Here is a 288358-nt window from a genome sequence, read left to right on the forward strand (position 1 = left end):
TAAGCATTTTGGCCACAGCCTACCTAGGGCATCCCAACATTTATTCTCACTTAATGGGAAGTGTTAGGTATGCACAGTTTCAGAATTTTACCATCGACCGGATTAGCGGCAAGAGATCTTCAGTTCATCGCTGGTATATGCGCAAATTCGTGCGTACTGTATTCAAGTTTATTATAAATAATTAGAAGTCCCCTTAAAAAGTAAAGTGCGTCTTATCACAAACTTAAAATGTTTAGACTATTGAAGAGAGCAAAATTTTGCGGTGCTCTCCACATAGTACAATCCCATGACACACAGACTGGGAAAGCCTACGATAATCTTACAGTGGTGGAAGCCAGAAATCAGACACTGCGACATATATCAGTAAGGAACAAGAGTACCGGTGCACCGTTATTGGTTAAACATTAAAAGTCCGGAAAAACTTAACAGATGTATTAAAACATCAGAGACACCCATGCTGTTTGTACGTACTTCAAATGGTTCAAATGGCTCTGAGCACTACGGGACTTAACATCTGAGGTCATCAGTCTCCTAGAACTTAGAACTACTTAAACCTAACTAACCAAAGGACATCACACACATCCAAGCCGGAGGCAGGATTCGAACCTGCGACCGTAGCGGTCACGCGGTTCCAGACTGAAGAGCCTAGAACCGCTCGGCCACATCGGCCGGCTGTACGTACTTCACTTAAAATTAATCAAAGGAATGTGAAACTGGATCACGAAACACAATTAACAAGTAAGTGAGCTAGATTATCATTAAACATAATTGCAGCGAATTGCGGTCAGGCTTTGGGGTATTTGTGGATGTCAAACTGTTTTGCCTAGGGGCCTACGTCATTTGCTGCGGGCGCACATCAACAAACGACATTTAGCGAGTTGTTGTAACAGTGTAAAATAAACAATCTCTGTTGACAATATTATAGGGAAAGGTTATGACAGTACTCAGTAATCCGGAGTAGAACAGAATATGAAAATGAAACTCTTACACCGATTTGTGTTGGCACGTATTCGTTTAAGTAAAATAGAATTATTTCGAACATTTTCTTCAAACGTTCGAAAAAACGTACAATTTTGTCAGTGATCTGTTGTTGCTAGTACTATAACCATAAAGTTGTATTATTTTCAATTCGTAACTACCAAAGGTTAATGTTTCCTCTTAAAATAGGAAACGTGGTGTCGGGCATCTGAATGTGGGTGCTCGTAGCATGTGAAACATGAGCTATGTTGGAAAATGCTTCTACTAGGAGAAAGAAGACGGATGGGAAAGGAAGACCCGCGACCAATCGTATCTTAAGTGAATGCCAACATCGGAACCGTCGGCCACTGCGCCCCCAGCAAGGCCAACTCGAAATACGTCAGCAGGTGAGCTGCCTCGCGCCTTTTGATCTCGGCGCCGCGGTCAAACTTTGATTACCAGGCAGCTGTCTGGCCCTAATCAAAGGATCCGCCGGCACTTCTTAATTCACTTGAGCGGTGGCGGCCCGAGAGAGCTGCCGCGGCAGATTTCGCCCACTCTTCCACCTTCCCTTGGAGGGACACCTACTGCATCACAATTAGCGGCCGCCTTATAGGTCGTTACGAAGAGCGTGACCCACATGCCGATACTGTATAAACTTGCAGCACCGGTGTAGTGTCAAACCCGAGTTATGACGACGGAAAATTGTCGTCGATAAGATGACCCGCCCGGATAGCGGCACGCATTAGCACGCCGCTCCCGGGATCGGGGTCCCGGATTGAATCCGCCCGGTGGATTAACCCACGCAATACCAATGGGAAGGGGTTTACCTCATGTTCACATTTCGAAACATACTGCGATTTAGCCAGTTGCTTTATACCTCAAAATTCTGAAAAAAATATTTAGTTTTTAATGAATTCCGCTACCAGGTTCCGTAAACGTTTTAAATTTAAGTCTAAGTAGTAGATGTCACTTTCCACAGTGAATGTAGTATTCAATATTTTTAGGTTTACAACCTTACTTACACATCAGTATCTCTTTAAAAAGGGTGTTGCGAGTAAAAGTCAACAACAAATAACGAAATTTTTATTAAATTTTTTTTTGTGGTGATCATAATGTACCTCCAGGTTGGTAGTACACGTTATTGAAAATGCATGGACATTGCTAAGAGTGTCCTAGAAGATATTTTCAGGTTCTGGGCCCTAGTTACACATCATTACTGCTTTAAAAAGTGTGTTATTAATATAAGTCAACAAAAGTTAACAAATTTTGTATTTTTAACCCTTTTTAGTGTTGGCATAAAGTACTCCTCTCCATCTCCTTAATAATGCACGTTATGGAAAATGCGTTGGTATTGCTAGGGTTAACGACGAGGCCCGGCGTGCCGCCCAGCCTGTCTGTGGCTTTTATGCGGTTTTCCACATATGGATAGGTGAATACTGAGCTCGTACCCACAACTCGCTTCAGTTACTCGATTCGCAAACGTTCTCACACTTTCATATGGATAACAGTGTACTAAAACATGTGGGATACACAAATTCCATCCTGGCGAGAACGGAATCTGCTTACTGTATTCATTCCTTGGTCTCCATGTACAATTTTTATCCTCCACACTTCCTTCCATTACCAAACTGACGATTACTTGATGACTTCGGGTACGTACTGTCAACCGGTCCCTTCCTTTTTTCCATAATTTAAGTCAGTACCTCTTCATTTGTCATCAGATCTATCTCATAATTTTCAACATTACTCTGTTGCACCACATTTCAAAAGCTTCTGTTCTCTTCTTGCCTGAATTTATCGTCCAAGTTTCATTTCAGTACAAGACTACACTCCAGACTAATACCTCCAGAAAAGACTTCCTCAAACTTAAATTAAATTTTACATTCCGTGTTAAGAATTTTTTCTCTTTCAAAAACGCTTTTCTTGCTGTCACCAGTCTGCAGTTCATATCCTCTCTACTTCGGCCATCGTCAATTATTTTGCTGCTCAAATTGCAAAAGTCATCTACTACTTTTAGTATCCCACTTCATAATCTAATCCCCTCAGCATCGCCTGATGTCAGTCGACCATTTTCCATTACCCTTTTTTCACTTTTGTTGATATTCACCTTATAGCTTCTTTTCCGTTCAACTGCTCTTGCAAGTACATTTTCGTCTGAGACAGATTTACAACGCAATCGACAAACTGCCAAGTTTTTATTTTTTCCCGTGAACTTTTCAACCTCCTTTACAAATTTCTTGCTCGATGTAGAGACTGAATAACACAGGGGATAAGCTACAATCCTGTTTCACTCCCTTCTCATATGAATCCTTTCCTTGCCCATCGAATATTAAAATCGCAGTCTGATTTCTGTAAAAATTGTGGATGCGTTTTCGCTCCCTGTATTTTTAATGAGTTACAAAACTATTCCACCTCGTACCCAAGATATATGAGACAGGTGAATTACCCTCAGACTTCAAGAAGAAAGCAATAATTCCTATACCAAAGACTGCAGACGCTGACTGGTGTGAAATTTAGTGATCCATCAGTTTGTAAGCCATGATTGCAAAACATTGACGCGAGTTATTTACAGAAGAATGAAAAAAGTTGACAGACGCCGACCTCGGGGAAGATCAGTTTGAGGTCCGGAGAAATGCAGGAAAACGCAAGGGAATATTGACCGTACAGTATATCTTAGTAGACAGACTGAAGAAAGACCAATCTATGTTTATAACAATTATATATTTAGATCCGATGTTATTCAATCTGTTTATTGAGCAAGCAGTAAAGGAAACAAAAAAAAAAAAAAAATTGGGGTAGGAATTAAAAGTTCATGGAGAAGAAAGAGAAACTTTGAGGTTTGGCGATGACATCGTAATTCTGTCATTCTGTCATAGACAACAAAGGACTCTGAAGAGCAGTTGAACGGAATGGACAGTGTCTTGAAAGGAAGATATAAGATTAACATCAACGAAAGCAAAACAAGGATAATGGAACGTAGTCGAATTAAATCAGGTGATGCTGAGGGAATTAGATTAGGAAATGAGACACTTAAATTAGTAGACGAATATTGCTATTTGTGCAGCAAAATAACTGATGATGGCCGAAGTAGGGAGGACATAAAATGTAGACCGATAATTACAAGAAACGCGTTTCTGAAGAAATTTGTTAACATCGAGTATAGATTTAACTGTCAGAAGCCCTTTCTGAAAGTATTTGTATGGAGTGTACTGAAGCGAAACATGGACGATAAACAGTTTAGACAAGAACAGAATAGAGGCTTTTGAAATGTGGTGCTACAGAAGAATGCTGAAGATTAAATGGGTAGATAACGTAACAAATGAGGCGGTGCTGATTAGAATTAGGGAGAAGAGGAATTTGCGCCTCAACTTGACTAGAAGAAGGGATCGGTTGTTAGCAAACGTTCTGAGACATCAAGGGATCACCATTGTAGTACTGGGGGGGGGGGGGGGGGGAAGCGGGAAGCGTGGAGTTAAAAATTGTAGAGGGAGACATAGAGATGAATACACTAAGCAGATTCAGAAGGATGTTGGTTGCAGTCTTTACTCGGAGATGAAGAGGCTTGCACAGGATAGAGTAGGGTGGAGAGCTTCATCAAACCAGTCTTTGAGCTGAAGACCACAGCTATAACGTATTTAGATTATGCTGCTGGCAGTGTTGACTGGAAGCGTTGCTTATACTGATGCAATTGTATTTATTTCACCTATTACGCTTGTTCAGACTCTACGAAATTTCACCAGAACTCAAACGAACAGGAGAGTATCTAATATAACTTAATGTTTGGACCCAAAGCAATAATGCTGCCCACGATAAGGAATCTGAATTCAAAATATTAACTTAGATTATCAAATTCCGTTATTTACGATGAATCCCTTGAAATCAAGGATAAACACGATCGTACAACAATTCATAACGTTGTATGTGGCATGTAAATAGATTTAGTCAAAAGCTAGAACACATGACATGGCAAAAAGAAAACACGAAACCCCGAAATCATACAAATAACTACACTCGAACCCAATAAACATTTCAAATGTCAAAAAATGGATGTGTCGTTTTTCTAAGCCACAAGTAAAGTCGATACAGAGAATTACTACCTTGAACAGCGAGATTGCCCATACAGTTATGTATGATGCTGTTAATGATGGTGCTACATTGTGTTAGCCAATCTTACTTTAGAGAGGTCGTGAGTACTGAAATGGTCTGTGGAAGAGAACTGTGTATAACAACAAACTTCAGACAGCATCATGAATTTACACCTCACATTACGAATCGTTTGTTGTTGACGGTAATCGTCCACAAGAAGGCTCCTATGAATTCGAGTGTTATCGTTTTTTCATACACAGACATGCCACTACATCTGAGAATAAGGGTGGTAAAAGGCTATGTTATACCATTCCTACTCTATGGAGCGGAAACTTGGTCAATTAAAGCAGCTTCTGTAAAGAGATTAGAAGCAACAGGAATATGGTTCTTGTGCCGATTATTAAAAATATCATGGATTGAGAAAGTGAGCAATGCTGAAATGCTGCGTAGAGCCGCGGGGTGGATAGAGAACTAAAGCGGACAATTAGAAGAAGAAAATCATCGTACCTGGGGCACATCATCAGAGGAAAGAAATATGAACTTCTGCAATTAATTCTAGAAAGCAGAATAGAAAAAAAAGCGTCCACCAGGTAGAAGGAAGCAATCATGGTCGCAGAATATCAAGACATGGACTGCCATCAAAAACTTTGAAGAGCTGGTTCAATAAGCAAGGGGACGCCACCTGTGAGCAGATGATGCACTACAAGTGTATGGCACCAAGAAGAAGAAGAAGAAGAATAAGATCGTCTTGTAGCGTGAAACCATTAAAGACTGCTCTGAAAGACAATAGTGCGTACTTAAGCATTATGTAATATGTACAGACCCGAGTAATCACAGTTCCCCGTGAAAATACATGCATGCCTGCACGTCCATCTAGTGCCACATCATCTTCCACTCGAACACTGTTTAGCCCAAAGGCATTGCTTTCATGAGTTCTGGCTTCCCGCTATTTCCCCTTAAGTACCTTGGCGTCACCCTCGACCGTCGCCTCTCCTGGACTCCCCGTCTCTGGACAATCCAAGCCAAGGCACGCTCCCGACTCCGTCTCTTCAAGCTCCTTTCCGGCCGTACGTGGGGTCTGGACCCCTCCACCATCCTCCACACCTATAAATCCCTCATCCGCCCTATCCTTTGTTACGCCCATCCGGCATGGATCTCCACCCCCCCCCTACCGCCTCACCTATCGCATCCGTCTCTCCTCCCCCACGCGGATCCTGTATGATCTCATCCCCTTCCCCCACCTCCTCCTTTTCCTTGAAAGGATACAGATCCTGTACACCTCCCGCAAACTCGATCCTCCTCACCCGCTTGTCTCACCCATCTTCTCCCACCCCCGCCCGCTGCCACGCCTGTATTCCCACGTCCCACCCGGTCTCCATCTCTCCACCCTCCTTACCCTCTCCCAAGGTGGCTTCCGCTAGCTCCCCCTCCCTGATGATGTCCTCCTCCCCTCCATCTACCCCTCCTATCAACTTTGATCCTCCCCCCCACTTCCTGTGTCCTTTCCTTTAGGTACCCTCCCTCCCTTCTCTTTCCTTTTCCCCCATCCCCCTTCCTCCGCCGCTCTTCCCCCTGGGCTTCCCCTCCCCCTTCCTCCCTCCCCCTCTCTCCACTGTCCATGGCATCTCTGCTCTCCCCTCTCCCACTCCCCTTCCTCCTCCTCCTCTCTTGGCAGGTTCCCGGACTCGCACATGCGCAGTGAACATTCGCGCGCCGGAGATCATTGCCATCAGTGTCTCGTGTGTGTGCCTTCGTTTGTATTTAGCGTTCTTTCGCCGTCGCGCCACCACTGTTCACGTGTGCCGTCGCCGTCATCCATGTTATGTGCGCCGTGTCAACTAGTGTTAGTGATATTTCTCGTCCAGCGTGAACGGCTCCATGTTTTTTGTTTTTTAGTGTCTACATTTTTTGCCCGCCGTTTTGATTGCGTTCTCTGTGCCACCTATATGTAATACTAATTGTAAAACTCAAGGCTGAAGAGCGGCGTACTCTGCTGCTGACAGCCCGCCTTTGTGTAAGGTGATCAAAATTACAATAAAGAAAAAAAAACCGCTATTTCATATGGTATATTATGTTACTCCTTAACTTAAGGAAGACAGTTATCCTGGAGAGAAGATTTTGCTTACTCCACAGTCCAGTCTACATTACAGTCTGTCGCTTCTGTGAGTCTGTCGCGTATGTGAGCTGTTGGAGAAAGTCTCTCACAATGGGGCAACGCTTATTCATCACCGATTTCGTCCACGTTTATGGTATATGCTGGGGTTAGCCAGAAGTGAAAGTGACAGAAACGGGAGCTCCAGACGACCAAGCGTTTAGAAAGAATAGTACTTCTGGCGTGGATCGGAAGAGGTACGAGCTAGTTACGTTACCGTAGTACCCACACAGCAGTTGGCGCAGCGGAGAGGGTACAGGATGGTAATGCGAGAGCCCTGGATCGAGTCCCTATGCAGAAACATATTTTGTTAGTTACAGTTTTTTCACTTGAACTACATTTAAACCGAAATTATGTTCTGTTTTGTATTTATTAATATTTTAATAAATTAGATGAAAAGGGAAGGTAACGGAAAATTTGGGATTGCAAATAGAATTCCACGAAGGGATTGTAAGGCGAAGACGAGAACTTCGTCTATAAAATTAGATGATTTTATTAATTTGCCACTGACGATTTACACGTGGTGAGATGATATTGATCGTAAAAAAAGAGAAATCAGTAGCTTTCTGGCAACACATTATAAACGCCACATTTTTACAGTTACATGATTGTTTGAAGCTTGTATAGAAACATAAATTAGTTTTACATTCATAAAAGGTTCTCTCTCGTAGCACAGTTTGGCAGCGTAAGGCATAATTTCGCCAAATACCGAAGAGGATTGCTGATGGCGTGCAATGGAATGTATTTTGATAGAATCTCCTCTGGATGCTATTTAATTTTCTCTCTCGATGTGAGAAGAACAGCTTTGAGGGGTTTTGATCAAGTTCTTTACATGATGATCAAAGTTCGTTTTGATCAAGTTCTTTACATGATGATCAAAGTTCTTGTAAATTTACTTGTAATCCCAAATTGTCCTTTGTCTTTCCTTTTCACATCTCTTATGAAAATGTTAATAAATACAACATATAGAGCGTTATTTCGAATTATTTGCAATGCATGTAAGTTACAAATGTAAAAAAACTAAAAAATTTTTCTACATAGAGACTATACGTCACGACTCTTTAGTTAGCTTTGTGTACTCTGCAGTCCGCTCCAATTGTTGCTTTAAAACTAGACTCACATAAGTGGCTCATGCACCAACCCACCCGCGCCAAAAATGTTATTCTTTCTAAACATTCAGCCACCTGGAGCTCACACTCCGTCACTTTTACTTCTGGTTAACCCTGTATATACCATAAATTTGGACGAAATCGGTGATGACGATTAGGCGCAGTCTACTTGTCACTGTGCCTTCCCTCTTAACATCGAGGCAGAGAGCTAAGACTAGATGAGGAAGAAGAAAAGCTATGAGAGGATCGTCAAGTCAGTTAGTCGACCTTGTTTAGTATACGTCGACTCCGGGCAGCCCGGCAAAATGAAGTCTTACTGACTGCTCTACAAATGACGTACGGTACGATGACGTATGACTTTCCATCTCCAGAAAGAGACTCTTTACCGTGCAGTGACATTTGAGGGCAGGTTTTGGTACGTCGCATTTTAACTGACTTAAGGTAGAGGTTGGTATCTGCAAATCAGCCCCCTGTTTTAGCAGAAGAGGAAAATAAGGTGATGTAAGGTTTGTTTTGGGAATTGTGTAACGTAATTACAAAATTTTTAGGGGCGTGATTTTAATGTGCTGTCTGGGGGGCTCGCTGTTCCAAGAAGGAAGATTAGGGTCTAACGCGCCGTTGATGGCGGTGTATTTAGAGATGGAGCACAATCTAAGATTATTTAAGAATGTTGATAGTAATTGCTCGTTTTCCTTTCTAGGGACCCATCACCATGATAGATTTAGGCGAAACACAGAGAACTATATTGAATCATGTTATTTTTTCGTTTTTTTCTTGTATATAAGCTATATGTAAACTGAATGAGCTATAAACCAAAGACAAAATGGTTCAAATGGCTCTGAGCACTATGGGACTTAACATCTGAGGTCATCAGTCCCCTAGAACTTAGAACTACTTAAACCTAACTAACCTAAGGACATCACAAACATCCATGCCCAAGGCACGATTCGAATCTGCGACCGTAGCGGTCGCGCGGTTCCAGACTGACGCGCCTAGAACCGCTCGGCCACACCGGCCGGCAAACCAAAACAACGCCAAAGGTAAATTAACGCGTTGTTTTGTGGCAAGGATAATGTTTTGATACATCGTTAATTATCTCTATCAAACAAAGTAAGAAATACGCTCTTAAGTTTATTAATTCTTGTATCTTCACAGTTTTGTTTAGAGAAGTGGTAGCGTGCGCACCTATGCTTGGATCCGTCGTACCAGCATTGTTAAAAAGTGTATTTCAACTGTTCGTTAAAAGTGTTATAAAAAGTTATTAGAAAAGCAAACGCCTATCTGTTCATCATTTCACTCGCCACCGAGATCCTGCATCAAGAGGCTCGGTGAAGACAAGAAGAATTAAGCGGTATCCAGAGGAGCGTACCTGCATCGAGATTGTCACAATCAAGACTAAACACAATGGAATTAATGTGAAACAGTAGGTAACGTAAATTATGTTTAGTGACCTTGAATGTATTGATAGTAAAGGTCTGTTGATATTGGTACCAGTTACAGTTCACTCAGGATTGTGCACATATTCATATATTTCCTTCAAATTTCTTTAAACTACTCTTTCCAATCAATTTTTCCAATTATTCAAACAGTTATTAACCAATTTCCATTCCCATATACCTATTCAGAACCTACATCTCGATAACAGGAAGGAGATTTCAACCCAATTCCTCCTCGATACGATTCGAGTGTCTTAATCACTGCACTACTTCGTTATGCGAGCCAGCCATATTCTTTTGTAAATTCTTATTCAGACACAGTTTAATGAATCGTTATTTTAGCCTTTATTCTGTTAAGATGTCTAGGTTTTCACCTGACTTTAGGACAGAGACACTGTTAGCTTTTCGCATTACGAAAGAGAGTAATTTTAAGAAGAATGAGACAGAAAATGAGACTGAGAAAGGGTTATTTTGACTGAGGTTGTATTTTATGATTTTCAAGGTTTACGTATCTTTGAATGTTTTGGCACTGACACTAACAAGGTCACTTTTGAGCCCCCAAAATTCAGGAACACATACGTATGACGGGTGCTTTCACATATATCTATTAGCCTCGACAACACACATCTTTCATGCGGACTTCTGCGCTCTGTGCTGTTTTTTATTAGACCCACAGTGGCTGCAGCAAAAGCAGGTCGTAATTATAATCGATCACTCTTTCACAGATCCGGATGCATGGCAGCAGATTTCGGTCATTTGGGTGCGTTGTAGCCTTTTCCTGTCCTTAGGTGAACCTTTTGGACCCTGTCAGTCTGGCATTAAGAGAGAATGAACATTTAATTAGCTCGTCGCCTAGGTTTGACTTTCATCTTCTTAAAATTTTCTAATGATTTTCCATCACATTTCGTCCATTGAGTAACAACTCAACATTAATAGTCAACAAACCACTGTGAAGTGCACGAGATGAGTTATTCCCATTGTCTCGCGAATTAGGATTTCTGCCTGTTCAATTCGTGCAAAGAGGGGGTGAAAATTGACCTTTAAACTCCTCTGCACTCAGTATAATTAGAATGTCAATAAGCCAAGCTGGCTGTCACAAACGTCTTTATTTCACAACTCGAACTATCGTGCTGCCATCAAACAAGCTACTGACAGCTGTTGACTAGTTGTCTACAGAACATCCTACCGCACTGTGATCCTACTGTTCGGATTTAGTATTCTTGGGTACCACGGTGTAACGGTGTACAACAAATTTGAATCAATGGCTTTACGTTTATTATTTATGTTTTTTGGTAATATTTCCAAATTATTGGAAACTGACGTAAATGCTTTCGAGCTTAAAGTGCTGACATGTGCAGCAGTCATCGTAATGGAAACAGAACATTGTGCCACAGTGGCAGTCATAGTGGAGGACATACGTACCAATAATTCTCTTTATTTGTTCTTAATATGCTGTTATCGTATTTATTTGTAAAATATTGAAAGCTACAGGGAGGAGGGAAATATCTAAAGTGTTCCTGAGTTAATGGAACAGTGGACTCTCATGCGCCGATCATGATCGTTTGGTTGTTGTGACTCCAGCTTTGTATTTCAGACGAACCGGATTGAGTTCCATTCCCTGCCATCTCTATTTAGAATTTACGTCGATTCATTAAGTCACCTCATATAAATGTCAGAGGCGTCCTTTCAGAAGAATCACGGAAGATTCATACTTTTACAGTTAAAAACTGAAGCGCCAAAGGAACTGGCATGCGTATTCAAGTACATAGATATGTAAACAGGCAGAATACGGCGCTGCAGTCGGCAACGCCTAAATCTACATCTACATCTATTTCTACATCTACGTAATTACTCTGCTATTCGCAATAAAGTGCCTGGCAGAGGGTTCAGTGAAACACCTTCAAGCTGTCTCTCTACCGTTCCACTCTCGAACGGCGCGCGGGAAAAACGAGCCCTGGTTTCTCTTATTTTATCGCGATGATCATTTCTCCTATGTACGTGGGTGCCAATAGAATGTTTTCGGAAGAGAAAAATGGTGGTTGAAATTTCATGAGATCACATCTTTGTTTTAATAATTGCCACTCCAGTTAACGTACTATGTCTGTGGCACTATCTCCCCTACTTCGCAATAATAGAAAACGAGCTGCCCGTCTTTGTCCTTTTTCGACTTCATATGTCAGTCCCATCTGATGCGGATCCCACACTGCACAACAATACTCCAGAATAGGGCGGACAAGCGTGGTATAAAGCAGTCTCTTTAGTAGACCTGTTGCATCTTCTATGTGTTCTGCCAAAGAATCGCGGTCTTTGGTTGGCTCTACCCACAACATTATCTATGTGATCGTTCCAATTTAGGGTATTTGTAATTGTAATCCCTAAGTATTTAGTTGAATTTACAGTCTTCAGATTTGTGTGACTTATGGTGTAATCGAAATTTAGCGGATTTCTTTTAGTACACAGGTGAATAACTTCACACTTTTCTTTATTTAGGATCAATTGCCACTTTTCGCACCATACAGATATCTTATCTAAATCAGTTTGCAGTTCGTTTTGGTCATCTGATGACTTTACAAGACGGTAAATGACAGCATCATAAGCAAACAATCTAAGACGGCTACTGAGATTGTCTCCTATGTCGTTAATATGGATTAGGAACAATAGAGGAGCTGTAACACTTCCTTGAGGAACGCCGGTTATTATTTCCGTTTTAGTCGATGACTTTCCGTCTATTACTACGAAGTGTGACCTGTCTGACAGGAAATCACGAATCCAGTCGCACAACGGAGGCGATATTCCGTAGGCACGCAGTTTGGTTAGAAGACGCTTGTGAGGATCGGTGTCGAAAGTCTTCTGGAAATCTAAAAATATGGAATCAATTTGACATCCCCTGTCGATAGCACTCATTACATCATGCTTATAAAAAGCTAGTTGTGTTTCGCAAGAACGATATTTTCTGAATCAGTGCTGACTACGTGTCAATAATTCGTTTACTTCGAGGTACTTCAAAATGTTCGAATACAGTATATGTTCCAAAACCCTACTGCAAATCGACGTAGTGATATGGGCCTGTAATTCAACGGGTTACTCTACTTCCCTTCTTGGGTATTGGTATGACTTGAGCAATTTTCCAGTCTTTAGGTACGGACCTTTCTGTGGGCGGGTGGTTGTATTTAATTGCTAAATATGAAGCTATTGTATCAGCATACTCTAAGAGGAACCTGATTGGTATACAGTCTAGACCGGAGGCCTTGCTTTTATTAAGTGATTTAAGCTGCTTTGCGACACCGAGGATATCTGTTTCTATGTTTCTCATCTTGGATGTTGTTCTTGATGGAATTCAGGAATATTTACTCCGTCTTCTTTGCTGAAGAAGTTTCGGAAAATCGTGTTTAATAACTCTGCTTCAGTAGCACTGTCATCAGTGACTTCAGCGTTGTTATCGCGCAGTGAAGGTATTCATTGCGTCTTGGCAGTGGTGTGCTTTATGTATGACCAGAATCTCTTTGGGTATTCTGCCAGATTTCGAGACAGAGTTTTGTTGTGGAAATTATTGAAAGCATCTCGCATTGAAATAAGCGCTATATTTGCCAGTCTTTGGGATTTTGCGTTCTTTTAAATTTGGCACGATTCTTTCGTTGCTTCTGCAACAGCGAACTGACCCGTTTTGTGTACCATGGGAGATCAGTACCATCACTTATTAATTTATGTGGTATATATCTCTCAACTGTTGTCGATACTATCTCTTTGAAATAACTGCACAACTTTTCTACGCTTACATGATCAAATCGGAAAGAGTGCAGACTGTCTCTTAACAAGGTGTTAAGAGAATTTTTATCAGTTTTTTTTTTAATAGCTTCCAAAGTGACAGCCTATATAAGGAAACAAGTTTCTGGCGCCGTTATTAGATCGGTTACTGCTACTAAAATGGCAGGTTCAAAAATGGCTCTGAGCACTATGGGACTTAACTTCTGAGGTCATCAGTCCCCTAGAACTTAGAACTACACATCCATGCTCGAGACAGGATTCGAACCTGCGACCGTAGCGGTCGCGTGGTTCCAGACTGTAGCCCCTAGAACCGCTCGGCCACTCCGGCCGGCTAAAATGGCAGGTTATCAGCATTTGAGTGAATCTGAACCTGACGTTATAGTCGGCGCGCGAGTGATGGGGCACAGCATCTACGAGGTAGCAATGAAGTGGGGATTTTCCCGTACGACCATTTCACGAATGTACCGTGAATATCAGGAATCCGGTAAAACATCGAATTTTCGACATCGCTGCGGCCGGAAAGAGATCCTGCAAGAACGCGACCAATGACGACTGAAGAGAATCGTTCAAAGTAACAGAAGTGCAGCCCTTCCGCATTTGCTGCAAATTTCAGTGCTGGGCCATCTACAAGTGTCAGCGTGCGAACCATTCAACGAAACATCTTTGATACGGGCTTTCGGAGCCGAAGGCTCACTCTTGTACCCTTGATGACTGCACGACACAAAGCTCCACACCTCGCCCCGACCAGTCAACACCGTCAATGGACTGTTGATGACTGGAAACATGTTGCCTGGTCGGACGAGTGTCGTTTTAAATTACATCGGGCGGATGGGCGTGTACGAGTATGGAGACAACCTCATGAATCCATGGACCCTGTATGTCAGGAGGGGACAGTTCAAGCTAGTGGAGGCTCTGTGATGGTATGGGGCGTGTGCAGTTGGAGCGATATGGGACCCCTGATACGTCTAGATGCGGCTCTGACGGGTAACACGTACGTAAGCCTCCTGTTGATCACTTGCATCCATTCATGTCCATTGTGCATTCCGACGGACTTGGGAAATTCCAGCAGTGTAGTGTGACACCCCACATGTCCAGAATTTCTACAGAGTGGCTCCAGGAACATTCTTCTGTGTTTAAACAGTTCCGCTGGCCACCAAGTTCCCTAGACATGAACTCTATTGAGCATAACTTGGATGCCTGTGGCGTGCTGCTCAAAAGAGATTTCCACCCCTTGGTACTCTTACGGAATTCATAGAGAGCCCTGCAGGATTAATGGTGGCAGTTCCCTCCAGCACTACTTCAGACATTAGTCGAGTCCATGCCACATGGACTTAGAACGTGGTCAGGTGATTGGGTGTCAGTTGTATCATACGCCTGCACGCGAGATTTCCACGCTCGTAAACATCCCTAGGTCGACTGTTTCCGATGTGATAGTGAAGTGGAAACGTGAAGGGACACGTACAGCACAAAAGCGTACAGACCGATCTCGTCTGTTCACTGACAGAGACCGCCGACAGTTGAAGAGGGTCGTAATGTGTAGTAGGCAGACATCTATCCAGAACATCACACAGGAATTCAAAACTGAATCAGGATCCACTGCAAGTACTATGAGAGTTAGGCGGGAGGTGAGAAAACGTGGATTTCATGGTCGAGCGGCCGCTCGTAACCCACACATCACGCCGGTAAGCCTCGCTTGATGTAAAGAGCGTAAACATTGGATGATTGAACAGTGGAAAAAAGTTGTGTGGAGTGACGAATCACGGTACACAATGAGGCGATCCGATGGCAGGGTGTGGGTATGGCGAATGTCTGGTGAACGTCATCCACCAGCGTGTGTAGTGGCAACAGTAAATTTCAGAGGCGGTGGTCTTACGTTGTGGTCGTGTTTTTCATGGACGGGGCTTGCACTCCTTGTTGTTTGGCGTGGCACTATCACAGCACACGCCTACAATGATGTTTTAAGCACCTTCTTCGCACTATTGAAGAGTAATGCGGGGATGGCAACTGCATCTTTCAACACAATCGAACACCTGTTCATAATGCACGCCCTTGGCGGAGTGGTTACACAACAATAACATCCCTGTAATGGACTGGCCTGCATAAAGTCCTGACCTGAATCCAAAGAACACCTTTGGGATTTTTTGGAACGCCGACTTCGTGCCAGGCCTCACTGACCGACATCGATACCTCTCCTCAGTGCAGTACTCCATGAATAACTGGCGCCCATTCCCCAAGTAACGTTCCAGCACCTGATTGAACGTGTGCCTGAGGGATTGGAAGTTGTCATCAAGGTTAAGCGTGGACCAACACCATACTGAATTCCAGCATTACCGATGGAGGGCGCCACGAACTTGTAAGTCATTTTCAGTCAGATGTCCGGACACTTTTGATCACATAGTGTACAACTGGTTGCCTTTGTAAAACAGTTCAGATTAAACGGAAGAAAATAAGCTGTTACAACAGCTGTGAGCAATGGGAAAACGTGTTTCTCAAGAAGATAAGTAAATAGTGATCAGTGAAATTGTCACTCTGGACATTCACCAGTTACTCATGTCAAGGTGCTACGATGAAAGAATTCATTTAAGAAAAGAGGTCAAGAATATACACTTAATGACTCAATTAATAAAAAAAATGGTTCAAGTGGCTCTGAGCACTATGGGACTTGACATCTCAGGTCATCAGTCCCCTAGAACTTAGAACTACTTAAACGAAACTAACCTAAGGACATCACACACATCCATGCCCGAGGCAGGATTCGAACTGCGACCGTAGAGGTCGCGCGGTTCCAGACTGAAGCGCCTAGAACAGCTCGGTCCACACCGGCCGGCACTCATTTAATAAAGAAAATTTGATAAACATTTTGATTCAAAGGTTTCCACTGGCTGTATGTGGAAATGTTTCACTGTTGCCGCACCATTATGAGGAGGAACTATAATTAATACCGGATAAGAAAGAAGTGATGGCAGAAAAGGAAATCCAAAGGAACGTTGGAGGCAGGTGAGAGAATGGGGCGTCGAACCTTCAACAGAGGTGCAGCCGCCTTGGTGATTTCTGTAATCGTGAGGACACAAGAACAGCAATTGACGGGGAGAGTTTGCAGTCTTGCAGTTTTGATGACCACCAGACGCTCATTGTATACAATAATCACAAGAACGACGAAGGAACAAGATATAGGAATAATAGTGGAGAATGCACACGTCAAGAATCGTAAAACTGGAAGAATGTTCCAATGGAGTCCTGCTGGGAATCAACATTGGTCATTACTGATCGTGCCAATAAATTTGAAGACCAGAGGAATATCAAGTACAACCTATTGCACGAAAACAGTATAAATAATTAATGCTTATTTTAAAGACTGAGATATAAAGAATAAAAGTAGATACTTAAGCAGACACAGGCATTGTCGTCGGAGCTGTCTCAACCATATTATGTGATAAGTTAAAAAATACTGCAAACATTTGAACCTTAGCAGTTAGTACACTCATCATCGTTAGTGCCCTAGGAAACTAGAGTAAACCGATAAAGGGGCAGGATTTAATAAGATTTGAGATTGGAGAAACGGAATCTGAGAAGAAAGTATTAGTTTTCCCAGGGGTTGGGCATCATTTTTGTGCTTGGAGTGTACTTTCTCACGGAGAAATGTGCCACTGTGAAGTTTAGTAAAGCAAGCCTATTCGTCAAGGACAATGAAGTAGAATGGAATTGTAGTTAAAAGAGTTTTGTAGAGGAAGATGAAGAAATTACTGCATGTTCGGAGTTGAAATCAATTTACGTGGGTAATCCTAAAAGTAAGGTCTCCTATTTTTTATAAGTACATAGCCCTGTTTATTTCTACAATGGTTCAAATGGCTCTGAGCAATATGGGACTTAACTTCTGTGGTCATCAGTCCCCTAGAACTTAGAACTACTTAAACCTAACTAACCTAAGGACATCACACACATCCATGCCCGAGGCAGGATTCGAACCTGCGACCGTAACGGTCGCGCGGTTCCTGACTGAAGCGCCTAGAACCGCTCGGCCACCAGCGGCCGGCTTTCTACAATGGTTTACATCAGTTTACAGATTAAACATTTAGCTATTTTTCGACATACTCACCATTTCTGTCGATGTATTTTTGTAGACGCTGTGGCAGTTTTTTTATGCCCATGTCATACCAGCTCGCCGTCATGCTATTCAGAAAGTTATGAACCTTTTCTTTCACCTCGTCGTCGAAGCTGAATCGCTGGGACCACAATTAACGCTGACAGGTACTGTGAGACTCTGAAAAAACTTAAACGGGCAATTCAGCACCGGAGAAGAGGAATGTTGAGCAAGGGCGTACACATTCTCCATGACAACGCTCGCCCACACATCGCTCGGCAAACCGTTGCTCTCCTGCAACAGTTTCAGTGGAACATAATCACCCACCCACCCTATAATGCTGATGTGGCGCCCAGTTCCCTAGGTTAAAAGAACATTTGGCCGAAAAGCGATTCAGCTCCGACGACAAGGTGAAAGAAGAGGTTCATAACTTTCTGAACAGCATGACGGTGAGCTGGTATGACATGGGAATACAAAAACTGCCACAGCGTCTACAAAAATGCATCGACAGAAATGGTGATTATGTCGAAAAATAGCTAAATGTTCTAGTTGTAAACTGATGTAAACCATTGTAGAATTAACCTCCTCAGATCCCGCGTGTCGTATACGACACACCAAATTGGTGAACTTTGTTTAGCCACAGCTCCAATGTAACGCCAGAGACACATGTCTAAGTAGTTTCCCAGACGTCCGCGAGATGTCAGCATGGATTCTCGCGAGTTTCAGCGGTCTGGCGCGTAAAGTGACGAGTGTAAGCTTTGTTTTCTGAGTGCATGCGTGAAAAGGCGGACAAAATGATGTCGAGATATTGTAAGTACCCATTTATGTAAAGTTATTTACATTTTGTATTACTTTAACGTGCATAGTGTTTGAGGCAAACACTACTGCTCGGTATGTGAGCATTTTAAAACAACGAAATAATATTTTTCACTGTACTACAAAAGGCTTTGTACACGTGTGTCAGATAGGACACATTGGAACTGAATGTGTATTTCTGTGTACACTAGAAAACATGTCCTAAAAATTATTGAGCAACAGTCAATCGTTATCCTTAGACTTATTTTACAAACGTTGCATTAATTGTTTGATGCTGTAATTATAATTACTGTTTTTTTTTCATTTAAAGTAATTAAACCTTTCTTGACTTCTTCAGTGTCAGATGCACAGATCCTTGAAGAGTTGGACAGACCTCTGGAGTTTGATGGAGACATCTCAGAACTTGAATGTTTATCCAGTGATGAAGAATGCAATGAAGATACTGTTTTAGCACCAGAAGTGGAAAGTGATAACGATTCGTGTGAAGTTGTCTCAGATACTGTGACTGATCAGTTTGGCAGACAGAAATCCAGAAATGTTCCCCCTTGGCGCCATACAGACGTCTTTGAGCCGTTACCACCTGCACCAGCATTTGAAGAAACTGTTTGGCAAGGGAAACATTGTGAGACAAGAGAATATTTTCTTAAATATATTCCTTACAGTGTTTTTGAGCTGTTGTCATCCTGTAGCAATCAGTCATCTTTTTCACGCACAGGGAAATCACTAAATACAACTCCTGAAGAGATTATGACATTTTTTGGCATCTCAATCAAGATGTCATGCCTTGGCTACCCCAGATTAAATATGTATTGGGCTTTCGGGACGAGAGTGACTGATGTAGCAGGGAAAATGTCAAGGAAGCGGTTTTTTGCAATCAGAAGTGCACTGAAACTAGTTACAGACAATGATGTGTCTAGTGATGTGAGAGCAAAAGATAAATATTGGAAAATTCGTCCTTTGCTAAACACCGTCAGAGCAGGCTGTTTACAAAATCCTAGGACACAGAAGGTGTCCATTGATGAACAGATGATTCCTTTCTGGGGCAAGACAACGATGCGGCAATACATTCGTGGAAAGCCTAATCCGTGTGGCCTCAAGAATTTCGTTTCCACATCTCCAGATGGATTACCACTTGACTTTTTCATGTATGAAGGGAAAGGTGACAGTATACTGGAAGGCTATGATTACTTGAACATTGGCGGAAAGGTAGTAATGAGACTGGCAACTACGCTACCTGAAGGGTCTATAATTTATATGGACCGATACTTTACGTCGGTTGAGCTCCTAGACTGTCTACACTCAGACAGAGGCTGTCAGGCTACAGGGACAATACAGTCTTGTAAAGTTCCAAGAGCGAGCGATCTTCAGTCGGATACAGAAATGAAAAAGGCAGGTCGGGGTGCAGCTGATCAGTCTGTTCGTGGTGATGGACAAATTGCCATTATTAAATGGTATGACAACAAATCTGTAATTGTTGCCTCATCCGCAGAAGGAAAATTGCCTCTGGGACGGTGCAGGCGTTGGTCAAAGCAAGACAAACAATACGTAAATATCAGCAGGCCTCTTGCTATCGAAAAATAAAATGAAAATATGGGTGGGGTCGACATGCTGGATCGTATCATTGCTGTTTACAGACAAAGTGCAAGATCAAGAAAGTGGACAGTGCGAATGATCCTGCATCTCTTTGATTTTGCTTGTGCTGCAGCTTGGATAGAGTACAGGACAGACTGTAATGCACTGAAGAAAAGAAGGAAGAATACGATGGACTACCTACAATTTAAAATTGACGTATCAGAGTGGCTTATCCATTCAGGAAATGATAAATCTGATATTAATGACGAATCTACAGATGGAGATAAAGAAGTAGATATCGCCTCCAGCTCCTTGAAAAGAAAAAGTATTCTAGCACCAATTCCGAGTGATGCTAAACGAAAGACCAGTGCTATTCACATGCCAGAGGTCACCAACGATGAAAAGACTCATCGTTGTAGGCGACCAGGATGTAAAAGTGTAAGAGCACGAGTTTTCTGCACAGAGTGCAAGATTCATTTGTGCCTCGTGAAGGGCAGAAATTGTTTTCGAGATTTTCACATGAACTGAACTCACCAAGAAAAATCAGTGGATGTTAAAATAATGTAATTTACAAATATTAACACATTGATATTGTACAATGAAATTTGTTTCTTCATTTAACTTGCCCAATAAATTTATATTATAACATATGGAGTCATATACATTCATTCCATAATTGTCTGCCTTCAGTACCAGTGTGTCGTATATGACACATCAGATTCTCAAAAAACCAATCAAAAAAATTTTTAAAGAACAATGTTTCCTTACTAATGTTGACCATAACATCAAATAAAACTCAATTTTTTTTAGTAAAATTAAGTTTAGAAGGTAGAGGATCTGAAGAGGATAAACAGGTCTATGTACTTGTAAAAAATAGGAGACCTTTCTTTTGGGATTACCCTCGTACGTGAGAGGAGAGATAAATGCCTTAGGTAATACGGGAAGAAAAGAACATGATTATGTTGAGCATTATGCTACTAGGAAATTAATGCACTCCATCTAATTGAGCAGAAGATGGAAAAATTTGCTGAATTTTGTGAGGTGCAACAATCTGTATATTCTTCAAATAAATCTGCAAAAGCGTGGAGATGTCTTCAAATTCCCAATGTGTTATTTCATACAAAACCATACTCAATGCTATCAGTGAACAGAGAAGCAGCAGAAGCCGAAATTTAAAGAATACCGAGAGAAGACACAATTCAGAGATCAGATAGTGGATACTGGAGTACACTACATGTAATGTCGAATAAAGATGGCAGCATATGGCTTGTCATAAATACATCAACAATATGATATTATGCCAAAATGGGATGAGCCTAAGGGTAGGGAGGAACTACTGCAAAGTTGCAAAGGAGTACACTGCGTAACTAGTCTGGATTTAACGAGCAGAAGGAAGGACATGACATCCTTATGTCAGCAGTGACTTGGAAAGAGCATTTGCCCATCATAGAAGTATTAAAAATATCTGGAAATGAGGGAGTGACACTTAACTTAGATAAATCGTAGTTCGCATATCAACATGCACGTAGTGTTTTAGGATATATAATTTTACAAACAAGAATAAAACTAAATATGCAGAACTTGACCACTGTAAAAAAATTCTATCACCACAATGCTAGATAGAACTACTTTTCTTGGTGTCTGTGTTACAATACTATTTGAGGTCTAGTAGCTAACACCAAATGTCAGGTTATGATACATGCACCATCACCATGCATTTGGGGTGATGGCAGTCACCATAAAAACTGACCGTCTCCAAAGAATAGTATCTGAGGATAATGTCAATCATCTTGTCAACTGACAATAATTGACTAAGTTGCTTTTGGGGTAATAGTAGTTGTCACATGTCATCAGACCATCATTACCCTGCCAAACAGTGCCTGTGGTAATGGCGCTCACCATATCAACTGACCGTTATTGTACCAATAGAGTTCACCATGTGTTTGTGATTTATGACAAAATTTGTTAAACTTTTCAGTAACATTGGTGATGTAAGGGGCAATTTTCTACAGTTTTTCTGTAACAGGTGTTGCACGGGGCAATATATTAGAATTTTGTTTTGACGTAGCATTGTATAGGGAAATTTGTTGCTAACTGAAGCTATAAGGGATAAAGGGTCCTATTGTCTTCACTATGAGATAGCGTAAGTTAGCCTTACCGGCAGAAGATGAACATTTTGAACTGCAAGATGAAGTAAACACCTTGGCAAAGACGTCACTATAGTGTTTTACAGAGTTTGGCATCGGCTTTTTTTATTTATTGCTTATTTAGCCTGACCAAAGTAGGGCTTTAAAACACTGTCTTATGTCTGACCAGGAACAACACATACCAAATATTTCACAAAACCGTTAATAATAATAATAATAGTAACATTGGTAATGATAACAATAATGACATCAATAATAATTGTACACAATTCTTTACAGAAAAGTAGCACCATAGTCGTATATGGGAAGTTTAGTGACCCTAAAAGTATCTCCTTAAGCTCAAAAGGAAATATATTATTATATTTCTACACCGAACGAAGTGGCCCTGACACGTCACAGAGAGGAGTTGTATGTACAGTCGAGTCTAAGTGATGGTCCAGAAACATCCTCAAAATCTTTTCAGAATAAGAAAGTATTGTTTCTGCATTGTTTAGAACTGAGGGGGGAAGAGATTGTCTGAACTGAATGGTAATCAGTCTTTAACTAGCAACTAAGACTGCATTTGTGAGTATCTGCTTCCATGCTGTTGAGAGGATGCTGGAGGTCAGAGAATGGTAAAAAGAATACGTTATTTTGGGCAGTAAGGGATCGACAAGAAAACTGACAATTTGCTGTGAAATATTATTGTATCCTGTAGCTGCCGAACAAATTCGCAAAAGCACTTCCTGACCATGTTAGGGCTTACTGGCAGCCAGAAAAAATTTTCGTTTATACCAACTACTGATGCTTTAAGGGAATCGATGGTTTGCACATTTCGCGTTGGTCAGGTAAAGATGTCAGGCCGGCGAAGTACTCATTTAGATCCTCAATAGAAACTAGAGGTTGAGTTGCAGATTTGGTTTTGCCTAGTCCCAGTCCTCGTAGATTTTTCCACGCGATGGCGGATCTGTGAAAGTCCTCACTTACCGAGTGGGCATACATAAGTTTTGCATTTTTCACAGATTGGCTAACTTAATTGCATGGTTGCAATGGTGAAGCAATTTGTGATCACACTAAGCACGATATCTTGTCAGTTTATTTTTATGGAAGTGAATCGGATCTTCATTTGTGTCTTGTTGTTACTGTGGCCTTCAGTCCAAAGACTGGTTTGATGCATCTCTCCATGCTATTCTATCCTGTGCAAGCCTCTTCGTTTCCGAGTGACTACTGTAACCTACATCCTTCTGAATCTACTTACTGTATTCATCTCTTCGTCTCCGCCGGCCGGAGTGGCCGAGCGGTTCTAGGCGCTACAGTCTGGAACCGCGCGACCGCTACGGTCGCAGGTTCGAATCCTGCCTCTGACATGGATGTGTGTGATGTCCTTAGGTTAGTTAGGTTTAGGTAGTTCTAAGTTCTAGGGGACTGATGACCTCAGCAGTTAAGTCCCATAGTACTCACAGCCATTTGAACCATTTTCAATCCTCGTGTCCCTCTACGATATTTACCTTCGACGCTTCCCTCCAGTACTACATCCCTTGATGCCTCAGAACGTGTCCTACTAACTAATCCCTTCTTCTAGTCAAGTTGTGCCACAAATTAGATTTCTCCCCAATTCTGTTCAGTTCATCCTCATTAGTTATGTGATCTACCCATCTAATCTTCAGCATTCTTCTGTATCATGACGTTTTGAAAGCTTCTATTCTCTTCTTGCCTAGACTCTTGATCGTCCATGTTTCACTCCATATGTGGCTGCACTCCATACAAATACTTTCAAAAAAGGCTTTCTGACACTTAAATCTATACTCGATGTTAACAAATTTCTCTTCTTCAGAAATGCTTTACTTTTCATCGCCAGTCTACATTTTATATCCCCTCTACTTCGACCATCCTCAGTTATTTTGCTGCCCAAATAGCAAAACTCGTCTACTGCTTTAAGTGTCTCATTTCCTAATCTAATTCCCTCAGCATCACCTGATTTAATTCAACTACATTATCCTCGTTTTGCTTTTGTTGATGTTCATCTTATATTCTCCTTTCAAGACACTATCCATTCTGTTCAACTGTTCTTCCAAGTCCTTTTGCTGTCACTGACAGAATTACAATGTCATCGGCAAACTTCAAGGTTTTTATTTATTCTCCCTGGATTTTAATTCGTTCTCCAAACTTTTCTTTTGTTTCCTCTACAGCTTGTTCAATATACAGACTGAATAACATGGGGGATAGGCTAAAACCCCATCTCACTCCCTTCTCACCAATGCTTCCCTTTCGTGTCCCTCAACTCTTATAACTGCCTCCTGGTTTCTGTACAATTGTAAATATCCTTTCGCTCGCTGTATTTAACCTTGCCACCTTCATAATTTGACGGGAGTATCCCGGTCATCATTGTCAAAAGCTTTTTCTAAGTCTACAAATGCTGTATACTTAGGTTTGCCTTTCCTTATCCTACCTTCTAAGAAAAGTCATAGGGTCAGTATTACTTCGCGTATTCCCACATTTCTACGGAATCCAAACTGATCTTTCCCGATGTCGGATTCTACCCGTTTTTCCATTCGTCTGTAAGGAATTCTTGTTAGTATTTTGCAACTGTAACTTATTAAACGGATAGTTCGGTAATTCTCACACCTGTGAACACCTGCTTGTTTTAGGATTGGAATTATTATATTCTTCTTGAAGTCTAAGGGTATTTCACTTGTCTCATACATCTTGCCCACCAGATGGAAGAGTTTATTTAGTCAGGGCTGGCTCTCCCAAGGCTGTCAGTAGTTCTAACGGAATGTTGTCTACTCCCGGGGCCTTGTTTCGACTTAGGTCTATCAGGGCTCTGTCAAATTCTTCATGCAGTATCATATCTCCCATCTCATCTTCATCTACGTTCTCTTCCATTTCCATACTACTGCCCTCAAGTACATCTCCCTTGTATAGACCCTTTATATACTCCTTCCACCTTTCGGCTTCCCTTCTTTCTTAGGACTGGTTTTCCACCTGAGCTCTTGATATTCATACAGGTGGTCCACTTTTCTGCAAAGGTCTGTTTAATTTTCCTGTAGGCAGTATCTATCTTAACCCTAGTGAGATATGCCTCTACATTATATTTGTTCTCTAGCCATTCCCTCTTAGCCGTTATGCACTTTCTGTCGATCTCATTTTTGAGACCTTTCCATTTCTTTTAGCGTGCTTCATTAACTGCCTTTTTATATTTCCTCCCTTCATCAGTTAAATTTAGTATATCTTGTGTTGTCCAAGGATTTCTACTAGCCCTCGTCGTTTTACTACTTGATCCTATGCTGCCTTCAGTATTTCATCTCTCAAAGCTATCCATTCTTCTTCTAATGTATGCCTTGCCCCTTATCTTGTCACTCGTTCCCTAATGCTTCCTCTGAAACTCTCTGCAACCTCTAGTTCTTTCAGTTTATCCAGGTCCCATCTCCTTAAATTCCCACCTTTCCGCAGTTTCTTCAGTTTTAACCTACAGTTCGTAACCAATAATTTGTGGTCATAGTCCACATCGGCCCCTGGAAATGTCTTACAATTTAAAAAACTGGTTCCTAAATCTCTGTCTTACCGCTATATAATCAATCTGAAACCTTTTGGTGTCTCCAGGTCTCTTCCACGTATACAACGTTTCTGCATTATAGCTACATATTTAACGTACCTCCAGAATATCATGCAGGCGGTGTTAATGATTGATCCTTCTGAAGAAGACATTGTTAAAGGCGTTGAAACTTGGGTCAAGGGATTTTCAATAAACCTTTTACTACTGCAACTGATTTGGCTGTTTTTCACATTTTCCTACACGAATTTGTACTTTTGTGCCTTGACGCCAATTTCTACATCTACATCTACGTGATTGCTCTGCTATTCACAATAAAGTGCCTGGTAGAGGTTCAATGAACACTTTAAAGCTGTCTCTCTACCGTTCCACTCTCGTACGGCGCGCGGGAAAAACGAGCACTTACATTTTCCTGTGCGAGCCCTGATTTCTCTTATGTTATCGTGTTGATCATTTCTCCCTATGAAGGTGGGTGCCAACAAAATGTTTTCGCAATCGGAGGAGAAAACTGGTGATTGAAATTTTCATGAGAAGATCCCTTCGCAACGAAAAACTCCTGTGTTTTAATGATTGCCACTCCAATTCACATATCGTGTCTGTCCACTATCTCCCCTATTTTGATGTCATACGTAATATTCGTGTCGTTCAGATTCTTTAGAACATGGTGCAAAATTCAGAATGTTTAGATGCTTTTGAGCATTATGCAAAAAATTCAGATTCTTAGGATATTTTAGATCATGATGCAAAATTCGGGATACTTTTGAACATGGCGCAAAATTCAAATTATTAAAATATTTTGAAAATAGCGCAAAATTAAGATCATTAGGACATTTTCCAGCATGCCACCAGTTTACGCAATTGAGTTGAAGGTTACCTATTTTCATAAATAATCCTTGTTTTTTAATTTTTGGTCAGTGCCATCTTGCATTTTTAAATGTTCCCCCAACGTCATTTTGGAGTTTTGACTGCAGCATTGACTAGCAGTGGACTCTTGAACTGTGTACCAAAGCCACTACAGCCCTACTACTATTGCACATGAAACTAAATTTCTTTGGATATATTGTGACGACTGGAGATACCCCGGACAAAACCATCACTCTCTGAAGAATAGAAGGTCAAAAATGAGAACCACAATACTGGGGACAGATGACATCAGAATGAGAACTATAGTTGCGTAGGATGAACAGAAGGGCACTTCAGTGCTCAGAGGCATGTACTAGAGCATGGCTAATAAGTCTAAAAGTGTTGGTAACGACTTGATGGATCGTAAAAGTAACATCAACAATTTTAATTGGAAATGTAGATATCCAACAGCTACATACTGACTGCTCTTGTCAAAGTTTGGAAAGTATCGTGCTTCTAAAGTACGAAACATGCAACAAAAAGGATAAATTACTAAAATTATTACGTCTGATTTTTCTCTTTGCATATAACTGATGACTCACATATAACTTATTTTTCAACTTTCACTGCTGTAACCAAATTCTGAAGACAATAACGGATAATTATGGTGATTATGATCCTTTGAACTGTTAAAAATGATCCAAATAAATGTAAATGTACGGTTTCAAATTTTTCCGCTCAATGATGCATTTTAACTGACGAATCCATTGCTGCTACCAGTACTGCAGAATTTGATACCATACCCATGGGCTCTTTATATTGGTTTGACGACTGGGAGTCAGTAAAGACAGAATCCTGTGTACAGTCACATCAGAAACTGAATTTCACCAGTTCTCTTCGTTATTGAAGAAACTTTCCAAGTTATAACTTCAGCTAATTAATTTTGTGCTTGAATGTATACTACATACTCTTCATACTAATAGTTATGCAGCTAGATGAAGCATGAGAGTGTTCGTAGAGGGAGATGCGTTCAGACGAGATAATGTTTTCTTTTGTTTTTTAATTTGACCTCTAGACATATTTCAGTTAATCTCGGCCAACCTTAACCAACTAGAGTTCGAATCGACTATAATATGTGGATTACAATACAATGTATTTAGATACATACGTTATAGATACACTAAAAGCTCACACCACTGATCGAGGCCAACTCGATCACACGACGTCCGCTTCCCGAGTAGCTGTTGGTACCTCGAGTGCACTGATCTCAGCTGCTTGCGTCTTATGAATGGTAGTAGCCTGCATGAGGAACATGAAAAAGGTCAAAAGTATTTTGTATTAACGCAATGTGCTTCATGTGCAGAGGACGAAGTGTATAAGGTTACTGATGATCTGGAATGTTCTTGGCCCACCATACATGCGGCTGACAATTGTGGAGGCCACTATTAGAAGTACTGCTGACCTTAAAAATATACACTCCTGGCCATGAAAATAGCAACACTAGAAAGAATTGCAAATAATGAATTTTCACTCATCATGCTATGCACGTTTAGATGCACAGTTGATTTGAGGGTGTGCATGCTGCTGAGCTGTCACCTTTTGGCAACAACAATGAATCTAATCCTCCTGAGCATCGGTTTAGCTGAGCTTGGATGACAGCTATGAGTGCACCTTCCCGTGCTGCTTCAACTCATACAGTTACAGTGGCAGGTGGGTAGTGGCGTGCCAGTCTCTCGGCAACCTCCTATACTAGATGCTTTCAGTGGGCGAGAGGACTGGAGAAAATGTTGGCCTGGGCAACAGGTTAACACCATCTGTATCAAGGTAGGTCAGGATAGCAGGGGCGCTATGTAGTCTTCAGTTATTCTGTCAGCCACTGGCCTTAGCAAGACGGGAATGTAACGCTTGCTCTCCAAATTAGTAGCAATTGGAACCAGACGTGATAATATTGTGTATTCAATGGCACCCCATACCGTGCCAGATGCTTGGCCCTTGCGATGATGACAAATGCAATTTGGGTGCTGCGTATGCGGTTACACGCCTGCAAGACAGCAGCCAGTCGCATACCTGCGTCCCACGGGTGGCCAAGCATCAGGCTTCATTTTCTCCAGCCAGCTTACCCTGGCAAGCCCATTACCGACCAGCGCTTGTCCCTCGAGTTAGTAAATATCTCAGACAGTCACCAAACACGCTGTTTTGTTTACCGTAGAATCTTCGACAGCCCGCCACGAGAGGCGCCACGCTCGTCGTAGCAGCACATGCGTTCATGACTGCTCCACTGCTATTGCGGGCACTATTGCACCTCAGCGTGTCACATGCCCGCAAGTAGATCGCACCGTAGTCGTGCGCCGTATTCATGTTTATGTCGGCATACAGGCTCGAAGTGGCAGTTCACATCCAGCTCTCCACGGACGAGCGCTCTGTGCTTTACGCCGACCGCTACTGCGCTCCATTTATCGGAGTTTCTTCTGGAATCCCCAGAGGTCTGCTCTCCAACGCCAGCTAGTCTGCTGAGGGTGAGTCTTACTGCCCTCTGTACGACGCGTACACGCTTTATCGAAGACGGCAGAGGTTGCGTATCGACTTTTGTGACTGTTAGTGCGCTGATCTGCGGTAGATATTTTTGCAAACGAATTAAAGGAGCAGTTCATTATATCTGTATCTGGTATATTCTATACAATTTAGGAAGCATTGACGCCTTTCTTTGGAAATGTGAATCTATTTTCTTTTGGAAAAAATTGAGCTCACAGTTCTCTTTGTATACGGTGAATTTGGGAGTCAAAGCATCAACAGCACACTGACTCAGTCACATACGTGACGTTATATGGTGACAGAGGTCCCGTCTTCGAAGCTAATGCTGGTCTAATTTTTCTTTAAATGAGCAAATTGCCGCCAAGTAGCAGCTAGTAGCTTGGTATGGAGTCCACGTTAAACTCGACTCAAGTAAGAAATGACCTTCAGAAATGATTCAGTTATTGAATTTAAAAACTGACAAGTCTAACGCCAAACGTATCCTCCATGTTGTCAACCAATTACGAATATCATTGAAGATCTGCATCAGTGTGTCTGAAGTTACCCAGTACCGTTGCTTTATTAGTAAGGGTTATTGAATGAGAGTTCCAAACAAACTTTCGAAATTTTCAATCTCCCTGGGAGAGGGACTGGTGCCAGTCTGATTTATCTGCCGTGAGACATCATGGAAGTCATTTGTCGCATCTAACGCTCAATTTAATTTCTCATTTCGTTTCTGTGTACCTGACAAGTGCAGTATTTTCGATGAATGTAGGTGACGAAAGAGCTTTTTGTCTCAGACACTAGTTTCAAGTGACTGTATTGCGCTGACAATATTTGTAAATGGTTCTTTACATTAGTAAACTGCAAAGTTTTGTTAGCGTTACTCATTTGACACTTACTTTCAACACATTTTAAAATTTTCCGGAGTACTCTCATCGCAGTTTCCAAATGATGATGAATACTGGACTGAACAATTCTACTTTCGAGTAAAATGGGATGAAGATATTAAACACCTGGAAAAATGATGTATGGCATGCTACACCTATGATTCGTGGGTCTTGGCAGACTTCTTTTTTTACACGCGTTGTCGTTAGTCATCCACTAAGCTTTTAGGATTTTGATAAGTAATGTTAACAATGCTTTGCGCTTTACCGACATGATATGTATAACTGGTCGACAATATGGAGTCGATGCTTTGGCGTTAGAGGTTTCAGCCTTTAATTTTAGCAACTGAATTATTTCTTAAGATAATTCCCTATTTGTGTCGAGTTTAACGTGGATTCCGTACCAAGATACACGCTGTTACTTGGTGCCAATTTTCGCGTCAGAAAAAGAAAAAAAAATGGACCCTCAGTAGTTTCGAACACAGCTCTTAAGTCACCGTCTAACTTCAATTAAGTGACTGATCCATAATGACAATGATTCATTCACTTCCAAATTTACCATTTACATTGAATATTATGAGCTCTTTCTTCCAAATTTGGCAGATTCACATTTTCAAAGAAAGACATCAATAGCTTCCAAAATGGCAGTAAATTTACCAGTTGAGGATATGATAAGCTGCTCCTTTAATTCGTCTGGAAAAATATCTAGCGTAGTTTAGCGTCTCGAACGACCACAAAAGTCGATACGCGGCTTCGATACAGCGGGTACATGTCGCAATGACGTAAAGCATGACTTTACCAGCGTGCAGTAAGACTCACCCGTCTGCCGACCTCGGATCTTCTCCTCCAACGCTACTTGTAGCTACAAGCATTCGCCGCCATGCTACATCCAGACGTGGCGTCTGCCGCAGCAGACCTCACGGACTTTGATGTTATGGAACTTTGTAGTGCAGAGAGACAATTAGTGCGCTGTGTGAGACTTTAACTATTGCTATAGTAATGGCGAATCAGTTTTTAAGTGGATGAAGTTCAAGGGGAGGTACTGTCTCTCATCCACTTCAAGACAGGGACGCATCCGAATTTCTGGTCAATATTTAGCATTATTTTGATGGTTGTCTTGTTCGCTGGGAAGAATTTGAAGGAATTATGACTCAGCTAAACTTTTTACAACACAAGTTTTTGAGTCATACAACCACATGCTGGCTTACTTGAGAACCTTCAGCCAATTGGATTTTGGATTTGGATGTTACTGGGTATTACTTTCTTAATAATATACGTATAAAAAAAAAAGAATTCTGCTACTGATCAGTCCAGATCCTACAATGCCGTTGTGAATGCTTTAAAAAACCTTCAATGAAATCAGAACTTCATTTCATAATTTCATCTGTAGAACTATTCAGCAAGTTCACACAATCTTTCCGAAGCCGAACACATTTGATTCACAAGTTGATTGTAGAAGTAGGAAACGTACTTCAAACCTATTTTACTCGTGTTTTGAAGCTTTCTGCTTCGAGAAAAATTGAGTGTATTTCTGAAGTTCTTCATGACGAACTCTTTACATCGGATAATATGCTTACTCTAGAATAAGTATGTGTTAACAGGATAGTAACCGAACTGCTTAGCAAACTGGAAGAATGTGATAAGTTATTCTGAAGAATGCCCAAAAACAATACACCATAGCTTACAAACATGTGATGGAAAAGACGTGCTTATCAAGTGCACCACTGAAAAGTTTTAAGTTTTTACACCCCAAAGTAAGAATAAAGAGCAGAAGCTGCAATGTGATGTTAAAGGTTGCAAAAACGATGCCATTCGGTAAGATTACTTATTAGGTGAATGAAAGGTTCTAGAGTTTAAAAAAGACGACCCAGCTTTCAATAACAAAGGTACTGACAATTACTGGCAGCAGCACATTTCAAAAAGAGACATCATCAATAGAGTTAAAGTATCCAGAAGTTTCAAAGCTTGTTAAAGCTTCTATTACATTGTCCCACGCAGATATGGACATAGGGGGGATATATTCCATTTCGAAGTGCACAGTAGGAGAAGATAAGACAGCGATGATCGAAAGATTTTTGGACAGTGTTTTGACTGTGAGGGATGCTTTGGGTTAATACTGCCATATCCTTTCTGTGAGCACTAACTCACAACTCATTAGGTATCGATAGCAAGCACATGCAAATTATACCTATTTATAAGGAAGAAAGTGAAGCAAAAAGAGGGGGAAATCCAAAGAAATCCTGAGGAGACGATTAAAAAGATGAATAACGTGAAAAAGTTGATTGACAGTGATACAAAGACTGGAGAGAGGCCCTCACACTCTGAGGAGGACAAATGAGAAATTGCTTTTGGTAGTGACAGTTAGCAGTCGGTCGATCAGCGAGCTTAACCCTTGTGTACCGTCTAAAGATGGCTTTGTAAGAAGATGCAGCAACTTTCGGTAGAAAGCATCGAGTGTTGCCCCAGGTTGCATCGTGAAGAGTTAAGTAGCATTACAGCCCTCCAGCTGCCATTCCTAAACGACGGTGGCGTGTAACAGAGGCGTTCCTGGCTGCCAAGGCAGATACTGAGAACAGCATTGCCCCTCTAACGCCTCGTTGACAGACGCAGCAGTGTTTTTCTAAGAAATTGGGAAAACAAAGGAAGAACATTTAGACGCTACAAATACGCTAAAAGGATAACCGTGCCGACCTCCTTCCAACAGTAATGGGTGTTTTACAATGCTAAAGCCACTGTGCGTTGGCAGGCGAATTCACGAAAAGCGGGTGGAATGAGGGAAAACTTTTCTATCCCACGGTCATGAAAGATATTATTTACGTGTTCTGAAAAAGACATCTAAGAATAGACGTCTACAATTTTTTTGAGTGGAGACCACGGACTAATAGTTACAGACACAAGGTTCTGACATAGGCCAGCTTTCCTGTGATTCTCGGAACGGTGTGAGTGAGCGAGTGAACGGTTGGAGGACGATTTTTGCGCAGTCTGTAATGACAGACAATATACAAAATTACAGTATTGACTAGCGCCAAGCGAACTTTCTGCTCGTTGGAGGCGATGTTTTTTCGTAGGAGAAGCTGAACAAAGCAAGCGCAGGAGACGTATGCTATTCTCATTCTCGGGGAGAACTCGGTTTAACGGGAGGCAATCATTCTCGTATCGGCCTTTTTGGTAGTACATTTTGGTGATAGACCTCCATCTGTAACACTCATTCTATTTGCCCACATGCACGTAGAGGTGGGAATACGTAGCGGCGTCGGCTGGAACAGAGAGGAACGGAGTTAGTGTTGGCTACCGTTTTAGTAAAACTCACGCTGGCCCTTCATGACAAGTCGGACAGACACTGTTGCATTTAATTTTCTCTTTCCGGGACACCCACACAATCACTGATTTTATTTCGTGACTACGTCGTGCGGTATTAGTACGTGTGGAACTAGATTTGCATCAGACCCGTTTCGTTGTTAAATTATCTTTGGCGGCAGCACCATTACCTATTATAACTTAGTTTCACTTTGATGTCTTGTTGTGTGCTTCCTTAGAAATGTTGTATTGTCCCTTATTAATTCGTGCGCACTAACGTAAGAATTTGTAATACTTATAGGGATTTATCAGGTTCAAGTGTTTTATTTGTAATTAATAAATCTCTTTCACGAAGTCAGTTAACTATAAATTATGTCAGGTTACCTTCCATTAGGAACGTGGCTGCACTCAGGGACTGTGATCTGATTTATAAATGAAAGAGCACAGCAATCAGTCATCCTTTTCTGCAGATTTGGCAAATCCAGATTTCGGCTAGTGCCGAGCCATTATCAATGCACTATTTTTTGGTCTTAGTGTATGTCAGTTCCCTGTTGTTCGGGCGTCAGTCATATTTCTTTGAATACTAGTAGTAGTAGTATTCAAAGAACTGTGACTGAGACCCGAACAACTAGTAGTAGTATTCAAAGAACTGTGGCTGACGCCCGAACAACAGGGAACAGACATGCATTGAGACTAAAAAATAGTGCATTGATAATGGCTTAGCACTAACCGGCATATAGATTTGCCAAATAAAATCTGCAAAAAACGACGACTGATTGCTGTGCTCTAGCATTTATAAAGACAAATTATGTGAATACCAGTACCTGGAATACAGTGGTTTGAGCCAACCATTTTCATTAATTGCACTAATTTAGCTGGTTGCGTAACTTTTATTAAGCATTTGCGTCCGAGGGAGCGATCTACTGCTCATCAGGGTCTCTGACACAGATCAAGTAGAGATAGAGAGTCCACACCGGAATTTCGCAGCGCTGAAATTTTTTTTCTTACACTGCAGAACAGAAGCTGTTCGCACAGTAATCACGGTTGCAAATAAAATCTCGCCGGACAGATATTAATCATTCTCTTAAAAGAATACACTGGTCGCTTTGTAGTACTTTGGTCGGTGTAGAACTGGTACCAAGTAGTCATCTGCTGCTCCAGCACTGACGTTAAGTTACTGCCGTCAAGAAGTGTGTGTGTGTGTGTGTGTGTGTGTGTGTGTGTGTGTGTGTGTGTGTGCACGAGACACTTGTGTGGAATCAGCATAATAAGATGGTTTGACATGGAGGCAGGACAGAAAGTAAGTGAAACACTCATGTCTTTTGATGTGTGCAGTACCCAATCGTGAATGAAGTTGCCCAATTTGTTGGTGTACGAATGCGGACTGATCAACGTGTCGACAAGGAATATTGTACCACACGCAGCCATGTAACACGGCAGATCAGTGGTCATAAAAAGATACCACCCAATGAGGACAAGAGACAAGTGTCAACACCCTTTGAATAACAAACAATTTGAAACTTGTCAGGAGTTGCTGGTGTCAATGATACCAATTCACCCCCAGCAGTTTCCGAGCAAACACTGCGAAGGGAACTGCATACAACGCATATTTGGAGTCGGGAACCTCATAATAGGCAGTTGCTCCGAGCAGTACGTAAAACTGTTCGTCTTCAGTGGGGCAAACAACACGGAGATAGGGCAGTAGGTGAATGGAGTCGTGTGTGTGATCCGACCAGACGCGATTTTGCCTGGTGTGTTTTTTTGTTTTTTTTTTCAAAGGTAAAAGACTTCTATTTCACCGTCGCTATGGCCTGATGAGTCATTTAAGTCACAGTGTGTGGAGTTTGTTGTTCACGCCAGAATTGGTTGTGTTGTGATGGTGTGAGGGTATTCGTTGTACTAGACTTGAACCCACTGATTCAGGTTATCCTGAACGTGAATCACGATGTTTATTTTAGTATTCTCGGTGATCAAGTGCTGCCTGTTCTACTATATTTTCATGATGAGTATGCTAAGATGACAAAAGCTGTATTCACAAGGGTGCACGCATACGTGCCTGCTTTAATGAAAATTCGGGAACCTTGTCGCTTTTTGACTGCCCGCTAAATGGTTCAAATGGCTCTGAGCACTATGGGACTCAACATCTGTGGTCATCAGTCCCCTAGAACTTAGAACTACTTAAACCTAACTAACCTAAGGACATCACACACATCCATGCCCGAGGCAAGATTCGAACCTGCGACCGTAGCCGTCGCGCGGTTCCGGACTGAGCGCCTAGAACCGCTATACCACCGCGGCCGGCTGCCCGCTAAATCACCCCATCTTAAGCCCATGTAAAATGTCGGACTATGTGTGAGGGGTAATGCGTAACAACCAAGATCCCTACACCTTGGTAACCCTATTGGATATAATCACCAACGAGTGGCTTCGGCTGGATATGGCATACCTCAAGAAACTTGTGGACTTTCCTTTTAGCCAGTTTGAGGTCGTTATGAAGGCTGGAGACCTTGTTATAGGGTATTAGCGTGATGTCTCATGGGAGTGACCTTCTTTTCGTCTGGATAAGCAATCAGAAATGTAACCATGTAACTGCATTACAGGTCTCAGGCCTCATTTACTAGTATTCCACTCTAGATGATGATACAAGGTTTCTGAAATACACTAGGGCACTTGTATAAAAAGGACAGTAATTTGGAGAAACGCATGGGCATATTCTATTGAACTACGAGTATTTTCATCAGATGCAGGACACTCTAAGGTTACTGAACTTTCAGCTTCTGCAGCTGTCTCTGCTTCGATTACTCGCCGCTTCTTCAATAGCAGTTACAGCTGAAGCCATATTCCTTCCCGTCTGGATGTTCAATTCCTTCATAGCATTGATGCTTGAAATTGCACCATCATTGAATGTTATTATTGCATCCATTACATTAATCTTCAGCACTGTCAGCCCAACAAATGCAGTTTTGGTTATTCTTTGCCATGTACAGCTGTTGGAGCTTTCATTTGGATTCTGAGAGAGACCATGCATACATTCCCTAAGTACACTCATGGAAATGGAAAAAAGAACACATTGACACCGGTGTGTCAGACCCACCATACTTGCTCCGGACACTGCGAGAGGGCTGTACAAGCAATGATCACACGCACGGCACAGCGGACACACTAGGAACCGCGGTGTTGGCCGTCGAATGGCGCTAGCTGCGCAGCATTTGTGCACAGCCGCCGTCAGTGTCAGCCAGTTTGCCGTGGCATACGGAGCTCCATCGCAGTCTTTAACACTGGTAGCATGCTGCGACAGCGTGGACGTGAACCGTATGTGCAGTTGACGGACTTTGAGCGAGGGCGTATAGTGGGCATGCGGGAGGCCGGGTGGACGTACCGCCGAATTGCTCAACACGTGGGGCGTGAGGTCTCCACAGTACATCGATGTTGTCGCCAGTGGTCGGCGGAAGGTGCACGTGCCCGTCGACCTGGGACCGGACCGCAGCGACGCACGGATGCACGCCAAGACCGTAGGATCCTACGCAGTGCCGTAGGGGACCGCACCGCCACTTCCCAGCAAATTAGGGACACTGTTGCTCCTGGGGTATCGGCGAGGACCATTCGCAACCGTCTCCATGAAGCTGGGCTACGGTCCCGCACACCGTTAGGCCGTCTTCCGCTCACGCCTCAACATCGTGCAGCCCGTCTCCAGTGGTGTCGCGACAGGCGTGAATGGAGGGACGAATGGAGACGTGTCGTCTTCAGCGATGAGAGTCGCTTCTGCCTTGGTGCCAATGATGGTCGTATGCGTGTTTGGCGCCGCAGGTGAGCGCCACAATCAGGACTGCATACGACCGAGGCACACAGGGCCAACACCCGGCATCATGGTGTGGGGAGCGATCTCCTACACTGGCTGTACACCACTGGTGATCGTCGAGGGGACACTGAATATTGCACGGTACATCCAAACCGTCATCGAACCCATCGTTCTACCATTCCTAGACGGGCAAGGGAACTTGCTGTTCCAACAGGACAATGCACGTCCGCATGTATCCCGTGCCACCAAACATGCTCTAGAAGGTGTAAGTCAACTACCCTGGCCAGCAAGATCTCCGGATCTGTCCCCCATTGAGCATGTTTGGGACTGGATGAAGCGTCGTCTCACGCGGTCTGCACGTCCAGCACGAACGCTGGTCCAACTGAGGCGCCAGGTGGAAATGGCATGGCAAGCCGTTCCACAGGACTACATCCAGCATCTCTACGATCGTCTCCATGGGAAAATAGCAGCCTGCATTGCTGCGAAAGGTGGATATACACTGTACTAGTGCCGACATTGTGCATGCTCTGTTGCTTGTGTCTATGTGCCTGTGGTTCTGTCAGTGTGATCATGTGATGTATCTGACCCCAGGAATGTGTCAATAAAGTTTCCCCTTCCTGGGACAATGAATTCACGGTGTTCTTATTTCAATTTCCAGGAGTGTAGATTTTTATTTGCCAGATCCCTGTATATAGGCCTAATTGCCTCCTTTACAGCAAGGCGTAAGGAATGCTTGTGGGTATATTGTATGCCTGTAGCATTGCACAACCAGTACTTGCACCACGAATCTTCCCCTTTTGGACACAAACCATGCTGTGGGGTTTCATCTGTTGACACTCTGTGAAACCATGTTACCCAAACAGCTCGTCTCATGTTCTACAAATCTCCTACATTTCTCCTCATTGATAGTCCATAACATTGGGTCAAAAATCAGTTTTACTTTTTGTAAGACGACCTGGACCACCTATGTGTTTTCCATCTGACAGATTTTTTTCAATGAAGTCTTTACATAATTTTCTCAGCCGAGCTCCCATTGTTTTTTGTACATGACCAACACATTGAAGCTTTTCTATCAGAGTGTCCCCATATGGTCTGTCATTAACAACAGCAGTGTGTCCTTGAAAGTCTCGATCCCCAAGGCAGCCTACATACCTCACACCACGACTGACCTCTGATCTTCTAAAAATGTTCAGAACTCCTTTCGTTTCCATGTTTCCACTTGGGTCATCAAAGTTCTTTACACAAACGTGGGTGCTAATAAATTTACTTGAACAACCCTGGCAGTGCTTTGTTGGACACTCATAACCTAGTATCTTACCAGTTTCAATAAATGTGGCAGTTACAACCCCATTCAGAGAAGTATGACCTCTCTTCTGCCAAGATCCATCAAATGCTGCTACAATGTCTGTATTCTCACACAAGGCTACTGCTTCTTCTGCTGCTCTTTTTATTGAATGTTACACCACATAAAGCATTATGTATTAATTTATTGTATCTGTCAAACCACAGTGTAGGTGGAGACAAATACATCACTACACAAAAAGTCTGGGCATCTCTCCTTCCCCTTCCAGTACATCGCATTGCATAAGCAAACTGAATATTTACACTGTAATGTCGACTATCAGTTACTGGTGATGTCATAGTATGACTGTGCATCTTACACGAGTTACAGGCAATCACTAACCGACTTGAAAGACCCCTCCTTACTGAAATGTCCGCAGAAACGTTAATACTATCTTCACAATTGCAGTACTTACATTTCACAGCACTCTTCAAAAGTCTTGACATCATATTTCTGTCGTTATTGCTGCTAACAATACTGCTAGGCGTGTTCTTATTACATTCAGAAAGCGAAAATTTACGTCTGGAAGCACTGTCTGTAGATACAGTTTCTGCGGGCGACTTTTGAAGCAACTGATGTGTATTATTCGGTTGTGTTTGGAACTGGTTGCCGCGAAACTTTCGTTTGGGGCTAAATTTCTCTACTCTCGGCATTTGTAGCACAGGAAACACACACACAGAAAAAAAAAACTTACAATAACTGCAAAACCACACGTGTATGAAATTCCGAAATCATGTAGTCTCACATCTTTGTTTACATTCGAACCATAGCCTTCTAGACATCCTGCACTTTTGTTCAAGGGATCAGTGCCTTCTATAATACACCTGTGCTAACGATCCGTAACTAATGACAGAAAAAACGGAAGAATAAAATAATGCATCATGTATTCTGATGCACTTCAAACTGACAGATGGACGTGGCCCTTGTGCAATTTTTGAACGAATGGAAAGTGATAATGCCCATAAACTACACATTTTAGAAATCAGCATGAAATGCTCTTTTCTATACACCAAGAAAAATCTTTCAAATTTTTTGTCATTTTCGCGAACATGTCCCCTTAAGCATTACGACAAAATGATGGTGTACACCGTCGACTCATAAACCGTCCAACAACAACAGCGACGACAGTAATATTTTCCCTGACGATGATGTTGGAGGATTTCGTACAAAGCTGTAATTTTTACCCTATTTGACGCAGAGAGTAAACCGAGAATGTCTTAAATAGTTTCTTTCTTCTAGTACAGTCATCAAACACGTCTGAAAGAGCCTTGAGAGGCAGACAGACGAAGTTCACCAATCAGCGACCCTCCAGGCCGGCCGTTGTATGTCGCATTGAGACGCCAGTGTAAGGACGTTACCGGACTTATGACTCAACGGGACTCGAAGTTTGCATTTGTGAACGAAATAAACACTACTCAAGAATGAAAGGATTTTAGAACGGAACACTTTTGGCAAACGTAGGAGTAAAGGCTGCAGCCACTACTGGAGAACTGCTTCCTGGCGGGCACCGTCTGTCGTCGTCAGCACTCCGCCTGCGCATCATCTGATAATGAAGTGCAGTGCTTCCCAGTAAAAGTTCACCTGCCAATGTTACGTCTGTCTTCAGCAGTGATTAAATTTTGACACACTGTATGTATCCTAATTCTGCTTCTCTCTTAAACTGTCACATTTAAAAACTTTAAATTATTCATGATAAAACCAAAAAGCAGAACTTTTGTAACTGGCGCCTAGACTAGCATCGCGCGCGGTTGTATGTGCGATTCTTTTTCGCAGCTAATGGACAGCGAGAAGGAAGTGTTTATTTTTATTTTTTTCTCATTTTGTATTAGAAAATATCCAAAACAAGGTCAAACATTGCAGGTTCACTCTCGCTTGACCGTGAGCCAGCATACCAATCAGAACCACGCAAGTTATATAAAATGTCATAAATGTTTGGTTCGTATTAAATGTTAGGAAAGTTATAGTATAAAAAGGAAAAAATCTCACCCATCTTTACTAAAACCGATTCCTAATGATATACAGTAGACAGCACGACACATTTAGCAGGCAAATTACAATAGAATAACATGAAACAACGTATTTTCTTTTGCTTTTAGACATGCTGAACCAACGAACAGTAGCACAAACCAGAGATATTAATGCATGCTATGAACTTTTACTATATCCATACCACAATATATATATATATATATATATATATATATATATATATATATATATATATATATATACACACATTCTGAGTCACAAAACGTGAGATGTAACGAGACATAGTTTCAAAGTTATAGCTCTTAACTAAGAAAGCGACCTCAGGTAATTATTAATGCAATGGACATACTATTTTCTTTTAATCTTGGGACGTGATGGAAAGAAGTTAATGGTTTCAAAGTAAGATGTGCTAAAGGAAACTTCAATCAATAAAGCCGTGATCCAAACCAGATTTATGTTGAAAAACTTACAGAACTCAAAATGTACTTTAATTACTTTCCTATTATTTGTAATAGATTGCATATTCCGCACACAAGTGCAAGAGTTTCCAAGTGTTAAATGTAATTTATATAAATTACCACGTAAGTCATCTACTGAAATAGTTTGGGTGTAGATCACTACGTAAATAACCTTCGAGCATAGCATTACAACAAAATTTTATGTACGTGTTGAAGCATTTGCGTAGTATAAATTCATGATGTGTTTCTATTCTTTTTTTGTATCTTCGCAATCTAGTACTTACACAAATCAAATAAAAGAACATGTAGAAATGTAAGGTGTTATACTTTCCAACGACTCGATTTTTAATTAAAACATTAACTTATTCATATCTAAGACTTCTAAATGTCTTATTGATGTCATCAAATGTCCACAAACATGCTGCTCTCTGACAATTATTATTTTCTCTTATTCAAAAAACTAGGTAAGAATATACATTTTTGAAAGTTAAGTGTCAAGGTTATCAGGAAATGACACTATTACCCGTGTGAAAATATGGTCGTAGCGCCACTGACAATAGAGCATCTACCAGGAAGTTTTGTATACATTCATGTGGGTGAGGTCTCATCACGCAGGCAGCAGTAGTTAACTAGACGCATTGTGCAGTGTATAATTCTGTCCCTGGAAGGAAGTGAACATGTGACCTCGCTAATACCACTCCGAGGCCTGTCAGAAGGAGACCATGTTTTCTCCTCCACGACATGCTCTTGTTTTTAACCTGACACGTGAGTAGCGGCCGCTGCCGTCTGCGCCACTGTTCTCGGAAGGAAGGAACTTCTCCCGATATGTCACTTTTCCTGTGAATGAAAAATGTATCCCGAAACTCAGTCCCTTCATTGTCTGCGAGAAGGATATTTTTGAATTACAGAACGAAAAAATAATGCAGGTAATGAAGGAAACATGAGCGGTCAAACCTATTACGAGATTTATAAAAAAACAATCCATACTGGTGCCTTGTCAGTGGTTTTATTGAGAGAAGGGAGTGGAGGGGAGAGAGGAAGATATTATTCATATTCTGGGAAATATATCGACAAATTGGAAGCATGCTAAAGGTATTTCAGAGAATTACTCAGCGGACAATTCAATTTTTGAAGGTTTTTCATTCTGTACGTAGAGCGGACTGTTCGAATGACGACTCATGTGAATTCAGTCAGTTTTCAACAAAATACCAGGAGAACTGAAAGTGGGGCGGAGGGAGCCCTAGTACATAAAGGACGATCAAAAAGTTTCGGTATGAGGGCGTTGCTGCAGCGTACGTGCAACGTAGCACGACTCTGATGCCCTTTTATTATAAGTACCAACATGTGGGCAATGGGTGGTGACGCTATTACCAAACGGGCCCAAACACGACTAACGTGCTGTTATTGTTTTCTTAGCCGCAGAAGGACGGACAAACACCGGTATGCGTTAATCGGACATTGAAGAATGTGTAAGGGTCAGCATGTCTGTCGGAAACCAGCATTGTGAAATGGTGCGCGTGATTCGACACAAGATGCCCCTACATCGCAAATGTCGTAACGCTGAAGTTACGCCAACTCAAATGAGAAATACTCAAGCACCCTCCCTATAGTCCTAATCTCTCCTCTGTGATTATCACATCTTTGGTCACTTAGAAAAGGCGTTGAAGGGTCGACGCTTCCTGTCGGACGAGGATGTGCAGCAGGCAGTTACGGACTCTTCACGGAGCAAGACCCGGTCTTTTACCAAACGGCTTTCTTTAACTTGGTGCATCGATGGGGTGATTGTCTCAATGCTCACGGTATTTTGCCTCTTTGGCTTGCTGATTCTGGACTGCACTGCCTTTGGCAACATTTTGAGAGTCCTTCACATACCGGGAATATTAGGGAAGGATTTTCGGTTCAGATGTTTGCCTTACAATTAAGAGAAAACTTCAGGGAACTTTGATGAATCGGAGGATGGGAACTACTTTTAATTTAATTCTGGGACGTTGTGTTCCAGAGAAAAAATAGTGAAGACCTAGTGTATGTGGCTGTTTATGATTGTACAGAGTAAAATGCCTGATTTGCTCGATACAGGCTGAGTACGTGTGTCACTATCGGTCGCTGATGACGCGAGTGACGGCGCGGACAATTCATTTGAAATTTAGGATAGTTTCAAGACAAATTGGTTCCATCCTAGTCCGTAATATGAAACTGTTACTAGAGTTAATAAGGACGCTGTTATGTGTTAACAATAAATCCAGTGATATTTATAGAAAAGGACTCGAGAACATTCTGCCCAGTTGCGACAGAATACTAGGCGGTCATTAACATTCAATTAAGCTAGGAATTTGACCTGCGCTACTTGCTCATACATGATGGGTATGCAGACATGTAAGATATAAGAGAGGAAGAATTAAATGCTATTAAAAGACGACGTGATGAGCGAACAAAATTAGTTCAACATCTAAGATGTACGACGTTACCAAAATTTGCTCATTTTTTAATGGTGTTAAATGGGAAAAGTTTCGTAATGTTCTGCAAAATTATGTTTGTTTGCTCATGATGCGTCTTTCATCTTTTTAAGCCATCGTCTGACAACAAGAGAATGTCGCAAACACCGATAAGATGATGTGCGACATACAGAGGTATCATTTATACAGATGATACAAAAATGATAACGTGTAGAGAATTTACATGGGAAAGTGTTACATCTTTTCATGTCACGCAGAAACATTAACTGAAAAAGGAGATAATTTTTTTTATTTTCATGATAGAAATTGTAAATTTACAATTCTTAATTTACAATTCGCTCTTCTGTAGAAAAAATATCTTTGTAACACGCACGTCATTTTATTTGTATTTGCGACATTCAATTGTCATCTGACGAACGTCTAAGAAGCCGAATGCCAGTTCGTGACTAAATAAATATAATTTTGCAGAACATTAGTAAATGCTTCTTATTTAATACTATTATCATGTACTATTATCATATTCATAATACTATTATCATGTTATCATGTATCAACGATGGAAAATTCAGTCAATATTCTAATGATTTTTCTTTAAGCAGTGTCCTTACCCAGCTGCGCTTCTCGAAAACCAGAGGACGATATTGAGCTAGGCCTATTATGTATCTCATTACTACCATTATCTAAGTTAGCAACAAGTTTAAACAAAATTGCTTATATGCGTTTGTATAAAATTTTCAACAAAAAAAGAAATGTACTAGTAATAAAACTGAATTTGTATAACGGAACATGTAAAATCACAAAATGTACGATCTGCTATATAATAACAGGCAACAGGTCTTTACTTAAGAAATAAATAAATAAATAAATAAATTTTATAAGGCGGGGGTTTACACATATCAGATTTTTGTGGAAAGAGGTCACAGTTTAAGAACCACTGTTCTTTGGTATGTGCAGAAATATCTACATGATACCACACTCGAACAATACAACAGCTTAATTATCTGTTCGATGTAAATATATATTTTAAAATGAAGAGTAAAATAACAATGGAACAGAAACTGCAGACACGAAAGACATACGAAGTTTATTGGAAACTTTCTTGCTTCAAGTACTAAAGAAATATTTTTCACGTCATACTGCTGTTACGACCTTCTGGATGAATTTATTCCTGAAACAGGAAATTTAGTCGTTAGAGATTTAGGATAACGAAGATAGTATGTTCTGTAAATATACCTGAAACTTACAATGGCATTGGAGTGCACCATAAGCAGGTCATTCACATTTGCCTCAGATATTCCATTACGTTTATCCGTAATGACAAGCCTAGCCCCACTACATATCTTCTCAGCGGATGCACTAGCGGCATAAAAGTTCTGCCATTTGCGACAGTCTGGGATAAAGTCGTTGTTCTCGACTTCCACCACCACAGAGATGACTGTTCGTCAAATGGTTTTCCCATCAACAGATACATCGAAACTTCATCCACAGTTTACTCCTCCTCTGGCCATAATGCAAACACCCTCTTTTGCACGTTTTGATGACGTCGCTACTGAGACGTCGTTCTCTGTATGGTATTCTGCAAATAATTAAACAAGCCTGCACGGAGGAGAAATACGCTACATCACGTAACTACTAATAAATTTTGTGCATTGATCACATTAATTTACGTTTTTTCATTACTATCGATCGAACACTGAAGACGTCACTACTGACAAAATATTTACTTAGTATATCTAATTAACATCGCATTCACCTTGAAGTGCAGCACATCTGGAACGTGCCTGGCATCATCTGGCACGACGTCTGCTCTACAGTTGTTGCTTGGCTTCCTTATACCATTTTTGTACAGACGTTATAAACCACATGACGACAGCAATATGGGGCTTGCATCTTATTTTTGACACACACAGATAATGCGATAGTTACAACCTTCTGAAGAAGGGCAGTACCTGACTGAAACCAGTAAAGGAAATAAAATTTCCTTTGGGCAACTCGTTGCTGATTATTTCAATAAACCTTTTTTCCGTATCAGCTGGGAACTCTGCAACAAATGGCGGTCGATATTCGCACTGCAACTCTCGCGTGACTGAATTCGTAGTAATAGAGAAATAATGCCTTTTAGTGCGCGCGTCTGTCCACGCATCTGTCATACACGCGCACGCACCATCCTCCGTATCCTGCAACACTTGGTGGATCGTAGCCACACGGTATTCGCTGCTATTTCTTTTTCACGACGAGAAATTGTTGTTGCTGCTTGAGGAAGTACGTCCCCTGCACTTGCAGTGGGATAAGGTACTCCTACTTCTGGCAGCGTCAGTGCAAGATCTAGAAAGCCTTCTGCTACTTTGCTGAGCGGCTGCAGATCTCTTGTGGACGTTGTTACACACTTCTCCAGGACAATAGATCTGCTGACGTCGGAAGATTGTCACTAGCATTGATCTGACTATAACGAGAAGCTACGCAGGTATTAAAGTGTCGCCGGCCGCGGTGGTCTCGCGGTTCTAGGCGCGCAGTCCGGAACCGCGCGACCGCTGCGGTCGCAGGTTCGCATCCTGCCTCGGGCATGGATATGTGTGATGTCCTTAGGTTAGTTAGGTTTAAGTAGTTCTAACTTCTAGGGGACTGATGACCTCAGAAGTTAAGTCCCATAGTGCTCAGAGCCATTTGAACCATATTAAAGTGTCACAACAGGATACTGATACTGATACTGCAGTCACGGAAATGCGATAACTTACGAAAGTCACTTCACTCTGCAAAACCTAAAGACTTATTTTGAATATCTACAACCTGCGTAAAATATTGCCACACCATGCTATCTCCAGATTTCTTCAGTCGATTGTCGGTTTCCTCCTCCAGCTTCAGAAACTTTTTTCTTCTCCTCTACACATTTTCTAATCCTTGGACGCTGGAAGGACATTCGCTGTTCGGTACGTATTTTTAACATAATAATAATGACAATAGACAACAACCCATAGGGGCTGGTCACAGTGTCTTGCACTGAACTGACTAATTAGAGCTTCATTAGCTGCCTCCACCCCCCCCCCCCTCCAAACACACAGACGGGCAGATGTTAGGGATGGGGCCACGGATATTCACGACGGATTCCGAGAACTCGAACGAGGTGCGGGCCTCAACGGTTCATTAGTGGAGACTTAACTATGAGGCCGTCACTTGTAATTCTCGAACAGCCTATCCGGCCTCATTAGCTGGGAGCACACGTGCGTATTTCTGCACCTATGGATCAGGTCACGTTCAGAAAGCCCATGAGTTTTCCTACGGTTTCCACGTGACAGCAAGCTCTAATTACTTCCAGTATGGCGGAGGAGTGGACCACTGACCACACAGAAAAGCTTATGAAATTGTGCCGCAAACGCTCTTGTTCGTGCAAAATGATCCAGGACATCACACGAAGAAGAGTATAGAAAGTAGGATGTACGTAGAGATTGTTGAAACACTTGAAGACGATATTATAACACTGAATCAAAATTTAATACAAACTTAGCGGCAAAATTTGAGATCAAGTTTCATAAAATAGGACAGAAAGATGGATTATAGAAATCAATAAAATGTTGCTTGTACTATGTTCATTATTGCTTACACGTTACTGTGTTATACCTATTATTTTACATTACGGGTTATTTTTCATTACAAAGGATCAAGAACGCCCTGTTAGTAGCGTATCAAACCTTCACGATTTTCAGAGGAGAGCAGACGATTCAGAAAGCAGATCCGCTCCTCCCGCCATCCCCGCGCTTCGCGGCCCGCGCACTCTGCTCCCGGTACAGCTGGGCTCGGCTACCCGCGCGGTGCGGGCAGCGGAACGGGCCGGTCGGTTGCAGGCGGGCTCGGGCGGATATATGTAACGCGATGCACGGCTCTGTACCAAATGTCCGCCATTTCAAAACATTTTCAGTATCTTCTTCTTTCTTTTCCCTGGCCTTTGTCACATCATGGGGTCGGTATGTTAATTTTTGAATTTGGAAATGTTACTGTTCAAAAAATGTTCAAATGTGTGTGAAACCTTATGGGACTTAACTGCTAAGGTCATCACTCCCTAAGCTTACACACTACTTAACCTAAATTATCCTAAGGACAAACACACACACCCATGCCCGAGGGAGGACTCGAACCTCCGCCGGGACCAGCCGCACAGTCCATGACTGCAACGGCTAAGACCGCTCGGCTAATCCCACGCGACTAAATGTTAGTGGTAGAGGGTGTCTGTGTCTAGTGTTATCCCATGTGAAAGTGTGCGAACGTTTAGGAAATGTTTAAGAATCGTGTATCTAAGGCGAAACATGGCTACCATCCTCTTATTCTTCTAGTTGCATGTGGGTAACCGCTTAAAACCCACATACAAGCTTGGTGGCACCTGAGTCCTCGTCGTTGATCCGCTGGGCGGATTCGATTCGGGGTCGACGCGTCTTCCCGGGTCCCAGAAACGGCGTGATAACGCGAGAGGCTATCCGGGCGGGTAAAATACTTTCTGTCTCTAATGGTGTGTAAGTAATTTCTCCTGGAGTATACAACAGTTGTGTTCTGTTGTGGATGATTTCGAAACAGAACTCACTACTTGCCCAACAAGTAGCTCTTCTGTACAAAACCTTCATGCTATGGGGAACTCCTTAGCTTTAGCATGAAATTAATTCTAGTATTCTATGTGACAGGTATTCTGAGTACTCATCATCTCTAGAGGCGGATAAGTATTGAAATGATAAAATTGGAGCAAGTGTAGCACGAACTGAGAGCAGGGAGCAAAGGTAACATTTATATGGAATAGATGTGATGAGGAAGGGAAGGCGATGAGGGCAGGGTTGGAGTCAGGAGGGGGGGAGCGAATATTTCCGATAGCACTAGCATCTGACACCACTGGTGTGTAGCCGTATAACTGAATACTGGATAGGTAAAGGCGATGCTAAATGTACTGCCGTTCACATCGGCATTCGAAAAGACAAATGTTTCCTGCCTTCTAGTTAATGGCGAGAACTATGATTCACCAGGACTGTAAGAGTTCATCAAATATTAAAGAATTATTGGTACATCACGATTGCATTTTCGAATGTGACGACGGAGTTGTGAACTACGTCTGTATCACCTGACATTCCTAGTACGAATTTGAGACATGTGTTGCCCTGTTTCCCAAGATTACGACAACTAGTATTCTTGGCACATTGTTGGTGTAATTTGCAGGTGGCCTCTCATAAGGAAACTGGACAATACTGATGCACCAGTAATGCTCCAATTTTCAACAGATGCTTACAGTTATGGTGGACCCATGGTTTACTCCTAAAACCCTTAAAAATTCAGCGGCTGTGGAATATAATATAAAGTAGCTAATTCTTCAAAATTTCATCTCGCTGTGATTCGAGACATTAAGTTCTGATTTTCCCATCAAGAACCCGGCTGTGGTCAACGTTCCACTCAAAAATACACAGCAATCATCTCTCACACACCTAAGCTTGCCCGTTCGACGCAGTCCGCAACGTTAACCTGTCTCGTGCCCCTAAAAATGATAAGCTGTTGCGGTCTAACTGTGATAAACTACTACAAATAGTGCTTCAAGAAAATACAATAAAATCCTGATAGTCTGTGAAATGCTTAGAAGACAAATGTATCAAATGGTGAAAGAGTAGTTAGCGTGTTACTCGATTAGACATATATAGGATGGTCAGAAACAGTGAGAAAAGTTTGCAAGAGTGTTGCAAGGGAGGCTATGCTGAGAAATATTTGTTAAAAAAAATCGATACGTTGCTCTGTTTCTGACTTATTTACCGTTGAAGTTAGCCAATCAGGTCGTTGCCCGTGCAAATTCTAGCATTTGCAGCCTATAAAATGCGGTACTGCACAGACATCTGTAAGTCTGTAAGTTACTACTTGTTCAGATGCTCATTACCAGTTAAAATTTGCTTTTTCGGAAGAGTTAATTTAAGTCAGGTGAAAAAAAGCTATGTTTGTTAGATCTGAGGAATCCAAACGAAGAACACGTTTGACGACACTGTCTCTAACAGGCTGCCTGAATTTGCGCTCACGACGACCCGACTGGCTGACTTCAATGCTAAATAACTCCATGCAACGTATCGAACTTTTCTCTTAACGGCTATTTCTCAGCACAACTTCCCCTGCAACACCCTTACAAGCTTTTCAGTTTGTTACTGACCACCATGTATGTATGACAATATACATAAATTACCTAGTGGATAAAGTTGGAAGTCTGTAGTGTAGTGTGCAGTATTTTTGAACTTTCAAGAAAACTGAGACTGTGTGCTGGACGAAGATTCGAACCTGGAACCTAGCTGGGCTGTTGTTTATAGGAACGTTTGCAATGCCAGAAGAATGTATCGAAATGCAGGAAACCCTGTAGAGGGTCGACAGCTGATGCAAGAACTGGCAGTTGATCCCGAACGTAAACAACTGTACGTACTGCGCGCTAACAGGCGAGGTGTTCACGACTTCTCATGTGCACTATTGGCAAAAAAAAGTCACTGGAAAGAGCAACTAGCGTAAAATGTCTAGGATTAACCGACGGGATGACTTAATGTGCAACGACTTCGTAAAAAAAAAAAAAAAAAAAAACTGCAAGAAAAACCGATGCCAGGCTGAGATTCGTTGCTAGGACGTTAAGGAAATGTACTTCATCGACGAATGAAGAGGCTTGCAAAACACTTGTATACCGATTCTTTGGCGTTGTTCATAGGTCTGGGACATTTACCAAGTGGGATTAATAAAAGAGATCTAGAAGATCTAACAAAGAGATGTGGGTTTCGTCAAGGGATCGTTCAATAGGTGTGGAGAGTTACGGAGATGCTCAACAAACTCCAGTGGTTGACGCTATCTGCACCTGCATCTACATCCATACTTCGCAAACCACCTGACGTTGTGTGGTGGAGGGTTGTGCAGCATGGAGACATTTACTGTTGAAATTACGGGAGTGTACACTCCAAGAAGAATCTTCCTCTCTGCCCAACATATTACTTTCTCGAATATACGTCGAGAGATGGCCTTGACGAAAAACTGAGAATAATTAGAGCTCGTACGGAGGTTTACCGACAAACGCCATTCATTAATGGGACAGTGAAGCTGGGAAAAGATAGAGGTTCCACAAGTACTCTCCGCCTTACGCCGTAATGTCTGGGTCTGGACGTAGACAAACGAATTCCGTATAGAGAGAATCAGAGTTGTCGGTAGTTAGGATGACAGGTGGGAGGAGAGCAACAGGTGCGCGCGTACTGACCTGACGTGTGCCGGAGGCTGTGTGCGGCGACTGGGTGGAGTCCGCGTGGCGTCTGAGCGCCGGCCGTCGCCGTCCGCGCTTATATACCTGCCGCTGCCTCCGCCGCCCCCGCAGCCTCGACGCAGCCGTCCGGGAAGAGGCGGCGTGCCAGAAGAACATCTAGCACCCATCAAGCAAAAATAAAGCACCGCTTATGGATGTGTCGCACTATATAGGCAATCCCAGGACGTATGGCCAATATTACACTGATTTAAAAAAAAAAAAAATAATCGCAGCACCTAGAAGTAATTGTGCTACATAAACGAAAGTTGGTAGGCCTGCTTCTGCATCTGAAAGATAATGTCTATTCAGTTTTCGCGCCAGCCGCCTAAGGGTGGAGCCGACATCAAGATGAAAATCAGGTTTTCTTTAAATACACGCTGTAGCGATCGTGAGCTATAGTAACCTTTGAGATTGGACATGGTGAGTTGATGTGAGTCAAGAATGCCTTTAAGGCGACAAAGACTCCACTGTCAACAACTCACTAAGTTTGAACGAGGTCGTGTAATAGGGCTTCGAGAAGCTGGATGTTCCTTCCGCAGTATTGCAGAAGTTCAATACCAATACGAATGACTATATACGAGTTAGAACTCTTTAGTTTTTGGATAACTGTGATTCATACAGAAGTGTCATTTACCTATCTGAAGTGCAATTCCCATCAAAATGCCTCTCACTACAAGGCGTTTGCGACGCTTTTGTGGAAATCTACTGTTTACGATAATATGTAGAAGCCAGTACGTTGTCCTCGATGGTGAGTATTCATCGGAGGTGAGGGTATCATCTGGAGTGTTCCAGGGAAGTGTGGTAGGTCCGCTGTTGTTTTCTGTCTACATAAATGATCTTTTGGATAGGGTGGATAGCAATGTGCGGCAGTTTGCTGATGATGCTGTGGGGTACGGGAAGGTGTCGTCGTTGAGTGACTGTAGGAGGATACAAGATGACTTGGACAGGATTTGTGATTGGTGTAAAGAATGGCAGCTAACTATAAATATAGATAAATGTAAATTAATGCAGATGAATAGGAAAAAGAATCCCGTAATGTTTGAATACTTCATTAGTAGTGTAGCACTTGACACAGTCACGTCTATTAAATATTTGGGCGTAACATTGCAGAGCGATATGAAGTGGGACAAGCATGTAATGGCAGTTGTGGGGAAGGTGGATAGTCGTCTTCGGTTCATTGGTAGAATTTTGGGAAGATGTGGTTAATCTGTAAAGGAGACCGCTTATAAAACACTAATACGACCTACTCTTGAGTACTGCTCGAGCGTTTGGGATCCCTATCAGGCCGGATTGAGGGAGGACATAGAAGCAATTCAGAGGCGGGCTGCTAGATTTGTTACTGGTAGGTTTGATCATCACGCGAGTGTTACGGAAATGCTTCAGGAACTCGGGTGGGAGTCTCTAGAGGAAAGGAGGCGTTCTTTTCGTGAATCGCTACTGAGGAAATATAGAGAACCAGCATTTGAGGCTGACTGCAGTACAATTTTACTGCCGCCAACTTACATTTCGTGGAAAGACCACAAAGATAAGATAAGAGAGATTAGGGCTCGTACAGAGGTATATAGGCAGTCATTTTTCCCTCGTTCTGTTTGGGAGTGGAACAGGGAGAGAAGATGCTAGTTGTGGTAGGAGGTACCCTCCGCCACGCACCGTATGGTGGATTGCAGAGTATGTATGTAGGTTTAGATGTAGATGTGGATATATCTATGGGTTCACCACTGCAGTGGGAGAACTATTAATTTCATAAATGCAAAATATCTACGTCCTAATTCATGGGTCTTGAAAAGTTATCTACACAAGCATCGCAATACAATAAAGTTGGCAAATTTGCTGCCCATGATCACAGGCGATGAAGCAGCTAGTATTGGATTATTTCGTCTTAAGCTTACTGCATTTAAAGGGTACTTTACAACAGACGCATTTCGCTTTTATTTACAAAGCATCTTCTGTGCACATTCGTGTTTTACCCTCTTTTTTACACATTCTGTCAACCATTGCATTTTCCTTTTTCCAGAATATGTGAACAAAAGGCAAAACTACGAATGTTCGCAGGAGATGCTTTGTAAATAAAAGCGAAGCGCGTCTGGTCTGAAACACTGTTCAATTCCAGTAAGCTTAAGGCGCTAAAACTAATAATAATTGATTATAATAGCGATTTTGAAAGATGTGTAGGCAAGCAAACATAACACTTGATGAAGTTTCAAAAAACTTTAGATGTCTTAAGAACTTATGTAGAATGAAATTATGGTTCACTACTACAGAGCTACTGAAACGGTAGAACGAGAATATCCTATCTCAGAGTTCGATCTTTGTATATTTATTTTATTATTTATATTATGTATGGCCCGAGTATAAGAAACATTTTCCACCCTTCGTGGACAACACGGGCAACTACCTGCAACAGCCTTGTCCATCAACAGTATTACCCAGTCTTACAGCAATACTGCCGTCTACTGCACTCGCGTTCTGGTCACACGTTGTCTCAACGCGCTGTAACGGCCCTCGGCTATTCTGTCTGTCGGAAAAGTTGCGGAGATCGGAGGAGGTTAGTGGACGCTTCCTCGAAATTTGCTGGGCGCAAATTTCACTGAGTGGAAATTTCGCTAGGCGAAGTTTACAGGACGCAGTTCCTGAGTACTGCTCGAGTGTTCGGGATCCGCGCCAGGTAAGATTAAGGGAAGATATCGAAGCAGTTCAGAAGCGGCATGCTAGACTACGTTCCGGCAGGTTCGAACAACGCGAAAGTGTTACGGAGATGCTTCGGGAACTCAAATGAGAATCTCTGGAGGGAAGGCGACGTTCTTTTCGAGGAACAATTTTGGACTAATTTAGACAAACGCCACTTGAAGCTGACTGCAGAACGATCCTACTGCCGCCAACATACATTTCGCGTAAGGATCACCAAGATAAGATACGAGAAATTAGGGCTCATAAAGAGGCACATGGACAATCGTTTTTCCCTCGCTCTATCTGCGAGTGAAACAGGAAAGAAAACGACAATTAACGGTGCAGGGCTATGAGCACTTCTACATTTTAGGTACAGTAATACAAATCTGTGCTGCTCCAAGGTCATAGGTGTCCATCTTTTGAGAGATGGTAGTATGGTACGAAACAAGAAAAAAAAATGTCCAGTAAACATGGGCTGTAAAGTGCATACCTTAAGAGGTGTGAGCAACTGTTCATCTTTGTTACAGTGAAGCACATCTCTTCTACTAAACAAATACTCATAGCTCTTAAAGTACGCATTTTAGAGACCATGTTTACAACACATTTTGTGCTTCGAATGATCGTTCGTGTCATATTCCTGAATGCTGAGCATTCCTCCTGCAACACCATGTATTGTGTTGTATTGAATTGGGGACCTAGAAACGACGGAGAGGCTTCGTCTCCGCCGTAGCCGTCAGTGGTTCACAACTCCACAACAGTTTACAGCAGTCCACTCACCCCACCGCCGCCCACACCGAACCCAGGGTTATTGTGCAGTTCGGCCTCCAGTGGACCTCCCCCGGGAACGAAAGACACCAGACAAGGGTAACCCCAATGTTTGCGTGGTAGAGTAATTAAGGTGTATCCGTACGTGGAAAAAGTGTTTGCGCAGCAATCGCCGACATAGTGTAACTGAGGCGCAATAAGAGGAACCAGCCCGCATGCGCTGAGGCAAAAGGAAAAACGCCTTAAAAACCATCCACAGACTGGCCAGCACACCGGACCTCGGCACTAATCCGCCGGGCGGATTCGTGCCGGGGACCAGCACGCCTTCCCGCCCGGAAAGCAGAGCGTTAGACCGAACGGCTAACCGGGCGGGCAACACCATGTATACTTACCGCTAATTTACCGTGAAAACGGCGAACAGAAAACTGCTGGTCAATGTGATGTAATTCTATTGAATTCACCGCTCTTCTCTTAAATCAAAGATCGATTGCAAGCAACTGAACTGTACCTTATCGACAGTTTAATGAGGTAACTCGATACAGCTGTCAGCAGTTTGAAGAAATGCATGCTTGTCACCAGTTGCACAAAAGTTATTCTTATTTTTTTACCTGTTTTGGGTCTTACTGACCACCTTCATAGGAAGAAAGAAAAGTTGTTATTTAGAGAGATATGCAGCTCATCTTTCAACTGGCTAAACTGAAAATCAACAAAGTCATAAAACGTTTACAGGGCAACATGTAACAGCACAACATTGACTTCACTATGGTTAAACAGAATGATCGTTAGTGCTGTTATCTAAATAAGAAATTTTGTGCAGCCGATGGCAAACATAGAATTTTTCATAAACCTTATCTGTTGTTTAAGGAGGAAGAACACTCTTTTGGGTGTAACATAAATTCTGGATAAATGATGGTGGTTTTGTTGTAACATAACACAGATTTTTGCTACAAAATAAATTTGCCAGTTTCTTTTCATATCAGTCTTTTTACTTTTATATTCTTTAGCAGATTTATTCGTGGAAGTGAAGTTTGGTTTCCCTTTTAGAAATTATCTCCAGCGTTACTAAAACCTATTGAAAGTCACAACCACATCTTATTGCTAGCGACGCAGCTTCCATTAACTAATCCCACAAAACCTAATTTGGGAGCACTGCTGAACTTAATATTAGACGATTTCTTTGATTAGAGTTCTGACGTGTCTCATTCATTGTACTAGGTCAAAGTAACTCGGTGCAGGTAATTTGTTTCACCTAAAAACGATGGTTAAATTAATATTAATTAGTTAAAACATCGATACAAATGCATCTATAACTTGCTAAATATTTTGCTTACAGATGTGTAATCTATGACTCAAATACAGTCTTTTGGTATATATATGTGTCGAAGTTTTAACTAACTAATATTAATTTAACCATCGTTTTTAGGTGAAACACATTACCCGCACCGAGTATATATATATATATATATATATATATATATATATATATATATATATAAGGGTCAAAATAAAAACCAAGGAGAGCTATATATATTGCAGTCATTTCTGTTTTGATATATTTTTAGCATTTCCATATCCATATCGACCCAGTTGAGCCAGTACTTTATAAACATGATTTGCATGAAAACAGAACAATCTATGAGGGTCCTGGAATTCTGTCTTGCTCCACTGAACCCTAAATAAAATGGGTTTCAATGTCGTTCGAAATTTCAGATAATAATTTGATTTTTTTTCTGAGTCGTCAGTCTTCTGACTGGTTTGATGGGGACCTCGACATATTCAAATTCTTCTCCTCTGCCAACACCTTCATCTCTAAGTAGCACTTGCCTTCTATGTTCTCAATTATTTCTAGGATATATTTCAACCTCTAGCTTTCCCCACAATCTTTACCCTCTACAGCTCTCTCTAGTACCATGAGAGTTATTTCCTGATGTCTTAACACACGTCCTATCACATGTCCCATCATCTTGTCGGTGGTTACAGTATCTTCCTTTCTTCGCCGACTCTGCACAGAGATCCTCCTCACGCCTTATCATGACGTCATAGGTGGCGATTTTGACGAATCTGGACTTTTCAGTGCGTTAACTCTGTTATTAGCAGAGTGAGGGAAGCAGCAGTTTCAGCTGGTTCAGTTCTAATAAGTAGTGTGGTGGGAACACAGACTACACCACAATGAAGTGGAGAAATATGTTTTTATTTTGTGACACTTTCTTTTCGTATCAGTCGTTTTACTTTTACTTTTCTACTTTAATAATAATTTACAAATGTCACGTAAAGTTTTGTTTGTTACGTATCATGTTAAAATCACCTCAAGAACTGTATGAAGCCGTGGCCCTGCAGTCTCGGATAAAAGTACGATCATAATGAATATGCTCCATCATTTTCAGTTTCGTCTAATGACTAGTGGAATTCAAACTTGAAGATGACCCATGTAAATAACATCCTGAGATAGCAACATCGAGAAAATACGCAATATGTTAGCTGAACATTTGCAATTAGACATGTATGAAGTAATCGACGTACTAACGGCAATGCACTTAACAAAGGAAAGACATTCGGAATTAGCTGTGAGGTCCGTTGTGCGAATTGCGTTGTGCTTTTGTTGAATGCTAACCGGCACGAAATGAGAAAACGAATACCTTCTATCTTCATGTAGCAGGATGACACTTTCAGCTGTATTTATACGTCTTTTTTATTTTCAACCAATTTTAACATTACACTGCAAAATCGCCAGGCCCTGAATACAAATATATCATAATTATCTAAAATTCAGTTTCAAACAATTTATAGTTACTTTTAAAATTCATTATTTGTTATTTAAAACAAAACAATTCTGGTTTTCATGTGTACATGTGCCCAGACAAGTGCTAAAATCTTAACAAAATGCAAGAGCTAAAGATAATATATGTACCACATCTTATTTACAATTATTGCTCTAAAATCAGACACCCTGCGGCAGGGAAGAGTTAACAGGTAGGAGCAGTGAAGACACACAAAGTGACCCGTAGTACAAGGGGTTATTCAGTAGCGCGTAGAACGACGTCGGGCTACATCAACGTGAGGCGGGGTGGTATAGTCAGTGACGTTAAAAGAGCTCTGATGGTCTAGCGCATAACGCATGACTTGCATGAGGTCGTACGGTGAATGGATCATAAAAGTGAACTGTAACATACAGCCAATGTAATTAAATCGTTTAACAGCACGGCAGATCCAGCCAGTGCTTAGACTACACTTCGCCATTTATGGTACTCCAACCACTTCGCCTACGTAAGCCAATATGCGATCAGGTAGCTGGTACCGGTAACCCAATATACTTGGCACTCCATGAATGAAGTGCGACCAACTGAGCGTATAGCGTACGTACAACACCTGCTATAGACGACACGCTACAGTTGAGTGCTTCCACTTACGCGTAATGTGTCCTTAAATGATGTGATGTCTAAATGTAACATCAGAACAGATAATACAACAGACTGTTAGGATAGTTAAGTTTGGGCAGAAAGACTTACCAAGCATAGGGCAGAATAACCGCCTAAAATGTAATGGCTTTCGAAGGACTGTTTATAGTGTCTACTCCTCTTCACCTAAATAACTATGTATATGACCGAGTAAAGGACAATTCTATGTGCGTGTCAATCCATGGCCAATGAACGACTTTCTACTATGAACACATCGAGCATGTTATACAAACGCCAAGTGGCAAACCAAAAACTGCAGTCTCACTTGAGAGACAGCGCAGGCAGTCTATTACGGACGTGAAACATATCAATTGGTCACGAAGTTTAAGCTTATTGGAACGAATTAGAGTCTACAAACCTTTATGATACTAGGTGATCAAGTGGATATCGGGCAATCATCATTGTACATCTCATAGAGGTACAAATAATCGATGTTATCTATGCCTAACGTAAATGGAATATAGCAGGTTATATCAAATCTGTCTAACAAAAGTAATCATGAAGTTAGCCGTACCACTTCCCATATACTTACTTTTCTGCTTATAATGTGAACAGAGGTTGCACATCAACATGTCTGCTGACAGGAAGCAGGATTCTAAGTTGGCAGAATGAGAGATTCGTATCATAACTCTATCCATAGTTTACCATGTGATTAAAATATTAACTGCATTGCGTATACGCCATACATCTGTTTTATGATTCATTCGGGTACCACCTAATATAAGTGACGTGGTATGTACCACACCATCTGAACTGCTTCGTGTCAGTGATGTAAGAGGACTAGGTCCTCCCACCTGCGACTGATGTAGCCCCATATGGTTCTGCACCGTACTGAATAATCCCACGTACACCGGATAATTTTGTTTGCCTTCACTGCTCCTACCTATTAATAAACCTATTTCTATGACGGTTTAATTTTAACGGAATAATTACAAATGTGACTTGCTAAAGGCTCTATCTACGGCTCTTGCGTTTTGTGATGATTTTAATACTTTGTTGGTCATATTTACGCATGAAAACTGGAAATATCTTTACTTTAAATTAAGAAGTGATCAATTTTAATGGTAACTATAGATAATCTGATACTTCTTTTCGTACAGTCAAGTTTACTGCATTCAGTGACATGAAGAAGATGTAATGTAACGCCGAAATAAATTGCAAATAAGACCTATAAATACTGCTGAAGGTGTAATTCCTACTACATACAGATATAGTAACAGATGTCGCCTCACGATCTATTGTGAGACGGTTGTAAAGAGAATATCTTCGAATCCAAATGATTAAGACTTTTTAAAACTTCATCGTTTTTTGGTTGCGGGTTAGAAGTATGTTCACCATTTCACGCCAAAGTGAAACAGCTGTCGAAGCAACGGAAGACGTTAAGCAAATTTAAACTTTAGAGACTACTGTGGTTAGTGTTTTCAAGAGATGGAAAGGGATTCTCCCTGTTGGTTGTATTAGAAAGTGTAAAACGATAGCTGACGAATACTATACAAGTCTTTTGGACCACTCGGACGAAAATATACTCGAGAAGAGGCCCGGAATCCAAAATTAAATGTAATCTTTTACCGGTAAAATGCAGCTGACCAGACGTGCTCTGGCAATGGGGGCACTGTCAGACTGAAATACGAAGCTCTAGAACATCCACCCTCTTAACCAGATTTGCCACTCTCTGACTTTCCAATACTCTCACGTACTGTATGAAGAAAATATGTGATTAGAAGTCGCTTTGGGTACAGTGAAGAGGCTGTAGAGGCCAAGGTAGGTACTTAGCAGACCAAGTAGGGGAATATGTGAAATATCAAGTAATAGTTTTTTGTTAAAGGTACAGACTTTCTCTGCCAGCTAGAGAAATTTTCTGCTTGACTACGTACCACGTCTCAAATTGTCTTTCCTTAATTAGTTTAACACCAATAAAAATGAAACCATTGAAGATACTACAACGAGAATAGAAAACAACTTTCATCGATCTACAGAAACGCGATTAAATCATTAAATTGGTTGGAAGTGCCCGCCATATTCTGGAATATCTTTATCAAGTAATAGTTGCACACTCTCACTAACTTAGCGACGTCAGAAAAGTTTTGCTTAAAAATAGCCTTATTCAATAGAAGTTTTTCTTCTAAGCAACCATGCACTCATCAGGCATTGGATTACCACTAGCCAAAATATGTGAGTTTTGACAACTTACGACTTTGGGTCAAACTACGTATCGTCCAAGAACGAGATTGATTAATAAAAGTCGCTTTTTGCAGTAGCTGTACCTGAAGCGATGACTATGTGCCCTACTTCCCGCTTTCACGGTTTTATGTCTAATTCCTGGAGTGCAGATGTAATTGTGTATGGAAGTTCTCGCCTTCAGTACATGATGAGGTGTACTGGTCATAGGTGATACTTATGGAAGATGGCGTAGCCCAGACCTTCGTCGCTTCACATTACCTCTTCTTTTCTTTGTCGTCTGGGAACTACTACACGGACGCTCTCTTGATGCGATTAGCTCCGTTTCGAGTCTCATCCATGAAGTCCAAATACGGACTTAACTTTACGGAATATTTGTGTACAATAAGCGCCTCCTGTTTCAGAGTTACATGGTATAAATTCAGTTTAATTTATGTGGATGCCACGTAAGGTCTCGCGGCAGTGGTGATCGGGAGGGTAGGGCGCTAGACTACCGCCCTGGACGTACCGGACGGGGCGGGGATCTTTCCTCGTTCCAGTCGCCTGGGAGAGCTTCAGGTCCACTCAAGCCGGTATCATGTGAGTACCTTGGATCTTTCCCGGGGGTAAACGGCGGCTCGGGTGATGGGCCCGCCACCCTCCCCCTCCTGATGTCGCGGCGAAGAAAGGCTGTACTCTGACTACAGTCAGGCCAAGGGCCCCTCACGGGCTTGAGTCACATAGCTTTACTACATGGTACCTATATTGAAAGTCTACAGAAACAACCATATTGTGCAGACGCCAACAGACAAGCTGGGTGGAACAGAAGTAGTCGAGGAGAAGCATTTGACATTCGCTTTTAAAGTACCTTCACCTATAGGACGCATTTTGACACAATTAGGCAACTGATGTAATATATTTATCATAGCATAAATCACACATTTTGAGTCAAATGTAAAAAAAAAAATATGGAACTTGTTCTTCTAGAACTGCAAAGGATTTTTCGTTATAAACTTTATTATTACCCCGCGTAATTACAAAAAATTCTGAGTGAAGTATTGTCCCAAATATTATCCGTTTAAGACACTGAATTCAAATAGGTAAAAGACGTGATACTGTAAGTTCGATTCTTTCCAAGGCTCGCAGTCTCACGAAGAATAAATTGCTGGTGTGTTTCTATCTTTCAATAACTCCGTTGATATTCAATTTGCCTCTTCGAATTCCTTCTTCCTTCAAGGCCGTTTCCACCATTTCCGCAGTGGTATTAGTTTTCGATCTGTTTCAGTGAATGTTTTTTAAATTTTTTCTATGTTCGATCTTCTTCCTGTCTCATTCTTCTGTGAATGATGGCTAGATTTTACTACATTCAAATCTGAATGCTTGTGGTTTCTTTGTAGTTAACCTCTGAGGATTTAAAACTTCATTTGTGTTACAACTACAGGAAAATGCGTTTTTTTTCCCACGACATGTGTTTCGCTCTATTGAAGTAAAGCGTCATCAGTGGTGTCTAATTAAAGATTTTTTCAATTCGATCTGTTTTTTAAACCGAAAAATAGTTCGTTAACAATATTTTGGTTTTTACTTACGGGAATTTCTGCCAGCTTTTTCGCTTACATCAGGTAAAGCCGTCTGCTAACACGTCTTTGGTTTCTTTCTTCATTAGAACTGATACTTGCAGTCTGATTTTGCGCTGCTTTGCAGAACTATACATTTTTTCCGTTTTAAACAGCAAAATTCTTGATGCAGTACTGTTTATTGTTTATTTGTATATTTATAAATGTATATTGTGTTTTGCACTGTTACCATCATTGTCATTACTTTGTCTTTGCCTTATACTTTTTTCCTTCCTTTTTTCTCTGTAGCTAGTTATGTGTGTATTATTCTTTTTAATTATGTTGCTGTGTATTTATATACATTGTGTAAGAGTAATGGTAGTTTTTTTTGTTTTTGTGGTGATTGGATGGGGGAGGGAGAAGGAAGAATGAATGAACATAAGCGCATAGTAGTGTGATGGGAAGTAAGTCGGAAGAAAAGGTGACGAGCAAGAAGTGCAATGAAATTTACGGGGAGGGTGGGGGGGGGGTGGTCGGAGGGGGACCTCTTGAGTGGGAGTGGGTGAAGCATGGAAAAGACCCGTTTCTTTTTCGCGTGATTCTTCAATTATTTTATTTAGTGACTAGTTGCCAATATTTATTTGGTCACTGAGCAACTGTTTGTTTTGTGTTAACGCTTTGTGTATGTGGGAATTTTTTTGGAAAGGGAGGAGGTTTCCCTCTTCATTGGCTCTTATGATGTTCACATCTTTCTCGATAGTGCCTGATCTTTCGTATTCTCATTTTAGACGATCTGCAAATGGTGAATGGTTCGTACCGTATTTCAGTACTCTGCTGTGTTCTTTATATCTTATTCTGCCAGTCATCCCAATGTATATTTTTCACAATCTCTGCAACTGAGTTGATGGATACCTGATTGTTGGTATCTGTCTGGTTCTGATTTCAGTTTTGGGATATGCTTTTGTATTGGGATGCTTTTTTTGTAAGCAACGTTTATGCCTTCTTTTTTTTGGTATGTTACCTATTTTATGTGTGATTTTGTTGTGAAGTTCATTGTAAGCTGTTTTTTGTGCTACTGGAGCTTGTATATGTTGGTGCGGTTTGGTTAGTTTTTTCATTATTTGAGTCTTTATTTTTCTGTTTAGTTTGTCTACCAGTGTTCCTTTGTGTCCATATTTAATGCTATTTGTTTTATAATGGCCAGCCTTTTTTGATATTCAGATATGTTTAGGGAGATCCTGTTCAGTCTGTTTAGCATGTAATTGATTGTGGTGTCTCTGATTCTGCAGCAGGATTGAGGTTGCATTTAAGACAGTGTCACATGTGAGTTTTCTGTATAAGTCAAACATGTGTTTGTGATTTTATTTTCTTATGGTTACATCTAGAAAATTGAGTGTGTTTTCTTGTTCTTCTTCTATTGTGAACTTTATGTTTTTGTGTAGAGTATATTTGTGTTTTTGTGTAATTGTTGTTTTCTTTTTAGGTTCATCTATCTGGCATGTTATATCATCCATGTACGTGTACCAGTAGATGATGAAGCTTTTCTTTGTTATTATGTCTTCAAATATTAATTTTTATACGATTCATGAAAATGTTGGCTGTTTTCGTGGTTTACGTGATTCTATGGTTAAACATTCTTACTGTGTGTAGTATTCTTGATTAAATTCAAAATGATTTTGTTGTGTTATTAACTTACCAATTTTATTGTATCGTGTGTGTGTTTTGTGTTTTCAGGTTTTCTTTAATCAATTTCATTGTTTCATTAATAGGGATGCAACTGTAAACACTTTCTACATCAAGGGATAGCAGTGTTGCTGTGCAAAGGATTTTAATGTCTATTATGGGTTCTACTAGCTGAGAGGCATTCCTCATTGTTCTATTATTTGCATGTTTACTACACTGGGTGAGCTGTGACTACATTTGTTTTGGTATTATGTATGTAGCAGCTGTTCTGGAGTTAACCAACAGTCATATTTTTCTTATTGACATTTGGTTGGCATCTCACGCTAGGGCTCAAGGTTTTCCTTTATTTCTTTTCTTTAGCAAACTTGACTTTAAGCTTATCCAGTAGTATCTTGACGTGCTTTTGTGTAATCGTGAATAGCGTTGTGCTAGTGTCAGCCAGGTTCCATCAGTTTTCTTCAAGAGCCTTCTGTTGTCTTCGTTGACATGCAGTGTGTGAGATTTATTAGTGTACACATTATATCTGCACATTGTATTGTGACTGTCATAAATTTTTTATGGGTTTCACATTTATTGCCAAATTCATTATGTTTTTGTTAATGGTAAAGGCGTTTTTGTAAGGGTTCGTCCATATTATCAACTTTTGAAGAGTCTTTATTGGTCAACAACATTACATTCCCTGTTTGTAAAGAAAAGGTAACGTTGAAAAAATATTGCAGAGTTTAGAACAGTATTGCAGCGAGCTTGAACTGTGTTATTGCTTCTCCTAAACGCAAGTTCACCCTTAGTGTGACACATAAAATAAAATTTGTGCTAATTGTGTTTCAGGAAATAAGATTGACGTAAAGTACATTATTTGTTAGCTAGTGTCATTAAGGGGGCAGTCCAAATCAAAATATAATTTAAACCTGCATGGCGTGACCAACACACGATGTTGCGTAATTGAGATATCAGGCGAGACGCTGGGATCTGTGTTAGGACGTAGGATGACTTCCACTATACGAGTATGTGGTTTAATCAGCTGAAAATGGCAGCAGTGCCGACCGCGTTCTAGGCGCAGCTTGAAACTCGAGAAAATTTCACAAAATTGTTGTTATTCGTATCGTCTTTTCTCACTTTCGTAGCAATCTGTGAACAAAATTTGTATGAACCCAGCCGTCAATAACCGTCGTTTGTCCCCTCCTGTGTACTAACATCCTACTATGGTACAGTGATTTCATCTCTTTTCACACGGATCGTCAGCAGTTTCGGAACACGGTCGATGAGACCGAATTAGCAAAAGAGACATCGTAGTGGAGGTGAGTGCATTTGCAGATAATTTCTTATTAATAATGGACTGCACCATCCTGTAAGTATATTTCAGCATTTGGATGAATTTCAACACGATATGACTCTCTTGTATACTAACAACGTTGATATAAGAAGTTAGTGTACTATGCTACACAACCTTCCATTTCAGTAACTGATACACTTATACACAATATTCAAGGCTGTGTCACACTGTTCATAGAGGCACACTTACACTGGAATCAGAGGACGCTACGGATGATCTCGTCCTATAGCAAAACAAAGTTTCGTCTGAATCGAAGTTGAATATTGTCAATTTCAACGGAGAAAGTGATCCAACAACGCAGCTGTGTACTTACGAAAAGTTCCAAATAGGCATCAGTCAGATTTCTTGGAAATAGCTTGGCAATACTACAACACACTTTTAAGTATGAGAGGTAAATACAATTTCAACTTAGTGATATAAAAGACTAGTCTATACCGAATGATCAGCATCTGCATCTACTCGATTACCCTTCGTCAATCCTATATCGCACAATAATACTCCAGAAGAGAACAGACAAGTGTAGTGTACGCAGTCTGTTCAGTGGATTTGCTCCATATTCTAAGTGTTCTGCCAATAAAACGCAATGTTTCGTTCACCTATATAATGGTTCCAATCTAAGTTGCTTATAATTGCAATCCCTAGATATTTAGTTGAATCCGTAACTTTTAAATTTGTATGATTAATTGTGTAACTGAAATTTAACGGAAATTTTAAGTAATCATGTACACTTCTTGTTGTTTAGGGTCAATAGCCGCTTTTCGCATCTCGTCTAAATCATTTTGCACCTTCTGATGACTTTACCAGACGGTTACCGTTAGTATTGTCTGCAAACAATCTAAGAGGGCTGTTCAGATCGTGTCCTGGACTGTGTATATAGATTACGAAAAGCGGAGGACCTGTAACACTTCACTGGGGAATCCAAAAGATCATTGGGGTTTCACTAGATGACCTCCCGTCATTTCCCATCCTCAGATAAACTGCAATATTATCTGGAGGAATTTACCTGTACACAGAAACGTTCTACCATCCGATGTTAAAGCCATGTGGTACGTGTTCCCCAATGAAAAAATAGCAACATTCACCGAAGCACAACTTTCAGTTCTGAAATATATGGTCTCGCTGATACGTTAAATCACAGGTTCACCTGCAGAATCGCATCTGATATCTGTTGATACATCCGAAGGGTACTCGCTATTATAAATCCCACAGCCCCAAATTGTATTGACATAGAGGAAATGCTAAAAGCCGAAAAGATACAATAGCCACGATGAAGAGGCTAGGCAGCAATTTGGTTGATTGGATAGACGGCTACATACTTTCAGAGTTCCTCTTCAAAATGCAATATATATGACATCTGTACAATGTTTAGTTCTTGTGCAATAAATAATTTAAAGTATTCCCGAACTTTTTGTACACCTTGTATATAATTCACAATCGGTCATTTTAACGATTAATGCTCATACATACAATTAGAACAATAAACAATAAGATTCCATAAGAATTATGCAGAATTATTGGCAATTGGCTCTATACAATGGTCACACCACCATAACTAAGAAGAAGAAGAAAGAAAAAAAAGAGGCTGCAAAAATGGTCGGTTAAGACTGAAATATTCCAAAGTGCCGAGCTTTCTTTCGCATGACGAAAAACCCCAGATACGTCACGAGGTAGAATTTGTATCATAATTCTAAATGTTATTTTTTATTATAATATCACTATGCACAATAATTTGTAAAGTTATTAACAAATTTTGTAAAAAAGTGAAGCTGTTGTTGCAAAGCTAGAAGCAGCTGACGTTTTGCTGCAATGCAGGAGTGTTCGTGTCTACAGTGAATATAAACTCCGCGATCTCACGCTAAATCTACGTCATGAGCATCTCAATATGGGATATACACAAAGTAGCCAAAAAGATTTCATGTGACTTCTGAAATTTTCCAGGCGTATTTCTTCTTCTAATAATTTCCGGGTATGCAGCCGGATCCCGTCGACATTCTGCCACGATATTTCGGCCCAGAGACGTCCGGCCATCATCAGGTGAGTACACAACTACTGAAGAGCCCAGGTGCAGTCGCGGTATTTATGCCGAATCTCGCGCATGTGAAATGTACTGGCATCCTACAGCGCATGCGTCAGGTGTTGACATGCGCAGCATAGCCAAGTTGTACGTGCTGCCCTCGATACCCAATGACTAGATGAACCTTTATTTCCACCACCGAGGGCAGCACGTACAACTCGGCTATGCTGCGCATGTCAACACCTGACGCATGCGCTGTAGGATGCCAGTACATTTCACATGCGCGAGATTCGGCATAAATACCGCGACTGCACCTGGGCTCTTCAGTAGTTGTGTACTCACCTGATGATGGCCGGACGTCTCTGGGCCGAAATATCGTGGCAGAATGTCGACGGGATCCGGCTGCATACCCGGAAATTATTAGAAGAAGAAATACGCCGGGAAAATTTCAGAAGTCACATCAAATACCTTTACGGGGAGGAGATGGTTCAGGATATCCACGTATTGGATAAATTACGTGAGAAAAGAGCCAGGTTGCTGTGTTCACTAAATTTTTTACTGAAATGTAGAGACAATAATTTGATTCCAACTTTCGCCAGAGTTGTTCATTTTATTAATAGTGTGGCCGCCAACAATATAAAACGCAAGGCGAGTCTGGCTTTAGTAAGAGAACGAATCCGTTTTACGCGTCGTGAGTTAGACGCTGTCGCCAGGAATTTATATTATTTACATCTGAAGATTTCAGCAAGATGTTCTTCCCTTAGTTGGGACTGGATTGACGGCGTATCCTGGGCCAAGGCAGACTGGGCTCACAGGGACAGTACGAACAGACAAAGTGCGAAGTTTAGCCAACTCGCAACACGAAAACCGCAAGAAGCTATCTCTGGACGATCCGTGGTGAACCTCACGGAGAAATCTTTTGACGATGCGACGATGTCAGTACTTGCGAAAGGTTTGAACTTCGCTCCTACACCTGCCTCACTGCCTTTAACGGATTTCATCAGTTCCATTGAGGAAGCCATTAGACGTCTCCCTGTGGATTCTGCAGACGAAATTCGACGTGAATCTTGCCGAACGTTGTTGAAATGTGCGCCACAACGGAGTAACATCTCGCCAGCTGAAAGAGCTGCTCTCGGCAGCCTGAGAGAAGATACTAGCACAGTCGTACTGCCTGCGGATAAGGGTAACGCCACAGTTCTTCTGACAAGAGAAACCTACAACGAGAAGATATATTGTCAGCTAAATGATTCTACGTACCGTAGAATTGAAAAGGACCCAACAAGCCGAATATCAAGGAAAACTACTACCCTTTTGAACGACTGTTCTCTACCTGAAGAAGTTATCAAGAGATTGAGACCACACAATGCAGTACCACCAAGACTCTACGGTCTTCCGAAGATACACAAGGATGGTGCCCCACTACGATTAATAGTGAGTAATATTGGTGCTGCGACCTATTCTACAGCAAAATATCTGGCCTCATTACTAAAGCCGTATGTGGGTAAGTGTTGCCACCATATACGTAATTCCGAGGATTTTGTCAGTCGCTTGAAGGAAGTTAAGCTTAGCAGCTCGGATTTATTAGTCAGCTTTGATGTGGTCTCACTTTTTACCAAAGTGCCTTTAATGGAATCTTTACATCTTATTGGTAACTTATTCAGTGCAGAAATGACGGCCTTGTTTGAACATATACTCTCCTCAACGTACTTTTTATTCAATGACGAATTCTTTGAACAAACAGACGGCGTCGCCATGGGGAGCCCTTTGTCGCCTGTGGTAGCTAATCTCTTTATGGAGGACTTTGAGGAGAAAGCACTTGAGTCTGCTGTTTTAAAGCCTACGGTCTTCTGGCGGTACGTAGATGATACTTTTGCTGTATGGCCTCATGGCAGACAGGAACTGGAGAAATTCCTTCATCACTTAAACTCATTACATGAGAACATCAAATTTACGATGGAGATTGAAAAAGAGGGCACTTTACCATTTCTAGACGTGCTAGTACGCCGTAAAAATGATGGGTCATTAGGACATTCTGTGTACAGGAAAGCGTCTCGCACAGATCTGTATCTCCAGGCGTCAAGCTGCCATCACCCAGCACAAACAGCCGGTGTTCTCAGTACCTTAATACATCGAGCGCATATAATATCGGATGATGAAAACCTCCACGCAGAATTAGAACACTTGGAGAAGGTTTTCAAAGAGAATGGCTACACTTCTCGCCAAATAAGGAAGGCCATGCGCAACTATCATAACAAGAAGCAACGCACTGAGGACGCAGATGATGACTTTAAATCAACTGCGTTCCTTCCATACGCCGGGAATGTGTCGTCGAAAATAGGCCGATTACTGAAGAAAAATAAAATCAAGGTTATCTTCCGTCCACCAGCAAAGAACCGGGCCCTGGTTGGATCCGTTAAAGACGATTTACAACTGAAGAAGGCAGGCGTCTACAAAATTCCCTGTGAATGTGGCGCTGCATATATTGGCCAGACGACAAGAACTGTCCATGAACGATGTATAGAACATGAAAGATACACCCGTCTGCGGCAACCGTCAAAATCGGCAGTAGCAGAGCACTGTATTTCTTTGGGACATTCAATGGAATACAATGTAACAAAAATTTTATCCCCGGTTTCCGGTTTTTGGGATTCCGTAATCAAGGAATCAGTGGAAATACGTCTTGCCAATAATCTTATAAATCGAGACAACGGCTTTCAGCTGGATAAAAATTGGAATCCTGTTATTAAAATTATACAATCACAGCGGAATCGACAGTGTCATTCGATACCCAATGACTAGATGAACCTTTATTTCCACCACCGAGGGCAGCACGTACAACTCGGCTATGCTGCGCATGTCAACACCTGACGCATGCGCTGTAGGATGCCAGTACATTTCACATGCGCGAGATTCGGCATAAATACCGCGACTCCACCTGGGCTCTTCAGTAGTTGTGTACTCACCTGATGATGGCCGGACGTCTCTGGGCCGAAATATCGTGGCAGAATGTCGACGGGATCCGGCTGCATACCCGGAAATTATTAGAAAAAGATTTCAGATTAAAATGTATTATATGAAGTATATTTGCTGGGTATATGTAAAGTATGTCCTCTAGTAACGTTACAAGCTGACTATTAATATCATTTTTACTATTTACGATGTAACTTATGTCACTGTTTGACAACAGTGACAATCATGGTGTTTGTATTATTTGACACTATTGATTTTGTATCACTTGATAAGCTGTTGTAAATAATTTATGATGCCTAGTGATGGTCTGTAGGCTGAAACGGATTGTATAAAAAATTACCAGGAAAAAATTGATATGAACTACGACCTTTCTGACAGAAAATCACGAATCCTACCGCACAAATGATACAAGAGATCAGTTTCATTGGAAGCCTCTTTTGAGGAACTAAGCCAAAAGTGTTCTGGAATCTACAAATATGGAATATATTTGAGATCCCCTGTCGATAGATCTATGTACTCCGTGTGAAAATAGGCCATTTATGTTTCACAAGGATGATGTGTTCTTAATCCGTAATGGTTAAGTGTCTATAGATAGTTTTCTTCGAGATATTTCATAATATTGGAACACAGTGTCTGTTCCAAATTCCCACTACAAATCGATGTCAGCATTATGGGTCCATAATCCGGCGGATTACTTTATTTCCTTTCTTGTGTGTTGGTGTCAGATGCGTGACTTTCCAATCTTTACATAAGGTACATGATTCATAAAAAAAAATGAAGCTAATCTTATAATATGCAGTGCAATGCCTCTTTGATATTTTTTAGTTCTCCATTACACTGTCATTACCATAAATCATAAGGCCTTAGGTCCTTACTGTGGTTCTTATTTACAGTGGACGTTACAAGCAACGGATTGTCGTAATAATTTCCAAAACTTTCACCGTATTCTTTTGAAAGTAGATGATGTCGAAATAACTTCATTAAGCCTTTACAAAGCCTGGTGCTAACTCAAGTGATTTGTTGTCATTGGTGATGGAAATGGTTTTGTAAAGCCAGGAACGAGTGTGAAAACTCCTCGTTTTGTTCTTCGAAGATCGCATTAAACTACGACAAATATCTACAGGTATTGCCTACGACTGCAGTTTGTCTTCAGACTTGTCTCAGTTGCTATCATTATACCAAAAAATCGGCTTGGGTATATTTCTGTACAGAATCCACTACTAGAGCTATTTTAGTTTATAAGAAATGTTTCATGTGTTTTTAGATTGATTCATGTCAAAGATTGACACTGAAACTTCGCCGATGTTGGGGCAAGTTTCCCCTGTTCTCAGAAGAACTTAAAACTATCAACAGTAATGACCACATACTGATGTTTCCGTTCTCAGACTATTATCTTCTATCTACAAGTACATGAAAAGAACAAAAACACTACAGATCTTTTTAGGAGGATTAATAATAGTTTGCATAAAGCTAACACTCAGTCGCAAAGCAAATAAACGAAAGTAAGTGCTGGGAAGGATGGGAGATTACGAACAGGAAATCGGTTCTAACATTTTCAAGGAAACCATCCTGGTGTAGCTATTCGGAAACTTATCCCGTTACAGCATTGTGACGGGAGTTGTTTCTACTAATGAAGAAAAGAATTTCTCTATTGCTTTCAGCCTCTGAATATTTTAATTAGGTCGATATTAAATAGCAGTGTCTAATATTCCCCATTGTTTATTGTTCCTTGCTAATATTTCCATCTACGTGTATTTGCACGTACGGGTATAACTGATACAGTGAACGTTCTTATTTCTGTCCGGAGGCCTATCAACATTGTGGGTGAATATTTACTTCTTGGGTCGTATGACGAGTTACATTACAATCACTTGAAAATGTATGGTGAACATGTCCACATACGTTCAAGAAATATCTGCTCACAACACCTTTAGGACGATTGCCGAAAGAGAGTACATCTTCTTTAGAGCTATACTTTTTCTCCAAAGCAGATTACGTTAAAAGAATGAATAATTTTATTTTTACTTTTATTCTTGTCCTATCATGCAGTAGGACAAAGTGCATTAGGGCATCATTTTTACGCTCGTTGCATAAAGTATGTCGTTAGCGTATGAATATTTCTTTTTAATGTTACGTAGTAAATTTTTTTTATAGAATTTTTTCATTCAGTTTCTACTGCGTAAAACTTCATAACATGTTTCTATAGAGGGTTATAATTAAAAAATTGTTGTAATATTCAGGGTTTCTCGCTATCTCCGCTTCTGTGACAGTAAAACAGATCTGAATTTTTTTAACGGGGTCCTGTAACGGTTCTGACGATATCCAACACGTTCTAGGTATATTTTCAGAACAATTGAAAACGCTTATCTTCATGCTTGAGAGAGTCGTTCAAGTTAGAAAATCCACAGGTTCACAGCTTGAAAATTATCTGTTCGTTTGATGCCAGCTCGCTAAATTAAATAACACAACAATTTTATTATACTGACCTCGTATTGCCCGGCGTAGTTGCACGCACTCAAAAAGTCGTTGGAAATGTCACGCAGAAATATTGAGCCATGGTGCCTCTATATCCGTCCATAATTGCAAAGGCGTTGTCGCTGCAGAATTTTGTACACGAACTGATCTCTCGATTACGTCCCATAAATGTTCGATGGGATTCATGCTGGACGATCTGGGCGGCCAAATCATTCTCTCGAACTGCCCTTCAAATCAATCGCGAGCAACTGTGGCCCAGTGACATGGCACATTGTTATCCACAAAAATCCCACCGTAGTTTTGGAACAAGAAATCCACGAATTGATGCAAATGGGCTCCAAGCAGCTGAACATAACCATTTCAAGTCAATGATCGGTTCAATTTGACCAGAGGCCCGAGTCCATTCTAAGCAGACACAGACTTCGTCATTATGGAGCCACCATTAGCTTTCACAGTGCCTTGTTGACAACCTGGGACCACGGCATCGCAGGACGTGCGCCACTCTCGAACCGTACCATCGGTTCGAATTAACTGAAATCGGGGCTCATCCGATCATTCCACGGTTTTTCAGTCGTTTTGGGTCCATCCGATATGGTCTCGAACCCAGGAGAGGCGCTACAGGCGAAGTCGTGCTGTTAGCAAAATCACTCGCGTCGGTCGTCTGCTGCCATAGCCCATTAACGCCAAAATTCACCACACTGTCCTAACGGATACATTCGTCGTACGTCCCACTCTGATTTCAAGGGTTATTTCACGGAGTGTTGCTTGTCTGGTAGCAATGACAACTTTACGCAAACGTCGCTTCCCATCTTGCAGCCACAATGACGTCGGAAGCATTTCCACACAAATTACCTGAGTAGAAATGGCAGTTCAGCTAGCGCACTGCCCTTTTATACCTTGTTTTCGAAATACCACCGCCATCTGTATATGTGCATATCGCTATCCGATGACTTTGGTGACCTCAGTGTATATTTTTATTATGTGTAGGAAACAAACACCAATCTGGTAAGTGTACTCTTCCGCGGCAGTTGTCACGGTAATAAAATTTTTCAGGGTATGACTGCATTGTCGATGTGTAAAATTCTCCGACGTTTCGGCCACTGTTGCAAATTGATTTCCTCATAACGCTTACGCTATCTGTCTGGTGTTGGCGAAAACACCCTGAGGAAGACTACTTGCAACAGTGGCCGAAACGTCGGAGAATTTTACACATTGACAGTGCGGTCGCATACACTTAAGAATTTTATTAAACATCATATTTACCTGTAAGCCAACATGGTTGATATGTTGCAACCAACAGTTCCTAAAGACAATGTATTTATTGGACGTTTGCTACACGAGAGCTTCGCACAACTGCTCTTCCCGGCTGAAGCGGTTTTATTTAAAAACTACGCTATTATTTGTGGATCAAAAGGCTCTTTAAATAATGTAATTGGATGAAAACTAGATACAAATAGGGTAATGGTAATTAATTCGGCATTCAATAAAATGAAGTCTATTACAGCACTTGTATCCTACTGGCTGTACCGCTTTAGTTTGATGCTTAGCAACCGTCTGAAACAGCACAACCACTTCTTTATATAACCCGAACGCGGATGGTTCGCTGGTGGCTGATTACATATGACTGTTGACTCTCCAGATACTGAATGTAAACCTTTGTATCCAGACACGGTGAGTTGACGTTTAACGAAACTGCCTTAGCCGACTCGTTGCAACGTCTACTGATTTGAATCATATTATTTCTCTTTCATTTCTTATTCTTAAGCTACATGTAAATTGAATGAGTTATAAACCAAAGACAACGTCAAAATTAAATTAACGAGTTGTTTTGTGCCAAGGTAATATTTGGATACATCTTCAAACATCTGTATGAAACAAAGTAAGAAATACGTTCTTCATTTATTAATTCATGTATATTCACCCTCTTGTTTCGGAAGTGGTAACGTACGGACGTATGCTTGGATCTGTCGTACCACATTGTTAAAAATGTGCATTTTAGCCGTTCATTAAAAATATTATAAAAAGTTATTATAGAAGGAATATTTACTCGCACAGTTAAAAGTTCAGTTAGTATTTGTTCATCATTTCGCTCGCTGCCGAGATCCTGCATCAAGAGGTTCATGACTAAACACAATGGAATTAATGTGAAGGTAATGATTCAGACTTGATAGGCACCTATTGAACTTGGTTTACTTATACCAAAAATATTGTGCTTCGTGTCACAGATCGACAGTTGCAATGGTTGCGGTGATTATTTGGTACTGCACACTACTGGAAGCAGCAGTACGTAAGGCAAATTATGTTTATTGGCCTTAAAAGTAATGATGTTAAAGGTCTGTTGATACTGGTATCAATTAAAGTTCACCCAAGATTGTGCACAGAGTCATAAATTACCTTCAAATTTTTTCAACTATTCTTTCCAATCATTAATCATGCAATTATTAATCCATTTCCATAAACTAATTCAATGGTGACCGTTTAAAGGACGACGCCGGGCGAAATATGAACAGACCTTTCAATTGTTGGGATAAAGAGTTTTGAGATAAATGATTCGTATTATTGTTAGAAGGAGCTAAGGAAACTTTAATTGTACTTGTTACATGTCCACGAGATTGGAAATGATAAAACCAGTGAAGCAAAAAATTAAAATTAAATTCTGCCTACATACGAGCCGAGCCGGGAATGCTCATTTCAGCGGAAAAGGTAGGACGCTGATAAGCTGTATGCTTATACGGGCGCGTTTGGCGCCGTCTCTCTGGCAGTAGATAGTCTCTTTTCCTTCCAGTTAACATCCTTGACGGAAAGTGCATTTCAACAGAAAAGACGAAAATTTGTACAAAGTCATCATTAAAGAGCAAGATAAATCATTTAAATTCTATAAGACTATGGCAGATAATAATCAGGTTCATTAGTGAATACACATTTAAGGGGCTCCGGAAAGGCTCAAAATCATGAAAACCTTTTAATAGATATATAATTTATTCAATTCCGAAGACTACAACTATTTTTAAATTTTTTTTGAAATGCGTTCTACATGGGCGTGACCCACTGTGGCGCTGTTAAACTGCTGTCAAATGGTGTTATTATTAACGTCCGTGTTCATCAGGTACATTTTAGTGATGTGAGATAAAGTATGTGTTGTGGCTAACCTGTGATGGTTCAATATATATCGCTGGTGTGATTGTCGATTGTTTCATGTTTATTTACTCTGTCGTTATCTCGAAAATATTCGTAATTAATTCTGTTTCTTGAGTCTCTGTTTTGTTGAAGTATAGTAATGAGTAAAAGTAAAGTTATTAGAAATCCTCTGAAGGCTTTTAAGAAAAGGAGAAATGTTGGAAAGTCAAAGGTATGTGTTATTACTGTAAACAATAAAGACGATAACCAAGTGAGTGAACCTAACCTCTCAAGTACACCTGCCCATAGCAGTCAAAGTGGGAAAGAAAATACTTCACAGAAGAAGCTTGGTTCAATGAGTGAAAACTATGAATATTTTATGGGCGAATCGGATGTGAATGAAATATTTGATATGTCGGTTCTCAAAGGAATTTTTTCAAACTGTGTAAGATGTATTCATTGTAGTGAAGTTGGTCTGGAACTCTCCATAATAAAGCACGTAGGACTTGCTAGTGAAATACAACTGAAATGTGATAAGTGTTCATACATGACCACCTTTTGGAACAGTGTTGCAGTAACTGCAACTGAAGAAAATGGTAGCAAAATCTACGAACACAACAACGAGCGATGCTTGCTTTAGACAAGGAACGCCTTCGGGGTGCAGACAGGGCTGTAAAGAGTCTAGAAATACAAGCAAGAGTAAACAGGAGGAGGAACAAGAGGAAGCTGGAGGAGGAGTTTGCAGAGGATGAAGATAATCCATCCTATGGACCTGGAATGCACTAAAAAGTTAATCCAATCTTTGTCACTCGATTCCCAAAACTTTTATTTTCTCATACTAATTACATGTTTTCTAAGGATCTTCCAAACATATTTGTTTCAAACTTTCAGTAAATGTTACACAGTACCTTCTGCATAATTTAACACATCCTTTTTCCAAAAAACTGTATATTTTTGAATATATAAATAAAAAATTGCAAAAAAATGTTGCGAATTTTCATTACAATTGAAAAAAAATCATCTTTAATAACTGAACTAAAATTTTGTAAAATCCCTGTATTAAGTTGTAGCCCATATTCCAATAAATAATCTGTAAAAAGTTCAACTTCCTACCTCAAATACTTTGTGAGGAAAGATGTAATTTATAAGCGTTATTTTAACATTGCAAGTATAGGGCGTTCCGGAGCCCCTTAAACTTACTTTAATCTAAAAGTATCGATAGAGACAAAATTTAATTTTTGAAAAGTTTTATTCATTAATTTGTTAAAAACTATTCACAATGGAGTCAAAGGAAATGATCATTGTTGAAAATTCATTACAAAACGTCTTATGCTAAGTAATCGGAAATCCGAGCTTGGCAACAGTTGAAGGTAACGTGCTACTCGTGAACTGGCCGATGGCAATCTAACCAACTAGGTTGGCGTCCCACCATTAATAAATGATGACACCGGTAATATAATTAATTATGTCACTTTTATGAGATACTTTCTCAGTTCTCACCGGGAAGCATTTTTTGAAACAGTGAAACTGAAGGGCGTGACAGTGAGACTTCCTTTGATAACTTGCTCACGACGTCGCAACGCAAGAACAGGAAACAGTTCCTAAAAACAATGTAAATACTGGTGAGACATACAATTTGTCACTAATCATGCAACAATAACACAACAGGAATTTCAGGATATGACACAGCAGTTCACAAAACATCAGGAAAATATAGGACAACAGTTTACACAGCAAAATCAAGTATTTAACTATTTCAAGAATAGTGTAAGCCAACAGTTCGGTGAGGTGAGAAAAACTACAAGCACTGAATTATCTGACGAACTATGTGGGAAGTTGTCAGAGCTATGTATACAACTGTAAGAAAGAAATAATTACCGGCATATCCCGCAGTATATAATAAAGAGATCGTTCTTAGACTATAAACAGGAACAACTTGCAGATGAGTTACAAACCCTTAGTGAATCATATTTCCAAATTCAAGAGACGCAATCCCAAGAGGATGTGTCGTTAAAATATATGACGGACGCAGTCAGCGAGCTCCAAGACGCGTGCAAAAACTTACCTACAGAAGTAAAAAAGTTAAGTCTAAGAGTGGACCAGTTAAGTTTAGTGTCAAAATTTGCCAAAAAACAGAGAGATAAGATATGTGCAGATGTAAAGGAAATAACTGAAAAATCTGAGGCCGGGAAGGGCAGCACCCATGCTGAAAAGATAGTGTCAGAATGCAAGATTTTTGTAGAACCAGTAGAAGAATCTCTAAAAAAGAAGGAAAGTCAGTTTCTAGCTAAAATAGATTCAGATTTAAAGGAAGCAGAGGAAAAAGTTCAAAACCAACGTACAATATGCGTTAGATGAGTATGTGCCAAGCAAGATCGTAATAGATGGAAAAGAGCCACCGTGGTACAAAAACCGAGATAGAAAACTGCTGCGGAAGCAAAGGGAACTTCACAGCAAACATAAACATAACCAAAGCCTTGCAGACAAACAAAAATTACGCGAAGCCAAATGTAGTGTGAGGAGGGCTATGCGAGAGGCGTTCAATGAATTCGAAAGTAAAACTCTAAGTACTGACTTGGCAGAAAATCCTAAGAAATTTTGGTCTTATGTCAAAGCGGTAGGTGGATGAAAAGAAAATGTCGAGACACTCTGTGATCAAACTGGTGCTGAAACGGGGGATGACAGACTAAAGGCCAAAATGCTAAATGTCTTTTTCCAAAGCTGTTTCACAGAGGAAGACTGCACTGTAGTTCCTTCTCTAGATTGTCGCACAGATGACAAAATGGTAGATGTCGAAATAGATGACAGACGGATAGAGAAACAATTAAAATCGCTCAAAAGAGGAAAGGCCGCTGGACCTGATGGGATACCAATTCGATTTTACACAGAGTACGCGAAGGAACTTGCCCCCCTTCTTGCAGCGGTGTACCGTAGGTCTCTAGAAGAGCGTAGCGTTCCAAAGGATTGGAAAAGGGCACAGGTCATCCCCGTTTTCAAGAAGGGACGTCGAACAGATGTGCAGAACTATAGACCTATATCTCTAACGTCGATCAGTTGTAGAATTTTGGAACACGTATTGTGTTCGAGTATAATGACGGAGACTAGAAATATACTCTGTAGGAATCAGCATGAGTTTCGAAAAAGACGGTCGTGTGAAACCCAGCTCGTGCTATTCGTCCACGAGACTCAGAGGGCCATAGACACGGGTTCACAGGTAGATGCCGTGTTTCTTGACTTCCGCAAGGCGTTCGATACAGTTCCCCACAGTCGTTTAATGAACAAAGTAAGAGCATGTGGACTACCAGACCAATTGTGTGATTGGATTGAAGAGTTCCTAGATGACAGAACGCAGCATGTCATTCTCAATGGAGAGAAGTCTTCCGAAGTAAGAGTGATTTCAGGTGTGCTACAGGGGAGTGTGGTAGGACCGTTGCTATTCACAATATACATAAATAACCTTGTGGATGACATCGGAAGTTCACTGAGGCTTTTTGCAGATGATGCTGTGGTGTATCGAGAGGTTGTAACAATGGAAAATTGTACTGAAATGCAGGAAGTTCTGCAGCGAATTGACGCATGGTGCAGGGATTGGCAATTCATTCTCAATGTAGACAAGTGTAATGTGCTGCGAATACATAGAAAGAAAGATCCCTTATCATTTAGCTACAAAATAGCAGGTCAGAAACTGGAAGCGGTTAATTCCATAAATTATCTGGGAGTACGCATTAGGTGTGATTTAAAATGGAATGATCATATAAAGTTGATCGTCGGTAAAGCAGATGCCAGACTGAGATTCAATGGAAGAATCCTATGGAAATGCAATCCGAAAACAAAGGAAGTAGGTTACAGTACTCTTGTTCACCCACTGCTTGAATACTGCTAAGCAGTGTGGGATCCGTACCAGATAGGGTTGATAGAAGAGATAGAGAAGATCCAACGGAGAGCAGCGCGCTTCGTTACAGGATCAGTTAGTAATCGCGAAAGCGTTATGGAGATGATAGATAAACTCCAGTGGAAGACTCTGCAGGAGAGACGCTCAGTATCTCGGTACGGGCTTTTGTTAAAGTTTCGAGAACATACCTTCACCGAAGAGTCAAGCAGTATATTGCTCCCTTCTACGTATATCTCGCGAAGAGACCATGAGGATAAAATCAGAGAGATTAGAGCCCACACAGAGGCATACCGACAATTCTTTCCACGAACAATACGAGACTGGAATAGAAGGGAGAACCGATAGAGGTACTCAAGGTACCCTCCGCCACACACGGTCAGGTGGCTTGCGGAGGATGGAAGTAGATGTAGGTGTAGAAAGGTTACTAGGCAGTATTCCTAAAACTACTGACATTCCAAAACAACATTTGACAGAAAACAAAATACATACTTTTGGAGAAATTAGATACTGGTTACCCACAGTACGTAGAAAGTAACGAAGCTTGCAGAATGCAACAACACTTGCCAGCATCTGTACCTGTCGAACAAGCGCAGTTGTCATGTGCTACGCCGCAAGCGAACAGCCACACGCCTGTCACTGACAGCGTGGCGTGTTTGTCAACATTACTTGCAGATGAAGGATCTCTTAGGCATCGACAATTTCCGGTACTTACCTCTGAGGAGAAAAGAACAAACCTCGTGGTCTTTATCAGAGTTCTTCGAAATGTTTTACCTCGTACCTGGACCGAAGCCCAGAACATTAGATTTGTTGTTGGATACACGCAGGGTGACGTTCTGCAATGGGCTACGGACATGGTGGAACGTTAGCACTACTATGAACAGTTTGAGAGAGCCTTTGTGGATAAATATTGCTAGGAAGCCGTACAAGAGAGGCTCAGACGTGAGTATTCAACTCAGCTCCATTCGATAGCAAACACGGAAGCTTAAGGGACTATTTTGAAAATTTTTAAAATAAAACCAGATACTGGACAAACCCGGTATCTCAAGCAGACGTGCTGAAAATTTTAAAGAGCCGCCTACCTGCACACATTAGGAAAAAAACTCATTACCACTCCGGAACACGACACCAAATACTTTCTATCTGTACTCGACTCAATAGATTTGATACACGAAGAGAGACCAGCACAACCCGAGCCTGTTAATACGCAAATAGTGCCACAGTGCTTTACGGATCAACAAGTGAACAACGGGTTGGTAGTACAACACGGATGGCAGCCTTACCCCACACAGACCTATGGTAACGGTAACATTAATCACAACAGCAATGACAAAAGCCATAAATTAAAGGGCAGATATAAAAGAAATAGGCAAAAATTTAACAAAAACAACTACAATGGGCATTTAGCGTAAGGACAGTCTATACAATATGTACAGAAACAAGCTAGAGGCAATAATCAGCCGATCGCTTGGCAAACACAAAATAATGCCAGGCAGTTGAATAATCCACAGACAGCGGAAATCCACCTGCAAAGCAGCGCAGACATGCCGAATAACACGCAAAGGTAAAGAGAATGTCAGTCAAGAGCCTCACAGAATACTAACTGGCGTAATCGAACACCGACAGTCCACATATTAGGAGTTACACCTAACCCAGAGGCAGATGCCACTGCAATGCCAGGAAACTTGAACCGGTCACCGTAGACCCTAGACCCTCCTTCTGTGACCTGGGAGGAGAGTGGGGACACTAGCTTGGTCGACACTTGCTTCATCAGATACAGTCAAAGTAGTTATGTGAAAGATAATCTGTAGCAAAGTAATGAGGATTAACAGGAAAAGTTGACAGAGGGCAAGGTACAAGCTACTATTAAAGCCAAAGTATTTGACCTTGATTTACCCAATGTCTTTGACACAAGTGCTATAACTAATTTGATTTCACAGGAATTCTTTCAAGAACTGAAGAAGCGTGGGCATATACCCACAGTGCCAATGCAGAATTGCAAGGTACAAACTGCGACTAGTCAGGAGTCGAAGGGAGTCAAAATACAAGCTTTAATTCTCGTCAAATTAGAACAATTTTCTGTACAATGCAATTTTTTCATAGAAGAGAAATTAGTAGTTGACTGTTTAATCGGTATGGATACATTTAGGACATACTGAGTACAAATTGATATAGGAGAGGGCCAATGAAATTTCACAGTAAATAACCGATTATTTGCAAGAGACCTAATCCGGGGAAGTACTGATAGAGGTAAAACTGAAGTTACTCTCAACTTTCAGGTTTAGTTGGTATATCACATAGTCATGTTTGCCAACACATACAACAACAAACAGTCAGCAGTAAGACAGGTAAACGTCGACACAATAAATACGATGGTAAGTAAATAAAAGTGCTGGTCTCAAGAACAGCAAGTGGAGCTTAGGGAACTGATACTTGCTTACATACATGTATTTGAAAAAGAAAAAGACCAGGTATCATTAAGGGTGTTGTGTACAGAATGGAGGTATATCCTCATGAAACTTAATACCCCGTCTCATAGACAAAGAGGGAAGCAGTAAGAAAAGAGATTAACAGGATGCTTGAATGGGGCTTAATACAACCTTCATTTTCCCCTTATTGTAGTCCTATTTAGGCCATTAGTAAGCCAGATGACAAGGTGCACTTGGTCCTCGATGCACATAACATTAATAAGATGGTTGTACCAGTACAAACACATCCTGACTACTTAGAGGAACAGCTTATGAAATTCCATGACTAAATTTATCAATATAATCGATCTCTGCTCCTCTTATTGGCAGATAAAACTACATGAAGAATGTCAGAAGTATATCGCCTTTATATGTGGGGGCAGGAACTTCGAATTTCAAGCATTATTGTTTGAACTGAATCTAAATGCAGGTGTCTTTATCTCTGCTCTGGACTAAGTGTTAGCACCGAAACTTCTGAGTAAAGTAACAGTGTACGTGGATGGCCTTTCAGTCACCACACCCACTTGGGTAGAACAGCTAAGATTAATTGAACAAGTATTGAACCACTTTTCTGAATATGGAGTAACAGCAGATCTCAAGAAATTTAATTTTGGAAAAGAAAAGGTAAAATTTTTAGGACAAATTGTGTTACTTAGAACACATCTCAAATCCACAAAAATTGGAAAACTGAACTATACACTATACACTGGACCATACATAATTACTAATACGGATTGGAACACATGAACACAGGTAAAGACAAGTGTATTTAACCACAGAAAGACTTGAAAACGTTTATATATTGAGGAAGAGCTGTATACCCTCTAAATTGTATATATGTATAATAATATTAGATTTAGTCTGCTGGAGAGTCACAGTCCAGAATTTATGTTGTTAGTTGATAAGGAACATTTTTGTTTGTATTTTTTCTTATATGTCGAATGTGTAAACGATTAGATGAGTGGCTGTAACAAGGAAGAATTTTACTTTTATGTGTCTAGAGACGATGATACTCTAAATACAATGCTTCACCTTGCACGTAGCCCAGCTGTAAACAAATAAATGAACTTGTGAAATGCATGGTAGCGTGCAATGCAATACACAACTCATTGCGTCACAAATGGTATCAGAGTGATGCAGCGCATGCACATTAGGAAGCAAGCCAGTAACAAACCACAAGTGCGTGCGCGCCAGACAGGCACAGCTGGAAGTGTTGGAGCTCCCAAAACCAATAAACCTAACTATCTACAGCCCCCACTAGCATTTCTAAAGCTTATTGAATAAACAGACGTAGAAAATTAAGGGAGAGTCTATACTACAAGTACAAGGCCTAGACAATACACACATACAAAGATAAGCTAAACTACGAGATATTTACTTAAGTTACGCTACTATATACATTATATCTATGCATGTACAGTATTTAAAAATTTAAGCATTGGAAGTGCACGCACTAATCATACTTGATAGACGAGAAGAGTCTTGCTGAAGGCAATTAAGCGAGTACAGTATAAGTGGCAAACTGAATAAGAAGTCGCACCACGCCTCTGATACACTTTATTATTCAGATTTATAAGGTAAGTAGAGACGCACACATGACGTGAAATAATCCTTGTAATAACACGACTGCACACTGAAGTGAATGAATACATGGTTTAATATATGAAGAAAGTATTGGTAGCCATCGAGCCACTATACACTTATCCATGACTATTTAGTTTTAAGTTAGTATTAAGTTTTTTTCTTCCAGGGAACGACGCATCGATAAGTCCTAAAGTGAAGAAAGGTAAATGCTTGTAGCTTGTTACGTACCATGTAAACATAAGAAAGAACCGCACTGCAAGTAAATATAATTGTGTTTATGATATGTATGAATTTAATAGTGTGAAAGTACGTGATGGAGAAAACAGTAGCAGTATGTTACATACCACGATGCTAAACTAAGGTTTAGGACTACCAAGTAATCAACGGGTTGAAACCTAACTACTGTGAGCGTCGACTATCCGTGAAAGCGTCGAACACCTGAATTACTTTGAAATGTTTATACGCGTTTGTTACTTATGTAAACTTTGTTTTACGCTCATTATACGTAACATATCATATTGATGATACAACTCTGTAAACCTCAGCACATGAAATGGATATCCTTTATACAATGAACAAAACAAATAAATACTGAGTCGCACTTTAAAAACTGAATAAGTATTTGATACGATTGGTATCACCAGATTTGAGTTGTGCTTAGAAATAACAAACTGTTTTGTTCTTGCGATCACACTTAAGTCTATCAATGAGACGTAACTGGGCACATAAATGTCTTTCCGTAGAATTTCCACAACCCTGTAGTGTGTCGATCCTTCCTGGAGAATGCTAGAGAGGCGAGGCCATGCGTAGTTATCTGAGCAGTGCGTAGTATCTATTGTAGCGACAATTGTTCACTTCTTTGATTCTTTTTGAACTGATAAATATGCTCCGACAAGAAGTCACTGTAAACTGAAATGAAATGTATGTCATTTTATGCTATAACTGAAAAGAGTATCTATTATTGTATGAATGTTATATGAAGCATGTATAGCCAAACGAGAGTAAAATGTGTACGCTTAGAATTGGAATCGAATAATGTAACGAAAATGGAACCTGACAAAATGCACTATATGAGCGACAATAATGGCCTGTCAGCAAATTAATAGGATAAGTGTATTTTGTAATTGTATTTGTATTTTATTACGTTATGTGAACAGTATGCGAAAAGGACACTACAGAAACTTTATGTAATGTAACTGTATGAAAGACGCTCCAAACCAAAGCGCAAAAACATACGAAACATGGTTGCAAAGTGTTGAGTGTACGTGTGTTAAAACAGTACATGGGTGTGTGCATGGTGAACTAAAAATGGCAATAATTCGTGTAACATGAATTTTGAGTGCTCGACAACGTATAAAAGCAGCAAGGAACTTACCTTGTCGACAGATGTCAGATCTACAGTTGGTCTCCCATTAAATAGTGGGAGATACAAGGTGAAATAAATTCATCGGGGCGCTGATATGGAAACCAGTTGTCACCGCTTCGAATATTTCACAAAGGATCACGCCACTGAACACGAGCTTCACGAAAATGTGCAGTGAAAACTACTGTAAACGAACGACATGGACACACTGGCCTCGTACTGAACATGTGAATGTGGACTGTGACGATAACGGACGTTGGGATGCACGCGCATACTTCGCAAGCTAAACACTGAGCAGATGCTGACTGACAATAATGGGACTATATGGTTACAGCAAGCACTTTGTTAGGAGAGAAAACTTATATATGCATGGGTTAAAAGAAGCTGACATGCCTATATAAATTGATAACCGTTCAGGATAACTTCAATGGCCGAAAATAAACGCTATCCCCATACTGGCCAGGATTATCAAACCTCGAAAAGGAAAATAAGCTCAGCCACTGTGCACCTCCGTATGATGTCAGTGCACCTCCGTATGATGTCAGTGCACAGTGGGGGGCAATTGTATTGAATCATATTATTTTCCTTTCTTTTCTTTTCTTATATGTAAGTCATATGTAAACTGAATGAGATATAAGCCACAGGCAACGCCAAAGGTAAATCAAAGAGTTGTTTTGTGGCAGCGTAGTGTTTTGATACATCGTCAAATATCTGTACGAAACAAAGTAAGAAATACGTTATTCAATTTATTAATCCATGCATCTTCACCATTTTGTTTCAGGAAGTGGTACTGGACCGACATATGCTTGGATTCGTAGTACCAGCATTGTTAAAAATGTGTATTTTATCCGTTCATTAAAAGTGTTATGAAAAGTTATTAGAAAAGGAAATTTTATTCACATGGCTATAAGTTCAGTTCCTATCTGTTCATCGTTTCACTAGCTCCGAGATCCTGCATCAAGAGGTTCGATGCAGACAAGAATAATTCACACGGTATCTGGAGGAGCATTCCTGCATCACCATTGTCACACTCATGACTAAACACAATGGAATTAATGTGAAGGTAATGACTCAGACTTGACAGGCACATATTGAACTTGATTTACTTATACTAAAAATATTGTGCTTCGTGTCACAGATAGACAGTTTCAATGGTTGCGGTGATTATTTGGTACTGCACACTACTGGAAGAAGCAGTACATAATGAAAATTATATTTATTGACCTTGGATGAAATGATGTTAACGGTCTGTTGATATTGGTATCAATTAAAGTTCACCCAATATGGTGCACAGATTCATAAATTACCTTCAAATTTTTCTCAATTATGCACACTACTGGAAGCAGCAGTACATAATGCAAATTACATTTATTGACCTTGGATGTAATGATGTTAAAAGTCTGTTGATATTGGTATCAGTTAAAGTTCACCCAAGATTGCGCACAAATTCGTAAATTACCTTCAAATTATTCTCAACTATGCTTTCCAACCAATTTTCCCAATTATTCAAGCAATTATTAATCCATTTCCACATTCCACTACAAACCGTCTTGAGTAGTTTTAAACGTTTTTGTATATTCCAGAAGTGGGAACATTGTATCAATTCACTTAGTTTTTCAGTGCTTTGCAACAGGACCCATGTCATAGACATTGACCCACAGATGACGCTGAAAGAACAACTCTCATTCCCATTATTTCATAAATTGTGGCTAATAGAATTTTAATGTTACGTAACTTACCACATACAATTTTCCATCGTTCATTTACACTTCATTTAGCAGTAACTGATTTGGCCCAAAATTGAAATAGCAAAGATACACCTTAGTTCTACCACCCAGCTGTGTAATGAGCTCATTTAAAATCGACATCGATTGGTCATGAATCAAAAGGAAGTCGACAATGCAGCATAACACCTGCAAAAGTGTCACGATGGTAATACTGTTTATAAAGGGTCTGGCTTACACTTCTTTAAATATTAAATTTTTATGAGTTCGTATAGGTTTACTCATGCACAAGAACAAAATTTTTGTTGCTTCACGATTTACGTTAATTAATATTCTAAACGCTTAATTTCCCTTATGACGCTAATGCGAACTGCAATGTTTAAATATCTCAAGCCGAGAAAGAAATTATTATTACTCCTGTTTTACAATGTATTAACATTTTCTGGTAACCAAAGATTAAATGCAAAACTCAATTTTCATTCTCTGTTTGTCCTCCATACCCATAAATTTTCGCCAGTATCTCTTCTTTTAATCAGTGCCTAAATTACTTGTATTCTTGTGGCCAGGCCGGCCTCTCTCTCTTTTCTTCCTCCCTGGTGGTCCTCGTTTCATAATTCGTAGTGGCAGTTCCTCCTCAGATAACATTTCCATAAGTCCATACAATATGAGTAGTTTCTCTTACATAAAATCATCTCCAAAATTCCATAGCACATACCATTAATCTTTTAATTAATTGGAATTTAATTGTCCGTATTTCTCATCCAAATGTCATAATGTGTCTAATAATAGTTTTGTAGATTTTTTCTTTTGTTTATTTTTTAATATGTTGATCTTGTAAAATTATGTTTTAGTGATTATTCTTGAATGAATTTTCTTATCTTGTTCATCATCTTGTGTGATTTTTACTCACAGATATCTGTACTCTTTATTATAGGTGTGTCAATAACGATACAGAAAAAGATATAGAAGTATTGACACTGCCTAGGAAATAAGAATTCTATTAGCAAGATATAACGAAGTAGCGTATGTTTTCAGAGGAGTAACACCTTGTTGTCGATTTGCGACAAAATACAGCATATCCCGTTGATACGTTTGCACGGAGTAACAGGTAACAGGCTTGACCAAACAATAACAGGAGGCGATAAAAAATTTGTGGTGCGACCATGTAGCGGAGCATATGGCGAACCGTAAATCTACGGCCGTGATCCTCTGCTGCTGCTGCTGCTGCCTTCCAGAAGCCTCGCGGAGCGCCGCCATCAGGCGCATGGGAGATAAGGGACGCCGTGGTGGGGCATTGCCCTTGTCTGGACACAGGGCGTGGGCCATAAATATTATAAAGCCTGCAGACTTATATATTATACGAGTCAGTCGGCAGTTCTAGTCACGCACAATTAAGTCAGGAATTTCGAACCGTGTGGGTGTGCGAGGAATAGTCATAAACTTCTAAAAACACCTCGAGAAACTAGTTATTTAATTAGTTCTTTGATTGCTGATTCGAAGGATCCTGTTTCAGAATGTTAGGTCCACAGCTGTATAATACTGAGGAAAATTTTATAAATTTTATTTTATCCGTCTCAGTTGCATGAATATACAATTTATTGCTGCAGGGGCGTTATCGGTTTCGGGTTGACTTGCCTGTTATCAAATCACAAATTTAAAAATTACAAAGCATACATTCTACAGAGAATATTTACATACAGTATGCATGACCGTATTACAAGTGCTTGTATGATTATAGACATATCCTGTTATTATCCGTAACTAATTACACAGCATGGCGCAAAAAGGCACGAACTGCTTCGTACAGGAAAGTCAAACTGTGAGCAACAAATACACTCATTGACATGACAGCCTATGTGTTTACTGTTTCACATGTCAAATGTAATACGGGGGTAAGTCAATTATTATCCGCAATTTCGTTATATTTTTGTTTATTTTGGTAGTACTGTCGTTTTACGTTGATGACACATGCTTTGTTTATTTGTTGTTATATCTTTGCAATTTTCAAGCTGTTAGGTTAGTTTCGTTATCGCAGCCGTGCTGTTAATCATGGCTGCTCCGCTGTCTATTTGCACCAAAGAAGAGAAACGTTCAGTGATCCGTTTTTTGTGGTCGGAAGGCGTATCAGGGGCCGAAATTCATCGAAGACATTCGGTACAGTACGGGAACAGTGTTTTGCCACAACGGGGTGTCTACGAATGAATTGAAAAATTCCGAAATCGTCGCACAAGTGTTACGCACGATGAAGGAGCCTGACGACGTTTACCGCCACAAATAAAGAATCCATTGAGCGTTCACGTGAAATGATTCTCTTAGACAGACGATTAACTATAGACGAAGTGGCACATCGTCTGCAAATTAGTCACGGTTCTGCCTACGAAATCATCCACAACCGACTTGGATTTCATAAAGTTTGTGCAAGATGGGTCCCAAAACAACTCGCACAGTTGCATAAACAAACGCGCTTGGACATCTGCATAATAAAACATTTGGATCGCTATGGTAATGAAGGGGACAACTTCTTAGACAGGATCATTACTGGTGATGAAACATGGATCCATCATTACGAGCCGGAGAGTAGACGGCAGAGCATGGAATAGAAACATCCAAATTCGCCGTGCAAGAAGAACATCAAGACCAAATCGTCCTCAGGAAAACTGATGCTCACGGTTTTTTGGGACGCACAAGTTCCAGTACTGAAACATTATGGGGAAAGGGGCTCAACAATAAACAGTGTACGTAACAGTGAGATGCTTTCTGCCAGGCTAAAGCCTGCAATTCTAAGCAAACGCCGAGGATTGCCGTCAAAAGGTGTTGTGTTGTTGCGCGTCACTGACCGTCCGCATACTGCCGCCCACACTGCTGAAACGCTCCAGAAACTCAAATTTTAACTAATTGATCATTCTCCATATAGTCCCGATCTTGCCTCTTCTGACTGTACTTGTTTGGTTCACTCAAACAGGATTTAAGGGTCCATCGATTTGCCTCTGACGAAGCAGTGAAGGAAGCGGTGCGTTCCTGGCTCTCAGCTCAACGGAGAACCTCCTTTTATGAGGGCATCGAAAGCTTGTACAGTGATGGACCAAGTGCGTTGAAACGCAAGGAGACTATGTCGAAAACTGATGTTCTTGTAAGTTTCCTACTTGATTACAGTACAATTTTATAGCTACTTTGCGGATAATAATTGACTTACCCTCGTATTCAGTGGTCAATAAGACAGATTGGTAGGTGTCGTCCTCGTACATACGCGCATGCACATACAGGTGCGTGGTAGTGCGCAATGGTGCTGCAGCACCCACTGTCATTTATTGATAACATTTTTATAATATAGGAAGTACGAGTTTTACATTAGAAGAAATGTTAACAATTAAAAAGAGTAGAATCTACATTAAACATACAAAGCCAGGAAGTGGCCACTAGGGCGCTTTCCCCTATACGACTCTGTACTGTCATTACAACGTAACATATTGTCGGCCTATCTCTTAAAATAATAAAATAATACCAAAATTGTAACGTTCTATACAGAAATTCAATGCTGAAATTCGAAATTTCCTTTTTTTTTAATTTTCTACGAGGTGATGTATTAATGTTAGTTTTATCAATTGCTTTTACCTACGATTTCTCGACTGCAAGATCGATGTGCAGATAAAGCTCTGGCTTTCACTGCGGCCTTCGCACAGTGTCGGAAGATGCTCAGTTTAGTGCTGCGTATTGTTTGTTCCTTCCGCAACTGAAGGTTTGTTACTAAAGGTTACGTATTTTGTAAATAACAGACGTAATTTTTTATGTTTTTCACCTTATTTTATATCTTTAGAAAATATCTGAATAACATAAAAAAGGAAATTTTAGATTCTAGCACTAACTTCCTGTATGTGTAATTTCATGTTGTATTATTGGTTCAAATGACTCTAAGCACTATGGGACTTAACATCTGAGGTCAACAGTCCCCTAGACTTAGAACTACTTAAACCTAACTAACCTAAGGGCATCACACACATCCATGCCCGAGGCAGGATTCGAACCTGCGACCGTAGCAGCCGCGTGGTTCCGGACTGAAGCGCCTAGAACCGCTCGGTCACATCGGCGGCCTCGTGTTATATTATTATTTCAAGACATAGGCTGATAATATTTCCCTCAGTTTTTCGATTGATTGTAGGTAGATGTTGGCAGTCCCGAAACACAGTACCGTAGAGCACCACTGGAGAAGCCATAGCAAAATAGCACAGAATATTCGTAAGGTCATCCACATGAATGCTAGAAGGAACTCGTTAAACTTCGGTTACACGAAAAATCAGCCTACTCTAAAACCCGTAAATATATCTACACTCCTGGAAATTGAAATAAGAACACCGTGAATTCATTGTCCCAGGAAGGGGAAACTTTATTGACACATTCCTGGGGTCAGATACATCACATGATCACACTGACAGAACCACAGGCACATAGACACAGGCAACAGAGCATGCACAATGTCGGCACTAGTACAGTGTATATCCACCTTTCGCAGCAATGCAGGCTGCTATTCTCCCATGGAGACGATCGTAGAGATGCTGGATGTAGTCCTGTGGAACGGCTTGCCATGCCATTTCCACCTGGCGCCTCAGTTCGACCAGCGTTCGTGCTGGACGTGCAGACCGCGTGAGACGACGCTTCATCCAGTCCCAAACATGCTCAATGGGGGACAGATCCGGAGATCTTGCTGGCCGGGGTAGTTGACTTACACCTTCTAGAGCACGTTGGGTGGCACGGGATACATGCGGACGTGCATTGTCCTGTTGCAACAGCAAGTTCCCTTGCCGGTCTAGGAATGGTAGAACGATGGGTTCGATGACGGTTTGGATGTACCGTGCACTATTCAGTGTCCCCTCGACGATCACCAGTGGTGTACGGGCAGTGTAGGAGATCGCTCCCCACACCATGATGCCCGGTGTTGGCCCTGTGTGCCTCGGTCGTATGCAGTCCTGATTGTGGCGCTCACCTGCACGGCGCCAAACACGCATACGACCATCATTGGCACCAAGGCAGAAGCGACTCTCATCGCTGAAGACGACACGTCTCCATTCGTCCCTCCATTCACGCCTGTCGCGACACCACTGGAGGCGGGCTGCACGATGTTGGGGCGTGAGCGGAAGACGGCCTAACGGTGTGCGGGACCGTAGCCCAGCTTCATGGAGACGGTTGCGAATGGTCCTCGCCGATACCCCAGGAGCAACAGTGTCCCTAATTTGCTGGGAAGTGGCGGTGCGGTCCCCTACGGCACTGCGTAGGATCCTACGGTCTTGGCGTGCATCCGTGCGTCGCTGCGGTCCGGTCCCAGGTCGACGGGCACGTGCACCTTCCGCCGACCACTGGCGACAACATCGATGTACTGTGGAGACCTCACGCCCCACGTGTTGAGTAATTCGGCGGTACGTCCACTCGGCCTCCCGCATGCCCACTATACGCCCTCGCTCAAAGTCCGTCAACTGCACATACGGTTCACGTCCACGCTGTCGCGGCATGCTACCAGTGTTAAAGACTGCGATGGAGCTCCGTATGCCACGGCAAACTGGCTGACACTGACGGCGGCGGTGCACAAATACTGCGCAGCTAGCGCCATTCGACGGCCAACGCCGCGGTTCCTGGTGTGTCCGCTGTGCCGTGCGTGTGATCATTGCTTGTACAGCCCTCTCGCAGTGTCCGGAGCAAGTATGGTGGATCTGACACACCGGTGTCAATGTGTTCTTTTTTCCATTTCCAGGAGTGTATGAGTCTCACTCGGCAAAGGAACGTCGTTAACACTGCTGAATGTTTCACTCATTCGCAATACTTTCAAGGCAAACCGCACATAACTGACCACTTTTCTGGAAACTGGCGCTCACTACAAGAGTTTCATCAAAAACAATTTTCAATCATTTTTCCATTCATTTGTTGTCTTTTTTCTTTTGAATTCGTTCACCATACAATCAGCAGACAATAAGGACAATGTTATTTCAATATACATTGGAAAAAATACGTGTAGTAACCTTCTGTGGTCATGGGTGAATGAAGAAAAGCGAAAATTGGGTTTCGAACACGCAACGGAAAAGTGTGAACTTGCGACGCTAGCCACTGTGCTACCGCTTCTGCTGAACTACTTACTACCCAAACGGCACATATACTACCTTCTAAAGTTGACCCTAGTTTTCTCAGAAATGGTGGTGCATCTATGAACAGGCCGAGATACGTGTCCGCTTAATTTGACCCCTCTTTCACTGAGCAACGTTTCTGGGAAATCGGGTTACGGTGCTTGCGGTGTTCTCCTCGTGAACATGGCCGTGTGCCTGCGCTGATAGAAGTTTGCCTCTGGTGTGTGCCCCAGAAAAGCCTCTGATGTGTGCCCCAGAAAGACAAGTTTCTCCCTGGCTCGGCGCGACTGTGCGTGGATCTCAGATGTTCATTTAGGAACACGATGGTTCGATGGACACAACGTGACGGCGACAGCCTATTGTGACGTTGCAGTCACATATCGCTAGGCGATGTTTAATCATTTTATTTGCTCGTTTTTGACTATGTTCGAGGATAGCACAAGGATGGCTTGCTCTAGAGAAGGATTTCAACTTGTCCCTTGGTGGGAAGCGAGCGGGTGAAGTGTCCGTCTAGCGACTGCGGCTTGACCGCAGGAGGTCCGTCGCAAAGTCTCTGGTGAATGGAAGTAGGCCTCGTGTGCACTGCTTGTCACAGAAGAGTTTGCAGTAAGCCTCTGGCTGACCATTTCAGCTGCGAGGGTGGTCTTCTCCTTTGAAATAAGCTACTGATCAGCCGCCAGAGAACGGCTTTGCTCTGGGGGCTGATGATATCACCTGCCTGTACACAGATCGCAGAAGTGGGCGACAAGACGCTGTTAGCCCTACCGTGGGAAAATTCGTTGCCTTCGCTCCAAAATCTTGTTTTCCAGTCATATGAATTACGTCCGACATCGTGCTTTGGTGCGAAGGTTTCTACCAACGAGTGCAACAAGGCTAGGTACCAATATCAACCTTCTGCATGTTGAAATGCGTTTATTGAACCAAAAATGGGAAATTTGTGCAGGGTTTCCCTGCATTCTGGAAAAGAAAGCTAAATTTTCACTAGTCACAGTGGTAACGGCTGGGGATCCTCCCTGGGATGCTGAATTTTTCAAAAAGTAGAGAGCTAGATTCAGGGATCTCTTCTAATGCAGAAGACAATGGTTTCAGTCTCTTTCTTTGCCACATCTCGGCCCTTTTCATTCGTTGCTGAACTGTGCATTGTGGTGCGCGTTCTCTAAGTAAGTTTCGCATTTTGCAGTTAGCACTGTCCTTTATCTGAGCAGCTCACTATTTGCAGGATTTGCTGTGCGACTTACATTCGTGGCATAATTGTGTTTTTCCGTGACTATTGTACTCATTTTACTTTGCATTTACGAGCTGCGTAGATCACGAAACCTTGTAACACTTACCAAGCAGTCGTCCATTTGGATTCGAGGTGTTCTCCAATGTTCAAGCGGTACATTCAGATGCAGTTAAGTGTATAGTGAGCCACTGTTCGTTAATATTCAGAAAATTAATGTTTGTACGACAGTAACTGCTTAGCAGTCATTTACATTGATTCATGTAGAATGTTGACGAAAATAAATCGGTATTGTCTGGTGCACACTTGTTTTGCCATTACAGCTTGATTGTCTTACAAACAATCTTGACAAGTCAGTCCTCAAATAAGAAATATAGTCAGTTATTTACATATCTAATTTTTTGTCTTACTGTGACGGTGTCTCCGTTGTAAAACAGGTGCCCACCGTTCACGGATTATTCACACAACAGTACTCAGACTTCACGTTTCACTGAGCGACTGATCACAAGCGTGAGAAATTTCATTGTAGGAGGCTGACCTCTTATGCCTTCGATTACTGGGTATTCTGTGTGGCAGGTGTAATTCCAAAATGACCAAGCAATTGTGCAGATGTGATGTTTATGTCCAGTATTGTGACTTTTGGCAATACTCAATCGATCTGAGTATCATTTTAATTTTTTTGATTTATAACTCTGGCTAGTGGTTCGGTTGTGTATCCGGTGAGATTTCAACTGACGTGTTGAAGTTGTGATTAAAGGAGTCTTGTTTAAGGGACTGAGTAGTAATTATATTGATTGTACTGGTGTTACAATTTTCATTAATCCTAATCGTTAAGTCCAGGCTCTGTTTTCTGACGTTATTCTCTTTTATTTACTATTGGTGAGCTGATCACTATTAATGTTAAATGCGTTTTACTTAATTTGTAAGGACAGGTATACGAGGTGCACATTAATTCAATTAATGTTGAGTGATAGATGCTGAAAAATGAATTAAAGTTTGTGCCACAGCTGGGACTTGAGCCCAGGTACCCTGCTTACTAGGCAGATTTGCTAACCATTACATCACCGTAGCACTGTGGCTAACACAGCTGCATGGAGTGCTCTAGCTCACCGTCTTCCCTAAGACAAATTTCAGTTAATGCCTTCAGCCCTTTTTCCTTTTCTTAAAACGTCAGTATTGCTGCGGCCCTCTGGTATTGGGATAATACCAACTTTCTATATAATGAGGAAATCCTGCCTGTACTCCAGGCGTATTTGCTATATTGATTTGATGTAACTACACTTTCCTTGGGACATAGGAGTCTCAATTTTATCTTCGATAAGCTAAAGAAAAGAATTAAAATTTGTGCTAGGCTGGGACTTGAATACAGGTCTCTTGCTTACAAATCTCGGATGCTATTCCAATACTGCAGAGCCTCGGTAATACTAAGAAGATGTAATACTAAGAAGAAGAAAAAGGGCTGAAGGCATGAACTGAAATTAGTGTTAATTCATTTCTTCAGCTTCTATCTTTACCGAAGTTAAAGTTGAGACTCATATGTCTCAAGAAAAATGCAATTCCATCAGATCAGTAACGTTAAATGACATTTGGAGTACAAAGCTGTTGATGTCAATCTTTAGCTATCAAACATACTCTAGCATGCATAATTCACAGACAGTTATTTCTATCATCCTGAGTTTTCATAACATTGCTGTTTCTGTGTTTTATCCATTTTGTGAAATAAAATATGTTTAAGTGAAGTGTTCAGCCATGGCCCAATCTAATCCTATCACTTCCATGTTATATAACTAACGTAACCAAAAATAATATTTTTCCAAAAAATGGTTCAAATGGCTCTGAGCACTATGGGACTTAACATCTGTGGTCATCAGTCCCCTGGAGCTTAGAACTACTTAAACCTAACTAACCTAAGGACATCACACACATCCATGCCCGAGGCAGGATTCGAACCTGCGACCGTAGCGGTCACGCGGTTCCAGACTGAAGCGCCTAGAACCGCACAGCCACACTGGCCGGTATAATATTTTTCCACCCAGAGCCAAAATTACACCGTTTTGTCATTTCAAAACTTTTTGAGTAGTTGTCACATACTTTTGAAGCGTGTAATACTTGGAAAAGAGATAATGTAGGATACGAGGAATATCTAAACAACCATGCGGAATACAGGTTGATTTAAAATAAAAGATAATGATATAGCTTTTATTATGGGTTAATTTTTGATGTCGTAGGTAAGGCAAAAATTATTCAAAAAACAAGAGAAAGGGTGTATATGAAGGTGGACTGCAGTATTAAATACATACAAAGCGTCATAAAACATCTCTTCCTGCTACCACGCTAAGTACTCCCGTTATCTTAGTCAGTAGTAAGACATTTACTTGTCTATGACTTTATACGAGGGTTGGAACTTAAATAGTGGCAACTATTTATTCACAACCTATACAAAATAGTTACATGTTTGCGTTGCCACCGATGTGGAAGATGTAGTATACTGTTAGCAGAGCCTGTTCTGTTGATGGTTCGAATTGAGTGGTCTAAATTTGTGGTGATTCTCGTGTACGACTGTGATAGTGTTATCCTAACGCATTACGTTGCTCCACGGCAGACCGTCAACGCACAGTATAACTGTTCTTTTTTGGAGCATCACCTACGACCAGCTTTGCGAAAGGAGCGGTGACACTTTCTGCGCAACACACCCATCATTTTGCACGACAATGCGCCGGCGCATACAGCGCAAGCTGTGGCTGCTCTGTTCGGTCGATGGGACTGGGAAGTACTGTACCATCCACCTTACTCGCAGTTCTTAAATCCTTGTGTCTTTGATTTGATTCAGAAGATGAAGGAACCACTTCGTGGCATTCGCTTCAGAACTGTTCCAGAGATTCGACAGACAGTAAACCATTCCTGTATCACCATCAACAGAACAGGCTCTGCTAACGGTGTACTACGCCTGCCACATCGCTGGCAACGGGTTCTGCACAGTGCTGGTGACTACTTTTAAGGACAGTAACAGGTGCAAACATGTAACTCTTTTGTATCGGTTGTGAATAAATAGTTGCCACTATTTAAGTTCCAACCCTCGTATATCATCTTGTAACTTCTTATTCCCGACCATTTACTACTGATTAGTGTTTCCTGTTTGCAGGTACAAAAAACGTCAAACAGTGATAAAAGATCTTGAAAAACAAGTTGTAAGGTGATATGCAAATAATTTTACATAAAATTACACTGACGGAAACTAAAAATGTTACTTCACAAATAACTAGACCGAACGCCACCACACTGGTATTTCCATATCTATGTTATTATGTGAATATAATTAAAGTTACTTTCAAAACGCTGTAGAAATAACGCCACTGGTCAGAGTGACGTCAAATTGCAACTGAATATTATTGGAAAAGGGGGAAAACATATGACAGAAGAAAAAAAGTAGTGTAAAATATGATCAATAGATGGCGCTGTATGTGTCAGAATACATAAATGAAAACATCCATCACGCGCGGCCCATTAAAGTTGGTATAAACACGCAGGGTAAACGGTTTTTCTCCTTTCGCGTCTGCGACATTCGCCATAACTGTCTCAATGCAGGATCGCTCTCTGTTTGTAAACTGTATTACAAGAATTATGACAGTGCGCACGTCGCTCTGCAGATGTTCCGGACAGTGAAGGGTTTGAAACAAGGTGTTGGTTCGATGACTGCCGTGGGTCTGGAGAAAATGATTCGGAAATTCGAAAAGACGGGTTCTTTTGGTGTGAAACCTGATAGAGGAAGGAAACGAATTGATTCGACGTCAGTGGAAGCAGTGGCCACAGCAGTGCAGGAGGAGACGAGTAGTGGTATGCGAACGTGTAGTGCACGGAGAATTTCCCGAACGGTGGACGTACCCGTGAGCAAGGTGCAAGGAAACATCCTTTTTGCTATCCATTCAAAATTACCCGTGTGCACGAGTTGCTTCCTGGTGACCTGCCAGCAAGAGAGACCTTTGCTTTAGAATTCCTTGCTCGCATGGAAGTGGACAATGATTGGCCGTGGAAGATTTTGTGGACAGATGAAGCCCACTTCCATCTGACAGGATATATCAATACACAGATTTGTCGGGTATGGGCAACGGAAAATCCACTCTCAAATCAACCAGTACCACTTGATCGTGAAAAGGTCGCTGTGAGGTGCGGGTTTACGGCATCATTTATCATAGGTCCATATTTTTTCGAAGAGACAGGTGCTTCCGATCATGTTACCTAAACTGTCACTGGTAAGCGCTATGAGGGTCTTTTGCGCAACCACGTCATTCCAGCTCTCCAACTGCATGGATGTGTGGATGGGATCATTTTTATGCACATTGCAAATCCGGCTAAGCATCTGCTGAAGCGTCATTTCGGAAATGCTAGAATTATCAGCCGCCACTTGCCTACAGCCTGGGCGTGCCCATCACCTGATCTTGATGTGACTTCTGGCTGTAGGGCTATCTCAAAAAGATGTTGTGTTCAGTGTTCCGATTGCAAACTTAGCTGCATTGAAGGCACACATTGCGCAACACATTCTGAATGTGAAACACTTCGATCAATTATGGAACATGCTTTTTCTCTTTTTGTAGAAAACGGTGGACAGCATAATGACCATGTTTTGTGCCAGTCACACGGTAATTAATAATCCTATTTGATTTTGATTGATGCTTTTTATGCGGTTATTGGCCTCAGGACAATTAAAAACTGATTTTTCCCATCCGATGTGATATGACCTTGCCGTGTTGGATGGGCGTACGTAACTAACAGTATCACACCCACACACCCATACACAGTGGATAGTACAGTTTGTTTAACGTCAAACGTCCACCTTAGGCATTTTTGTATGATTCATTTGTCATTTGTGGTCGACAACTAATAAGTTATGATGCTTATAGCGCCATCTATTGCAACATTTTGGAACTATTAATTTTTCTTCTGTCATACGTTTTCCCCTTCTTGGATAATATTCCGTTGCAATTTGACGTCATTCAGACCAGTGGTGTTATTTCTACAGCGGTTTAAAGTTTAGCTTTAATGTATACAAATTTCATCCTTATGCACGCTTGTTTTCAGTACTTTCTGCACCAAAAATTATTTCTACAGATGAAGAATTATGTGAGTACACGATGGCTATTGACTGTCTTTAATGTTACTGGAACTCTTCAGGTGTAGATTGCAACGCAGCATGCCCATAAGACGTGCGACTGCAGATTACCGCCGTCTTTCAGACTTCAAGAAACATAAAATCACTGGCGTGAGGGAACATGGAAGCATCGTATCGATAGATCGCACAGACAGTTGACTGTAGTGCAGTGGCTGCGGAAAGAGTGGTGGCGGGGTGATCTCGGGATAACAGTGCGGCAGAAAGGGTGGGCACTGGTCGGTCTAGAAGTACGACACCGTGAAAACATCGTAGGAAAGTTCGACTGACTCTTATTGATAGACGGATGAGAAAAAGCTGAAATATGTGCAGAGGTTACAGGCAGAGTGCCACCACGGACTGTCGGGAACAAATTACTGGAAGCTGGGTTAAGATCTCCATTTGCAATGCGAAATTTATCTCCGTCACCGTACCACAGACACCGTACCATAGCCACAAAGTCAAATGGGAAATTAAGTGGCACATTACAGCGTTCAACGAGAAGGCTCACTTCCGTCTGTGGAGGTCAGACTCGCCAACGTGTCCGTAGGCAACCTGGTGGACGGTCACGGGCAGTAGCGACTCTCGAGACCAACACCATTCCTTCTCCTTGAACCATAGCGTGGGAAACTATTGGATATGACAATAGGACTGCTTTGGTAACTGTTGAAGCTAGAATACTCGTTAGTATGTGGCAAGAATGGTAACCCTGTTTTCATATGCTTCATCAGGGTACCAAATGGCGTATTCCAGCAGGACAATGCGTGGCCCCACTCTGCCATTTACATCGGAGATATCTTTAGCAATGTACGGAACGTTGACTGGTTTTCCCAGTACCCTGATTTGTCATCCACAGAATGTGTCTGGGCTGTAATACCAGCCTCCAGAAAGCAGTCGTCATGAAATAAAGCAGAATAGTTGAAGGTGTGGGAAGAAATTACCCATGATAAATTTCAGAGTGTGTTTGCTCCCATCTACCAGCAAGCCTGAATTTGTGTCCATTGGGCTCACACATCGTACTGTTGTTGACGATGGACACCAGTTCCAAGTGGAATGAAAGTTTAATCATTTAACGCTTTTTATATGATGAACATCTCCACAAAGTATGATACATACAGGACTGATGCTTCATGGTTTACAATTTTCCAATTATGTCAGTGAATAAAATAAATTATGCTATCAAAGAATGAACAAAAGTATTGCATTAGAACGAAATATTGTGTTTCGTTTGTTGCTATTTCCAAATCGCAATAACAAAGAAGAACAAACCACATCTTTGTGTGTGTAACTACCCTTTGGCCATCAACGAACATCTAAAACAGATTTGTAAATTACATAGGAAATGTAAATAATTGTTGACGGCTGCAAACATTCGAATATGACATGTTCTACCGTTTTTCTGGTACAGCCCACTGGAAACAGTCTTTATCCAACAAGAAACGTGTTGTACATGTACAGCGACAACGACAAGGATGTTTTTAGTATTTCAGACTCATTTGACGACATATGATATTTATTTAAATATCTCCTTCTTTTATTTCATTCAGTTGAGGCAGAAATAGGTTACAGCCCTGAGTTGATCCATTTTTTGAAAAGTAATGGTTTTCGATTGCGTAACAACATACTCGGCGATTGTACCTTATGGAGAATGTATATTTTGGATCTAACTTAAATAATCGTACAGGTTTTTACGAGGAAATAGACTGAAACATTCTAAAAACTGTTTTAAGGATTTTGAGGTACATTTTCTCATGCATCACTGACTGAAAGTAAAGGATTTAAAAATAAGCATAGCTGAAGAGGAGGGACAGACAAAATCAATAATTGCGATATAACATAATGTAACATGGTGTTCTTGATATAAAATGGTTTTAACATATTATTTTTTGCATAAGCTTCTTACGTACCAGCCACGGTATTCAGGAGTATCACGAATCCATTTTCGCTTGTCAATGGTCACATCTTTGGTCTGTTCTAGGATGTCAGGGTTATGCGGCTATACTGTGACACCGTTTCGTTGTAGCATCTGTGATTTTCTGTTAGAGATTTTTCCCTTAGTTATAAAATCCTAGTATTTAGGAATATGGGACTCACCTTTCATGCTCTGTCTTTTAATTCAACTGAGAAAAGTGAGTCACTCGAAACCCATACTGACAGCAGAGTACATACGACGGATATGAGAGATTTTTGGGGATTTTAAGGGATGTTCTGGAGAAGATTAGGAAAAGAGTAACCGTAAAAGATTCAAATATATACTGAATAACAAGTACAGTAACTGAGCATAGAAAATACTGCAGTGGCCATAGAACCCTTATGCTGTCCGCCTCTGAAAGCTTGCATAAATGTACTAACTGCTAGGCGAAACTCAGGTACATTAAGGTAAAAATAAACACGAAAATAGGCTACTTAACTTGGATGAAGAAGATGATGACAATGGTGATGTACATACGTGATACTACAGCGTATCGATTAATTTAGTAAATATTTTCAAAAGCTTATGAACAAAAAGTGTAACACGTAAACTTTGCTACAGGCATATAAACTGGAGAAAAAAACCCACGGAAATTGGAAATGAAACTCAGGATCCAGTGCTCGTCATATGCACTTAGTATCAACTGCATTAGACACATCTACTCAGTAAAATGTTGCAAAAGCTTTCACTTGAACGACGTTCAATGTAGACATCCACAGTTCCGTATTGTACCCCGCTGTTCTGTGCTGATGGCAGGAAGTTTCACCACCGCCAGTAGTATATTCTCGCCTGTAGCCGGTGAACGAAACAGCAATACAAAAGTACAAAGTCTTTGTGTTGTCAACAGAGAAGCAGTAACATCGTAATGGGTCGGTCACGAGCGCTCAGGTATGTCGAACGTGGGCTAATCACTGGGTATCACCTAAGCAACAAATCCACCAGAGAAATTGCAGTGAATCAGCGGAAGGAATCAGTCTTCAGCTCCACAGTGCTGCCAGCAGTCGAGCTAGCACAATGACAGCGAGTAAGGAGTACAAAAGAGTGGGGTAGTGTGGCGAGCAGCTCCTCAAAGCCACGCTTTTCTGTAGTCCACTCTAAGCGACGATTGATGTGGTGTAATAAGCGACGCCAGTGGACAGTGGAGACAGGAAACGAATGATCTGGAATGGCGGATCACGGTATACAAAGGAAGGGTTTGGGTTTGGTGAATGCCTGGAGAACGTAGCTTGCCGTCATGTAGTGTAGTACCAACAGTGAAGTATGGAGGAAGTGCTGTTACGGTGGAGGGATGTTAGTTGTGGTCTCCTTATTACGCTTAAGAAAACTGTAAACACGGTGTGATACGAAAATATTTTACAGCATTAGCGAAACAGTTGGGAGATGATGCCTCTTCGTATCAGCATTATAATGCAGCCTGTCACTAGGTACCATGTGTTTGACAATTGTTTTGACAATTGTTTGCCCTGAGTCCCGACCTCAAGCCAATAGAACACCGTTCGGATAAGTCAGGACGTCGAACTGACTCCAGACCCGTAGTCCAACATCAGTATCGTCTCTGGTTTCGGTTATTGAGGAAGAATGGGCTCATTTTCCTGGACCTCGTCGATAGTGCCCCCAGCAGAGTTCAAGTTGTCAAAAGCCAAGAGCGGAACATCATGTATTAACGTCCTTTATTAGGTATCCAGATAATTTTGATCATTTAGCGTCTTATTGTGTTTTGCTGCAGAACAATGTTTTCCTAAGTCCTATGTCCTATGTTATTTATACTATTATAAAAATTCATGCATAAGCAGCTCTCAGTCACGAAAAAGCCATCACATCGGTTAATTTCAGGAGCTATGAAGGACAATACGAGTCCGTTCTCGAATGTTAAGGATACTGTATCAGAAACCCGATGCTTTAATCACTTCACAATACCTGAAACCTAACTCTACTAAAGTAACAGTTGCCTGAAGTACAATGAATCAATCTGCGGAAATGGAAATGCACCGAGTATTTTATCAGAGGGCGTATTTTCGTGACTGAAGGTGACTATAATCCATAAAAGCAATTTAGAATATGCAAGTTACAGAAAGAACTGAATTATTCTTATTTGTTGTTGCTTAATGGCATTTTTACAGTGAGGTCATTACACTTGGAATACTAGTTCAGTTTTGATACACAGACAAGCATAGGACTGAATTCTCTCGTAAAGTCAGTCCTTCGGTTCCTCTAGAGCTTATTCCGGATACCTGTAGGTCGCACGAGGCCTACGTTAGGATGACAGGACAACTGCCTGACCGTGACTCGCAGCTGTTGTGATTCCAGAATTTCACCACCGGGCTGCGACGCTCGCCCTCCACTGCGCCAGCGCCATTTCAGTGTCGGAGTGTTCCTGTGGAGCGGCAACTGCCGCAATTTTCCCGCTCTTGAGCCGCAGAGCGCCCCTGAAGAGCGGCAATTGCGGGGACTTTCGCCCGAGCCATTTCGTGCCTTTGCGTGTCCGGAGACGGTGGCTGCTGCTAGCGATGCTCGCCGTGTCGCGCAGTACGCGTAGCTTAGGCCCTGACACTGTGCTCCAGGGATGGTCAGAGACAGTGGGATGTCGGCGACCCGGTGCCGTGGTGACCCACACGGACTGTGGCTGGTGATCCGTTGTGGTGGCATTGGCGGTGGTGGACCCGCTGCCGCGGTACAGCGCCGTGGCCAGCCGCAGCGCGAAGTGCGGCACCTCAGCCAGGGACAGCACGCTCACCCCCAGGAACAGGCTCAGGATGCCTCCGAATGACACTGCAAACACGCGACATTGCCCACAGTCTTCATGTTAAGCTTTCGAAAATCACATTATACAATGTGAAGAAAACTTCACGCACACGGGTTTCACAATATGATTACTTGCCGCCTACCGAAACAGAAATGTCGCATTTTTTCGCTGGAAAATGGACGTCAAATAATGAAAATTAGACAACATTATAATCACGTGTACGAAAGCATACTAAAACGAAAACTAAACTCCTCCAAGAACAGGCCAACGGTACCGACCGGCCGCCGTGTCATCCTCAGGCCTCAGGCATCATTGGATGCGGATATGGAGGGGCATTTGGTCAGCACACCGCTCTCCTGGCCGTATGTCAGTTTCCGAGACCGGAGCCCTACTTTTCAATCAAGTAGCTCCTCAGTTTGCCTCACAAGGGCTGAGTGCACCGCGCTTGCCAACAACGCTCGGCAGACCAGATGCTCACCCATCCAAGTGCCAGCCCAGCCCGACAGCGCTTAAATTCCGTGATCTGACGGGAACCGGTGTCACCACTGCGGCAAAACCGTTGGCACACGAAAGCATACTACTGTGCAAAAATTAAGGACGAATGTAATTTTTGCATATGTCACAGCTAAGTAACGCAGCTCCATGAAACTTGGACCATACATAGAAGGAACTGCTAGAGTATAGTACAGAAGGTAACTAAAAGAAATACACAATGAGGCAAGTAGAAATTACACTGTTATTCAAAAAAATAATCATGCTGAAATCACCGCATTTATTATGTTCCACTAGACATTACTGAGAGGTGGTTTCTCAGGATGGGGCAGGATAAGATTACAGTTGTGGACGGGGCCGTAATCAGTTACTCTCGGTTGCACAACAAATACGTAAACTTTATTTAAAGAAATTAAAATGGTAAAACAATCTCTTAAGAAAACACAACTGCCTGTATGACGGCTCAAGGCCTTATCACAAAAAAATTTAACAATTTTTATCCTCAAACAACAAATGGCTGAAGGCCTGAATAGGAAATCAGAAGAACAATTTCAAATAGCACATATTAAGATAAATACTTCGATTTAAAACAAACTCTAACACGGCTGAAGGCCTTATTATAAAAGAAGTGAAGTTATTACTCGGCTGAAGATCACAAACAATTCCAAATAACAAACGACTGAAGGCCTGAATTAGAAGTCAGGAAAACAATGTCAAATAGCACACACTGAACAAATACCTTGCCTTTAAAACAAGATTGCTTTAAACAAAAACTTATTGTATCAGGACTGAAGGCCATATTAGGAAAGAAGTGAAATTATTGCTCGGCTGAAGGCCACACAAACAATAATTAGAAAATTACAAATATCCTTAAAACAAACATCATAATCTAAGGAATCAGGACACGCGTTTCTCAGCAAGTGTTCCAGGGGTCGGCCTGGGAAGGGAACTCAAACATAAGGTAAGGTGAGACAGCCGGCCAGAGTGGCTGAGCGGTTCTAGGCGCTACAGTCTGGAACCGCGCGACCGCTACGTTCGCAGGTTCGAATCCTGCCTTGGGCACGGATGTGTGTGGTTTAAGTAGTTCTAAGTTCTATGGGATTGATGACCTCAGGAGTTAAGTCCCATAGTGCTCAGAGCCATTTGAACCATTTTTTTAAGGTGAGACAGGAAGCCAAGAGTTGTACTCACGTTAACAGGATGGTAACTCAACTAGGGGCAGCTTAAGCGCCGACCGACCGACTAACCAATCCGCCTCACGTCCGATCACCGGTATAACGATGGAATATTTTTAGGCAAGGGCGAAGAGACAGAAAGCACTACGTCTTCAGAAAACACCCAAGGCTGAAGGAAACACTAGAACCAAGGTAGACCTAAAAAAAATGCACAGTACAATACAAGAAGCTGTCGAACTACACGCTGTGTCGGACAGCATCAACACGACGAGGAAAGGTACACTGCCAGAAAAGTACGCTAACCTCCAGGGCAGGTAACTGGGATGTTAGCGGCTACAAGGCAGAAAATACCGCTGGTTGCACTTGAATAATAAGAATAATACTAAATTCAATGATGAATAACAAATAGAGAAAGAAGGCTGCAATACTTCACCACCTTGAAACACTTCACTCGTTGCCGCCAGGCTCAGCGGCCCTGAGAGCAACAACCCACCGACCAAAGGCGAGATCTCAGAATAGTCGAGGTTGCATTAGCAGTTATCTCTTCACTCAAACGTCCAGGGTTTGGTGTACAACGAAGCCGTCGCTGTCACAGCTACCCCTATTCGATCCGGCAGTGGCAGTACGGCTTGCCATCGAGCTACACGGACCTGCTCGCTGCTGCGCCCCAACCGACTGATGTCCGTTCGCAACTCCCCCAAACCCAATACGAAGACAGCATTAAAATAACTTGTTATTCAAAACCACAAGATACACATGGACCCGGGAAAACAATTCCACCAACAACTCACAATACTGAAACCAGTCACTGTGAAACAACACGGACGAATTATAAGTCGGCACAAACACAGAGAAGCCAGAAGCGGTCGGAAGACCAAATGCATGCCGTACACTCCGACGACCAACTGAACGACTAACCAACGGTCGTCCCCACTCAAGTCAGGCATGGGAAAGATCCCAGTGTAAATCGTCGACTGACAACTTATTGCCATGAGGACACTTCGACGGACGGACACACACACACACACAGGTGAAAGTTCCGCTACTCGAATATCACGGTCCATGCAGTTAAAACTCGCTGAATCCGGTCCTTGACGTGGTCGTGCACTCTCGCGACCATGTCCTTCCGTCGGACAGTGCACGTGTGTTGCGAGCGGTCGGGCGAGTACTGGCCGTCCGGACCTGACTGCTGCTCCGTCCCAACTCCACTCGCTCGACACACGACGACCCGGAAATACTAGAGGCCGCTCCAAAGATGGTACCATAGTACGCGCTACCGATGCTGCTGCCACTCACGGACAGACATGGCTAACAAACGTAGTGGCGCCAGTGAACTCATTAAGAAAACGAGACGCCACTATCGCTATTACAAGATGCCAAGCTATGAACGACATCAACGGAAGCCGCACACGGCTCAATTACAAAAGGTGGGACTTGATTGTTAATAGAGGGTTTGATCACCACGGACAGAAACGCATGACCTGCAACTTGCTCTCATGCGGCAACAACGTTTGTAAGGAGTTCTTGTGGTAGGGCGTTCCGATCCTCCACCAGCGACTGATGACAACTGCTGGATGGTAGCTCGTGTATGCAGACGGACTGCAATACCTTTCCCCAAAGCATACCACATGTGGTCGATGGAATTTAAGTTGGGAGAACGAGCAGGGGAGTCCATTCGCAGAAAACCCTCTCGTTCCAATGACTCCTTCACCTGCACAGGACGATTCGGTCGCGCAATATCGCCGGCCGCTGTGGTCGAGCGGTTCTAGGCGCTTCAGTCCGGAACCGCGCTACTGCTACTCTACGCTCGAATCCTGCCTCGAGCATGGATGTGTGTGATGTCTTTAGGTTAGGTTTAAGAAATTCTAAGTCTAGGGGATTGATGACCTCAGATGTTAAGTCCGCTAGTGCTCAGAGCCATTTGAACCATTTGAATTCGCGCAATGTCATCCATAAAAATGAAGTCGGGGCCAAATGTACAACTAAAAACCACACACCCATGGGCAAGAAGTACAGACAGCATCACAATGGCGTTGACCGGTGAATGTGCTGTGTTCAAAGCTTTGGAGGTCAGTACGCCCATGAAAAATTATGCCTCCCCACACCAGAACTCCTGGAACACCAAGACGATCACGTCTATTCTTGATTGCATTACATGTTCCCAACTCTCGCCGTATGAGCATTGTTGAATATGATCGTTGTGGCAGTCTAGTTGTTATAGTGTGGGGAGGAATAATGTTGCATGAGCGTACTGACCTCCAAATCTTTGTACACGCTGCACTCACTCGTCAATGTTATTGCGACACTGTACTCCTTCCCCAATTGTTCTTTTCAATGGTTCATTCGGTTCCGACTTCATTTTTGTGGGCCGCGCGGGATTAGCCGAGTGGTCTATGGCGCTGCAGTCATGGACTGTGCGGCTGGTCCCGGCGGAGGTTAGAGTCCTCCCTCGGGCATGGGTGTGTGTGTTTGTCCTTAGGATAATTTAGGTTAAGTAAGGTGTAAGCTTAGGGACTGATGACCTTAGCAGTTAAGTCCCATAAGATTTCACACACATTTGAACAACATTTTTGTGGACGACAATGAGCGACCACATCGAATTGCTCAGGAGGCAGAGTTCTTGGAACGAAACGATATGTGGCGAATAGACTGGGCTGCCAATTCCCCGACTTAAATTCCATCGAGCCTGTAGGGGTTGGGTTGGGGAGACGTACTGCGTGCGTCCATATGCACCAACGACCAGTCAGAGTTGTGAACCGCGCTGGTAGAGGAATAGAACGCCTTACCACAAAACCCATCACCAGCCTTGTTTCCGCATGGGAGCTCGTTGCGGATCATGCATTGCTTTCCTGTCTTTTGTAATGTCCAGGGGACCATCACAGATCGCGGTGACTTCAGCGTAATTATTGTCTTTGAATAAAAGTGCCATTTATGTTCACTTCATTGCCCATTTCTTTGCTACCTTACGTACATCACTGTACAGTTTCTTTCTATATATGGTCCAAGTTTTATCGAGGTGTTACTTGGCAGTCATACATCACGCGAAGCTTGCTTTCGTCCTTACGTTTAGCACACCATTGTCGCTTCATTCAGTACACTGAAACACTGTTGCTAATTTAGTGCAGTGGATAGAGTTTCTTGATTATAATAGTGAATGGTTCGAACTCTGTTTCGGGTTTATTTTATTTTTATTTGCAAATTTTGTTCAAAATGGCTCTGAGCACTGTGGGACTTAACTACTGTGGCCATCAGTCCCCTAGAACTTAGAACTACTTAAACCTAACTAACCTAAGAACATCACACACATCCATGCCCGAGGCAGGATTCGAACCTGCGACCGTAGCGGTCACGCGGTTCCAGACTGTAGCGCCTATAACCGCACGGCCACTCCGGCCGGCTTTTGTTTAACCCAATAATATTGTAGTATATATTGTTTCTTAAGCCATCTGTGACCTAAAAAAGAAATACGTTTATACCAATTCCCCAAAGGCAGTATGTGCACTGGTTACAAGCGTCTATGCGACTCTTGTAACTGCGGATGCTGAGAAACATGATACAGGGAGTTTGGAGATGCAGGAAGATCGCATTGAGAATCTGCTTCCATGATAACGCATGTTTTGTGAATGACATTCTATCACTGATGGTGTGTTCATAATATTTAAGGAAGTTGATTACGCGCTACATCTAGCCACTTACATTGGATGTAATATGTATGCTTAACACTCCATACTGATAGGTTTTGCAGCTATCTCCATCCTAAGATACGATATTTTTATTTGACTCATGTGTCTGACCTATGACAATTACGTTCACTGTCAAAAAAACTGTGGCTGCGAGACGTATACGGATCACGAAAAAGGGTATACTAAAGTAGAATTGGGCAGAATAAATGTAACAAATAATATGAAAGAACACCTAGATCCAGACTCTAACCCTCTACCTCATGTGTTCCCAAAACTCTACCCACTGAACTAAATTAGCAGCAGTGCTCTGGTGTACTGAATGAAGCTATGGTTATAGTAATGCCAAACTGCCAGTTTTGGCGTCCGTTTCCCACCGAAAATAAACGTAGACTAAAATTTTGCCAGAGATATTGTTGCACTATTAGCATGGAACGAATCACACTGTGAAAGATTCCGGGATCGTTTCTTCACTCTGTGTAACACGCAATCGTAGTATCCGTAAACTATAGGCAGATGAAAGTCTTTTTTTTTGTAAGACTATGAGCTGCTAATAAACAAAGCTTTACTTACTAGCAGTCATCATGAGACAACATAAAAACATTTCATGGTGCCTCAGAATGAGAAGCTAAATTAAAACTGCTAGCAAATATAGATTCGGTTATTACCGGCTCGAGCTTTTACACAAAAGAAAGCTTTCTTTCACTATTTACGAGGTATATAGAATGAAAACGTCCAAAAACTCTTTCCATGATGGAATCAGTACATTTCTACTTAATCACATTACGTTTTGTTAAGGCGGGCGTATGTGTGAGGCAATAGCCTTTAATGGAAGAAATGAACACGACGTAATGGAGCATCAAGTTGACCAACACATTGAGCACTGTTAAACTGAAGGAAAGTATCCTGTCGAAATTTTGTTTGTTACAGGCGGTCCCTGTCACCAGCAAAGTGCGCAGGGATTATAGTGAGTTGAATTTCCTACATGGAGAACGTAGTATTGTTAGACTTTGGAGCAAGCACCTACCGGTCGCTACTGCTTGACATCATCCATCTTCACTGATAAAACGGTCGCTGGTATAGACGGAAATATTATTATTTCCCTGTACCACCATGGTGACATTGATTCTTATTCAGCGCTATTTTTAGTCAGTGAATTAATTAAAATTTGCTCTTCAGCGCAGGAGTAGCACTGAACACAATAACGTACGCTTACTGCAATGAGTGAGAATGCACACAAAGCACTTGCAGTTTTCGTAATAAACTCATTACATTTTGGGCCATTGCTAAGTTAACTGTATATTTCTATTTTGAAAGTGAATGGACTCGAAATCAAGTTTTGTTGACATGTAAATACAACAGATATTTGCTATACAGTGAATTAACGCTTGATCATATTGCTCATTGCTTTCTCTGGGATAATTTTTGAACCAAGCAGTGGAAAAGAAATTTCTAAAAGCGTCAGAACACGAGATTAAATTACACAACAGTAATGGCACTTTTTCTATACGTAGAAAGGCCGCAACAGTGTCGTGACGCTTGAGAACATCCGACCATAGCAGAACACTACCTCAAAATGTCCACAACAGACTGTTTTATGCCCTCAGTTCGCCTCCGTAGGTCTCGGGCCGCTATGCGGAGGAACGGTGTTAAATTCTCAGTGCAGCCAAGGATTTGTCCTTCGTGAGAGGACTGGAACGTTGTACATTGGCTCTAGTGTGGCCAATGTTCGAGCTACTTGACAGATATGTAGGGACTCCAACGCCGAGAAAGCCGAAAACGACTGCGAGAGAGATGTGCTAATGCAATGTCCCTCTATACCGCATCCGCAAAACGCCACTGACAGGATGACACGAGGATCGTCGGTTCCGACTGGGCCAGAACGTGGACGTTTTATGCTCCGTATTATGGCATTTCTGAAGACCGAAAATCTCCTGTGTGAAAAACAAGGTTCAAATGTATGTGAGCACTACGGGACTTAACATCTGCGGTCATCAGTCCCCTAGAACTTAGAACTACTTAAACCTAAGTAACCTACGGACATCACACACATCCATGCCCGAGGCAGGATTCGAACCTGCGACCGTAGCGGTCGCGCGGTTCCAGACTGAAGCTCCTAGAACCGCTCGGCCACCACGGCCGGCTCCTGTGTGGAAACAACATGGGTTTCCAAAATGACGATCATGCGAAACCTAGCTCGGTCTGCTCGTCCACGAGACCCAAGAAATGTACAGAGTGGAGCACGGCAAATTGCTTATGAATTCACGTTCTAGCGGCACTGTTGGTCGAATAGAGGGGAGAGTGAGCGTGGTTTATAGTGACCGACTGGAGTTTGTATTCAGTTGTTGTTTAGTTGCAATAACGCAATGTACACCTGAAGAGCGCTCATTTTGTGTCGAAGTGTATGTCTCGAATTCTCACTCGATCATTGCAGTGCAACGTGCTTTTCATTTGCGATTTGCGGTACCCCACGCGGACGTGTTCCTGAACGGCACTGAATTTTAAATTGGGTAAGTGCATTCAGAACAATAGGGCATATGTCATCTATACGAAGAGGACCTGAGAGAAGCGTTACAACATCACAAAACGTCGAACGAGTTAGAGCAGCAGTGCTAAAATCTTCGAAATGGCTCTGAGCACTATGGGACTTAACATCTGAGGTCATCAGTCCCCTAGAACTTAGAACTACTTAAACCTAACTAACCTAAGGACATCATACACATCCATGCCCGAGGCAGGATTCGAACCTGCGACCGTAACAGTCGCGCGGTTCCGGACTGAGCGCCTAGAACCGCTAGACCACCGCGGCCGGCAAAATCTTCGAAATGCTCAGTTGGGAATCACGCACTTGCTCTAGGCATTTCAAGACGTTCTCTCGACTGGATGCTTCATAATGAACCGAATTTTCTCCCATATAAAATGTGTGTGGTCCAGAAATTGTCAGTACGGTATTATGTAAAACGGATAACATCTTGTGAAGACATGCTTGCAACCATACCCCCTCACTCAAATGTGTTCTTTTCTGATGAGGCACATTTTCACCTTCAGTGAGTGTGTAAACAAACAGAATATGCTGTACTGGAGCGACACGAACCCCAGGCAAATTCACCAGAGGCTCCTGTGTGCTGCGCCATATCACGAGTAGGCATCATTGGACCTTACTTTTTCCAGGAAAATCGTCGTGCTGTAACTATGAATTCTGATCGTTACTTAACTATGCTGCAAGAGTTTTTCCAGCCGGCTTTCGAGGCAATGCAATTACAGGTTACCTGGTTTCAACAAGACAGTGCCACTGCAGACAGCGGGCATTACCATGAATTTTTTGAGGCAAACGTTTTATGGAGGGCTTATCTCTCGGACGGAGAATCTCAACTGGCAGGCACGATCACCGGACTTCTCCCCATACCGATTTTTTTCTTTGGGGTTACCTGAAGTCAAAGGTGTGTTAAAACCGTCCCAACATCCTGAAAGACCTACAGAACACTATTGATGCTGAAACTGCAAGAATACCAGAAGACATGCTCTTTCAGAGCGCATGAGAATTCCAGAAAACGACTGCGGCAGTGTGTGGATTGTGAAGGTAGACTGATTTCTCAGGATCTATGCACCCAAATTGCGTGAAAATATACTCACATGTCAGTTCTAGTATAATATATTTGTCCAGTGAATACCCGTTTATCATCTGCATTTCTTCTTGGTGTAGCAGTTTTAATCGCCAGTAGTGTAATTGCCGGCCGTTGTAGCCGAGCGGTTCTAGGCGCTTCAGTCTGGAACCGTGAGACCGCTACGGTCGCAGGTTCGAATCCTGCCTCGGGCATGGATGTGTGTGATGTCCTTATGTTAGTTAGGTTTAATTAGTTCTAAGTTCTAGAAGACTGATGACCTCAGATGTTACGTCCCATAGTGCTCGGAGCCATTTGAACCATTTGACAAATAATTATTGAGGAAAAAATTCCATACATCGCGCAGTTACCAAGTTATTTAGCATTGAAGTTAGCAAATCACATCGTCGAGACCTCAAATTCAAGCAACCTGCCAGACACGGTTTCGCCAAACGCGTTCTTCATTTGTTTTCCTCTAACGGAATAAACATAGTTTTTGCTCACCTAACTAAATTTACCACTTCCGAAAAAGGTACATTTTTAACTGGTAATGAGTATTTGAACAAGTGGTAACTCACGGACGCAGAAATGTCTGTGCATTACCGCAGTTTAATGCGTGCGAGTGCTTGAATTGGTGCACGCAACGAGCTGATTGGTTAACTTCAGTACTACATAATTCGGAAATGGTGCAACATATCAAATTTTCTCTCTTAACAACTATTTCTCACCACAACCTCCTCTGCAACGCCCTTTCAAGCTTTTCACATTATTTCTGACCATTCTGTATATAAATGACCCTGTGAATAAAATCGGAGTCCGCAGCTCGTGGTAGTGCGGTAGCGTTCTCGCTTCCCACGCCCGGGTTCCCGGGTTCGATTCCCGGCGGGGTCAGGGATTTTCTCTGCCTCGTGATGACTGGGTGTTGTGTGATGTCCTTAGGTTAGTTAGGTTTAAGTAGTTCTAAGTTCTAGGGGACTGATGACCATAGATGTTAAGTCCCATAGTGCTCAGAGCCATTTGAATAAAATCGGAAGTTCCATGAGGCCTTTTGCTGATGATGCTGTTGTATACATCTAACATTCTGCGTGGTGTCTGTTTATTTTAAGTCGTGTCTCCCTACCTCTTTCGCGCAACGACGCTCTGAGCGTGTTTTTTAGGGAATTGACTAGTTTGAACCTGGTGCCTGTTGCTGGTAAGGAGACGCCTGACTACGCACGACATTTAGAGTTCTGAGGAGTTCAGTGAGACTAGCGATAATATAATCAAATACTTAATGATTTCAGCGTCAGCTCCACTGCACTCCCAGTAAAAGAATCTTAATACTATCTAAATTTAGTGGAAGGGGTTAAAGGCTTCCCTATTTTTAGTTAGCCGGTAAAATAACGTCGAAAAAGCAGTTAAGTTTACCATTGGAATTTTTATTCTACTCACAAAACATTGTTTATAAATTGTACTGTTGATAAAAGGAAATATTTTAATACAGGATGATAAAAACCAACTGCGTTCAACAAAAATGTGAACGAATATTCCCTGAATGGGTTTCCAAGTTCTATAATGGATCGAAGGATGACCTATGCCATATCTCATCTATAATTTAGGTTTAAATTAAGTCTCATAAAAGAGAAAACTATAAAAAATGGTCTACAGTGACCCTCAATTATCTTTAATTACGTATTTAACTTGTCGTAAATTACAGTGGCTTCTCAATAATTATATAACAGAAAAATCATCGCGTTTCAAATTTTAACGTCAAGTAGCAAATGTGAATATCACGAAGTTTAATTGACGATCGACACTAGTATTACGTAAAAAGGGGATGTAACAGATGAGACTTTTGCAGTTCTGAGCGAAGCGTTATGCGCTCTTATGCGGCATCGCGTGCATTCATTACCTTGTCGGTGGTTAGGTGGTGTCAGGGGCAGCTGGCGGCCCAACTCCACACACCTCGCCGTCTCGGTAGCAACTCTCGCGAACTTATCTTTACCGCTGTTTGCCGAAGTTGTTTAAGAGAAAGGCATCTGGCTGTGTTTTCAATGACCAATCCGCGTCTCAATGTTAAGCTCCGCCTACAAAAGTTCTGTCTATCCAATGAGAAACATTATACTTTTCGTGGCGGGGCAATGTTCTTAATGTTTGCTACGTAACAGAGACGCATATAGTTTCACGCTAAAATCTTGCAGCTGGTGTGGCCCTTTTAGTATTATCGTAAGATCTATACTGTTCTTCTGGAGGACTCCATCTTTTAACATGGGCTGGGGGGATGGACCTCTTGGCGGTCAGCCTGCGATGCGGGTGTCCCATTTTCCCGCTCTTATCGTAGGGCCTTCTAGCCTACACGGCTCTGCTCTTGGCATCTGTTCTCGTTTCACCCCTCGGAACTGTGTCTGTTTCACGGTGGGAAGGTATGACATGCGTTTAGACGTTCTTGTGTTAGTCTGTGGTATTCCATTTGCTCACTCGTTGATCATATTACTTTGGTTAATTTAATGTCAGGATTTATTCGGAGCTATGTGACATATTGCTGGATTTGCTATCATGTCAGCGGTTTCATGGAAGGTGTTGGATTTGCCTGACACCTTACATACAGAGATGTTGAAACATTAGAAAACTAGCAAAATGTAGGGAGACCTGCCGATCGACGTTTTGTACAGGGACTGGCAGTTGACCCTCGACATAAATAATGTAAGGTGTTGGCAGATTGTATGATTGTATAACAATCACTGGTATCAGTCAATCAATGAAATATCTAGGAGTATGCATATGGTGCTGTTTAAAGTGGAATGACCACATAAAACTAATTGCAGGTAAAGCAGAGGACACGCTGAGATTCAATGGAAGAATCCTCAGGAAGTGTAGTCCACACTCAAAAGTGGTAGCTTAAAAAAATCTCGTTTGATTTATGCCTGCATATTACTCGTCAGTGTGGCGTCCTTATCAGACAGGGTTGATAGTGGAAATAGAGAATATTCAAAGAAGAGCGTCTCATTTCTTTACAGGTTCATTTAGTAAGCGCAAAAACGTCACAGAGGAGCTCAGCCACTGGCAGACGCTGCAAGAGAGGGGTTCTTCATCACCGTGTAGTTTAATGTTAAACTTCCGAGACTGTACGCTTCTATAAGACTTAAGTAATACATTTCTTTCTCCTTTGTTTACCTCGACAAAAGACTATGAAGGAAGAAATTGAGAGATTCTAGCCTAGACGGACTCTTAGCAGCAATCATTCATCCTGCAAACCATTCGGGACTGGACTAGGAAACGTGGGAAGTAGCACGCTTTAAATGTTTCCAAAAGTAAAATGTTGTGTAACTAGGGCCTCCCGTCGGGTAGACCGTTCGCCGCCGGGTGCAAGTCTTTCGAGCTGACGCTACTTCGGCGACTTGCGCGTTGATGAGGATGACATGATGATGATTAGGACAACACAACACCCAGTCCCTGAGCGGAGAAAATCTCCGACCCAGCCGGGAATCGAGCCCGGGCCCATAGGATTGACATTCTGTCGCGGTGACCACTAAGCTACCGGGGGCGGACTTTCCAAAAGTTAACGGGCGGTGAACAAATACAGGCATCACGTCTCTTCAGTGAAAATTTTGCTAAACCTGACAATATTTATGTCCGAAAGAAAAGACACTAACTATATATCACTAAGGAAAGGATGGCCAACGATCTCTTCACTGCGGCTGCGCACCAGGTTCGAACTCTTACGGGAATCGACGAAATGCAGCGATTAATGAGGAGCACTACATTAGTAGTGTGTGGATAACTTGAGAGTTTGGGTCTGACGGGAGGCGTGTTGTGGTAGTCCGTGCAGTTGCCGTGACCACTGTGTCCGGGTGGCTCAGTGGTCAGAGCTTCTGCCTGGTAAGCAAGACTCGGGTTCGAATCCCTGTCCAGAGCAAATTTTCAAAACTCCCTGTCGATTTAAATCAATTCCCATTTGCAGCCAACTTCTGTAATTCCTTTGCAGCCGATAATAATTGCTGCTGCCGATGAATAGACGTCTATCTCAATCAGTTTCCGAAGGAACACTGTGAAGTGAACAGTATGCAGTGGACATCTGAAGCCGGGTGCTTAGTGAAAGCCAACTGGATATGGAACCAAATAAGCAGCACGTCTTCACCGGGTCAAACAGCCCATAAAATGGACAGCTGCTGAATGGAGGCGTTTAGTATGGTCCCACGAGCCGCTATTTTGCCACTTTCCAAACGATGCAATACATCGAGTGCAACGCGCGCCCTTTGAGGCATTAAACTCTCCATGTGTGGAGGGTGTAGATCATGTCGGTAGCGATTGTGTGTTGTTTTTGAGATATTTTTCGTTTGCTGACTCGGACCTACTAATTCATGTTGTTATGCAAGTGGACCAGGACGCTTATTTCTTCATAATTGGTGACCAAGTGCTGCCCTTTCTCCTAGGTCCCTACGACGAATATGATGTGGACACTTCCGTCTTCCAAGATGACAACAGTCTTGTTCGCATTGCTGTATTAATACATTCCTGCGTTCCTGGTTTGTAGAAGACTCAGGAGCCGTATAGCTCCTCTACTGGTCATTAAATTACCCGATATTACTCGCATAGAACATGTACGGGATTACTTGGAACAGTAGATGAAACGTAATAAAAAACATTCCAAGAATTTTATAGCTCTTTGGAATCCTATGGTCATGGCTTCAGCTGGATATGGGATACCTGCTAACTCTATCAAGCAGAATTGTGGACATTATCTACACTAGAGGCAGTGTTTCATAGTAGTAAGTGACAAACATCTTGTATAGCGCTCTTGTTTAAGAAACTTTCTGGGCCTCTCTTCCAAGTTTATAGTTATTGCTCTCGGACAAACAAAATATTTGTAGGCAGCTTGTGATGGAAGTGATTAAGTGTATGTGGTTACTAGGCGGCGGTCAGCGCAAAATCCATCCTGCGACATGGAGAAGAGCAGACTCTGCATGCGGTGGCAGCATCGGCCAGGTTGGGCTGTGGCAGGCAGCTACTAGCTATGGGTCTTGCTTGCGGTCATCGTTTACCCAAAGAAATACTTGCACATCGTATCAACAGACAGTGAAATACCTTATATCAGTTCTGGCAATAAAGTATCGCCTCTGAATTATTTCAGATACCTTTACAGTTGAAGGGCAAGCTTTGAATCAAAATTTAGTTCCTGCACATTGGTCCTCCTTACCGACTGTCCCTCTGTGGAATCTGATAAAATATATTTTATAGCAGTTAACATGTTATTCGATTCGCACTGAGACTTGGGCGTTTGCATTTATGAGAATATGTCTCTCTGCGGCATGAAACACCTACCCCGTAGAGTCTCTCTGTCGCGTTCGTTGAAGATTATTGTGACGCTCTCGAGAGACTAAATAAATTTATAACGAAGTAAACAGCTCACCTCTGAATCATCTCTGCTTCTTTTCTATATTCTAGTTGCTAAGAACCTCAATCCAATAAAAAGTAATGAAGAACTGATGGACAAGCTTCTTCGTGAGTGAATTACAATTCATAACTCTTCCGATAAATTTCATTACAGTATCTACCTTTCCCTTTGATAGATTTAGGCAGTCGTTCTCTCTTAAGGCGTTGCAGGCATCTACTGGTAGAAATTTGACGGTTGTGAGATTTCAGTAAGTGATTACTGTTATGTTGTCAAACGACAGTTACTTACGCTGACGGTCAGCTATCAGACTTGCCACAAACTGTCATCAATTTTATTGGGTTCGAGAATAGTTTTTTAACCATGCAGCCCTCTTGTTCAATTGGAAGAAGTGCTTTCCCAAACTGAAACAATAAAAAATTGTTTTTCTGCTTTGTTGTTGTTGTGGTCTTCAGTTCGGAAACTGGCTTAATGGAGTTCTTCATGCTACTGCTTCCTGTGCAAGCACCTTCACCTGCTGCAACCACATCCATTTGAATTTGCTTACTTTAATTAGGGATTGGTCTCCCTCTAAAATTTTTTACACCCCAAACTTCCTTCCATCACGAAATTCACGATTCCTTTATGTCTCAGGCTTCACGCTATCAACAGATCCGTTTTTAAGTCAAGTAATGCCATAAATTTCCTCTTCCCTCAAATAGATTCAATACCTACTCGTTAGTTATCCCATATAACCATTTAATCTTTAACTTTCTACTACAGCACCACAGCTTAAAAGTTTCTATTCGCTCCTTCTCTGAACTGTGTATCACCCGAATTTCACTTCCGTACAAAACTACACTCAAAATACCTTCATAAAAGACTTTCTAACACTTAAATTTATGTTAGTAAGTAAAAACAACTCATTTTAAGTAACTCTGTTCTTGCTGTTGTAGATCTGCATTTTATATCGTTTCTGTTTCTGCCATCGCCGTTTCTTTTGCTGCACAAATACCGTCAACTCTCGATAATTAGAAATTTAAGGGACCTCAGAAAAAGGTCTAGTAATTGACAGGTAGACTTAACGACGGTTTGACTAGCCGTGGTTGAAACAAGGAAAAGTCGAAATTAGGGTTAAGATAACAAAAATAAAGTAAAAAAATGGTGTTACATTTTGAATAACATTCGTATTTCTTTCCGAAGGGAATCGGAAATTAGCTACTACGTTTCAAATTAAGAGAAAGTTGATTTTTTTACCCATTTTATGATTCTTTTTATTTTAACATTTCAGACCAAAGGCACATATAATTTCGGAAAAATGCAAGAAAGCCCTAATATTATTTTGCAAAGAAACGAGTCATCTTTTGAGTAAACAAAGGAATGCTGCGACGAAATGAATGATGGAACAATTGAAGACTTTATTCGAACTAACGAATGTTAAATAGCCGCTAACTTCGAATTATAAAGTTTTTGCGGACGTTCTTTGACGACGATACCTTCGATGTTTCGAGTGTACCAAAATAGATAGTATTTCTTCGACTTATCAAATGTTTAGCCAGGGATCGGAAAACTAGTTCAGTAGTCGAGAAATTCGATTCCTCGAGGTTCAAATTAGCATAACTGAAAGTAGTAACATGCCTGTAGTGTATCATTTCCTATTCTAATTCCCTCAATATCGTTCTATTCAATCCGACTACATTCCTTATTCATTTATACGTCACCAGGAATCCTCAAACGCCAGGTAGCTGGAAAATGAGTATGCTACACAATGTACCCTGCACCACACACTGTTGGGCGTCTTGAAAAGTATATACGAAGTAGGAATATGAAACGTTCTAAGTGTAATATTTTTTCAGAAAACGGTATTCAGTGGCATTGTGTCCTCGGCTATCTATTATATGTCCCTAGACTTGTTCCAAATGTCAAATCGCGCAGTAAATATTTAAAATATTCATCGCCAGATGGTGCATGGTCTTTTTCCCAAACAGTGCTTCCTTCTGGAGTTCCAAGTGCCGTCCTTCAAGGTCTGATCCGTTTAGTCTGGGATGGTTTGAAGAGAAAACATACAAGTTTCTGATGAGTGCGCACAGATTTTTTACACTTATAGAAATGCGAAACTGGTGAGCAAGTCGTTTGTTGCGCAAAATTAAAAGAAAAATATTCTTGAGTCAGCGAAACTTATGAGCACATTACATGTAATTACAATGAATAAAACTGACTTCTTTGGTTTTAAAGGTGCTACTGAAACACTGTTACCAAGTGATTAACTTTCACTGTTGCGAGGCTGGTTTGCAGGACTTGCAAATGCGTTATGATCAAAGTGTAACATACTCATCCATCTCAAATAGCTATTAAAAATTTACTCTGAAACACTAGAGTGGAAAAATGTGATTGTATTCCAAAGAGGAAAGACTACGGATGATGTATGACCATGGATGATGTATGCCTGCCGCACTTCATCCGAAAGCCCAGTCATGTTTGCCAGTTTGCGAAACAGAAAGACCTACTGACAAGGTTGCCAGTTATTCCTCGGCAGCACAGTGAGTTCTACAGTAAACTTTACTGCGCCTGTTACCAAGATTGAAGTTGTGTGTCAGTATTGACCCTTTTTTCCTTGAATTTAATTTTGTTAATCACAAATAAAACGCAGTGCGTCATTATTAACGGCACTTAAACAACTTTCTTTTAGCCATCAGTCTTCTGAGTAGACTGATGCGGCATGCCTCTGCTCTGCCAAACCTTTAATCTCAGAATAGCATTTGCAACATACACCCTCAATTATTTGCTGGACACATTCCATTCTCTGTCTTCCTCTATGGTGTTTAACAACTACCATCTCCCTCTAGTGCCATAGACGTTATTCCCTTACGTCTTAACAGATGTCCTATCATCCTGCCCCTTCTTACCAGTGACTTTCATACATCCAGTTCCTCGGTGATACAGCGGAGAACCTTCTCATTGCTTACCTTATCAGCCCACCCAATTTTTAACATTCTTCTGTAGCACCACATCTCAAATGTTTCAGTCCATGTTACACTACCGTACAATGCTTTGCTCCAAACGTACATTCCCAGGAATTTCTTTCTAAAATTAAGATCAACGTTTGATACTAGCAGACTTCACTTGGCAAGGAGTGCCCTTTTTGCCAGCGCTAATCTGCTTTTTATGTCCCGCTTGTTCTGTACACCACGGCTTATTTTGTTGCCTAGGTTTCGTATCTTCGTCTACTTCGTGATCATAAAGTTTGATGTTAAGGTTCTCGCTATTTTCATTTCTGCTTTATCTCATTACCTTTGTCTTTGTCCGAGTTACTCTGGATCCATATTCTGTACTCATTGGATTGTTCATTTCATTCAACAGATCCTGTAATTCTTTACTTTCACTGAGGATATCAGTGTCATCAGCGTACCTTATCAATCATCTTACAAGGTATCCCTTATTTGCAATTAAGAGCGCATTTTACTTTATTTCTAGTTTTGCTATTTCACCTATTTGAAGTGAATGTATCAGCACTGCGCTGCAGTACATACGGAGTAAGGAGCGAGCTGTAGGTTCCCACGTTGGCTAGCGGAGGCGGTTGGCTATCTGGCGCTTTCAGAGTCAGTGGTATGTTGTACCGATGCAGAAACCGCTTGTGACGTCAACAAAGAGGTACGTAGGAAAAGTACATTTATTCTGGCGGGAATCAAGTAATCGTTATTAAGTATTTTCTAACAAAAATTTGTCTTTTGCCACTCAGACATTAGGAGGAGTCAACGGGTTATAAAAACTATCTTTTAGGGATTTTTCAATGCCAGAAAATGTTGACATTAGTAAATAAATGAACAACTTTGGCATAACGGAAGATGTACGGTCTTATATGAAATATACCGATTATAGGCTCGAGTTACAGACTGTGCGCCACAGCCTGCATTCGTCGATAGGATGCCTTTCGATCTAGTCATGTGATAGACCATGCTCTCGTACCGTTGATAGCCTACAATCATTGTGAACAAGTTTATTTTATGTTGTTTCTTAAGGAAAATTACCACCCCGAGTAAAAATTATCAGCACAGAAAACTTTTGCTTGCTTTATTACGTAAAACGTAGAAGTATAAAGGGTTGGTGGTTAGTCACAGGTGGCCGGACACCAAAATCAAAGTTGTCTTAACATAAGAAGAAAGAAACAGATGAAGCGATAAAATGAAGAGGTATTGGGAAGAAAGAAGACGGGCAAAACAAGCCATATGTGATCCTGAAGGGTCCTAACGAAGCAAAAGAAGAAAACGTAGACAGTAGTATTGCACTTTCAGAATCCGACAGCAGGGGCGACATACTACGTCCTTGTCTTACACACTTTTTAATCCGAGCACGTCATTCTTGTTCTTCCAGTTTTAATGTTCCCTATTGGTTCATGTAAATATTGTATATCGCCCGTCATTCTCTGTAGTTTTTGCTCAGACTTTGTAGCATATTGCAACATTTTATATTGACGAACAGTGTTCCTCCAGGTCGACAAATCCTATAAATGTGTGTAGATTTTTCTTCAGTCTTGCTTCCATTATCAACCACAACGTCAGAACTGCCTCTCTGGTGTCTTACCCTTCCTAAAGTCGAACTATTCGTCGTGTAAGAGATCCTCAATTTTCTTTCTCATTTTTGTATGTTTTTCTTGTCAGCAACATGGATGAACCGTTAAGCTGATTGTGCGACAGTTCTCGCACTAACCGGCTCTTTATATCTTCGGAATTGTGTGGATGATGTTTTCCGAAAGTCTGATGGTATATCACCAGTTTCATAAATTCTACACACGGACGTGAATAGTCGTTTTGTTAGCACTTCCCCCACTGATTTTAGATATTCGGAAGGAATCTACCGCTTTTGCCTTATTTGATTTTAAGTCCTCCAAAGCTAAATTCTAATTCCAGTACAGGATCCCTTACTCTTCCCTATCGACGCCGACTTTTTCTTTTTCGTGTCATCAGATAATCCCTCCCCCCTCATAAAGGCTGTCAACTTATTCCCTCCACCCATCCGCTCTCTCATCTGCATTTAACAGTGGCTTTCCCATTGCACTCTACGTTTCTGTTTCCATTTCTCCACATTTTTCATGTAGCCATTTCGCCTTAGCTTCCCTGCACTTCCTATTTATTTCATTCCTATCTGACTTACATTTCTGTATTCCTGAATTCCACTGCTCTACTTCCTTCTTTCGTCGACCAACAGATGTATGTCTTCTGTTACCCTCGGTTTTTTCTTGTACCCACGTTTATCTTTCCAACTTCTGTGCCTGCACTTTTTAGAGATGTCCACTTCTCTTCGACTGAACTGACTGCTCTGGTATTTTTTATTGCAGTATCCACATCTGCATGGAATTCCAAGTGTATCTCTTCATCTGTAGCCCACTCCTAAATCCGTATCCCACTCCTTTGCACACTAACTCTTTCTCATTGGCCCATAGTGAATGTTGGAGGAAAATTTGTGAGGCGGCTTTCGGCGCAGCCCTGACGACGCGGTCCTACAAGGCCGACACACAACAGCGCTTTGCACTGGGTCGGTGGGGCAGTGGCCTCAGCATTGCGGGAGCCTGTGACGCCGACCGAGGTGAACGGGGCGCTGTATTGGAAACAAATAAATTATTTGGAAAGTTCTCGCCAAGTTTTAATATGGCACATTCTACGTCCTGGCACCAATCCACTACATTTGGTGTCTTCCCGCTGCATTTGGTCATCCTAATACATTCGGTGGCAGAAGTTGGCACTAAATTTGGTGTCAGACACCACTACAGTACTTAGAACCAGTTACTTCCCTGGTATAGCACTTAGAACTTTCTTTTACAGTATATTTAATTTATAATTTATTACTTTATGCAGTGATACGAGCAGCAGAATTTTGTGATATCGGAATACCTTCCCAATTTATAGATACAAGTATGTTACGTACAGAAACAGATACATTGTGTTTTGATCCTCATGCTAAATGCGAGATTTGGCACTTCAGAACGTTTGACATTTCCTCTCTTCATGTGACAGTTTAAATGTACCCTATCTTTAAGTAAAGACCATCTTGCTGAGAAACGGTGAACCTCATACGTGTTTTCGTTTCGTTTTCAGATCAAGGACCATGACAGTTGTGCTTCAGCTAGGTTCCCAGTATGCCGAAGCAAAGTGGCTGGCGTAATACCGCAGGGAACTCACCGATGAGCTGCGCCGCGTCGAACGTGAGCTCCCGCAGGTAGAAGACGGCGGCGGACTCTGAGTAGTAGACGTCGAGGTAGGCGTCGGAGCGTATGGCGGGGTTGGCCTCGTAGCGCGCGTCCACGCCGTACGCGTACACGTGGCAGTCGGGCAGGCACGAGCAGTTGAGCGCGCCCGCCGACTGCCCGCCTTCTGGCGCGCCGCCGTCGTCCACGCGGTAGAACCGCAGGTCTCCTGCGGCAGTCCGGACGCACAAGTTAGGCCGTCCGGGACCTCCGTCTCAATACTGTGACACTGCCATTCGTCTTGATTTATGTCATTTTATGGAACACCTTAACGGAAAGATGGAGTTGGATGTCGGGATACAACCCGAGGCATGAAGGACTAGATAATTCGGGAATATAGGGAGGTGTAGAGAGTAGAAATAGAGAGTGATCAGGGCTTGAATACAGTAACACTCCAGTGAATGTGAGTTGTAGTTTTAAATGAAGAAGCTTGCACAGGGCAAACATGTAGAACAGCATGGAACCAGTCTTTGGAGCGACGGCTGGAACAACGAAACGTATGTCCATTGAGTAGAGAAGAGTCTGATAAAACCGGGTAGTCTGATGAAACAGGGTATCGTACATTTCTCGTCTGACATGTGCTGCCAACTCCCGGTAAACATAGTAACCTCTTTGCCACTCGATGACCTTCATTCTTAGAGTAGCTTGCGGCCCTTCAAAAACATACATGAAATGTTGATGGTGTGGTCAGGCCCTCAACTACGCACCCACAGACTCGGAGTTGAAATATTGAAAGTTTTGGCTGGTTTCGTTGTCTAGGGGCTGGGATGTGTAGTTGCCGCATTACAAGCCAAATACTGCTGAGTCTACAGTATACAATATGAATATACATATGAATCGAATGTTGAAGGTTCCTATCACTCGGAAATTGCGAATGTAACGTAGAAATTTATAAAACAAAAGATTGCAATTAAATAAAATCTGTAGGCACTATTTTTAACGACTTTAAATGATGAGTACGATAGTAGAAGTACTTTTGAGAATGTGATTCATTTCTGCAAAACACTTCCTGGTGTCGATGGTCCAGCAATTAAATAAAATATAAGTTGAATAACAGAGAAACAATAGATCCTACTTCACGTAATCAGTTATGAGCAACAACATGGCTCGCGAGATTTTCACTTCTAAACGCATACTACGTCTTCACTGCAGAAGTCACAGAAATCTCACATGTGCACAAGTCGGCACTACAAAATAATCTCCCGCAACCACGCACGAACTGCTCCACTCTCCAAGTCTTTCCCGCGACTGTCCATCGCTTCTTCGTGTCCAGCACTCTCTGTGTCCTGTGCGACTGTCCCTCGCGCCGCACTGTTCCACACTGCCTCGTGTCCTCTCCCGTACCCCCTCACTTCCATATAGTCTCTCCACGTGTCCTTTTTGGAACGATCGCTGTGATTGGCTAGAGCGGTCTTGCCCTGTCTTCAAGCCAACGCACACATACAGTTATATTGAAACACTTTACAACTACTGAATTTACATTTAAATAACTTGAAATTAAATAAATATTCCTATGGCTGGACCATAAACACGCTCTAACACACATTATTAAATACATAAACAATTAAATAAACATATATCAAAGGAATAGCAACAAAAGATAGGCCAGTAGCCTAATGTCTCTGTGCCTTCTAAAACACAGTAAATATTTAACCAATTTCTTCATGAATAGTATGTATCAGACATAAACAAAGGCATAGAAGAATAAATATATTTATAAGCATGCTGCTACCGTTTTTTCGTGTAACTGTGGAGTGCTTATGATCTGATGCCATCGATAGTAATCGGCCACTTTGACCTCCAATAACTCAAGTACTATTCAAGTTACATGCCTGTAATTTATGCCAATTTACGATCACACTAATAGCTTTCTAAAGACACGTCGATCGACGCAATCGGATGAACCGTTTACATTTTGAAAATAATTTACAGTCAGATACTAAACTTCAAACTAATAAAGGTATTGAAAATCTGATTACACCATCAGAATCGTCGTGCAAATAATGGTAATGTACATGTTTCTTTTTGAGGTAACATGATTCATCTGGATACTATTAACTTCTATACGAAATGTGAAATGTCTGCCATTAAGGTTTCACAAAGTCCGCCATCTTTGGCACTCCCGGCGTGTCTCCTTCATCGACACAACGTCATCATGGAATTCCCAGCCACGCAGCTGGACCACGAGCTGGGGCTACCCCTAACTTTCGACACCACGTGGTTGCTGCCGGGCTGCGGCTGCCGAGAGGCCCCCGCGCGGCCACAACTCCCAACTTTCTATTTCCAGGGCGCCACAACTTGCCCGTTACCTCACAAGCTGCAGTCTGTTGAAAGCAACTCAGAGTTCTCTCGGTGGAAAAATATATTGTGTTCTGTTGTAATATTCGACTGTGAATTGTGCGTTTATATTTGCAAGACACTATTTTGAAGACTGTAAAATAAGTATGACATAAGTTAAACGTCGTCTGCACTACAGATCATTGAGCGTTTCAAAATCCTTGTCCCGCTCAGGGGCTGTTGAAATCAACTTGTTCTTAACATGTCGTTGTCGGATAAAACACGGTGCTACTAAGTTTGATAAAACAGGGTAATACCCCGTTTTATCGAACTGATTTAAAAATAGCCGTTTGCGATTTTCAAATTGTTTATTTAGTTTGTTCAATTAGAAAATTTATTATTATTATTATTGTTATTCACACGATCTGACTTAAATTATGCCATAATTATGGCTCCTTATAAAAGGAAAATTAACAGTCATGGAGTCAAGAGAGTATGAAAGTTGGTCCAAACAATGGGCTATTTGGAAGCGTCAAAGTCCTTCAGGGTTCCTCAGAGTACTCTGGAAGCACGCTTAAAAAAGGCCCGGAGTGGAATGTGTTTAGAGGATGCTACAAACTAGGGTAGGCCTATTTACTATTTTAGAAGAAATTAATTAAACTGTTTCAGTTATTATTATTATTGCTACTGTTGTTGTTGTTTTAAGTCTAGGTTGCTACAAACCTGTACTTAATCACGAGCAGGAAAATGAACTGGCTGAATATATCCTGTTAATAAAAGCAGATTGTTTGGATTGACCATCGATGAGGTGTGGAGTCTTGCTTTCGAACTGGCAGACAAAAAGAACATGCCACGTAACTTCAGCAAGACTGAGTGCATGCTGGTTCTATTCGTTTTTGAAGAGGAATCCGGAAATAAGCCTGCGTTCTGCCGAGCCAACATCTCTTGCCAGAGCAATGGGCTTTAACCGTGCAGTGGTAAAGCAGTTCTTTGGTTTGCTGTTAGAACTTTATAATGGGTACAACTTCACAGCCGATGGTCTATGATGCGGATGAGACAGGAATAACAAGTCCCTAATAAGCAATCAAAAGGTGCTTACCAACTTCAAGTTGGCGGTTTGGTTTCTGCGGAGAGAGGCATCTTAGTGACCGCTGTAGGCTGTATCAGAGCTTCTGGAATTTATATGCCCACAATGTTTGTGTTCCCTAGACAAAGAGCCAAGCCTGAGCTGCTGGATAATGCTCCGCCAGGATCTACTGCGGAGTATCACCCAAGCGGATGGATGCAGAAAGGAATTTTCCTGAAGTGGTTTCAACGATTTGTTGAATTTCCTAAACCAACTGCAGTGAAACCCGTCGTTCGGCTGTTGGGTGGTCACTCAACACGCACAAAGAGTACGGAACTTATTGATATGGCTAGAACAAACCGTGTTCATCTCTTATGCTTACACCCACACTACACCCACCGAATGCAGCCCCTGGACGTTGCTTTCAAGGCCCCACTGAGTACTTATTACTCTCAAGACGTTCGGAAGTGGCTTCAGTGTCATCCTGCACGAGTGATAACCATCAATCAAGTTGCAGGGCTGTATGGGACAGCATTCATGAAAGCTGCTTCTATTGAGACTGCTCTAAATCCATTCCGTAAAACTGGGATCTTCCCACTGGATGCAGATATTTTCCGTGATTGGATGTATCAGCCTGCTGAAACAAGAGACACTGACATAAAAGACATAAAAGCAGTGCCGATAGCTGAAAGAAAGGAACAAAAATCTGATAGAAGAAGAGGAAAGGCAGCTGTTCTTACAAGTCCACCTTATAAGGAAGAACTGAAGTCTTCTATGAAAAAGGGGAAGACTCCCAAAAGGAAACTTCAAATGGTGCCACATTCTAACAGTTCTAGGCCTACTGAAGTCAGAAATGCTGGACAGAAGAAAGCAAAGAAAGTTGGAAAAGTACAGGAGTATAGCATATCGTCATAAGAGGAAGGAGAAGATAATAATACAGCTTGCATTTATTGTAATGAACTTTTCTCCAATTCTAAGTCTGAAGAAGGCTGGGTGAAGTCTTATTAGTGAATGGGCTCATGAACACTGCGCCGGCATTAATAATGATGATGAACCAGATAAATATGATTTTTGGACATGAAGTGATTTTCAGGGTTTGTAAATGGAGTTTTTTTTAAATTTTCATTATAATGTAGTACCCTGTTTTATTCAACTAGTCTGATATAATGGGGTAGCTGACACAAGTGTAAAAAGTTATTTTCTGTGATGAGGCATTTTTTAAAATGTATGTTTTCCATGCCCAATTGTAAGTAGACAGTTTGGACATTAAAAAACTCAACAGATTGGTAGACATGGTTCATTACATATGCCACTTTGTTTATTAAGTACCCTGTTTTAACCGACTCTCCCCTAAGTATAATACGAAAAGTCTCAAGAGTATATCCCAGGTCTAACCAAGGGTGTGGGGGGCCCTTGCTGGTTTCATGGAATGGGGAGGGGTGGAGAAAATGACGCAAATTTATCTCATAATAAATCTCAATATGAAGGAATAATGTAAAGGAAGCACTAGTTAAAGCAACAACAGAAGCGCTTGGCACAACAAAGAAAAGTTTTTTCAAACAGGGCCTGTGATACAGGGACGATTAAATACGTAGTCCGTATTGTAGTTGAAGATAAGAAACATGCCTACTTAAAAATCTTGAATTTCCTGAAGTATCAAGATCTGAGACTAGATTATAAAAGAAAATCAGTTCCTGCCAAAAGAAAATTCATATAAGTAAAAAAATCACAGTTGGGAAAAATGTATTACATACACTGAACATGACGTAAGGGGAAGAAAAGATGAAGCATGCGACATACTGTAATATTTAAACAAAATGAGGACAGTTTGCAAATAAACACAATATATGAACCTAATTAGTTACAATACTATAAAAGACTCTGAATGGGTGCGCAAAATATGTAGATGAATCTGTCTTAACCAGGTAGGAATGGGCACTTAACGTTGGAGGAGCTACAAGATGCAATAACGTCAAGCAAAAACAGCAAGACTCCAGGGTGTGACAAAGCCAATACAAAACTGATAAAATATGCACAAAATATTGCAAAAATAAGAATACTTGATTTTATGAACATGTACTGGTGAAGTGGTAACGTACTGGTAACTTAAAAGTGGAATGTAGCCCAGATATGCTCAGTTTATACGAAATGGAACATACACGAATGTCAGAACTACAGAGATATTAGTCTTCTCAATTCATGTTATAAATTGTATGCTAGAATTTTAACAAAACGACTATCGCTAATCTCTGAAACTGTACTGTCTGACGCCCAAAATGGTTTTCGAAAAGCAGATCATATTCAGACTATATCTTCACCATGACACAACTAATAGAAAAACATCGTGAATTCAGTTTACCAAATTTTCTTGCCTTCACTGACTGCGAAAAGGTAGTTGATGAAGCAAATCGAAACAAACTGTGAGAAATTTTAAGAAACAGAGGAATTTCATCTCATCTTATAAGAGCTCTACAGCATTTGTACATGAATAAAATACAAATAAAAAGAGCAGGCGCCGGACATAATATGGCTGAAATTAACCAAGTGGTTAGACAAGGGTGTAACCAGAACTTGGTTACAGACAATAAAACATTTTAAAATTAACAATGTGGATGTTAGCACACTACTTTTTGCTGACAACCAAGTAATTATTAGTCAGAATGAAAATGACTAACAAGAAGCTGTCTTTAATTTAAGTAAAATAGCGAGAGGATACAATCTGAACGTCTACATCACGTAGACAAAATCAGTGGTACTTTTTTACATCAGCTCATGCGAGTTAAGATTGAAATTTACAAGCAGATCATAGAGCAAGTCAATACATTTAAATATTTATGGTGTAGTATTACATACAGGGTAAACAATGAAATACAGAATAAGATAGACCTATTTGGCTGTGTCTGTGGAACTTTACGGAGAACATTGGAAAAGAAAGCCATCGAAGAAACTCTATTAAAGTTCTCTAAGGTTATGGCTATATGGATGCGAAAATTGGACTCTTGAGAAGAGAAATGAAAAGTGAGTAGAAAAATGTGAAATGAATTTCCTTAGGTACACGGATGGAATTACTTTGATAATGACATCCGAGCTGACCGAATATGTAAAACTTAACTGACACAATAAAACAATATCAGAAGATGGAAAGAACGTATGGACCGTATGACAGTTGGAAGAATCATTAAAGTCATAAGACAATATAAACCAAGAGGCAGAAGATCTTTAGGAAAATCAGTGAATAGATGGCTTGTCCAATCTTGAAGGGGACGGAACGAACCAAAAGGTCCAATCCTTGATGTAGATGTAGATATAGGATAAATCTCAAAAATATTAAAAAACTAGAAACGAGAGTCTCGTATGATCTCAAATGTTCTACCTCACGCAAGATGAGTTGGACAACATAGCTCTGAGAAACCTCTGGCTACAAGTTCTTAGCAGCTCTATCAGCAAATCCACTTTCACGTCCACATCACAGTCCGAGGACAATGTATTCCATATGGAGTACTGCTAAAGGTAGATCGTGAAAAGTGAGTCTAAATGAGGGCACTTTTCTGGGAAAGAAACCCCAACAGAAAAGGTCAAGTCAGGAGGCCTAAGATAGCGGCTCCACTCCCTGCTTATCTAGCTAGATATCGGTAACTTTTCCAACTGATCTCATGACGACCACTACCTGCTTACCTAACTACATATCGATGATTTTTCCAACGGAAGTTTCAACACATGGAATTCTCAGTCTAAACCGGATGGGTCTTACGACGAGCAACGCATGGAAAGTTCTGGAAATATAGATTCATTGAAAAATGCCCACTTGGGACGAACGGGAATAGGAAAAACGAAATTAACATAGGTCAGGCCCGAAAAAGAGGTGTGGAAGAACTACATGTTTATGTTTTACATATGTATATAGTGGTGTAGGTCTGAGCGCAACAGCACATTACAGCGTTGCAGTCCTTGTAGACAATAAAAAAAAGTGAAATTACGTTGACATCTACGAACGAATAATAGCACGACTTAAAAAAAAAAAAGAACCAGAAAGTGTTCAGCGGTAATAGGCGTGTACGCCCCAGAAGATGGAAAGAAAGAAGAAACTCTAACAGTAGATGAAGTATTACAAAAGAAAATGGAAATGACTACCTTTTTATTCATGGTGATCTAAAACGCAAGAATAGGAAACTCACCAATAAAAGAAGTAGAATGACAAACTTGACAATGAATGTCGAGATGTCTATGAACTTGTGTAAGGGCCAGAGAAAAGATCTCATGCTGCACCAGACTGTTATGGCTGCATGGCGATGGCATAATAGGCGAGACAGGATACTTATAGTCACTGTTCCTATCAATCGTTAAAATTTAGTCATTTCTTCTGATCTCTCTGGAAAATTGCAGTGGGTTCCGACAGAAGATTTACAGACAAGGTATTCTCAAGCTAGTGTGGTTATGTTGCTGATTCTAAACTGTTAGCGAGGGCGCCACTATGGCTGCAGCTCGTAAACCGTGTAGTTATGAACAGGCAGTATACACAAGAACAATTGAGAGCGGCGTTCTATTCAGTATGTGATCGATGTTCGAAATTTGTTATTCAAAGCAAGGCGGTACCGGCACATAGCTGCCCGGTACTTGGCGTTACCTGGCGTTACCAAGTGGTATATACGTGCAAGGTTTTTAAACACCATTATCCGATTTCAGAACAGTGTCTCCCACACGAACAAAGACAGAAAACTGGAGGAAATTTTAACTTCCACAAAGGATACAAAGTTTTTAATTTCCAAAAAAGCGTTCTATTTTTAAAGGGAATATCTTTTACCTGCACGAACATATAACCTTGGGAGACTTTTTAGACTTTGTTTTTCGGATCTAAGTTTTCATTTATGTTTTACAAATGTTAGTTTGTCCTCCACCGGACGCACGACAAACATCCAGACGATAAGCAGTGTACTTTCATGTGTTCTATGCACGTTTCGACGATCGACCCAGCCGTCTTCTTCAGGTGCTGCGAGTTTTGCTATAATGTGTACTCGCTGTCTTGACTTCAAACAAACTGCGAACCTTTGTTAGTCTCACGCTCCTATTTATAGCCGAGTTCGATACCTGAAGCCCATTACCTCCTTTTTGTCCGTCAAAGCTCGCAGTTTGCAAGTACTGGTCGCAGGACAGAAGAACCTCTTCATTCAGAGAAGGTAGGCAGGCATTTGGTGTGCGTTGTCCCGTAAGCGCGTTATTGGCCCCATATTTTTCAGTTACACCTTAAATAGTGTCAGATATCTAGAGATCTTCGGCCTTTTGTGCGCACAGTTAACAGACGCAGAGAAGCTGTATGCAATATTCCAACAACACTGAGCAACCGCACACACATCCAACAAAAGTGTGACCACGTCACCAACGTGTTCTCTGAATACAGACTTGTCAGTAGAGATATCTGGTCCCAAAGGTCCCAGGACTTAACAGCGTGTGGTTTTTATTCAAGCGACACACTAGAAAGCAAAGCGTATGCTGACATTCCTCGCACATAAGACGACCTTGAACAGAACTTTACTAGAGAAATTAATATCACGACTCCAGTATTAGGGCGTGTTGCTGGTAATGCCATCACATGAAGTCAGCGATGCCTCGATTCCCGTGGCCACCACTTCTAGTATATCTTATAAACAGGTATCTAAAGTGTCTATTCTGATTTACTTAGTTAATTGTTACTTGAATCTCTCGCGTCAGGCATACTGGTTTTGTAAGGGACACCCTGTACTTATCATCTGATTTTAAGAAAACTATTTAATAAAAAACCTGGATTCTTTCTTGTCTTACAGCTTGATATTTTCGCTCGATAAAGGACTGATCTCTTTTCGTTGTAAGACATAGTTACTGTGCTGTAGGGAACTAAGTAAGTAACTGCACGAAATTTTTAATAAGAGTTTGTAGAGGTAAAAACGCACTGCGTGGACTTTGCATGTAATTCATTATAGGTCAACATTATTGCATATGAAACGTAACCACCATATCGAAATTGTATTTAAATTGGAGATCAACGATATCTCTCTTAGTTCTCAAGATTCTGTATTACATACTTGCGGACGGGTCGTGCGTGGCGCACCAGGTTCTATCTCTGTGCATCGGGAATCATGTGGTTATAAATATCGTCATATTTCGTAAACCGTTCAAGAAATGGAAAAGAGATTTTTTTAAAAATGACAGTACGCAAAGAGGGAGTGTTCTTCCGTATGATTAACACTTTGTCAAATTTTTGAGCGGAGCGAAAACAAGACTCCCTATAAATTACACAATGGTTTTTTGTCCGAATTTTCATAGCCGAACTAAGTGTGTGGAAATCGGGTAAAACTGACCAACATGAGGTCTAGCTTTGGAAACAAATATTTAATTACCGGAAAGTTACTCGGGTAAAAATAGTCTTGACCCGAATAAAATATTTATTTGCAATGGTTATCGGTTTTAGTGAGAATGTCAACGTCCTCAAACCACTTATACCACAGCGGTAGCTGTGAACGGTGCAGGTATTGTAACTCCTCGAACGTCAGTTGATTTCTAGCTATTTTGTTCATGGTTCAAATGGCTCTAAGCACTATGGGAGTTAACATCTGAGGTCATCAGTCCCCTAGACTTAGAACTACTTAAACCTAAGGACATCACACACATCCATGCCCGACGAAGGATTCGAACCTGCGACCGTAGCAGCAGCGCGGTTCCGGACTACAGCGCCTAGAACCGCTCGGCCACGGCGGCGGGCTTTTGTTCATGAAAAGACACATTGGTATGATACGTAACTGCCAAAAGGCTTCTTTTGAATAAAGTACTAAAAATAGAACATTTCAAGAACATAAGAGGCTACGAAGGCAAATGAGTTGTCAATAAGATCATGCTTTCTGAATGAAACTTGAAAATAAAAAAAAAAAAACAAAACGAGAAAGAAATCCTTCAAATGCTTTGTGAAATATCTCTAAAAGACATAAAATTTACTGGAAAAACATTTGACATTCCTTTGAATGATGCTCGAAATCATGTGCAGCAAATGAGGGGCTTGAAATGTTATTCCAATCAGTTTTATTTCTTGTTGTTGTTGTTGTGGTCTTCAGTCCTGAGACTGGTTTGATGCAGCTCTCCATGCTACCCTATCCTGTGCAAGCTTCTTCATCTCCCAGTACTTACTGCAACCAACATCCTTCTGAATCTGCTTAGTGTATTCATCTCTTGGTCTCCCTCTACGATTTTTGCCCTCTACGCTGCCCTCCAATGCTAAATTTGTGATCCCTTGATGCCTCAGAACATGTCCTACTAACCGGTCCCTTCTTTTTGTCAAGTTGTGCCACAAACTCCTCTTCTCCCCAATTCTATTCAATACTTCATCATTAGTTACGCGATCTACCCACCTAATCTTCAGCATTCTTCTGTAGCACCACATTTCGAAAGCTTCTATTCTTTTCTTGTCCAAACTATTTATCGTCCGTGTTTCACATCCATACATGGCTACACACCATATAAATACTTTCAGAAACGACTTCTTGACACTTAAATCTATCTTCGATGTTAACAAATTTCTCTTCTTCAGAAATGCTTTCCTTGCCATTGTCAGTACCAGCACAGCAAGGCCGTTTTGGCTAGTGTTAATAGGCCAGATCAGTTAACCATCCAGACTGTTGCCCCTGCAACTACTGAAAAGGCTGCTGCCCCTCTTCAGGAACCACACGTTTGTCTGGCCTCTCAATAGATACCCCTCCGTTGTGGTTGCACATACGGTACGGCCATTTGCATCTCTGAGGCACGCAAGCCTCCCCACCAACGGCAAGGTTCATGGGGAGGGGGGGTTATTTCTTACTTTTAGACAAATAATTCCACAAAATATTCGATCTCTTTCTTAAAAAAATTTTACATGCTGTATTTACACCGACTATTTACATTAATGAAAACACTTGGTATAGACAATTACTGATGATGAATTACGTTCCCAACAATCAAATATCAATAAAATTCCTTGGCTGTTGAATTTTTTATTAGGATTTTAATATGTATTATATATTGGGATAGGTATGTATACACTTAAAGTAGTTTGAGAAGACCTTAAAAATAGCTCTGAAATGCATCATAAAGAGTACAGATAAAACTTATGACACAGAACAGTTGATAGGATTATAGCTGAGGCAGTTAAAATATAAGAAGTAACAATGCCCGAACCTGGGACTCACGAAAACTCAGATTAAATGTCTTGGACACTAACGCTACACCACTGACTCCACGTACTTATTTTTCTTACTGATCTTAGTCAGTCATTGTTCTGCACTTATTGGCTGCTGAAAGTTTGTGTTCACGTAGGAAACACTCGCTTTTAATTCACTGATGAGACAGTCAAACGTATCTACGCTTATCCTGACATATTCGAAGAGTTTCTCTGATGGTGTTCGTGGTTGATGATATAAATTATAAAATTCTCCATGAAGATTCCTCCCTTCGTAAATTTCATGCAAAGCGAATTTCATGCAAAGCGCTCCTTTAACGTTTTATTTTCCTAAGAAAAGTTTATTTTCTTGCCTTACTCTCGAGCTATAATATTCTGTATGCTACGGGCGGCATTTATTAGAAATAGCTGACCAGGACTTACAGCTCGTAGCTTGACACTCACACGAAGGACACTGGAGGATGTAGACCCATACTGTTGCTTGCAGCAGGGATGTCGCACATCCACATGTCATGCGCTGTCGGTCGCTTACTTAGCTGATTACGTGGCCTTAAATGCAGGCGCTAGTGCGGGGGTGCCCCATTCCACTGAAAAATGAAACTGTTGACATGTTCTCGTAATTGCAGAAAAAGCCAGATCACCAACATATCCATGTGCGTGAATCTTGTAACCAACTTTTCCACAAAAATAATGGGCCCTAGATCTTTCCCCAGGAAATGGCACACAACACGTGACCCTTAAGAGAGTTCGTCTGGTGCTCGACTGTGGCAAATGACGATTGTGTTCCTCGTGTTCCTACGTGGTGTAGATTCACTTTTCCATTTAAATGATACGTAGCATCTTCATTGACACCAAACGTTAATTGAAATTGCGATCTTCCATCTGCACGCCCAGAATGAATTCACTAAACTCAACACACTGTTGTGTATTACCATCGTTAGGTGCTGGTAGCAACTGAATACGGTATGGTTTCAGAGAGAAACATCGCCGCAAAACACGTCATGCAGACACATAAGGAGAAATAGACTCCAGCCTGGGACGACGAGTAGACTTCTGTAGACTATGTGCAAATCTGTTCAGTGTGCTCTACGTCTCGAACGAGCTCAAGGGATCGGCTGGGGTTTTCACTTACATAAGCATTCAGTGACTTGCAACTTGCTGATTCCATCGTCGAATGATTTTTGCTGTAGGAGGTGCGTTGCCGTATACACGACGAAAATCACTCAACAGAGTCGTAACTCAATAGAAAGCGTTGAAACGGAGCACACAAAAAGCCGTTTGCGCAGTGTTATTTCCATCTAGATTTAGTGCACACTGGATGATGAACGAGCTAACAAGAAAGCTCGCTACACCAGGAAGACTCTCGGAAAGCAGATGAACTAGCAAATTAAAACTGACACTAAGGCAACCTTTTGGTTACGACGCGTACGTTAAAATTCACCACAAGTTTCTACCTCAATTCCTATTGAAGACATACACCGTCCAGCCACGTTAATGTGACCACCATCAACGTTCGACGTCATCGTGCAATAACAACTCACAGACGACAGGTGGGAGCACTGGCAGTGGAGAACGTATAAAGCGTGTCATGAGGACGCGGGAAACAGTGCAATCGTTGTCGTTATGCGGACATGGAATGATTTATTTGACGTCCAAAAAAGCACTGTCATTGGCTTTCGGGCTAAGGGTGAAGGCATTTCTGAAATGGCTACCTTTGTAAACTTTTCGCTTGCTGCCATGATTAAAGTATACCGTGCATGGAAAATTGGCGCTACCCAAAACAGGCGTCGAGGCAATTGTGGTGCACAAAGGACCGTGGACGACAGAGGTGAACGACTGCTACGGTGATGCGTACGGGCGAACAGACGTGCAGCTATTGAACAAGTGACCACATATATGAGCCAAGGGGAGCCTCAATGAACATTTGGCGAATGTTGCTGCGTATGGTCCTCCGCTGTAGGCGCCTAGTTAATGCATCCAGTGCATCCAGTGCCGCTACTGGACGTCAACTGGGTGATGACACGTGGTGTTTTAAGATGAATTACGTCTGAAAGCAAACCCTCTGCAAAAATCATTGGATGAGTTCAGGACGCAGAGTTATTGTCTGGGGAATGTTTTAGTTGCGTTCCGTGGGTGATCTCGTTGTTCTGGAAGGCACAATGGATCGACACAAATATGCATCTATTCTTGTGGACCATGTCCACTCCCACATGCAATTTGTTTTTGCCCGGCACGATGGCATCTACCAGCGGGACAATGAACGGTGTCACACAACTCTCAGCGTACACGCGTGGTTCGAACAGCACTAGGATGTGTTTCCATACTCCCCTGGTTACCAAACACCCAGAATTTAAGTCCAATCGAGAATCTATGGGGCCATCTCGACCGGGCCGTTCGCGCCTCGGATCGAAAACCGAGAATCCTTGGGCAGCTGGTCACGGCACTGGAATCAGTATGCCTCCTCATCCCTTTCGGTACCTTCCCGAAAATCATTGATTGTTTTTCTGCGCGCCTCGCTGCGGTCCGCGCAGCAGAAGGTGGCTGTTCAGGCTTCTGACATGTGCTCACATTAATGTGACAGGACGGTGTAGTCTTGTGAAGCAGGAGAAAGCTTTCTGGTATTTTGTCAAACACTGTAATGGGAGCGTAGTAACAGAGGCCAATATCTGCCAGTGTCCGCCGTGAGTGTTAAAGCGCTGCTTCGGCGACTGGGGGTTGCGCCAGACCCAGATTGAATGCCCATGGAGGATTAATGACGTTGGTCAGTGTGCTGGTCAATCCTCATGTTGTTTTTAAGCGGCTGGGTGAATACCGGGCTGGTACCCAAGTTACGCTCCAGTTAGTCGATTCGCAAACATTTAGAAAAACTTTCGCTCACTTTCACATGAATAACACTACACTTAGGCGATTGGGAAACACGTATTCCGTCGTGGGAGGTAACGGGGTGGCGACAGGAAGGACATCCAGCCACCCCTTAAACTAACCATGGCATATCCATTGATACTGACATAGACCCTACCCCGATTCGGCACAAAGGCATAAGAAGAGGAAGACGGAGAAGAAGAAGGAGAAGTAGTAAAAGAGGTCAATATTCTGAGCTATTGATACGGCGCAATGAGGGCGAGAAGATGTCTGGCGTGGTGCTATACGCCAACTTGACGGAAGAACAGTGCTCTGACGAGTACACATTCGGGCTCTAAACTGGTCACAGAGGGTTTCGCTCTTAGAGAGAACATGTAACACGGCTTAGGGTCGATTATAATCGGGAATGAGTCAAACAAACAGGAACCCCTCCAATTCAGCTGCCAGGGATCGTCCAAAACCAGTCCATGTGAACGAAGTTGTTACGTTCAATTGACGATGTCCACGTGTTGGGGAGAGATCTAGCCAACTGTATGTTAAATTGTTTTAAGATACTTCTGTCAAAGAAGTCTTATGTAGCTTGCGCATATGTTGTTACACTATGTAATCAAAAGTATCCGGACATCTGGCTGAAAATGACTTACAAGTTCGTGGCGTCCTCCATCGGTAATGCTGAAATTCAATATGGTGTTGGCCCATCCTTAGTCTTGATGACAGCTTCCACTCTCGTAGGCATACGTTCAGTCATATGCTGAAAGGTTACTTGAGGAATGGTAACCCATTCTGAGGAGAGGTACTGATCACGGTCGGTGAGGCCTAGCGCCAAGTCGGCGTTCCAAAACATCCCAAAGGTGTTCTATAGGATTCAGGTGAGGACTCTGTGTAGGCAAGTCCATTACACGCATGCTATTATTGTGTAACCACTCTGCCACAGGCTGTGCATTATGAAGTGCTCGATCGTGCTGAAAGATGCAATCGACATCCACGAGTTGCTCCTCAACAGTGGGAACCAAGAAGATGCTTAAAACATCAGTGTAGGCCTGTGTTGTCATTGTGCCACGCAAAACAACAAGGGGTACAAGCCCCCTCCACGAACAACACAGCCACATCATAACACCACCGCCTCCGAATTTTACTGTTGGCATTACACACGCTGGCAGATGACGTTAACCGGGCATTCACCATACCCACACCCTGCCATCGGATAGCCACATTGTGTACCGTGATTCGTCACTCCACACAACATTTTCCCACTGTTCAATCGTCGAATGTTTACACTCCTTACACCAAGCGAAGCGTCGTTTAGCGTTTACCGGCGTGATGTGTGGCTTATGAGCAGCCGCTCGACCATGAAATCCAAGGTTTCTCAAATGGTTCAAATGGCTCTAAGCACTATGCGACTTAAACTTCTGAGGTCATCAGTCGCCTAGAACTTAGGACTAATGAAACCTAACTAACCTAAGGAGAACACACACATCCATGCCCGAGGCAGGATTCGAACCTGCGACCGTAGCAGTCGCTCGGTTTCAGACTGTAGCGCCTAGAACCGCACGGCCACTCCGGCCGGCCAAGGTTTCTCACCTCCCGCCTAAATATCATAGTACTTACAGTGGATCGTGGTGCTGTTTGGAATTCCTGTGTGATGGTCTGGATAGATGTCTGCCTATTACACATTACGACCTTCTTCAACTGTCGGCGGTCTCTGTCAGTCAACAGGCGAGGTCGGCCTGTACGCTTTTCTGCTGTACGTGTCCCTTCACGTTTCCACTTCACTATTACATCGGAAAGAGGAACCTAGGGATGTTTAGTAGTGTGGAAATCTCGCTTACAGACGTATGACAGAAGTGACACTCAATCACCCGACCATGTTTGAAGTCTGTGAGTTGCGCGGAGCACTCCATTCTGCCCAGTCACGAGGTCTACTGATTACTGAGTCGCTGATACGGAGTACCTGGCGGTAGGTGGCAGCACAATGCTCCTAATATGGAAAACGTATGTTTTTGGTGGTGTCCGGATACTTTTCAAAAATGGCTCAAATGGCTCTGACCACTACGGGACTTAACATCTGAGGTCATCAGTCGCCTAGAACTTAGAACTACTTAAACCTAACCAACCTAAGGACATCACACACATCCATGCCCGAGGCAGGATTCGGGCCTGCGACCGTAGCGTTCGCGCGGTTTCAGACTGACGCACCTAGAACCGCTCGGTCACACTGGCCGGCCCGGATACTTTTGATCACACAGTGTATGTATTCATAAATACTACAGTTTGTGTTTCAGTACTTACGTTTCAAGAGTATCCAATGACGGAAAAAATCGCGAAACCAAAAAGGAGTTGTGCGACATAAATGAAAGTTGGTAAGAGTGTTTCTATATCATGAAGATGATGTCTATTCAGATTTCGCGACGGTCGCATACGAATGGCGCTAGTAGCGCCCTTGTGAGTATGCAAATCATGTTTGCTTTAAATACAAACTGTAACGGTAGTATGCGTTAGTTACCCTTGAGGTTGGTCATAGCGAGTTGATGTTAATCAAGAGTGCCTTTAAGGTGACGAAGACGCCATTATCAACACCTCAGCCGGCCGGAGAGGCCGAGCGGTTCTAGGCGCTACAGTCTGCCTCGGGCATGGATGTGTGTGATGTCCTTAGGTTAGTTAGGTTTAAGTAGTTCTAAGTTCTAGGGGACTAATGACCTCAGAAGTTAAGTCTCATAGTATTCAGAGTCATTTGAGCCATCAACACCACAGAATTTGAACGAGTTTGTGTGACAGGGTTACGAAAAGCTGGATGTTCCTTCTGCGCTACTTCAGAAAGATTGCAGCAATGGTAGTCACTGTACATGACAGCTGGCTGTGGTGGTCACGAGAGTTTACAGTCGCAAGAATACCGGGCTCCGGACGGCCACGTGTCACTATCGTGTTCTACGTATGGGTCTGACGTATTGTTCTGCATCTGCAGCAGCAATTTGAGCAGCAGTTGGCACGACAGTGACGCAACGAACTGTTATAAGACGGTTACTTCAGGTACAGATCCGAACCAAACGCCCTATGGCGTGCGTTCCACTTAACCCAAACCACGGCCATTTGCGACTTCAATAGTGCCAAGGGAGAGCTCATTAGAGAGCAGGGTGGAGGTCTGTTGCGTTTTCTGATGAAAGCTCGTTCTGCGTCGGTGCTAATGATGGCCGTGTTTTGGTTAGAAGGAAGCCAGTTGCGGCCCTGCGGTGCTAGACACACTGGACCTCCACCTAGAGTTATAGGTGGGGCGCGATTTGCTATAACAAAAGGAGCACACTCGTGGTAATCCCACTCACCATGACTACAAATTTGTTCGTCAGTCTGGTGATTCATGCTGTTCTGCCATTCATGAACAGCGTTCCAGGGGGTGTGTTCCAACAGGTTAAAGCTCGTCCACATACCGCTTTTGTAACCCAACATACTCTATAGGGTGTCGACATGCGACCGCTGCGGTCGCACGTTCGAATCCTGCCTCGGGCATGGATGTGTGTGATGTCCTTAGGTTAGTTAGATTTAAGTAGTTCTAAGTCCTAGGGGACTGATGACCTCAGAAATTGAGTCCCATAGTGCTCAGAGCCATTTGAACTTTTTTTTTTTTTTTTTTGTTGCCCTGGCCTGCTCGATCACCAGATCTGTCTCCAATCGAGCACATATGGGACTTCCTCGGAGGACAACTCCAGCATCATCCACGAACAGCATTAATCATCCGTGTATTGAATAAGTGCGACAGACATGGAAGCCCATCCTACAAACTAACATCCGGAACCTGCCCTGCACAATACATGCACGTTTGCGTTCAACATTCTGGCGGCTATACCTGGTATTAATGTACTAGAATTTCACATTCCCTATGGCTTACCTCGTGTTTACATTCACCTGAAATGTTGCTGTGTCAACGACGTAAATAAGTTACCTAGACAAATGTATTCCCGAGTTTCACTACTGTGAATTAATTTCTTTTTTTGTGTGATTTTTTACCCCCGTAAGTGTTAGTGTAGCTGTGTCTTAGCATACTTGCATGCCTTCGCCGAATTTGCATACCAAAATTTGGATAATTATGAGTAATGCGTTACCCGCAGTTCCAAAACAAATTCTGAAGATGCTTCAAAAAGGGGAAACTTAACTGTTCTTGTTACCGAAAAAATTCTGTCAAAGAATCCATTGTCATAAAGCTTGTTGAATAGTTTCCTGGAGGATGACAATATTGATCACGAGATGTGATCCACCCATCGGTCTCAGATTGTGGGAGCATGTTGGAGATGAATAAAGGCGACAACTTGCTGTGATACCGTACCCACGATCTATTCACTACAAATTACTCTTGAAGATATAAGGCTGTTACTGTAAAACGCTGACACTGATGATCTCAACTGTAAGTAATAACTTCATGGAATGTTCATAAATGGTTTTGGGTAATCATTTTTTCCGAAGGCGTAAACTTGTGTCTAACAGTACCATTGGTCTTCTAACTCACAAGGTAAGGTAGCAACATTGTCATCGTGTTGCCATTCAAATGGCGTTCGTATGTAATATCTTACTCTTAATACTGGGAGCCACAGTTCCATGTGTGGCTCTCGTTTAATACTATGGATGAATGGGACGATGTAGTTGTTTTAAAGCTGTACGCTTTTCAGGGGAACAAGCCAAATATATCTTATACACGTGACAATTTCTGTTGGGTGGTATCGCAATTAAAAGCCTAACAAATTTAAGTATTAGTAAAAAGTAGTCACTTGAAATGTTCTGATAGACCTATTTATTTGGTAGGAGTACCCCCGCTCAACACATTTCTCATTACTTCTCCATAAAGTGATGGTACACTTCTATACATAAACCACAAACGTCGTCTAACATAAAAACGACCTTCTCTAAGAAAGTTCTCTTAAAATATATTGAAAATATATTGATTCGGTTCGGCATTTTAAGTGATCCTGTACAAACATTCAGCTCTGCATTCATACTGGTGACGAGATTAACGGAGAAGATATTAATTTTTGTCAGGCCATTTGACGAGTATTATGGAAAAATTGGAAATTTGTGGTAAGTTCCTATGGGACCAAACTGCTGAGGTCATGGGCCCGTAAGCTTACACACTACTTAATCTAACTTAAACTTACGCTACGGACAACACACACACCCATGCGCGAGGGAGGACTCGAACCTCCGACGGGGGGTGCCGCGTGAACTGTGGCAAGGCGCCCCAGACTGCGCGGCCAGCACGGCAGTATTATGGAAAATGCACAGTGTATTTCTTCTGGTGAATCCAACTTAAAAGGTAAAGCACTTTTTTCTGATTTACTGGTGACATTCACAACAGACCATTCTAAAAATACCAGACATTTATAAGTCACTAAAGGAAACTAAAATGCAAGTGGAGTCAGGTTTGTGACTGACAGCACTAACTGCTAGCATACTTACTATCGATGCTCGCGATGCACGCAATGCTGGACAAGTTGCATGTTGGGTAATCTGTAAGGAAAAAATGCATTAGTCTTCACATTTTTAAATTTATCTTATAAAATGTAAGGTCACTGACAATGTGGAATTAAATATTTCCTCCTAAGATATTTTGAGTCAACTGCCAGATGTCTATCACTTTCTGCTACGATATTTAGGCGTCGAGTCTTTTGGCTATCGCCAGGTGAATACTGTCGAAAATATCCTTAGTTCCCCTAATTAAGACCCCGTCGGCACATTCGTGCTGTACCCAGCAGTCACAGCGCATGCGCTGCTTGAGCATACGTGCTTCTGCTGCAAATCAACATCCTGCAGGACGCACCTTCCCTGCTGAAAGCTTCCCTCGATGATATCAGATATATCATCTTCAAATGGTGAAATTGCAGTACGTCACTGGCTATGCAGAGCGCCAAGTTTTTCTGTGACAAGATTCCATGTAAAATTTAACTGAAAGCAGCCGTCTCTATTGATAAGAAACTAAAGCAGTTCTATTTCCACTGATTCATTGATAATGGAGCTCCATAAGTTTGATGCATGGGCCAAAATTATTATTTAATTGTGAATCTGTCTGGGTCCCTTACCAAACGGGATTGCGCCATCCAGTTACGTTCTGCATGGAATCCTGTCATTGAAAAACTTAGTGCTCCGGATAGGCGGCGTCGTACTGCGATTTACACCTTATGAAGACTATCAAGCTGATATCGATGTTGTAGGCCTTCACCACGGAAGGCGCCGTGCACTGACTTGCAGTAGAAGCGTGTGTGCTCCAGCGGCACATGCTCCATAACAAATGAGCATGTGCCGACGGGGTCTTAAATAGAGGAGCTCATCGTATTTCCGCCAATATTCACCTGAAGATGGTAAGAAGAGAGCGCCCAAATATCGTAGCAGCAAGTTACAAGTATGTGCCCGAAATTTCATGGAACAATCTATACGCTGGGGAAGTTTTAAATTTCACAAGATTTTTCATTTAACTTCCAACAATAATTTTTATTTTCTATGTGCGTAATTTGTCAGGGAGGTCAGTATTTAATGCGTGAAATATTTTAAGTAGCCTAAATATTTTACGGCACATTTTTACTGAGTAATCCATCTAGCTTAAGTCAAGCATTAATGACTGTCATCTTTGGAAACCAAGTGAGACACTTTATGGCTACGCTTATTTTAAAATTTTTGGTCCCAAAATAATTTCGCAGCAAATGTGCTTGAAGAATTAAAGAAAGTGTGCAGGAAGTGAGCACATGGCCACTTTGCTGTTCTGGTATTGACAGAAGTGTCAAACACTAAGGTGACAAGTCATGGGGCAGCGGTATTCACATATACTGATAGCGGTGGTACTACATGCACAAGATATAAAAGGGCAGCGCATTGGCGGAGCTGTCATTTACACTCAGGTGATTCCTGTCAAAGGTTTTCCAACATGATTATAGCTGCAGGACAGGAATAATGCGGAATGATGGTTGGGCCTGGACACATAGGCCATCTATTTTCGAAAATCATTAAGGATGTCAAGAATGTGCCGAGAATACTAAATTTCAGGCATTATCTCTTACCGCGGGCAATACAGTGGCCGAAGGCCTTTACTTAATTACCGAGAGCAGCAGCGTTTGCGTAGAGTTGTCAGTGCTAATAGACAAGCAACACTGCATGAAATAATCGCAGAAATCAATGTGGAACGTATGGCGGAAGTATCTGTTAGGATAGTGCCGTAAAATTTGGTGTTAATGGACTGTGGCAGCAGACGACATCGCGTGCAGTGCCTATCCTGGTCTCGTGACCGTATCTCTTGGACACTAGACGACTGGGCAGATGAGATCCGATGTTCTTCTCCACTGAAGTGTGTAAATTTCTCTGGACTTCACTCCGTCTGGAGTCGGGACTGCAGCGTGTATCTGGAAGAACGGAAGATACAGGGGCGTAAAACTATGAAGCGCATCCCCTACACTGAGGCAAAAAAACTGTATAAAGCCCTGTTGCCCAGGTGTTTTGCCACCTCCTTCACTTCAGTTGTTAAACAACCCATGCGGAAAGCGGACGCTGCTACAAAAACGGAGGCTGCCAGTGTCGGCACTAGTACCTGCCTGTGTCCCTGCACTTCTGCTGCTGCAGTCGTTTCTAAGCCTGCCCCTACCCTAAGAACTTCAGAAAAAGCTGTGGTTGCTGACATTGTGGAGCTCCCTGCCCTCCAAAGGTTCCGTCTGGTACGCTGTCCAATGCGGCCACATCCTCAACCGCAGTTGTGGCTGCAAAGTGTACTCAGGGGAAAAAATCCCAGGCAAAACGTCTAACACCGGTGGAATCGGGCAGAAAACAGCCTGACGGTGTCGACATCGACCTGTCTGACGTCTCTCTCGATTCGTATTTAGAGGCAATGGAGCTTGATCAATAATTCAAAAACAGTCTTAATCGCATTTATTATTATTATTATACCGCCAACAGGTTTCAACCCGACATAGGGGTCATCTTCTGGGCGTTTACACCATTGGTCGACTGCTGGTGGTGTCACTCCTGTCTACATAAAGGCTGTTGGCGGTATAATAATAATAATAAATGCCATTAAGACTGTTTTTGAATTATTGATTATTATACTAATCGCTGCTTCTCTCCACAACCATGTTGCCCAAAAATAAATGGAGCTTCATGTCGGACTGGGGCAACCATCTCGCTCCAAAACTGAGCCTCCACCCATTGTAGCCTTCCCCATCCCTCCCCCCCCCCCCCCTGATAGATTGCTCCCATTATACAGTGGAACATGAATGGATTCAGGACGGACTTGGAACTGAAACTCCTAGCGCAGAAACGTCCTCTGTGCCTGTGTTTGCAGGAAACACATTTCAAAGCCCCTGATGCCCCTGCACTATAGGGCTATACACCGTATCGCAAGGATGAACTGACTGGGGAAAGAGCCAAACGAAGGGTAGCTGTGTTTGTCAATAATGGGCATCACTCCTCTGCTCTTCCCCTGGATACTAACCTGCAAGCAGTTGAAATTCATTCACGTCGGTGGCTTACTGTTTGCTCCCTTTATTTACCTCCTCTGGATACAGTAGCCTTCGTGGCTCTCACAGATCTTATGGAACAGCTCCCCTGACCTTTTCTACTCCTGTGAGACTTCAATGCCCATCATGTCCTGTGGGGCTCGGCCCCTAATTGCCCTTGGGGTCCAGTCTTGAGGAGCCTCCTGACATCTCGAGAGCTGTGCCTCCTAAATGCTCATACTCCGATTCATTTCTGTGTTGCTATTGGGTCATTCTCAGCCATCGACCTAGCTCTCTGCTCTCCAGCCCTCCCATACTCTTTTCACTGGAAGGTCATTCACGACCTTCATTCCAGCGACCACTTCCTGATCCGCCTTCAGCTACTCTATGGTGTATTGCTGGAACAGAAGCCACCAACGTGGATGATTTGCAGGGATAACTGGACACTGTTGGGCCAGTTGGCTGTGTTTGAACACCGTGGCAGCGTCCAGGAATGAATGGATCACATCACACATGTGATCCATCACACTGTTGATCTATTCATACCAATGTCTTTCGGCCCCCTTAAGAGGCGACCGGTCGCTTGGTGGACAGAAGAGTGGCATTTAGCCATTCGGGACAGGTGTGCGGCTCTCCGACGGTTTAAACGCCGCCCGACAGCGGACAATCTATCAACCTTTCGAATCACGAGAGCCAAGGCTTGCCGTGTCATTAAAGAGAGCAAAAAGCGGTACTGGCATGAGCTCCTGAACTCCATCAATCGTTCCACTTATTCCTCAAAAGTATGGCAAGCCATCCAGAGGATTTCCGGTAAACACAGTTGTTTACCGATAGCTGCTGTTTTGAATGAGGAGTGCCTCCAAACAACACCTAGAAACATTGCCCAGATGCTGGCCGAGCATTTTGCACAAACTACTGCTAATGAAAGCCAGGATCCAGCGTTTCGTCGCTGTCCCAGTTAGCCTTCTGCCGCCAAGCGGTGTGTCAGCAGTGTGCAAGTAGCAGCAAGTGGCTTATTTAGCGTTCATACAAGTGTTGTAGTCAAGTTGAAAATTTGAGTGTTCTTAGCGCACTTGTTTAGTTAAATCCGTCAAATCATTGTATAGTTTTGTATTTAGCAGGGGCAGATTTGCATTTTAATGTCTGTGACGTGTAAAGTCGCGTAGTCGTCTGTTATTTGTTTATTTCTTTCAAATAGTCTTTGTACGTTACTGACAGTAGAGTTAGCCTTCTGCCGCCGAGAAGTTTGTCAGCAGTGCGCAAGTAGCAGCATTACTGCATTTACTAGGCAGCCTTGTATTTTAATAACCGCTTAAATTTTGTGTCGAATTGTTTGTGCTCTCTGTAGATTAGTTCAGACATTCTTTGCACAACAGTATTTACCATGGATAGGGACTGCGATTGCTGTGTTCAGATGCGGACTGAATTGACATCCCTTCGCTCCCAGCTTCAGGCAGTGGTTGGCTTCGGTCACACAGCCTGAGGCTGTTGCCAATGGGCATCACTGTGGGGGTCCAGATGGGGGTTTGTCGGACACGGCCAGCTCGTCCCACGCATCCCCCAATCGGACTACGGCTGTGGCTGCCCGGGATACTGCCCATATTGAGGCTGACCCCTCACCCATGGCAGAGTGGGAGGTCGTCTCGAGGTGTGGCAGGGGGCGAAAGACATTCCAGAGGGCTGAACGGAAGGGCCCTCCAGTTTGTCTGACGAACCAGTTTCAGGCTCTGTCTCCGGCTGATACTGATCTGCGGCCGGACATGGCTGCTTGTCCTGTTCCAGAGGTTGCCCCTCAGTCTGCAAGATCCAGGCGGTCGCAGAGGGTGAGCTTACTGGTAGTTGGGAGCTCCAACGTCAGGCATGTAATGGGGCCGATTAGGGATATGGCTCAAAGGGAGGGGAAGGAAACCAATGTGCACTCCGTGTGAATACCGGGGAGGAGGGGGGGGGGGGGGTCATTTCAGATGTGGAAAGAGGTCCTTCCGGATGCCATGAAGGGTACAGGGTGAACCTATCTGCAGGTGGTCGCTCATGTCAGCACCAATGATGTGTGTCACTACGGATCGGAGGAAATCCTCTCTGGCTTCCAGCGGCGATCTCATTTGGTAAAGACTGACAATCTCGTTAGCAGGATGAAAACAGAGCTCACCATCTGCAGCATCGTTGACAGGACTGACTGTGGACCTTTGGTACAGAGACGAGTGGAGGGTCTGAATCAGAGGCTGAGACGGTTCTGCGGCTGTGTGGGCTGCAGATTCCTCGACTTGCGCCATAGGGTGGTGGGGTTTCGGGTTCCGCTGGTTAGGTCAGGAGTCCACTACGCATGGTGGGCGGCTACACGGGTAGCAGGGGTTGTGTGGCGTGGACTGGGCGGTTTTTTAGGTTTGATGGCTTCGGGCAAACACAGAAAGGGCAACAGCCTCAAACGGTGCGGGGCAAAGTCAGGACATGCGGGGACCAAGCAGCAATCGGTATTGTAATTGTAAACTGTCGAAGCTGCGTTGGTGAAGTACTGGAACTTCAAGCGCTGATAGAAAGCACCGAAGCTGAAATCGTTATAGGTACGGAAAGCTGGCTGAAGCCAGAGATAAATTCTGCCGAATTTTTTACAAAGGCACAGACGGTGTTTAGAAAGGATAGATTGCATGCAACCGGTGGTGGCGTGTTTTTTCGCTGTTAGTAGTAGTTTATCCTGTAGTGAAATAGAAGTGGATAGTTCCTGCGAAATATTATGGGTGGAGGTTATACGCAACAACCGAGCTAGGTTAATAATTGGCTCCTTTTACCGACCTCCCGACTCAGCAGCATTAGTGGCAGAACAACTGAGAGAAAATCTGGAATACAGTTCACATAAATTTCCTCAGCATGTTATAGTCTTAGGTGGAGATTTCAATTTACCGGATATAGACTAGGACACTCAGATGTTTAGGATGGATGGTAGGGACAGAGCATCGAGTGACATTATACTGAGTGCACTATCCGAAAATTACCTAGAGCAAATAAACAGAGAACCCACTCGTGGAGATAACATCTTGGACCTACTGATAACAAACAGACCCGAACTTTTCAACCCTGTAAGCGCAGAACAGGGAATCAGTGATCATAAGGCCGTTACAGCATCCCTGAATATGGAAGTAAATAGGAATATAAAAAAAGGGAGGAAGGTTTATCTGTTTAGCAAGAGTAATAGGAAGCAGATTTCAGACTACCTAACAGATCAAAACGAAAATTTCTGTTCCGCCACTGACAATATCGAGTGTTTATGGAAAAAGTTCAAGGCAATCGTAAAATGCGTTTTAGACAGGTACGTGCCGAGTAAAACTGTGAGGGACGGAAAAAACCCACTGTGGTTCAACAACAAAGTTAGGAAACTACTGCGAAAGCAAAGAGAGCTTCACTGCAAGTTTAAACGCAGCCAAAACCTCTCAGATAAACAGAAGCTAAACGATGTCAAAGTTAGCGTAAGGAGGGCTATGCGTGAAGCGTTCAGTGAATTCGAAAGTAAATTTCTATGTGGCGACTTGACAGAAAATCCTAGGAAGTTCTGGTCTTACGTTAAATCAGTAAGTGGATCGAAACAGTATATCCCGACACTCTGGGATTATAATGGCATTGAAAGAGAGGATGACACGCGTAAAGCTGAAATACTAAACACCTTTTTCCAAAGCTGTTCCACAGAGGAAGACCGCACTGCAGTTCCTTCTCTAAATCCTCGCACAAACGAAAAAATGGCTGACATCGAAATAAGTGTCCAAGGAACAGAAAAGCAACTGAAATCACTCAACAGAGGAAAGTCCACTGGACCTGACGGAATACTAATTCGATTCTACACAGAGTACGCGAAAGAACTTGCCCCCCTTCTAACAGCCGTGTACCGCAAGTCTCTAGAGGAACGGAAGGTTCCAAATGATTGGAAAAGAGCACAGGTAGTTCCAGTTTTTAAGAAGGGTCGTCGAGCAGATGCGCAAAACTATAGGCCTATATCTCTGACATCGATCTGTTGTAGAACTTTAGAACATGTTTTTTGCTCGAGTATCATGTCGTTTTTGGAAACCTAGAATCTACTCTGTAGGAATCAACATAGATTCCGGAAACAGCGATCGTGTGAGACACAACTCGCTTTATTTGTTCATGAGACCCGGAAAATATTAGATACAGGCTGCCAGGTAGACGCCATTTTCCTTGACAACCGGAAGGTGTTCGATACAGTACCGCACTGTCGCTTGATAAAGTAAGAGCCTACGGAATATCAGACCAGCTGTGTGGCTGGATTGAAGAGTTTTTAGCAAACAGAACACAGCATGTTGTTCTCAAGGTAGAGACGTCTACAGACGTTAAAGTAATCTCTGGCGTGCTGCAGGGGAGTGTTATGGGACCATTGCTTTTCACAATATATACAAATGACCTAGTAGATAGTGTCCGAAGTACCATGCGGCTTTTCGTGGATGATGCTGTAGTATACAGAGAAGTTGCAGCATTAGAAAATTGCAGCGAAATGCTGGAAGATGTGCAGCGGATAGGCACTTGGTGCAGGGAGTGGCAACTGTACCTTAACATAGACATGTGTAATGTATTGCAAATACATAGAAAGAAGGATCCTTTATTGTATGTTTATATGATAGCGGAACAAACACTGGTAGCAGTTACTTCTGTAAAATATCTGGGAGTATGCGTACGGAACGATTTGAAATGGAATGATCATATAAAATTAATTGTTGGTAAGGCGGGTGCCAGGTTGAGATTCATTGTAAGAGTCCTTAGAAAATGTAGTCCTCAACAAGGGAGGTGGCTTACAAAACACTTGGTTATTGCTCATCGGTGTGAGATCCGTACCAGGTCAGGTTGACAAAGGAGATAGAGAAGATCCAAAGAAGAGCGGCGCGTTTCGTTACAGGGTTATTTGGTAAGCGTGATAGCGTTACGGAGATGTTTAGCAAACTCAAGTGGCAGACTCTGTAAGAGAGGCGTTCTGCATCGCGGTGTAGCTTGCTGTCCAGGTTTCTAGAGGATGTGTTTCTGGATGAGGTATCAAATATATTGCTTCCCCCTACTTATACCTCCCGAGGAGATTACGAATGTAAAATTAGAGAGATTCGAGCGCGCACGGAGGCTTTCCGGCAGTCGTTCTTCCCGCAAACCATACACCATTGGGTGGATCAAATGGCTCTGAGCACTATGGGACTTCACTTCTAAGGTCATCAGTCCCCTAGAACTTAGAACTACTTAAACCTAACTAACCTAAGGACACCACACACATCCATGGCCGAGGCCGGATTCGAACCTGCGATCGTAGCGGTCGCGCGGTTCCAGACTGACGCGCCTTTAACCGCTTGGCCACCCCGGCCGGCACCGTTGGGTGGCTTGCGAAGTATAAATGTAGATGTAGATGTACCGTGCGACTGTTGAGAGGGGAAAGTTAGACTTTAGGTCGAACAGTTCTGAGACCTACAATTCCCCTTTCTCCATTTTGGAGCTCGAATCGGCACTGACTGAGACGTCTTACACTGCACCTAGTCACGACAACATCCGGTACTGCATGCTTCGACATCTGTCAGTGGTGCCAAGGAAATCCTCCTCGAATGTTTTAATCTAATATGGCAGACAGGTGACTTCCCCAACTCGTGGGGGGGGGCGAGGGAATTCTAATCCCTCTACTCAAACTAGGAAAGGACCGCACATGTCCCAGTAGTTGTCGGAGTATCGCCTTGATGAGCTGTGTAGGAAAGACTCTGGAATTGATGGTTAACCGTCGTCTGGTCTGTTTTTTAGAGACCATGTAACTCTTCAGCCGCTCTCAGTGTGGATTTCGAAAATTTCGGTCCACGGTCGACAACCTGACCCCCCTAGAAGCCGCTACTCAGCAGGCATTCCCCCGTCAGCATCATTGTATCGGCTTATTCTCTGATATCAGTAAGGTGTACGATACTACTTGGAGACACTGTATTCTCGCACAACTGCATCAATGGAGCTTTCATGGCCACCTCCCCATTTTCATTCGATCTTTCCTGTCTCAGCGGTTTTTTCGGACCCAAGTTGGTCACACACTGCCTGATCGATTTGAGCAGGAGAATGGTTGGTGTCCCCCAGGGCAGTGTTTTAAGTGTTACCCTCATTACCACAGCCACCAACAATATAACATCTACGGTAAGGAGTTCAGCACAGTGGTCCTTATTTATTGACGACTTTGCTGTTTTCTGTACCTCTTCCAGTGTTGCAATGGTGAGCCGTCAGTTGCAACTTACAGTGTGGCAGTTAGAGGAGTGGGCTGCAATGACGGGTTTTTAGTTTTCTGCCGATAAGAGTGTTTGTGTTCATTTTAATCGTCCTCGTCTTCCTTTTAATTTGCCTGCCTTGCATATAGGGGACACTATCCTGCATTTTAGAGACATAGTGAGGTTTCTGGACCTCGTTTTTGACTCCAGATTGTAATGGTTGCCACACCTGCGAGACTGGAAAGCCAGAACCCTGAAGGCACTGAACATCCTCAAGTGCCCCAGCCACAGGTCTTGGGGAGCGGATAGGGCGCGTCTCCTCCAGTTTTTTTGGGATTATGAGCGTTCAGGGCTGGACTATGGGTGCATGGTGTATGGGTCAGCGAGGCCCTCATTCTGCGGATCCTTGATGCTGTCCACCATGCGGGGATTTGACTCGCTACAGGTGCTTATCGGACCACTCCCATACCCAGCCTCTGTGCTGCGGCTGGGGAACCATCACTTAACATCCGGCGGCAGCTCTTCCTAGTGCGCCAGGTGTGTAAGTTTCTTGCAGCTCCAACCACACCCGCTCACCATATTGTTGCTCATCCGCCTCTGGACCGTCTTTTTTTCCCACCGTCCCCGAGCCACGATGCCGTTTGGGATCCGTGTGCAACGTGTGTAGGAGTCCCTCGGTGTCGAGTCTGTATGGCCCAAAATCCAGAGTTTTAACCACCTGCCACCCTGATTACTGGAGATGCGCAGAGAGAAAGATTGCAATCCTGCTTCCGCTTTGAATACAACATTCTGCCATTTTATCTGAGCACCACGACAATGTAGCTGTTTTTACGGTTGGGTCGAAACAGGGGGAATCCGTTGGTTGCTCTGTTGTTTTTCCGGATCGTGTCCTCAAGGTCCGACTGCCTCAAGCGTTTACAGTCTCTGATGCAGAATTGTCTGCGATCTTTCAGGCACCGGAGCAGATGAGACGCTCTTCCCGTCCTAAATTTCTTATCTGTTCCGATTCACTAAGTGCCCTTTACTCATTGCAACTTTTTTATTTAGCAGATAAAATAGTCCAGACTATCCAGGGTGCCCTACTCCAACTACAATGACTGGAGAAGGAGGTGGCTTTCTGCTGGGTGCCAGGGCACTTCGGCATTGCTGGGAACGAAAGGGCAGACCTCGCAGCCAAGGAGGCATGTCTCGATCCGCAAGTATCTCAGTGTGCCATCGCCTTGCACGCACTCACCTCGCTGCTGGGCTCACGAGTCATGCGTCGGTGGGAGGATGAGTGGCTGGAAGTGAGTGACAATAAGCTCTGTTTAGTCAAGCACACAACGCGTGTTTGGTGTACTTTCTTCCAGCCACGAAGACGGGACGTGGTTCTCCTCATTTGGCTTCGGATAGGCCACAATCCTATGACGCATGGCTTCCTGCTCCGGCGAGAGGACCCTTCAATATCTGGCGCCTGTGGCGTCTAGGTCACTGTGCGCCACGTTTTATTGGATTACGTTTTATTTTCTAACCAGCGGGCCGCGGCTGACTTGCCGGCGTATCTGCCATCTCTTTTAGGAAATACTCAAACGAATGTAGTTAAAGTTTTAAAGTTCTGTGACTTGTCCAATGTTTTTACCATGATTTTAGGGAGAGGATCTTAATTTATTCACAGGGTAACTGGCTTGCCCGTGTTTTACGTAAGTGGCCAGCCAGTGACAAGACAACATTCCTGTGGCATCCTTGACGCTCCTTTCTCGTTTTCCTTACGTTATATTTTCTTACACAGCATTTTTCATCTTTTACCGCTTTCTTTGCGTGATACTTCCATTTTACTAAATTTGTCCACATTCGTTTCTTTTAATGTGTGTCAGGGCGCTGATGATCTCGACGTTGAGCGCCCGTAAGCCCCAACACACACACACACACACACACACACACACACACACAGTAGTGTCAAAGGAAGAAAATTACAATAATTAGTAACAAAAAAGAAAAAAAGAAATCAGCTTGCAAGAAGGTTTAATCGCCAATTCTGTGTGAAAAGAATTCTGTGTGAAAAAAATTATGTGTGAATCTAATGGTTTATTGACTGCCACTTTCCTTCTAGCATTTTTCAGTAGGCCAGTGACATTTTTCTTAGAAAAAATACTTTCATACCAATGTAATCTCCCAGGATAGCCCAATAAGAAATGCAAGAACTACATCATACTCGGCGCGTATTTAAATGTTTTCCAAGACGATTCTTTCAAATTTGCATCTGGTTAATAACATTCTGAACCCAACACAAAGGATCCGTGTAAGCTGTTAAATAACCACGTTGTGCTGGCAGAATCATTAATAAAAAAAGTTTTTGTCCCTACATATTCTATGCAAAGAAAATTAAATTTAGAATTGGAAAAAAATTGTAAAACCACTTAGATTCCGAAACATATCTAGGATATTAGTTCGAACGTAAGATTAATGAACTGAGAATATCTTAATTATACCCAGAACAAGAACATGTCCTACGACTGAGATGCATTCAGTTTGTGTACCAATTAATAATTCAGTTGTTGCAACGACTTCCAAATTTTGAGAATTTCACATCTTTCAGAGCGCAAAGCTCTTCGTGTCGTTAAAGAATCATTGATTCGTCTCCTTGAATCGTGTAGTATTGATCTTGGCGCGATAACAAAAACTGATTTTCAATGACAAGATTCAGCTCTTGTCGAATGGTCCGAAATAGAAGCTGTTAATTTTTGGCATGAAGTGCTTCAACACAGAGATGAAAATGACGTCAACCCATTTCACGAATTAACAACCTTTGCGCTGTCACGACTTTGTTACCATGGTCGAATGCGGAAGTGGAAAGACTTTTTAGCCAGATGAACATTATTAAAAGTAAAGCGAGAAATAACATGAAATCCGAAATGATGAATTCGCATTTGTCGATTCGTGCAGGAATCGGAAGGAAGAAATAATGTTCCCACAATAACGAACAGCCAACAGAAGTGCTGATGCAGGTAGGAACTTCTACAACTTTGCAACATGGGAAGCCACAGCCGTTGAAATTCATTTGACCCGACCAGTTTCGCTGCGTTAAAGCAGCGTATTCGGGTGTAAGTGGTGCCACATAAATTAGCACATGGAGATGCTGCCAACGTGCGTAGTCAGAGAATCCTCTAGTGCTTTACCCGTACGACTACTGACTACAGTTGCCGCATCCCCTGCACTATTCGCCCCAATGTTTTGCCCATTTTTATTCATTGAGCACTTCCCCTGTTCTGGCTACGAACGCTGGGGTGTCTCCATGTGCTACTTTGACACAACTTACACCTGAAGATGTTGCTTTAATGCAGCGAAACCGATCGTGTTAATAGACCATCAATTAACAGCTGTTTGCGTTTCATTCAATTTCACGTGACCTGACAGGATTGGTGTTGAACCTTCTGTCGAGGAAGACGTTGATAGCCCCGAGCTCTTCATTTTCTCTTAAGTAAGTTGGCTGTGCCTCATTTCATAATATTGTTCTAGCTTTAAACAAAGGGATAGATTGAATTGTCCTTGAAACAAAGGGATAAATTGAATTGTGTCATACTTTTGGTTACTCAACATTCTTAGTGCTTAAAAAATAACAACCTAATGGTTTGGTTAAAGGCACGATAAAAATGTAGTGGTTTATAGTGGTTTTGAATAAGTTCTTTTAGCGGGAAAACTCATTTCACTGTTGGCAACAAAAATGCTCTGAGCACTTGATCTTCTCTGCCTGCCCTGCTAGGGACAGCGTGAAGTAATATTTAGAGTAAATGATGTAATGTAGTATCAGTTATCGGGTTTCTTCGGTTTTGAATTCTTTTTAAACTAGCTTTCTTCGCGCACATGCCGGTGTTGCCGTGAATTTCATACTTTTATACCGCGCGTTATTTACCTAAAATGAGTAAATAATCTTTTAATGGGTTAAAGTACTCATCAATAAGAACTACTTTTATTATGGGGCCAACTTCAAAATCGCGAAAAATCAGCTGCTTCATTACTTTTGGACGAGTAGGTTAGTTTGTATGTAACTTTTGCAGGGACTAGCTGATTTCAAGTTTGTCCCATAATAAAAGGAAAGCTTTTTACTTTAAACCCTTAAATGATTATTGGACTTTTTAAATAACCCTGTAATAGAGATCCGAAGAGTTATTTTAGTTGCTGGTAAGTTGTTGATTTGCTTGTGTACGATTCTCTGATTCGCGTACAGGCTGCAGTTTTTGTTTGCTGTTGTTACAGAACCGGAACCCGTGTCAGTGGCAGTGGCTAGTACATCGACTATATGTGCTGAAAATCCTTTTGATATTTCTTATGTGGTAGGAAAAGTACTCAGTGACGAGAAAAAGTATAAACATCTTAAGGAGTCTTCAGAACAACCACGTAATTATGAATATTCGGAGCAGACAGAGGGTGCACAAAAAAGAAAGTTTCGTTCTAATTGGCTAAAGGAATACGCTTAATTAGTCTATTGCCAACAACAGAACAATGCATATTGTTTGCCTTGCGTACTATTTTCTGGTCCAGGTAGTGGGGGCAAGCATTCTGTGACACTAAGATCTTAAGTCACTCGTCCACTTTGCAAATACAAAAAAGCGCTAAAAATCCCCAGAAACCATTATGCTACAGATTATCACAAAACGGCAGTTTTGAAAAGCACACATTTCAAAAGTTCATATGAAAACCCTGAAAAAGTTGTAAATAATTTAATCGAAATTGAGAAGCTGAAAATGATTAAATCAAACCGAGAGCGGCTGATTCCTATAGTAAAGACGATCATATTATGTGGCTGAGAAAACATACCGTTAAGAGGCCACAGATGATCTTTCTTTTAAAAAACATTTTAGAGACAGCGCCAAGAAATGCTACATATATGAGCAAAACAGCTCAGAATCCGCTGATTGATTGTTGCCATTCTGTCATTATGAGAAAGGTACTCGGCAAAGTCAAAGAAGCAAAATATTATGCTGTCTTGGCCAGCGAAACAACAGATGCCAAAGGTACAGAACAACTCAGTGTATGTACCAGGTACCTGAATTTACAAAAAAGCACAATACACGAAGACGTGATATGCTTTCTACCTGCAACTGACATGACTGGTGCTGCATTAAGCGATCATATCGTTCAAGAACTGAATCAAGTCAGTCTACAAGTTAAGAATTTGAGAGGTCAAGGTTATGATGGAGGCGCCAACTTGTCCGGAAAATTCAGTGGCATACAATCCGAATAAAGCATCTCCAACCGCTAGCGAATTATATGCACTGTGCAGCACATAAAATATACCTAGCTATCGTGAGGGCCTGCAGCTTGCCTAGTATTCACAATATGATGGGAGTTGTAAGTCGTGTTACCAATTTTGTGCGCGAGTCAGCAAAAGGTTGGGACTTATCAAGCGAGCTATCCTTGAAAAACACCCAGAGGCGAAACGATCGTACAGTTCCTTGAAGAAATGGACAGAACTTCTCCGTCATCGGAAAAGGCAAGTCTTCTGGCTTCTATTCAACAATACGAGGTTGTCTTAACTTTGACGGTAACCGCCGCTGTATTTGAAAATAGTCTCGCTTTAACGGCAATTTCGGGCTGTTGGATTAGATCTCAGCCTTTGCTATGAAATGGTAGAGCGTGTAATAAGAACACTGGAACGATACAGAGAACCGAAATATGAAAAAAAATTTCCAATAGGCCTGTCATATTGCAGAATATATGAACATCCCAGTGCAGGCACCAAGAATCGCCAAACGTTCTGCTCATCGCTCAACTATAGAAGCACCTGATGCTAAGGAATACTACAAGTAAAATAAAACTTTCATACATACACACGCTTTTTGATTGATGCAGCTTTTCTTTCTTTTCTGTTCTTTCAAGTTCGATAGTAATGTCATGTCGTGTTTTGTTTCAGATTGAATGTATTCCTTCCTTTTATCGATTTTGTATTGGGACATTTAAGGAGTCGCTTTTCGAGAGCAGAGCACTCTTCAATTCTCGACATGTTCACGACCTGTTCACAACCTGTTCACCATTAAACCAAGTGATATTGTAAAAAGAGAAAAGCTGAACTCTTCAGTGGCAGCTGCATGTGTTTACAGCAGTGACTTGCCTAATCCTCTCTCGTTATCTGGAGAAATAACTCTTTGGAAGGAGCACAGGAGAGACAGGCAACATCCCTTCCCCCCCTCCCCGCCCCCCAAACAGCGGCAGAGGCAAATCAAGAGACAAATGAATTTTTGCCTAATATAAAAATTCATTTCCAAATTCTCGCTACATTACCAGTATCTACTTGTAGTGTGGAGCCATTACAATTGCTACACCATGAAGATGACGTGCTACAGACGCGAAATTTAACCGACAGGAAGAAGATGCTGTGATATGTAAATGATTAGCTTTTCAGAGCATTCACACAAGGTTGGCACCGATGGCGACACCTACAACGTGCTGACGTGAGGAAAGTTTCCAACCGATTTCTCATACACAAACAGCAGTTGAACGGCGTTGCCAGGTGAAACGTTCTTGTGATGCCCCGTGTAAGGAGGAGAAATGCGTACCATCACGTTAAAAGTCGGATTGTAGCCTATCGCGATTGCGGTTTATCGTATCGAACATTGCTGCTCGCTTTGGTCGAGATCCAATGACTGTTAGCAGAATATGGAATCGGTGGGTTCAGGAGAGTAATACGAAACGCCGTGCTGGATCTCAACGGCCTCTTATCACTAGCAGTCGAGATGACAGGCATCTTATCCGCATGGCTGTAACGGATCGTGCATGCTGCCACGTCTCGATCTCTGAGTCAACAGAAGGGGACGTTTGCAAGACAACAACCATCTGCACGAACAGTTCGACGACGTTTGCAGCAGCATGGACTATCAGATCGGACACCATGGCTGCGGTTACCCTTGACGCTGCATCAAAGACAGGAGCGCCGGCGATGGTGTACTCAACGACGAACCTGGGTGCACGAATGGCAAAACGTAATTTTTTCGGGTGAATCCAGGTTATGTGTACAGCGTCATGATGGTCGCATCCGTGTTTGGCGACGTAGCGGTGAACGCACGTTGGAAGTGTGTATTCGTCATCGCCATACTGGCGTATCACCCGGCGTGATGGTATGGGGTGCCATTGGTTACACGTCTCGGTCACCTCTTGTTCGCATTGACTGCACTTTGAGCAGTGACGTTACATTTCAGATGTGGTACGACCCGTGGCTCTACCCTTCATTCGATTTCCCTGCGAAACGCTATATTTCAGCAGGATAATGCACGACCGCATGTTGCAGGTTCTGTACTGGCCTTTCTGGATACAGAAAATGTTCGACTGCTGCCCTGGCCAGCACGTTCTCCAGATCTCTCACCATCTGAAAACGTCTGCTCAATGGTGACCGAGCAACTGGCTCGTCACAATACGCCAGTCACTACTCTTGATGAACTGTGGTATCGTGTTGAAGCTGCATGGGCAGCTGTACCTGTACACGCCATCAGAACTCTGTTTGACTCAATGCCTAGGCGTATCAAGGCCGTTATTACTGCCAGAGGTGGTTGTTCTGGGTACTGATTCCCCAGGATCTATGCACCAAAATTGCGTGGAAATGTAAGCACATGTCAGTTCTAGTATAATATATTTGTCCAATGGATACTCGTTTATCATCTGCATTTCTTCTTGGTGTAGCAATTTTAATGGCCAGTAGTGTAATAAAATTTGCTGACATACCTCAAGGGGGTGATAGAAAAAGACAATCTTGTTTTTGAAAGGTCCATTGTTACAAACTGGTACAATTTAAGTTGAACTAAACATGTGAATGGAACAACTATAACTGTACAAAGTAAACTTGGCAAATAAAACTACAGTAAGTGAAATAAAGGAAAAAATGGGACGTATGAGTGGGAGGATAAAGTAGAAAATGGTTTGGTGTCTATAGTTAGAATCGTCGAGTAAGGGAACTGCGTGATGATTCAGAAATAAGCTTGGGCAAATGGACAAACGTTTATTAAGTTCCATTAGGTCACGGTAACTCATCTCCCTTCCTTTGTGGATGTTATGTATGGCTTTATGTTGCATCTTGTAATTGTAGCCTTTTTTTTTTTTTGACACGTGGTCTGCAAAATTTCTGTCTCGTTCTCTAAATCTGCGACTTCTATGATGTTCCTTCGAGTGGGTGGGTACTGCCCTGCCAGACAGGTCTATATAAAATTTGCCACAATTGGAAGGGATTTTGTGTATACCATTCTTTTCCAAAGCTGAAGTGCTGCCTTATCATTGGGCAAAAAGTGTCAGAAAGTGTTGCGCACATAAAATTAACGTTTAAAGTTCCTGTACTTAGCCTTTCCAGCCACATTCAGAGAGGTTTTCCTTAAAGGTGTAACCGTACAACATTTATTAAAGTCGTGAGTCGAGCGCAGTGTAAAGGAGGCAGGAAACCTGTTGGTTTTGTTGTTTGTGCGTTGTGGAGTCCACCATTACCCAGTTTTCAATTGTAATTTGCTATGGATGTAATTCTCCTCTGGGACCGGCCCGGTTCCAACCCTGGGCCATAATTATGAGTTTTAATTTTTTTTTAATTTATATAGTGAGCTTATCTTGCACTTCACTCTCGTATCGTTGTTCTATTGTGACAATAGCACTAATGTTAACTTGGCACTATTGTAACTACTTATGGCTGTCTGGTATTCGTCTTTTAGTGTTTTTATTTCAAATTAAGAACTTAGGTACGCACGTCGAATTCTTTTTATTGTTTTACTGTGGAAACTGAAATTATGTTAGTATGGTAGTTGTAAAACAAAGCCAACAGGCATTGTTTGATGCTATCTGTTTGACTGAGTTTAATTCAGTTTGGAAGTTGTCATCACTCATGGGGACCATTAGACAATGTAACATTAAATGAAAGGCAGCATGTTTGTGGGTCACTAGCAACTGAGAACTGGATTTCAGTGTCAGCGGTTGTAGGCTTCCTCTAAACCTTTAGAGTGAGAAATGTTTGGAGTTGTCTGGTTTTGGAAAACGACGCACTGTCTTCCAAGGTTGGCTACTGATTTACGTACGTTGATGATGTGTTATGCTTACGGATGAGCATCACCAGGTAACTGCAGATACTACAAATAATCCTATCGAAATCACTTCACAAATTACTCTTCCCACTCACATGCCCCAGTTTTTCCTTTATTTAAGTTTCTGTAGTTACACTTTCCCTATTAAAAATTTTACTTTATATCATTGGCAGTTGTTTTTAGCTGTAAAGTCTCACTTATACTGTACGTCTTCGTAACATTGGATGCTTTAAGGGTAAGACTGTCTTCTTCAGTCACCGCTTTGGAATATATCACCAAATGTGACTTTGTATTATCATATTATTTTTCGTCTGAGAATAATTCTAATTTGTCATGTACTCCAGTATTTTATGTGTTACATCTTTTACTCTCCCTACAAATTTTACGCGACATTATTACTGAAACTCCCTCCAATTGCAGTCAAACATTAGCAGTTATCTTTGGAAACCAGCTGAAATATTTGTATTTTAAACTCCTCGATTCAATAAAACTTTCACAGCCACTCATATTTATTTTTGTAGCTGCGATGATGTAACAGTCGAAAACCGGTTTGAAAAATAATAAATACTGTTGAGTATTACACGAGTGTCATATTTTTTGCTCATAATTAACAGTATGTGTTTCACTTGGGCATTCCTAAGATTTTTCAACTCTCCTCGCAATAAATTGAATGTTTCCTCTTAGTTAAGTTCAGCGTTAAACATCGTTTTTGGATAGTGGCAGGGATTGTTAACTCCGTAGCAAATGAAGTGAAAATATATTTCCTCAAGTGCTTCCATATGTGGTGCCTGGAGCATTTGCAACCGTATGGTCTGTTTTATAGGAGCTCTAGCTTTTCATGGTACTGAAAGTCTCATGGAATCAGCTTCATTATTTTATTTATACGCCTCAGACGTAGTCCATACATCATTAAGTGAGATTATTGCTGTCAACAAATAACCAGCAAGCAATGAGCGCAATGTGTATTGTGAATAACTGGATTGGAAGTGACTCACAGTAGATAATGAACTTCCCGTAGATGTATGCACTAGATACTGGAGGGCGGGTGACGAAGCACCGATGGAACTAACACGATGATCGAAGTGAATCGTAGATGCTGTATGCGTTTATACCAAGACCACCTTATACGAGAAAAACTCATTTATTCACATGTGCGCAAGGGAAAGCTTCTGCTCCGTTGCAGTTTGCATTTGTGTGTTTAAAATAAACTACCATTGGATACGTATTTCCCCTTTTGACAAAGACGAGAGAGAATGAGAATGACTCTTTCCATATGAAGTTTCGGATTGACAAAGCTGACGAATTTTGTTGAAAATCTGAGCAGTTGCTAGGCCCAGGATCTGTGGATCAGGAATCGGAGACACTACCTTTAAACATTGGAAATCGGTATGACTCTATAGTGTGCGAATGTACTTGCACAAAAAAGAAAATATAACGGTATGAGTTCAGCGTGGACGGAATGCATACCGGGCACATGGTTAAAGTAGTAAGGAACGCAGCGGCAATGGCGTAGGATGTGCTGGAGGCGGCAGTCCATGAGGCACGTCTTGAACGAGTAGACGGTGGCCAGGAGGGGCGTGGCCTCGCTGTCGAACAGACAGCCCCGCTGGCGCGCGCCCAGCCGCAGCAGGTGGCGCCGGCTGTCGGTGAGCGCGGCGCTCAGCAGCAGCTTCATGACTCGGCCGCGCCGCCGCGCCACCAGCAGCCCGCGCGCCGACTCCGGCGGCTGCTCCACGTTCTGCACGAGCACCTGCACGCAACCCCCACCTCTCTCAGTTCTCACCTAGTTCCGCAGTACTTTCAGCATAGTGTTTGCTGGCTTTTAATTTATTCAAGAACGAACGAAAAATCACTGTTCTTAGAAATTACTAGGTATTAACAGGAAACTGCAGTCGTCGTCAAGCTTTTCTTTCTAAAGCGCCAATATTGAGACTGTAGAACCATCTCCGGCGGTACTCCGAAAGGATATCGCCCTTCGATTGTGCCATTCCAGCACTAATCGAAGCGCTAGGTTTCCAGGTGCCAGCCAGCCAGCCAGCCAGCTTAGCAGCAGCGGTCCAGCCAAGCATCAGCGGTCCAGCCGAGCAGCAGCAGCAGCAGCGGTCCAGCCGGCAGCAGCGGTCCAGCCAGCAGCAGCGGTCCAGCCAGCCAGCCCTCCAGCAGCAGCAGCAGTCCAGGCAGCCAGCCCTCCAGCAGCAGCAGCGGCAGCAGCGGCCCCGGCCCGTCCGCGGCAGCAGCACCTGCTGTGGCATTCCTGCCAGCCAGCGCTAGTAGCGTGGGACTCTGGTCTTCGTCCGTCTTCGTCTTCATCTGTCCCCAGTTTTTTCCCCTCCTTTTCGTCCTGTGCTTTTTTGTTTATCCCTGTCGTCATGTCAGCCCCCATCACCACTGCCACTACTACCACCACAGCCATTGCGTACACGTAGCCCTCCGCCGCCACCACCACCATTACATGGTGTGCCCAGTCACACCCCCCCTCTTTCCATCCCTCTTCTTCTCACTCTCCCTTCGCCCTCGGTCTTTGTCGCCCCCTCTCCAGCTTCTTCCTCCCACTCCTCTCCATCTGATCCTTTCCCCCCAATCCCCCAGCCTGTCACTGCAGCTTCAGCTAGGGTGGTGGCTCGTCGGGCCACTGCCAATGCCCAACTCTCCCTATCGCCTTCGCCATCACCGCCACCACCGTCACTGTAGCCGTCGCCTTCACCGTCACCATCTCCAGTGCCGACTGCTGCGTCCACGCCGGGACCTGCCCCTTCCCGCCACCACCCTATATCTCCTGTCCCTCATGTCACCACCCACCCTTCTGCCGCCGTTAAACGCCCTAGTGGCACCACCACCTCCTCCGCTCCCAAAAAGGCCCCGCCTCGTCCTCCTTCCCCCACCAGGATGCCATGGATGTCTCCCTGCCTGGCCCTGCTCCCTCCACCTCCTCCTCCTCCTCCTCCCCCCCTCTTTATACAAATACCTCCTCTCCCGTGCTGATCCTTCCCTTCTCGAAGCCCAGAATCTCTCCCTCCTCCTCTGCCAACACTTCCCTGGTGCCCCCATCTCACTCCTCACTCCCAGACGGTATTCAGTTCTCATCTCGTCCCCCAGCCCCACCCTCCATACTGACATCCTCTCCCACCTCCCCATCACCCATTTTGGCCCCAACACCTCCCTCACCCCTGCTCCTTCTCCATCTCCTACCCGCAAACCCCAACCCCCACATCGCCCGCCGAACCTCACCGCCGTGATCACTCGGTTCAGTCCGACGATCACGGAGGAGGAGGAGGTGCTGGCAGAGCTCAAGGCACATCTCACACTGGAGGTGCGGGTGGTCCGCCGCATTTTCAACTCGGCCAGCCCCACCCGCCTTATGCGGGTTTTCTCCGAGGATGCCCCCTCCATTGACTGTCTCCTGAAGGAGGGTGCCCTCCTCTTCAACCAGCGCTATAAGGTCAACCCCTCCCATTCCCCTCCTCAATCCCTGCACTGCAGAGGTGTCTGCACTATAACGCACACCCAACAGCCGAGTGCCGTGAGGCCCCCACCTGCCCGCATTGTAGGCAAGCGCACTTCCTGCGGCAGTGCCCTAACCTTCAATCCCCTCCCTCCAGTAATACCTGCAATCTCCCCCATCCCACCTACTCCCAAAAGTGTAAAGCCTGACCCCTCCGACCACTCCTGAACTCACCGTCCCTGTCCATCCTCTGGATGCCCCCACCCCTCCTGGCAATTCTCTTTGTCCGCCCCCCACCGCTGAGGACATCATCAGGTTCCTCACCATTGTCCTACAAAACATCCACCCTTTCCAGCGCCCTCACACCCTCCAACAGGTCTCCCTCGCCGCCCGTTTCATCTTCCACCTCAAAATGTATGCCACCTACTCCCACAACGAGGCCCGTTTCACCTTCTCCCGTCTTAACACCCTCGTCTAAATCCCTATTATGGTGTGACAGCACCGTATCCTTTTCAACAACATCCACTCCCTTCCCGCCAACAAGAACCTCTTCCTGAACACCCTTGCCACCCACTGCATGGATGCCTTCCTCCTCAATAAAACCTTCCTCCAACCCCACCACACCATCCACACATCGTCCTACCTCCTTCACCTCTCCGATAATCCCCTCCCGATTGCACGTGGCGGAGTTACCATTAGTCACCACCGCCAGATCACAGTTCAGCTCCAACCTCTCCTTCCCGACCCCGCCGAATACCTGATCCTTAGTCTCTTCTTCCCTGGCCTTAACGTCACCTGCGCCACCATCTATGTCTGCCCCAATGCCCCTATTCCCTTCGACTTCCTCTCCCACATTGACCGTACGTTCTCCTCCTACGTGATTGCCGCCGACCTCAACATCCATAGTCCTTCTGCCGCCCAGTTACGGCGGTGGCATCGGTTCCTCTCCTCCCTTCAGGGCGACCTCATCCCCATCCCCCAGCACACCTGTCCCGAATCCAACTCCACTCCCGATGTTATCCTTTCCTCCCCTAACCTCCTTGGCCGCATAACGGTGGATGTCCTGGAGCCTATTGGCAGCGACCATCTCCCTGTCCCCCTCACCCTTTCAGATGGTCGTCGTCCCCGCCCCGACCCTCGTAATGACCCTCCCCCAAAGTACGTCCATGACTATTCCCATGCCAACTGGTATGCCTACCGGGATACCCTCTCCACCCATGTCGATAGATACCCCTTCACCTACCACCGCCCTGACGATGTAACCCAGGCTGCCTCCTTTCTCCAGCAGACCTTGTCTGAGGTGTGGAGGCCCACGTCCCTACTGTCACCATCCACCCCCACCGTCCTACCTTACCCCCACAGGCAGTCTTCCTCCTCTGTGTATCCCGCTGTCTCTACTGTGCCTTCCTCCACACGCGTGATCCGGACACACTCCGATGCCACCGGCAACTCCAGCGACACATTCGAAATTTGCTCGTGGCTAAGAAACGCCGGAACTGGCGACAGACATGCAGCCATTTAAATGCTACCCTACCTATAAACTCGCCCAAGTTCTGGTCAGCCTTCCATCACCTTACTGGAACTAAACCCTCCCCCTACTATCCTCTTCTCCATGATGATCACCCCTTCCCTGACACCCTTAGTAAGGCCCATGACTTTGCCTCTTACCTCTCCGATGTCTTCTCCATCCCCGATGATCCCCAGTTCGATTACTACCTCTTCACGGATGTCCGCGATAGAACTGACACCTCTGTCCCTCCCCTCGCACCTGGTTTCCAGTACTTGGACAACATTGCACACATGGAACTCAATGCCCTTATCACTACACAGGATCTCATTGCTACACTCCGCACGAAACGCAACACCGCTCCTGGCCATGATCGTGTCACCTACCGTCACCTTCGTGAAGCTTCTATCTCTTTCTTCTCCACCCTAGCCAGGCTCTACAATGTAGTTCTGTCCACCAATTACTACCCCGACCTGTGCAAAACCTCCTGTACCCTGATGTTCCATAAACCTGGTAAACCGCCATCTCCTCCTACCATCCCATCAGCCTTACCTCGGTCTTCAACAAGGTCCTGGAATCTATCCTCACCCGCCGCATCCACCAGCACCGCCTCCTTCCCATTACCCAGTGTGGCTTTCGGCCATCCTTCTCTTCTGACGACCTTCTCCTTCATCTTACTCATCTCATTTCCATCGCTCCGCAATATTCCTCTCCCTGGACCTCTAACATGCTTATAACCGCATATGGCATTCCGGTCTCCTCTTCAAGCTCCAAATCTTTGCCCTTCCCATTAACTACGTCCGTCTGATCGGCTCCTTTCTCTCCCACCGCCCTTCCTACGTCACCATCCATAACACCTTCTTTCCCTCTGCCAATTGTGCCGCAAGGCTCCGTCCTCTCCCCCCTTCTGTACCTTTTATATACGGCGGACATACCGCTGCTGTCACCCCCCATCCACCTTCTCCAGTTTGCCGATGACACCACCTTGCTTGCACTTGCCCCCATCCTGCAGCGCTCCCAACACCTTCTCCAATCCTATCTTGACCGGTTCACCACTTGGTGCAACCAGTGGTTGCTCAAAGTCAATCCCTCCAAAACCCAGGCGATCATTGTAGGCAAAACCACCCCTTCCTTCCGGCTCCTTGATTTCTATCTCACCATCTACGGCTGTCCTATCGCCCTCACCCCCACCCTTAAGTACCTTGGCGTCACCCTCGACCGTTGCCTCTCCTGGACCCCCCATCTCCGGACAATCCAAGCCGAGGCATGCTCCCGACTCTATTTCCTCAAGCTCGTTTCCGGCCGTACGTGGGGTCTGGACCCCTCCACCATACTCCACACCTATAAATCCTTCATCTGCCCTATCCTTTGTTACACCCATCTGGCCTGGATCTCCGCCCCCCCCCCTACCTTTTATAAATCCCTTCTAATTCTTGAACATCATGCTCTCCACCTTGCCTATCGCATCCGTCTCTCCTCCCCCACATGGATCCTGTGCGATCTCATTCTGTTCCCCCACCTCCTCCTTTTCCTTGAAAGGATACAGATCCTGCACACCTCCTGCAAACTCGATCCTCCTCACCTGCTTGTCTCGCCAATCCTCTCCTGCCCCCGCCCGCTGCCACACCTGTATACCCACATCCCACCCGGTCTCCATCTCTCCACCCTCCTTACCCTCTCCCAAGGTGGCTTCCGCCAGCTCCCTCTCCCTGATGATGCCCTCCTCCCCTCCATCTACCCCTCCAACCAACTTTGATCCTCCCTCCCTCTTCCTGCTCCTTTGGGCACCCTCCCTCCCTTCTCTCCCTCTTCCCTCCCTCCCCCATTTCTCCCCATTCCACCCCCAGGCTTCCCCTGCCCTGTCCCTCTCCACCTCCCCCCATCTCCTCAGCCATTGGCATCCTTGTTCTCCCCTCTCCCCCACCTCACCCTTCTTCCCCTCTTGGCAGGTCCCCGGACTTGCACACGCTAAGTGGACATTTCCGCGCCGGAGATCATCGCCATCAGTGTCTCGTGTGTGCCGTCGTATTTAGTGTTCAGTGTTCACCGTCGCACTCTATCGTTCACCTGTGCCATCGCCATCTTCAGTGTTTGTGCGTCGTGTCAACAGTTTGTAGTGTGGTTTATCATCGAGTGTGAACAGCTCCGTGTTTGTCTTTATGTGTCTACTGTTTTATCACCCACCGTTATGTCACTTATGTGTATTCTTTCTGTTGTTTAGTGATCTATTCTATGGCTGAAGAGCGGCGTAGCATGCTGCTGACAGCCTGCCTGTTGGTACGGGTTTGAAAATAACAATAAAGAAAAAAAAACATTGTAGAACGATCCTCACTCACAATGAACACCTCTGAATAAACTAAATCATCCGCAAACTTGACTCCGATAAACTTATTTTGTCCACTCGCCTTTCCAATCATTACATGTTGCCGCGCCTCTACCTGAACCCACCTCCAACCCTCCACTTGCTGAACCTACACGTTTTCTCGCAACGAAAGTTGAACCGTCTCCCTCTCCCGGATCACGAGCACTGCCCCAACATATATCCATCCTATCAACTATGAACTTCGAATCCATTGTACCCTATCCATCTCCCTGCCTCTAAGGACCTCAATCCTCATCCTTTCTCCATAGCACACCACTTCCTTTTCCCCATCCCTGTTGCTCCCCACTCCCTTTTCCTTTCAAACCTTTCAAATTTATAGATCTCCTTGCCTCCAAAACCAACCCTCTCTCATCATCATCATCTCTTACGTCTTCAGTCCTCATCACCACAAATCTCCTATCTCCCTCCATACCCACCATTCTTTTCATCAACAATATACCATCACAGGGCAGGTCCTTTTCCATTTTCAGTGAAAGTGTAAAGTGCTCCGTTTTTCATGGCCGATGTCTCTTCTGTCATTTTCAGTGTTTTTCAAGTGTTTTTTTTCAAGTATTTAGTGTTGTTCAAATATTTTTCAATCGTTTTTTACTGTGGTATGTGACCACATTTTTATCACTGTTGTTAAACTACTCATGAAGACAGCATTATTTCTTACATTCTGCTGTTAATATCACCTTTTAAAATAATTTTAAATTCTGGTAAATATGTCTCCTCGTTTTGTGTTAGCGTCTAAGCCACAATGGGCGACGTCGAACGGGGGGGGGGGGGGGGGGGATGAAATAATAAAGGGAAAAAGATGTAGGGTGGCAAAGAGAAATTCAGTTTTCACCAAATCATGTTTATTCATAGAAACTTATTACCACGTTTTGAATCTACGCATTATGAAGTATCACACCCAATATTCGTATGTGAAAAAGAAAATAATATTTGGTAGCTACACTACATAGCGACCTATTTCCCGTACCTAAGCGGACGCTATGGCCAGTGCTATCGTAACAACGTCCCAATCTTGCTGTTCTGGGCGTCTTCACGCGCTAGTATCTGAAAGAATATCAAGCGGTTACTGCAGCAAACCGTTTTCAACAAGCCTTTGTATTAGGCCAAATAGAACATAGACGGTTTTAAATAAAATCGCTCGGTTCAAAATAGTCACAAAGGGATAGAAAGGCAGATGATAATTTTGTGTATAGAATATTTTATGACTCAGTTTTATCTGTTACATTAAGCGTGTTTTTGGAAGTGGACCTAACTAACTGTTATTGGGTGAAAGCCTCGGCCACTTTTCCCGGCGAGTAGCGCGACCACTTCCCTATCGGACGTCATGTCGGGATTAGTGGTCCGCAGAAGAAACTTTCAAACTTTTTCTGTAGACGACATCAAAACAAAAATGTTTTAACTAAAAAATAACTGAAGGTGCTCCCTCTGTCAATCTCATCACTGACAACAATGGCGATGTATGAGGTGCGACAATAAATTAATGAGACTGATGTGAAAGAAATGTTGCTTACCGTTTTAGTCAAATTTAGTGTTGTCGCCTTCAAAGTAGTTCCCTTCTGATTGCACACACTTTTTCCAGCGCTTCTGCCATTGATCGTAACATTTCTGGAACTCATCTTCTGTAATATCCTCCAAGATCCTCGCCACAGATTTTTGGACATCTTGTGTAGTTTGAAAATGGTGTCCCTTGACTGCCGTTTTGACTCTTGGAAATAGAAAAAAGTAGCACAGAGCGATTTCTGGTGAATAAGGTGGCTGTGGTATTACTGAAACTGTGGTAGTACTAAAATTTGTTTTGAGGTTAAAAACTGCTGTATTGACAGAGCAGAATGGGATGGAACATTATTGTGATGCAGAATCCAACTGTCACCAATGTTGGAACGGACACAAAGAACTCTTTTAAGTCTTTCTAAAATTTCTTTCTTGTAATATTGGTTAACTGTTTGTCCAGGAGGCATCTACTCTTTATGAACAATTCGCTTGGAATCAAAGAAGCACACAAGCATGCATCTCACTTTTGACTTTGACATGCGAGCTTTTTTTGGTCTGGGTGATCCCTTTCAGCACCATTGCGAACTTTAGCGTTTTGTCTCTGGATCGTACTAAAAAAAACCAACTTTCATCACCAGTGATAACACGGCTCAGCAATTATGGATTGATTTGCGTTTGCTCTAACAGATCGGCTACCACATTTTTCCGTCTTTCTCGCTGTTGTGGTGTGAGATTTTTGGGGACAATTTTTGCACAAATCTTTCTCATACCAAGTTCTTCAGTTATTACTAGTCGAACCGTTTCACGATTGATGTTCAGTTCTTCTGCAATCATTTTCATGTATAATCTTCGATCAACTCATACGAGTTCATGCACCCTGGCCAAGTTGACATCTGACAGTGAGGTTGATAGTCGTCCACTGCGGTCTTCATCTTCAACATTCGTTCTGCCTTCACTAAGCATTTTATGCCAACGAAAAACTTGAGCTCTTGACATAACTCCTCTCCAAAAGCCTTCTGAAGCTTACCGTAAGCTGTCGTCGTGTTTTCACCCAATTTAACGCAAAAATGGCATACCGTTGCGCAATATTATGCGGATCCATTTCCGTGACGAGAGACACAAACACGTGTTAACTTATTACAGCACAACTCACGACTGAGCAGTTGCATCGATGTGCCGCTTGACCTCTAAGCAGCTAATAGATCAAGGTCAAAGATATTGTGCCTACGAAAGCCTGCAAGGTTGCCACATCTTGCAAAGAAAATGAGTCTCATTACTTTATTGTTGCACCTCGTATAGTAGAACCAGTCTGATCACTTCTCAGCAGGCAGTAGCGCCATTCAGGACAGTAAATACGAAACGGCCGCTTTTCCTGTCCTGTTGACTTTACTACACCTTTCCCCACCGATCTTAATATTAACTGGTAACCTCCATAAATTGGTATATTGTATTATTTAATAACAGTAGTTCCAGTACGAGACATGACCACAAATGGCTGCTAAATGTATTGTTGTATTACAACAGCCTTAATTAGATTTTGTTATTTTCTACGAACATGTGCCACATTTGAAGATGACCATCTCTATAATGTGCATTCACGAATCCATGTTACTTCAGATTGACATTATAATGTAGCGTATGGTCGGTGCTACTTGCACACGCTCCTGAGATGCCAGCATAGACAGACAGACAATAAGATATTCCCCCCTCTCAGCTCTATTGTCTCTACAGCGGCTTCTCTACGTACCACTCTCTCCCTAATATATGCAGCAAACTTTACGAAGCTCCGGGCTAAATTCACCACCGTGAATTAAACCGAAGCAAATCTTAAAGTATTACTGTCTCTAATTACCTTTGTTTGTTACTCTCCTAAGAAGTTGTCAACGTTAGTTGACGTTCTTCGACCAGGCTGTTGATGCAAATTATTATGAAACACGGCTGAGAGCCGCGGGTGGGGCGAACACTTGATACGGTCCGCATGCAGACCGCGGGCCGCAGTTTGACTACCACTGGTACTCTTTTATTCCAGTAACGCTTTTTCTTCGCCTATATATTTTCCAAGTTCAGGCCTCATCATTATCAAGGCTACAGTTATTATCTAAGAACTTTTGTTCTTATGTCAACACTCCAGAAAATACTGTATTTGCCTTGTTTGCTGATTTGTTTTGCATATGTCACCACAACGAAGTAGGTTTCACTGTGGACGTTACTTAACTGCGAAATGAACAGTGTATGACACCTAAAATCATCATCGTAGTCATCATCATCTTGCAAGTATTCTACTGCTAGCGCCGCTTCTCGCTTCGCGTAATCCAAGTCCTCCGCTTATGCCAGTTTCCGTCCTGTAATCCCCTGGCACCTATCATACTCGGACCTCTCGACTCCAGCCTCTCCTACGTCACCACGCTTTGTTTTTCCCGCTGAAGTAAACTTCCACACCTCCTTTGGTCATTGGCTATCGTCCATATCGTTTTAGTTGTTTCATTGCTACGTTACGTATTTTTCATTTGTCGACACCCATAGCCTCCAGTTCGGGCGGAGTTTAGATTATAACCTCTGTTATGTTACTATTTGGTACACGGTCCAGCCTAGAGTTACCAGAACGACGCCTCCAAAAGTCCATCTCTAGTATAACCCACTTGTTCATCCGACGCCTGTTTACTACCCCCATTTCTGCTTTGTATATGGAACGATGTTTTCAGCAACTGGATGATATATTACTTGATTGGTCCTTTTCCAGTTGTCAGTTCAGTACTGTAGCTGTCGTGGCTTGCCATATGTCCTATTTTGGTTATCTTTACTTTTTCAATTTGGAGACATCATATCCCCCAGATACTTAAAATACTTACATCTCCTGATCTCACTGGTTCCAATCTCCTCATCCTCTAGGGTTCTGTCGCCAACTTTCAGACATTTGGTCCTCGTCGAGCTCTTTTTAACTTCCAAAGCTTGTACTCAGATTCGTGCTGATCTCTTGCTATGACGACATGATCATCAGCGAAGAGAAGTGTGTAGATGATTTTACCGCGCAGAGGGGCTCCCATGTCTCTGCATTTGCTGCTCCAGGTTTTTAAGTGCTTCCTCCACAATGATTTTAAAACGTGTCGGTGCTATAGCGAACACCTACCACCGAGTCGTATGATGGTGCATCGCTTTTGTTCGCTAACATAACATGTATTGTTTCGGCATTGTACCCTTTCAAACGCATTACCACGCGATGCATAATTTTATCAAAGGATTACGCCATTTTGGTTTGTCTCCTGTAGCGGCGTGCTTTGTATTGTGCCGCGACCATTTCAGAGTGGCCGGCCGCGGTGGCCGAGCGGTTCTAGGCGCTTCTGTCGGAACCGCACGACTACTGCGGCGCAGGTTCGAATCCTGCCTCGGGCATGGATGTATGTGATTTCCTTAGGTTTAAGTAGTTCTAAGTTCTAGGGGACTGATGACCTCAGATGTTAAGTCCCATAGTGCTCAGAGCTAGAGCCATTTCAGAGTGTATTTGGGCTGCAGACATGCACTTGCAAAGAAACAAAAAATATATATACGTATGTCTTTTTCATGTGGATTAATAAAGCGTTATGAACACTCCTTGTATCCAGTGTGAATGATAAAAAACGAAGCGGCAGACCACATATCTGTGAAGAGCCGGCTACGGGAAGAAAAGTGGAGGACTTGGTACTAGGAGAAAGGCGTGTTACAGCCGAGACGTTAGTGAAAAAATGGATACTCATACACGGATCAGTTTTCAACATCTTGCAAAGTATGTCAAACATGGCAAAGATCTCCGCCCGCTTGTAGCGCTCGTGTTTACATTCATTCAAAAAGGCAACTGGATCGAGGCGCTAGCTGTTGCAGCTTTCACGCTAATCCATACGACTTCTTCAATCACACAATCACTATGGACGAGTACTCTGTGTAATTGTTTCCAGAGATAAGAGAACGTAGCAAGCAGTGAAAACACAGCCGAGAAGCTGAATTCAAGGTTGTGTATGTTTTTGCGACTTCCATGATGTGGTGTTACGTCTCGTAAGGGAAAAATCGTCACAGGAGCATAGTGTTGACATCTGACGTGATTGAATTTGATTATGGCAGGCTACCAAGACAAGGCGTCTTGGCAATTCGGTTTTGTTCCACGGCAACGCTCCAGCTTATTCTACAGAAAAGATATGCTGCTTTTTTCCCTGCGCGCTCCTGAGATGGCATCCATTTACTTCTTCCTCTTTCCTCCGATGAAAGTTTTTGTTTCTTTTTCATTTTTTTAGCGCTTTCAACATGACTACGAGCTGATTTTCGAAGTTTCCTGGAAATTCCAAAATACAGACTTCTATAACCAAAATCTTAGCCAAATAATCCATGGTGTGGAAAAATATGTGTCATTGAAGAGTTAATACGTACAGAAGGACTACTGCCACGATTATAAAGTTTCATGATCTCAGCTTGGTTTTTCGAGATAATTATTCTATATGACTGTCTCTCTTACAATGTCATTATTTGATATCATTCGAGGCGTTTCCAGATTGAAATTAGATTCAGCAATACGAACTCTCTAAGTGAAACAATTTCAGAAGACCGAAATTAGTATATCGGCTTTCTTTGTGATTCCTTCATTTTGGGCTGGCCGGTGTGGCCGTGCGGTTCTAAGCGCTTCAGTCTGGAACCGCGTGACCGCTACGGTCGCAGGTTCGAATCCTGCCTCGGGCATGGATGTGTGTGATCTCCTTAGGTTAGTTAGGTTTAAGTAGTTCTAAGTTCAAGGGGACTGATGACCACAGATGTTAAGTCCCATAGTGCTCAGAGCCTTCATTTTGGTGGCAGTAGGATCAGTGCGCCGTTGGGACCACGGAGTGTTTACAGGCTGTAGGACCAACTTCTTCGGATTCTTCATTAAACAGGTAGATCAAATTTTGCTTTGAGGCTGAATGAATACTTCTTGCATTACACTTCTTATGCTCATCTTCGCTTCATTCAGATTTTATTTGACAGCAAGACTTAGCTTCTTTCGAAACTATGGTGAAGTTCCCTTTGTTTTCGCAACCAACTTCTAACACGACTGTTGAACCACGGTGGTTGTTTTCCAACCAGTACAACCTTGTTGGCAAATACCTTTATTTGTACAGTAGCTTGAGTTTCATTTGCTGACACGCTACACATCGTAGAGGTGAATATTTTGTTGACTGCTCAAGTAACCTGCAATATACAAGGTTTACCGGAAACCTAGTTATTTCACATCCTCTTCTACGACCGTCTGTCGGGATCACTCAACACATACAGTTTCGTTTGCGTGGTGTCTTAGAGGATGATGTTTTCCTCCTTTACTGTATGCGGTATCAATCTTCAGCTCCCTGAGTTACGTAAGTACGCACCATTGGAGCACCAACAACCTGGTGACGTTCGAATTCGCTTAGCTCTGACATAATGCACTCACAAGTACACAGAACATGGTTCTGATCACGGCTAACACAACTTTAAGGACACTGCCGTCGGTGGTCAGATACAACCCATCTGCAGGCTTGGCTAGGATCTGCATTTATCCTGAAGCACTCATTTCTTGCGATGTTTCCATATTTTTATTCAACTCCTGTATATCGATGCGCGATTTTCGTTAAGCTATAGGGGACAATTTGACCAATATTCTGTTGTACGAAAGGACTTTTCAAAGACTGAAGCTGCAGATTACGGCATCGAACTTTTTTTGACGAAGGTATACACTTTTTTGTGGCATTGAAAAGGGCCTTCGAAGAGAACTGCAGCGTTAAACATGTGTGGAACTTGACCAAATAATAACAAGATAATAACGGCGCAGGGTTGTGTCTAGGCATCAGGAGCAGAGCTCGCACGAATCTCTGCCCGATTGTACCAAATTTAAGCAAACACCTAACTCAGGTATAGTTCCTGCTGATGAAGTTTTTCAAGCACATCAGTCTATTATCTGATGTTGATCGATGAGACAACTTGCTCCTGATTCTGCTAAGGCTTCCACAACGCATACATCATTCAAAGAAAAAGATACGGCTTTCGTTTATAGCGAATGCTGGCAAATATTGGAGAAGCGGTGCGGTTCTACGTTGAAAGGTGTCCTAATTTGCTCTATGTTTCATGAAATTAACTTTGACGTGATGCACTATATCAACAACGTTTTGATTCTTGGAAAAGGCTTAGTATTTAAGCGGTATGGATTAATGAACGATAAGAAAGAATTCTGGTCAAAACAAGTTTTATTATAAGTGCAGAATACTATCGCCACGTCTCAAAATACGCAATATGTATCTAAGATCTATATCTCCCTTTACATTTTACTTTCAATGTCTTTGTGCTGTTGCTCTATTCTTTTGTCTTGTGATATTCGTATTGTCTATTGAATTATTGTTGACGTTGGTTTGTTGCAGAGTATGATGAGAACAGCTTTGTCACTGAACTGTTTTCAGTAACTCAGCCTCTGCGCCACCTTGTTATTGATGACGAACTGTTCTTCCGGTACACCCTTATATGCTGATGTTGATATTCCTATATCCTTCTGACCAGAAATACTTCCTTTTTTTCGTTTCACGTATCTCACGAACAGTATTTCCGAAATGTTGTACATTGGTGAGCAAAACTTAAGAACGAAAGTAACTTTCGTGTGATGCGTCACTACCAAGAAATGTAGCTCGATGAAACTGGGACCTTACATAGAAAGAAATGCTAAGGTATGATAACTGGAAGAAACAGGGAATGAGACGAAAAGAAATGACACATTTAGTCAAAGACAATAATTACACTGAAGTTAGCGCGATTCTTGATGGCCTCCTGAATATCACAAAAGGTGGAACTAGGTTCCACATAGAGTGAGTGATCACCACCGACATCACTGCGTTTTCTGCAACGCACTCCCATGCTGGCCACAACGTTAGTAAGGTTTTCTTCTGGTAGGGCGTTACGTTGCTCTAAAAGCCCGTTTGACGGCTTCTGGATGGTCGTTAGTGAGTGTGGACGTGCTGCAATACGTTTTGACAACGTATCCCACGTGTAATCGAGAAAATTTACGACGGGAAAAGGTGCAGCCCAGTACATTCACCGAATATCATCTCGTTCCAAACTGTGAGTGTACCGTGTTAGCTTTGCGATAGTGCCTAGATCTTAAGGACTATACCAACTTCGGGTGAGAAGATTCAGTCTAACCAGTGATTACGGGCGTATCGTTTGGGTGGCGAGAGTTTTGAACAGGCAGTTCACCTAGGAACATTGTCGAACATGATTTGTGTCCTGCTTTCTCAGAAAATTATTTTGAACGATTAGTTCATGAGCCCACTCGAAACGTAAATGGTTGCGAAAGCGTACTTGACCTCTTAGCAACAAATAATGCCGATCAAACAGCGAGTATCATGATGAATACAGGGATTAGAGACCACAAGGCAGTTGCCGCTAGGCTGAATACCATAACACCCACAACCATCAAAAAGAAGCGCAAAGTACAACAATTTAAAAAAATCTCTCCGATCTGATCACGTAAGCGTAGAACAGATGTGGAATAATTTCAAAGAGATGGTGTCGACGGCAATAGAGATATACGAGGGTTGGAACTTTAATAGTGGCAACTGTTAATTTACAGCTCGTTACGTGTTTCAAAGTTTTACTGACCTTCAAAGGAGTCACCAGCATTGTTTATAGCCCGTTGCCAGCGATATGGGAGTCGTAGGATACTCTTAGCAGTGTCAGTTGTGTTGACAGTTCGAGCGGCGCGATCTATTGCCCGACGAATTTGTAGCAATTCTGAAGCAATGCCGTGAAGTGTTTCCTTCAGTATGGAAATCGAGTTGAACTCACGAGGGCTTAAGTCAGGGGAATGCAGTAGGTGGTATAGCACTTAGTAGGCCCATCAGTCAAACAACTTGCAATGTACGTGCTCGAGCATTGTCCTGCAAAATGATGGTCAGGTACTGCAGAAAGCGTCATCACTTCTGTCTCTACGCTGGTCATTTTTGGCACACAACCTACGACCCTTTTAGAGACAGAAGTGTTGACATTTTCTGCAGGACCTAACTATCATTTTGCAGAACGATGCTCAAGCACGTACAGTGCAAGCTGTTACTGATTTGTTTGACTGATGGGACTGCTAAGTGCTATACCACCTACTGCATTCCCCTGACTTAAGCCCTCATGAGTTCAACTCGATTTATAAACTGAAGGAAACAACTCACGGCATTCGCTTCAGAACTGCTACAAATTCGTCGGGCAATAGACCACGCCGCTCGAACTGTCAACACAACTGGCACTGCTAAGAGTATCCTACGACTTCCACATCGCTGGCAATGGGTTATACACAATTCTGGTGACTATTTGAAGGTTAGTAAAACTTTGAAACACATAACTATTTTTCACGTGCTGTAAATAAATAGTTGCCACTATTAAAGTTCCAACCCTCGTATATACCACGTAAATTAATAAGTAATGGTACTGGTTTCCCATGGTAAACAAAACGGGTTAGATCGCTGTTGCAGAAGCAACTAAAAAAGCATGCCATATTTTAAAAACTCAAAATCCCCAAGGTTGGCAAATTTTTGCAGAAGTTCGAAATATAGCGCGTACTTCAATGCGAGATGCTTTTTATAATTTCCACATCGAAACTCTGTCTCGGAATCTGGCAGAAAGAGATTCTGGTCATACATAAAGCGCACCAGTGGCCAGACGCAATCAATAGCTTCACTGCGCGATAACAAGGGTGAAATCGTTGATGACAGTGCCACTAAAGCAGAGTTATTAAACAAGGTTTTCCGAAACTCCTTCACCAAAGAAGACGAAGTAAATATTCCTGAATTCCCATCAAGAACAACTGCCAAGATGAGAAACATAGAAGTACACTACTGCCATTAAAATTGCTACACCAAGAAGAAATGCAGATGATAAACGGGTGTTCATTGGACAAATATATTATACTAGAACTGACTTGTGATTACATTTTCACCCATTTTGGGTGCATAGATCCTGAGAAATCAGTACCCAGAACAACCACCTCTGGCCGTAATAACGGCCTTGATACGCCTAGGCATTGAGTCAAACAGAGCTTTGATGGCGTGTACAGGTACAACTGCCCACGCAGCTTCAACACGATACCACAGTTCATCAAGAGTAGTGACTGGCGTATTTTGACGAGCCATTTGCTCGGCCACCGTTGACCAGACTTTTCTATTGGTGAGAGATCTGGAGAATGTGTTGGCCAGGGCAGCAGTCGAACATTTTCTGTATCCAGAAAGGCCCGTACAGGACCTGCAATATCCGGTAGTGCATTATCTTGCTGAAATGTAGGGTTTCGCTGGGATCGAATGAAGGGTAGAGCCACTGGTCGTAACACTTCTGAAACGTAACGTCCACTGTTCAAAGTGCCGTCAATGCGAACAACAGGTGACCGAGACGCGTAACCAATGGGACCCCGTACCATCACGCCGGGTGATACGCAAGTATGGCGATGACGAATACATGCTCCCAAGGTGCGTTCATCGCGATGTCGCCAAACACGGATACCACCATCATGATGCTGTAAACGGAACCTGGATTCATCCGAAAAAATGACGTTTTGCCATTCGTGCACCCAGGTTCGTCGTTGAGTACACCATCACAGGCGCTCCTGTCTTTGATGCAGCGTCAAGGGTAACCGCAGCCCTGGTGTCCGAGCTGATATTCCATGCTGCTTTAATCGTCGTTGAACTGTTCGTGCAGATGGTTGTCTTACAAACGTCCCCATCTGTTGACTCAGGGATTGAGACGTGGCTGCACGATCCGTTACAGCCATGCGGATAAGATGCCTGTCATCTCGACTGCTAGTGATACGAGGATGTTGGGATCCAAAACGGAGTTCCGTATTACTCTCCTGAGCCCACCGATTCCATATTCTGCTAACAGTCATTGGATCTCGACCAACGCGAGCAGCAACGTCGCGATACGATAAACCGCCATCGCGATGGGCTACAATCCGACCTTTATCAAAGTCGGAAACGTGATGGTTCGCATTTCTCCTCCTTACACGAGGCATCACAACAACGTTTCACCAGGCAACGCTGGTCAACTGCTGTTTGTGTATGAGAAATCGGTTGGAAACTTTCCTCATGTCAGCACGTTGTAGGTGTCGCCACAGGCGCAAACCTTGTGTGAATGCTCTGAAAAGCTGATCATTTGCGTATCACAGCATCTTCTTCCTATCGGTTAAATTTCGCGTCTTCGTGGTGTAGCAATTTTAATGGCCAGTAGTGTAGATATCCTCGGTGTAGCAAAGCAGCTTAAATCAATTAAGGCAAGGCCTCCGGTCCGGATTGTATACCAGTGAGATTCCTCTCAGAGTATGCTGATACAATAGCACGATATTTAGCAATTATATACAACAGCTCGCTCACATAAAGTTCCGTACCTGAAGACTGGTAAATTGCTGAAGTCACACCAATACCCAAAAAGGGAAACAGGAGTAATCCGCCGAATTACAGGCCCATATCACTAACGTCGATGTCCAGTAGGGTTTTAGAACATATACTGTGTTCGAATATTATGAATTACCTCGAAGAAAACAATTTATTGAGAGATAGTCAGCACGGATTCAGAAAACATCGTTCTCGTGAAACACAACAAACTCTTTATACTCATGAAGTAATGAGTGCTATCGACAGGGGATGTCAAACTGATTCCATATGTTTGGATTTCCAGAAGGCTTTCGACACCGTTCCTCAAAAGCTTCTTCTAACCAAACTGCGTGCCTATGAAATATCGCCTCAGTTGTGCGACTGTGTTCGTGATTTCCTGTCAGAAAGGTCACAGTTGGTAGTAATACACGGAAAGTCATCGAGTAAAACAGAAGTAATATCCGTCGTTCCCCAAGGAAGTGTTACAGGTCCTCTATTATTCCTGATCTACACTCCTGAAAATTGAAATAAGAACACCGTGAATTCATTGTCCCAGGAAGGGGAAACTTTATTGACACATTCCTGAGGTCAGATACATCACATGATCACACTGACAGAACCACAGGCACATAGACACAGGCAACAGAGCATGCACAATGTCGGCACTAGTACAGTGTATATCCACCTTTCGCAGCAATGCAGGCTGCTATTCTCCCATGGAGACGATCGTAGAGATGCTGGATGTAGTTCTGTGGAACGGCTTGCCATGCCATTTCCACCTGGCGCCTCAGTTGGACCAGCGTTCGTGCTGGACGTGTAGACCGCGTGAGACGACGCTTCATCCAGTCCCAAACATGCTCAATGGGGGACAGATCCGGAGATCTTGCTGGCCAGGGTAGTTGACTTACACCTTCTAGAGCACGTTGGGTGGCACGGGCTACATGCGGACGTGCATTGTCCTGTTGGAACAGCAAGTTCCCTTGCCGGTCTAGGAATGGTAGAACGATGGGTTCGATGACGGTTTGGATGTACCGTGCACTATTCAGTGTCCCCTCGACGATCACCAGTGGTGTACGGCCAGTGTAAGAGATCGCTCCCCACACCATGATGCCGGGTGTTGGCCCTGTGTGCCTCGGTCGTATGCAGTCCTGATTGTGGCGCTCACCTGCACGGCGCCAAACACGCATACGACCATCATTGGCACCAAGGCAGAAGCGACTCTCATAGCTGAAGACGACACGTCTCCATTCGTCCCTCCATTCACGCCTGTCGCGACACCACTGGAGGCGGGCTGCACGATGTTGGGGCGTGAGCGGAAGACGGCCTAACGGTGTGCGGGACCGTAGCCCAGCTTCATGGAGACGGTTGCGAATGGTCCTCGCCGATACCCCAGGAGCAACAGTGTCCCTAATTTGCTGGGAAGTGGCGGTGCGGTCCCCTACGGCACTGCGTAGGATCCTACGGTCTTGGCGTGCATCCGTGCGTCGCTGCGGTCCGGTCCCAGGTCGACGGGCACGTGCACCTTCCGCCGACCACTGGCGACAACATCGATGTACTGTGGAGACCTCACGCCCCACGTGTTGAGCAATTCGGCGGTACGTCCACCCGGCCTCCCGCATGCCCACTATACGCCCTCGCTCAAAGTCCGTCAACTGCACATACGGTTCACGTCCACGCTGTCGCGGCATGCTACCAGTGTTAAAGACTGCGATGGAGCTCCGTATGCCACGGCAAACTGGCTGACACTGACGGCGGCGGTGCACAAATGCTGCGCAGCTAGCGCCATTCGACGGCCAACACCGCGGTTCCTGGTGTGTCCGCTGTGCCGTGCGTGTGATCATTGCTTGTACAGCCCTCTCGCAGTGTCCGGAGCAAGTATGGTGGGTCTGACACACCGGTGTCAATGAGTTCTTTTTTCCATTTCCAGGAGTGTATATTAACGACATAGGACACAATCTGAGTCGCCCTCTTAGACTGTTAGCAGATGATGCTGTCATTTACCGCCTTGTAAAGTCATCAGATGACCAAACCGAATTGTAAAATGATTTAGATAAGATATCTGTGTGGTACAAATATGACAATTGATTCTGAATAAAGAAAAGTGTGTAGTTATTCACATGAGTACCAAAAGAAATCCGCCATATTTCGATTACGCTATAAATCACAGAAATCTGAACGCTGTAAATTCAACTAAATACTTAGGGATTACAATTACAAATAACCTAAATGGGGAAGATCACATAGATAGTGTTTTGGGTAGAGCAAACCAAAGACTGCATTGGCAGAACACTTAGAAGGTGCAACAGATCTGCTAAAAAGACTGCTTACACCACACTTGTCCGCCCTACTCTGTAGTATTGCTGTGCGGTGTGGGATCCGCATCAGGTGGGACTGGCGGATGACATCGAAAAAGTTCAAAGAAGGGAGGCTCGTTTTGTACTATCGCGAAATAGGGGAGATAGTGTCAGAGACATGAAACGTGAATTGGAGTGGCAATCGTTAAAGCAAAGGCGTTTTTCTTTGCTAAGGGATCTTCTCAGGAAATTTCAATCACCAGTTTTCTCCTCCGATTGCGAAAACATTCTATTGGCACCCACCTACATAGGGAGAAATGATCATCACGATAAAATAAGAGAAATCAGGATTCGCACAGAAAAATTTAAGCGTTCATTTTGCCGCGCGCCGTTCGAGAGTGGAACGGTAGAGAGAGAGCTTGAAGGTGGTTCATTGAACCCTCTGCCAGGCACTTTATTGTGAATAGCGGAGTAATTACGTAGATGTAGAGGTGTTATGACGTGGGGAGGCATAAAGTTGGTTTGGCGTACTAACCTCCAAATCTTTGAACACAGTGCACTCAGCGGCCAACGTTATTCTGACGCTGTACTCCGTCCCCACGTGCTTTTCAGGGGTTCCATCGGCCCTGAATTCACTTTTATGGATGAAAATGTACGACCACATTGAACAGCGAAGGAGGAGGAGCTCTTAGAACGAGAGGATATTTGACGAATGGACTGTTCTACCCGTTCCCCCGACTTAAATCACGCCGAACACATGTGCTATGCTTTGGAGAAGTGCACTGCTGCACGTTCACATGCACCAGCGGCCATCCAGCTGTTGTCAGCCGCGTTGGTGGACGAATGTAACGGCCTACAACAAGAGACTGTTACCACACCAACACTGTGGCCAGGATGTGAGCACGTTGAAAGACGAGCACTTCATTCACCATTCAGTGCTCGTATTTCATATTTCTAATCCCAGCATTCTGATATTCGGTAATATAATAATTCAGGCCCTGTTTTAATTTCTATGGGTTGCCTAATTTATTTGACGATGTTTACAGTTTGTCTCACACTGATCTGTGGGAGGAGCTTAGCGTTAGGAGTTTTCTTCATTTATGGGCGAGGCCAGCAGTCTTCCTTAGCAGCCATGATGGTTTCCCGTTTCCCATCTTTTTTCCGATCGCCAGGGTAACACGTGGTGTCGTTTGATCGTTCAGTAGTGGCCAAAGTTTCTCCTGTTCTCAGTTCCCCAACCTACCTTAACAACCTGCTATTCTGCTCGATTTTAACGTCGCGAGGTTGCCTCCCTCTGAGATTCCGGCCCTCTGATTCGCCATTTCAGGTGCGCACCCGTTTTTCGGCGGTAGGCGCCAACCGCCCTCCGCGGGTGGATAGTGGACAGAGGGGCAGTAAGGCAGTTCTAGTGTGACCTGCGACTGGAGGTGCTGCTTCCAGGAGATGAAGTTCGGTAAACATGGGCGCCGCCGTTCACTGTAGCTTCGCGCCCTGTGGCCCAGAGGGAACCTTATAGGTCATTTTACAGATGTGCGTTGCTTAAATTACGGTTTACGCAAATTTTCCGGTTTATAAGACTGTCGATTTTCCTTGTACAGTTGGGCATAATGTGCGAGATGTGCTGGTTAGTCATAGTAGCTTGCAGTACGGCACTAAAGTGTATACTTTCATGCTCGCTTTTCCGCTTCGTCTGGCAGTAGCTCTTTCAGTTTAACCGTGCAAAATTCGACTCAGAATTTAGATCTTCCTAGCTTGAAAACTTGTGCCCTCTGTCCTACGCCATGTGGTGAGTGTCTGGCGCCCCTTCATGTTACGTTAACTTAGTCGGACCGCTAGCCAAAGTTATCTAGTGTCGCCCGTATGAATAGTTTCGCGTCTTGCTGGTTATATTCCTTTAGTACAGGAGGCTACCAAGCGATTCATCCACAGTAGCATCTTTCTTAGTCTTTGGCTGATTCTTGGTGGTGGTTGTTGCATGCCTGCAACCCCGTCCGTTAGTAATTGGACTTCATTTGATAACACAGCGATCGTTCCTAGAATTCCTTTTCTCCTGCTATCGTGGCTTATTATGAACGAGCGTTGGGACAGGCTGCTGAACTCAATTCTTTCTTCTCCCATCCCCATTTGATTGTGTGTAATTGTTCAGTGTTCAACTGTTAAATAAATGAGTTCTTTAATCTTTACGTTCTCCCTTTCATTATGTGAAACCACCCCTAGTGTCACAGTAGAATAATGCAGAACTATAACGGTTGCTACAAGGTCGTGCAGGTCTCGCGCCATTAATGATAGGATAAAGATTCAGCATCGCGCGCCTGGCACGACCATTGCACGTATGGCACCGATAATAGTAATAATAATTTTCAGTTATCCCCCATTGATAAACTGGGAAGTGCTCACGGCTCAGTGTGAGTACGTAAGGACTAAATCCACTTGATGTGGTGGAAGTAGTGGTCTCTGTTTTACCTAGCTGGTTTAGAAAAGATATTAAAAATTACAGCCCCTACAGCAAGGGATAGTAACCTGAAAAAAACGAGCAACCGCTTTTAACGTTACAGAGCATTCATTGGCGTCCATGGTGACGACTCACCCTATTAAGAACTATGTCCCACCTTTCGTAATGCGCAGGAGCCTACCACGGAGCGCCATGAGATCAGTGTAATTATTGGCTATGAATAAAAATGTCATTTCTCTTCGTCACACTGCGTGTTTCTTTCAGTCATCTTATACTATGCTATACTATACTTAAACAGTTATTTGTAAGTGTGGTCCAATTTTCACCGAGCTATGTTACTTGGCAGAGACACATCGTCCGGAAGTTACTTTCGTCCTTAAGTTTTGCACACCAGTGTATTAGTGAATGGAATAGGAGAAACAGTTACGATACTGTAAAACGGGTAGTACTGTCAATCTGTAAACTAAAGGACCAGCAGGCGAGTCCCCAGTGTTTCTACCCAGCTACGTTGTACGGAGGATATGCAGACTATTTGCCAATGCAATACCGGCCCTTTCGCTGCCCGCCTTTTACACTGAAGCGCCAAAGAAACTGGTATAGGCACGCGTATTCAAATACGGAGATATGTAAACAGGCAGAACACGGCGCTGCGGCCGGCAACGCCTTTATAAGACAGTAAGTGTCTGGCGCAGTTGTTAGATCGGTTGCTGCTGCTACAATGACAGATTATCAAGATGTAAGTGAGTTTGGACGTGGTGTTATAGTTGGCGTACGAAGATGGGACACAGAATCGCCAAAGGTATGGATGAAGTGGGGATTTTCCTGTACGACTATTTCACGAGTGTACCGTGAATATCAGGAATCCGTTTAAAACATCAAATCACTGACATCGCTGCGGCTGGAAAAATGTCCAGGAGGAGCGGGACCAACGGCGACTGAAGAGAATCGTTCGATGTGATAGGAATGCAACCCTTGCGCGAATTGCTGCACATTTCAGTGCTGGGCTATCAACAAGTGTCAGCGGGCGAACCATATGGACTTTCGGAGCCGAAGGCCCACTCGCTTACCCTTGATGACTGCACAATGCTTTACGCCTCGCCTGGGCTCGTGAACATTGACATTGGACTGTTGATGACTGAAAATAAGTTGCTTTGTCGGACGAGTCTCGTTTCAAATTGTGTCGAGCGGATAGACATGTACGGGTATGAAGACAACTTAATGAATCCATGGACCCTGCATGTAAGCAGGGGACTGTTCAAGCTGGTGTGTGGAGCGTATGCAGTTGGAGTTATATGGGACCCCTGATATTTCCAGACACGACTTTGACAGGTGAAACGTACGTAAGCCTCCTGTCTGATCACTTGCATCCATTCATGTCCATTCTGCATTCCGACGGACTTGGGCAATTCCAGAAAGACAATATGACGCTCCACAAGTCCAGAATTGCTACAGAGTGGCTCCAGGAACATTCTTCTGAGTTTAAACACTTCCGTTGCCACCAAACTCGCCAGACATGAATTTTATTGAGCACATTTGGGATGCCTTGCTATGTGCAGCTGAGAAGAGATCTCCACCCCCTCGTTGTCTTACTGATTTACGGACAGCCCTGTAGGATTCATGGTGTAAATTCCCTGCAGCACAACTTCAGACATTAGTGGAGTCCATGCCATATTATGTTGCGGCACTTCTGCGTGCTCGCGGGGGCCCTACACGATATTAGAAGCAGGTGTACCACTTTCTTTGGCTCTTCAATGCAAATCAGAGCCAACGCAGTACTGAGACACGATTAGTATTGTTTATGTCCACTAAATGTGTTAGCAATACACGGAATACAGTACTTAGTAATTTATATAACTGACCTAGAAACGCACCTCAACAAAATCTGTCTAAATCATCACAGGCTGCACTGCACTGCTAGATGGGTAACTTCTTTTTAGTCACCCTGTAGCGCCCTTCCGGGAAAGGCGATTTTCCTCACCACAAGCTGTGCTCGCCGCCTGATTTACACACAGACCGTGTATCTAGCTACACGACTGTCAGAGACTTTGGAGAGTGAAAATTCCTGGCAGATTAAAACTGTGTGCCGGACCGAGACTCGAACTCGGGACCTTTGCCTTTCGCGGGCAAGCGCTCTACCAACTGAGCTACCCAAGCACGACTCACGCCCCGTCCTCACAGCTTCACTTCTGCCAGTACCTCGTCTCCTACCTTCTAAACTTAACAGAAGCTCTCCTGCGAACCTTGCAGAACTAGCACTCCTGAAAGAAAGGATATAGCGGAGATATGGCTTACCCACAGCCTAGGGGATGTTTCCAGAATGAGATTTTCACTCTGCAGCGGAGTTACGTTTGGAAGGTAGGAGATGAGGTACTGGGAGAAGTGAAGCTGTGAGGACGGGGCGTGAGTCGTGCTTGGGTAGCTCAGCTGGTAGAGCACTTGCCCGCGAAAGTCAAATGTCCCGAGTTCGAGTCTCGATCCGGCACACAGTTTTAATCTGCCAGGAAGTTTGATATCAGCGCACACTCCGCTGCAGAGTGAAAATCTCATTCTGGGGACTTTGGAGAGTGAGGTGCGAAGACGGCTGTCCGCGCTCACCCTGAAGCCGTGGTGGTCGCGCTGCTCTGGGCTGATCTTGTCGGCGTCCGGCGCGTCGTACAGGGTGAGCTCGAGGCCGGTGGTGGGCCCCGAGGCGAGGCTGTGGCGCACCGTGCAGCGCGCCGCGCCGTCCCCGCCGCCCCCGCCACCGCCGCCCTCCACCCGCTGGTCACCGCCGCCCTCCGCCCGCTGGCGCGACCAGCTGCGGCTGCGACAGTGCGGCTTCACTTCCTATTACTTCTATACACTTCATGCTTTACGTAAATGACAAAATACGCCACTCGAGACTTCTGGCCTCCGTCTGGCTTTTCTCACCTAATTCCCAGCTAACAGGACATCGGGAAGTGGTCTCCCAGTAGTAGACTGCATCTACTGTTTATTTGTTTCCTTTTAATAAGTCTAAGAATAAGTTTGGAAGGGGAACTGAAACTCAAGAAAAAGAATTAAAATCTTTTGCCTATGACATTTTAATTCTGTCAGTTGAACGGAATGTACAACGTCTTGAAGAGAATTTATAAAGTGGACCTAAACAAAAGCAAAACAAGCGTAAATGGAATGTAATCGAACTGAATCGGGAGATGGTGAGAGAATTACGCTACTGGCCATTAAAACTGCTACACCAAGAAGAAATGCAGATGAAAAACGGGTATTCATTGGACAAATATATTATACTAGAACTGACATGTGATTACATTTTTACGCAATTTGGCTGTATAGATCCTGAAAAATCAGTACCCAGAACAACCACCTCTGGCCGTAATAACGGCCTTGATACGCCTGGGCATTGAGTCAAACGGAGCTTGGATGGCGTGTACAGGTAGAACTGCCCATGCAGTTTCACCACTATACCACAGTTCATCAAGAGTAGTGACTGGCGTATTGTGACAAGCCAGTTGCTCGGCCACCATTGATCAGACGTTTTCAATTGGTGAGAGATCTGGAGAATGTGTTGGCCAGGGCAGCAGTCGAACATTTTCTGTATCCAGAAAGGCCCGTACAGGACCTGCAACATGCGGTCGTGCATTATCCTGATGAAATGTAGCATTTCGCAGGGACCGAATGAAGGGTTGAACCACGGGTCGTAATACATCTGAAATGTACCGTCACTGTTCAAAGTGCCGTCAATGGGAACAAGAGGTGACCGAGACGCGTAACCAATGGCACCCCATACCATCACTCCGGGTGATACGCCAGTATGACGATGACGAATACACGCTACCAACGTGCGTTCACCGCGATGTCGCCAAACACGGATGTTACCATCATGATGCTGTAAACAGAACCTGGATTCATCCGAAAAAAATACGTTTTGTCATTCGTGCACCCATGTTCGTCGCTGAATGCACCATCGTAGGCGCTCCTGTCTGCGATGCAGCGTCAAGGGTAACCGCAGCCATAGTCTCCGAGCTGACAGTCCATGCTACTACAAACGTCGTTGAACCGTTCGTGCAGATGGTTGTTGTCTTGCAAACGTCCCCATCTGTTGACTCAGGGATTGAGACGTGGCTGCCCAATCCGTTACAGCAACGATGGTCAACTGCTGTTTTTGTATGAGAAATCGGTTGGAAACTTTCCTCATGTCAGCACGTTGTAGGTGTCGCCACCGGCGCCAACCTTGTGTGAATGCTCTGAAAAGCTAATCATTTGCATATCACAGCGTCTTCTTCCTGTCGGTTAAATTTCGCGTCTGTAGCACGTCATCTTTGTGGTGTAGCAATTTTAATGGCCAGTAGTGTAGTTTTGGAAATGAGACAATGAAAGGAATACATGATTTTTGATATTGGGCAGCAAAATAAATGACGATGATCGAACTAGATAGGATATGTAGTGCAGACTGGCAACAGCAAGAAAAGCGTTTCCGAAATATAGAAATATGTTAACATCGAACATAAAATATAGGTTTGAGGAAGACGTTTTTGAATGCATTTGTCTGGAGTGCAGTCTTTAGCGAAGCGAAGCGTGGATAATAGACCTTTTAGACATGAAGGAGATAGAATCTTGTGAAATGAACAAATGATGAGGCGCTCGACTGAATTGACAAAAAGATATATTTATTGCACAACTTGAATGTAATATCGGATTAGTTGAGAGGAAACTTCCTGATCGCATCACGGAATTATCAATTTCGTAATGGAAAACAGTTTGTCGGTTAAAAATTGTGGAGGGAGGCGTAGGCACTAACGCATTAAGCACGTTCAAATGGATGTGCGTTGCAGTAGTTATTCAGAGTTATAGCTTGTGCAGTACAGACTAACATGAAGAGGCGCATCAAATCAATCTTCAGACTGAAGTCCATAAAAGAGAAGAAGGTTAGTGTTGATTGCCCCGTCGACAGCGACGTCATTAGAGACAAAGCGCCACCTCGGATTAGGGAAGGATGGGAAATGAAATCGGTCGTGCCCTTTTGAAGGAACCATCTTGACATTTGCCTGAAGCGATTTAGGGAAATCACGGAAAACATAAATCAGGATGGCTGGAAGCGGGTTTGAACCGTCTTTCTCCCGAATTCGAGTCCAGCTTGCTAACCACTGTGCCACCTCACCCAGTGAAGTCCACAAAAACAACTTCATAAATTTAACACTAATTTCCTGAAACTGACAGAAAACATGCGTCGTAGATCTTATCGTTCTTACATGTCGTAGATCTTATCGTTCTTTCCTCGGCGTAATGTAACTGCGTTGCGATGCTAGTGACATTTTTGGGCGATTTGACATGAAGATACGTCAGTAGTTATTGGTTGCCATGTTGATGTCACTTTTAAGTAAAGTAGCTGAAATTAATACTACAATTATTTCAGGTTTGGAAGCATCTGAATGGGTTCAGAAATTCTCAGTCATGTAACGTTTAATTTGTGTTGTCTTTTGGAAACTTAATTATATTCATAATATTTCTTACTTAAATGTTGTACTTGACTTCGTTATTTGTAATTAATAACAGATAAAGGGATCAGGTGCTCCAGTTGCAGAAATTTAATTTTATTATTAACTTTTGATAGGGTGCCAGCAGTTATCCTTTACAAAACCGAATTACGCAATAACTACCATTTTTCATCACACACTAATATTAAAAAGAAAAAGTAGCATGCCAATCATTATTTCACGTTCACTTTTTATAGGTCTAAGTTATCGCTTTAAGACAAACCGAAAATCAGCAGGAGGATTATCATGGAAATGATATAATACATTTTATTTACCAGGTGGCACTTGGTGGTGAGTTTATATAGTGTGATTTGTGGTACTGCCTAGTGACAGTTTTTTTTTTTTTTTTGGTCATCAGTCTACTGACTGGTTTGATGCGGCCCGCCACGAATTTCTTTCCTGTGCTAACCTCTTCATCTAAGAGTAGCACTTGCAACCTACGTCCTCAATTATTTGCTTGACGTATTCAAATCTCTGTCTTCCTCTACAGTTTTTGCCCCCTAAAACTCCCTCTAGTACCATGGAAGTCATTCCCTCATGTCTTAGCAGATGTCCTATCATCCTGTCCCTTCTCCTTATCAGTGTTTTCCACATGTTCCTTTCCTCTCGGATTCTGCGTAGAACCTCCTCATTCCTTACCTTATCAGTCCACCTAATTTTCAACATTCGTCTGTAGCACCACATGTAAAATGCTTCGATTCTCTTCTGTTCCGGTTTTCCCACAGTCCATGTTTCACTACCATACAATGCTGTACTCCAGACGTACATCCTCAGAAATTTCTTCCTCAAATTAAGGCCGGTATCTGATATTAGTAGACTTCTCTTGGCCAGAAATGCCTTTTTTGCCATAGCGAGTCTGCTTTTGATGTCCTCCTTGCTCCGTCCGTCATTGGTTATTTTACTTCCTAGGTAGCAGAATTCCTTAACTTCATTGAATTCGTGACCATCAATCCTGATGTTAAGTTTCTCGCTGTTCTCATTTCTACTACTTCTCATTACCTTCGTCTTTCTCCGATTTACATGACAATTACATGCTCAAAACTCCAGATATGAAAAAATTCCACAGCAGGCGGAGAAGCGTCTCCCATCAGGCCGCGGTGTTAAGTGTCTCAGAGTATGGGGATCTTTCCCCTGACTTTTTGCAAAATTTGTTTTCGATATACCCTATCATACACAAAAATTATTTGAACGACCTGAATTGTGTTTCGCCTGATCTGAATGCCGCGTACATAACGTAGCTGTCCTCCAGGTCCTCTAATCTCTTTACAGTAGTCATTTGACTACAAAAAGGATATCAAAAGACACCACTAGTGAACACTGTTCTGTAAGGTAATCAGTCCAGACGTAAATCAACACCACGATGTTGTAAATACTAGGAAATGCGTCATTAGAGATGAGTCACTCCTTAACGCTTGTAAACTCAATTTTATTGCAGTAAATGACGGTTCAAAATGGCTGTCACACTCATTAGAATTTGCGCTAGCTAACTCCATTACGTAAGTCATTCCAGAAATATTTAGGCAAAATTGAACATTTTATGAACAAGAGATTATGTGACAATATCTGGAATCCTGAAGTTCTATGAAAGTTCGAAGTATTTTTGCTCTTTAAAAGGTTTTCTCACACCTGTGAAAGGTCGTTCCTGATACGTTTAATTTGTTATAAGATGAATGCTGAGCTAACCAGTTAAAGGCAAAATCGAATATCAGCGGCAAGCGCTTAATGGAAACCTCAAAACTAACATCGTATCACCAGTAATTTGTCTGCATTCAGGATTGAGCACTTCTTTGTGAACATGTCTGAACTGTAAACAACAGGACGAACTTTTTTGCTCTGGATTTGTATTGAAGACAAAACACCTAGAACCACCGTAACGAAGCAAAGCTATCATGCCTGTCAGAGACTCGATCATAGCAACGTTCGTCTTTGGTGACTAGGCATAAAGAGTCGAGAAATATCGAAGCTTCTACCAGTATCAGTTACAGAATATGAACTTGAAAATATTTGTGCTCTACCTGTAATCCTGTAAAGACTCTTATTTCCTTGTTAACTAACCGCGAAACACTTTAATATAATTTCAAGTGACAAAGTTTGCACGTGTTTAAAGCGAAGTCCCATGATATAAAATTTTATGATGGGGACTCGAACCCAGCATGTAATCAGATTGTTTACTAAGTAAAATCAGACGTTAGCTATCGATTTTTTTCAGCAGAAGTGAGATTTTTGGATTTGAAATTAGGATACATTTTCTTTGCCTGACCGGGAATCGAACCTGGCCATACCGCTGTAGTTTTCTGTAAATGAATTGTTTATCAGTACTGAGATGTGTTCGTGTAAGACCAGAAATAACGGCACGATCGTTATTGTTGAGAACACATAAAGAGACATTAAAAATGAAATTATTTATCACTAATAGTTAAGTGTACAAACGGTAGAGCTTGAAGTGAAACCATGGATATTTTTGTGCAGGACCAGGTTTCGAGCCTACATATGTGTTTTTCGGTGAGGCCCTGAGGAGTTTGCCATTTTGGGGAAAACAACGAAATGATCGAACTATATCGTTCCGTGTTAATTAACTGGTTAATTATCAGCAGACGTCTGACACGAAAATTATGCTAGTCTCTCAGTGGGATGTAAAATGCTTTTAGCTATCATTGCCTCGATTGGAAGCCATTTTGAAACTTTCATTATTTCAAGAAATTTATTAGATCGTGAAATACCGTTCAAGAGTGTGAAGTTACGAAATACTTCAATTATTACTGTCATTATCGCTGCTGACTTCCTCATTTTGCTGCTGCTACATGTGTGTTTGAAGAAAACTATTTAATGCATCTTAGTCATTTTTGGAAGCAGTGGCCCAAATACAGTAAATGGTTGCGGCGTTCTGTGCTAACTGGACCGTCCTTTTCTAGTTACTACTACTGCAAAGTACTGGAGAACGTAATCTTTCCTTCTGTTCGTCAAAGATTTTCGGGGGACAGCATAATTTCCCAACATGACCGTTCTCCTGTTCATGCGGCGATCTGCGTAAAACAGTGGCTTCAAATGAAAGGAGACGTTGAGCTGTTGGGCTGGCCTCCAAAGGTGATGACATCAGTCCCATAGTGCACGTATAGGCAGATATGGAGAAAATTATTAGATGCAGAAGACCATCATCGACAACCAAGACAGCGCTGTCCGAAGCAGTTCACTGCGCATGGGAAGAGATGTCGCAGGATAACAGATTCATGCGGATACTAGGTGCCTCTATTCCATAACTGCCAAATGCGGAAACTAGACACGGTACTGTTTTACTGTTAGGAGGGAGAAAATGTTTATAGCAATTGAACGATTTGTTCTCCGTCGAAGAGGAGGAAAATTCGTTTGTCTTACCTCCTTTTTTTCTAATTTACATGAAAACTAGGCTTACGATTTCACTTTTTTCCGTCATTTAAGAGATTCTTGATTTTAAATCATTTTACGAAATTTCTCGAAAAAGACTGAGAGAAACATGATACAGTTTTTTTTTAATATGTTGCTTGACTTAAATGCTGATGAAGGCATCAAAGAAAAAGTATTTCGTTTTTTTAAGTAGAAAAAAGCATACTGACGAAAGCACAGAAGAGATATCATTTTCCTTTAATGCGAAGCAGAAGTCACAGTTCATAAGAAAAAAGTGATACAAAGCTGGCGGTGTAGAAATAGTACACTAAAATTTCGCATACTTAATAATTCTCGTTGTCTTCTTCGCGGAAGTGACAGGATTCGAAACCCCTACCGGCGTATTAGAAACTGACCGCCTTACGCACCACGCCATTCTAACAATCTGATAAGCTAAACTTACAAAATGGCGTGTATGGTCTGTAGTGTAACACCTTTTCCATGACGATGAAATGACATACCGAGTGAAAGGGGCTCCTTGCGTCTTAGATGGTAAGGCAGACAATCCATCTGACTAAATTCCATGAACGGAGCTATAAAGAACGTAAGCTAATTGAATGTGTCACAGTAGGGGCTCTACAAGGTTTTATCAGATCCGATTGTTTTGAAGACGCCGTGTGTGGGAGAGTGTGAGAGATTAACGCAAGTGTCATACAATTTTGCCACAGTGATGGCGCAGTTACCCCTATGGCAACTGCTCATGCGGAAAATGGCTTCAGAACTATTGAAGTACATATCCTATTACAATGACTGAAGTGCGCCACAAAATTCAGTTAAATTATACACTTATCGGAGCTATCTTACTCGAACGTCTGATGCAATGATAAATATCTACTTGGTCCGTTCACAGCTGAGAATTTATTCAAGTATATCCCACAGTAATCAACAAGTATATTTACAAGAAAAATGGATCTCTTTTGATGCAGATACAAAAAGAAAGATAAGAAGAAACGTGCAATTCTGCTATTCAATACGTTTCTCACCTCCAGTTTTACCAGTATGGTCAGTGCTTCCGTAACGTTCGTCTCGGGTGATGATGCGCTAAATGACAAATAACAAACAGATTTTGTCAAAAACAGTCCCTTGGAGCCTTTTCTGAGCCTTTCTTGTGAAGTAGCTCGGTATTTCAAAAACAGACACTTCTGCTCAATCCTACAATGTATTGAATGGAGGCCGTACGATGGCTTATGACGCACAGCTTGTTTCATGATTTATTCATTGAATTTCGTTCTGGCCGCTTGCAGACCGAATAAAGAAAACGAGAACCACACTTACAAACTGTAGTTTTTATATGCGAGGTCCCAACCGACTTCTATATCAGCCAGCACAGTAAAAATCGAATGTGTTGCTACTAAGTCAACATGCGATATACCTTTCTTCATTACGTCCATATTTCTTAATGTAGATTACTGAGAATGTGACATTAGAGAGCAATCTTATCTTAGGTGCCATACATCAAATCTGGGTTCAAACAATGAATTTTACTTAGCCACTGTCACATCTTAAGTGGAAGACATTTAGAATATTTGATCGAGATGACAAGAAAGTACAGTATTAGACACAAAAGCTGGCCGCCTCAGAAACGAAGTTCGAGTGGTTCACTTACGGCAGCCAATATTCCTGGCCACCCGTCAGAATTACACTCCTGGAAATGGAAAAAAGAACACATTGACACTGGTGTGTCAGACCCACCATACTTGCTCCGGACACTGCGAGAGGGCTGTACAAGCAATGATCACACGCACGGCACAGCGGACACACCAGGAACCGCGGTGTTGGCCGTCGAATGGCGCTAGCTGCGCAGCATTTGTGCACCGCCGCCGTCAGTGTCAGCCAGTTTGCCGTGGCATACGGAGCTCCATCGCAGTCTTTAACACTGGTAGCATGCCGCGACAGCGTGGACGTGAACCGTATGTGTAGTTGACGGACTTTGAGCGAGGGCATATAGTGGGCATGCGGGAGGCCGGGTGGACGTACCGCCGAATTGCTCAACACGTGGGGCGTGAGGTCTCCACAGTACATCGATGTTGTCGCCAGTGGTCGGCGGAAGGTGCACGTGCCCGTCGACCTGGGACCGGACCGCAGCGACGCACGGATGCACGCCAAGACCGTAGGATCCTACGCAGTGCCGTAGGGGACCGTACCGCCACTTCCCAGCAAATTAGGGACACTGTTGCTCCTGGGGTATCGGCGAGGACCATTCGCAACCGTCTCCATGAAGCTGGGCTACGGTCCCGCACACCGTTAGGCCGTCTTCCGCTCACGCCCCAACATCGTGCAGCCCGCCTCCAGTGGTGTCGCGACAGGCGTGAATGGAGGGACGAATGGAGACGTGTCGTCTTCAGCGATGAGAGTCGCTTCTGCCTTGGTGCCAATGATGGTCGTATGCGTGTTTGGCGCCGTGCAGGTGAGCGCCACAATCAGGACTGCATACGACCGAGGCACACAGGGCCAACACCCGGCATCATGGTGTGGGGAGCGATCTCTTACACTGGCCGTACACCACTGGTGATCGTCGAGGGGACACTGAATAGTGCACGGTACATCCAAACCGTCATCGAACCCATCGTTTTACCATTCCTAGACCGGCAAGGGAACTTGCTGTTCCAACAGCACAATGCACGTCCGCATGTATCTCGTGCCACCCAACGTGCTCTAGAAGGTGTAAGTCAACTACCCTGGCCAGCAAGATCTCCGGATCTGTCCCCCATTGAGCATGTTTGGGACTGGATGCAGCGTCGTCTCACGCGGTCTGCACGTCCAGCACGAACGCTGGTCCAACTGAGGCGCCAGGTGGAAATGGCATGGCAAGCCGTTCCACAGGACTACATCCAGCATCTCTACGATCGTCTCCATTGGAGAATAGCAGCCTGCTTTGCTGCGAAAGGTGGATATACACTGTAATAGTGCCGACATTGTGCATGCTCTGTTGCCTGTGTCTATGTGCCTGTAGTTCTGTCAGTGTGATCATGTGATGTATCTGACCCCAGGAATGTGTCAATAAAGTTTCCCCTTCCTGGGACAATGAATTCACGGTGTTCTTATTTCAATTTCCAGGAGTGTATAAGTCGCATTCACGATCTGGCAACACTGTATGATGCAGAAGTGTATGGAGGAAGTTCTGTCTGTCTTTTTGAGGTGTTACAGAAACGTATCTGCTTGTGGTGCAGTGGTAAGCTTTGTGCTCTGTAAATGTAAAGTTCCACGTTCGGGTCCGTACAATTCCCTGGCTTCTTTAAATCCTATATTGGATATCTGATAAAGTTGTCAGTCTGATGGAAACTCCAACATAATTCGTTTCATTTTCTAATCCACATGCAATAGCAAAAAGTTCGAGAAACATTCCCGACAAACAGCTCGTGCCTACGTCAAGAAAAAAACAGTTTACGCTCGAAAGCGTCCACTCTCCACAGCTGCTACCGGCTACTGGCCATACAACGTCCGCTGCGAATGTCAAGACGCCTCTAACTAGATGAACATGGTGCGGCGCTATGTGTGTATTTATCAACGTTCATTTTCTTCCTTGAAGTTCTCGTGTTACGATTTGTATTTTTCTAGCCTGAAACATTTGAACGTTGCTCAAGTGTGATAAACTATAGTAGCAAGTGGAAAAAGTCCTAATTTGCGGCATATTATTCGCTATGTGTTTAGCAGTGTTCGAAAGCAGCAGAGGCAGCGCTGAATCTTTGTCTTGTGTGTGGGGCGAGTTATTTTGGGCGAAACACATCAGAAAACGACTTTTTTGCTCCAAGAAATATCGTTCCGGCATGAATGAATTTGCACATTCAAGAAGCCTCGATAGCAGACATATGTGATGGAGTGCGACTATTTATGCGTTGTGCGGCATTTGCATTCAATAGGCTAGGTTCAGATGTCGGGAGCCGGCCGGTGTGGCCGAACGGTTCTAGGCGCTTCAATCTGGAACCGCGCGACCGCTACGGGACTGATGACCTCAGATATTAAGTCCCATAGTGCTCAGAGCCATTTAACCATTTTTTTTCAGATGTCGCGAGCAGTAGTACGGCATGCTCTAATTTAAAACAACAAAAATCAGAGGTGCGACGATTAATGCATTTTTGCTTGATCGTCGTCAGTTGTCTCATTGAGAATTCCCATGCAGTATTCCTACTGATGACTAGGTATGATGTATTTATATTAACTTCTTAAGAAGAATTAATGGCTAAGCCCTAACAAAAGATATATAATCGAGCAGAGGGCAGTGTGAACATAATATTTTGCCTATGGTGCCTCAGAAAGAGTGTTGTGCATTACGTAAACGGCCGCAGGGGAGAGTATACCGCACCTGCTATTTTTGCCATGAACTAAGACACGTATGGGTCGCAGCGTACGAAAAACGACCTACAAAACTTCGTCACGTGTTGATACTACCAAGATTTTGCAGTCTGTCGATTTCACTAACAAAACTATCTAGGAGTTTGAAATGTCATATGCACTTATACTTCTGATCTTCCACCCTCAAATGTTTATTTTCCAAGCTCCTTATCGAAAAACAGTCAAGAAAATTCTCCTCTGGACGAAAATGCACTTCAAACCTGGTTCGGTGACATTTTTAGCTCATGGCCAGTATGTAGGCATGGTTGTGAGATGATAACCTGTTGGCGCTTAATTTCTCTCTGATGTTTACTGTTGCGTTCAATAAAATAATAGAGAACGCCATTAAAATATGCACTGCAGTAATTCATACGAAATGCAGATTACCACAATATCCTTATGACGAAAGTCTACTTTAATGAAACATAAAATATCCGTAACAAGAATGTGCCTATATCAGCATTAATTAATATTACCCATTCTGGACTTCAAAATGGTCTGTGTTTACGTGATGTCCTACGTCACAGTGAAGTGGTTTGGAAATTTGACATTCCAAAAATAAATAAATAAATAAATAAAATAAAAAAGTAAATAAATAAAATTTCCTTACCGCTTTACCACCTGACTGCCAGTAGCTCTGTTGCAAAACTGCTAAAAATGTATCCTCCACCGCGACTGGAACCAAAGACCCCTACTTTAAAGGCAACGACGTTACCTCACAACGAGGGGAATACCGCAGCGTTGTACTCTCCCTTATTGCTTCAGTTAAACTACATGAGGACAGGTAAGTTGCAGTGTAAAAGACGAGATTAGCTGCTATTTCCACGCCGAATGACGTTTCTGGATTCAGAGCCATAAATTGATGACTTTATTCACACATTATGTGAAAATAACTCAGATTATTTAATGGAAACCATACAAATATCTCAAGTGAGTTTTGTAGACTAGTTCTGTGTCATCCAGAAAGTAACTCTTCGGTCACAGGGTTCACTTCTACCAGGAAATACCAGCCTTGAGCGGTCTGGGGAGTAAGGATAGTTCGTGTCTCAAACGCTTGGCGGCCGAGCGCCGAAATGATTAAAGCGTATGTCAATGAGCCTTATTCACCTGTCTGTAACTCGGTATACAGACTAAAGCGGCGTCACTAATAATGCTCAGATGTGCCGACTGAAAGCTAAACAACAAGAATCATTAACTGTCACAATTACTTGTGTTTTTTTGTCTTGAGTGTACTGAAACTAAAAATTTCAGCTAGACATGTTTCACCTTTTGAGAAGATCTGCCTTAGTTACAGCGTAAATGTTATGAGTAGGCGGCACACCTGTTTTATAATAATACCTTGTAAAATATTTTTCTTGAGATCGATGTCAATGGTACTGTCCATCAAAGACAGACACACAAATAAAGAGACAATAATGCAGCATCGACTGCAAAACTTAATGCTGCGAATAACATGAAATTCCAAATCGAGAAAGGTTGCTATGTAGGAAACCATAAGAAATGACAAAAAATGCAGGCCCAAAATTCCACTGAAAATCAAACTAGCGAACGTGTGGAGCGCAACTTCGATTACAGCTTCTGCTAACGTGAAAGGAGAATCAGTTGTTATTAGAAAGTGGAACAAGGAACACAAAACACTGACAGTAATGCGTGGAATAAGTCATCCTCGAGTAAAACTGTCGTTCAGTCCATAAATACTAAAATAAAGACACGTATCATCAATTCTTCCAATTAAAATGATGCTGATGGTGTGTCAGTGAAAGTGGAAAGCGCCTTTGTTGAAGAGCTTCTCAACGTGCATTATGCTTAAGACAGAGAGAAACTGAAGTAATAAGACTTTCACCAATCTGAGCGTGGTGGTGAGATTCTATGCATCACTTACTCAGAATGTTATTGGAAAAGGAATGAGCTTTTGGCGTCATTGGTCGGGAGGCCCCTTACGGGGCAGGTCCGGTAGCCTGATGCAGGTCTTACTAAATTCGATGCCACATTGGGCGACCTGCGCGCCGGATGGGGATGAAATGATGGTGAAGACAACACAACACCCAGTCCCTGAGCGGAGAAAATTCCCGACTCATCCGGGAATCGAACACGGGCCCGTAGGACGGCAATCTATCACGCTGACCACTCAGCTATCGGGGCGGACAGACTGTTATTAATTTAGCCCTTAACGTTTTAATATTAATGACACCTTTTGGCTACCACAATATTCACATGAGAACTATCGAGTTCCACTGCGGCGGTACAGATGGGCAGACGGTTCCAGAATTTGCAGAGACTATCCACATGCTATCCATTTGCTGCTAAATCATAATGCCAGATTACCATCACCTGAGATTATAGGCCGTACTTAAATCTATACCTGTCAAAGAACTGCGCAACATTGCGTGAATGACATTAACTTCACAAACCCTCTCCGTACACATCACACAGTCGCAATATATGCCAGTTAATTGCTGGAAAATAATGTATGCTCACATTTTTCTGCCAACGACTGAATTTCTATCTCAGGACTGTCACTCCATTACTGAGGCGGTAAATGAGAGTTATCATCTACCACACCATCGTTAATGCCAACTCCCCCCCCCCCCCACTTCCCCCGCCCCCGCCCCAGCCAACACAGTCACAGTGGATGTCACATAAATTATGACACCAAACACAGATTTAGACCTAAATTAACCAGCTTCTTATAAGCTTTTCTGAGTGAGTATTCTGCCGTTGCTCTGGAGAGAAGTGCTTAATGAATATTCTATACTGCTATTGACTAGTGTTACCACTCTTCAGGCCTCGGAAAATTGTGAAAATAAGCGACAGAGAAGCACTTGTGAATTAATAAATAACAATCAGTGAGATGTGGTATTCTGCACAAGTCACCTGATGATTATGAAAAATTGCTTTTTGCCCTACACGGCACTTCACTACAAATATAAAGATTTCGCCAGCAATCTGTTGCTTAAATTCGTTGCGGTCTTTATCATTTACGATAGAAGAGGTCGGAAAAATCTCGCTTTGAACAAACTATTGCGGCGTGATTTGAGCCTGTGGCTGTAGCTTTAATGGCACTTATCTACTGAGGAATCAAGAACGTGAAGAATATTCTCTCATTATTATAGTACAGACTACGGCAGAGAGAAGCAGTTTAATTATTTATTTTATGTTTAATTTAACATACTGTACGTATTTCCAGCATGTTTTACTCATCATGAGACGTTATGCATACAGAAAACATTAGGATAAATTATCTTAATCTAACTTAGCATAGAAGTGTTCTGTTCACTGTTAGCAGCTGGAGGGCCTGTTGGAGTATTTGGAGTGGGGCTGCGAGTGAGTAGTCAGAAATCAACGTTAGGTGGTGCCTCCTGATGGCGTGGAGCTGTATCTCGTTGGGATTGACATCATAGCGTACGTGCGAAACACATAGCTTTGCAAAAGTTATTGCGGTGCGGAACCGTGCGATACACTTTTATTGCACTTGCGTTAGCAGCTGTTAAATTCTCACTCTCTCCCACACACGGTATCTCCAAAACAAGCAGATCTGATAAAACCTAGTAGAATACTTACTGTGTCACATTCAGTTAGCTAACGTTCTCCATAACTCCGTTCACGTAAACTCAAAGTCAGATGAACTGTCTGCAATTTCCTCGAAGAATTACTGCGGCACTTTCTCTTTGTTTATCACTTATTTTCCAAGGAAAAGGTGTGACATTACAGAATATGTCGTAACATTTCGTAAGCGTAGCGTGAGCGATTGTTAGACTGGCGTAGTGGTTAAGGCGGTCAGTCTCTAATCTGGTAGTGAGGGTTTCAAATCCTGTCACTTCCACGTAGCTTAATTGCTGGTGAGAGCTATTAGTTTGGGAGAACAACAAATGGTATTAAATATGCGTAATTTTAAAGCATCACGTCTACACCGCCGGTCTCGCAGCACATTTTCTCTTTATGTACTGTGATTTATGCTTGGCGTTAAAAGAAAATGATATCTCTTTTCCGCGTTCGTTGGAATTGGCGTCCTGCCTGCATGCAATTAAAGAGAGCACAAATCCACATGATGTTTTTCCCCACGTAAAAGAGCTAAAAATTATTTCTTTGATGCCTTCATTGGCACTGACGTCATGTGGCATGTGACCAAAAAAATCAGTTTCATATTTCTCTCGGTCTTTGTGATCAAATTACATAAAATAATTTAAAATCAAGAGGCTACTGAACGACTGAAAGGAGTGGAATAGACAGCCTCCCTTTTTTAAAGGGATATGACAATCGAAGTTTCCTATTCTTTGAGGGAGAACAAAAGATTCATTTGTCTTAAACAATCCGCCCCTCCCCCTCCCCCCTTAACAACACAATAATTGAGTACTGTATCCAGTTTCCGTCCTCTACAACTGGATTTAGCCACCAGCGAATATGGGCACCAAGTTTCCGACCGGCCGCGGTGGCCGTGCGGTTCTAGGCGCTACAGCCCGGAACCGCGGGACTGCTACGGTCGCAGGTTCGAATCCTGCCTCAGGCATAGATGTGTGTGGTGTCCTTAGGTTAGTTAGGTTTAAGTAGTTCTAAGTTCTAGGGGACTGATGACCTAAAATGTTAAGTCCCATAGTGCTCAGAGCCATTTGAACCAACCAACAAAGTTTCCGAATGAATCTCTTACTCTGTCACACACTCTTCCCACACATCATGAACTGATGAACTGCTTCGGACGGCGCTGTCTTGGTTGTCGGTGATTGTCTTCTACACCTGATGATTTTCTCCATCTCTGCCCACACGTGCGCTGTGGGACTGAGGTCAGCACTTTGGGAGGTCAGTGCAACAGCTCATCGTCTCTGTTCATTTGAAACCAGTTTTACACAGATCGCCCTATGGATGGGAGAACGGTCATGTTGGAAGATTATTCTGTCTCCCGAAAACCTGTATTTCGTAGTGGTAATGACGAGAACAGGGACAGTCCAGTTAGGGCAGAACACTGCAACCATTTGCTGCGAAATAAATATTTCCCCGTATTTAGGCCACTGCTTTTAAAAATTACCAAGGAATATTAAATGTATTCTTCAAACATGCATGTAGTAGCAGCAAAATGAAGAAGTTAGTAGCGATAATGTCAGTAATAATCGAAGTATTTGGTAACTTCACATTCTTGAACGGTATTTCTGGATCTAATAAATTTCTTGAAATAATGACAATTTCAAAGTGTCTTCCAGTCGAGGTTATGATAGCTAAAAGCATCTTTACATCCTTCTTGTATGAGACTATCATAATTTTCGGATCAGAAGCCTGTATAGTTAATCAGTTAATACAGAATTGCAAGACTGCATTGCAGTTCCTTCTTTAGATCGTAGCACAAATGACAAAATGATAGATATCGAAATAGATGACAGAGGGATAGAAAAACAATTAAAATCGCTCAAAAGAGGAAAGGCCACTGGACCTGATGGGATACCAGTTCGACTTTACATAGAGTACGTGGAGGAACTTGCCCCCCTTCTTGCAGCGGTGCACCGTATGTCTCTAGAAGAGAGTAGCTTTCCAAAAGATTGGAAAAGGGCACAGGTCATCCCCGTTTTCAAGAAGGGACGTCGAAAGGATGTGCAGAACTATAGACCTATATCTCTAACGTCGATCAGTTGTAGAATTTTAGAACACGCATTATGTTCGAGTATAACGACTTTTCTGGAGAGTAGAAATCTACTCTATAGGAATCAGCATGGGTTTCGAAAAAGACGATCACTATTTATGCACGAGACCACGAGACTCAGAGGGCCATAGACACGGGTTCCCGGGTAGATGCCGTGTTTCTTGACATCCGCAAGGCGTTTGATACAGCTCCCCACAGTGGTTTAATGAACAAAATAAGACATATGGACTATCAGACCAATTGTGTGATTGGGTTGAAGAGTTCCTAGATAACAGAACGCAGCATGTCATTCTCAACGGAGAGAAGTCTTCCGAAGTAAGAGTGATTTCAGGTATGCCGAAGGGAAGAGTCGTAGGACTGTTGCTATTCACAATATACATAAATGACCTTGTGGATGACATCGGAAGTTCACTGAGGCTTTTTGCGGATGATGCTGTAGTGTATCGAGAGGTTGTAACAGTGGAAAATTGTGCTGAAATGCAGGAGGATCTGCAACGAATTGACTTATGGTGCAGGGAATGGCAATTGAATCTCAATGTATACAAGTGTAATGTGCTGCGAATACACAGAAATAAAAATCCTTTATCATTTAGCTTCAATACAGCAGGTCAGCAACTGGAAGCAGTTAATTCCATAGATTATCTGGGAGTAGGCATTAGGAGTGATTTAAAATAGAATGACCATATAAAATTAATCGTCGGTAAAGCAGATGCCAGACTGAGATTCATTGGAAGAATCGTAAGAAAATGCAGTCCGAAAACAAAGGAAGTAGGTTACAGTACACTTTTTTGCCCACTGCTTGAGTACTGCTCACCGGTGTAGGATCCGTACCAGATAGGGCTTATAGAGAAGATCCAACGGAGAGCAGCGCGCTTCGTTACAGGATCATTTAGTAATCGCGAAAGCGTAATGGAGATGATAGATAAACTCCAGTGGAAGACTGTGCAAGAGAGACGCTCAGTAGCTCGGTACGGGCTTTTGCTCAAGTTTCGAGAACATACCTTCACTGAGGAGTCAAGTAGTATATTGCTCCCTCATACATATATCTCGCGAAGAGACCATGCGGATAAAATTAGAGAGATTAAAGCCCACACAGAGGCATACACACAATCTTTCTTTCCACGAACAATACGAGACTGGAATAGAAGGGAAAACCGATAGAAATACTCAAGGTACCCTCCGCTACACACCGTCAGGTGGCTTGCGCAGTATGGATGTGGATGCAGATTTAGAACTAAATTTTTTCAGCGTGTGTAATTTGTAAGCTAAGGCATCATACTTTATACGAACACATGGAGGTAACAAATGTCGGATTCAGTAGTCTGGCGGATAAAAAGTAGTTTCTTAGTTTTGAGTTCGAGTACAGCTTCCATCACGTATTCAAAACACACACGAAGAGATCTCCTTCACCTCTAATGATGACAAGTGAAGAACATCAGTTTGCACCGTAGTTCAGAATCCGCATTATAAACATCATATGCCTTCGCTAACAAATGGGGGCATAGCCGGATTAGGTTGGGCCATAGCAGAGGCCGAAGTCGCGGCAAACAGAAACTCTATCGCCAGTTAGCTTCCTTACACTAGAAACTTTACTATATTTAATGAGCCAATGATCATTTATAGTCACAGGGCTCTTATTTTATGTGAACTTGAGATTATGAAAAATTGGTTCAGGTCTGTAGTCTGTGATTCAAATTCGTGTTACCTTACTCACACGGAACGATATAGTTCGATGATTCCTTTGTTTTCCCCAGGATGACAAATTCCTCTAGGTCCCCACGAAAGACACATATGTGGGTTCGAATCCTGGTCCATTTTAAGCCCTACCATTAGCACACGGAATTACTGGCAATAAATAATGTTCATTTTTAAATTTCTTCATATGTCGTCAACAATAAAGGTGGGTGCTATTATTTCTGGTCAAACATACACACATCCCGCTACTCGTGAGCAAACCATTCGTGGATGGAAAACAACGGCAATAAGGTTCAAATGGCTCTGAGCACTATGGGACAACATCTGACGTCATCAGTCCCCTAGAACTTACAACTACTTAAATCTAACTAACCTAAGGACATCACACACATCCATGCCCGAGGCAGGATTCGAACCTGGGACCGTAGTGGTCGCGCGGTTCCAGACTGAAGCGCCTACAACCGCTCGGTCACCCCGGCCGGCGATAAGGGCCGAATTCGATTCTCAGCCAGGCAAGTAAATTGTATCCCCGTTTCAAATAGTCCTCAGCTCGTGGTCTAGTGGCTAGCCTTGCTGCCTCTGGATCACGGGGTCCCCGGTTCGATTCCCAACCGGGTTGGGGATTTTCTCTGCCAGGGGACTGGGTGTTTGTGTTGGCCTCATCATATCATCATCATTATCATTCGTGATAGTGGCTAGACTGGACTGTGCAAAAAAACTGGACTGTGAAAAAATTTGGACTTTGTACGGGCGCTGATGACCGCGCAGTTGAGCTCCCCACAACCCAAACATCACCATCATCATCATTTCAAATTCAAATATCTCGTTGCTGCTGAAAGAATTCGATATCTAACATCTGATTTTACTTAGTTAAGAGTCTAATTACGTGCTGGATTCGAGTTCCCGTCACAAAACTTTACATCACGGCACTTCATTTTTTCGAATCTTTGACGCTTGAATTATATTAAACATTTTTCGTGGCTAGTGAACAGGGAAATAAGGATCTTGACAGGATTCCAGGCGGATCACAAAAATTTTCAAGGTCAGGTTTGTTAATTGATACTGGTTAAAACTTCGATATTTCACGACGTCTTTATGTCTGTCTCGGTCAGGCACGAAAGGTTTGCTTAGTTACAATGGCTATAGGTGTTTAGTTTCAACACAGATCCAGAACAAAAAAGTTTGTCATGTTTAAAATTTAAACGTCTGCACAAATAATTGCTGAATCATGAGTGGAGAGAAATTACTGGTGATATAATGTTAATTTTGAAATTTCCATAGAGAGCTTGCCGCTGTTAATCCCGTTACTTTTAACTGATTATGTGATGGAGTTAATTAACTCAAATTCTACTGCAAGTGGTAGTGATTTTGAAATGTCATTTACTGTAATAATATTGAGTTTACAAGAGTTAAGGACTGTCTCATCTCTAATGAGGCATTTCCTAATATTTCCAATATCGTGGCGTTGCCTTACATCTGGACTGATTACCTTAAAGATAGTGATCTCTTGTCGTATCCATTTCGTTTTATCAAACGACTGTCTTGCGAACAAATTAGAGGACCTGCAAGACAGCTACGACATGTGGGCCGCATTCAGATCAGGCGAAACGCAATTCAGGTGGTTAGGATACTTTTGGGTTCATAGTACATATCTTTGACAGGACAGCTGAGACTTCATTTCGCCATGAAATTGCTTTTCAGCTTCGTAACGTGTAACGTCCTTTTCCACACTAAAATAAACACACAGGCACCAAATATGCCCCTTTCTGAAAGCATTCCTGTATAATCTTGAGTGATGCTTAATTTACAGCTTCAGACAAAAATGGAGTCTTCATATAATCAAATATAATTTCCACTCTCAATGAGTATTTTTTACTGCGTCCACAGCATGCTACCTTGGACCACTGTCTTAACTGGTCTCTATCAGGTTCCCAAGCGGAAATGTGACTGTACATCATTACAGAAGACAATTTTTATTTTTGATCAATATTTTTTTTTTCTTTCTTGTGTTGGGACTCTGTATGCTCGAATAAATGCGGGGGAGCATATCTGTGCACATGTATTCCTGTTCTGGGTAGTATTAGTATTCCTGTTCTGGGAAGTATTAGTATTCCAAAGCTACCTTCTTGATACATTTGAATGTGTATGGGAATCACTGCACGAGACAGAGAAATATTTTGTGAGGGATACACAAGCAGAGTTGCAGGTAACGAACCGGAAGTCTGATAGAAAATCCAATACTGATGAGATGTTACTTCAACGTCAAACATCAAATCCGTCCAATTAACTATGGTTTGACGAACGATCAGTTTATATGTACATTGATTTCAGTAAAGTGAGTCATGACGTTCCCATAAAAGGACGGACTCATGTACGGTTAATCAGCATGCGGTGACCACGTCAAGTTAGTAGTTAAAAGGCTGCCATGATAAGACACTGGTATTAAAAAGGCAACTTATTTTACTTACATACTAGTGAAGCAAACAACATGGTGGCAATGAAGAACTGTAAACTAGACAAGAGAAAGAATACGAACAGTGTTCACGATCCAAATTCAAGTTTGATGCTGTGCGGGTACAGACTGATATGTAACAGGAGGAAGGATTCGGACAAAAATGAAACGAGAAGTAAGGGCTGAAACGGAAAAATGAGAATACCAGATCCAAATAACAAATGTAGAAATTTAGAATCATGTTATCATGGCTAGTCAACTAATGAGTATTGCAGTCCATACAATAATCGTGGTATCAAATAAACTTAAATAGCAAAGGAATAATTTGCATTAAACATCACTAGAAAATTGGATGAGGTCAATTAGCAATGAAGTGGAGGTTTCAGTAATTATTTTCGAATCGAGTGAAGTGGGATCCATAGCAGGACAAAAGTTATTAATAAACTGAAGGATACACTGGGACCTAAATTGGAGAAAAAAGTGTATCGAGATTCAAGATATGAACAAAAGATAACAATAAGTGTTTAAAAAAGGGGTTCAGGCGACACTCTATCAATCTGGAAGGACAGCTGTAAAACGACAACTGAAAAAGAAAAACAAGCAAATCAAATTGTAGAGCAGATGACGGCCAAAAATTTAAAGGCCGTAGAGTCATAAGTAAAAACAATTGTTTGCTGGTGGAATGGTAACACTTTAAGCTTGCATGGATCGGTATTTACAAGATCTGGCAAATATAATTGAATGATATACAGAGGAAGAGTAGGAACTGATGAATTGCTGGATTTCACATCAGGAATCAAAGAAAAAAATGGTTATCTGTAAGTAAATGCGAGTATTGGTGGCATATTTGGGCATGCATGATGGTGTAGTAACTAAGACATAAAATCAGGAGTTTGTGGCCTTTAAGAGAGAATGTAGAAGGTGGTTAAAAATTTTTAAAAAAGTTATCAAATAAAATTTATAGAACATTGATGAAAGGAGACGCTCGAAATTAAGTTTAATGTAAATCATAGAATTTCACTTACCGAAATACATTGACGGAAAAAAAATCGCAGCACCAAAAAATAAGTAATATAGAGTCATCAAATTTCACGAATACATTTGTCTAGATAACGTATTTAAATGATCAACATTGGGAGAGAACAGGTTAATGAAAGCGAAATTGGAAATATGGAAAAGAACTGGCACCGTCCGAACGGGCCTTGAAGGCCCAACGGTACTCACCAGCCGCCGTGTCATCCTCAGCCCTTAGGTGTCACTGGATGCGGATATGGAGGGCATGTGGTCAGCACACCGCTCTCCCGGCCGTAGTCAGTTATCGAGACCGGCACCGCTACTTCTCAGTCAAGTGGTTGCTCAAGTGGGCTCACAAGGGGTGAGTGCACCCCGCTTGCCAACAGCGTTCGGCAGACTGGACGGTGACCCATCCAAGTGCTAGCCAACCCCGACAGCTCTTAACCGGTGATCCGACGTGAATGGATGTTACTATTGCGGCAAAATCGTTGGCGCAAATGTGAAAATCTTGTGCAGAAATAACCGGTATACCCGCCAGATCGTTGAATGCAAACTTGCATGCTTTGTGTTGTACAGGTGCCTGATGTCAGTTTGTGTTACACTTGGTCGGTAAATACAGGGACCGTTCGCGCTGTTTGTGGATGACGCTGGAGTTATTGTCCGATGGTGTTCCATATGTGCTCTATTAGAGAGATATCTGGCGATCAAATAGGGCAAGCTAACATATCGACACTCTGTAGAGCATGTTGGGCTACAATAGCGGTATGTGAGCGAGCGTTATCCTGTTGCAAAACACACCCTAGAATATTCATGAATGACAACACAAAAGGATGAAACACCAGACTGAAGTAAAAATTTGGAATCAGCGTGTGTGGAATAGACACGAGAGTACTCCTGCTGTCCTATGAAATCGCACCACAGACTATAACTGCAGGTGTAGGTCCAGTGTGTCTAGCAAGCAGATAGGTTGGTTGCAGGCCCTCAACTTGCCTCCTTGTAACCAACACACGGCCATCACCTTACCACGACCAACCTCAAAGGTAACTGAAGCAAACCTGATTTACATCATCATAGCGGCCCCACTAGTGCTACACGTATGCGACTGGCGCGAAATTTGAATAGACATCATCTTCAAATACAGAAACACGCCTACCAACTTTTGTTTATGTCGCAGTACTACCTCTTAGTGCTTCGATTTTTTCCTCAATGCATATTTTTCAGTTAAATACTAGACTTTTCTCTGGAAGATATGTAATATTTCTTTGACAATGCCAGCTGCTGTTTGTACTTGAGATAATTAAACTGTAGTGAAAATGTAATATGAAATTGCTATTAGAACAGAAAAGTACTTACCAATGCCTAGATGCCTCCGAAGTGAGCGAATTGAAGCTGTAGCAGAAGCCTCCCTCGGTACGTTGTAGCGAGAATATTGAAGTGCAGTTTTGGAATATACCTTGCCATATGCACAAACCAAGCATCTTTTCTAGTGGAGGCATCACCTGCAATAATACTGCCGAAAATGTTCTGCATGTTCGGCAACTTTATGATTTCGTCACCTACGGCTACAGTGTACTTATTTATTTAACATATGATGGAAGAGAAGTATAGACAACTATTTACAACAAATATAAACATTTCTGTTACCGATATACACAATCTGAAGTTCGTAAAGGGTTAATGACTCCAAGTCCAAATTGGAAATCCAGTCAGAAGCTTCTGCAGACAAATTGTGAAGGACTTCCACTGTTGCTTTGAATGCTCTGAAAGAACATTCAAACGTCATGTGACCTACTGTTTGCAGATCTTCACTGCAGTCATATTCAGGGTAGGACTTTCATTCACGTTGGTGCAGCAATACTCCACGTCTGTCCCAGCCAATTCTGATCCGATTCAGTATGCACCAGTGTTGTCGGAATAGATGAAAAATCGGGTGGTCGCTCCCACGGAGTTTTAGATGTTGATGCCGCAAGGAAGTTTGCTCCAGCATTGACTGATTCACGTTCAAATGGCTCTAAGCACTATGGGACTTAACAGCTGAGGTCATCAGTCCCCTAACCCGAGGCAGGATTCGAACCTGAGACCGTAGCAGCAGCGCGGTTCCGGACTGAAGCGCCTAGAACCGCTCGGCCACCACGGCCGACACTGATCCAGGCATCTTGCATTTCGACTTGACTACCGTTTATGCTGATGGCTGTGGGCCACGATGGTTTTCTAGACGTCAGTCATTCGGATTCCGATGACGACCTTTCTGAATGAATTGGTAATTCTGGGTTGTTTTTTGTTCTAGTGCAGCAACAACTTTGATTTTGTGATGGATAGTGGTGTAATATTACTAAAGTCCGGTAGCCAGATCGTGCTTGTGGGACGAATACACATTGTGATGAGGGGCATTGTATGATTGAGCTGTGTGGCAATTATTTTGGTGTGAGCGTTGTTTAACAAGATGCAACGGCGATATTCTGCGACTGAGTATGAAAGAGCTGAAGTTGATGATCTGAGGTCTTTCTTAGTGGCACCACAGTGTGACACGACAGTCGTTTGCTGTCATTTGGAGAGAGAAGTTTGATCGCGGGTCGCGCTTAAAGGGCGCGCGCACGACAGCCGGTGACACCGCCGGGGGCAGTCGGCGGCGTGCGAGTGGTCAGCAGCAGATCGCTCCACATGGACCCGTCAGTTTCAAGCGGCTGGCGATTACGTGACGTGACGAGGCTTTACCTCGTTCCAGTGCACGGCTTTAAGACAATGGTTTATCCACGTCTGCGTTGAATGCACGAAAACGCAAATTAATAGGACAAAGTACGATACGGCAAATGAAAGAGCAGTCGAGACGAATCAGCTGAGACGCTGATACGATTTATACGAATTTCACATTAAAAGACATTAAATAAAAAAATTTGCAACATGTGCAAATTACTGAGTAATTTATAACTTGTCAACCAGTGCAAATACAGAGTAAGCGAGTGCTCATTTTAGAGGTCTCATCGAAATGCAACGACTGGTATACTTGTATAATTTGCAGCATTAATATTTCATTGGTAAAACACAAATGTTATTAATTTGTTGCTAATAATGTTTTTTAAAACACATAATACAAGACAAATACACGAAGAGCAAGGCAGTGTACGATAGCGGATGTCGTTATACACATTTGAGCATCATTAGTTTGTTGTATTTGTAGTTATTATATGTTATATTTGTTTAATAATAACATTTGCATAGTTCTGCTCATATTTGTTTAATCTCTGTATATACATAAATTCTGATCAGCACATCAAAAGAACGCTCCAATTCCGAATGGAAAACAGTGGCTTACAAAGAACTGTAAAGTTATTTAGTGGCACAATTTAGTGACACAATTTTTCACCACGAATGGGGACTCAGGAAATTTTCTGTGTGGGACACAGTAGGCACTTGTGTTTTTCATGCGTTGTGTCTTTTCGTGACTGTTTTTGCAAGAAAACGGGACTTTGCTGCTAAATCGTAGCTGTGATTGTTTCCTTTCGAGTGCCACTACACTTAGCTCCTGCCGCTCTACTGTGGGACTCTATTAATTTTTTTTGAACATTCCAAACTGCATTTTGGGATACCAACGGGACTTAATTTATGATACGGTAGGGTTGGACTCTAATTATTTTCACCACGTTTTAGGTGATTGGTACTGAAACCGTGCCGCTGGACTTTAAGTGTCTTTAAACCAGTCAGATCTTTGAATACTTTGTCGCATCCGACACCTAGGAATTCGCGCTAGTGTACTTTACGTCTTAGGGATTAGGCCGTGCTTGAGGGAACTGTTGGTTTGCTAAATATCAATCAATGTTCTTCAACATTCAACTTTTATTAAAGTTTATAACGTGCTCGGTATCGCTATTGGGGGTTCGAGCAATAGTCAAAACGGCACGTAACTGTTTGAAATATACCACCAGTGAACAATATTTAGTTATGAATAAAAAATTGTGAATTTTAAGGAACTTAACACATGGATCCTAATTGTCATTTGACTTCAGCGTCCTAGACTGTAACCTGGTTAACATTTGTACTTGTCGGTCAGCAGCATCGAGATTATTTTTTTATGCACTTTAACAGTGTTAAGCGCACGTGTCTGGCGGTATAAAGGATAGGAGATCATCCCCAAGTTAAATGACGAGAGCCAGCGAGTAGAAGCATTTGTAGCCCCATTGCATTCCGCCGACCCATCGCCACAGAGAGTTCCTGTTAATTTCTGGAGTATATTATTCCTAATTTTGATTTTTAATTACCACATTCCGGAGATGAACGAGCTGCAATATAATATAGGGTTTGTGGATTCCTTGTTTATTCCGTAGGTGGAAAGTTGACACAACGGTCTTGTGCAGAATGAGTTGGATGTCGTAGAGGAAGAACATCTGTTTGGACAACGTTGCGCAACGTTCGACAGCATTCCGAAACCTTACCAGGAGATTTCGCTAGATGGTTCTGTGACGGTTGGCGCCCCTACGACCATAATCTGATAATACCACATCATGGAAATCCCAAAAAACACAAATCACCCTGCCTATGCTGACTGGGTCTTGGCCTTTTACGATGGTGAGGAATCCACACGTTTTCACAGCTCGCTCTGCTCCTTTGTTTCAGGGTCCTAGCGACACACCAGCACTAGTTCATGTTAATTTGCCAGCTAAAGGAGTCAACTGGACTGACCTGACCCATGTGCAATATTTCCGGAGCTGTCTCATGCAATCACGAACATTTGTGGCGTGGTGACATGGCTCTTTGTTATTCGCAAAAATCCCATCGTTGTTTGGGAACAGGAAGTCTATGAATGTCTGTAAGTGGTCTCCAAGTGGCCGAACATAACCGTTTCCAGTCAATGGATATATTTATGTGCCTCTTACATATTAAAAATATTTATGTTTATAGCTGTATTGTTCAAAAATGGTTGAAATGGCTCTGAGCACTATGGGACTCAACTGCTGTGGTCATAAGTCCCCTAGAACTTAGAACTACTTAAACCTAACTAACCTAAGGACATCACACACATCCATGCCCGAGGCAGGATTCGAACCTGTGACCGTAGCGGTCGTGCGGTTCCAGACTGTAGCGCCTTTAACCGCTCGGCCACTCCGGCCGGCGTTTACAGCTGTATCTGGATCCGTTTGTAGAAGTATTTTGCCTCTATACTAGTTTATCGTTTTGTACGAGGGTTGGAACTTTAATAGTGGTAACTATTTATTTACAGCTCATACAAAATAGACACGTGTTTAAAAGTTTTACTGACCTTTCAAGTAGTCACCAGCGTTGACTATAACCCGTTGCCAGCGACTTGGAAGTCGTAGGATACTCTTAGCAGTGCCAGTTGTGTTGACATTTCGAGCTGCGCGGCGGTCTATTGCCCTACGAATTTGTAGCAGTTCTGAAGCGAATGCTGTGAAGTGTTTCCTTCAGTTTACAAATCGAGTTGACCTCACGAGGGCTTAAGTCAGAGGAGTGCAGTTGGTAGTATAGCACTTAGCAGCCCCATCAGTCAAACAAATCAGTAACAGCTTGCACTGTACGTACTTGAAAATTGTCCTGCAAAATGATGGTCAGGTCCTGCAGAAAGTTCAAATGGGTTGAAATGGCTCTGAGCACTATGGGACTTAACATCTGAGGTCATCAGTCCCCTAGAACTTAGAACTACTTAAACCTAACTAACCTAAGGACATCATGCACATCCATGCCCGAGGCAGGATTCGAACCTGCGACTGTATCAGTCGCACGGTTCTGGACTGAAGCGCCTAGAACCGCTCGGCCACCGGCGCCGGCCGCCTGCAGAAAGGGTCATCACTTCTGTCTCTATGCTGGTAGTAGGTTGTGTTCCAAAAATCAGTGTTTACGTATGTATGGCGCCCGTCGGGACAGTGGCAAACTTCACACGGGAAACTTTATTAACAAAAAAAGGTAAAAAACAGATGCTCCTCAAATCACTGTAGCACGGTTCTGGCTCCCAAAGGCGGACAATTATGTTGCTGAAAGACCACATTGCCATCGCGGAAGGCAAAGCATGAAGGGCTGCAGGTGGTTCGCATCTGTCAGCGTGTCTTCGATTACTACCGCAGGTCCCATGCAAGCGCAGGAGAATGTCTCCGATAGCATAATACTGCTCACACCAGTCTGCGTCCGTGGGGCGCTAAACGTTTCGAGCCGGCATTCACTTCGTTGACGGCGTTTGTAGAGACGACCATCGACCTAGTGCAGCCTAAACTTGATTCACTCGAAGAGCCGACACGGTTCCACTGAGCGACGGTCGAATCTCGATGGCCCCGTGTCCAATGCAATCGAAATTGACAATATCGTTGGGTCAACATGTGAACAAGTACGAGTGATCTGCTGCGGAGATCCATGTTCAACAATGTACGATGAACAGTGTGCTACGAAGCACTTGTGCGTGCACCAACATTGTGCTCTTTCGTCAGAGATGCCACAGATCACCATCTGTCCTACAGATCAGACAAGCCTCCGAAGCCCATAGTTTGTGAAGAGTCGTGGACATCCAACCATTTAGCGCGTAGTGGGAGTTTCACTGTCCTTCTACCTCTTTCCGTTGATGCTCACGATAGTAGCACGGGAACATTCGATCAGCTTCGCCGGTTTCGATATACTCGTTCACAGGTTCCGCGCAGTAATAATGTAACCTCTGTCATAGTTGCTTATCTCAATGGATTTCCCAATCTGCAGCTTATATCTTCACTAGCTGTTGCCCCATCCGTGTCTGCTCCGCTTACATAATTTTGTTTCCGCGTCACGTGCCCGGAACGTCACCAGGCGGCTTCCAACGTCGCGGTGGTCATTGGTCATGATGTTTTGGCGTACCAGTTTATGTTTGAATATGAAACAACTGGGCATTCTCCCTTCAAAATATCCAATAATTCAAAGAGCCTGCCTACTCAAATCTGCCGCATACACATGGCAGTAACATCCCTGATTTACGAATGAATTTGGTAATAATTCTTTTGTAAAACCTCTAGTACGTTGTCTCATGTAGAAGGAGCGGCCAAAGTGATCCCTGCTTCTTGTATGAAGCCTATTTTAAATTGGCGATTCCATAAACGAATTTAAAAATTGCTTGAGTTTCATCTGTTTTTCAATAGTTTACTCCAGTCAAAGATCAAGGCATCGGTTCTGGGAAAAGGGAGATGCTGAAGCGATGAACTAATCATTGCTGTAAATCAATTATTATAATATAAAAATCATATTTATTTACATTTATTGTTATTAAGATCGTAGAGATCACAATATATAATAATGTTCGCACCCCACACCCTCCTAAGAATACAATTTGCAGTACCCTTCATGTTTAACGTGTCACAAATACCTACGATCTTAATAACAATAAAAGTAAAGAAATATGATTTTTATACAATAATAATTGATTTACAGCAGTGCTTAGTTCATCGCTTCAGCATAGCTTCCAATAAATTGAAATTCAGAGAATAAGAGAATTTGAAAAGGATTCATCCAATATTTTGAGAAGAATGTACGAATAAATCATGCATTTGATTTAAGATTCTTAATAGTAACGAACACTTAAGACTTTGAGAACTACGGAATCATTGTATATTTTCGGCGTTACCAGTATTTCAGTTACAAGCATTATCATACTGGACAACTGTTTAATTTTTCTATACTTCATTGAAGATACAGATCAATGATGTATTTATTTGTGACTCTTTACTAGCCGCCTTTCCTTCATGTATCGGCCAGAAACTTTATAGATTTGACTATTATTAGTTTATCTTCATCAATGTAACGTCCAGAAATCATTAAAACGGCTGATACGACAGGATGGCCACTGTGTGATTTGTTGTTCAACGTGAGACTGGCTAAAGTAACGAATGTAAGTCAATGAGTGGTCAAGAATTATCTGTACACAATCTTTTTGTGCCAGTACCAGATTTACCATAGTTTCTTAGAATTTTAATGAGAGACCAGGGATAGCTATTGAAACGTTGACCATCTGCTAGCCAGTGCAGGAACTTTTTTGTCTTTTTTTTTAACAATTATATGATATTTTTCTCTTACCGTAATAGATTTATTCAACACTTTTTATTGTGCTATATACTTATTTGTGTAGAAGTCCATTAGCTATTCGTATGGATGTGATCAACCGTTCGTGTTCCACAGACATTGTGACGTCTCCTGGTAAGACATTTGTAAAATCGGTGTAATAAATGTGAAAAAAACATTTATCTATGTTATTATATTTCATTTCTGTATGAAAAGATGTCGATTATGTGTATTCTGTAAAAAAGAAAATAATTATTTTTCATTTTTATGTTTATGTAATATCATTTATGACCGTTTTGAAATAACGTCTGTGGTCGGCGAGTGTGGAAACCGAAGCAGACAATGATAATTAAAAATATAACAAAGATATATTTTAGCATATTAGCCGTTGGGTTGGGGTTGGGCTGTTTGGGGGAAGAGACCAACAGCGAGGTCATCGGTCTCTTTTAGCATATTTAATTGATTATAAACAGTGGAGGTTTAGACATTACTCTCTCTGTCTTCTGTAGTCGTGAATGTTGTAAGAGCCTGTGACGTTCTCTCGAACGCTTAGTTAGCTTTCTTTTGTTATTATATGGAGAAAGACGCCATTGGATACTGATGTATTAAAAGGTGTGTACTTTGAAAATTTTGTTGATTTTAAATATAGAAATTGTTAAAAAAATGCTTGTAATAATTTGTAGCTAGCTTGCCCAGTATTTCATTCCACATTTTTAGCCGTTTTCAGCCAATTTCCGTGGCGCAGTGCTGCGAAACGATCGGGGGAGCCGCTGCCGCGGCAAATTCAAACTGTAATTGAATGAAAGCAGTTTTCCTGAAACTAAGAGGGAACATTAAAATCATTTCTTCCAGCTTCCCGGAGACCCCAGTGGAGAATTTTAGATTTTATCATGTTAGTTTCAGATGGACGTGAGCAACTGCTAGTACAATATCAGTGACGTAAGTAATTTATGTAAATCAGAGTCTTAAAACTTTACTTGTGTGATATCAAAGACTGCTGTGTTGAAATATGGTCTGGCTAATAATATTAAAATCAATTTTCATTTTTAGTTTCATGCTCTCGTGTTAGCCGTGGCAATCAATAGTGTTCAAATATTAAAAAATCCACTGCAGCTTTTATGTTTGGCAAACGCTGCATACTGTAACTTATGTGTGTATAATAAGAGTACTTTTCAGTGCATTTCAGAGATGAAAGTTGAGAAAGACATGTTTAATTTCGTAAGCAGTAACAGTAATGATACAGTGTTCCATTTCTAAAAAGGCAGATAAGAATTATGAGAACATAGTCTTGCAAATTAAGGATCATACATTCATAGCAGGAAATCTTTTAGCGTTGTGTGTATCCCCACATAATAGATCAGAGGGCACAAAGTTAAAATTTTCAACTACAGAAACCACTAGCGAGAACCACATTTTATCTTTTGGGTTCGCAACAATAATTAACACATAGTTTACTTAAAGTGCTATGCAACATAAACTGTATATAAAATCAAAGTGTACGGGGAGACGCAACAACTTTCACTTACTCTGCGGTTTGTTTCTTGTGACAATTAAAGTCAAGATTCTAGGATACAACGGGAAAGAGGCTGCATCAGTTTTGAAGGGACGATCCAGGTACTCCGTTGAAGTAATTTGGAGAAATGTCGAAAATCTTATCTCGGATTATCAGAAGAGCATATTTATCCTGCTATTCTTGAGTACAGTTTAAACGTATTTACTAGGAACCACATTACTTGGGAATCATTTAAGAGGTACTGTGTTTCACTAAAATATTAGAAACGTGGACTTCTTTCTGAACACAGTCAGTTATGAACTATAAAGTCACTAATTATATTTAAACGTAGTAATGCCTTCATACTATCCACACTAACACTATACAGATGAGCTCTCTGGAAAGATCTTCCATACGAATGGCTAACAACGTTTACTATTCTCAGAAAGCTATTACCCACCTGCAACATGAACCACGTGACATTGAGTTTATCGTTGAGCTTGCTGATCATGTCTGTGGAACTATTGTAGTACTGCCACACGCGGTAGTTGTAGGGGAACTCGTGGTTGGCCAGCATTGCCATCACGAGCCGCAGCTCACCACGCACCGTGTCGTTCAGCTCGGTGATGTTCAGCAAGCTGCAACGTGAACGCGGCGTTCCCACACGTTTTCACGTTATGTTCGCATACTGCACGAGCTAGCATCAGTTATAAACAAATAACATTTATTAATTGTTTGCTTACACAAACAGATTTTACAATTTTTTTCTAAATTTGTGCTTTTATTTACATTTTACTACTAAAATAATTTGCCCAAAATATAAACAATGTACGTGAAGCCATAAACTGACAGCAAAAAATCGCAACATCTAGAAATTAATGTAGAGTAATGAAGTTTCAAGAATCCATTCATCTAGGTGACATTGCAAGATCACAGCATAATGTAAGAGCTACGTAAGCCCTTGCAACTGTGAAATTTTGGTACATTAACAACCGACGTAACCGCCAGAATGTTGATTGCCAGCATGCAAGCGTGCGTGCTTTGTGTTGCACAGGCCCCGCATTTCAGTTCGTGGGATGGAGTTCCACGTCTGTTGCACTTGGTCGGTCAATAAGACGGACGGTTAATGCTGATTGTGGATGAAGCTGGAATTGTCGTCCGATGATGTGCTCAATACGAGACCGAGCTGATGACCGAGCTGGCCAATGCAATACGCCAACATTCTTGTAGACCCTGTTGGGTTACAACAGCGGTATGTGGGCGAGCGTTAGGGAGAGGTGGGACAAAATGATGCAAGGAGCACATTTGGTACACAATCATATTTCGTAATCGATTAAACATAACCGATTAGTTACGACTCTAAAACTGAATAAACAATTGCAACGGCGCCGACCGCCAGTTAGCCGATGGCGTTTGACAAGAATGAACGTATTTCTAGTGATGCCAAGTAAAAAAATACGTTGAAGTTAAAAGTGTTACAGCGATCTTTTACGTCGTCTTACTAAAGTTAAGTTAGGACATCAAGTACTAAGGATCTCATGCATTCTTAAAATAAATAAATTGTTTCGTTTGTAAGCGCCGTAGGAAAATTTCTGTTGAGGCACATTCACACAGTAAAGCACGGGGCACTTGGATACGTATAAATGTAACCCGCTTGTGTATGAGAGCGCCCCACTAAAGTACATTTTTGCCGCAGTATAATTATTTCTTGTTTTCACCAGGAAATAGTACGTAACTACAAACTAAAGACTGAGAGAGGAAATATGGTTGAGAAGAAGATAAAGACTGCCATAACCAACGCCGAAGAGAGTTATCTATACGAACAGCAGCTGAGCAGTACGAGATCAAACCTGTACCATCTTCCTCAATCAGCTTCTTCTCTTTTGTGTACTAAAGACGTTCGTCAATATAAAGTGATAGTTAACTTCATCAAGAGTACTGGTTACAATCTGTAGGCTTTAATGGTGTGCGTAAATTATAAATATGTCTTGCTGATGAAGATATTTCAGAATTGGTGTGAATTGTAAGCCAAGACACTTTTAATGGCTTTACAATTCAATTCAATTCAATTTTTAAAACACTATGTACAAAACTGTAACAGTTAAGCTTTTTATTCTTGTAAATATGCATTTCTGTATTTGTTTATTTAATTATGCGTACATTGTCTCTATGTGTTTCCGATGGCTAAATTGAGTACACACTCAAAGGGCAAAAAAAAAAAAAAAAAAAAAAAAAAAAAAAAAAAAAAAAAAAAAAAAAACTGCAACACTGTATTGAAAAATTTTGAGAAGCTCGTAAAGAAACTTATGAGTCGTCGTCATCTACGTCGTGTGGATCAAAATATACTGCGCTCAGGTATTTATAACACAATAAGAGAAGATATTAACAGAATATTTACTGATATGCAGCAAAATGCACTACGGATTGCCTATGGAGAAACTATTGGCATTGGATTATGAACACGTAGTATATTTTGGATGTTAATTTCCAGAATAATCGGAAAAAATAAATGTACTGGGGAGATTGGGCAGCAGGACTTAGAGAAAGAAACAAGGAATAGCCTCAGAAAACCTGAAAACACAAGCGCAGCAAAAGTTTTGCATTCAGTAACATAGCAGTTACTGAGTTTTTGGACAGTTTCGATCGTGCAGTGTTGTGCTATACATTTATGACTGAACGCGTAATAAATCATGATGAAACAGGACTTACAATGTCAAAAACTTTGGCAGGAAAGAAACAGAGACATGTAGGACTTGTTGGGTCAACTGAACGAGGAGAGCTAGCTACATTCTGCAGAATAGTAACTGGAGCAGGCGTTGCACTTCCTCCTGTTTATGTCTTTCAAAGATAAATTTTTAAGTGGCGCACTAGAAGAAAGCCTAGGTTTAGCAAGCAAGAGCGTCTGGATGACAACATAATTGTTCCCCCATGTTCTGAAACACGTTCAGCGTTACACTTCAAGCACTAAGGACAATCCAATTCTTCAGCAGGTTACCTTCCATTCAGAAGGCTGTTCCACGCAGCGACTGTTATATTGGCTTGTAAATAATAGATTTCAGCTATCAGTCGCCCTTTTTAAATTTTATTGGCAGATCTAGATTTCAGCTGGGAACTAGCCATTCTCAATGCACTATCATTTTTAATCAATGCATGTAATGCCTGTTGGTCCGGCTTCATCCACAGTTCATTGAATACGATCAACAGGCATTAGATGCACTGATCAAAAATGATAGTGCATTGAGAATGGCTAGTTTATAGCTGAACTCTAGATCTGCCAATAAAATTTAAAAAGGGCGACTGATAGCTGAAATCTATTATTTACAAATCCAATTCTTGCTATTTGTCACAACCACGAAACGCTTGTTTCGATAGAAACAGGTGACTTAATGTCGAGAGAATGGAATTATCTACCTGTCTCTGCCTTCCACACGCCCGACATGCTACAACCATCGGATGCCAGCATTTTTCGTCCGTTTAAATGCAAACTAAAAACAACTTTCAATAATTGGCACACTCGAAACATTGGAAAGAGTTTATTCATTTATAACATAGCTGAACTTTCGAAATCGGTCTTGCTGGAATCTTTTACACCAAAGAATATCACAAGTGGCTTCTGAAAGCCGGGAATTTGGCCATTTAATGTGTTTGGGGACAACGATTTTGAGCTTATAGAAATTTTTAATGTGTGTTCTCAAGAAAAAAAAAATATGATAGACAGGACAGTGAAAGACAATAAATAGATTAACGGGAAGTAGATTACGTAGTGGTGGAAAGAAGTCAAAGTGATGAAGTTATTGACAGTTGCGAAGGAGACGAAATGGCAACTCACCGAGTAGAGCCTCTTGGCAGACGATCAGCTGCTATTGCCTCTCCAAACGTCATCCTACCTTCCAGATATTTTACGTCTCCGGAGTTTGTTCTGTCAAGCTCTAAGACTATTAATTTCACCAGAAGCAGTAAGACCGTAAGTAGCAGAAGTTTATAATGTAAGAGCGTCTAAGAAAAATCCAGAATTTATTCTGAAACACCAGAAAAGGGTAGCATACAAATGTTACAAGAAGAAAAGAAAAGGAAACGACAAGCGAAACTGATAAAGCAGAAAGAAAAGGAGTTGAAATTAATTTATTGAGACTCATGGAAATCAGAAAGCCGAAAATGCAGAGTCTGTTCCAGTTTAGGGTCACTGCCAGATTCCGAATCAAGTCAAAACGAGACGTCGGAATTAAGCGACAACGAAGGGGAAGATTTAGAATGGCAGTCTGATGTAGTTCGACGCTCCAGTCCCGAAAAATTAGCTGTTGGTGATTTCTTCTTTATCAAATTTGAGAAAAAAGGAGTTGGTAGTTCATTACGTATCCAAAGTAATTTCCAAATACACGTTTCATGTTTCCAAATGTACAAAGTATTGATTTCAGAGATGTAGTTTTACACTTGCCTGAGCCAAATTTGTCAAAAGCCACATCTTGAACTTAATCTCTCTATGCTTTTTCAGTTGATTTCAGTGTATATAATGTTAAGTAGAAGTTCATTCTATTGTTATTAAAAAAGTAACCTTAAAAAAACATTGTATTCTCTGAAAGAATGTTTGTTAACCTAATAAGAGTATCAGTAATTTTAGCTTTCTTGTGATTTCTGTAAGTTCAAGGTGACAATTCGTTTGATGATTTTATTAAGAAATTAATTTTCATACATAATTTGAACTTTTGTTATAAATGTAAGTCTAATTAAGATTTATTCGCAATAAAAGTGCAGTTTTAATGAATGTCTTACAAACTGAAACCAATTTCACACAATTTCCTCTTCTTATTAGTGTGCCTCAAATGAAATATCTACCAAAGAACCCCCTGAGTGAGACGTCGCAAATTCAGTCTTTCGCAAGGCTCATTTCAAAGTGTTGTGTTAACATTTATCACAGGAAAAATATTGTCTGATAATGGAAAGAGTACTTTCGACAGCTACTAAATTGTGATGAACCCGAACTGCAGTTTGATTTCCAATACCCAGTTACAGCCGATGCAGATTATCCCCCACCTACCCTGGATGAGATAAAAACCAGAATCAGACAAATTAAGCAGAATAAGAGTCCAGGTGATGATGGAATACAGGCTGAAATGATCCTGGCAGGAGGAGAGAAACTTGCAGAAAAAATACACCGACTGATACAGGCAATATGGACCAAAGAAGAACTACCAGCAGAATGGAAAACAGCTCTGATTTGTCCAATACATAAGAAGGGCGACAAATTGAAATGTGACAGCTATCGAGAAATCACCCTGCTTAACGTCTGCTATAAGATCCTGTCCAATTTCCTCATACATAGAATTCAGCCAGTGGTAGAATCGGTGATTGGGGAGTGCCAGGGAGGTTTCCTGCCAGGACGGTCGACAGTAGATCACATCTTCAGTCTCGGGCAGCTCACTGAGAAACTGGATGAGCATGGTAAAGATTTCCGTATTTTATTCGTTGATTTTAAGAAGGCCTATGTTTGCGTACATCGCAAGTACCTGCTCAGCTGTTTAAGGAAGTTTGGTATGGCAGAGAAACTCATCAATCTGATAAAAATCTGTCAGAGCGAAACTTGTGCAAAGGTGAAGATGGGAAATCACGTAATTGAGAAATTTCAAATTTTGACAGGACTCGGCAAGGAGATGGGTTGTCCCCTAACCTGTTCAACTCTGCCCTCGAGAAGATCGTACGCGAGACCTTCCAAGAGAACAGAGGGATTTAAATTGAAGGAAGGAGACTGCATACTTAGCCTATGCAGACGACACCCGTTTACTCTCTAGGTCTGAAGATGAGTTGGAGCAAATGACCAAAGCACTAAAGGAGGCTGCGAGCAAATTTGGGCTAAACATAAACGAAGCCAAGACAACCTCGTTATGACGTGTGGTCATCATTGTCAGACTACTGGTCATCTACAATCACTGCAGGTGGGAGACCAGTCCTACAAGAGAGTGCATGAATTCAAATACCTAGGGGCACTTTTCACTGAGAACTCGTCATGTGAAGCAGAGATCAATGCCAGAATACAAGCAGGAAACCGATCTTACCACAACCTAGCACAACAGCTTCGGTCCAGATATCTCTCCAGACAGTTCCAGATTCGACTGTACAAAACCCTGATGCAGCCTGTAGTTCTATATGGCTGTGAGACATGGAGTATCCGGAAACGGGACTTCCATAAGCTCCACATTTTTGAGAGAAAAGTGCTTCGGAAGATAATCGGTCCAGTTCTGGATGCAGACACAGGGGAATGGAGGATCAGACACAACCAAGAGCTTGAGGAACTATACCAGCAGCCCAACATACCAGGAACTGTCAAAGCCTAACGAATGCAGTGGGCTGGTCATGTGGCCTGGATGGAAGATCATAGATGGCCCCGGAAGATCCTGCATTTCACACCTACAAGAAAGAGACTCCACAGGGAGACCCAAGAAGCGATGAAAGGATGGCCTCCATGAAGATTTAAACCAACATCAATAGATGTGGACGGATGGCGGATAGCAGCAAGGGCAGAATACTGTAGAGGAGGAAACTTGCAGAAGCGGGCGGTCCACTGGGCCTGATCACGTACAAAAAGAAGAAGAGAAGAATGGCTTATATGCATCAAGAGGGGGACAGAAAATGATGTCCAGGAAGTGCAGAGATCAACCTTTTATGGTATGTCTCTTCCACACTACACGAAATGGACATCGTCGACTTTGAAGAAATGTTAAGAACGAAGCATTAACTTGCACAATGAACACCAGATGAAAATGGCGCTACGCAGTGGTTACAAAGGTTCGCACCATGAAGATCGAAGGCAAACTCCTCGGGAGTTACAAACAGGACAGGACGTTCAGCTAGGTATCCAATCTTAAAGAACGTATATAAAATCATATTGGTGTAACGGGGTAATGAGAACTGATGGAATGTGATGGCATGCAACCGAATGCAAAACAGCCTGTCGTGGAGATTATCGAGAAACCGGCTACTTTTTTAAGGCGTAGTTGCAGATAGTGTGATAATATGTTTTATAGGCACGGAAAAACAAACATCCAGAGTCTGAATTTGTCCAGTAGTTCCAGGTGATATGAAGTGCAATGTCACACACGTTTCAGGAGCGATAGTTTGCTTTAAAGGAGTGTGATTTTACACGTAGACGAGGAATCAAACAAAAGAGAGTTGTTTTGACCAGCTGTTGGCCAAAAGCAATGCTCATAGCATAGTTCTCTTACTCCCATTTTTCCTCTCTTTGTTGCTGTGACGCATTGCTGTAGCACATATATTCACTATTGTTCTTGCAAGATCACGCACACGAGAAAGAATCGTAGGGGGGTAGAACATCAACTTCTCGTAGCACAATAGGTGACTTTCCATCCAATTTACCATCCAAATTAACAATCAACAAAATTGTATACGAATGCGTTAAGGCACTGATGATAGTTGGTCTCGATACAACTTTCTTGGCACCTATAATTTACAGGGTTTCTTTGATACGCATTTCTTATTCAAATGCCGATTGGTCGGAGTTGAAAACGAATTCGTTACTGGATAAATTTTCGGGCCAATTCCAGTGTGTTATGCATCGTCACGTTGGCGCTTTGTTCGAAATTTCGTTATGTTACATCTTCCAGTTCTGTAGTACTGTTTGAAGCTGTGCAACCATCCAGTGCTTCTCTTGAAACCACTATAATTTATGTCGAGCGCAATTTGATGTGCATAATTTACTAGGTCACTATCATGCACAATCTGTAAACTGTATCGAGCATCCTTGAAACGCGCAAACACCAGTTTTTGTAATAAGTGCGCCTTGCCCTCCATTGAATATCCGTAGTTTTTTAATGCACTACACGTCATATTGCGGCGAACTTATTCGAAATCTGTTCATAACTTCTTTTCACTATTCAACGGATGCTGCTGCATGTACGTAATTATGTTTAGTAACCGTTCCTTCGACAACGATTGTCTTTTACTACATTTTACTGCAGACGGTATTTATTGCTCACTGTCCGACAAGGATGATGAACTACATGGCTCGATACCAGTTTCGTTTTCAGTTTCGCTTGTCAAACACTTCTCGTCATCATTGTATTCTCCATATACATTGTCCACACAGTCGAACGTGTACGACATCACACATTTTCATTGACTCATCTTGCAGAACCGCTAATATTTCATCTGCCACCTCTTTCTTATTCTGCGAAATTCCTTGGGTTTCTTTCTGATGAAATGTCATACATCAGCATCTGTTGTTGTGGATATATTGGAATGTTTGTTTTATTTATGGTTGCCATTGCTCCTCTTTGTACCAACACCACTAGCACTGTGACACAGTTTGAGTTCCTCGTCGACTAAGCAGTTCAAGTACGCTCTGTAGCCATATGATATGTGAGGTATAGAATGCCGTAAACATCATTGGCCTTTTGCGACCCCGCACTCAGAGTGTTCATTGTAAGTGCCCCACACGTAGAGCAGAATAATGCAGGACCCATATTTCACTCAAAACGCAAAATGTTTTTTTTTCTTGTAACTTAAGTGGCTACAATAAATAGATAATGTGCTATACCAAGCTCAAAGAAACAGTTTTTATTACATTATATCATATGAAATTTCAGTTCGAATATTTCCGCATCAATCTCCCCCACTTCCTCTGTCCTGTTGGAAAACCCCCTGGAATGCTGTTCATGAAAGCATAAGAGGTCGAATCACCAGACTGACGTACAAACGTCCAGTCAGGATATGTGGGATAAGCGCCAGAATGTTCCTGCTGTCATAAGAAATCGCACCCAGTGGAATGCGCGCTGCAGGGTAGCTGTCTCGGCGCTGACCCTGAAGTGACAGATTTGCAAGAGTTCGTTGTGTCACTGAGGGGCCAACTACTGCTCTTGCTGCCGCAGATGCAGTACGATGGGCCAGAGCCATATGCCGCACACCGTGGTCTTTGCTCTGTCGGTAGTGCCACATGACCCTCCAAAGCCCGGTCTTCTGATGAGCGCACATTATTTTGACCAGCTGTTGGCCAAAAGCAATGCTCATAGCATAGTTCTCTTACTCCCATTTTCCCTCTCTTTTTTGCTGTGACGCATTGCTGTAACACATATATTCCCTATTGTTCTTGCAAGATCACGCGCACGAGAAAGAGTCGTAGGGGGGTAAAACATTAACTTCTCGCAGCACAATAAGTGACTTTCCATCCACTGCCAGCAATGATGTACACTGGCTACATTCCAGCCAAGTCTTTTTGCAATATCGCAGAAGGAATATCCTGCTTCTCGAAGCACTATTACACGACCTCGTTCAAACTCAGTGAGGTGTTGATAGCGACATCTTTTACGTTTAATCTTGGTTTCGTATCTTATTAATTAGAGGTGTTATGATATTTTCCTTGGAATATTGAATAGGCTCCAGCCTTTGAACTATATCTTGTAGTAGTACTAAAATCTTTCAAAACCTCATTAACAGCGCTGTAATGTTATTGTTGTGGTCTTCAGTCCTGAGACTGGTTTGATGCAGCTCTCCATGCTACTCTATCCTGTGCAAGCTTCTTCATCTCCCAGTACTTACTGCAACCTACATCCTTCTGAATCTGCTTAATGTACTCATCTCTTGGCCTCCCTCTACGATTTTTACCATCCTAGCTGCCCTAAATTTGTGATCCCTTGATGCCTCAGAACATGTCCTACCAACCGGTCCCTTCTTCTTGTCAAGTCGTGCCACAAACTCCTCTACTCCCCTATTCTATTCAATACCTCCTCATTAGTTACGTGATCTACCCATCTAATCTTCAGCATACTTCTGTAGCACCACATTTCGAAAGCTTCTATTCTCTTCTTGTCCAAACTATTTATCGTCCATGTTTCACTTCCATACATGGCTAGACTCCATACAAATACTTTCAGAAACGACTTCCTGACAATTAACAAATTCCTCTTCTTCAGAAACGCTTTCCTTGCCATTGCCAATCTACATTTTATATCCTCTCTACTTCGACCATCATCAGTTATTTTGCTTCCCAAAGAGCAAAACTCCTTTACTACTTTAAGTGTCTCATTTCCTAATCTGATTCCCTCAGCATCAGCCGACTTGATTCGACCACATCCCACGATCCTCGGTTTTTTTATGTTCATCTTATATCCTCCTTTCAAAACACTGTCCATTCCGTTCAGCTGCTCTTCCAAGTCCTTTGCTGTCTCTGACAGAATTACAATGTCATCGGCGAACCTCAAAGTTTTTATTTCTTCTCCATAGATTTTAATACCTACTCCGAATTTTTCTTTTGTTTCCTTTATTGCTTGCTCAATATACAGATTGAATAACATCGGGGAGAGGCTACAACCCTGTTTCACTCCCTTACCAACCACTGCTTCCCTTTCATGCCCCTCGACTCTTATAACTGCCATCTGGTTTCTGTACAAATTGTAAATAGCCTTTCGCTCCCTGTATTTTACCCCTGCCACCTTCAGAATTTGAAAGAGAGTATTCCAGTCCACATTGTCAAAAGCTTTCTCTAAGTCTACAAATGCTAGAAACGTAGGTTTGCCTTTCCTTAATCTTTCTTCTAAGATAAGGCGTAAGGTCAGTATTGCCTCACGTGTTCCAACATTCCTACGGAATCCAAACTGATCTTTCCCGAGGTCGACTTCTGCCAGTTTTTCCATTCGTCTGTAAAGAATTCGAGTTAGTATTTTGCAGCTGTGACTTATTAAACAGATAGTTCGGTAATTTTGACATCTATCAACACCTGCTTTCTGTGGGATTGGAATTATTATATTCTTCTTGAAGTCTGAGGGTATTTCGCCTGTCTCATACATCTTGCTCACCAGATGGTAGAGTTTTGTCATGACTGGCTGTCCCAAGGCCGTCAGTAGTTCTAATGGAATGTTGTCTACTCTCGGGGCATTGGCACATTATTATTTCAAATATAGTGCAGTATTTCCTCCAGTCTGGCTTATATCTAACTACATGATAATCTACTAAGTTTTACTGCTCTTTTTTAGGCCGAAATGTATATTTATTTAAAAATCTTGTAATGTATTAAAGAAAATTTGACATAACTCTCTTCATCACGTTTTTATAAAAACATCGATTTTTGTGGAAACTATTCATTCAGTTTTTATCAAACTTAGTGTTGCCTACATCTACATCTCTCTACACTAGTCTGTGAACACGTTATTAAATTGTAACAATATTTAATTCCAGTCTTACGTAGTTGTGCAATGCATCGTACAAGGTCAAGGCACGCTCAGTGTGACAGAGTAGGGGAACACCCTCCTCCCCATTCTCGCTAGCGCGCCACCATAGCCACGTAGCCAAAAGCGCTTGCTTCTCCACATGAAATCTGCAAAGAAGTGGGGGAAAGTCTCAGATCTGCAGCGGAATGGGACTTGGAGAATGTCTTTCCGTGACGTTACACATGCGTAGAAAGAACAGTGGTGCTACTGCTCCTAGAGAATACAGTTCCTGTAGCCAACCTTACAAAGAGGGAGCAGCGGAGACGGTTCCTGCAGCTATTGGCAGCGAGGTGACTAAATCTTCTGCTTAAGCTTGGGTAATGTCAATCAGGATAACTTTTTAGTAGTCATGGTATCTTTGTATCACTTACCACTTTTGTTTCAAATGGCTGCTGCTCCACCTAGTTGCATTATTTTGTACTAAAAGTAACAGTTTTATTACCTCTATGAGTTGTAGTTAGTATTTCAATTGATATCCAACTTCCTAAAAGCTCTTAGGCTCGTGATTATCCTTTAATTACGTTGGCTATGAAAAAAGCTTCTGGCGGCAGTGATTTAACATGAACAATGTCAGGTTAATACAAATATCTTGATATTTCAATGGAAACCTACAGTACTGAAATACCACTCTTTATCTGTACTTCTAACACCTTATTTCCTTCCAGCACGACCTAAATTTACCCATAGCATTAGATATATAAAAAAATTCTTTGTTTTTTTTGACTGGTCTAAAGTTAACCTGAATTACAATCTAACTTTTTATCAGCATTAAAATTGGCCTGTTACTGCAGTAGAACGCTATTGGTATATATTTCACTCTTCCAAGCACTTAGTAACCACAGATGTAAAATTTTGCAATGTCTGTTTTGATGTGTAATTTATTTTCTGTCCAATATTTTCAAAAATGGTAAAAAGTGGTACCAAGTTACCCCTATCGAGTGTAAGCTGTCGTGGCTCTTGGAGAATGTCTGCGTGAGAAAAGTACCTTCTCCTGTGACGGCATGTCTGCTGCTCAAATTTGAATGCAATGGTTCCAACTCAACTGACTTACATCATCTATGACTTTCTTAATTCAATTTGTGCTGGCCTAACCTGTGGCCAGCACACCGGTCGGCAAAGATGTAGCAAGAAGGTCGATGGTAGACGCAGGATCAAGTGCGCCTATCAGGAGAGAGGCCAAAGACAGGCTCGCAAGTAACACGCTGCCTATGCCCTCTCGGCAGCAAGTACTTAGACCGCCTCCACGGACCGGAAGGCTCAGTCTCAGTCACTAGCGCAGTGACTACCTCAGTCACTGACGCACCAACTCGCACTACAGTTTAGCGTCTGTCAGTACATTGCGGCTAGATTAGTGTACATAGCGGGACATGTACTTCACCAGCAGTGAGGCTAACGTGAACCAGTACGGAAGAGCTTGTACCGCAACATATGGACTCTCTTAAAGATAAGTAGCTTCCTGTATATGTAAATACAGAGCCCTTTTAATAAATGTGTGCAGTTGTGTTGTAGAAAGAGGACACCGGCCTCCAAACAACATCCTCTGCCTTCATTCCTTTTGCACAAGACTCTACAGTGGTAATGAGGATACTACAGTGGCGACAAGGACACAACACAACTGATGGACTGTTGATAAAACTATTATGCCCCCCCCCCCCTGCTGCCCCCTTCTTCTGATAGCTCTGTACCTAGGCATCACATCGGCGGTTCCAGATGGCTGAGGAAAATTGCCAGCAGTGTATGAAGTTGGCGATCAAGTCTATCGACTTGTCAGTTAACTATGCAACAAACCCATAAGCACTAACATTGGAATCGCAATTAAGTACTTTGTATTAATCCACAATCATATATAAGTTTATTACGAAACCAAACTTTTCTTTGTATGGGATTGGAGTGCATAGCTGCTGAGGCTTCTCCGTGTGTGTTTCATCACTGAAGGTCACAGGTTTACAAAGGGTGGCAGAATAAAGTCAGATTAAATCTGGCGATGCTGAGGAATTAGATTAGGAAATGGGGCAAGGAGATTTGCTAATTGGCCAAGAAAATAAATGACGATGGCGGAAGTAGAAGAGACATAAAATGGAGACTGGCAGTACAAAGACAAACGTTCCAGAAAAAGAGAAACTGGTCAATATCGAATATGAATTTAAGTGTCAGGGAGACTTTTTTGACACTGTTTCTTTGGAATGAAGAGTAAAAGTAAAACCATTTGAGAATAGAGGCTCTTGGAATGTAGAGTTACAGAAGAATGCTGAAGATTAGATGGATAGGTTTAATAATTAATGAAGACTTACTGAAATGAACTGTAGAGAAAAAGAATTCTATCGCATCTAGACACAAAGAAGTGGTCCTTTTATAGGTCACTTCCTTAGGCATCGAGGAAGCGTAAATTTGCTAATAGAGGAAAGTGAGGCCAAGGGGCGTTGAATATTTCAGAAGAAGACCAAGGGCTGACTGTAGTAAGTACGTTCGAATGAATGTGGGTTGCAGTAGTTGAAGACATGAACGCGGATGCACAGGATACACTAGCGGCGAGAGCTACATCAGACCAGCCAGAAGACCACAACAACGACAAATAAAATTTTCGGGAGATATAACTAACTTTAGAAAAGGCTCTGCTCATTGCTTACCTTGCTATAGATATCATTTATATTTGTGAAAGTGTTTCTCATTTGTCTCCCAGATTGTAGATTCAAATGGTTCAAATGGCTCTGAGCACTATGGGACTTAACATCTGAGGTCATCAGTCCCCTAGAGCTCAGAACTACTTAAACCTAACTTACCTAACGACATCACACACATCCATGCCCGAGGCAGGATTCGAACCTGCGACCGTAGCGGTCGCGCGGCTCCAGACTAAAGCGCCTAGAACCGCTCGGCTACTCCGGCCGGCCCCAGATTGTAGACCTTCGCACTGGCACACAATGAGTTGCGGCGTAACATGGGTCACCAATACATCGTGTGGTTCGATTCCAATATACAGGGTATATCACAATGGCGTAAACGCATAGAACTGAAAGTACACGATACTATACTGACGGAAAAAAATCGCACCACCAAAAAAATAAATTTGTCTAGGCAGCATATTTAAGTGATTAACATTGCAAGGTCACAGGTTAATGTAGACGCGAGATAGGCCAATGAAAATGTGAAGTGCTGGTCCATTAATAACTGATGTAACCCCCTGAAAGTTGAATGCAAGCATGAAATCGTGAATACGTTATGTTGTTATGCCCGCACACCCACCGTCGTCGCGACTGCACAATAGCGCTTCGCCGTTTCTCCCCGGACAGCGGAGCTGACCTCAAAAGTTTGTGTATGTATTGTCCTGGCTAGTTAAGAACCATTACCTGCCGTGTGGGTCGGGCATAAGACATCTCTGAATCACGTTGTGAATCTAGTCGTGTGAACTATTTAGCAGTTGAAAATTGATCGCGTTTTTCCAGAGAGATTTCATACACTTTCACCCACGACGGATCCAAAGACAGTTTTCTTATTACTCTGAAGTAAGATATCAATTGAGTTCCAGTCTATTTTTACTAATTTGTTTCCCTGAGTAATTTTACTTAGTTACTTTAGCAGTCTGTATGCATCGTTGAATCCTATTAAATCTATTTGTAAAAAGGTTTATCAGATTCCTTCAATAGCCCTTGAATGTTCACAGATATTATTGTCTCTGTAATAGCTGATTATGGAATTTAGTAAATACTGAGAATGTCTCGCATATTTCTGTTTTATTGACACAATTAAGTTCTTAAATTTATGAGAGATGGCTCTGGGAGAGTTAAATCCTAGTGTGTATTGTTTCGGTATGATAACAGCCAGTCAGTAGGCCTACAACATTCCTTCGTGTACCTGTCACCGAAGATATGCTTTCCCATGAAACTGTCCTTTGCCATTAATGTCCGATAAATTATAAATATGTCTCTGGGCCTTACTATTTCTAAGCTTCTGAATTCTCACGACTCGATGTTAATTATGGTTTCGAAACCTTTCACTGTCTATTCAGAACAAGTTAAGTCTTTTAACGGGCACTATTTTTCACTTCTCGTTTATTAGCGGAATCACCATGACAATGACCGGCAAAGATACTAGTGTGATAAGGTCCAAATATTTTCGGTCCCAATATCTTTAATAATTCGCATACAGCGAATAAAGTCCTAATTCAACATAAAAGTTTCTGCATTCTCAATAAATCTCTTCAAAATCATAAGTATACGATCGTAGCGTTTCGTTGAACACGTAAAATCACCATTCACTTGAATATCAATGTTCGTACACCCAATCACCTCTAATTGTCCCCGTCTCTGAATTTATCCCAAAATAATCTATTCTCCATCACTCCAATGTATAATCCAATTCTAAGATTGCAATTTAATTAGGCTTCTAACTCCAAAATTCTGACTACCAAGGAAGAAAGGCGAACACACTCCCCACCGCTGAAAACAAAATCTCAAGAGACCTAAAAATGCTGTGCATTGGTTTATATATTACATTCAAAACAAAACGCAGCTCTGTTATGTCTCCTTTGGATTCCCTATGTACTACTTTGCGTTGCACTATTTCGAATATCTACTCTTTGTAAAATTTTAACTATTGCTTCGAAATGCTAGTACCGTTTTTTGGGTCTAGGTCATTTTGTATTACAGAATTTAATCCAATACTCGTTTCTGTATAACCACTCTCTAAAGAGCGGTTACATTGCATAGGTGCCGGATGTCAGTTTGTTTCATTAACTTCCATACCTCTTGACCTTGGTCGGTCAATACAGGTACGGATAATGTTGTTTGTGGGTGATGCTGGAGTTGTCGTCCGATGATATCCCATACGTACTCAATTAGAGACACATACGGTGATTGAGCAGGCCAAGGCAACATGTCGACACTCTGTAGAGTATGTTGGATTACGACAGCAGTATGTCGATGGGCGTTATACTGTTGAAAAACACACCCTGGTATGCTGCTCATGAGTGGCGGTACAAATAATCAGACTGGCGTATAAACTTGCAGTCAGGGTGCGTGGGGTAAACATGAGAGTGCTCCTGCTATCACACGAAATCGTACGGCAGATCATAACTGTAGGTGAAGGTCCAGTGTGTATATCTCCGAGCGAGGTGGCGCATGGTTTGCACACTGGACTCGAATGCGAGATGACGACGGTTCAAACCCGCATCCCGCCATCCTGATTTAGGTTTTCCGTGCTTTCCCTAAATCGCTTCAGGAAAACGCCAGGATGGTTCTTTTGAAAGGACACGGCCGACTTCCTTCCCCATCCTTCCGTAATCCGATGGGACCGATGACCTCACTGTCTAGTTCCCTCCCCCCAAATCAACCAAACTCAACCCAAATTGTAGCCTTTTAGCACATAGACAGGTTGGTTGCAAGCCCTCAACAGGCTTCCTTCTAACCAAAAAGTGGCTTGCACTAGCATTGAGGTAGAACCAGCTTTTATCGGAAAACACAACAGATCCTCACCCTGCACTCCAATGAGCTCTCGCTTGACACCACTCAAGCCGTAAACGGCGGTGGTTTGGAGCCAGTGTAATGCAGCTACAGGGTATCTGGGTTGGAGCTGTCCTTGAAGTAACCGATTTGCAACAGTTCGGTGTGTCACTGTGGTGCCAACTGGTGCTTAGATTGCTGCTGCAGATTCAAAAATGGTTCAAATGGCTCTGAGCACTATGAGACTCAACTTCTGAGGTCATCAGTCCCCTAGAACTTAGAACTACTTAAACCTAACTAACCTAGGGACATCACAGACATCCATGCCCGAGGCAGGATTCGACCCTTTGATCGTAGCGGTCTGGCGGCTCCAGACTGTAGCGCCTAGAACCGCACGGCCACTCCGATCGGCTGCTGCAGATTCAGTACGAGACGTCAGAACCATACGCCGAACACGATGATCTTCCTCCTCGTTACTGCCACGCGGCCGTCCGGAGCCCGGTGTCTTGCTGCCGTGTATTCCAGTGACCACCGCTGCCAGCAGTCATGTATAGTGGCTACATTCCCGCCAATTATTTCTGCATTATCTCTGATGGAACATCCAGCTTCTTGTAGCTCTATTACACGAATTCGTTCAAACTCAGCGAAATGTTAATAATGGCCTCTGTGTCGCCTTAAAGGTATTGTTGACTATCATCAACTCACCACGTTCACTCTGAAAGGTAACTCACGACCAAATTTGAATAGACATCATCTTTCAGCTGTAGGAACACGCCTACCAACGTTGCATAACTCCTTCTTGGTGCTGCGTGTTTTTTACCGTCAGTGTAGAAGCAAAAGAGCGTCAGTAAACATGGTGTCCAAAAGACATACCTGAAGACTTCTACTGAACAAATGCTCATAGCTCTTAAAATGAGCATTTGGTAGCCCAGGTTTACTGTATAGTTTTTCTTGTTTTGGTCCATACTGTCTCCTCCCAAAATATGGAAACCAATGAGCTTGCAGTGGAAGAGATTTGTTTTACAGTATTGAAGAAGCACTCATAGCTCTTAAGACAAGCGTTTTAGAACCCACGTTTACTGAGACCTTTTTGCTTCGTGTACTTCCAACTGAACGCATTTACGTCTATAATTATGATGCACACAGTATAACGAGCTTGTAGTAAAACGGATAATAATTGTGGCTAGTAGATGCTTAGAAATGGTGAAACGTATTGAAGAGGTAGAACTTCTCGTGGGCGCTTGTCGTAGGCTACCCATTAAAAAATATTTGTTTTAGGCCATATATTTATAAAGATTGTTTAAAAATTCGAGAACTCGGACTTCATTTGCAAAAATATATGTATCAAAATTTCGACCAGTGATTATTTTTCGTAGAAACTGGACATCAAAGAGTGGCAGTTTTTGTAACACCGAAATCACTCGTACGGCAAGAATCTTCATTGAGGATGACGTAACATCAGTACCTATTTCTTGGAGATAGTAGAATATGGAGCAAAATACCTAAAGTGGAGGATTCGTTTACAGCCAGAGACATCTGTGTCATTATTAGCTAATTTTAATCTGTGTGAAGTGGTATGTGACTTCATACACGTGTTACGGTAATAACAGCAGATCTTGTACCAAACAGTGCAGTTACTCAACATTAACACAGTAATGAGCAGACATACTCCTCTGTTACTCAAAATTTAAATATATTCCTAACTAAACTCCATCCGAACGGGTCCAACGGTACCGACTGGCCACCGTGTCATCCTCAGACACGGGCGTCACTGGATGCGGATGTGGAGGGCATGTGGTCAGCTCACCGTTCTCCCGGCCGTTGTCAGTTTTCGTGACTGGAGCCGCTACTTCTCAATCAAGTAGCTCCTCTACTGGCCCCACAAGGATTAATGCATCCCGCTTGCCAACAGCTCTTGCCATACTCGGACGGTGAACTATAAATTTAAATATATATTTTGCTCTAAAATGTTCACTCTTTTCCCTTACCACGAGCCACACTTTTCCGTGCTTTCCAGTTCATTTTCAGAATTGTTACCCAGTTTCATCAAGTTAACACCAACTCTACCCCTCTTATTCTTGGTCTATCCTTGTTTCTCTTGTTCCCCATTACTGAAATCATATTTCTTCTAGGTAGGTTGCCTTCAGCTATAAGTATCAGGTAGTTACAAGATTTTACCCGCACTGTTTCACACAACGTCATCTGTCAAAATCGAATTTAGCTTCCGATGTGTTCTGAATGAACATAATTGTCGTGTTCCCAGTATTGCCAAATTCCCATTTTTGATGTCCAAGGTTTTATCCGCACTGTTTCGCACAACGTCATCTGTTAAATCCGAATTTAGCTTCCGATGTGTTCTGAATGAACATAATTATCGTGTTCCCAGTATTGCCAAATTCGCATTTTTTATGTTCAATTTGTACTGAAAATATTCTAAGTATGAAAATTTATTATAGACACTTTTATATTGTTAGCTTACAGAGAATGATGCCGTGAAGTGCGCAAAGTTACTTCAGCCTAGTGACGTATCACATAATAAGTGAATGTAAGAAGGCATGTTTGCAGCATTGTAGATTGCATTCTGTCATGGTGGACGTTGAGTCGGTGACCTCCAAAACTTTAACTGTAGGATGTGGGTTGAGGACGGCGGTCATTTTCATGTTTGTAATGGTAGCATAGTGAAGATAAGCTTCACAGCCACTGAACAAGGCCAGCCAAGGTAGAAAACGAGAGATGCCATTGACCTCTATGCCCTGTTTCTGGTACGAGTTTACGACCGAAAATGTAAGTTCATCATTGATAAAGAAGAACGATCATGGAGTAAGTACGCAGTGTGGTATTCGTATACTGAATTTGAAAGTTACCGCAGGTACTTCAGTTGTACAGGGTGCGCGGAAATTTCCGTTACAGACTTCTAGGATTTGTAGAGGGGAGTGAGTACATAATATTTTGAATACCAACCCATGACCGGTAACGTTAGGTACAGCCGTTTGAAAACGTTTTTGGTAGGTAGGTAAGCAGCAGGGTAGCCATAACCGGGGGTGGTTACGTCGAACCAGCTGATGTCATTTGATGTCTGTCCTACCTCTCTGACCTGGTTCGAGTTCCATGCAGGTGTCTGTTAGAACAACATAGTTGAGTACACATTTGCAGAATACACCGACACGATCCTTCTGAATGGTCGTGTTGGTGTGTTTTTATTAAACCACATAGTATATCAAGTAAAAATCACCTTTAAGCTGTTCAGCACACCGTGTTTTCAGTTTAGGAGCGTCTTTGCTACAGTGACGTGATTTTTTGGTAAAATTTGTCTGGTGAGCATCTCAATAAATGTATGTTTCACGGACAATGTTCTCATTCATCCCAGTGGTGGCCTCGATATGCACGTAATGTGGTTGATTAAATTCTTTCAGTGCGGTTTCACGAAGCAAACAATCTTCCCCGCCATTGCAAAAGCATGCCACCACTGTGACGTTGCACTCTGTGTAAACCTTTCTTCTCCACTTGACCCTACGAACATCGTCACGAAGCATGTACTTTTTATCCGACTGCCTCGCATGTCTTACAGAATTCAACATAAAGTGTTTTGTGCTCAGTTTATCCTGACCTTGCAAGCAGCTTCTCCCCGACAGTGCGGCGCACTTTGGTGGTGGGACAGACGGTGACGGCAGGGAAAGGTATCTCGGAGAGCGGGAAGTTGGTGGTCCTTACGGTGGTCCTGATGGGGCTCTCCCTGTACTGGCGCCACGCCTGGCTGACGAACACCACGGCGCAGCCGGCGGACACCGCCATCGCCACCAGCCAGCACAACCTGCAACCGAGCCGCCACCTCACCTCGCGCCGGCACTACTGCGTCGTGGTTGTTCAGGTGAACATTACAGATACCATTGCTTATCACTGACATCGCAAAAAGATTTTATTTAACTAAGTTTTACAGTGTATCTTGTACACTAAGGTGACAAAAGTCACCGGATAGCAATGTGCACATTTACAGATGATGGTAATATCACGTACACAAGGTATAAATGGACAGAGCATTGGCGGAGCTGTCAGCTACACTCAGGTGATACATTTTAAAAGGTTTCCGACATCATTATGACCGCGCGATGGGAATTAACAGACTTTCAACACGGAATCGTAGTTGGAGTTAGACACATGGACAGGCCATTCGGAAATCGTTAGGGAATTCGATATTCCGGGATCCACAGCGTCAAAGGCGTGCCACGAATATCACATTTCAGGCATTATCATTCACCACGAACAATACTGTAGCTCTTCCCTTAACGGCACAGAGCAGCGGAGTTCGCGTAGAGTTTTCAGTGCTAACAGACAAGCAACACTATTTGAAATAACGGCAGAAATCACTCTGGGACTTACAACGAACCTTTCTGTCAGGCTTTTGCGAGGAAATTTGCCATTAATGGACTATGGCAGTAGACGACCGACGCGAGTGCCATTTCTAACAGCACGATATCGCCTTTAGCGCCTCTCTTGGGCTCATGGCCATATTGGTAGTACTTTAGGCGATTGGGAAACCGTGGCCTGTTCACATGAGTCCCGATTTCAGTTGCTAAAAGCTTATGGCAGAGTCTGGGTCTGGCGAAGAACCCATGAAGCCAAGGGCCCATGTTATCAACAATGCACTGTGCAAGCTGGTGGGTCTCCTTAGCGGTGTGGGATGTGTTTACATGGAATGGACTGCATCCTGTGGTCCAACTGAAACGAATATTGACTGGAAACGGTTATGTTCGGCTACCTGGAGACCATTTGCAGTCATTCATTTACTTCAGGTTTCCGAACAGCTATGGAATTTTTGTAGATCACAATATGTCATGGCACCAGGTCTCAGTTGTTTGCAATTGATTTGAAAACATTCTGGACAATTTGGCCACCCATATCGCCCATCATGAATCCTATCGAAAATTTATGGCACATAATCGAGAAGTCGGTTAGTGCACAAAATCCTGCAACACTTTCGCAATTCTGGACTACTGTAGAGGTAGCGTGGCTCATTATTTCTACAGCGGACTTCCTATGACTTGTTGAGTACATGACACGTCGAGCTATTGCACTACGCCGGTGAAAATGAAGTCCGACACGATATTAGGAGGTATAACGTTTGTCACTTCAATCTATAGACTATATAATATAACTTAAGGAGTTAAGCCCCCCCATGAACCATGGACCTTGCCGTTGGTGGGGAGGCTTGCGTGCCTCAGCGATAGAGATAGCCGTACCGTAGGTGCAACCACAACGGAGGGGTATCTGTTGAGAGGCCAGACAAACGCGTGGTTCCTGAAGAGGGGCAGCAGCCTTTTCAGTAGTTGCAGGGGCAAGAGTCTGGATGATTGACTGATCTGGTCTGGTAACACTAACCAAAACGGCCTTGCTGTGCTGGTACTGCGAACGGTTGTAAGCAAGGGGAAACTACAGCCGTAATTTTTCCCGAGGCATGCAGCTTTACTGTAGGGTTAATGATGATGGCGTCCTCTTGGGTAAAATATTCCGGAGGTAAAATAGTCCCCCATTCGGATCTCCGTGCGGGGACTACTCAAGAGGACGTTGTTATCAGGAGAAAGAAAACTGGCGTTCTACGGATCGCAGCGTGGAATGTCAGATCCCTTAATCGGGCAGGTAGGTTAGAAAATTTAAAAAGGGAAATGGATAGGATAAAGTTAGATATAGTGGGAATTAGTGAAGTTCGGTGGCAGGAGGAACAAGACTTTTGGTCAGGCGAATACAGGGTTATAAATACAAAGTCAAATAGGGGTAATGCAGGAGTAGGTTTAACAATGAATAAAAAATAGGAATGCGGGTAAGTTACTACAAACAGCATAGTGAACGCATTATTGTGGCCAAGATAGATACGAAGCCCACACCTACTACAGTAGCACAAGTTTATATGCCAACTAGCTCTGTAGATGACGAAGAAATTGAAGAAATGTATGATGAAGTAAAAGAAATTATTCAGGTAGTGAAGGGAGACGAAAATTTAATAGTCGTGGGTGACTGGAATTCGGTAGTAGGAAAAGGGAGAGAAGGAAACGTAGTAAGTGAATATGGATTGGGGCTAAGAAATGAAAGAGGAAGCCACCTGGTAGAATTTTGCACAGAGCACAACTTAATCATACCTAACACTTGGTTCAAGAATCATAAAAGAAGGTTGTATACATGGGAGAAACCTGGAGATACTGACAGACTTCAGATAGATAATATAATGGTAAGACAGAGATTTAGGAACCAGGTATTAAATTGTAAGACATTTTCAGGGGCAGATGTGGACTCTGACCACAATCTATTGGTTATGAACTGTAGATTAAAACTGAAGAAACCGCAAAAAGGTGGGAATTTAAAAAGATGGGACCTGAATAAACTGACTAAACCAGAGCTTTTACACAGTTTCAGGGAGAGCGTAAGGGAACAAATGGCAGGAATGGGGGAAAGAAATACAGTAGAAGAAGAATGAGTAGCTTTGAGGGATGAAGTAGTGAAGGCAGCAGAGGATCAAGTAGGTAAAAAGACGAGGGCTAGTAGAAATCCTTGGGTAACAGAAGAAATATTGAATTTAATTGATGAACGGAGAAAATATAAAAATGCAGTAAATAAAGCAGGCAAAAAGGAATACAAACATCTCAAAAATGAGATCGACAGGAAGTGCAAAATGGCTAAGCAGGGATGGCTAGAGGATGAATGTAAGGATGTAGAGGCTTATCTCACTAGGGGTAAGATAGATACTGCCTACAGGAAAATTAACGAGACCTTTGGAGAGAAGAGAACCAGTTGTATGAATATCAAGAACTCAGATGGAAACCCAGTTCTAAGCAAAGAAGGGAAAGCAGAAAGGTGGAAGGAGTATATAGAGGGTCTATACAAGGGTGATGTACTTGAGGACAATATTATGGAAATGGAAGAGGATGTAGATGAAGAGGAAATGGGAGATACGATACTGAGTGAAGAGCTTGACAGAGCACTGAAAGACCTGAGTCCAAACAAGACCCCGGGAGTAGACAACATTCCATTAGAACTACTGGTGGCCTTGGGAGAGCCAGTCATGACAAAACTCTACCATCTGGTGAGCAAGATGTATGAGACAGGCGAAATACCCTCAGACTTCAAGAAGAATATAATAATTCCAATCCCAAAGAAAGCAAACGTTGACAGATGTGAAAATTACCGAACTATCAGTTTAATAAGTCACAGCTGCAAAATACTAATGTGAATTCTTTACAGACGATTGAAAAAACTAGTTGAAGCCGATCTTGGGGAAGATCAGTTTGGATTCCGTAGAAATACTGGAACACGTGAGGCAATACTGACCTTACGCCTTATCTTAGAAGCTAGATTAAGGAAAGGCAAACCTATGATTCTAGCATTTGTAGACTTAGAGAAAGCATTTGACAATGTTGACTGGAATACTCCCTTTCAAATTCTAAAGGCGGCAGAGGCAAAATACAGAGAGCGAAATGCTATTTACAATTTGTATAGAAACCAAATGGCAGTTATAAGAGTTGAGGGGCATGAAAGGGAAGCAGTGGTTGGGAAGGGAGTGAGACAGGGTTGTAGCCTCTCCCCGATGTTATTCAATCTGTATATCGAGCAAGCAGTGAAGGAAACAAAAGAAAAATTCGGAGTAGGTATTAAGATCCATGGAGAAGAAATAAGAACTTTGAGGTTCGCCGATGACATTGTAATTCTGTCAGAGGCAGCAAAGGACTTGGAAGAGCACTTGAACGGAATGGATAGTGTCTTGAAGGGAGGATATAAGCTGAACATCAACAAAAGTAAAACGAGGATAATGGAAAGCAGTCGAATTAAGTCGGATGACGTTGAGGGTATTAGATTAGGAACATGAGACACTTAAAGTAGTAAAGGAGTTTTGCTATTTGGGGAGCAAAATAACACATGGGAAGGAAAGCGTTTCTGAAGAAGAGAAATTTGTTAACATCGAGTATAGATTTAAGTGTTAGGAAGTCGTTTCTGAAAGTATTTGTATGGAGTGTAGCCATGTATGGAAGTGAAACATGAACGATAAATAGTTTAGACAAGAAGAGAATAGAAGCTTTCGAAATGTGGTGCTACAGAAGAATGTTGAAGATTGGATGGGTAGATCACATAACTAATGAGGAGGTGTTGAATAGGATTGGGGAGAAGAGAAGTTTGTGGCACAACTTGACTAGAAGAAGGGATCGGTTGGTAGGACATGTTCTGAGGCATCAAGGGATCACCAATTTAGTATTGGAGGGCAGCGTGGAGGGTAAAAATCGTAGAGGGAGACCAAGAGATGAATACACCAAGCAGATTCAGAAGGATGTAGGTTGCAGTAGGTACTGGGAGATGAAGAAACTTGTGCAGGATAGAGTAGCATGGAGAGCTGCATCAAACTAGTCTCTGACTGAAGACCACAACAACAACAAGGAGTTAAGAATATGTGATCTGTTTTTACTACATAGACCCTAATAGTGATATGATGTATATTACATTTAGTATGAAGATGATACAACGGGTGTCTTCTGGTAACTGGGGAAGGGATTGTAATGTGGAAAGTATTAGAGAAAAAAATTATGTAGAAAAGGATGTGGGAGTGTATGTGGTAATAAACTTATACTTGTGATGCAGGTGTCAGATTTGGTTGCCATTTGAGCAAGGAAATTGTTAGTTGGAGGATTCGTTTGGGATGGGTAGGAAAGGTACACTTAAGAAATTTGTTCTTTGTCTGGGAGGGTAAAGCGACTGAAATTACTGTCAAAGGAGACGGAGAGCTTGGATTGGAGGCAATGGTGGTACATGACGGTAGAGGTGCGACAGATGCCGTATACCGTCACCCCCGTGCCATTTGGACTTGAGAAATTAGGACAGGGAGATGGGTAGGTGATACTAAGGCTGAGGTCGAAGACAAAAGTGTGCTTTAGCGTGGGAGTAGATGGCATCGTCATGGAGGTGAAATACACATTGTGTACCTAGGGAGATCTGACATACGAAGCTTGTCCATTAAGTAAGTTCCGATCTGTTGCGAAATGAAAACCACAGTGAAAACCAGAAACTTTTTATTTGCAACAGTTATGTACACGTTCTACCTACTTCTCTACGTAGTCGTCGCTCCAACTTCGAGTTTTGTCGTAGTGTTGTACCAACTTTCCAATATCCTCGTCATGGAAAGTAGCCGCCCGTACTTTCGGCCAGTTATCCGTACTGGCCTGCAGCTCGTTGTCTGTGTAAAAATGTTGTCTTCATAGCCAGCGATTCTTGTGGGCAGAGATGAGACTCAGGGGGGCCAATTACGGACTGTATTGTGGGTGACTAAACACTTCTCATCGGAAACGCTGCAGGAGCGTCTTCATTGCCCCTGCAGTGTGCGGCCGAGAATTGGCATGAAGAAGGATCTGCTCGACAGCTGTGTTATGTGGGCTGCATGACACAGGTGAAATCTTATACAAAGCCCTCAACTTGGCGGGAGACGCTGTTCCCTATGCATCTTCAACTGCTCACTGTTCACTCATAAATGAAAACAGCGACGCGACACGATCGACGGGCATACTAGAGACACTGCCGAACACATATGTGCAAAGCTTTAGCGGATTTTCCCTTTGGTTTCCATTTCGCGATCGATCGGAACTTACTTTCTGGACAACCCTCGTATGTTGTAGATATGTTCGATAGGGTGGATGTTTTCAATGAGTATGGTAACAAGTCCGACTACATCTTCTGCAGTAGGAGTGCGATGTAGGGAGTGGTTTGAGCTGAATGGGATATTAATTGGCGGCAGTAAGTTCAGGGTTCTTCGAAGAGGGTTTGACCTTGCACTTATGAATGTGGGATGGAGCTAACTGCAGGTATAACAGATTGGAGAATGTTTCAGATTAGGACAGTCTTTATGGGATTGATGTGGCTTTTTGTCCATAGCAGTAACACTTAATGACAGTGAAATACTTATGGAATATTCCGTTGGTACTTAGAAGAGCACAGATAATTAAGAAGTGAAATATGTGGAACATCAATTCTGCGTACTTCAGCTTTTAAGATGTTGTTGCACAGCAGAACAGTATTAAAGTGAAGAATAAAAGTTATGAGTTGTCTGGAACGACATTTAGGAGTAGCGTACCTGCACGGTACACAGTGGTTGCATAACGAGTATAGACACTCGGGGGTGCCGGAACACAAACAAGCAAGGAGTACTTTGCCATAGACCGTGCGAGAGAGACCGCTACGTACCTCTAGTTCAGCGCAATTACTCATTATAAGGCGTAACGATACACTGTTAAAGGGGCTGTGTGGAGTAACTACACTCAAATACTACACAGTAATGCGTTTCAGGCTGCAAACCCTGCAGAGAAAGACACCCTGATGCTCTGAAACTAAGCATTAGTCCACCAGAGAACGCTGACAGGCTCAAAAAGCTGGAGCACATTCGGTCTCCCGTACAGGGGAATGACGTCATCGACCACTATATAATCCTCTCCTTACTTCCACTCAGGGCACAGAGGCTGGCCAGACCGTCTGCACCATGGATACCGACGGAAGTCCGTTTTCAACATCCTCCTATAGTACCACATCTAAAACGCTTCGAATATCTTCTTTTCTGGCGTCTTCACTATCCATGATTCACTACGATACTATGCTTTGCGCCAAACGTACATTCCCAGAAAAGTCTTAATCAAATTACTGATGCTAGTAGACTACAATGACATCTTTGCACACCGATCGGCCAGCACATTGTGACTATCAAACTACAATCGATATACACCCGCCAGGCGATAGCAGCGTCACCTGGCTAGCAATGACTGTTAATCAGACCAACGCACGGCAGATGTTGTACCCGCGAGCGTACTGTCCGTGCTTATAACAGGGAAGGCACGAGATGTGTCTGAGTTTGATCGAGGTCAGATTGTGATGGCCTGAAATCTCGGTACGAGCATTCCGGAAACTATACAACTTGTCGCATATCCTTCAACCCGTGGCGAAACCATGATAAAACCACGTCCAGATGTCCTGGGGTTGGGCGGCCACCCCTCATTACGCATTTCGGACTTCGTAGGCTGGGCAGACTGGAAAAGTAAGACAGGCAGCGAACTACGGCGGAACTAACATCAGACTTTAATGCCGGGCAGAGTACAAGTGTGTCTGAACACACAGAGCATCGAACACTCCTAATGAGCGACCTCCGCAGGCGACGACCCATGCATGTGCCAATGTTAACACCACGCCATCGGGAACTACGACTGAAGTGGGTACGTGACCCTCGGTACTGGACGCTGGCGCAGTGGCAGAGTGTTGCATGGTGTAATGAACCTCGATACATCCTGATAATGCCTATGAGAGAGCGCGAACCGTCGTCTTCCAGGAACAGCTCCTTGACGCCTGTACTGCGGGACAGAGACAACCTGAAGGCGGCTCCATTACGCTGTGGGGAACTTTCATGTAGGCATCCATGGGTCCAGTGGAGCCCGTGAAAGGCACCATGGTAGCTAAGGAGTATCGTACACTGGTTGCAGACGACGTTCACTCTTTCATGATGATCATGTTTCCCGACGGCAGCGTCATTTCTCAACAACACAATGCACCATGTCCCAAAGACAGGAGTGTGATGGGGAGGTTCGAGGTACACAGGGGCGAGTTCTAATTGCCCCCCAACTAGCCACATCTGAATCAGATCGAACACATCTGGGATGTGATTGAACGTGGCGTCAGAGCTCATCACCCCTCCCAGGAATTTTCGGGAATTGGTGACCTGAGTGTGGAGATGTGGTGCGTGCTCCAGCCAGTGACCTACCTAGGTCTCATTTCTTCCATGCCACTAGGAGTCGCCACTATTACCCGTGCCTAAGGTGGACGGACTACGGTTACTAGGTAGGTGGTCATAATATTCTGGCTGATAGGTGTATGTACTACTCTGCTTCATATGTCTACTTGCTTCGTCCGTCAGATCTTCTTTTGCTTCCAAGGTGGCAGAATTCCTTCACTTCGTCTACTTCGTGCTTCTCGATTTTAATAATAAATTTATAGCTGCTCTAATTTCGGTTACTCCTCTTAACTTTCGTCCTTCTTCAGTTGCCTGTTCCTTTTAATTCTACAACCACTGCAATTCTTCCTTACCTTCGTTGAGAGTCGTGATGTCATCAATGAATGTTACCATTCGTATCCTCTCACGCAGAATTTTAATCCCACTTTTGAATCTCTACACAATTTCCGTCACTGTTTCTTCGACGTGTAGATTGAATAGGGGCGATACACTGTATCCCCATCTTACTGGCTTTACCACCGGAGAACTCGTACTTTGTCTTTCGTTCTTATTGTTCCTTTTGGTTACTGTACATACTGTATGTTATCCATCCTTCGCTATTTTTCTCAGTATTTCGAGCATCTTGCACCATTTTACATTGTATAACGTTTTTGTTATGAGTGTGACGACAAATCCAATGAAGCGTATCAGAACTGCCTATAATGTGCTTTTTTTGAGTCATCAGTCTTCTGACCGGTTTGATGCAGCCTGCCACGAATTCCTCTCCTGTGCCAACTTCTTCGCCTCAGAGTAGCACCTGGAACCTATGGCCTCAATTATTTGCTGGATATATCCCAATCTCGTGTACAGTTTTTGCCCTCTACAGCTCCGTCTAGTACCAAGGATGTCATTCCCTGATGTCTTAACAAATGTTCTATCATTTTATCCGTTCGCCTTGTCAGTGTTTTCCACATATTCCTTTCCATTCCGATTCTGCACAGAACCTCCTCATTCCTTACCTTATCAGTTCACCTAATTTTCAACATTCTCCTGTAGTACCACATCTCACATGCTTCGATCCTCTTCTGTTCCGGTTTGCCCACAGTCCATGTTTCATCATACAATGCTGCTGTCCAAACGTACATTCTCACAAATTTCTTCCTCAAATTAAGGCCTATGTTTGATACTAGTAGACTTCTCTTGGTCAGGAATGCTCTTTTTGCCGGTGCTAGTGCTCTTTTGATGACCTCCTTGCTTCGTTCGTCATTGGTTGTTTTGCTGTTGTCTTTATCTTTCCGAAAGGCAAACTGACCGTCATCTAGCAGCTCCTCAATTCTCCTTTCCATTCTTCTACAAGTTATTTTTGTCAGTAACTTCGATGTAAGGGATATTAAGCTGAAAATGCTACAGTTCTCGCGCTGTTCTTGGTGTCTTTGAGATTGTGAGAATGTTTTTATCCCGAAAGTCCAGTCTCTTACTGGACTTGAACAGTCGTTTGATTGCCACTTCTCTCAAAATTTTAGAATCCCGATGGTAGTTTATCCATCGCCTCTACCTTATTTGATCGCAAGTCTCTCAAAGCTCCGTTAAACTCTGACACTCAATCCCTTACGTCTTCCATATTGACTACCATTTCTTCTTTAGTCACGTCATGAAACAAGTTCTTCCCTCATAGGGGCCTTCAGTGTCCCCTTTCCACCTATCCCCTCTCTTCCCTTCGTAAGGCAGTGGAATTCCTGCTGCAACCATAACGTTGACGCCCTGCTTTTAATTTCGGCGAATGATTTTGTCACTGTTCTGTATGACAAATCAGTTCTTCCGATAGCCATTTATTTTTCGATTTCCTCACAACTTTCCTGCGGCGATTTCGCATTAGCTCCCAAACACATCCTATTTATTTCATTCCTGAGGAACATTGTTGCTATATTCTTGTCTTTCCTTGAAAACTTTTGTACCTTCTTCTTTCGACGTTAAACTGATGTATTTCTTCTGTGGCACAAGGTTTTCTTGCCGCTGCCTTCCTTGTACCCCCAGGAGTTGGTCAAAACTATCGAAACACAGCGAGAAATGCATACTTGAATGCTTGAATATAAATGCAGGTGTTGATCACGAACGACACCTGTGTGTTAAATGTGGCAGTCAGGATCAGAACAGTGTTCTGTGTAGTCGGGAGTGCATTATGTTAGATCTAAATGAACTTAAACTTCGGAAGTCGTTGGTGTTCGTGTGATAGGTGCTTCTGTAACCAAAAGGCACCGTATCGAGGATTTACACCAGACACAGGGAAAGCGGAAAAACTTCATCCGCTAAGTCACAATGAGGACGATAGCTTTAGTGCCAAACGGCCATTGAAGAGAACTATGATGAAAAATAAGAGAACGACAGCTGCAGCAGTCACTGCAGAATTAAATGTCTTACTTGCGAACCCTGTCAGCACCAGAATAACACGAAAGGAACTATATAAGTAGGGAACTGCATGGTGAATTAGAATTCGAAAACCACTCATTAGTGATGTAAATTCCCATAGCAGGTAAATGAAGTGCTGAAGCCGTACAACCTGGACTATGGAGCAATGGAAAAATGTCATTTGACATGATGAGTCTTGTTTCACACTGTTCTAATTTCTGGCAGAGTTTACGTCCATAACGTGAAACATGGCGATGGTTAGTTGATGGTTTGGGCAGCCATATCGTGGTATTACATGGGTGTCACGGTTACTCTGCAAGGTCGCAATACTGCGAAGGGTAGGTGATGCTGTGTTCCAATATGAGGGAGCCCCTGTTCACACAGATCGCATCGTTCAGGGATTAGTTTCGCGAGCACGAGCATGAAGTGTCGTTTTTCTCCTGATCAAGTCATCAGATCTCAGTGTTACTGAGACTTCGTGGTCTGCTTTGGAGAGAAGGGTACGTGACACCTACCTATCTTCACCACAGTCAGCTGAGCTTGCCACTGTTTTGCAGTAAGCATAATACAAGTTTCCCTTGAAACAATACGGGACCTGTATTAATCCATTCCGAGACGACTGAAGCTTTTTTGAATGCCAACGGATTTCCTGCAAGGTATTAGATACGATAATGCGTTGTGCTTTTGGTGTTTCCATATTCCTGTCCAATATCTGTGTGTTTATCTAACTTCTGTGGTGGTCCTTTTCAGATTCGTCCATTCCTCTTCATCTGCAGCGTCCGCTGTGGTATTCACTATCGTTATATCTACACTCTTAGACAACTTCAAGCGGACTTCATCATCCCACAATTCTTCAGCATTCCACTTATTTCCATACTGATTTTCTGGACGATTCTCTTAAACCGCTGGGTACTCTTCATCATTACTAAGCTGTGATATGTGCTTAACATTTGCTTCTGTCTATGTCTTACAATCAAATCTGTCTGACCATCCACCTGGAATCTCTGCCTGTCTCTCGGCCCTTTCCGAGTATACTTCCTCCTCTTTTAATTGTTGAACAATGTATTTGCTGTTATCAGCTGAAAATTGTTTCAGAACTCTATTAGTCTTTCTCCTATCTCATTCAAATACCGAGTCCACGTTCTTCCATAAGTCTGACTTCTATTCCTGTACCTGCTGTCACATTCCAATGCCACACTAAATACCTTTACATACTGACTTACTCGTTCAGTTTCCTCTCATACTCCCATCTTTCAATTTTTCTTTTTTTCTTTTTCTTTTCAGTCATCAGTCTTCTGATTGGTATGATGCTGCCCGTCGCGAATTCCTCTCTTGTGCCAACCTCTTCATCTCAGAATAGCGACTGCAGCCTCCGTCCTTAGTTATTTGCTGAGTGTATTCTAATCTCTGTTTTCTTCTACGGTTTTTACCTTCTACAGTTCCCTCCAGTACCATGGAAGTTATTCCCTGATATGTTAACACATGCCCTACCATTCTGTCCCTTCTTCTTGTCAGTGTTTTGCATTTATTTCTTTCTTCGCCGATTCTCCGGAGAACCTCCTCATTCCTTACCTTATCAACCCACCTAATTTTCAACATTCTTCTGTAACCCCACATCTCAAATGCTTCTATTCCCTTCTTTCCGGTTTTCCCACAGTCTATGTTTCACTGTCATAAACTGCTGTGCTCCAAATATACATTCTCAGAAATTTCTCCCTCAAATTAAGGTCTGTGTTTGATTCTAGCAGACTTCTCCTGGCCAGGAATGCCCCTTTTGTCTGTGCTACTCTGCTTTTGAAGCCCTCCTTACTCCGGTTGTCATGGGTTATTTCGCTGCCTAGGTAGAAACCTAACTGCTTCGTGATCACCAAACATGATGTTAAATTTTCGCTGTTCACATTTCTGCTACTTCTCGTTACTTTCGTCTTTCTTCGATTTACTCACAGTCGATATAATGTGCTCATTAGACTGTCCATTTCATTTAGTAGATCCTGTAATTCTTCTTCATTTCCACTAACGATAGCGATGTCATCTGCAAATTTTATCATTGATATCCTATCCCCTTGAATTTTAATTCCACTATTGAACCTTTCTACTATTCCTGTGATTGCTTCTTTCTTGTATAGATTGAACAATAGGGGTCAAAGTCTACATCCATGTCTTACGCGCTTTTTAATCCAAGCACTTCGTTCTTAATCTTCTGCTCTTATTGTTCCCCCTTGGCTCTTGTACATATTATATATCATCCGTCTTTTCCTATAGCTTACCCCTATTTTTCTGAGAAATTCACATTTCTTGCACAATTTTACATTGTCGAACGCTTTTCCCACGTCGAGAAAACCTATGAAGATCTCTTAATGTTTCTTCAGTGTTGCTTGTATTAGTAACCGCAGCGTCAGAATTGCCTCTGACATGTCTTTACCTTTCCTAAAGCCAAACTGTGCGTCAATTACCCCATCTTCAATTTTCGTTTCCATTCTTCTGGGTATTATTCTAGTTAGCAGTTTGGATGCATGAGCCGTTAAGCTGATTGTGCGATAATTCTCGCACTTGACGGCTCTTGCAATCTTCGGAATTGTGTGGATGATGTTTCTCCGAAAGTCAGATGGTATATCGCCAGACTCATAGATTCGACACACGAACGTGAATAGTCGTTTTGTTGCCACTTCTCCCAATGATTTTAGAAATGCTGATGGAACGTTGTCTATCCCTTCCGCCTTATTCAATCGTAAGTCGTCCAGAGAACTTTTAAATTCTGATTGTAATACTGGATCCCCTCTATCCTCTGTACTGACTCCAATTTCTTCTCCTATCACGCCATCAGACACACCTTCAACATATTCCTTCCACCTATCTGTTGTCTCCTTTGCGCCAGCCGGTGTGGCCGAGCCGTTCTAGGCGCTCAGTCTGGAACCGCGCGACCGCTACGGCTGCAGGTTCGAATCCTGCCTCGGGCATGGATGTGTGTGATGTCCTTAGGTTAGTTAGGTTTAAGTAGTTCTAAGTCTAGGGAACTGATGAGCTCAGATGTTAAGTCTCATAGCGCTCAGAGACATTTGAGCCATTTTGCCTCCTTTGCATTTAACAGTGAATCCTCTTCGCACTCTTAATGTTGCCACCCTTGCTTTTAATGTCACCGAAGGCACTTTCGAATTTTCTATACGCTGAATCAGTCATTCTGATAGTCATTTTATTACAGATTTCTTCACACTGTTCCTGTAGCAATACTTTTCCTATCTGTTCAATTTCTGCTGTTGACGTCGGCATGTATACTGGACTATTGCTGTTGGAGTGGGTTTGGTTTCGACTGTGACGAGAATAACTCGATACTGATCTATTCACTGTAACTCACTCTCTGTTCCACCTTTCTCTTCATAACGAGCCCCACTCCTGTTATACCACTTTCTGCTGCTATTGATACGACCCTATTCGTCTGAGCAGAAATCCTTAGTCTTCTTTCCAGTTCACTTCGTTGACCCCACTGTATGAACTTTAGCATTTCCGTTTTGAGACTTTCTAGCTTGTCTATCACTGTCAAATTTCTGAAGTTTTACGCTCTCACTCGTACAACATTACCCTTTCTTTGACATTTCAATCTTTTCGTCGTGGTCACCTTCCCTTCGTCAGTCCCCTTCCGGGGAACCGAATGGGGGATTAGTCCGTAATCTTCTGCCGATGGGGAGATCATCATGACATTTTTTCAATTACAGGGCACTTGTCCTTGGGATACACATTATGTCTCTTTCATGCAGTGACTTTCATTGCCTTCTGCATCATTGCTGCTTCTTCCGCCTTTTAGTGTCAGTTTCTCACCCCAAGGGCAAGAGAGTGCCCTGAACCTCTGTTCGCTCCTCCGCTCTCATCGACAAGGTCGTTGGCCAAACGAGGGTGAATTCTCATGGCGTAAGATTATCATTTCCCTTTACGTACAGAATTACTGTTTCAATATTCTCATATACTGTCTCTATCTCTTCATCTTCTGCTTGTTACTTCGGTATGTACACCTGAACTATTGTTGTAGGTTTTGGTTTGCTGTCAATTCTGACGGGATAGCCCTATCACTTATCTGGTCACAGTAACTCACTCTCTCCCCTATCTTCATATTCATAACGAATCCTAATCCAATTATGCCATTTTCTGCTGCTGTTGATATTATTCTATATTCTTCTGACCACTTGGCGTGACTGACCTTTGGTATCTAGATTGAACCTTTCCATTTCCCTTTTCGGATTATCTGTCTTCAAAACCATGTTCAAACTTCTAACGTTACACGCTACGACTCGTAGAATATTACCTTTTAGTTACTTTCTTTTGTTGTTCAGTGTTTTCTTGTGGTCACCAGCCCGCTTGCATTCTCCTCTCAAAGATTCAATGTGAGAATAATCTGGAATCTTTTGGGAATGAAGAGATCTTCACCACCACATTTCTATTACAGGCCACACACTCCGTACGCAGATGCACATCATGTGTCTTTAATGATATGGTTTTCAATGAAATCTGCGTCCTCATGCCAATGGTCGTTGATGATTCATCCCTATTTTAGGAGCAGTTTCCCATCCCAGGACAAAATGTTGCCCTGAACCTCTGTCAGATTCTCCTCTGACTTTGACAAATTGTGAAAAGAGAAAGTGGAATGGATAGAAGAGAATGGCGGGCACGTTGTTTTGATATGAAAATACGCTAGGGCGCATGATAACTAAAAGCGGAAACTGATGTGTGTGGTAGTATGCGATAATATTAGTAAAGACTTTCCATTAAACATTGGTTCGCACTCAAGGCTTTCCCGCAATAATTGCAAACGTGTGGTTAAGAGCCAGCAGTATAAAATATTTACACCCGTTCATTGACACAACCACTCTGCAACTGACACATAGAGGTTTTTTAGAGGACGCGTAGAACCAAATTCGGACTACTTCTCTACCTTTCGGATTAACGTATTGTAACACCGTAAGCGACTGAAACTATTCTTAAATAAGCGACTGTATTCGTTCTAAAGTCATTTTCGAGCACAGCTTTGGTCAACAACAGGAGTTACATTGGAATACAGTGCCGTCAATAAGTAGCACAAAGTGAAAAATTCGAGTGGAAGCTGTATAGTGACTAAACATGCTGCGTAGTTCACAGCATCATACAAGGTTTAGCATGTTTATTTCATATACAGTTTCCAGTCGACTTTTTGACTATATGCTCCTTCTTGCCGTCATTTTATTCCAATGCATTTTTTGTCTGTTAAGCCATGCTGTGTTGGAAAATGGTCTCAGGCGGTTTTAGCTTATTAAAGAATACTTTTAACAGCAGTGTCTGGTGTTACATGCTGTCATTTTCAAAGTTTATCATAGCTGTGGGACCAATCTATATAAAATATCTTATTTGTCTAGCATTAAATTCTCGAAAAGTACGTAGGAAAAATGAAAAGGTCCTTACTATATGAGTCTGACAGACTGACGGTGTGAAGTCAGATTTGTATGTTATGGTATACTATCGTTATGTATTTTAATAGAAATAGCTTGTATATTTGGCATGTGCGAGCAGAGAGAGAATGAGATCTTTCCATGTATGGTTAACATTGATTCCTAGCATTGTACTCTGGCTCCCAAGTTGGTCAAAAGTGCCACGTCAGCTGTCCACAGGAAGACAAATGGCTGAAGAGCTGAGCGCAGTCTGTGAACACTGGTCAAATGAGATATCATAGGCTCCGGTAAAGAATTTAGGAGGAGGAGGTGGAGGAAGGCCTGCTGGATGGTGTCGTGGAGACAATGGGGTCGCCGTTGCTGTCTGTGATTGATCTCGGCACCACCGCTGTCTGACTGTGAATGTTACTTGAGCGAGAAAGAGAGAATCAGTTTTATCACTTTCGTCGCTGTCTGTCTCCTCTCGGTTTAATTACTGGAGTCAATTCCATAATGAGAGAGCTTTCTTCAAACCCTATACGACCCTCACCTACTATTCAGTTTTAATGCTACCTTCTCGTTTATTTCGTAAACGCCTTGCCTTGCAGTGCTTTATGTGTTTCTGTACATGCAAAGTTTCGTTAATTGGCGTGCCAAAACGTTGGTTGGAATTTCCTGCTATGTTCCTTTGTGTAGGTTCACATGATCCTTTGTGTAGGTTCACATGATGAGCTTCTCGGCCTGTATTTGGGAATTTGTTACCCTGAAATGTGTGATGTGCTGGTAACGCCCTGGAATGGATATGTTTGATGATTTCGAGATTTTGTGTGCCAGTTGGTGACTAGTGCAACCCGAGTTCCTCGTCTGACCATGTTGTGATTAATGAGGCCAGATTTCGTGCGCCTTTTACCGCATAAAATCGATCCCTTGAATGGTACTGGCAGTTATTTGAGCAATCTTCGCGTTTTTTTTGCGTACTGTGAGAAACAGATGTCTTCGCAGCGACCACGTGTAAAGTGCGGCAGTGTCTGAAGAGTGCCCTTATAATATCTGTAGTTAATTCGATTTTTTGAATACACAATATATATGAAAATAGACTTCGTCAGTTTTGGTTAGCGGTTTCCCTTGTTCCTAAATGCTGTGCCCTGGGGCAAACAGTGTATGACGTACAATGAACACGTGTGCCTTTCGTTTAAAGTATTTGGAGTAAAAAGTTACTACGTGTGAATTTTCATCCTTCTTTTTAGACGCTTGTATCGAAGATTGGTGTCGCACGTCCACAGCTTCAATTTTTTTTATTTAAACAGTTAGTACAAGGTGATTCACACTAGAAAATACGAAAGTTCTGGTAACAACAAGGTCAAGATCAAGTTAGGCCATTGCCTGATTACTGTTTTCAAGACACAGCATAGTATAGCTTCCCTTCAGATTTACGTTCCGGTATGAGGCGATTGGGATCAATGTCCCAGATACGTGCCAATTATCACCTGACTTCCGACAGCTACTAGAATATTTAAAGCTTGGTTAGATACAGAAGAAAGAGGAGATGGTATGGTGCTCGTACGCAGTCAGAAAAATTGATCGCGAGTGCATGTTCGTTTAAATAAAAGTAAATTAACTCTGCTGCGTTAAAATACTCATTACATTAAGATGTGTATTCGTTATCAGTCAGTTACGTTTGTACATTCATTGCTGTATCGTATGTTCAACATATCTCACATGTGCTTGAGTACTCAATCTTAATCAACTGTGCTTCTGTAGTCTGAATCATTCATATGTGTTTCAATAGTAATCAAATGTACATAAATATAGCAAGCCTAATCAGTTGTACTGGAATCTTAAAATATTTCAAAATCTTCCCGTGCAACTCTGTTTTATTTTACCGCGATTGTGACTTTTTCCTATCTACCAGGGACTCAACAAAATATTTTGGTATTCGGCAGAGAAAGTTGGTGATTGACATTACGCGGAAGATCTTGCCACATCAAAAGGCGCTTTCAAATGGTTCAAATGGCTCTGAGCACTATGGGACTTAACTGCTGAGGTCATCAGTCCCTAGAACTTAGAACTACTTAATACTAACTAACCTAAGGACATCAGACACATCCATGCCCGAGGCAGGATTCGAACCTGCGACCGTAGCGGTCGCGCGGTTCCAGACTCTAGCGCCTGGAACCGCTCGGCCACTCCGGCCGGCAAAAGCGCTTTGTTTTAATGATCGCCACACCAACTCGCTTATCAGATTCCTAACCCTCGTTTTCCTATTTCCTGACAAAATACAAACAAATGTCCTTTGAAGTTCCTCGATGCCTTCCGTCAATCCTAGCTGGTAAGAATCCCACACGGTGCAGGAATACTCCGGAAGAGGTCGGACAAAAATAGTGTAGGCAGTCTTTTTAGTTGGTTTCTTGCACTTTCTAAGCATGTTGTCAAAAAAAAAAAGCAGTCTGTTCGTAATTATAATCCCTAACTATTGAAGTGAGTCGACAGCTGTCTTAATACAAATAAACTGACGGAAAAAAATCACATCAACGAGGAGTTTTGCGCCTTAAATGAAAGTTGGCAGGCGTGTTTCTACATCTGAAAGATGATGTTTATTCAAATGAAAGTTGACAGGCGTGTTTCTATATCTGAAAGATGATGTTTGTTCACATTTAATGCCAGTCGCGTTAGAGTGGCGCTAGTAGCGCCACTATGGGGATACAAATCAGGTTCGCTTTATATACATGCTGTAACGGCGGTTGTGTTAGTTGCCTTTGAGACCGAGCTTAGTGAGTTGCTGTTAGTCGAGAATGCCTTTAAGGCGACAAAGACGCCATTATCTACACCTCACTGAGTTTAGACGAGGTCATGTAACAGTGCTACGAGAAGTCAGATGTTCCTTCTGCCTTACTGAAGAAAGACTTGGAAGGAACGTAGCCACTGGAAAAGACTGCTGGCAGCGGTAGTCACTGGAATACACGGTCGCAAGAAGACCGTGCCACGTGGCAGTACCGAAAAGGAAGAGCATTGTGTTCCCTTTATGGTTCTGACACATCGTACTGCATCTGCAACACCAATCTGAGCAGCAGCTGGCGCCACAGTGACTCAACAAACTGTAACAGATTGGTTACTTGGACGACAGCTCCGACCCAGACGCCCTATAGCTGCATTCCACTGATCCCAAAGCACCACCTTTTGCCACTTGAGTGGTGTCAAGTGAGAGCTCGTTGGAGGACAGGGTGGAGTCCTTTGTGTTTTCTGATAAAAACTGGTTCTGTCTCGGTGCTAGGATGGCCGTGTGTTGATTAGAAGGAGGCCAGTTCAGGGCCTGCAACCAACCTGTATGCGTGCTAGACATACTGGACTGCAGCTTGAGTCCTGGCCAGGGGTGCGATTTCGTATAGGAGCACTCTCGTGGCTATCCAACGCACGCTGACTGCCAATTTGTATTTCAGTCTGGGTATTCGCCTTGCTATGCTGCCATTATTGAACAACATTCCAGGAGGTTTGTTCCAGCTGGATAATGGTCGCCCACATGCTGACTTTGTAACCCAACATGGCCTACGGAGTGTCGACATGTTGCCTTGGCCTGCTCGATCACCACATTTGTCTCTAGTCGAGCACATATGGGACATCATCGGGCGAGAACCGTCCCTGTATTGATCGAGCAAGTGAAACAGGCATGGAACTCCATCCCACAAACTGACATCCGGCACCTGTAGAACACAATGCATTCACTCTTGTATGCTTATATTCGACACTCTGGCGGTTACACCGATTATAAACACACCAGAATTTCATATTTGCAGTGGCTTATCTCGCGCTTACATTAACCAGTGATCTTGCAATGTTCATCGCTTAAATATGTTACCTAGACAAATGTGTTCCAGATATTTCATTACTCTACATCAATCATGTTTTGGTGTTGCGAATTTTTTTCCGTCAGTGTACATTTGAAATGTAAACTTTTCGATTAAATCTCCTCCTAAAAGTACGCGTATTTAACCGTTGGTCCATAAATGGGAGATGCGATAAGCGAGTTATTGAGCATAACTATATTTTTCTGCTGATATTAGCCGTCTAACGTGATAATATAGTTCAAGAGGGGTTGGTCGGAAAGGACCTGTATCTTGGTTTCCAACCTTACCTCATTACCATGGAATTTTGTGTATGGGGTGAAGTGAAAAAATTAAGTCTACAGCGCTGCCACCGGTAAGTCTGAAGAACTAGAGCATTGGTTTGTACTGTCTTCTCAAGATTTGCTTGATGATACGGAGGCGTTTGTAAGAATATTTACCACATAGAAGAGTGCAATATTGCACCCAAATGCGAAGAGGACAAGTAGAATACATTGTTTAACACTTACGAGTGTAGAGTAAGTTATATGGAACACGTCCTTTAATAAGCACGAATGCAGAATAAATTACAACATGTAAGACTCTGAAGAAGTGACGTACACTGAGATTACAAAAACTCAGGGGATAGTGATATGCACATATAAACGTGGTGGTATCATCGCTTACACAAGGCATAAAAGTGCTCTACATTTTCGGGGCAATTATTTGTGCTCAGGTGATTTGTGTCAAAATGTTACCGCCAGGATTATAGTTGCACGACGGGAATTAACAGACTGTGAACCCAGAATGGTGGTTGGAGCTAGACTCATGGGACATCCCGTTTCGTAAATCGTTAAGGAAATCAATATCCCGAGGTACACATTGTCAATAGCGTGGCGAAAATACCAAATTTCAGGCATTACCTCTCGCTAAGGACAACGCAGTGACAGAGGACATTCACTTAACAACCGAAAGCAACGGCGTTTGCTTACAGACGAGCAATACTGCGGAAATAATGGAATAAATTAATGTGGGACGTACGACGAACGTATCCATTAGAGCAGCGTGACAATATCTGGCGTTAATGGATTATGGCAGCAGACGATCGACGCGAGTGCCTTTGCTAACAGCACGACATCGCCTTCATCGCCTCTTCTGGGCTCGTGACGTTATCGGTTGGACCCTAGACGACTGGAAAACCATAGCATGGTCAGATGAACCCCGATTTCAGTTAGTAAGAGCTGATGGTAGGGTTCGTGAGTGGTGTAGACCCCGCAAAGTGAAGGAGAGATGCTGCAAACTGATGGTAGCTCCATATTACATTGAATGGGCTAGGTCCTCTGGTCCAACCAGAAATAGTTATGTTCGGGTACTTGGAATTATTTTCAGACACTCATAGACTTCCTGTTCCCCAATAACTATGGTATTTTTTTGAATGACACGATGCCTCGTCACCTCTTGTCAAAGACGACAATTCATAGTTAAGTTTTATCTCTGACAAGGATTATCTCTGCTCATCCTGTGTTACTTTGACCACGTCCCCTTTCCTACAGTATTTATATCACTCTAGGACGTCCGACAGGTCAGTAGGCAAGACTCAGCAGAGGAGCGCCTCTGAGGATGTCCAGCGCAGTTCTGGACGAAACGTCAGGAACAGAAGAGTCTCTTGGACCACGTTCTCATATCCCGAGAGGTTTACCAGCAGCCATAGTTGTTCTCCAGTGGTTTTAAGAAGGTTTTGAACAGTTTGAGCGAATGATTTGGCCAGCCAGATTGCCCGAGATGAGTCGCATCAAACATTTATGGGACGTCAGTTTGTGCAAAAAATCCTGCGCCGACAACACTTTCGCAATTATGGACAGCTATCGAGGCAGCATGGGTCAATATGAAACTTCCTGGAAGATTAAAACTGTGTGCCGGACTGAGACTCTTTCTCGGGACCCTTGCCTTTCGCGGGCAAGTGCTGGCAGAAGTAAAGCTGTGAGGGTGGGGCGTGAGTCCTGCTTGGGTAGCTCAGATGGTAGAGCAATTGACCGCGAAAGGCATAGGTCCCAAGTTTGAGTCTCGGTCCGGAACACAATTTTAATCTGCCCCGAAGTTTCATATCAGCGCACACTCCGCTGCAGAGTGAAAATCTCATTATGGGGGAATATTTCTGCTAGGGCTTCCAACGACTTGTTGAGTCTATGCGAGTTTGTGCACTATGGTGGGCAAGAGGTGGTCCGTCACTATATTAGGATGTATCTCACGACGTTCGTCACCTGAGTGTATTTTACGCAACGATTTGCAATGGCCGAAATTCAAGACCAGTTAGAAGGGTACTAACTGAAAAGTTAACGTTTGGAAAACTCTTGTATGAACAAGTGCATTAGATCATATTGTAATGGGTTGTGGCTAGTAAACACAGATTTGCTCTTCCCTCGTAAGCAGCTCGTTTTCAGACAGTTATTTACTGGGACACTGATGCTTCTATTATCATATTTTACCACTTGTATATATAGTTATAACTGTTCAGTGATAATTTTAACAACACGACAACGAAAGTAACTTTCCCTACGGCCAGCAAAGTACGTGATTATTAGTCCATTACGACTCATTTAGAGACTGGTAGAACACCTCATTTCCTGCTTGTCCTTTTGTACAGTTGGTGAATTATGTGCTTAAAAATGTTGTTAGTATACAATTTTGAACTCTGTTTCTTCAGGTGAAACCTAAATCGGAAGAACCTTGTAACAACTCAGAAAAGACTAACCATGTCATTACATAAAGGCCTTGCTGTCCGTTTAGTTAGTGACTCTGACGTGCCTGCCAGTGGTGTGTTTCTGGTGAAGTCCGTACCTGACGCACGGGCCGCTGCGACCGGGCACGAGGTACCGGCAGCCGTGCAGCGTCGTCTCCTCGGCGAACTCCCTCAGCACGGTCCTCCACATGGCTCCCGCTGCGTTCACTCCGTGTTGTCGGCGCGCTGTCTGCAGGCCGCCGGCATTGATCACTGGCTGGCGTGACTGCGCCTTATTAACCGTCAAATGTCACCCGCCCTACAAGTCTTTTCGACCTCTATCCGATACATCATTGGCTGTGAAGACACCGCAGAGAAATCGTATTCTGCTCATTTGACCTCGGCCCATTTTTCAGATTGTTTTTGACAGAACGGCACCGACGTTCCTTAACTGCTTAGTGATGAATGAAGATATTTTGCATAAAACTGCTCAGCCGTCAACAAAATCTGTTCTATGCTTTTCTGTTTTTGAACGTTTTCTCCAAAATTTATTCAGTCAGATGTAGCCAATGGTACATTTGAAGAATATCTAAGTAGTTCAGAAAAATATGTAACGCCACTTCTCGTTATGAAAGGAAAAACAGAAAAATTGAACAAACGTAAAAAAAGTGGCAAAAATGTAGAAAGAAGAGACTAATAAGCAAAAAACTTTACTCTTCAGTTTATATTAAGGGCTACTGAGAGTATATATTATTGAGTTGTATGGGAAGTGGAAAACAAACAAAATTTTGTGTAAGAAGTCCTAAACTTACGTACATTGTGAGCTGTATTGATTTGGCTATTGTATAATCAAGTTTGATTGTAATGCATGTAATATACCACAAATTAGAGCAGGCTCCGATTCTGACTGGCAGTTTGTTTACTTCGGGCGTGCCTTGGTGTGAGAGCTGGATGTTAATGTCGAGATACGGCGGCAGAGAGTCCATTGTAAGCTTTTATGGAAATCAGCCTGCTGTGGGCAGGCATGCAGTGGAGTCGATCCCTGGTACTGCAGGGTTCTACATTGCCTCGGGTGACCACGCAGTCGTATCGAGGCGACTAGCTGGCGAGGTAGACCACCGCAGCATATATGGAACCGCCTCTGCATTGCTAAAGCTGGAGACTGCGTCACTCGCGGCTGCTGAATTTAATAATGAAGACCTAGCATAGCACCTAATTAAAAAGTTTGATGTATAGAAACGAGTTTAGCTCCACCTGTTTTCCACTGAACTGTGCTTCCATCATTTACATTAACAGCATCACTAACTTCGTTTCTGTTAGTTAAAATTTATGGTTCACATAGAAAACAGTGTCTTTTATTTGTTGCGATGATGAGACTGTGCGTTAACGTTTAACATGGGTATACTGTAAATTATCAATGGAGCATGTAGTCCATTATAAAATGGACTACACTGCCAAATATGGACTTGAAATTTTAAACAAAGCCAACAGTACGTAGCTGAACATTCGTTGCAAAATTACACGCTAAATTAATGATAAAAGCCGGCCGGGGTAGCCGAGCGGTTCTAGGTGCTACAGTCTGGAACCGCGCGACAGCTACGGTTGCAGGTTCGAATCCTGCCTCGGGCATGGATGTGTGTGATGTCCTTAGGTTAGTTAGGTTTAAGTAGTTGTAAGTTCTAGGGGACTGATGACCTCAGAAGTTAAGTTCCATAGTGCTCTGAGCCATTTTTTTAATGATGAAAGTTATTACTGTTTTGAGAAGGATAACAAACTCGTAACAGTTCGTGAGAGGCAATGCATCGTTGTCGATAGAGTTTGACGAGATCGGCCCCTCTGAATCGCAACTTATATGAACATTGCTGATTTAAAGTTTTTTTCGACCTGCTGAAGGAGATTCAAAAAATAATAAATGATAGGAAGTAAAAGTGTAGAGGTGATGCCATTAATTCATGAAGACGGAACGTCCTGTTACCCCACATCTGCTGTATCTAACGCCGATGAGTTAGGTTTCGTGAAAGGACTGTGAGCAAACCGCACTTTCCCATTTCGAGCCGATAAAACACAGAGTCTGTTGTGTAATCAATTAATGCTGTGACACACTGATATACAACAATGACATATGTAAGTATGAGTGGATTAATGTTTCCACAGCTTTATATACCTCAATGCATATTACTACCAATAATGAAAAAAGGGCTGCATAGTGGCAAAAAATCTTATAACTGATCTATCAAAAACTGGATAAACAGGAAAGAACAATTTTTAATATTTCACAAGAAACAGTTTCTAAACAGCTACAGAAGTTAATTCATTGCTGTCGTTGGACTCTTAACCCGGACAGGAGGACGACGGAAAGACTGGTGATATATTTCAGAGTCCACTCAGAGCAAGCAGTGTGACTGTTGATACAGAACTTTCGCGACTGTGGAAAGCTTTTTTAAGGAAATTGTCGGTCATTATAATTTCCGATGGTTCCGTATCATTTGAGGTTTATCAGGAGAACACTTTTCTTAAATTTCAATCATCTGTGCACTATGAGTTTGCATCGGCACGTTTCACGAATTGCTTTAAATACACTCGTTACGCAGCATGCTCAACCGAGCAAAGTCCAGGACCATTTCTTACTCCGTCGTAACTCTGTCCACATGAAACCAGTTATTACTGGACCATACCCGAAAGCATTAATTCATCTTTCATCAGGTATGCCTGATATAAGGAAAATGATAGTTTTCGTCATTCAAATGACACTTGGCTTTATTGTGACGATTATGGAGAATAAACCAGGAATTCTTTCATTGCTACTAAAATATACATTATTCAAAAAATGTCATAAGTACTGTGCTACAGGAACTGTTATAAAATGATGTATGTGTAAGAAATATTTAATTTCAATAAATTAATGTCACGGTTGATGGAAGTCGTCTGTAATGTAACATCAAACAATGCCTTGATTTATTTTCCTCTGCTAGTCACCTTTTGTAAGAATCACATATGCAACAGTTCCGCTGTCGATACTAACTGCCTCTTATTCAAAACATTAATGATAACTGACAATTATTGTGTGGTTTAGTTGCTTCAGATCCCATTGTGTCACTCCAGGTTCTGGTACTATGTGGCGCTATGCTCTCTTGTGACAGCCGATCGTGCGCTACACTGGAAGGTCTCGTACAAGCCGCTGTCATAGCCAGTTCTTCGTGCAACAAAAACGGGTAACTTCAAAGGTTTTTTAAAAAAATCCTTGCACTGCTTTTCAGCAGCTAAAATTCTGAGAGTGCATTTCTTTCGTTTTACTCTTACTACACAAAAAACGTCAGGGTGCGTTTCGGATTGTTGGATAGGACCATTTCCTAGTAAGAAACTATTCAACTTAAATTCAAAAATAAATACACCAATAAAATGTTTCACGCAATTCGTGGGTAATTTATTTTGAAATGATTTTGTATTAGTGCTCAACTTTGAAGAAAGGCAGCCGTATAAGAAGTTGTAGACTGTATTAAGTTTGAGAGAGAATGTACTCAAACGTTCTTGTAGACATTAGCTGCGTTTTGGTATTGAGTTCTTCGTGCAACAAAAACGGGTAACTTCAAAGGTTTTTTAAAAAAATCCTTGCACTGCTTTTCAGCAGCTAAAATTCTGAGAGTGCATTTCTTTCGTTTTATTCTTACTACACAAAAAACTTCAGGGTGCGTTTCAGATTGTTGGATTGGAGCATTTCCTAGTAAGAAACTATTCAACTTAAATTCAAAAATAAATACACCAATAAAATGTTTCACGCAATTCGTGAGTAATTTATTTTGAAATGATTTTCTATTAGTGCTCAACTTTGAAGAATGGCAGCCGTATAAGAAGTCGTAGACTGTATTAAGTTTGAGAGAGAATGTACTCAAACGTTTTTGTAGACATTAGCCGCGTTTGGGCATTGAAATGAGTCAATGACAACAGGTGAATATTTGTACTGGACTAACACTCGAACCCGGATCTCCCGCTTAACATGAGTGATCGCCTTTTATGTAGGTGTGCGTGTTCGTGTATGTGTGTGTGTGTTCGTGTGTGTGTGTAGCAGAAAGGCAGGTTGAGCAAGACATCTTTATTCGACAGTGGTGTACTTGTAGGGGTTATGAAAGTAACCACAATATTACAGCACAAATAGAACGGGAATCCAACATTAGACACTACACCCGCTGCTACCATCTATCAACATGCCCATGGAGCCTTCTAACCCGCAATTAGGGCCGGACGTGTCCCCACGAAGAAAGGGCTCAAATGGTCCTGTCACTTGTTCCGATCTGTTTCGTAAAACTAACGTGCGTATGAGGTTAACTTCTCATACCTGGCACGCCCAAATTGTGGAGCATCCAGGAAGACACTACCTAGATGCTTAGCACAGTACTGTTTGTAGTGCGGATGGCATGGTGGACGAGTGAATTGTTCCGATAGGAAGGTTCAGAAATCGTACAAAGTGTTTGTCATCATCGTGGTAAAGATACAAAATTGTCGAACCATTGATTCATGTCACTGCATTCCTCTTATTACGCGGATAAAACGACATATCTGTAATAAAGAGGGATGTTAAGGGTCACTGCCGTTCGTTGAATGAGGGCCAACATCGGTATCGTTAACCTCCACACACCCACATTCCAGACGGTGTTATCTGGATCAGGTAGATGCCGCTGGGGAGATAACGGAGAATCTGCCATCTGATTGGAATGGTGTCTCTGGCGATTTATGCATTTGTGGCTGACCAACAAATACCAGGCCGCTCTGGCGTCCGAATTTATGGGAGCATCATGCACTGAATGTCAGACCACTGGCCAAGTAACCAAGGGTAGACGTCCTTCGGTAGAATTTCGGGGATGCCAGCGCATCATCTGGCAACAAAAATCACAGATCCTCTACGGCCACGCACTCAGCAAGTCAGCGTTGACATAACTGAAACACACAAAAAACTCATAAAGTTGAGTTGTTTTTCTTTCTTTTTTTGTCATCAGTCTTCTGACTGGCTTGATGCGGCCTCCACGAATTCCTCTCCTCTGCTAACCTCTTCATCTCAGTGTAGTACTTGTAACCTACGTCCTCAATTACTTGCTGGATGTATTCCTATTTCTGTCTTCCTCTACAGTTTTTGCCCTCTACAGCTCCCTCTAGTACCATGGAAGTCATTCCATCATGTCTTAACATATGTCATATCATCCTGTCCCTTCTCCTTATCAGTGTTTTCCACATATTCCTTTCCTCTCCGATTCTGCATAGAACCTCTCATTCCTTACTTTATCAGTCCAACTAATTTTCGACATTCGTCTGTAGCACCACATCTCAAATGCTTCGATCCTCTTCTATTCCGGTTTTCCTACAGTCCATGTTTCACTACCTTACAATGCTGTGCTTCAAACGTACGTTCTCAGAAATTTCTTCCTCAAATTAAGGCCGATATTTGACATTAGTAGACTTTTCTTGGCCAGGAATGCCTTTTTTGCCATAGCTAGTCTGCTTTTGATGTCCTCCTTGCTCCGTCCGTCGTTTGTTATTTTACTGCCTAGGTAGCAGAATTCCTTAACTTCTTCTACTTGGTGACCCTCAATTCTGATGTTAAGTTTCTCGCTGTTCTCATTTCTACTAGTTCTCCTTACGTTCGTGTTTCTTCGATTTACTCTCAATCCATACTGTGTACTCATTAGACTGTTCATTCCATTCAGCAGATCATGTAATTCTTCTTCACTTTCACTCAGGATAGTAATGTCATCAGCGAATAGTTTCATTGATATCCTTTCACCTTGAATTATAATTCCACTCCTGAACCTTTCTTTTATTTCCATCATTGCTTCCTCGATATACGAGTACAGATTGAACAGTAGGGGCGAAAGGCTACATACTTGTCTTACACCCTTTTGAATACGAGCACTTCGTTCTTGGTCGTCCACTCTTATTATTGTCTCTTGGCTGTTGTACATATTGTATATGACCCGTCTCTCCCTATAGCTTACCCCTAATTTTCTCGGACTTTCGAACATCTTGCACCATTTTACATTGTTGAACACTTTTTCCAGGTCGAAAAATCTTATGAACGTGTCTTCATTTTTCTTTAGTCTTGCTTCCATTGTTAACCTCAACATCAGAATTGCCTCTCTCGTGCCTTTACTTTTCCTAAAGCCAAACTGTTCGTCATCTAGCTCATCCTCAATTTTCTTTTCCATTCTTCTGAATATTATTCTTCTAAGCAACTTGGATGCATGAGCCGTTAAGCTGATTGTGCGATAATTCTCGCACTTGTCAGCTCCTGTCGTCTTCTGAAATGTGTGGATAATGTTTTTTCGAAAGTCATATGGTTGTCGCCAGACTCATAAATTCTACAAATAAACGTAAATAGTCATTTTGTTGCCACTTTCCCCAACGATTTGCGAAATTCTGATGGAATGGCCGGCCGGAGTGGCCGTGCGGTTCTAGGCGCTACAGTCTGGAACCGCGTGACTGCTACGGTCGCAGGTTCGAATCCTGCCTCGGGCATGGATGTGTGTGATGTCCTTAGGTTAGTTATGTTTAAGTAGTTCTAAGTTCTAGGGGACTTACGACCACAGCAATTGAGTCCCATAGTGCTCAGAGCCATTTGAACCATTCTTGATGGAATGTTATCTATCCCTTCTGCCTTATTTGACCTTAAGTCCTCCAAAGGTCTTTAAATTCTGATTGTAATACTGGATCCCTATCTCTTCCAAATAGACTCCTGTTTTTGTTCTTCTATCACATCAGACAAATCTTCACCCTCATAGAGACTTTTAATGTATTCTTTCCACCTATCCGCTCTCTCCTCTGCATTTAAAGGTGGAATTCCCCCTGCACCCTTAATGTCAGCACCCTTTCTTTTAATGGCACCGAAGGTTGTTTTGACTTTCCTGTATGCTGAGTCTGACCTTCTGACAATCTTTTTTTTTTTCGATGTCTTCACATTTTTGCTGCTGCCATTTCGTCTTAGCTTCCCTGCACTTCCTATTTATCTATTCCTCGGCGACTTGTATTTCTGTATTCTTGAGTTTCCCGGAACATGTTTGTACTTCTTCCTTTCATCAATCAACTGAAGTATTTCTTCTGTTACCCACGGTTTCTTCGCAGCTACCTTCTTTGTACCTATGTTTTCCTTCCCAACTTCTGTGATGGCCCTTTTTAGAGATGTCCATTCCTCTTCAACTGTACCACCTACTGCGCTATTCCTTATTGTTGTATCTATAGCGCAGAGAACTTCAAACGTATCTCGTCATTCCTTAGTACTTCCGTATCCCACTTCTTTACGTATTGATTCTTCCTGACTAATGTCTTGAACTACAGCCTACTCTTCATCACTACTAAATTGTGATCTGAGTCTATATCTGCTCCTGGTACGCCTTACAATCCAGTATCTGATTCCGATATCTCTGTCTGACCATGATGTAATGTAATCTTCCCGTATCGTCCGGCCTTTTCCAAGTATACCTCCTCCTCCTGTGATTTTTGAACAGGGTATTCGCTACATCTAGCTGAAACTTGTTACAGAACTCAATTGGTCTTTCTCCTCTCGCATTCCTTGTCCCAATCCCATATTCTCCTGTAACCTTTTCTTCTACTCCTTCCCCTACAACTGTATTCCAGTCCCCCATGACTATTAGATATTCATCCCCTTTTACATACTGTATTACCCTATCAATATCCTAATACATTTTCTCTGTCTCTTCATCTTCAGCTTGCGACGTCGGCATGTTTACCTGAACTATCGTTGTCGGTGGTGGTTTGCTTTTGATCCTGATAAGAACGACCCTGTCACTGAACTGTTCACAGAAACACACTCTCTGCCTTACCTACCTATTCATAACGAATCCTACTCCTGTTATACCGTTTTCTGCTGCTGTTGGTATTACCCTATACTCATCTGACCAAAAATCCTTGTCTTCTTTCCACTTCACTTCACTGACCCCTACTATAATTAGATTGAACCTTTGCATTTCCCTTTACAGATTTTCTAGTTTCCCTACCACTTTCGAGCTTCTGAAATTCCACCCCCCGACTCGTTGAACATTATACTTCCGTTGATTATCCAATTTTTTTGTCATGGGAACCTCCTCCTTGGCAGTCCCCTCCCGGAGATCCGAGTAGGGGACTATTCCGGAATCTTTTGCCAATGGAGAGAGCATCATGACACTTCTTCGATTACAGGCCACACGTCCTGTGGATACACATTACGTGTCTTTAATGCAATGGTTTCCATTGCCATCTGAAACCTCATGCCGTTGATCATTGCTGATTCTTCCGCCTTTAGGGGCAGTTTCCCACCCCTAGGACAAGAGAGTGCCCTGAACCTCTGTCCGCTCCTCCGCCCTCTTTGACAAGGCCATTAGCAGAATGAGGGTGACTTCTTATGCCGGAATTCTTCGGCCGCCAATGCTGATTATTAATGAGATAATGTCGGTGAAATATACGCCACAGCAGTTGGTGGTTCGTGAGAGGTGGGGGCCAGTTCTTTAATGGCAGTTCCTGTGAAACTGCTCTGACGGTGATTCCGCTTCTTCTCCATCATCATGGAGATATATAAAGCAACTGCATATTGACCATACTGAGACTGTCTTTTGTGGTAGGGTGAGCGTATCGTATCACACTTTGATGCTCATTCCTGCGCTGGCGAAGTATTCAAAGACCGCTTGTAAACTGCGTGCTACCGTCTTTGGCATCAGGAAGGAGGTAGCCAGATGTGATATCTCGGATGCCTGATAGATGCTGACATAAGACACTTTCTGGACCATGTTCAAGGATAGCAGCAAGCTGCTACAGGAATTCGTATGTAAGCATTGTTGGAGACAAGTAAGGTGTGCCGTGTGCCATCCATCGGCTATCAGGTGTGAAGATAACCCCCTAAACACCTGGTAATATCCCAGAGAGGGGAAGGGGCCAAGCTCCCTTCCAGGAGGCCACTACCGATAATTATCGGTCCAGACTTTTCCAAGTTCAAGCGGCTTCCGGCTGTGGCAGCATACTGGGCAATCCAATCCAGTGATCTGTGAATTTTTTTTTTTGGCGTACACACTAAAAAATAATAGATCATCCAATAAACATTGCAGATGAAGGAATGGTCTCTCAAGGTAAAACCCTGCAGCCAGAATCGTAGCCTGTGTAGCAGTGGCTCCATAGAAGTGACGTGCTGAACCACCAACAGGGAGCAACAGAGTGGGCCATAGTGATCTTGCCCACTGTACGTCTGTTGATCGTGATTTATGAAGTCAGAAACGGTGTTTCTGAAGGAGTGGGGGAAGGCTAGTTGCCGCACCACCTTCTCACGATAATAGTAGTGACATACTCTTTGGAAAGCATGGTCAAAGTCCACTGATACTAAGTCTCCACACATGCCACTCACCTCCAGTGCGATGACATTGTGGTAATCACTGAGCGCCGTCTGGATGCTGCTGTTGCAGCCAAGTCTGGTCTGTAGATACGACTTGGTGCAAGACACTTCGAATGCATGTAGCCAGAACTATCGTAAAGATCTAGAAACTGATACTGATCAGCGTGAGAGTCCTGTAATCGTCAACTCTTCTTCTGGCAGATGGCTTGGGGACAGATATAAGCTTGCCATTGACAAAGGCATGTGGTATCTGCACTGCTAGCTTCACCAGTTCTTCGTAGATCGTAACCCATCAGAGTACCATAACATCATGGAATGTACGATAAAACTTTATCACGAGGCCATATGGGCCCAGAGACTTGTTGGTTCTCCCTTTGTTGAGGGCGTCACCGACGTCCTCCACCGTTATGGCGTGTCTATGATGGTCACCACCGCGTCTCCAACGAGGGTCCAAGGCAGCAAGTGGAGTACTTCATCCATCTCCTTATTATCGTGGTCTTCTGCGGTGTAGAACCGCTGGTACTGATCCAAGAAGGCGTTCACGATATCCTTGTGAGCCATCAGGCGCCTACCATCCCAGGTATCCAGTACAGCGATCAATGGTCTTCGACATCCGCAATAGTCGCGGATAATGAGATGCTTGGCTGGCGATTTACATGTCTTGAACGCGCCCATATATATGCGTGCCCTTGAGATAACGTCGTGTACGCATAGTGATCTTTGCTCGCAGTTGCGGAACCTCAGTCTGACGTCCTGGCGATGGTAGTTAGCATAAAATGATATTCCATGGTGTGCTGTTGCCAACACATAGCCTCTCAACCGCAATTCATCGTCACACGCCGCAATGCAGGATTTACACAATCGAGCCACGACTGAATCGTGGAAGGAAACGTTCGATCCGCCTCTCGCAGTTCCTCCAGTCTCCACTATCCTCTGCCGACACTCTGGATCCCGGAGGAGCGCTACATGCATCTTCCATGAAGTCCTGCTCCGTCACACCCTCTGTAGCGGGAGGGAGATGGTGCAGAGCTAGGTATCATGATCGGTAAAGCCGGTCAGCCATATCTCAGTATCTAGCCTCACCACTGCGAGTCCCTGGGAGACATAAACCCAGTCAAGGAGACTCGTTGAATATCCGATAACGTATGTGTATCCCTGTTTGTTACCATGAATACTCCTGCAGGTATAGGCGAGGCGAAGGTCTTGCGACAGACGTTGCAGTTACCTGCAGGTGCTGAAGTGTGGTATTTGATCTGGTGGTGACAGAACACAACTGAAGTCGCCCCTAGGATAATATGGTCGTACCATCCCTCGAATAATGGCATGGCTTCCTCCACATAAAATTTCGAACGGTCTGTTTTCTTGTGCACACTGGAGGGAGGTTATACATTCACAGTCCAGACGCCCTGATATGTGATACCAAGTCCTTGTGCTGATGGGAGCTATGTCACATTATCGATTACGGTAACTTTCTCCACAATAACGGTCATACTGCTGCCATTACCTGCGCACAGCGTCTGGTAAACGTCATATCCATAAATAGACAGGAACTAGTCGATGAGCACTTAGTGGAGGAGTGCGATGTCGAGATCTGCCACCCGCAACATATCACGAAACATCTGCAGCTTGACCTCAGAGCTGAGGGTATTGAAGCTGATGGTGACAATCCGGTAGGCCTGGCACGAGGAGGCAGTGTTTTTGGTGCCTGTTGGGAGGAATGGAGATGGGAGACGTGCAGAAGGCCCCGCTGCAACAAAGGGTCCCCTCCTATGGCCATTGACATTTAACTGCCGTAATCTGTAGCAACTGCAATTGCATTAACTGCTACAGCAGACATCACATTCTTGACATCGTCAGCCCAGGCAATCACGCCTGTGCTGCGATCATCCCTCGGAATTAACAGGGCAGCTGAAGGTTGTTGCACGTCCACGATGGGGTCAGATTCTGAATCCATCCACTGTCCATCATCCAGAAGCATGGCACTGTGAGAGGTCTCCTTTGGATCTGCAACCGTCCAAATCCCATCAGGGGAAGTGACGATCATATCTTCCTGCTCGGCATGGTCGCCGCCATGGAAATCATCATCTTCAGTAGATGTCATCACGCCGGTATCGGATGAAGCCAGTCGAAGTTTCTTCCATCGTTTTGGAGCCTGTATCCGACAACGACTAGGGTCGTTGCCATCAGGGACAAAATCGTCGGTTCTTACGACCAAATCTATAATGACCATACTCTCCTGTGGAGCTATTCCCCTTTTCATTGCTAAACCAATCCTGGTGGAGGGGGGAAAGGGGGGAAGGGGCAGGGGGTTTTCTGGCAGAACAGAATGTCTCTCTGTTGTGCCCTCCCGCCCCACTGAAGGCTGCTCAAGGTCACCAGAAAGTGACTCTTCTGTCGACAGTCGGTGATCAGGTGGAACAGATTGAAGGGACCCACACATATCTCAATGGCAACATGTACAGATCGGGTGATATCTTCTCCTGCCCTGTGGGTAGTTTCATTATGCTTGCTGCATGCAGCTTGATCTCAGATGTCTCTCTTGCCTGCATGCAAAACACTCTGGTTGGCCAATGTAAGTTACGATGGCACAGCATCCACCGATGTTCGTATAGGACAGGACATGTTTACTAAGGTCTGTGCACACCTTGTGCACTCCCTTCAGAACCAGGTACGTGCTAAAGTGTGCCCATGTTTCGGTGTAAGGCTTATCACAGTGCCATAAGGTCTCAACATCGCAGTCACCAACTCTGCTGGGACCTAGCACAGTAGAACACAGGGACCAACTTGTGGCTGAGACCTGCATGTTTCACATTCACAAGGCCAATGGGTCCATTTGAATATTTGAATAGAAGATCGTTCATCTTATTGAAATCCTTTCTCAGGTCGCATCGTCCACATTTCACGAATACCACGCTACTCATCTATTAGTTCCTATTAGTTCATGATAATATATGTGAAAGTCATCTCGTAAAAACTGTTCAATTTCCAATGCTTGTCCCCGAGCATACTCAGCCATAAAACTTAACTTCATTGTCGACTTTCGTAGTGAGAATGTCATGGTGCGTCGGAGGAAGTAAGCTACATGGAAGCTACTGTAAACCATAACAACGTCGACCATGAGCTAACGGGACGTATGAGCTGCTCCCGTGCCAAGGGAAGACTGCCACCTCAGCCATTCTAACTCGCTTCCCAGCACACCCAAATTCCCAGCCTGTTGCACACTATTAATCGAGCGTCACTTACCCATGAACCGCTCCTCGTCACTTCGGATTTCCACAAGAGATCGGGCTTGGTGTGCATCCACACTAAAAGATGGGTCTCTGATATATACAGGGTGGTCCATTGGTAGTGATCGGGCCAATATCTCACGAAGTAAGCGTCAAACGAAGAAACTACAGACAACGAAACTTGTCTAGCTTGAAGGGGGAAACCAGATGGCGCTACGGTTGACCCGCTAGATGGCGCTGCCATAGGTCAAACAGATATCAACTGCGTTTTCTTAAATATGAACCTCCATTTTTATTACATATTCGTGTAGTATGTAAGGAAATACGAATGTTTTAGTTGGACCACTTTTTTCGCTTTGTGATAGATGGCGCTGTAATAGTCACAAACGTATAAGTACGTGGTATCACGTAACATTCCGCCAGTGCGGACGGTATTTGCTTCGTGATACATTACCCGTGTTAAAATGGACCGTTTACCAATCGCGGAAAAGGTCGATATCGTGTTGACGTGTGGCTATTATGATCAAAATGCCCAACGGGCGTGTGCTATGTATACTGCTCGGTATCTTGGACGACATCATCCAAGTGTCCGGACCGTTCACTGGATAGTTACGTTATCTAAGGAAACGGGAAGTGTTCAGCCACATGTGAAACGTCAACCACGACCTGCAACAAATGATGATGCCCAAGTAGGTGTTTTAGCTGCTGTCGCGGCTAATCCGCACATCAGTAGCAGACAAACTGCGCGAGAATCGGGAATCTCATAAACATCGGTGTTGAGAATGCTACATCAACATCGATTGCACCCTTACCATATTTCTATGCGTCAGGAATTGCATGGTGACGACTTTGAACGTCGTGTACAGTTCTGCCACTGGGCACAAGAGAAATTACGTGGCGATGCCAGATTTTTTGCACGCGTTCTATGTAGCGACGAAGCGTCATTCACCAACAACGGTACCATAAACCGGCATAATGTGCACTATTGGGCAACGGAAAATCCGCGATGGCTGCGATAAGTGGAACATCAGCGACTTTGGAGGGTTAATGTATGGTGCGGCATTATGGGAGGAAGGATAATTGGCCCCCCTTTTATCCATGACAATCTAAATGGTGCAATGTATGCTGATTTCCTACGTAATGTTCTACCGATGTTACTACAAGATGTTTCACTACATGACAGAATGGCGATGTACTTCCAACATGATGGATGTCCGGCACATAGCTCGCATGCGGTTGAAGCGGTATTGAACAGCATATTTCATGACAGGTGGACTGGTCGTCGAAGCACCATACCATGGACCGCACTTTCACCGGATCTGACATCTTCGGATTTCTTTCTGTGGGGAAAGATGAAGGATATTTGCTATCGTGATCCACCAACAACGCCTGAGACATGCGTCTGCGCATTGTCAATGCATGTGCGAACATTACGGAAGGCGAACTACTCGCTGTTGAGAGGAATGTCGTTACATGTACTGCCAAATGCATTGAGGTTGACGGACATCATTTTCAGCATTTATTGCATTAATGTGATATTTACAGGTAATCACACTGTAACAGTGAGTAATACGGACAGCAACAATTATATTTCCAACGTGAGAAGGAGTGATGTTGTGCCCTATCTTCGATGTCTCTGTGGCGCCAACTTTCGAGAAAATAATTTTACACTGCATGTTATACATTGTTTACTGACATACCCTGGTCAGCATGTCCTTCAGATCTCTTACTTCCTGCAAACACCTGGTCACTGGTTGCCGAGAGACCGACATGCCACCACTCGCCTGCCGCTTCGAATGATTAAGTCCGGCACAATCTATCATTCACGTTGTGTTCGACTCGATGATAAGGAAACGTAACTTACCCACAAAAGAAGTGGCTCACAAGGCGCTTGTTCGACCGATTGCTGAGTACTGTTCATTGGTCTGGGATCCTTACCATGTAGTACTGACTACTTGGTAAGATACAGAGAAGAAGTGGGGCTTTGTCACGGTGTCGTTTAGTCGGCACGAGAGCCTTACAGAGATGCTAAACAAGTTCCAGTCACAGACGCTCCAAATGGGGCAGTGACAACTGTGTGGGACGGAAGAAGAAGGCGCTGAATATAGCGGGTCTTTCCGACACTATGCGGTGACAAAAACTGACCGCTCTGGAATATTATTCGTACATCGAGACAACCACGACTCATTGAAAAATGTTCTTCTAAGAAATGACCAAAATGGTTCGACGACATTTCAATTGCACCCAGAATGGCTTAACGAGATCTCTTACCTGGTGAATTATCTGCTAGGATTCACCATTGTGACTATTAAAAGTAGCATACCATAAGTGTAATGAACTCTGTGATTATGCAATCAAAAGATACGGTTATTTATGTCAAATATCTTGCTACTCGTAAACTCATTCGTCAAACCTTCAGGCTACTTTCCTTTGATCTACAATCATGAAATTTGCCAAGAAGCAGGGTTTAACATTGAAAGTAAAGGAACAAATACGAAAATTGTTAATTTGTAATCATATGATAAGCAAAACAATTATTATTATTTTTTTTTAATTTGTTGTGCGATTGTCTGTCTGTCCGTCCATATATTATGGTCCAGTTTACTCAGGAATGAGTAGACGTATCAGATTAAAATTTATGTCGCATAATAACCTAAACTTAAAAGTGAAGAATGGAAAAAAGGTAGTGGTGTAATAATAAAACCATCTGAAGCTATACGTAAGAGAAAGAAGTCTACAAACAAAAGAAGGCACCCGCCTGGAATGAAGTCCTAGTAAAGACGCTTAAGAGAAAAGGGTTATTGCATAAAACATCTCAATAGAAGAAGGGTTCAAGATTACTTTGAATATAAAAAAGTAGCATTAGTTAAAAGTGAAAGGAGAAGGGTGAAATGGCTGATGTGGCAGGCATTCCTTGGAAATTTAGAATACGGCATCTATGGAAAACAAATACGAGCTTACAGAATAATAAAAGCTCTCAGTGAAGTGGAGGAGTATACTCTACGGTGGAATAATACCTCCAACGAAACATGGCTAGACTTCTTCGAAAACCTGTGGACAGGCAAAAAGGAAATTTTGTAACGGCACTATCAGATGCGAACGTAGATCCGATTTTCTCCGAAGAACTCGAAGATGCAGCAGGGTCCATGAGAAATAGGAAGCGGCCGGCAAAAGACAAAATAAATTCGAAGCTTATTAAATATGTCCACGAAAATCTCAAGATTAGGCTACTTAATTTTATAAATGTGTACTGGAAGAATAGCCTGTTCCAGACGGTTGGCAGAGCTCAGTAGTCTCACCTAAAATTAAAAAAAAAGATAAAAGAGAGACCGGAATTACTGCAGTAACAATTGATGTGTAAACCTACTAAACTGTTGTATGAGATACACTACCCGACAAAAGGAAAAGGTGAAGCACGCAGAAGATATGGTCAGATGTCAATATAACTTTGTACGCGTACACACCATTGGTGGGTATGTAAATAACGATAACTGCAATTCTCTGTTATAGGTAAATGGCCATCACAATGCATTAGCATTGTTCTTGTCTAGAGTAGTAACAGATTTGGTAGGATATGTAAGGGGACTGAACAGCGTCACATGTTGAGTGATCACTGTGAAGGACGCGGAGATGTCATGTACTTCCGTGAGACAGCGTGGTCAGCACCCGACAGAATCTCAAAGAGGCCTCCTTGTGGGTCTCCATTTTGCCCGATGGTCAAATCGTGCACTATACAGATTTTTGGGGCATTCGGAGTGACAGTGGCTCCACGTTGAACTAGCGGGAACGTCAGGCAGGCATACTTGTCGATCACCAGAAGTAAGGTCGCTATATTGTGCACAAAGCACATGGTAACCTCTTAACATCTCGGCCGGCCATACAAGAGCAAATGACGGACTCCCGCACCATTAGTCGGATGCTAGCAGCAGTTAGACTAGGGAAGTACTTCCATATAGGTTGGCTGCCTTTAATGCGACAACACAAACGGTCATGTTTGCAATAGTGTCGTGAGCGGGAACCATGCATTGCGGATGAATGGCGTCGCATTATGTTCAGCAATGAATCGTGGTTCCGTACTACCCTACATGACCATCATCGCGGGATGATGGCGATTGGGGACAGGACACATTCACCCAATGTTTCAGAGAGGGACAGGGGTGTTACTCTTGGAGTCAAGTTGTGCGAAGCAAGCAGGTTTGGCTTCAGGTCACGGTTGGTGATGACAATGGGAGCTCTGACGGAACAACGCTACACCACGGACATCCTGGGCTCCCATCCGTTACCTTTCATTCGAAAGGAATGTATCGTGCCGCCATTTTTCAACAGGACAATGCTCTTTATACACTGCACCTATCTCTATGAACTGTCTTCATGATGCTGAGGTGCTCAGGTGGCCAGCAACACCACTACATCTGTCCCTGATACAACGTGTGTTGGACTACTTCGGGCGTCAACTCCCTCCCGGTATCAGTACCCAGGATGTCAAGGCCAGTTAGAACACCAGTGGAACAGCTTGCGTTGGGAGAGAACTGCACGGTCTTCCCAACCAAATCAGGGTTGGCGTCCACCCGAGAGGAAGTGAGGAAAAGTCATTGTAATGAATGGGCTCCTACTATCATGTTATTTGTAAATTTAACGCATTTTTCTAATCACTGAAACATATCACGTACTCTCTCATCCAGCGAAGTTTCGTTTTATTTCCTCCTCCCTTTTCTGGGTGCTTCACTTTCTTCTTCTTCTTTTTTTTTTTTTTTTTTTTTTTTTTTTGAAGGGCAGTGCATATGCCAAGTTACTTCCAAAAGACAGAAAGCTTCACAGAGGCTTGTATGATAGTAGAACAAAATGGTTTTACACCGGGAAGATCATGTGTGGCTTGTGTTTTGATTGTAAACCAGATGATAGAAAAGCATAGAGAAGTATAATAGCATTTGTGGGTTATGACCGGAAGCTGAGAACTAATATATAAATTGAAGGGGATCTCTGCTGTTAGCTGTAGCGGGACATTACGCGGAATCAGCGGCGTTCAGTGAAAATGTGTCCCAGACCGGGATTCGAACCCGGGATCTGCTACTTATTAGGCAAGTGCGTTAATCATTGTGCCATTCGGTACACAGTGTTCTCGCCCCTGCGCGGAGCATCTCAGTGCGTCTCATGCCGATTCACATTCCAACTGAGAGCAACCTATCCGCAGATGTCACGCATTCATACAATACACATAGACGAGGTCTAACTGGTCGGAAATTATAGGAGAATGTCGCACTCTTCAGCATGTAATGTGAATTCATGGTGTGTATGCTGATAGCAATATCAAGTTACGTATCGACTCAACCATCGATACAGGAATGAGAAGAAACATATAAGGAGTCAGACAAGGGTGTTCTTTATCACCCACACTACTTAACATAGCATAAATGACATTGTCAGTAAGTGAAAAAAGGAAATAAAATATTCCTACCCACCGAGATGTACAATATTTAACTCACTCCTTTTCGAAAATGACCAGTTTATACTAGTGGATACGGAAGACAGCCTATAACAAGCTGCATGATCCTTACACAAAATTACAAAACAATATAATTTAACCATTTCCACAAAGAAAAAAGTTACGACCATTTGTAGAAAAAAAATCTGAACATCTTAGAGCTAAAATCATAATAGAAAATAACATACTGGAACAACATGACTACGTGGGATTCCAGGGCTAGTGTCACAATGATTAAAATTTTTCTGGGTGTCGTGAAATACTTTAATCATAAACTCAAAAGCAACTTTTCGACCTATTACAACGTCCTTCCTCAGGACAAGCCACCTTTCCTCCATCAAAACCAGTCTTGCACTGACCAAGGCTGTTGTAATACGGTCGAAAAGTTGATAATTAAAGTATTTATGATTAAAGTATTTTATTCAATGACACGGTGCAACACCCAAAAGAATTTTAATCACCATAGTTCATTTACTCAACTGCCAGGGCTGTGATACACTATGTGATAAAAAGTATCCGGACACCTGGCTGAAAATGACTTACAAGTTCGTAGCGCCCTCCGTCGGTAATGCTGGAATTCAATAAGGTGTTCAATCAGGTGCTGGAAGGTTTCTGGGGGAATGGCAGACTATTCTTCCGGGAGTGCTGCAGTGAGGAGAGGTATCGATGTAGGTCAGTGAAGCCTGGCAAGAATTCGGCGTTCCAAAACATCCCATAGGTGTTCTATAGGATTCAGGTCAGGACTCTGTGCAGGCCAGTCCATTGCAGGGATGTTACTGTCGTGTAGCCACTCCACCACTGGCTGTGCATTATGAACAAGTGCTCGATCGTGATTAAAGATGCAGCCGCCATCCCCGAATTGCTCTTCAACAAAGGGAAGCACGATGGTGATAGTGCCACGCAAAACAACAAGGGGCGCAAGCCCCCTCCATGAAAAACACGACCACATCCATAACACCACTGCCTCCGAATTTTACTGTTGGCACAACACACGCTGGCAGATGACGTTCACCGGACATTCGCCATACCCACACCCTGCCACCGGATCGCCACATTGCGTACTGTGATTTGTCAACCCACGCAACGTTTTCCGACTGTTCAATCGTCCAATTTTTACGCTCCTTACACCAGGCGAGGCGTCGTTTGGCATTTACCGGAGTGATGTGCGGCTTGTGAGCAGCCGCTCGACTGCGAAATCCAACTTCTCTCACCTCCCGCCTGACTGTCATAGTGCTTTCAGTGGATCCTGGTGCTGTTTGGAATTCCTGTGTGATGGTCTGGATAGATGCCTGCCTATCACACATAACGACGCTCTTCAACTGTAGGCAGTCTCTGACAGTCAACAGACGAAGTCGGCCTGTATGCTTTTGTGCTCTACTCGTCCCTTCACGTTTCCACTTAACTATCACATAGGAAACAGTGGAGCTAGGGATGTTTAGGAGTGTGGAAATCTCGCATACAGACATATGACACAAGTGACACCCTGACCACCGTTCCGTGGAGCGCCCCATTCAACTCTCTCACGATGTCTAATGACTGCCGAGGTCGTTGATATTGAGTACTTGGCAGTAGGTGGCAGCACAATGTACCTAATATGAAAAACGCTCGTTTTTGGGGGTGTCCGATTACTTTTGATCACGTAGTATATCTTTTATGCTTATGCTAATGATCCTGAAAAGAAACTACGAAATTACATACACTTGTTAGGTATGATTAAGGCAATGCTCCTAAACAAATCCAGGAAAGAGACAGTTCTTAAATTCTTTAACACTACGCACATCAAAACTTTTGCATCATCTCGGTGCCGAGAGTTCCGGAACCTGTACAAAAAAATGGAATAGAAATCAACATAAACATCATTTCTGCCCTTTTATTGCTCTTTAAAACCACACATTGCATGTAGTACCACCATACAGCGACACCTTCAGAGGTGGTGGTGCAGACTGCTGTACACACCAGTACCTCTAATACCCACAAGGGAACCTCCCCATCACACCCCCCTCAGATTTAGTTATAAGTTGGCACAGTGGATAGGCCTTGAAAAACTGAACACATATCAATCGAGAAAACAGGAAGAAGTTGTGTGGAACTATGAAAAAAATAAGCAAAATATACAAACCGAGTAGTCCATGCGCAAGATAGGCAACATCAAGGATACTCTGAGCTCAGAAGCGCCGTGGTCCCGTGGTTAGCGTGAGCAGCTGCGGAATGAGAGGTCCTTGGTTCAAGTCTCCCCTCGCGTGAAAAGTTTATTTTCGCAAAGTTATGATCTGTCCGTTCGTTCATTTACGTTTCTGTTCACTGTAATAATTTTAGTGTGTGTTTTGCCACCGCACCGCAAAACCGTGCGATTAGTAGACGAAAGGACGTGCCTCTCCAATGGGAATCGAAAACATTTGATCCCAAGGTCATAGGTCAACCGATTCCTCCACAGGAAAACACGTCTGATGTATTCTATACGACACTGGTAACGGCATGTGCGTCACATGACAGGAATATATTGTCGATCCACCTAACTTGTACACTTGGCGAATGGGTTTCACCTTGCCCGACTTAGGTTTTCTTGTGGATGTGATAATCACTCCCAAAAAAGTGATGAAAACATAAGAGTGTGTCACATAAACTGCAACAAATGAATGCAACAGTTTCACAGTAGCACAGTTTTCCTTGTGCTCTGTAAAAACATATGTTTTTAACGGTTTCAAATTTTTCCTTTTGTAGACCGTCAAATCCTGCATATGTCTAAGCAAATCTGAACATGTCCTGGAATTTTGGAGAGGGAAGTTGATTATGTATGAGTGCCTGAACTTTTATAATTGCCTGAAAAAAAATTAAACTTTTCACTCGAGGGGAGACTTGAACCAATGACCTTTCACTCCGCAGCTGCTCACGCTAACCACGGGACCACGCTCCTGACCTCAAAGTATCCTTGATGTTGCCTATCTTGCGCATGGACTACTCAGTTTGTATATTTTGCTTATTTTTTTCATAGCTCCACACAACTTCTTCCTGTTTTCTCGATCTGTGTTCAGTTTTTCAAGGCCTATCCACGGTGGCAACTTATAACTAAATCTGAGGGGGGTGCGATGGGGAGGTTCCCTTGTCAGTTGCACGCCTTCTTGCATTGATGCATGCCTGCATTCGTCGTGGCATACTATCCGCAAGTTCATCAAGGCACTTTTGGTCCAGATTGTCCCACTCCTCAAGGGCCATTCGGCGTAGATCATTCAGAGTGGCTGGTGGGTCACGTCGTCCATAAACAGCCCTTTTCAATCTATCCCAGGCATATTCGATAGGATTCATGTCTGTAGAACATGCTGGCCACTCTGGTCGAGCGATGTCGTTATCTTGAAGGAAGTCACTCACAAGATGTGCACGATGGGGGCGCGAATTGTCGTCCATGAAGACGAATGCCTCGTCAATATGCTGCCGATATGGTTGCACTATTGGTCTGAGGATGGCATTCACGTATCGTACAGGCGCTACGGCGCCTTCCATGACCACCAGAGGCATGCATCAGTCCCACATAATGCCACTCCAAAATACAAGGGAACCTCTACCTTGCTGCACTCGCTAGACAGTGTGTCTAATGTAACCTGACCCGTTTGTCTCCAAACACGTCTGGTTGAAGGCATATGCGACACTCATCGCTGAAGAGAACGAGATGCCAGTCCTGAGCGGTCCATTCGGCACGTTGTTGTGCCTATCTGTACCGCACTGTGTGGTGTGGTGATTCCAAAGATGGACCTCGCCATGGACATCGTGAGTGAAGTTGCGCATCATGCATCCTATTGCGCACAGTTTGAGTCATAACACAGTGCTGGTTCTTTTTATTTATTTGTGTTTATGTGTTATAAAAAGTTGGAGTTAGTGTTATTCTGGCTGCTTCACAATTGAAAAATTATTTACGTCCGTGACTCAGTTGTGGTACTTCTAGCAGTTAGTTTGTCCGACACGATGTTTTTATATAAAAAGACACCAAGACACAGATTTATGCATACAGTTGCGTCTGTTATTGCTGTTCACTTTTGTTAATTAATTTTTAGGTTTATGAAAATGCAACGCTGAGCTAAGGAGATTTTATCAATTTCGTTAAGCCGAGATCGAAAAATTTTACTAAACTCTTCTTACTCAAATATGATTCAATATTGTACAAACTGTTTGCTATTACTTTTTCAAAGGAAGAACCGCTAATCAAGAGAGTTCTCCTATATTTACATTTATTTTTACTTGTTAAAGTTATCGAATACTAAGATACTTGTTACGACTCTGGGCTGTTATCATTTGGAACAACGGTGCTGATCTCTGCGCCAATGTTCCCCTATAAAATTTGTATTAAGTATTGAAATAAATCACTTCATGAATATAAGAGTTGTTACAGAAAAATATTAGTGAGACTTTTGAGTAATATTTTATTATATTTAGGCTAAATATTACATGAAACTTACACGGTTTCGTGCCTCGTCACAAAATGGCTTCTTGTACTACCAAGAAATAAAAGGGAAGTGAGCGATCCTTTTTCGAAAGGAACAGAGATTACAATTACCTATGCAGATCATATTAATTGATTACAGAGCCTTTGTTTATTTTTGTGCGATAATATTTATTTCGTTACGACGTCAGTTTTGGTGTATTTGCGAATTTATTCAATATATTTTTCATCACGTTATGTGGCGTACCGCCACTTCAAGACGTCCTGTGATTGCACTAAAAGCATTATTCAACATGGTGGGGTGGCGTTGCTGTCAGGGTTTCTCCGAGCCATAATCTGTAGGTAGCGGTCATGCACTGCGGTAGTAGCCTTTGGGCATGTCATCGTAAGTGCCTGTCTCTCTGTATCTCCTCCATGTTCGAACAACATCGCTTTGGTTCACTCCGAGACGCCTGGACACTCCTCTTGTTGAGAGCCCTTCCTGGCACAACGTGACAATGCGGACGCGATCGAACCGCGGTATTGACCGTCTAGGCATGGTTGAGCTACAGACAACACGAGTCGTGTCCCTGCTTCCTGGTGGATTGACTGAAAATGATCGGCTGTCGGAACCCCTCCGTCTAATAGGCGATGCTCATGCATGGTTGTTTACATCTTTGAGCGGGTTTAATGACATCTCTGAACAGTGAAAGGGACTGTGTCTGTGATACAATATCCACAGACAACGTCTATCTTCAGGTGTTCTGGGAACAGGGTGATGCAAAACTTTTTGATGACTGACTGTACCTTCACTGCTCTGTGGACCCGATGTACGGAATTACAGATAACAGAAGCGGCAGAAATGAAGAGTTCTAAGACATTTGGAAGGACACAAATTAGAAGATCATATGAGCAACAATGAGATAAGAGAGTAACTCCATTTTTGAGGAATAATAGAAAAAATCCAACAGTATAGTAATAAATAGCATGACCATCTACCATGTATGGATCAAAGCTGGGTACCAAGGATTATAGACTCAAGGGTAGAGGAAGGATCGGAAGGCCACAGAGATGGTGTGACAACACTTAAATTGCTTGAAATGGGAACAGGCAACGCTGTCTGATCCGGAAATGTACGTGGCGATGATGATGGACATTGGTTTAATGAAGGAATACAAAAGAGTACGCCACTTTCCATAATCTCACATAACTGGAAATTCTCAAAACTCAAAGTAATAAATTACATTACTTTTTACACTTTATACTGCAAATACATTTATTTTAATTTGAAACAAGAAACAATGGCAATAGAAAGGAAACAGGACATTCCGATGTGAGAAATAATCAAACACAGCAAATAACTACCTAGCCCAATCGCGGAGATTTTTTTCATCGAAGCTAATTTATCTGTTCAGGAAATGAAATTCTTTAGAAAGATAATCAATATAAAGCGAGCAGCCAAGTCAGGTTAATGGAGATTACACGAGTATTCGGGTTTCTGAAGTCAATTGTCTAGGATGAATCCTCAGCACGTGGAGGCTGTTTCTACACGCGTAAACATTCCTATTCCAGTTGCCGAGTTTAGTTTTATGTCTACTTTTTGTGACTTCCCTCTCGTCATATCCTAGCTGACTTCCTTCTGTCTAATAGCGACCCAGCATATCTACTACGCTGTTAGCGTATCCAAGCTTTTCTCATCTCTATTCCTATTATCTTCGTTCCATTTCATCTGCTAACGTTACCCTAAATTTCTCGCTCTTCACCTGACCAGTCAACTTTTCCTCCTGTTTTGAGTTCTTCTGCAGTGTTACCTTGCATTTCTTTTGTAATGTCATTGATCGAATTTGACACGGACAAAATGAGAAAATTATCTAAATGTTTATGACTGACATTATTGAAAAGTCGTGTATTCATTAGCTAATGTTTATTATTATTATTAACATTTTAACTATGAACACCGCAAATAGATTGCAAATTGTAATGTTAAGACACTAATGATATCTTCTTAGATGAAAGAGAGGGCCCGAAATCCATAAACTGGCCAGGTGAAATAAATGCATAAATAATATCTAAATAAAAGACTTTTAAGTGTTAGCTATAGGTGTTTAACTTATTTTGAAGCATATTAGGTGGTATATTCGGTCACCCTTATTACACGAATAGAACTTACATTACAGACCAGTAGGATTGCATCAGAAACGCTAAGCTTTTTGGATGCTTCATTGAGTCCAAAGGCGAACCAGATATTAAAAAAAAAAAAAGTTTGAGAAGTGCTGTGCAACAAGAAGAGGAGATAGTTCTTGATATGTGTTCGAGTCTCAGAATTACTGATGGTAATTGCCTACTTTTGTAAGAAATTTTAAATTATAGTAACAGAGCGGTCACGGTCCTGTAGACCATGCCCTGCGCCAGCAATTACTTTCCACTCCATTCTGTCCGTTGCAGTTTCCTCCCAATTGACTACATTCAGAGGTTCATCATCTTTCTTTACGTCGGCTTCCCGTCTGTTTATTTGACCAAACAGGGGGTCCTGGTGTTGCAATCTGGGCAATGAAAGCGTGCTTTGGAAGTTGGGTCTCTGGCGTACGTATTACGTGGTCTGCTCGTTGGAGTCGTCTGCTCTACTGTTGGGCTAATCCATGGTCTCATAAACTTCATTAACCTTTCTTGCTAGCCGAGTATTTCCGTCTCTCACCGGCCTCCAGATTATTCTTATAGCCTTTGTTTCAAATGTTAGAAGCTTTTGCATCTACATTTTGGATAGTGCCCAGCTTTATGAAACATAAAGAGTAATTGGACATATAGCGGCATTGTAGGTCTTCATATTCGCAGAATATGATATGGCTTTGGACTTGAACATCTCTTCGAGGTCATATAGGAATCTGGAGCCAATGGAAATTATTTCTTCAACATCAACTGGTATTTCATTATAACAGTTGTACCAAGTCCCCATGTACTTGAAATGATCGACAGGCTTGGACATGTTTTCGACAACTGTGAAGTGCTCTGTGCAAATTTTGTTCTACCTACTTGCATGTATATTGCTCATTTGGTTTAATGATGAGAGGTCCTTCTTTAATTGCTACCATGGCGACCCCTTTGGTTATCTCCCCAACATCTTGTTCTCTCTCATTCCCTAAAGTTCCTCTTCATTTTAGGTAAGCATACGGAGAAATTAGACTACAGATTCAGTGTGAATTATTTATGAGAGTACTGTACCTGCTGCTATTGATTCTTATTTCTAAAGTGTAGTTTGATAACGTAATTTTAGAATGAGTTTTTTAATGAGTTTTCACGGACGAAAGAAATTTATATGCATCAATAAATATCGGAAAGCTTACTTTAGTCGTAGGGAGTTATCATAAAGTCGAATGTCCTTTAAAGAGTTATGGAGGTTGCAAAGCTCTGTAAACTAGGCGATTTCAGGTGGACCTTTGACACCTTTGTCGAATAGTAGGTATCTACTGGGTACCAGTGTTTACTTTGAAGGCAGTTACGAAGGCACTGACCTCTTAGTCTCTGTCTGAAGTGTGGAAGTGGGTAGAAGACATGAAAGTATTTCAATGTAAGTAGAAGACGGAGTGTGAATCGTCTGACATTGTTAAGGACGTGTAAATGGTCTCGTTCTGAGAGGGAGCTATCCAGCTATGGAGGACCGTACAGTGTTCACTGGTTGTGTAGACAGTGTGAAGACGGTCCATAATTAGGTGAAGCAACAACAGCTTGATTGTTACGAGCTTCTAACATTTGTAGCAATAAATATCGTCGACACTATGCTTGGGAAGAACTAGCAAGGTTCTAAAACAGTGGTTCCCTAACGTTTCTGGTACTTGGCGGCCTTAATAGTATATCAGATTTTTGTCCGTGGCCCCCTATGTGAGAACATCCGTCTGTCTACAGTTGTTGAAGTTATCAATAATAGTTATGTTAGTTAAAAAAGTAAAAATAAATTAAACACTTATGTTAAATTTGTAAACATTTTGTTGAATAGATTTACCATAACGGGGTGGATGAGCTTGCTGTCCTCTACACAACTTCTCAGATCTCGAAATCAAACTGGTTACAGCCTCAATTCTGTGTCGTGCATTAATTTTCGTAGACACGAAAACAAAAAATGAGCTACGTTTGTAGTATTATAGTGATAAAAATTATTT

The 288358-nt window shown here is 42.6% G+C and overlaps 1 protein-coding gene and 1 non-coding gene across 2 annotated transcripts; both read right to left on the reverse strand.

Annotated features, from left to right (window-relative positions):
- Window positions 1–102480: 102480 nt before the first annotated feature.
- On the reverse strand, window positions 102481–239466 carry LOC124795788 (sodium channel protein Nach-like). The gene is made up of 8 exons (XM_047259869.1): window positions 239282–239466; window positions 219484–219661; window positions 210863–211008; window positions 188053–188152; window positions 162995–163277; window positions 143273–143323; window positions 123388–123621; window positions 102481–102938 (listed from the first exon to the last, which is right to left on the reverse strand). The coding sequence occupies exons 1-8, from the start codon at window positions 239464–239466 to the stop codon at window positions 102481–102483; spliced, it is 1635 nt and encodes a 544-aa protein (XP_047115825.1).
- On the reverse strand, window positions 187538–187612 carry Trnas-cga. The gene has a single exon. It is a non-coding gene; the product is annotated as a tRNA-Ser (tRNA).
- Window positions 239467–288358: the final 48892 nt, after the last annotated feature.

The sequence above is a fragment of the Schistocerca piceifrons genome, chromosome 4, assembly GCF_021461385.2.
Source record: "Schistocerca piceifrons isolate TAMUIC-IGC-003096 chromosome 4, iqSchPice1.1, whole genome shotgun sequence".
NCBI classification, from domain to species: Eukaryota; Metazoa; Arthropoda; class Insecta; order Orthoptera; family Acrididae; genus Schistocerca; species Schistocerca piceifrons.

Coding starts and splice junctions, on each gene's coding strand:
- LOC124795788 (XM_047259869.1), bottom strand. CDS start 239,466: ATGGCGGTGTCCGCCGGCTGCGCCGTGGTGTTCGTCAGCCAGGCGTGG. Junction 188,153..210,862: donor TCGGAGGCATCTAGGCATTG/GTAAGTACTTTT, acceptor GGTGCGCCACAG/CCTCGCCTCGGGGCCCACCA. Junction 123,622..143,272: donor GTGCATCGCGAGCATCGATA/GTAAGTATGCTA, acceptor GGACTGCCGCAG/GAGACCTGCGGTTCTACCGC.